The 288,358-nt window shown below is 36.8% G+C and overlaps 1 protein-coding gene across 1 annotated transcript; it reads right to left on the reverse strand.

Annotated features, from left to right (window-relative positions):
• Positions 1–107,473: 107,473 nt before the first annotated feature.
• Positions 107,474–226,451, reverse strand: LOC131857450 (phototropin-1B-like). The gene is made up of 10 exons (XM_059210048.1): positions 226,171–226,451; positions 222,482–222,649; positions 222,191–222,240; positions 219,680–219,786; positions 205,301–205,420; positions 142,708–142,759; positions 129,274–129,386; positions 128,855–128,995; positions 108,033–108,158; positions 107,474–107,871 (listed from the first exon to the last, which is right to left on the reverse strand). Exons 1-9 carry the CDS (start codon positions 226,449–226,451, stop codon positions 108,036–108,038), a joined length of 1,155 nt encoding a protein of 384 aa, XP_059066031.1. The 3' UTR covers positions 107,474–107,871; positions 108,033–108,035.
• Positions 226,452–288,358: the final 61,907 nt, after the last annotated feature.

A 288,358-nucleotide genomic window follows, 5' to 3' on the forward strand; every position in this document is an offset into this window, starting at 1 on the left:
TAGTCATACGATAGGGCGGTTATAGATAAAGTGGATTGGTCCCCACAAAGGCAATACGATCTAGTGGTTTGATCCACACCAAGGCAAACAAGTTAGTAGTTTATAGATTTTGCTAGGATGGGTGGCAAAATGTGCTAGATAACCATATGATAGGGAAACCTTAGATCAATGGGTTTGCCCCCCATTAATGGGAAAACACGATAATGGATTTTGCCAGTATGGGTAGACAATTATACTAGATGGCCATACAATAGGGTGACTTTAGATCAAGTAGATTGGCCCCCACTAATTGGCAAATAGGATAGTAGATCAAGTGGTTTGGCACCCACTAATAGGCAGATATGATCATGCAAGATGCATATATGATCATAAAAAAATACAAAAATGCAAACATATAAAAGCATAGGAGGCCTCCCCTTTATGTGTGGAACATGTGTCATTCTAAGGAGAAGAGATGTTGTGTCACACCAACATGATGAGATGTTTTCATGGAATGCCACCTTGAAACAAATGACACATAGCACCCACAACATCAACAAAAATGCAAGGACACAGGGGGATCCGTTAATTTGATGTCAAAACCCATAGCTGTGAGAAAAAGATATTATATAGTGCATATGGGTGTTTCATCATGGTATCAAACTTTTTGGATTGTATGAAGAAAATACATGAAGACAAAGAGAAAAATAAAAATTGGGTCAACATGGAAGAGCCTAAATGCCCCCAATGCTTTGCATCATCTCCAATGTTGAAAAGATATATACAATATATAGAAGAAGGACGATTAACAAATAGAAGAATATTATGATAGAAAATCACCTCTTTCCAAGCACTTACAGAGCGACTTGGGTCCTTTAGGAGAGAATGTAACATATAAAGATAGATAACCTCTCATTTCCAAGTGCCAACGTGGAAACTTGGGTCCTTTGAGAGGGAAAAAACATAGAAAGAAAGTATAGGGGAACATAAGAAGACATGCTATAATCTACAAGATAAAGAAAGAGAGGTGCCAAGCTACTAGTCATCCACCAATAGGTCACAGTCCTTCCAATCTTGATCATATGGGGAGGGAGGTTGAGATTGCAAAGGAATGACTACAAGGGGAGCGCGTGGTGTGCACCAATAGAAAGGGATAGGGACAAAGAATCTTCCAAATTTTCATCCAGAAGCCCCTAGGAGGAGAGGTTCAATGATTGTGTGAAGATCATCGATAGTGTCAGGATATCCTCTCGGGAGTTAAATAGACACCTCTCATCAGAAGAGGTGTGTGACTTGGCCCAAGGTGGCAAAATAAGAGTTGCACTACCAACCTTTGAAAGAGGGGTAGGGACAAACTCTGGAGAAGGCAAAACCTCCTCAACTAAAAAAAAAAAGGCAAACAGAGAAACAAAAATAGAAACAAGAAAAGTCATAGAAATTGAAGGTGTTGGAATTGATTTCTGACGACGGAACTCAAGCATGGGTCTTTGCTCAAACTTTCACTTTAGTTTTTGTGGAGGTGAAGAATTTTGATCCACTCTAGCAGGTTTAAGGACCCTAGGAAATTTTTGATGCAAATATGATTGTGAAGCAGGCAAAGCGAATAGGATTGCATTGGGCACTACCTGAGTGTGGAGCATGTTCATGGGCTGGGAGAAAGGAGGAACATCTAGAAAGGAAGTGATCAAAGGAGGCTCCAAGGAAGGAGTGATGAAAACCTGCACTCATTTAGGGTAAGGCTCATCAATAGTTCCTAGAGTGGATGGCAACATGACAAAATATGAAGCAGGAGAAAGATTGATAGTCTCAAAAGCAAGCACAAAAATGGCAAGGATGAACACCATCGATTCACTCACAACACTCGTAGCAGCTTCATGCTCACATGCCATCATGTCTTGATGATGTTTATGCTCATGTGCTCATTGATTACAATGTAGGTGGGGTCCATGAGCGGAAATATGGGGAGGCATAATAACATTGTGCTCCATAGGAGAGGCCTCCAAAGTCGAAGGTAGAGTTGGCAAAGGAGAAGGCCCAACCAATGAAGTTGGAGGAGCAACTGTCACAAGCCTCACCTTCAAAGCCATAGGTGCCCTTCCTCATTTTTCTCAAGGAGAAATCGAAGGAACATGGGACACTTCAAAGGTTGTGATGTGGGAACTAGTGGAGATGAACAAGCATGAGGTGAATGCCTACCCTTATCATACTAGGTTGGATGAAGGATGTCAGCAAGGATATGAAGCTCAAAGGGAGGGCAGGATGTGGATCGACCTGGTAGCACAAGCACCTTTCCCTTGTTTGTACTAGGTACTAATGTAGGAACCGTTATCAGAAAGGATTGCACTCATGATACTAAGTGGTAAACCAAGCAATCTTGTGAAACATGGAAGCACCTTCGAGCCTATGGGTTGCTCAAGTTGAAGGTGAATCTCCGGAGACTAGGCCGACTTCCTATCTTGATGGATCTCCTACAATAAATTCTTGTGGGAAAAGGGTAAAAAGTTTGTATGAAATAAAAAACCTATCCTAATGGAGGCGATACACCGAAATGATGCAGTTCTACTCGTTGTCCTAAAACTATAACTAGCTGCAACAAAACCAAAAATTATTTAACAAATAAAATAAGATCATGAAATTCATAAACATTTCATGTGAAGGCTCGAAGTTATCCAACTTCTACATGTAGGAAAAGTGATTTTTCACAACATGCAAAGAACTGGAAACCAGATGAACACAACCCACAACCTGAATTTACTATGAAATCTTCCTATTTCTACAAAACATAAATGAGACAAAGAAAAGGATTCGAAATTAAATCACAACAACTCTATCAAATCATTCATCTGACAATGAAAAAATAAGAATAATTGACAAGGAAATTAAAACTCTGTATTACAAACTGAAAGTAATCTCTATTACAATGTTGAAAACTAAAAAAGTGTTGAGATACAATGCTCTTTGCTATATGTGTAAGCAAAAAGAAAGAACCAGAGAGAAAAACTAAGAAGAGAGAAGAATATATATAACCCATCATGTACATCTCCTTCAAAAACCCTAATAGTAAAATTTGCATGAGAAAAAGCCTTGGGCGTATTTGCCCAAAAAGCTAAAAAAACTCATGCATAAACCTGCCAAAAATAGCCTCCAATGCTCAAAAAAGGTCTCTAACTGCAACTGCATGAAAAGCAACTCCTATTGCCAAATATAGAACTGAGAATACAGCCCCCCCCACTGGAAATTTGCATGGCATGTATGCTGCTAAAAATAACTCATGAACTGAAAACAACTCCCTCTTTAATGAAACTGCATGCTCAGTTCCAAACTGTTGTGATTCCAGCTAAAAATGTCTTCTTTGCTACAAATAGCACTCTACGTCCTTCTAAAAATAGCTCACTAAAGACAACCTATCTCTGTCATAAATCTGCATGTGCCAAAAATATCCCCGCTTCTTATCTCTCAAAGAAAAAATTATTCTAATATTAAAGAAGAACAATTTGTTCTATTTTTAAATATTAAAATTATTTTTTGCATCTTTTCTCTTTTAAATATTTTATATTTTAATATATATTTATTTAGACTTTTAGTGAAGTAAGTCTTAATATATATATTAAATATAAATTACATTTTATATTTAAAGGAAAATATAAATCATTATTATATTGATATATGATAATTAAGATTTTTATGAATTAAATCTTTAATTAATATATATTAGTATATAATATGATTACATTACAGAAGAGGAACTCAACCTCTTTGCCCATTTTTCATTGGTTATAAAGTCACTAGGTCCATGACTTAAAAGTCATGACCACGAGAACAATAATGCATGCATACTTTTGTTTGTTTATTTGAAACAAATAAAAGAATTCCTAATTTGAAATAGGGCATAAATTTTTTGTCGAACCCTAACTTCATGCATTACACTTTGTGTTTTCTTGAATTGTCAGGGTGAGCTCTCTGTTGGCCATCATATGCATCTCTAGTTGTTCATCGAGATGGGGCTTCAAACAGGGGCATGAATAGGAACTTTGGACTTCGAATTTGCATGGTATGGACTCAATATTCTGTTATTTTGAAGCTTCTACTACTTTTATGGAGGGAAGACAATACATAAACCTCACTGTATGTATATATATATATATATATATATATATATATATAATGCTTGATTTAGGGTTTTATTTTGATGAAATTTTTTATGCATACCTATCTTGTTTACGCCATTCTTTTGACAGTAAAAGGTGTTTGTTTCGTATGCATTTGTATTTGATAAAATATCAAAAATAATCGTGACTATGGAAGGGTTTGTTTTTATATCCATGAGCCGCTTTTTTTTCTTTTTTATTTAACCCCTGCTACATGATGCTCAGTTAATAAAAAAAGACCCCATGACTGTATCTTTTAGAAACCCTTCTTAGATAATGTTGATAATGTTAATCCTATGAGGATCTAGTTAATACTGAGAGGGGGGGTGAATGATTATCAAGACCAATTGAAACTTTAAACCCAAAAACAAACTTATCTCAGATTTGAAACCATTTAACAAATATCTCAACTTCTTTAATCAGATCTAACAACCTCTTTATCAGATTTGCTTAACACATTTACCACATCAATCAATACTTTCACCACTTAAGCAATCATATAGATTTGATCATTTACCAACTACTTATCCTAATCAATTAGATCAAATACTTTCTCTAACAACTTCTTATCAGTACCAGTAACCTCTGATAAACTTCTAATAAAACATCATAACAGGTGTCTCAGAAATAATGCATGAAATGAAATATAAACAAGAACATCACATGAAAAACATTCCACACATGAACGCCATAAGTTTTTGACGTGGAAACCCAAATAGGGAAAAACCACGATGGGAGTTAGCACCCACAAATATTTGTACTTGTTATAAGTACGCCATGTTAGGAGCTTACAATATGCCCGGTTAGGAGCAGACCCTGTTAGGAGTCACCTGGTTAAGGGATTTAAATAGCTGTCTGGTTAGGAGCTTGATGATCTTTTAGGATCAACCTCATGAAAGGATTTACCACTCTTTTGAGAGCTGCCCTGTTAGGGGACTTAAATGTTTAAGGCATGTTAGGACCTACCCGGTTAAGGGATTTAACCTGTTGCAACTGTTAGAGAACAACAATAAGAAAATGATCTGTTACTTGCACTTCTCTGCTTGCTTGATCAGATCTAGTTATACACAACACTCTACAACTCTTAGGAAGATCTCACACTTCACTTGGACAACTTAACATATTCTCTAAAACTACCGACACCATAAACATCAATTGTGTCTTCCTAAATAACCATCTCAACTAGGTCGGCCACAAAACCCTCATTACATCTTGAATTTACAATATAAATCATAAGAGATCATCATAGATCGATATACAAATCATTATAAAAAATTACAATGCAATATCAACCGTTTGTTGATTGTAACCCATCACGAAAATCTGATCTGTACCCTCAAAACACTCTACTAAGCATTTCATTGATTCCCAAGAAATTCTTCCTTGAATCGCGCCAAAACAAAAATTAAATCATTCATGCAGGTTTTATCGTGTTACCACCTTCATGTAGACTTGTTGTCAATCATCGTCATAATAGATTTCACTATCGATTTGATGATTCCTTCCTTGATCTTAAACCTTACTAAAACCTTAACAAAAATTCATCAAAAATATGAAACACGCCTTCTGATAATATTCACAAGTTCCGATTTTGGTCAAATACACATTTCCATAACACAAGTTCACCATCCAAGCCGCAAATCACCAAACATCACCGATCGTCTGATTCAATCAAAACAACTCTGCTTTATCAGTGAAAGTCCTATTTCAAAGACTTTAGTTCTTTGTCGGTAAACCCTCTCCTTCGGTAAACCAAATCACTAAGATGACAAATCAAAAAATTGGGAACATTAGTTGAAATCAGTTGCCATCAATGAAAACACAAATAACTGATCATGTCATATAATCATAGAATCTCAATCTCTTCATCACAAATAGACTTATATCCTTTACCGGTGCAGTCATCCGTCTTCAACTACATCTCCTTATCTGCATCAGTTATGCCAAATGCCAACAATCTCCCCCTTTGGTATTGATGGCAACATCAATCAGATATATAATCAAGGTAACATCATCATCTGCAACTTGCTTGCTGATATCACATCATCTGTCGGTTCTCCTCCTTTTGTCATCTCCCCCTTAACCAAGGCTTCTCTCAATCTGATCTTCAACTTCCATATCTGATTTCTTTTCTTCTCCCATATTTGCCATACCTGATTTCTATTCTTCTTCCCATTTGACAACAATGCCAAAGGTGTAAACGCATCACTTGTCTTCAATTCTACTGCTGCCTCTTCCATCATCTTTGAAAAATTACATCAGAGCATTAAATTAGAACTTATCAAACTTGCTCTCCCAAAGGAGTAGCCTGCACCTTCATCAATCCTTAGTGAAAGATATACATGAAATCCACATGATTGATGGATCTCCATCATTCTAGTTCTTCCGGTGTAGGGGTCTAACCCCTAGTTTACCTCTAAGAAACTCAAAGGTAGCCTCCGGTAAGGGCTTAGTAAAGATATCAACTAACTGATCTTTACTCTTCACATATTCCATCTTCGCCTCCTTTTCTTGAACTCTTTCCCTTAGGAAATGATACTTCAATTCAATGTACTTGGTTCTGGAATGAAGTACAAGAGTCTTAGAAATATTTATTACACTTGTATTATCACAATAGATAGTCACTGGTACAGACATATCTATCTTGAATCCTTCTAGCACATGTCTCATCCATATTGCCCGCATGCAATTCATGGATGTAGCTACATACTCTGCTTCAACTGTAGATTAAGAAACACAAGTTTGTTTCTTTCTCGTCCATGCCATTAATCTTCCTCCAAGTAGAAAAGCTCCACCGGTTGTGCTTTTCCGATCATCTACATTACCTGCCCAATTAGCATCAGTAAAGACATCCAAATTAAAATATCCTTTATAGGGATACCATAAACCATAGTCTACTGTGCCTTTGAGATACCAAAAAATTCTCTTCACAACCACCATGTGACTCTCCTTAGGCTCTTTTTGAAATCTAGCCACTAATCCAACAACATGAGCAATGTTTGGTCTGCTATGGACAACATAGTGTAGCTTGCCAATAAGAGATTTGTACTCTTTTTCACTAACAACAGGGGAATAATCTTCCTTTGACAACTTGCAGCCTATCACCATCGGTGTTCCTACCGGTTTGCAATCTTCCATGCCGAAAGTCTTCAACACCTCTTTGATATACTTGGTCTAACAAATAAAGATACCACCATCTAGTTGTTGGACTTGTAAGACAATAAAGAACTTTATTTCACCGATTAGAGACATTTACAATTTTATTTTTCATTATATCAGCAAAGTCCATACACATATAATCATTTCCACCAAAAATTATGTCATCTACAAATACTTCTACTATCAACATCTTGTCTCCATCAGTCTTCAAATAAATATTGTTGTCCTCATTGGTACGTTGGAATCCAATTTTGATCAAATGTGCATGTAATCTCTCATACCATGCTCTCAGTGCCTGCTTTAGACCATACAATGCTTTATGCAATTTACACACCATGTCCTTATCATTGGTCAAGGAAAATCCATTTAGTTGTTCAATGTATACTTCTTCTTATATAATCCCATTTAGAAAGGCTGACTTGACATCTATTTGATAAACTTTGAATCCCTTATATGCAACAAATGCCAGCAACATCCTTACTCCTTCTAATCTAGCAACAGGTGCAAACATTTCACCATAATCCTCACCTTCTTCTTGAGCATACCATTTGCAAACTAACCTTGTCGTGTTTCTTACAATTATTCCTTCTTCATCCAATTTATTCCTAAAGACCCATTTTGTTTCGATTACATTCTTATCCTCCGGTCTAGGAACAAGTGACCATGTCTGATTCTTCTCAATTTGATCTAATTCTTCATTCATCGCATTCACCCAATCATCATCCTATAGTGCTTCCTTAATTGTCTTGGGTTCAATTGTAGATATCAAACATGAGTTCTCTTAGATCTTTCTCCTGGTTTGCACACCTGCATTCTTATCACCAATTATTTGCTCTTGTGAATGGTTCAGTCTGACATGTCTAGGTATTGCATGTGCTTGTTCTGCATCTTCAACATTAGGTTCTTCATCTTCTTCCTCACTGTCATCGCTTATCGATTGAGCATCCAATTCTACATTTGCCGGTTCTTCATTATTTTTTGCTTCCGATTCAATGATCATAAACTTTTCCTCATTGTCATCCTTTTTTAGGTTCTGATCTGTTTGTACCTTCAGACTTATCAGATAGATAATCAACTTTTACATTAGCACTTTCAACAATTTTCTTAGTTCTCTTATTGTAACGTTTATATGCTTTAGTCTTAGAAGAGTAACCAAGAAAAATTCCTTCAATAGATTTTGCATCAAATTTCTCTGTGTAGTTATCTCTCTTAATAAAATATTGACTTCCAAAATTTTTAAAATAACTTACACAAGGGGTTTTTCCATATCATAGCTCATAGGGTGTCTTATTGTTACCTCTCTTTACCAGTTTCCAGTTTAAAGTGTATACTACAGTACTGACCGCTTCTCTCCAAAACATTTTGGATACATTACCCTACAATAACATGGTTCTTGTAGCTTCAACTATTGTTCTGTTCATCCTTTCTGCTATGCCATTCTATTGTGATGTCCTCAGAGAAGACATCTGTCTCTTTATACCTTGTTCATCACAGAACTTAACAAATTCATCATATGTGAATTCACCTCCTCGGTCTAATCTTAAACTCTTCAAGTTCTTACGGGTTTCCTTCTCAACCAGAGCTTTAAATGATTTTAATCTACAAAATTCTTCTTATTTTTCTCTAAAAAATGTCACCCACATCATTTTAGAATAGTCATCAGTGAAGATCATGAAATACCTATCACCGTAATAACTCTTTGTTCTCATAAGGCCACATAGATCAATATGTACCAAATTGAAAACATTCTTAGAAATACAATTCTTGCTCTTGAAAGAAAAATAGGTCATCTTACCAATTTGACAATCTTTGCATATCACACTATCCGGTTTAACAAGTTGGGGTAATCCTCTTACAACACTTGACTTGCTTATCTTAACCAAATTATCAAAATTAACATTACAACATCTTTTATGCCACAACCAACTGTCTTCTATTCTTGCAACTAGACAATTATTAATATTACTATTCAAATGGAATAAGTTACCTCTAGTTTGCTTCCTGGTAGCAATCAATTCACCATTACCTCCAAGAATTCTGTACACTCCACTCTTAAACTCAAGCAAATAACCTTTATGATTGAGTTGACCAACACTTCAAATATTATGCTTAATACCATCAACCGAAAAGACATCATTAACATTACTCTTCCCATTTAGAGAAATTGAACGTTTACCTTTCACCATTAAGAAGAGTTATTTCCAAATCTAACAACACCTCCATCAAATTCATTAAGGGTTATGAAATTACTTTTATCACCGGTCATGTGGTGTGAGCAACCACTGTCTATAATCCATTCATCACTATTCTACATATGAGATACTAGTGCATTTTCATCAGACAGTTCCTCCTTCACGGCTACAAACACAATTTCTTCATTGTCATCTTCTTCTTCCAAGTCCTCATCGGTCACACCTTCATCTACTACAACATAACAATGTTTCTTTCCCTTTCCTTTGAATCTTCTAAACTTTTCTTTCTTATCGATGTTAGGGTAGTTAGCAGCAATATGACCAGTTTTACTACAAGAGAAACACATCAAAGGTAGCTTTCCTTTATACTTATCAGTTCCTCTTGGAAATCTCTTTGCTAACAGTGCCTCAAGTTCTATCACTTGACCTTCATTGTCTTAATTTCTCCAGTTACTTCCATGACTTGTCCCGCACTCATGATTTTGACATATATCTTTTCCTTTTCTAGTAGATGAACCGGTAACATAAGCTTTAAAGGCAGATTTAGTAGATTTTGTCACACTATTGTCAAAACTATTTAATTCAAAAGTTGTAAGCTTACCAATCAATGAATCAACAGTTACCTTATCCTTTGAAATAGATCTAAGTTCTTGGATTGTCGATACTCTTATAGCATACTGAGGTTGAAGAGTTCTAAGCATTTTACTTACTATTGCATCATCTTCTATTTTACCTCCTGCACTCTTTATGCCGCCAACAACTTATTTGATTCTATGACCATACTGTGCAATATTTTCTCCTTCAAGTATTCTCATGTCATCGAACTTTCCTCTCAAGCTTTCCTCTTTATCTCTTTGAACATGCTCACCTCCAGTTTCCAATCCTCGAACATCAATATATTCTGAATCAGATAAAGTACTTACAATAGATTCTAGGGCTTGCATGTTATCTTGTTTCTCTCTGAGTTCATCCGATGTCAAGGGAGTAGTGGTGGGAGCAACATATGATGTTTCAACTTTCTTCCAATATTGTGCACCAAGACCTTTCATGTAGATCTTCATTCTGTCTTTCCATATCATGTAGTTATCCTTGTTGAACTTAGGACCCTCTTTCTTCTTCATCTTGACTTCCTCAAAATCTTTTCCTCAAGCGGTTAGCCTTTCTGCACATAGAGGACCAAAGCTCTAATACCAATTGTTAATCCTATGAGGATCCGATTAATACTAAGATGGGGGGGGGTGAACCAATATCAAGACCAATTGAAACTTTAAACCAAAAAACAAACTTATCTCAAATCTGAAACCATTTAACAAATATCTCAACTTCTTTAATCAGATCTAACAACCTCTTTATCAGATTTTCTTAACACATTAATCAAACCATTTGCCACATCAATCAATACTTTCACCACTTAAGCAATCATATATATTTGATCATTTACCAACTATTTATCCTTATCAATCAAATCAAATACTTTCTCTAACAACTTCTTATCAGTACCGGTAACCTTTGATAAATTTTTGATAAAACATCATAACCGGTGTCTCAGAAATAATGCATGAAATGAAACATAAACAAGAACATCACATGAAAAACATTCCACACATGAACACCATAAGTTTTTGACGTGGAAACCCAAATAGGGAAAAACCACGGTGGGAGTTGGCACCCACAAATATTTGTACTCTTTAGAAGTACGCCATGTTAGGAGCTTACAATACGCCCAGTTAGGAGCAGACCCTATTAGGATCACCCGATTAAGGGATTTGCCTAGCAGCCCAGTTAGGAGCTTGATGATCTGTTAGAATCAATCTCGTGAGAGGATTTAACACTCTTTTGAGAGATTCCCTGTTAGGGGACTTAAATTTTTAAGGTCTATTATGACCTACCTGGTTAAGGGATTTAATCAACTGCAACTGTTAGGGAACAACAATAAGAAAATGATATGTTACTAGCACTTATTTACTTGCTTGATTAGATCCAATTATACACAACACTCTGCAACTCTCAGATAGATCTCACACTTCACTTGGATGACTTAACACATTCTTTAAAACCACCGACACCATAAACATCAACTGTGTCATCCTAAACAACCATCTCAACTAGGTCGGCCACAAAACCCTAATTACATCTTGAATTTACAATATAAATCATAAGAGATCATCACAAATCAATATATAGATCATTACAATAAATTACAATGCAATATCAACCGTTGGTTGATCGTAACCCATCACGAAAAATCCGATGTGTACCCTCAAAACACTCTACTAAGCGTTTCGCTGATTCCCAAGAAATTCTTCCTTGAATTGTGCCAAAAAAAGAATTAAATCATTCACGCGGGTTGTTCCATGATACCACCTTCATGTAGACTTGTCGTTGATCACTGTTATACCGGAAATCACTACCGGTTTGATGATTTCTTCACTGGTCTTAAACCCTACTAAAACCTTAGTAAAACTTCATCAAAAATTTGAAACATGCCTTTTGATAATATTCACAAGTTTCGGTTCTGGTCATATACACCTTTCCATGATACAAGTTCACCATCCAAACCACAAATCACCAAACATCATCGATCATCTAATTCAATTAAAACAACTCTGCTTTACCAGTTAAAGTCCTATTTCACAGACTTTAGTTCTCTGCCGGTAAATCTTGTCTTCCTATAAACCAAATCACTAAGATGACAAAACAAAACATCAGGAACATTAGTTGACATTAGTTTCCATCAATGACAACATGAATAACTGATCATGTCATCTAATCATAGAATTTCAATCTCTTCATCACAAATAGACTTCTATCCTTTACCAGTGCAGTCATCATCTTCAATTGCATCTCCTTATCTGCATCAGCTATGTCAAATGCCAACAAAGAAGTCCTTCAAGCTCTGTGCTATCGTGTGTATTCATGGTTGTTACCAAGGGTTCACTATGTATCTGAACTTCTTGATACTTATATTAGGCTTCAAACCCTTATTTTGACCATCTACGTGTATACTTAAGAGTTACCCACACATCTCGAGTTTGTACTATTAAGGTTGTTTAAGCCGTTCCAAAACAAACTGCACTTTGATATTCATTGTATCTTGACCACAATATTATTTATAAGGGAAACTTTCATGACTGCACATTTCTTTTATTCATCACATTGGAAGTACACTTTGATCTCTCTTGTATCATGATGTGTGCTCATGACTAAATATCTACATATTATTATCTCTATGATGCTATTATGACCTACGGGAATTGCACAATGACTGTCTTTTAGTTTACATTTTGTTATTGCAAATTCTCTGTAAAGACAGTATTGTATTCTCATATTGTTGTTCTTTTGACTGTGTTGACTGATTCTGTCCTTTCAACAAAATCTGAAAACTAAAAGCTGCTTTGGCATAGCTCTGTCACTTGAGTTCATGGAGTATTCATCAGGCTTCCCGATTTTAAATATCATTGCCTATTTGTTTTTTATATGGACTGTTATGGGCTTTGATGATTAAGAGAGCCTTTTAAGTTGATCTAGTGCACAATGAATTTTTTGCTCTATATTTGCTCATTATGAGATATAATTGTCCTCTTGTCCCACTATTATTTTTTGTTGTTGTAAGTACATTGTATCCTATGCCTGTGCCTAAGGATGTTGTTCTGTGACAATTATGCCTTTGATACCATGATTGCTAACAACAAATATCTTTGTCATCTTTGAAAGATGACCAAAACTGCTACTTTGATCATTGTAACAATGTAGTATTTTGAATACTCCATAACACCACAATATGTCATTGTGCTTTGCTTATTCATCATGATTGTAGTTGTTTGATATTACTTGTACAGGGATGTATTTACCCATTATGATCAAGCTTTGACACATTCCTACCATAATGTATCTTTTCAGCTTCTTTATGTTGCTCTGATTCTGGAACTACTGAGATCTTTGTCTCTCATATACTATTTTAAATACATCATCCCTCTATCTTCTCTATGCATTGAAACAACCTTAATCATCAATGTGTTAGAATGCTCTAATACTGGTAGTAAACTAAGAGGCGGGGGGGGAATCAATTTACTCATAAGTACAAAAATTAATTGAATTATAAACCTTATACTGAAGCACAACACAATGAAAGATATAACATGAAAGCAAAACACACATAACACCAATATTTTGACGTGGAAAAATTGTAAAGGGAAAAAAACGGTGGGAAACCCTACCACAATCAGATGTATAGTCTGCAGTAGTATTGTGTATGATTACAATGGTGTCTGCACTTGCAAAAAGGCCAACATCCTAGAGCGCACTTCTCATCACAAGGGAAAGTCTCACTGACTTACATAAACATCAGACTACAATCCGGAAAGAAATGAATTGTGAAAGTAGCATCTACTAATGTTTGCTACAGTTTCAGTTAAGCACTAATGTCAACTCTGTAATACAAAACCTTTCCAACCTTCACTGGAATGATATGACTCTATTCACACATAATTCTCTCATTGATAATGAAGACATAACCACCCATAACCATTGATACCAAAATTACATGAATAAGTCACCTATAAATACAGATCATCAACCTTATTGACAAGGTCGGCTAAACCCTGAACCCATAAACTCATAATTACAAAAATTACATCACACAATACCACTAGACCAATATTATGATTTACATTACATAGCATGGACCTAAATCAAGTAACCAAACAATTATATCTGCCCAAAATTCTGCTAAGACCAAAATCCAACACGCTTCTCCAATCGGTAGAAACCCTCAGTGAAATAACATAAAGTTTAACCAAATCCAAATAGGACCATCATAACAACACGCCATCAAATGCAAAGTCACCAAAAGATCGGGACATGATCAAGAAACAACTTCAAGATGATAGAAACCGATTCCATAGACCGGACCCAAAATCCACCAATCAAGTCACCAAATAATGCATACCGGTAAAGCTAATCAGGATAGCTAGAGGCAAGCCGGTTTCGGTAAATACCAAAAGTGATAATAGACAAAGCACCAAATCATGAACCAATAGAATATAGAAAGCATGTAACCATCTAGAATAAGCATCCAAAACCGATTCCGGAGCTCTGATCATACCAGATTAGAATCACAATTGAAACCAAGAAGATCACCAAGATTATTCGGGATAGATCCAATTGGGATAGTCTCCAATCGGGATACAGTGTTGACATCAATGACAACACTTAACCAAATCCATCATATTGTCTAGATAGTGTGTTTTGAGTAGTTTTGACCTTTTTGTTGGTCAAAAGTGTCAAAAGTTGACAAAAGCCTTAGAGGGGGTTGTTGGTAAACAGATTTGTCTTTCCTTATTTGTTTAATTTTAAAGCACTGCAGGTCATGGAAAGGCAGACAAACTTTCTACCAAACTGTTGGAAAATCATTATATTGATTAACCTCTAAATTAAGGTACAACTCCCTCTAGTAAATATTCATTCGGCTCCAAATTACATACAATCAATAGAATGCTTTTCACCAAAAAGCACTTAAAGGCAATTGCCTACACCAGTCAATACAAAATGAATGCAATCACTAATCCATATATAACTTTTAATATAAAGTCGACAGACTTCATACGAACACTAAAACAAAATGAAGAGCTTATAAAGATGAAATTTGCCAATAATTTTCTGCACACATAGAAAGTATAACAACCCCTTCTTCGAAATAGATTTACACAGAAATCAAACTTCAAATACCAAACACACAAATTTGAAACCGAAAAATAGCTATTAACAAGATTTTGCATTCATCGATGGTCATCCACTTTCTACATACACAAAATGTTTTTAGCCAATCTTAAAGATAGTATTTTCAAAAACTTAGTGAACCTGTTCAAAGTCATTACAAAACATATTTATAGGTCACCAGACCCAATTGTTCCTTTTAACCAAAGTAAAATGAACTTGTAAGAGTTAATAGAAATCAACACTAATTGTATAACCGAAACTAAGGAAAATAACTAGATTCGCTGGCAAACAACTGCCAACAGTGCTAGTCATGCCGTCTGCTCAGTTCCGGTGTAATCGCTCGGGTTGGTGTCTTGAATAGAAACCATCACTGCCTTCACCGCGCTCCACTCTCGATGCACTTTTGAAAACTCTTGGATTACAGTTATGTGTGGCAAACTGATATGAATTACTCTCTGCTTCCAGAGCTCCTTCTTTCTCTTCACCATCTGCACTTTATCTCTGTGGGAATCCAGGTGATCGAGACAAACAGTGAGCATCGATTCCACTTTAGAGATAAGGATTTCTCCATCTTGATTTGTCTAATGTGGCTGCTAAACTGGTTAATCATCTTCGTAGTGTCTTCTAGGGTTTCGCTATCTTCTTTAAGTAATTGGGCATCCACGCAGTGTAAGTCCTTCTGCATGGTCGCCCTTAAGGCTGTTAATTCGCCACGCAGACTGGCCGACTCATTATAACCCTGTTCAATAAATTTGGTTGCGCCACTCAATACTCTCCTTACAAATAAACATTACATCTTCATTTAATCTCGACACTTGATTCTCAGCAAGAAAGTTCATTAGACCATAATGTTGAATATCACACATTTGTTTTGAAATCACAGCCCACTTAGATTTCTCCTTTTGCCACGAGACCAAGTCGGAGTCCAATGCTTTGGTGACCTCATTGGCATCTTTGAAAATCTGGACCAAATCCATTATGTAATTAGTTGCCCGATGCATGATTGAGGTGAGCCATTCTGAGAAAACCTCGACAATCATCCTGTTTCGTTGAACTTCATCCAAGAATTTTTGATTGCTAGGTGATTTTGGACTAAATGGTCCTGAATGTTGGGACAATGGTAATGGGCTGTTATGCAAAGCATGAATATACTGGGCCATTTGTGTTAAACTTTGTTTCAACTCAGCCTTGTCTCTCTTGTCCTTCCAAGTACGGGAGATAATTCATTTTGTCAAAGTCTCCAAATGCTTCACATCTACGGCTCTGGTTCCGACCCCCAAATAAATTCATTCAATAGCGTAGTCTGCTTCTGAAGCCGTAGCAGCATCTTTGTTGAACTCGCGTCTAGCAATGTCTGCAGTCCAATGCTTCGTGCTCTCATCAAAATCAATCATAGCCTCTATTTTTAAATTTTTGGGCTTTGTAGACCTTCCTAGACATTTACTCACAACGTCCTCCATTGATACTGAAATCGGAACCACATTCCTTTTCCTGGTGATTGAATCACTTAACCATTTTGGTGCTAGAGTCAGTTATTTTGAAGGCATGGGTGGAAATCCTACTGAGGATGGTGGTGTGGCATGGTCTATATGAGACTAGATTTCGAGTGTCCCCGTGTCTTGGAAAATAGTATCTATGTCAATTGAAACCTTGTCTGCTTCGGAAACAAGGGATGCCATCTTGTACAATGTTTCTTTTGCATCCAAATTTAGAATGAGATGAGAAGCCGGTGGCTGGAAACTCTTCTTGGACCTTGACCTGGTCACTCGACCAGCAATAGAAAGCTCAATGCAGATGTCAAGTTTCTCTTCTTTAATCCTTGCCTGTCCTTTTCTTGTATAAAAAATGGGAATGTTAGTCAAAATAGAAGTTTTACTTGCGGTACTCCTCTTTCCACTTTTGCTTCTTGAACTGGTTGCTTGTGTCGGATGAAATCGGTAACTCCTAAGCCAATTTTCCATTCTATGCATTACACTGAAGGTGCGTGTCTGAATACTATCCCCCATCTTCTTGCTCCAATCCACTTCTGGAAGAGGTTCATCTTGGACCCGCTTCATAAACTATGAATCAAGTATGTCTTCATCATCGGTGGTGACACCTGAGGTATCCATTGGCAATTTCATTTCATGAATTTGTTTCAAAGTTAATCTAGACCAACTCCTTCTCTGTACTTCAAATTCATCCTGGCAACCCTCCCAATAATCCTCCAACTGAGGAACATGTTGATCAGGTACCATCTTCTTCACATACTGAGCAATAAAACCCTTACTATCAAAGTTATCCCTTTTCACAAAGGTCCTCAACCTTTTAAATTCCAGTTCAAGATTTAGTGCATCAGAGACTGACCTACAACTATAATGGCTTAAATCAATGGGAAAAATCCCACTTGTGTCAGAGTCCTCACCATAATCTTTTGCGACATAAGCAAGCTGTCTAGAAACTTCAATCAAAATGCAGGAGTCTGAAATGTACCTGGGTAGTCTAAAGGGTTCACCTTTAAATCTTCCAACTCTTAGGTAAGTGAAGTGGCTGAACTATATAAAGAAACTGCCATATATGTTAACAAGCTCAACTGCTTCTGCAGACATTCTTCTATGCAAGTTACCCTGTAATTCAAAGGTCATCCTTCCAACGAAAACATCATTCCAACGGAGATAATCATCAACATGCCCTTTCAAAGTCAGACTAGGATGATACTCATAAATTCTCATGCCTTGAACCCATTTTACATGAGACAACCCAGACCATTCTCTCACACAGGCAAGCATATATAACAGATAGGATGGCATATAAAAATTAGGCATTCCCAGATAATTACTCAAACCTTCATGTAACCTTTCTGCAATGACAGTTCGTCAGTCAATGAACTGACTTCTATCCAAAGTGACCTGGATGAAGAAATACATCTAGTCGTCCCAGTAAAAAGAGTGGGAATTACCCTTTACCCTCCTCAACAGTATTACCAAGTCTCGGATTGCAGGAATTAAATGTTCACGGGTTAGAGGTCTCGGTAGCCTTGAGCCCCCTTTTTGGAATTTTAGGAGCCAATTCCATGCAATAATAGTTCTATAATACTGCTTTTTCTCAAAGAAAACTCCGTAGGATTTACCAATGGTCCAATCTTCATAGGGTTCCCGGTGTGGAATACCCATGGCTGCCATTGTTGTCTGTCTATCAATGGACAACAAGACTTCACCATCATTTTTCCTTATGCATCTATTACCCTTGTCATAATGATTCATACATTCTAAGACTAACTTAGGGCAAGGAGCAGTTGTGGGAAAGGCAGCTGCTTCTAATAATCCACTTTGTGCTACATCTCTCATCATGGGGTCTGCGACTGAATTCCTTACTCTTTCTAGAAAAAACATCTAAATCCAGCTGAACTAACGTTATATCACCTAACTCTGGTAAAGAGCTTACAAGGGAAGATGAGCTCATCAATTTGGGCAAAATAGGTCTCATGTTTAGTTCGTGGTTTTCCCCAATTAATCCCAGGCAAAGAAGGAAAGTGGAAACAGAAACAAGCAGCTAACATAATACCTAGATCTTTTAAAACAAATTGCAGTAATTTAGAAAGTTGTTGAACATACCTTCCTCTATACTCTGTAAACCTCTATTGCAGCCTATTTCTCCCGCTTTGAAAACTCCTTCTCAAAATCTTCTCAAGAAAATAATAATCCCAACGAGACAACTACTCAGTTTTATGACCTTACTTTGAAATGATTGCGCTGAAGCATGCCTTAAATTTTAAGTCACTTCACTTCTGACACAACGGATCCTCACACATACTTGCCATAAATGGCAGATTTCAAATCATTGAAGAAAGAATATTCCTCCCCTCGGCGACTGTTTATCATGTTCTAAAAGTATGCGTCGTCACCATGTGGCAAGTCACATGTCTTCCAAGAAACCTATACATAAAACTCTAACCCTTGCGAAACCATCACAACACAACACTAACATGACAAATCTTGAACTTTGAACCTTGAACCAAAAAGGTTCAAGTTCAAGGTTCAGAGAATGCAAATGTCAACAAGGACTAGTAAGACTGAAAATCGCGCAGGAGGAAAAAAATTCAAAACAATGCTCGTTGAACTTTGAACCTTGAACCAAAAAGGTTCAAGTTCAAGGTTCAAGTTCAACGCAATGAAACTTAACATGATCGAATTACATGAGCATAATTTTAAACAAATTTCTTGACCAATGAATTAGATAAGCATTACTTCAAACAAGGACGCATATGGAATGGAAATTTTATATGGGCCCAATAGGGGTTAAGTAAGCCTTAGACATGTTTAAGATGTCATATGTGATGACTGGGTGTAGGTCTCTTAGGTTGGAGAGATCAAAAGTGTAAAAAACACAAAGTTGCAAAAGTTGCAAAAAGTTGTCATGACAACTTTTGAAAATTGTCATGACAACTTTTGTCCTGAAATTGGTTAGCGGTGGATTTAGGGATTGATCAACGCCATGGAAGGACTCCACATGTGGAAAAACTATATAAACTCCCTCCTACATGTTTTTCAAGTTTGGTGTACTTGGATTTTGAAAGCAATAATAAAAACACAAGATTTTGGACTGCACTATTACATTGCTTTTTAAATTTTGCATTCTTGTGAAAGCTTAATGGATTGAATCCATGAATCCAATGATGGATTGAGATTCAATAGTGTGTTGCAGAGTAGGATTTTTATTTTCAAGTTGTAATTAGTTTTTACTACTGTTGAAGTGATTTGATTCACAAATAGCCAGTTTTGGCTTGTAAATAGTCTTTTCTTTGTAAATATGGTTGCCCCATGAATCCCACACGTGCTGCCATCACAACTAGTTGGGGTATGGTTGGAAACCTTCTATATAGTGTAAATATGTAGGTTCAAGTGTTGGACAATTTTTTTATCATGACTGACACCTCTTCCTAGGCGAGTCCAAGAGCAATCCGATTAGAGGAGAAGAGGTGAAGAAGTGTTGAATAATGCAGAGGTGAAAGAAAAAGCACCATTTCTGAATTTGGAGGAGTTCATAGGGTTGGGACAGACTTGTATGAACAAGGAGGATCCTTGAAGATTCCATGTCATAGAAAAACCCCGAATTACCTACTCACTGTCGGTGTAAGCCCTTGAAAACCCTACAAACCCTCAATTTTAGGGTTCATACCTTGTACGGTCATACCAAAGCCTAAAACCACAAAGATCTATTGGGCATGGGTATATCATTGAAGGAAAGCAAAACTTTTTTGGGGTTTCTTTGAGTCATTTTCCTCCAAGCCCTAAAAAACCGGTCTAGGAGGCCTAATTAGGCCTAATACCTTGTAGCCCTTTTCCGGGCAAGATTGTGAAACTGGTAGGAAATCTTAAGATTGAAAAATACCAAAGGAATCCATATGCATCAAAAACATTTTAAAAGACCCTAATACACCTCTGCAACATCTCATGTCAATTGGGGGTCATTATGACAAGTTGAGGCTAAGAGGCTAAAATTGAGCACTAGAGAAGCACAGTGAAATTGATAGGGTTCCTAACTAAAACACCTGAAGTAAACACCCTAGAAGGGACAAGAACCAAGCCCTAGAAGAGAGTGAGAGGTAATTGGAGGCCTAGAAGCAACTAGGCTTGGTGAGTTGGTGGAATTGAGCAACATCAACTAAGGAAGTGTTGAGCAGGTTAGGTAAACCCCATCAGTCTAGGTACTAGTTCCCATGTCTTATTCTTTTCAATATGATCTAATTCCTCTTCCATTGCTTTTATCTAATTTTCATCCTTACTTGATTCAATAAATGATTCAGGTTCAATTTGAGAAATTAAGCATACCTCTTCAACAACTAACCTTCTCCTAGTCATCACACCTTTCCTTTTATCTCCAATGATTTTATTTTCAGAATGATTTAGATTTTACATACCTAGGAGTCTTTGAATTTTCTTTTTTTGCTGACTCATTCTGTTGTTCGTCTATCACTGTTGAATTTGATGATGCTACTAGTGTCAATGGTTCACTGTTTTAAACAGATTCTTGTATTATCAGTTTCGGTCTGATAAATTCATCTTCTAGATCTAATCTTATTACTGCCATGCTCATCCACCTTGCAATTTATGCTTTCCATTATCCTATTCAATATTTTGTTATAACATCTATATGCTTTTCTCTTAGTAGAATAACCCAAAATATTCCTTCATCACTTCTAGGATCAAACTTTCCTAATGCATAATCTCTTCTAATGTAAAATTTGCTTTCAAAAATTCTAAAATATCTGATAGTAGAAGTATGACCAAACCATAATTCATAAGGAGTCTTATCAGTATCACCTTTAATGTGTACTCTGTTGAAAGTGTATACAGTTATATTGACAGCTTCCCTCCAATAGATAACATGTAATTTAGCTTTTATCATCATTGTCCTTGATGCATCCAAAATTGTTTTGTTCTTCCTTTCCACTAATCTATTCTAATGTGGAATCCTAGGTGCAGAAAGTTGTCTCCTAATACCATTCCTTTCACAAAAGTTGTTGAAATCACCAGATGTAAACTCACCACCATGATCTGATCCTAAGTGCTTTATCTTCAGACTTGTCTCAGTCTCAACCATAGCTTTAAAGATTTTGAATTTATCAAGAGCTTCAAAATTTTCCTTCAAAAATGCTACCCACATCATTCTAGAATAGTCATCAATAAGTAACATAAAATATCTATCACCTTGAAAATTTTAGTCCTTGCTGGTCCACACAAATCAATATGAATAAGATCAAGAATTTCATTAGATTTATCATGTATACTTATGAAAGAAGTCCTAACTTGCTTACCCATTTGACATTCTCTACATATTGGATTACGAGGTTTAACAATCTTGGGCAAATCTCTGACAACCGGTATTGAACTGATCCTTACTATGCAATCAAAATTTACATGACACATCCTCTTATGCCATAACCAACTTTCATAAATATGAGCAATCAAGAAAGCCTTCTCACCGGAGTTTACATGAAAGATATTACCTTTGGTCTAAGTTCTAGAAGCAATCTCCAATCCAGATCTATTGATGATATTACATTTTCCATCGTTGAATTGCAAATGAAATCCTCTATCCACCATCTGACCTACACTTAAATGATTATGCTTTAAGCCTTTAACATAATAAACATTATCAGTATTAGTCTTACCATCCAATGATATTGTTCCTTTGCCTTTGATCCTACACACCTTGTTGTCTCCAAATCTGATCAATTCACCATCAAATTCTTGCAATGTTAAAAACTTTCTCTAGTCACCAGTCATGTGATGCAAGAAACCAGTGTCTATGACCCATTCACCCTTCTCTTCAATTTTTACAGCTAAAGGCTTTTCTTCAGTATGATTTATTTCAATGACAGATTCTAGAGAATCATCCTTAATAGCAATAAAGACACAATCTTTGTCGGATGAGGCTCCCTTACTCGATCCACTCACAGGTTCATCATCATCATCATCATCAATAATACCAAAATCATCATCACCAGCATAATAACATGATTTATCCTAGCAGCTCTTTTAGGGCATACAGAAGCAAAATGACCAATCTTATTGCATGAAAAATATTTAAAAGGGAATTTTCCTTCATACTTACTTCCAGCTGGTCCTTTAGGAATTCTTCTAGCAATAAGAGCTTCTAGCTCTTCAAGTTCTTTTTCTTCTCTCTCAATTTCCTCCATATCCTTAGCATAAATCTCTTTCCAATCTATATTCTTCTTACCAGAGGCATATGCTTTAAATGCAGTCTCAGTTTTAACCGCACTCTAATCTCTAAGTTCTTCAACTTTAAAAGCAATCAATTTTCCAAGTAACGTATCTCTGGTCACAGGGGTACTTGACATTATTTGGAGTTCATTGATAGCAATAGCCTTCTTCTTGTAAGCCGGAGGTAGAACTCTCAAAAATTTTGACACTATCTCATCTTCACTGACTGATCTGCCGCAACATTTGATACCCATGACAATCTCATTGACTCTATCCATGATGGAACTTATCTTCTCATCTTCTTCCATCTTCAAAGTTTCATACCTTACTTGGAAACCTTCAAGTTTAGCAATCTTTACTGCCTGGTCACCTTCATAAAGAGTTTCAAGCTTCAACCAGATCTTCTTAGCATTCTCCAATTCTATGACATTCAATAGCTTTTCATCAAATAGGCCACTTAACAATTCTTTTTTTTCTCTCACATCATTTTCAGCTCTCTTCTGTTCATCAACAAGTGTCGGTGTTCTAGAATTAGGATCATGAGGTATATACACTTTCTCCACTATCTCCCAAACTTCAGGTCCAAGACATCTGAGATGAATCTTCATTCTCTCCTTCCATATTTTGTAATTTGTACCATCAAATTTGGGACTCTCCTTCCGGTAGGGATTGAATGTAGAACTAGATGCTAATGCTATCAGATCTCGTCAAGCGGTTATGCTTCTGCAGAGATGACCTTTCTCTGATACCAATTGTTAGAATGCTCTGATACCGATAGTAAACTGAGAGGGGGGTGAATCAGTTTACTCATAGGTACAACAATTAATTCAATTATAAACCTTATACCGAAGCACAACACAATGAAAGATATAACATGAAAGCACAACACACACAACACCAATATTTTGACGTGGAAAACCCGGAAAGGGAAAAACCATGGTGGGAAACCCTACCCACAATCAGATGAATGCTCTATAGTAGTATTGTGTAGGATTACAATGGGGTCTGCACTTGCAGAAAGCCCAAAAACCTAGAGCGCACAACTCATCACAAGGGGAAGTCTCACTGACTTACATAAACATCAGACTACAATCCAGAAAGAAATGAACTGTGAAAGTAGCATCTACTAATGCTCGATACAGTTTCGGTTAAGCACTAAAGTCTACTCTGCAATACAAAACCTTTCCAACCTTCACTGGAATGATATGACTCTATTCGCGCATAATTTTCTCACTGATAATGTATACATAACCACCCATAACCATCGATACCAAAATTACATGAATAAGTCACCTATAAATACATATCATCAACCTTATTGACAAGGTCGGCTAAACCCTAAACCCATAAACCCATAATTACAAAAATTACATCACACGATACCACTAAACCAATACTATGATTTACATTACATAGCATGGACCTAAATCAAGTAACCAAACAATTATATCTGCCAGAAATTCTGCTAAGACCAAAATCCAACACGCTTCTCCAACCGGTAGAAACCCTCAGTGAAATAACATAAAGTTTAACCGAATCCAAATAGGACCATCATAACAACATGCCATCAAATGAAAAGTCACCAAAAGCTCGGGACACAATCAAGAAACACCTTTAGCATGATAAAAACCGATTCCATAAGTCGGACCCAAAATCTATCGATCTAGTCACCAAATAATGCATACCGGTAAAGCTAACTAAGATAGCTAGAGGCAAGTTGGTTCCAGTAAATACCAAAAGTGATAATAGCCAAAGCACTAAATCATGAACCAACAAAATATAGCAAGCATGTAACTATCCATAATAAGAATCCAAAACCGATTCCAGAGATCTGATCATAGCAAATCAGAATCACAGCTGAAACCAAGAAGATCACCAAGACTAACCGGGATACAGTGTTGATATCAATGACAACACTTAACCAAATCTAGCATATTGCCAGTAGAATTTAACCCTATTATCGTATGAAGGCCCTATGTGCATGATTGTATCTAGATCTTACTGCTATGATTGTTATTACATGCATTGTGTCTTACTACTGTTGTGACAACCTTCTTTGACTTTTTCTTTATCAGTACTTGCTTCAACAGATGGTGTTTATGACTGTAATAAAATCTTCATGGTTGTATTTAGGTTTCTCATAGATTTGTATTATTCCTCAAGATTTCACATTCTCATAAACTGGTCATTAACTATTACTAGGACTATGCTTGAGCATTGGTTGTTTCTGAAAATTTTGACATGTTGCTGAACTAGGGTAGAGGACTGTGTATTGTCATTTCTCTTAAATCTTATGTTGAGGCTGCTCTATGCTCTTAATCATGCAGAATTTCACAAGTATTTCTCACTCTTGTTGGGTGTCAGTGTGCCTTTAAAGGCTTGCTCCATGCCTTATGGCTTAAAACCTTGTCTAAACCCTGCCCTATTGAATGTAATCTTGAGATCTCAGACTACCCAATCATTATTTTTTGAAAGGAAGACTGTCTTAAAATGTTGTGTTGTTAAAATACTCATCTATAGTTATGACCAGGTTCTCACTAGTTAGTGAGCTTTGCATTCACTGTCCTTATTCAAAAGGGTTTTGCATTCTTTTGTCGAGTTGCAACCATGCCTGATTGTTCATTAATCTTAGCCCCAATTCCTCATGCTTAATGAATGAACTGACCTTTTAATTACTGATGAATGACAATCTTTGATATGATTTTTTATACTTTTATAATTGTAGCAGCCATACTACTGTGGATACATTGTCTCATGAATGTGACTGTCTAACAGATTGATGATAATTGTGTTTGCCTTTATTGATTCCAATAGTCATTGCCCACTATTTATGTATATCACATGATATTGCTGCCTTATGGACTGAATTTTGTTGAGGCTTCTCTATGGCTTCATTGACTATGAAAAGATGGCTATCTTCATTCCTTACTGTTGTCCTCTTCACAATCAAAGATTAACAAAACCAATCACTTTGTTGCTATTTGTTATGAAACATATTTGAAGTGGTTGTATCCAAGGTGTTTGAATAACTAAGTGACCTTATTGTCATAATGAAACTTAAATGCACTTGAACACTGTTTCTTTCTCTTGATCATCATTACAACTTATTGTGTGGTTGTCAATATTGTTTAATGGTTGTTCTGATAATGACTGTTGTGAAGTTCTTTTGACTATTGCTAATGACTATGTTGATCTTTTATGATAAGGTGACTACCTTTATGCATGTATCATAGATCTTCTCAAGTTAATCAAACGAGAATGATCAAGCAACAATCACTTTTGTATATGGTGCTCTGAGATAAGTGCTCTTCTAACATATTAGTCCTTGATTACTTAACAACTATTAAATACCTTTGAAAATAATGTCAAAAGTTTGTGACAGTCCATATGTATGATGCTTGCCGCTCTGAGAGATTGCCTTTCTTAAGGGCTCTTTGGATTTTCTTGTAACTATACTGTGATTGAGAACATGTATTTATCATGACAGTGATTCTTTTGTTATTGCAACTGTACTTTTGTAACAGTGGTTTGTGGCAATGTCAATGCTTGATATTGTCTGTAACCTTTAGTGGTGAATGCTCTATGATTCTCTGTCATCATGCTTAAGACTGTGACAATGTGTTGACTGGAACTGTGTATAAATGGCTCTTAATAGTTCACTGTATAATACCTTATGAATGTACTTGTAAAACTGTAGCAAGATATGTTTGAGTAGTTCTTTGATGATTTGTGTCTTGGAGCATTGTATGCTTGCATGTGCTCATATGATGGCTTTAATCTCCTATTGATAATGGGACACAATTTTATTCATTGTTTTATGTGATGTCATTGAATGGCAACTTTTACTAACATTGAGTGATAATACATGGGACTTTGGATACAAATATTTTCCTGTTTGTTAGCTGATTAGTGTCACCATGTGAGTAGCGACATGTATGTTGAGATCAACCCCTTTAGGAGCCCATTTTAACCCACATACATGATGAATATGAAATGAAAACTTGTATTTTCACATGAAGCAAACAAGTTAGATAAAAACATGGTTATTGCAGTATTCTCATTGCATCTTTTCTATACTATTTCTCTTCTGTTTTTGAATCTGATATAGTAGTGTAGGCACACTAGGAGTAGCATTGTGTATGCAGGAGTGAAGGGAATAACCCAAATCTCTAAAAAAACCATTTATCTCTATGTTTTAGGTCATGGAGTGGAGTGGACAGCGAAGTGCACTGATCAACGAAGCTAATCAGAAGACTCTTCTTCATAACTCATTAACCTATCGAGGCAATAATGGGTTCTGATGAGTTGAGATATTGGCTCTTTTATTCCTATAATTGATAAGTTTTTACTATGTTTTAATTTATTTTATGGGATAGTATTTGAGTCATATGATGTATTAAAGTTTGACTATGTGCATTTTAGATGATAACTAAACCCATTAAATCTTGTTTTGTTCTGACCAATTATTTTTGTTGCCATGCAAATTATCATAGGTGATATCATGTGCAAATGTATACGTGTTATGATTAATTAATATATATATGTGTGTGTGTGTGTGTGTGTGTGTGTGTGTGTGTGTGTGTGTGTGTGTGTGTGTGTGTGTGTGTGTGTGTGTTGTGTGTGTGTGTGTGCTGGTATGTTTTATCTTTTTAATTGCAAGAATAAATGAGATGCTGTAGAACCGGTTATTGTGTCACGTCATAAAGGTAGTTGGAGATATTCAAGGAGCGGTTAAATATTCAAAACAAGGAGAATAGTGTACGTTAGAAGCGGAAAAGGAATAGAAAGGAATGCCGGACTCATTTATGTTTGTCTTCTAGCAAACATCAATTTTGTAACACCACCACGCTATATTCTTGGTTTTCGTTTAGCAGAGATCCACGTTTTCAATAGATTAAATCCTTCTGATTGTTGCCATTAATGTTATCCACCTCATTTCATCAGCGTGACCTTGATTGTAGGGAGTTGTTATAGTTTTCTTATAAATAAGAGCCCGCACCTCTTCTCAGAGGTTAGAGACAGGGGATTAGAAACAGAGTTGCATAGTATTTTTAAAATTAAAAGCATTTTCTTTCATTTCATATGTTTTATCAACATTTGAAAAGCAATGAATAAAAATGATGTTATTCTGAGTATATAGAGTTATCTTTGAATTCTGGATATACTCATCCAAGGGGGCCCACTTGGCGAGTAGTCCTGTGCATTCATTAGGTTTAGTTTTTCTTTTTGCTGCAGTAGATATTCTAGCGATTGACTGTTCCTGCAACCACTCGAAACATATCCTATGACTGTTCCTGCAACCAAAGCAAATAGAGTAATTCTTGTTTGTCAACTTTGAACTTAGTTAACAGTTCTTTAATTAAAGTTTTTTGTTAATGCTAAGCTTTCCAGTAGTCATTCAATTGTTATGATTCTTGCTTGTTCATTTCAAATAGATTTAGTTGTTGCAGTAATGCAAAATAGCTATTGCAGGAACATAGTGCATATATAGTGCAAACCCATTTCAAGTAATACGTCCCTGGGTTGACAAACAAATGAACTTTAGTTGTAGAGATAATAACTTCACAGAGTGAATGTCCAATCTTTGGGTTGAGGTTTTAGCTTTGGTTATAGTTCCTATTGATGAGGAAGACATTTTTGGTGTCGTTGCTGGGGATGGTGTCAAACTAAGAACTTGTTATGGTTATGAATTTTTAAGCTTTCGGTATAGTTGTTTTTGATAACTCAGTTTGTTTTAAGTGATTATTATGGATTTGCATGTATAGAATGAAGAAGATATTCTCAAGGTAGATTCCTTCCTAACCGTCCTAATCATACAAGATGTAATCCATATGAACCCCCAGATGTAAATCCTTTTGCTGCACTTTACTAGGCTCCAAACAATTCGAAGCCTCTTGAATTTGAACTTTTTGACATCAACCTTCATTTCCTCTTTGGACCTCCTGAAGAGGAACTTCATTCAGTAACTCCTCCTCAAAGCCCAATGCAAGGAAATCCACCCCCTGGTGGGAATAACCTACCTCCACCTGTGAACCCAACGTTTGAGTTCCCTATTTCTGATCAACATGATAATGCTAATCTCAAGAATATCCCTGCTTCTTCCCTTCCTAATTTCTATGGATTAGTGACAGAGGATCCTGACACTTTTTTGTTTGAATTTGATGTCCTCTGTAGGAGTTATGATTATACTACAGATGCCCATAGACTCAAAATATTCCCTGCTACTTTAAAGGAATCAGCTTTGAGATGGTTTATGAGTCTAGGGAGTAGCACAATCACTACATGGGATGAGATGAAACAATTGTTTCTTGTGAAATATAAGGATTATTTTAGAGGGATTGACCGTCATGGGGATGATATTTTTAGAATGACACATAAAGAAGATGAGAGTCTAGAAGAATATCTGGAGAGATTTCTATTCAATGTCAAGAAGTCCAAGCATAGTACTCTAAATCAAGATTCTCTTATGCTAATATTTTTAAGAGGAATGAATGATGAATGCACAAATGCTTTGGATCTTATGGGAGGAGGTGACATAACACAATCAACATGGAATGACATTGGAAAAATTTGTTAGAAGTATTCCAGATCTTCTTCTAAGAAGAGTAGGCGTTTGAAGTCAGGAATTTCTTCAACAACATCGAGTAATGGAGTTTCTCAAATGGACCTTAGTCATCTTTTGAAGGATTTTAAGGAGGATATCATAAATAATATGGCTACACATTTAGACACACTTTCAGCTAAGAAGAAACATGAGGAAGCTGATGCAATTCATGTAGAATTCTACCCACATTGTAGACAGAAGAAAAGAGACTGCAGATGTAAGATGGTTGCAAATCTTGAAGTTCCTAATTTTAAGACAATACAAGGAGATGATAAAGAAGTTTTCTATGTTGCTCAAAGGAGGCCAAATTTTCCAAGACAAGATATGCCTCTCGGTCCACTTTCATTTTTTGGTTATAGTGGAAATTCCTATGCACAGAATAATCAATGGAAATTTCCATATGCTCAAAATTTTGGAAATTATCAAAATTGGTATAATCCTCAAGGTCAAGGGCATAGTTTTACCGATCAAACTCCACAATGGCAACAACCACAAGGAAACTGGTCTTAGCCTCAGGGACCATGGCAACAATTCCAAGGGAATTGGAAACCTACCCCTCAATGGAGAGGAGGTCAGCCATGGACAAATCAGTCATCTGGTTATCAACAACAGCCGCAACCACGTGCTATAATTTCTACTCCTACTACCAATATTGTTCCACCTAAACCTACACAGCTGCCCACTCAACCTATGTCAAATCCTAATACCAAGCCTTAGCAACAACAATAAGTTTATTCAATTGATCCTAATCAATATCAAACTTATTCTCTTTTTTTAAGTGATATTCACTTGAGATCAGGGACAAATTTACCTAACTCAGCCCCTCCAGTTATAACTGAGATACAGAAGGAAAAGGAAATCTCTAGCCTAGCAACCCAAATACCACAAAATCAACAAATACCCCCATTTCCTCAGAGGTTGCAAGCTAAAGAGATTTTACAGGAAGAGAAAGTGAATTTTGATATCATAGATCAGCTGAAACACATGTGTTAAAATTCCATTGTTTCAAGCTTTAAGGATGCCCCTATTTATGGTAAGGCAATTAAGGTGGCATGTTTAAAGAAACTTGGTAGAAAATAAAATGATCCGCAAATAGTGCATGTAATGGGTCAATTAGCTGATATTATGTTGGGAAATGTTTCAATTCCTAAATATTCTAATCCTGGTAGTCCTATTAAGAAAAGACAGATTAATGGCACTCAGATAAATAATGCTTTAATAGATTTGGGATCAACCATTAATGTAATGACAAGAGATATTATGTAGAAACTTGACATAACCAGTCTCAAGCCTACACCTACAGTCCTGCAGCTTGCTAACAGTTCTATGATTCGCCTTGATGGTATGGTTGAAGATGTAGTTGTTACTTTGGATTCCTAGGAATATCCTATAGATTTTATGATCATGTCTCCTAAAGCCACATTGGGAGGATATCCGATTATTTTGGGGAGACCTTGGCTTGCTACAATTGATGCATATATTGGATGTCGGTCAGAGGATATGACTATTTCTAATGGAAATAGTACCCAAACTATGGCTCTGTATTCTCTTGCTCAGCCCCAACTTGATCAAGATCAAGTCGTTTGGCCTAACGTGGGAGAAGAATTTGAGGAAGGAGTAGACTTTGTCAATCATCTTATGATTATTAATAGAGAACCATTCATACAACTTCAGGATGATGATTCAATCCTCTATAAAATTCTGGCAAATCAGTTAAAACAAGAGCAATAGTCACAGTAGTTAACATCAAATATTACATCATCATATTTTCCTACAGCCACTGACATATTGCATACACTGTTGCCGTAGGAAGTCTGCACTTCTCCTCTTTCTGAGGCATCTCAGGTTGATCTTACTGCCAAAGTGGAAGTTGATCTAAATAAATATTTGAATATCAACAATCAACTCACAGAGACTCAAACAATAACACTGGTTGAGTTGCTTAAATGTCATCAACATGCTTTTGCATGGGATTACAAAGACATGCATGGAATTGATCCTGCAGTTTGTACCCACCATATTTATATAAAAGAGGACTGTAGACCACTTAGGCAACCACATAGAAGAATTAATCCTGCACTAAGAGAGATAGTTAAAGAGGAATTACACAGATTATTAAATGCTTGATTTATCTATCCTATATCGGATAGTCAATGGGTGTCACCTCTAGTCATAGTTCCAAAAAAGAGAGGTAAATGGCGAGTATGTGTGGATTACTGAGATTTGAACTTAGCAACTAGGAAGGATCATTTTCCATTACCATTTGTGGATCAGGTACTAGATTCCTTGGCAGGGAAGCGATACTTTTCATTCCTGGATGGATTCAGTGGCTACAACTAGATTCAAATTGCTCTCGAGGATCAGGAAAAGACTACATTTACATGTCCTTGGGGAACATATGCATATTTTGTTCTTCCTTTTGGGTTATGTAATGCTCCAACTACTTTTCAAATAGTAGTAATAAGCATATTTTCATATATTTCCCAGGACAGTATGGAGATCTATATGGATGATTGTACCACTTATGGTTCAAAAATTGAAGAGGCATTGAAGAATCTGAAGAAAGTTTTGCAGTGGTGTAAAGACTACAATTTATCATTAAACAATGAAAAGTGTTTTATGATGATGTAGGAAGGCATCGTTTTTGGTCATCATATTTCTATAGCTGGAATACAAGTTGACCCAACTAAAATAGAAGTCATTCAAAACCTCCCTGCACCTATAAAGAAAAAGGATGTTAGAAGTTTCCTTGGTCATGCTGGATATTATAGAAGGTTTATCAAGGATTTCAGCAAAATTGCAAGACCTTTATATTGTCTTTTGACCAAGGATATGGATTTTAATTGGACCTCTGCATGCCATGAAGCTTTCTTGAAGCTCAAACATGCATTTACTCAAGCACCTATGCTTAAGGGTATGAACTGGTCATTACCATTTCATATTCATACAAATGCATCAGATTATACCATAGGGGCAGTTTGGGGATAAAAGGTTGACAATTTGGAGAATGCAATTTATTTTAACAGCAAAAACATGCAGGGACCTGAGCTTAATTATACTATCATTGAAAAGGAGATGTTGGCAGTTATATATTCACTCAATGAATTCAGGCATTATATCATAGGATATCAAATATATGTGCACAATGATCATACAACAATCAGATATCTCATGAACAAACCTTCAAATACAGGAAGATTGGCTCGTTGGTTACTATTGATGCATTAATTTGACATTACAGTTGTTGATAAACCAGGTAAATCCAATGTAGTTGCAGATTATCTTTCTAGGCTTCAATTGCAAGATGATCCTTCAACCATATATGATGCTTTCCCAGATGAACATTTGTTCATGATAAAAGCACACACTCCTAGGTATGCTGATATTGCAAATTATTTAGCTACTAATAAGATGCCTACTCATTTTTCTCCTAAAGAAAGAATACTGTTAGTTGAGAAAAGCTTTAATTTCTCATGGATTGTTGATTGTTTATTTTATATTGGACCTGACCAAGTGATGAGAAGATGTGTCAAAGAAGATGAAACATATGATATCCTTCATGCATGTCATGATGAGCCATGCAGAGGACATTTTACTGCTAAAAGAACAACACTTAAAATACTTGGCACAAGATATTATTGGCCAGCATTGTATAAGGATGCAACATAATATACGAAAAAATGTGATAGATTAAAGCAAATGGGTAGGCCTACCAGACCTGATGAAATGCCATTATATCCCTAGATATTAGTTGCACCATTTCATAAATGGGGATTAGATTTTGTTGGGCTGATTGATCCTCCTTCAAATGGGAAATCTTATACTCTAGTATGCACTGATTATGTCACAAAATGGGTGGAAGCACGAGCTATGATACATGCAAGAGATAATAAAGTAGTTGAATTCCTCTATGTGGAAATATTTACCAGATATAGAATTCCAAGAGATATTGTTTCAAATCAAGGACCATAGTTTACTTCCACATTAATTGCAGCATTGGTTAATGAATATAATATCAGACACGGGAAATCTACTCCATATCATCCACAAGCAAATGGTCAAGTAAAAGTCACAAACAAGGATTTGGAAGCCATTCTTACCAAGGTAGTATCTCTTCATAAGAAAGATTGGTCAAATAGACCTCCTAAAGCCATTTGGGCATACAGAATGACATGGAAGACACCAATTGGTTTTACACCTTTTGAAATGGTGTATGGAAAAACAACAATGATGCCCATTAAGTTTGAGCATAAAACTCTTGGAATAGCTCTGTAATTGAATATGACTCTATCAGAAGCACAAAGAGACCGCATCCTAAAATTGAATGCTTTGGATGAGCTGAAGAAGTTGGTTGTCCAACATATAGAGCTTATTCAACATTAGAAAACTAAATGGCATGATAAGTATATAAAGGAAAGAAAATTTAAATCCGGTGATTGGGCATTGCTATATGATTCTAGATATAAGGATACTATGGGGAAGTTCAGACAAGATGGGTGGGCCCATATGAAATAGATGATTTTTTTACAAATGGAGCAGTTCGCTTGACCACAATAGATCCAGTCAAATTCAAACTTCTAGTCAATGGTCATCGAATACGCCTGTATCACAAGCCTGCAACCAAAGAATAGTTCCTGCAACAATTTTCCAGCAAAGATAAAACAATGGCTCCCACAGAAACTGGAGAAGTTCCTTCAGCATTTGACAGATACTCTCCTATCATAGTTCCTGCAACAACTAGAGAAGACATTATGGATGCAGTTCCTGCAGCTTCTACAGGGAGCGTTCTTAGTCATCAACCATAAATCCTTCATGCATGCTTTGATAATAATTATTTACATGTCTTATGGAAATATCATTCTCTGATAATAATTTTTTTGTACACATCCCATTTCATATCTCTGTCTGTCATTTCATTCATTTCACGCCATCTCATCTCACCTTTTTAATAGCTAATCGTTTCATGCAACATCAATTAGTACGACTGCAGGTATGTATATTATTTATTTTTCTTAATTATGCATTTATTATTTCACTATGATTATTGCCTATTTTGATTTGCATAATCTGTGTACCCTTCCCTATATCCTTTCTTGCATGTGTGGACACGTGTCATGTTAAGTTGGGGGGGGGGGGTGTTTTATGGTCAGATTTCCAAGTCGAGTAATTATCCATCCTTGTTAGTAATTTGTTTTGGTTTGCCTAAAATCCCTTTTTATTAAGAAATTTTGTGGCACGAGTAAGTAGTTCATCTTGCCACCGAAATCAATGAAAGGTACTGGAAGTAAGTAAAGTATTTCAAAATATGTATTTTCAGCTCTGCGGGTTATCTTAGTCCTTCATTCTACCATGGAAATTGTTTTGAGAGTTGAGTTAGTCATGGGAGGAGCTCCTATCCGCCATGAACTAGTAATTCATGACATGTTGTTACAGGATGTTCAGTGTGAGCATTACTTCCGTATGTATGGGTGGATTGATTATTTTTTGAAAATAATAGATTTCAACGAAGAAATTGCCTATGAATTCATGTGTACATACAACGAAGGAGAAGCTTCTATAAAGGGGTTAAGAGTCATTGCCACAGAGAAACAGATAGATGAAGTTACTGGGTTGCTGCAGGAGGCAGAACTATTTCCTGAGTTGAAGGATGTGAGAAGCGCTAGAGCAGAGTTTACTCACCCAGTAGATAGACCCCTAAATGTGGACAAGCAAGGAACCAGACGTATATATCTTCTAGTGGAATGGCCCCAAGTGGCATTATATGTGATGAAATACATTACCTATGATGGAAGGTACTCAAATTTACATTCGGTCTATTTTAAATTACTTAGTCATTTACGACATGGTCGAAGGGTGAATGTTCCCAATTTTTTGTATCATCTTATTTCCACAAGTGCAAAGAAAACACAGAAGGGTGGAAATCGTTATGTTAGTCATCATGGCTTGATTAAATTATCAGTAGAACGTTCTCTAAGAGATGTTTCTCAAATGGCATGGGGGGCATTTGAAGATATCCTATAATTTAGGGAGGAAAATGCTCATGCTGCAGAAGAAATAGCAGCCTAGGAGGAAGATATCGGAGAGCCCTCATCTTCTAAGGTTTCTGCAGAGAATGAACCTCCTGTTGCCAATGAAGCCTTTCCTGTTGCAGAGGAAATGGTAATTGAAACAAATATTGAGAAACCCTCCACTCATTTTCAAAGTGGAGCGACATCTTCCAGAAGGAAAGGGAAATAAATAGAAAAATTTGACACAGAGGAAGAAACCATAGAGCAACCTCAAGCAGCGCAGGTTTCTCCTGCAGCTAAAAGGCGCAAGGTAAAAGAAAATTCTCCTGCAACAACACTTCTTGTAGAAAATTCTCCTCCAGCCACTTCGAAAATGTATTCAAGAAGGAGTCGGCAGGGTAAACAAAAAACTCAAGCAGCAGGGGATGTGATGGAAGTCATTTTCGTGGAAACATCAGAAGAAGGGTAGTCGACAAACTTTCAAATTTGGTACATGTAGCAGAATAGTTTGGAGAACCGGTTGAAGAAATCTCACGCTCTCAGGTAACAGCTCACAGGTCCCCTTCATATCTCACTAGTTTATGTATTGCACTTACATTTTATAGGTAGTGGGAGATAGAAAGGGCTAGGTTACAAGGAGTTATTAATAAACAACATAAAGAGATTGAAAAGAGCGATAATCAGATTGTTGAATTGCAAGCTAAGGTAGACACAGTTGCCAATATGGTTCCTCAATTGATGTAATGTAGGGCTCCTCTGAGGGTTTACACTTTATATTTAAAAGAGCAGTATCTATGTTTCAAGCTAAACCGCATTGTTAGGGATCTTAGTCCTTCTCTAGATACCCTAGAGGAATTTTATAATGTTTATCAAAATTCTCCTACAACTGTTAAGAATTTATTATGTGAATTTTATTTGCATAATTATGTTGTGACTTCTGACAATGAATGGAATCCCTTACAATACATTGGTGACACTCAATTAAAAGCATTAATGTCATGGATACAAAATGAAATCAGTATGGGGACTCAAGCTAAAACATATAGAAATTTGGAATTTTATTGTCCATTACCACTTAGAGATAAAGCCAAAAATCCACGGCTTCTTTATTATGACTGGTAGAAATTGTTAACAAGACCTTATGTCAGGAGCCAGGTTCTACCGATGAGAGAGGAAAAATTCCAGGAATATGAACACTTGGTTGAAAATGAAAATACAACTGCAGTTGAGTGTTTGGTTCAACGCTGGAATAATCTCCCAGAAGACCTAAAGCGGGGTGAAGCCCATTCGTTGCCTAATTTTCATTCAACTACACAAAGAGCTCCCAAGTACATCCACTTGGGTAGGACAAAGAGCAATAACTGGATAACCTTGATATTTCAGCCACGTATCCTTATGTGGCCATTAATGGGATGTAGGGCTACAAACAAACCATATGAAGAGGCCACAGAAGAAGCAAGATGGGCTAGTCTGGAAAAGATGAAGGGGCTTTATTGGAACTTGGCTACATGAGGAACAAGACAAGGAACCATTAGCGACTTACGAGTCAGTGCTCGGATCAGAAATTTTCCTCTTGCTAGAGGATCAACAAGACACTAAGTTGGGGGGCATGATGAGCTGAGATATTGGCTCTTTTATTCCTATAACTGATAAGTTTTTTCCATGTTTTAATTTGTATAATGGGATAGTATTTGAGTCATATGATGTATTAAAGTCTGACTATGTGCATTTTAGATGATAACGAAACCCATTAAATCTTGTTTTGTTCTGACTAATTATTCTTGTTGTCATACCAATTATTCCTGTTGCCATACCAATTATTCATGTTGCCATGCGAATTATCATAGGTGATATCATGTGCAAATGTATAAGTGTTATGATTAATTAAAATAGATATGTGTGTGTGTGTGTGTGTGTGTGTGTGTGTGTGTGTGTGTGTGTGTGTGTGTGTGTGTGTGTTTGTAAGTTTTATCTTTTTAATTGCAGGAATAAATGAGATGTTGTAGAACTGGTTATTGTGTCACGTCATAAAGGCAGTTGGAGATATTCAAGGAGTGGTTAAATATTCAAAACAACAAGGAGAATAGTGTGTGTTAGAAGTGGTAAAGGAATAGAAAGGTGCACTAGACTCATTTATGTTTGTCTTCAACAAACATCAATCTTGTAACACCGCCATGCTATATTCTTGGTTGCGGTTTAGCAGAGATCCACGTTTTCAGTGGATTAACTCCTTCTGTTTGTTGTCATTAATGTTGTCCACCTCATTTCATTGGTGTGACCTCGATTGTAGGATTTGTTATAGTTTTCTTATAAATAAGAGCTCGCGCCTCTTCTCAGAGGTTAGAGACAGGGGATTAGAAACAGAGTTGCATAATTAAAAGCATTTTCTTTCATTTCATGTGTTGTATCAACCTTTGAAAAATAATGAATAAAAATGATGTTATTCTAAGTACATAGGGTTATCTTTGAAGTCTGGATACACTCATCCAAGGGGGACCACTTGGTGAGTAGTCCTTTGCAATCGTTAGATTCAGTTTTCCTTTTTGCTGCAATAGATGTTCTAGCGATTGACTGTTCCTGCAACCACTGGAAACAAATCCCGTGACTGTTCCTGCAGCCAAAGCAAACAAAGTAATTCATGTTTGTCAGCTCTGAACTTAGTTAATAGTTCTTTAATTAGAATTTTCTGTTAATGCTAAGATTTCCTGTAGCCATTCAACTGTTATGATTCTTGTTTGTTCATTTCAAATAGATTTAGTTGTTGCAGTAATGCAGAATAGCTATTGCAAGAACTTAGTGCATATATAGTGCATACCCATTTCAAGTAATACGTCCCTAGGTTGACAAATAAATGAACTTCAGTTGTAGAGATAATAACTTCATAAAGATAATGTGCAATCTTTGGGTTCAGGTTTTAGCTCTAGTTATTGTTCCTATTGATGAGGCAGACATGTTCTTTCTTTCCTTTCTTCCTACATTCTTTTGTTTCTTTTGTGTTTACTCTTCTATGATCAGACAAATCATTTCTTGGCTATTCCCATGGCTTGTGTGGGATCACATGTACAATTTCTCTTTATGAATAAAAATGTGTTTTATGCAAATGTTTCATTTATGTATATCTCTTTGATTCAAACAGATGCAGTTTTTGAAAATAAGATATTTGTATGACATACATTTTTATTCAATAAAGATAGCAAACTTGGAAAAATTTTGTGTACCTTTTATCTGCAATGAATAATACTTGTATAAGTCACCAAATTTAGGTGTGATAAAAATTTGGTAACAGGAACAAAAGACACCACTGAGGATTGTGTGGTCCTAGGTGGATGAGGATGTCTACCTTGATGAGAAGGTTTAATCGTATCTCCCTATGAAGAAGGAGAATAAAGCATTTCCCATTGAAGAACAAGAATAGATGGGGTGGTGATAGGCGTAAGAGGAGGCAAGGAAATTATAGTCTGAGTTGATTAAGAGACAAACTCTCCCATATTGTATTTATAATATATGCCTTATAAAGAAAATCGCCATCGGAAGTCATAGGACCAACCAAGGCAAGCTAAAAATGGTCTAAGGTAAAATCCCCATGGGCAATCAACAACGGGAATCTAGTATCCTAAACTATGTACACTTTACCTTACTAGGGAAATTATAAATATTTGTGAACTATTGAATGGATTGGTTCCATGGTGATTAGCCATGGGATAACTAGCTTAACCCCAAACATGTCCAATTCAGAAATGACAACAAAGGTGGTGGAAACTGAATTAGGTTCCACAAGGACCATCAAAGTGATATTCTTGAGAGGTAGAAAAAATCCCATTATGTGTTCAGGCAAAGGCATGACACTCATTGTACCTTGCCCTATGTCAACCATTAATGAACAAGGATTCCTTTGTGATGACATCGACTCAATATGTGGAATCCAACACCACACCTATAATAATGTAATTATTGATCTTGGTCGGGATGTATAATGGGGTAGGTTCCCCACAATAGGGAGCATCCAAAGGCATGAATGATATTTCCTTGTTATGTCTTTTTTGGCTAGGGGTGAGATAGGAGTGATAGTGACCATGTTGGCAAAGGGGCCACCACCCGATTTAGGGTTTGATGATGCAGATATAAAGTGAGAAGATAGATGAAAGAAATAGAAGATAAAGATGCTCTAAAAATTTGCAAGGTAGGCTCACCAAAATGTAGAGGGGAAAAAGTGAACCACTTTGATAGGTGGGTGAACACTAATTAGGAACTTACTATTCAAACTCTCCACTTAGGATGTGGTACAAAGTGTTTGACTATTGGGTACCTCTTAGATGACATTGAACGTGTCATAGAGGTCTTTTGACTCAACCCTATGACACTCTATCTAAGGACGCACACATTGGTCTTAGATGAAAGCACAACATGCTCGCATCCCATACGGATAGTCATAGAGTTTGTATAGAAGATAAATTATGATAGAAACATGTCCAGATAACAAAACTATGTAAAATAAGAGAGAGAAAAGCGAAGTATGACTAATTACAAAATAACAAGAGAGAATAGAAATGAATCCTCACAGCTAGTTTGTGCTTGAAGCTTCCAACTCTAGCTCCTTGAATCAAATCGGTAACCTGCACACAAAGAGAGCAAGGAAGAAATGTTGTGGATGTGTTTTAAAGGCCCGCGACAATTAGACCCCCATTTTGGTGTTTCCACCTCCACAGATAACCAAGATAGATAGAAAGATAATAGAAAGCAATAGATAAATGATATAGCAACGATAATCGATAATATCCTATGGAGATAGTAAAGGAAAAAGGAATAAGAGAACTCCCCTTAGACACCTTATGTGAAGGCTTGCTGGATGATGAAGAAGAAAGAGCCAATCTTCCTTCAAGTACGATGGTGGTGGTAATGTGAAAGAGCCGAGTATAAACTAAAGAGAGCTTCCAGGCGATCGTGGATATAAGAAAATAGTTGTAAGATCAAAATCACAGCCCAAGACACAACATGAATTACTAAAGAGTTCAAATGAGTGATTAGAGATCCCAAAATGAGCTTGAAAGGAGAAGATATGCATGTTGGACGAAGGCAGATGTTAGTGGTCGCATGTAGAGACATTATGGGTATCTTCCAAGCGCAGGCATAGTACTCAAATGACTACCTTTAGGATTTCACATTTGGAAGACGTCTTCACGGTGTGCTAGTGTCTATGACTCAGACATTCGATATGGTCAGGAAAAGGAAAAGGCAAAGGTTGTCAGGGCTAGTGAGATGGGCAAAGGATAAAAGTGGTCAAAGAGTTCTCCAATCAATGTAAAGTGAAGGTGCTTATGTAGCGTATAATTATATGGGGTTTAATTTACAACACTACACTAAGGTGCACAACCTTAGGGCAAGATACAAAGGACTTGCATTACTGAAACCCACTGTCTCAGAGAAAGACACAAGGAACTGCACAAAATGCCAAACGGAACACACTGTCTTCCAATAGGTATAGGGAATAGATGAACTAAAATGAAAAAGATCTCTTGATCATGAAATTGTCCTTGAACCATTGTATCAAGTGACCAATATAATGGCAAACACATTTGACATCAACCATTGTCTTAGAACACTGTAACACTAAAGATATCATCATCAAAGCTCTTCGCGAATTGACTTTCTCACCAAATCTACTTGCATATCATTCACATCCACTTCACATCAATTCACACCCATTCCATAGACCAACTCATACAAACACAAATATATATATATATATAAGATCATTCATTAAAATTTTCAAATAGGTCGACCAAAGACAAAAATACAATATTACATATAATGGTCCTACCCTATCCAATCTAACTCCATGCAAAAATACACCAAATTTAAGTTGGCCTAAAGGTGATTTTAGTTATGAAATCCCTATATAAGGCATCCCACTCAATTTATTTTCAACACTACATATTATGCTAACATTATCATCCAATTCAAGATAAATTCTTATTCCTCAAGAGAAGATATGAATCAAGGAGCATCAAAATACATCAAGCCATCTTGCATTTATGTTTTCTCTATGATTTCATGATATATTTTATATGATTTATCATGTTATTGGATCAACACATGGATGACTTATCCTAAGAGCATTGTATCACCTATTGAAGGTACAATCATCTACATTCAAGAATTTCATTTGTAAATCTAGGCTTTCCCTCAAAAGGCAAGCTTTCTAATTCAATTCAAGTTCAATTTATATTCCAATTAGTGTTAATTCCAAACCGTGGGTTTGACCTAAGGCAAGCCTCTATCCACAACACAATTTTCTTTCTTTCATTGTGCAGGTGATAGATTTAGAAGCTATGAAAGAGTAAACAAATATAGGAGACAAAGATAAACTGAATTGACTTTTGCAGAAGTTCCAAAGACCTCTTAGTACTAGGGAGCTATAGAGGGACCAGGGTGCTCACAGAGGATGAGGGAAAAATTTCACCATGGTCCCAATAATTTTTCTTGATCTTCCGGTAGTGGATCCTGTGCATCTCCCTAATCCAAAAAATGTCCCATTTGCCCGTCTAGATGTTGCAGGATCAAGGTGCCCTACCACCTCAGTCTTGATAATTTGGCCCATATTTTCAGCTATAGGTTCTAATTCACTTCCTTTTCTTAGATCTTTGCCTGTGGCTTTGTCTGAAATATAAAATACTATGTTATCACTATTTTGGTTCAATTCTTCATTAATAGATTTGACATTCACATCCTTTCAATTGCATTTTCAACTCAAACAAAGGGGAAATAGAATCCAATGTGCATTCAACCCTCTTCCTAATAGAACTAAGGTTGGATCTATTGAGTTCATCCTCCTTTTAATGTAATGCATGTGGAAGTTAGGTCATTTCCTAGTTTACAAAGTATAACTTGTGAAACCCTAATTTTAAATCTATTACAAGAACAAAGTAGTCGATGCCATGCTAGCTCTTTACTTTTGGTGCCTAGTAATGTGTCATAGAGTTTGGTAGAATAATTGTTGATCCTTACTTTTGATGTTACCGGGTCCAAGATTATGTGTTAAATTGTTGGTCCCAATTCACCTTGGTAAAATGACACATATTCTTAGCTACCTAACCAAATCATTCCTCCAAACTTGTTGAAAAACCAATGAAAAACCTTTATATGCCAAGCCTCTTGATACGGTATCATCGGTGACACCCTATACCAATAGAGTTTGGATAGTATTCTTCTAATATGTCTAGACATAAAAGAAGCACAAATGAATTTACAGGAAGTACATGATAGTATATGTGAGCCCATTATAGTGGTTGAACCTTAGCCAAAAATCTCTTGAAAATTGGATATTATTGGACCACTATGGATCAAGATGCCTATATATTTGTGAAGAATTATTTCCAGTGTCAGATTCATTGAGATCTCATTCATACCCTAATGTACGAGCTTCAACCTATTACATTTCCATGGCCCTTCTCTCAATGGGGACTCAACCTTATCAGAAATGTTCACCCAACCTCTGTAAATGGCCATAAATTCATTACTACAACCATTGAATATTTCACAAAATGAATTGAATTCATTCCCCTCACCTATGTTGCCGACAATAAAATTGTGAAATACATCATGAAATACATTATATTTCAATATGGTGTTCCCCATTCCATTGTTACAAATAATGATCATTCTTTTAAAAATTAAGATGTACATGTGTTTTGTGAAAAATTTCACATCCATAACTATTTTTCCACTCCATTTTATCCTCAAAGTAATGGTCAAGTTGGTGCATTAAACAAAATGATACTCAAAATCCTTAATAATACCATCAATGACACTAGCCATGATTGGTACATCCAACTTAACACATCCTTACAGACTTACTATACCAGTATCTACACTCATACAAGAGCCACTTCATTGTCCCTCATCCTTGCATTTGAATCCATCCTTCTTGTTGAGGTTGAGTGACTATCCTTGAGGGTGTCCATGTAGTGGTACAATGACAATGAAGAATATTGGATATCCAAATTATTTGAGCTAGGTTTATTGGATGAGATATGTTAGACTACACTAAATCATTTACAAGCTTGTCAAAATTGTCTCCATTGTAGTTATAACAAAAGGGTTAGGTTTTAACCTTTTGATATTAGTGACTTGGTCTTAAAATGAAATCAAAGGAATCTATTCGATAGAGAAAAGAAAGGAAAATTTGAATCTAATTAGTTGGGTCCTCACATTTTCATTTCAACATTTAGATCCAACGTATATCTATTAGATACTCCTAAAGGTGAACCACTACTAGATTCCATCAATAACATGTACCTTCACAAGTTATACACATGACCCTTAGGGAATCTCCTTCAAAAATACCCCCCAAAAATTAAAATATGTCAAATATACAAAAGAAAACAAAAAAATTGTTACTTTGATGAAAACCTAGTAAATAGGCATCTTGTGTCACACTAAAAAAATTAGAAACTAAGAGAAATAATACGTCCTATAGTGAAAATAACTTTGGTGGTGCCTTGGGCAAGTACCATGGTGAAAACCTCTTAAAGGCACCACATGTAGTAGGTCATTGCTCTTCCATCTATCATTATTCTATCTAGTTTTTCACCCCATCGATAATAAATTGAGTATACATTCTTCCATAATAAAACTTCATTTTCCATCCATCTTCCATTATAAAAATTATTAGCACACCTCTTGTGGCCCAAGATTTGTTGATGTTTAGTGTCACCTACTATTCCATCTATCCATAATAAAGTTAGCCCACTTGATCCTTTCCATAATTAATAGTCTTGTGCATGACTAGGGGCAATCCTTGACCTAGGTTTTTAGATTGGATATTTGACATCACATCAAAGGATACATTACATGTTGATACTTGAATAAACTTTCCACAAACCATAATAAACTTTTATATCCATTCACCGTCCATAATAAATTATCTCTTGTAGAGACTGACACTTTGATTAGACATAAATAGAACATCATGAAAACATTGAGCTTAACAAATTACAAATCAACAAACAAAATACAAACCTAACTTACAACCTAATTTATCAATTCCCTAATCAACATTACATATTTGGACCGGCTATCATTTAACTTATATAGTTCATTGCATCATCAAAACTAAACTTGACGTCTTATACAACATGCCTCATTCACAAAACTAGACACGGTCCTTAGCATCCTAACAAGAACACTCATCTTTGGAAAGAAGATCTAAATGACTTTTGACTCCTTTGGTCTACTGAGTCTTATCTTTTATATTGTCACTATTATGAGTTAGGCACTCCTTGTCTGCAATGTTTTTGTCTACGCAAAGGGATGGTCCTCACCTTGGTCTTTCCATACCTTGGTGCAATATATCAATTTGCAAAATAAGACTCTATGATGATTTTTTGTACACTAGTGAAAGTAGAATGGAAGCTTATGATCAATTTGCAAATCATCTCATTCTATCTATTCTATCTGATCCACTAAGCGTATCTATATCTTATATAGATCAACCCTTGTCTACCATCAACTATCATTCTTCACTTCTTACTAACAATTCTTCTCTTTCATCATACTTCAACTTTCATCTAATATTCTTTTTCTTTTGAGAGATCATTCATGTATTTAATGCACAAAAAATCTCTCAAGGGGGCATCCTACCTCTATCCCACTACCACTTGGGCAAGTTGGGGTAGGACCTAAAGCAATTTTCATGATTTTTCTTTGAAACAATTCTTAAATCACATTGTCTCAAAGGGGGCCAAAATGTAGAGACCAAAAAATATCTTAATGTTTGCAACTGATATTTTACTAATTTTCTTCCTAAATTAAACTAACTTTATTCTTTTAATTCAAATTGAAAACTCTATTTTCTCTCTTTCATAATAAATTAAATAATTTTTAATTATTCTAAACTTCTTCTAACATTAATTAAATGATTTTTATTATTTAATTAATTTCTCTTGAACAAATAATTAAATAATATATTTTAATTATACTTTTATCATGCACATCAATTTTTTTTTTAAGTATTTAATTAAATCTTTTTCTTCCACTTTTTCATAATTAAATAATTAATTTAATTATATAATTAGCTAAATAGGTCTTTTAAGATTAATTAATTTCTTTAATTTATTTAATTATTCACTTTTCTAAATTAAATTCCTCTAAAATAAATGATTTCTTTATTTTATTTATTTATCTCTCTCATGCACATGATTAAATAATTTTTAATGATTTAATGCTAATTATTCTTCTACTTCCACCTCTCAAGTAACACTCACTTCAAGTTCAATTGATCAATCAATTTACTTATCTGAACAATCAATTTTATCCATCTCCATCATGCAATATATTAATTTCATAATTATTGCAAAAAAAAATTATCATTGAATCTCATTAATTTATCTTCATTCTTCCTCATTAGATCTTCACAGTTGATTGATATTAGAATTTAAAAATAATCTTCATAAATCCTTTTAAAAAACCACAATCTTCGATCTTTTATGTAATCAAGCTACTGAAATGGTGCTAAGATATAATTTTGAGAGCAACAGTACCATACATCACGCATGTCAAGAAGAGAAATGGAGGTAACATGGTTGCATTCTTTATTGGAGTAATTACGACACTTTATCTAATTATTTAATTAATTAGGTCCTTTAATTACTTTTTCACTTAAGCTAAACATAGGTGCTTTTTCCTTTTATTCAATTAGGCTAATAATAGCTTAATTTGTCCCATTCATTATGATTGTGACACTTAGTGCTAGCTAATTTAATCTTGCATTAGGGTTTTGCATCTAGGGTTTCATTCATCCTTGTATAAATATTAATTCATTCATTATAATAATAATCATGTGTGCAATAATACATAATTATCAAGTTGTTATTAAGCATATATTATCTTTGCTTTGTCTCTTTTATGTGATAGGTTTTTTTCTTGTAGATGATTCTTGGCTTGTGAAGTTAAATCATCAACTTCTACATGGTATTAGAGAAGATATACTAAGTTCATGTCTATATTCTTCAGGGATCCAATCTTGAGTGATTTTTTTGTGCACGTTGGGCTCAAACAGAGGTTTTCATCATGTTTACAACGTACCAAAACCATAAGATCAATTGTCATTTTATCAAGATCTGAGAAGTGAAAGTTTTGGGTCATTTTAGTTGAGGACACAAAAATTAAGGCAAGATCTTGGGGTCAATAAAAAATATAGATGCTTTGCGGGTGAATGGACCTCACCATTATGTCTGCAATAGCCAAAAACCTTAAAATTGATTGTCAAATCATCAATTTTTGTTTTGGCCAAAAATTTGGGAGGCATATTTTTCAAGGTAAAAAAACATGTATATTTTTCAACAACTTTAAATCCTTACATGTTCAAACAAAAAGGCAATGTTCCAAGACTTGGTGTTTGCTCACATCTGCAAGTTCCTACCAATATGATCTAAGTAAAACATATATCATTTTAAACAATTCTATAGGGGAATTAATTAGGTTTCATATATAAATTGGCACTACATATGCAAATCCTAATTTCAAAAAAATGAGAAAATGTTGAGGGCGAAATTAAAGAGAATTTGAGAATAATTTCAAGTTTTAAATAAGATCAAACAAATGTTTAAATTTAGAAGGCAAGTGCATGTTTAAATTCATAAGGCAAATGTTCAAGATAGACAAATGATTTAGAATCTCTTCAAACCCATGCAAAAATACAAAACAAAAGGAGAGTAATGATTGAATATAAAAGTCATTAAGAGACTTACAAATACAAATATTAATTCCCAACCACAACCAAAACTTGGGTTTTAAACATGAATTGTAAATCAATATTTAAAGAGTTTGTATGGTATAGAGGTCCAATATCTCAATATCACCTTATAAAAGAAGCAAACTTTAGCTCCAAGACTTAGAAGAATTTAGACAAACTTGAATTATGGGGTTTTTAATGGGTTTGCAAACACCCAAGGCACTTAACAAAACCACACCACATATCAAATACTCATATACCCTTAACAAAATGATGCAAACTAGATTAGGCTTGGCCAAAAGGTGAAAGTAAAAAGTAAGACTAAAAAAATAACCAAAATGAGGGTCCCCAATTTTGAAAAATATTGGGCCATGTTATGGAGGCCAAAACAATTCTTCAACCTATCTTCATATAATTAAAGTGAAAAATTAAATTAAGAATATTTTTTTAGGTACACTTGATTAATAATTGAGATAAGAATATTTCTTTGTAGGAACACTTGATTAAGCTTTGGCTTGCCTAAAGATAATGCTTTTTTGAATCGTTTCTCATAGGTGGGTTGTGGCTTTCAAAATATTGATAAGTATGTAATTATTTGTGCCTTCTATAAGTTCCCTTTTTTTCTTCGCTTCTTTGGTCTTGGGTTTTAGAGTATTGGATCTTTTCCTAGACATTCTAATTATCCAATTGTAGTTTTTCTTCAAGGTTGGTCTTTTATTTTTTGATGAATAGCAACCATTTCCATTGATAAAGATAAAGTACACTATTCACAAAAAAAGTAGGGGGATACAGGATCACTAGGCTTAGGAGTCAAATGGGCAGTGCTCAAATAGTGTAAAAAAGACATTAACACGGGCTAAGCCCAGATAGAAGAAAAAAGAACAATTGCTAAGCGGCTAAAGCAGTAGCCAAAGGAGGTGGATCTCTGTCATCCTTATGACTACATAAAATAGTGGGCTTAGGGTTATTTTCTGGAAGGGACCACCCTTCTTCAATATCAACCTCCTCTTTTTCCTTGTCCTGATCCATCCGAGAGGATGAGCTTGCCAAAGCTGGACGCAAAATTCCTTTGGAAGAATCAATCCATATGTTGTCCTTACCAAAAGCCAACCAACCATTGCCACCACCAGAAGTCAACCAATCACTACCACCACCAGAAGTTGACCACCCCTTAACACCACCATTGATCAGGTCCGCACCCCCTAGCTCCACTTGGAGGCAAAACCCTCATGTGGTGGAGAGGAGAAACACTACCTGTTGAAAGCACTACCACCACTAGACTAGGAGCCTAAGACGACTAGGTCTAAGAACAACAAGTGGAAGAGCTACATCCACATCGACAGCCACAAGGCAAAGATCGATTATGAGAGGTTGAAGGACCAACAAAGGAATTGGTGGAAGGATCTAGAGGCACTCTGGAAATCGTACAAGGGGCATTTTCCCAATGATCCAAAAGGATCTAAAGGTGGGCCAACTCTAGCACAACCTTGTTGGATTTCACTTGAATCAATAGCATAACATTATTACACATGCAAGCTTTAGTAAAAAGTGGGACATGAATATGAATAGAGTTATGAGAAAACAAAACCACATTTCTATATTTACATATTGTGAAGAGGATTTCCATCCTAAAAGAATGCCAAAGTTAGGCAAATTTGAAAGGGATGTGAAGCAAACCCCCCAAAAGGGCCATATGCCTAGAAAAGGGTTTTGGCTGGGACAATATAAAGAGATCATGAATCTAACTCCAAATTTTGAGCATGGTGGCAAAACCAAAATAGGTGAATGAAAGTTTTAGATTGACTAGAGAAAGGGTAACATGGATCGGGGATACCCATATGCCTCAGGCAAGAACCCAAAGGCAAGCCTTGGAAAAGAATACACCAAGAAAAATGAGCAAGTTTAGGTTTTGAGGATAGCAGACCAAATATTATAAAATTTGTGACTCCATACCATCTTAGAGGACTACAAATGACATCAAAGATTCAAATTTAACACCATATGAAGGTGCAAAGAGATCCAACGGTATCCCACCCAAGGCTTGTAACTACAAATGGTGCTATTGGGGAACTAATGCCAATATTTTCACTAGGGTTTCACATAATGAATACCCAACTTGTGTAGAATATTCAGAAGAAAAGTGAATATGATAAAGTCACATGTTTGTTGATTTGGTTGGTCAAGCTAGAATTGTGTTCACATATCTTCCCACGAGCAAAGACCCATAATAGCTTTAAAAAAGAGTCTTAGGGAGTACATATTCCACACTTATGAAAGCACAAAGAACGAACTCCAATCACCTAGGCTAGGGGGAACCCTTGGATTTGAATGAGTAGAGACCACCAAATGTTATGTTGGTTGAATGAGAGACCATCTCTAAAAAACCTAATGCATCCCACCAAAGTTAAGGTTTAATAGCTTCCCAAGCACGCCAAATGCTTTTGGCCACAAAAGTGTTTGTTATCTGAACAACATCCTTCATTGTGAGAAGGGTTTGAAAGCCAATCCCCTTCCAAGAATGCTTGTTAGCAGGAAACCCTGAATAAATGTAATGCCAAAGAAGGATTTTCCATGCTTCATTGCTAGAGATGGCCCATATTATCCATTTGATGCATAAGGCAAGACCTTGCTTTTGAGTAGAAAGAAGGCCACACACACACACACACACACACAGATATATATATATATATATACAATAAAGAACCTATATATGTTTATATACATATATAAACATATATGTGTAAACAAACAAACATATATATATATATATAAACAAAAAGGAACTAAGAAAGAAACTAAGAAACATGAAAAAGAAAAATACACACAACACTAAAAACCATAAAAGATAGAGAGAAAGCAAAAAGGTCAAACACAAAGCGAGTCACCACCACGAGCTAATCCACGCAGAGTAAGGAAGAGGCGGGGAAAGGAGGAGGGAAAAAAAAAGAAAAGGAAACCAAGAGAGAGGAAAAAGAAAAGAGGACCAAGCAAAGGTTGCCAAGAGGGGTTGAGGCACCAACCATTGTCTCAATTAAGATTGGTCAGATGGTTATTGATGACAATGGCCTCCTTAAGTTTCCTTTTGAAGAAATTGTCTTCCTTAAAAATAGTTTGAGTGTCCTCTAAACAAAAATGATGCTTGGTGGTTGAGGAGTGCTCGACTAAGGCCGATTTGATAACACGTTCATGCTTGATGTCAGCATCATACTCTTTGATTCTAGTGTGTTAAAAGAACGACATGTCTCCCCTATATATGGGGTGCCACACGAGCAAATGACCTTATAAACCCTCGACTCCGAATAGATATCCCTAGGGTCTTTGAGAGGGGGAATGCACATTTTTAAGGTCCGACAAGGCTTGAAAGCGCAATGAAGACCTTTCTTGATAAGAATTTTGGAGATCTTGTGGGAAATTCCTTCAACAAAAGGAAGGGCCACACCCAAGAATAAAGGAGGTTGAGAAGACAAGGGATTGGAGGTGGAATGGAAATACGATTTGGCTTGGTGGAAAGCTTTAGAGATTTGCCTATTCGTGTACCCATTCCACCTGAAGACTTGTCGGAGTTGGGACAACTCTTGGTTCGAGTAATCATTGTCACAAATCCGGTAGGCTCTTAGGGAAAGGGTTTTGATCCTTTAAACTCTCATCTTGATGATGAATCACGAAGTGTGATTTGAAACGTTCTCTCATCCTGATGATGAATCATAGAGTGTGATTCGAAACGTTGATGTATAAAAAAATTCTGCAAACAATCAAATCCAGAAGCAACAAAAGAATTATTGCATGGATTGTGGAAATCTGATAGCATTAACTCATATCATTCTATTAAAGATCACAATAGTGATTTATATAAATCAAATAATAAACTATTCTAGTGTTATCAATGACTGAATTGCAACATCATAACTCTTTTTTAAAGACTTTATGAAAGACTAATTATATTGAAACTTTTTTTATGAGTAGATTATTGCTACTTTTTTAAGGTTTTTTTTTGGTAAATTAGTTTCTCACATAAAATTGTTCTATTCAATAAAATAATAAATCTAATAAAATAAATTTTGAGTAACATAGTTTATTGTTTCAATAATTTAAAAAATCTAAATATAATAATATTGTATTTCAATTTTATAATAATTGAAAAATAATTTAATTACCATATTAATATTAATATTATATAGTAATTAATTAATTATAATAATTAAAATAAAGATAATTATGAATACTTTTTTTGTTTGACAAATCTTCAAACAAATAAATAATACTTTCTTATTAATTTTTAGTGAAAATAATAATATTTGTAGTAGTTGTTAATAATATTTATTAATTATAACAAATATTTTATTTTATTAAAATATAATCACTTAACTCTAAAAACTGATTCAATTAAATTGATAATTACCAAGTCCAATCAAACTAGTTCAAGAGACAAAAATCAAAAGACCATATTACCCTAAGCTTGTATCTGATCTAGTTTGTTTGGATACACCACATGCAGGACCATAATTGGATGTGGTATTTTATCCATTTCCAATATTTTAATCTATTTAAAGGGGTTTTAGTTATAGAAATCTTAATTTAAGAATGCAACTACCTGGGACTTCTATTAAGTTTAATTCAATCATGATTTATTTCTACTTTCTAGCCTTGACCATTGAAATTGATCACATGCATAACACAATATCATAAACAAAATAAAAAGGTTTTTGAGTTGGTGAGGCCCAAGTTTCATAGTAATTTCAAATTGTGAAAAATTTAATATTCTCAGATTTGTGTATCTTGCAGGAGTTAAAGTCTAAAATGCTACCCTATACTTATAAGAACTTTCAAGCTCAAACCTAATGTCTAGATGATCTCCAACTGAGACATACTTGCCACCTAAACCATAAACAATTACAAAATGACACTATACAGGTCATGTGATCTCATGGATAGAATTTTAGCTTCCAGTTTCTATTTAAAAGTTTGGGTGAAAGTTTGTCGTTAGCTCTATAAACAGTCTATATAACATTTTGATTAGTTAAAACTATCTATTTATTGATTTTTTTATTATTTATCTGAAAGATTCTTCCTTACCTGAAACTTTTGACCACATAAATTGGGAGAGCAGAAATTGTAAATATTTTGTCCATTTGTACAAAATAAGAAAGAAGATAAAATTTATGCACACATCAATAGTAGTTTAAAAATTAGAAGAGCATAAATCTTAAATACTTTGTCCATATGTACAAAATAAGAGCAAAGATAAAATTTATGCACACGTCAGTAGTGATTTGTTCAGCAATAAAAGCGATAAAGATAACTGCAGATCAGATCTTAGAGAGAAAGCACAGTCTAGCAGACATTCTCAGGGGTCATGAGCAGACACTTTACCCAAAAAAATACATTGATATTCCACAGTCCATTAAGAGCTTCAAAACAGTGGTGAGAGTTTTCAATGAGGACAGTCACATCAGCTCAAAAGAGTCTTCCTCCACACTAAAGGTTACTGATAAGAGACAGAAAGACAGTCATAGTCTTGAGATCAAGGATCACACTTCATGGGAGAGTGGTTAAAGATGGAAAAGATCTTAGACTTCACTAAGATCATCCTAATGATCAGAACAATGCCTATAGATCAGTTTCAGAAGAACAGTTCAATGAATGAACAACAATGCTCTATACACAGAAATCACTGTCAAAAACTACAGTAAGGTAAGAAGACAGAGCCTTCCATAGTGAAAGGACAACCAGGTCAAAGGAGTTGAGAATGCAATAATACAGTCAATATGAAGATGAAGTTTGCAGCCTCAGTCTAGACATATATCACTGTGAACTTTTCCATCAGACAATACCATCTCAGTTTTGACACAATGCCAAGACATAGTCAAGGCATGTATGAACAATGACCTCAAAACAAGAGAAATCATTGTCACGATGCCAATATACAGATAATTTAGTCACACAACAAGAGATATTTTATGGTTATCAGAGTTTACCAATGATAAAGGTTGATGAGGAATGTGAGCAAAGTAATGTAAATGAGGTTGCGGGTCTATTAGTCAAGACAACATTTGATAAAGACATCAATGACTTAGAAGTGAACACTTAGGAGCAGATCTCCCAAAAAGGGTTTATGACAGTCATGAGGAGCTTGCAAATGGTCTATTCTAACATAATTCAAAAACAAACAAAAATCTAAAATGAACTTGTCAGAGTCCTTGAGGAAATATATATTGTTCAATTAAATTGTTATGTATAAATAAAACTATGTGCAATGAAATAATATCGCATCATTTGGACCTAGCAATGGTATGAGAGACATGGGAGAAGAATATAGAGGAGGTTGAATATTTTACAATTGAATGCAATGAAAGGCAGAAGTGAAAAAGTAAGATAGTACAAAACTCACAAATCTCTAACATTTTCTCAATTTTGGCATTGCCCCTGCCGACATCTTCACATTCCCTCAATTTTGGCATTTTCCTTTTGAAGGAACGATCTTCGCTGCTGTGTATCCAAAGGTTGTCTACCTGGATAGGCATTAAGACAATAGAATATGCTAGCAAAGGAGTTCAAGGCAAGGAAGAAGCAGTCATGTTCAAATTATAAGAAAGCAGAATACGAAAGATAGACAATGTGCTGCAATTTTGTAAGATTGGTGGATATAAACTTAAATTTAGGGCACATGGGTTGCAGGACTGTACTAAGCCATATCAGTCTTCTGTAATACAACTATTATGCAATGGAATTAGATTGGTTTGGGTGCTTAACAGGAATTTTCTATGGGTCTCACAATTTTGGTTCTCAGTCTTTAAGGCATTTTTTTATCACATATCACAACATCTGCACAGAATTCACCTCATTCACAGATAGCTATTAAACTTGAAATGGTAAAAATCAGCTAAATTTGGTCACTGAATAGTGATACAAGATCTTGCAAGCTACTTTCACCTCTATTCATTTATCTTCTTATTGATTTCATTACCTTTGACACCACAGAACATAAAACAACAAGACAATGAAACATAGCCAAAAAGTAGAAAAGCAGAGCCAGTGGTTTCAGATATCTTGCACAGTTTATATGAAGATTCATGATGAAATAATACTTCAATATGGACTAGGAGAACCAAAAAAATCTCCACATTGTCCTAAATTTAGAAGCAAGAACATGCATATGCTTAGCATATAATAACTTTTTAATATTTTATTTAAGCATATAGTATGTTATTTTAGTGATACAATTTAATGCCTTGGCAAATAAGGATGCATTTATCTGCTTAACTTCAATTTTGTGTTCCTACAGGTAAGATCTTGTTTTACTACAAATAAATCTTAGAACTTTAATGCCCCATTTCTTGCATTTTTAAATTTTTAATATGTTTGACAATTTACACATATTTACGACAGATAGTATTGACCCCATTGAAGAAAGGGAAATAGCTGAAAAATAATTGAGAAGTGAGAGAAAGAAATTTCAGAAAATGCAATTTCAGAAGATGCAAGAAGTTGCCTTGCATGAATTCCTTCCAAAGGCTATATAATAGATGTCAAAGAACATACTAATCCCAAGTTTATGTTTTTGGTGGCGCAATAATTGCAAGACTATCAACAGATGCTGCAGTTGTGCGTAGCCTGATGGGAGACGCATTATCACTTGTTGTTCAAAATATAGCAACCATCATTGCTTAATTGTCATATCTTTTACAGCCAATTGGCAGCTAGCACTTTTGATACTGGCTGTAATACCTCTTCTAGGCCTTCGAGGCTTCTTGCAAATGAGGTTTATGCAGGGTTTAACTGTGGATGCAAAGGTGTGAATCCTGATCTTAAAAGCAAAAGATTATTGTTGAGATATTTCCTTTTCACTCTTTTGCATTTAACTTGAGGATAGATTGAGAAAGCCACTCAAGTTGCAAAGGTGGTGTATGAGGAAGCCACTCAAGTTGCAAACGATGTTGTTGGAAGCATTTGGACTGTTCCCTCCTGTGCAGAGGATAAGGTTATCAATCTGTACAATAAAAAATGTGCCACTCGGGTGAAAAGTGGACTCAAGTAGGGACTTATAGCAGGATCTGGTTTGAGATTGTCAAATTTTGTGATGTTCACTCAATATTTACTCAGCTTTTGGGTAGGGGCTCGCTTGGTTCAAGACGGAAAAACAAATTTTGATAAAGTTTTCAAGATAAGGGTGACCTGGTACCAAGTTTCTTGTTTTGCAATTTTTCTGAATGAAAGGCCCATCTTTCCTGGATTTACAAAGATGCATAAAATGTTATTTGCTTTACCTAATGAAAATTTGAAATAAAGAGCCCGTCATGATTTAAATGCGGAGTATAAGAGCTTGGCCGACAGTTTGCAGGGAATTGAACCCGTGTAATAACCCAATTCAAAATACTAAGAGAAAAAACACACCCAATTCAAAAAACCAAGAAAACTCAGAGACACAAACCGTGAAGGGATTTTTGTTAAACAATTCGGATTGTTGGGTTAAAAGGAACAACGAATATTTTTCTCCAATCGACGTGAAGAATACCACCAGCATAGTTGGGTTTTAACGGTGCTTTTCCCTTGCTGTGAATGCGAACGATGAAGACAAAAGTGATTGGCTCTCTATAAAATAGAAGAATCGTGACTGAGCACAGAGAAACCCTAAACAATGTTCTGATAAATGGCAGCCAAGCTTATAAACAATTAGATTTTACATGACTAATTGTAAACCTTAAATAATGCAGAAATAAGAAACATTATTGCCCATTTGCTCATCTCATGCAAACTATAAACAAAGTATGAAGCTTCTTGAAGTATAAATAGGAAAATAAAATAAAATTTCTGTTAGAGAATGCATTATGCATGCTAGACAACAAATCTTGCTGAGGAGGAGTAGAATCTAGAAAAATGCCCCCCAAAATTATCTGTGGTGGTTCTGAAAAACTAGAGATTATGCATTGTTTCAAAAAAACCCCTTATAAGAGGCAAAACAATATTAGCCAACATTTAATAATTTTTGTAAATTATAATGTTAACAAATGTGCATCTATACTATAGAATAAATTAAAAAAATTTAAAGAAAGGAAAATAATTGCTTTTCATTGGTCTAAATAATTTTTTTTAATAAGCATATAAGCATAACAAAGATGCAAGACCAGGACTGCTAAGCCTAACGTGGGGATAGATCTCAAAGCGGGATGACCGTCGTAGAGACTATCAAGACAAAAGGAAGCAACAAGGGATATTGCCAATGGTAGGCAGAGGACCTTGGAGACGACCGTAAAAGGTAAGAAATGAAGGTCCTCTCTTGGAACATGAGGGGCCTGAACAACCCCCAAAAGCAATATGCTCTTAAAAAATGTATTTTTGAAAATAAAATTATGGTCCTTCTTCTCCAAGAAGTTAAGATGTCTTTGTCCTCCTTCTCCATGGTGGCTGGGAAAATCTAGCCTGGTGCTAAGTTTGTTATTAGTGAGGCTACTGGAGCCTCTGGTGGTTTGGTCACCATGTGGAACACCTCCCATTTTTCTGGCAGTTTTCTCTCCTCTTCGGCCAACCTTTTGGTTTCTGAACTCTCCTCCCCGATGGACTCCTACATCCTTGTTAATGTTTATGCCCCTAATGTTCGATCTGGTAGATTAATGCTCTTGAACGATATAACTGCTCTAATACAAAATAATGCCAATGCTCACTGGCTAATTGTGGGTGATTTCAACTCCCATTTGATTCCCTCTGAGAAGTTGGGAGGCCTTCCAGAATACTCTGACAACATGATTGATCTAGTTGACTTCATTGACAGGAATGGGTTAATGGATGTGGAATTATCGGGGCAAAAATTCACTTGATCCAATCGTAGGAAGGGAAAAGATCTTATCCAGGTCAGACTTGACAAATTTCTCACCTTGGGTAACTAGGGAATTATTCCAACCTTGAAGCTCATTGCCCTCCCCAGAACGGTCTCTCACCACAACCCCCTGCTCCTATGGAATACCACTAATGCTACTAGGATGAAGTATCCTTTTCGGTATGAAATTATGTGGATCTCTCATCCTGAGTTCAAGGACTGCATAAAAAGATGGTGGAGTACCAACATAGCTTGTACTCCTATGTTCAGGATTACCCAGAAGCTCGACTTGGTCAAAAGAAATGTCTGGGGATGGAACAAATACATCTTCGGGGATATCTTCAAGCAAAAAAAGGAGCTCAACAGTAAACTGACTGCTATACAAGAGCGTATTGACCAAGGTGACTCCCTTGAAGCCACCCATATGGAGGAGGTTGCCCTCCATAGAAAATGGAAGGAAAATTCCCACAAAGAGGAACTTTATTGGAAATAGAAATCCAGGGTTCAATGGCTCAAAGAGGGTGATAAAAATACTACTTTCTTCCACAAAACTGCTTCTATCCACAGGCGTAGAAACCACATCTCTTCCCTCATGGACGACAACAATCTGGTTGTCAACGACATTGATAGTTTGGGTCGTTTGACTACCAATTACTTTGCCACCTTATTTCAGGATGATGATGACCGGGGGGGGGTGGGGGGGGGGGGGCTGCTAGGGAGGACCTTCTTAACTGCCTCCCTCCACCCCTCTTGGTGGAAGATAACAACCTCATCTTGGCCACTGTCTCTGAGGAGGAAGTCAAGTTTGTTGTTTTTGCTACAGGTCCTTTCAAAGCCCCGGGTCTTGATAGTTTCCCCCCGACTTTTTTTCAAGAATTTTGGGATGTGGTGGGCCCTGATGTTGTTTTGGCTGCTAGAGATTTTTTCAGATCGGGAAGGCTCCTCAACAAACTCAATCACATCTTCATTGCTCTTGTTCCTAAAACTCAGGAGGCATCTTCTTTCAAGGACTTTCACCCCATCAGCCTCTGCAACACTATTTATAAAATCTTCAGTAAAGTTCTTGTCAATAGGCTCAAACCTTTTTTGGATCCTTTGATCAGCCCATCCCAGAAGGGTTTTGTTCCTGGTTGACAGATTCTTGATGCAGTCATCTCTACTCATGAGATTATACACTCCATGGATAAATGTCATCAGGTGGGGATGGTTCTCAAGCTTGACATCTTCAAGGCTTACGATAGGGTCAATTGGAACTTCCTCTTCAAAGTTCTCAGAGCTATGGGGTTTGGAGACAAACTTATCAAACTTATTGGGGAATGCATATCTATTGTCACCTATGTTGTGCTGCTAAACGGGAACCCCCTGGAGAAGTTCAGGGCCTCCAGAGGGCTGTGGCAAGGGGATCCTCTATCCCCCTACCTTTTCATCATCCTTGTTGAAGTGTTGGCCTCTAACTTGAACTCTTTGGTTCGCAGGGGTACTCTGATGGGTATCAAGCCTGCCTCTACGATGCCCCCCAATGTTCTACAACAGTTTGTTGATGATACAATCCTTTTTGGTGTCTCCTCTGTTTGGGAAGCTAAGGCTTGGAAATCCTTTCTTAACACCTATGCTCTGGCTTCTGGCCAACACATTAACAATGATAAGAGCAACATTTACTTCTTTCACACTAATGCCCAACTCCAAGATAAAGTCTGCAAAATCCCTGGCTGTCAAAAGGCCTCCCTCCCTGGCACCTATCTTGGTCTCCCCCTAACTGTTAAGGATGTCTCTAATTCCTTTTGGATCTCTATCCTTGAAAGAATGCAAAAAAAGTTGGTTGGCTGGAAAGGTAGATTCTTGAGTAGTGCTGAGAATTTGCAGCTGCTTTCCTCCTCCCTCCAGGGGATCCCCGTGTACTTTCTCTCCCTGTTCAAGATTTCTTCGGCTATGGCTGCTAAGCTGGAAAACATTCAAAAAACTTTCCTCTGGACGAGAATGGAAGAAAAGAAGAGGCTCACCTTGGTGGGCTGGGACAAAGTTTGTCATCCCAAGGTCATGGGCGGCTTGGGAACCCATAAGATCTCAAGATTCAATAAGGCCCTTATGACTAAAATTTCCTGGAAGCTTCTGAACAAGGATACGGATTGGAGTAGGATCATCAAGGTTAAGTACATGGGTAATGCAGAGTTTTCCTTTGTCCTGAAAGAGGAGGACCTTCCGAGGGGTTCCAAAATTTGGAATAACATCTTGAGCTGCATGGATCCTTTATCTCATGGTTTGAGGTGGATTATTGGAAATGGTAGGAACATTCTTTTCTAGGAAGATTGTTGGTTAGGGGAGAGACCCCTTGCTTCTTCCCCCTCCCTGAGATGGTTACAGGATGCCACTAAAGGCTTATTTGGTGAAAGGGTCAGTGACTACTTTAGCAATTGCACTTGGAGGGCCTTGGAGGACTGTTGTGCTAACTTCCCCTTCCTCCTTCCTACAGCTAGAGAGCTCCAGAAGTTTTTGGCTGGTATATTCCTCCCCCTGTTCTCTAGGGATGATAGACTTATTTGGAAGTGGGACCCCTCTTGAGATTTTTCTGTCACGACTGCCTACACCAGTTTACTCAAGGAACCTGTTGTCTCCTCTATCTGGAAAGAGGTCTGGAATCCCCAACTCCTCCGCAAGGTCAATTTCTTTTGGTGGACTACCCTCCTCAACAAATTTTGACCCAAGACAACTTGGTCAAGAGGGGATTTCATTTCCCTAACAGATGCATCCTCTACAAAGATGATGAAGAAAGTCCAGCCCATCTCTTCCTCCATTGTGCCTTCACTCGGGAGCTTTGGGGGATGGTCTATAGTAAACTTAATATTAGTTGGGTAATGAATGACAATTTGGTAAATCTGTGTCAGGTGTTTCCGGGCCCCTCTTCCAACCCCCTTATCCAACAACTGTGGAAGTAGATCCCCCCCATGTAAGTTGGTGTCTCTGGAAGGAACGAAATGACAGGATATTCAGAGACAAAGAGACCTCTGTGGAAACAGTGTTTGCTCGGTTCCTCAATCTAATTATTGAGAACATATATGTTTCTAAAACTCGAATGGTGTCCAATCCCCCCTCTACCTGGGACTGGGGAATTTCCAGATGCTGGAACCTCCCCCCCTCGTTCTTCTTATTGACTCCTCTAAGAGACTTCTAAGACAATGCACGATCTGGTTCCCCCCGGCTACAAATTTTAAACTCAATTTTGATGGGGCTGCCAGGGGGGCCTAGCTGGTGGTCGTGGGGTGATCAGATCCCATCTGGGGGCCCTCGTTGCTGCTTATGCGGGCAACCTGAATGGTCATTCCTCTAATCAGGATGAAGTGATGGCCTTAGCCTGGGGAATCCACATTGCCCTCTCCATGGGAATCAGAATTATGGACATTGAGGGGGACTCCATGCTCATCATTAATATTGTCAAAGGGCGAAATAAGCCTAATTGGACAATTGAGGAAACCATCAGGGACACCTTGAGGCTCATCTCCGAGCTTGACTCGTTTAGAGTTATGCATATCTACAGGGAAGGCAACCATGTGGCAGACGCCATGGCAACCATTGGCCTAAACCTCTCAGGGCTGAGATGTTGGAGGAGTCACAAATCTCTCCCAGACCATGTTAACTTCCTCCTCCAGGAAGAGAAATCCAAAATCCCCACTAATGAGTGAGTGGTTGCTAAATGTTTCCCCCCACCCTCCTCTTTTCCCTTGGGACTGTCTGGAGGTGGTGGTCTCATAATTTGAATAATGGAAATATTCCTTAGATCCCTTTTGATGAGGTGGTGACTCGTTTGGCCAGGCTGGTGATGACGCACACGTTGTTGTGCTGGCATTTCACCTGGGCTTGCAAAGCCATGATGAAGTACAACTAGATTGGAAACGTGTTGGCTGTCGTCGGTATTTGTTGGCTCTTAATGCCCCGTAACTAGCAAATCATTACTAAAAGTGACTTCTTGTTTTCCCATGAACCCAACTTCATTTCTCATTTATTGATGCTGGGTTCACACATTCCCCATTTTCTCTTCCTGGCTTGCTTCTCGAAGAGTCTCTACAACTTCCTTTGTTTCATGACTAAGGAAGCTTTGTTGGCAAACAAAATGGGGGGCAACAGAGTGAGATATGAACCGAACAATTCAGATGATTTTAAAAACGACCCTCTCGTCTAGAATTTCTGTGTTGAAGGTGGAATTGCTGATTTTCTGGATTGGCTAGAGGGCCATGATGAGCAACTCTCAGTTGCTTTTGCCTCCTCCTAGTCTGGGAGGTGGGTCTCGATTGGCGGCATTGCCTTTGATGTCTCTAAGGAGACTATTGCCCAAGCTATGAAGCTAACCCTGGATGGTCGTCGCTGGAAGCATACCAATCATGTTGCAAACAGTGAGGGTTTGAAACGGTTTTTTCGTAACCGCGAGGAACTTGTCAAGCTGCAAGGTGGGTTTGCTCGGGAGGAGCTCAAGCACCCGTGGAACATGATCTGCCTCATGATCATGAAATAATTCACTCTCGAAGGTAGGTATAAGGTATTCTACTACTACCATTTTCCCCTCCTCAATCACTTCCACAATAATGATTTGCTTTGTCTGCCATTTTATTTACTGCACTCTTTAGAGAGCTCTGTTAAGGATATTATGGACCCTAAGCATGGGGATAAGCCTCCATTCCTCCTCCACCAGGGTCCTATATACAGCTTGTAAAAATTCCATGAGGCTCTCTACCCCCCAAGGAATCTTTCGCTCTCTCAGCCCCCCATGCCGACTCCCCAGCAGCTCGCGGCCCTGTCTTTGGCTTTCCCTAGATTCTTCCAATATCCCCAGGAGGGATTTGCCACGGCCACCATGTCCCTTCCTGCCTATGCCCCGTATGTTTCTCTATTGGTAGTCTCCCCTAGTTTAACTCTCCCTGCCTCTCCTAGTGCTTCTCGCTCCCTGTCTAGGGAAAAAGCAAAACCCCCGCTAAACACAAATGCATTGTCTATGATGATAATTCTTCCTCTGAGGGTGATGAGAACAACAGCCCTTCCCCAAATTCAGAGGTTAAAAGGAGATCCTCCAGATTTTCTTCCAAAGGCCGCAAGAAGAAGACCCCGGTTATTGAGAATTTGGACTCTGAGGAGGACCCCATTGTGGACAAGAAGGAGGAGGGCCCTAAAACTATGGGGGCCCCTGATGGGGATGTTGACAAAGTTAATATGACTAGGGACCCCATAGTCCCGACCACTGTTGGTGCTGTTGACATGACAACCCCTGAAAGGAAAATCGAGGAACTCATTGATGATAAAGATACGACCCCTATGAAAATGGACATTGAGGGTCTTATGGGTGTGGAAATCCCTGACAACAATGCTTTGGATCCCGGAAATTTGGATATGAATTTAAACTTGGCTGAACAAGTGATGCATTCTATCCCTCTGATGGACCTAGTTAAGGATACTAATAACTCCATTGCTGGTGGGGAGCCCAAAGAGACTACTGAAACTACTGATGACTTGGTTGCTGAGAACCCCCAGGAGGCCCTACTATGCAACAATTGGAAAAGCTGAGCACGAATGTGCTGGACATCACACAGAAAATTGAAAACCTCGGCCCTGTTCTCGATCTACAGTCTATCAAGGAGGAGGTTAAACAGCTCAAGAACAAGATGGAGGCTTGGGAAGCCCAAATGGTGGGCCTGAAGAAATTCCATATGCAGGTGTTACACAGCCCCACACTCACCCTCTCTTTGTTGAGGGAATGTTATGCTAACACTGAGGAGGACAAGCAGGAGGCTAGGGACCTCTACAAATTCCTGTCTAATGAATGGAGCTGTACGATGGAGGCCACTGGGGTGCGCAAGGCACCGCTATAGTTTGTTTTATTGTCCTGTTGTTGTTTTTTATTGCTAAAAAGACTTGGTTCCTTTTTTATGGTAGTTCATGTTAATTGTTGTTATAGTGTTGTTTCTACGCTATGATTTTTTATAGTTCTACTATGTAAAGGGTCAGTGCCCTTGTTCTCACTGGTTTATTAATAAAAAACAAATGAATTTTCATTTGAAAGGCAAGTACTAATAAACTAATAATAAAATAAAATCAAATAATAAAGTAACAACATTTTAATTGGTTTTTATGTACAAAATATTTTAAAATGAATTATCCAAATTTTAATTATTAGTTAAATGGCAATAAGAAGGAATTAGGCTAAGTTGATTGAATTTTTGAGTGGATTGCAAGTTTGAGTTGACTAATATATAAATTATCATAAATTTTTAATTTTTTTTTATCAATTTGAATTAAATCAAAAAATTTCATTAATTAACTAATTTAATCTAAAAGTTAGCTAAATTAAATACTTGAATTTCAAGCAATTGAAGAGACAAGCTACGAGGGATATAACTCTCCCTCCCCTATTGTCTCAATTCACTCCTAAATAAACACTTTTAAAGTGGAGTATTTTTTTAGTTAATTATACTCGACCAATTAGAATGAATTATTACAGAGTTATTTTGTAATCTAATATTTTAAAAATAAACTAAAATTTTAATAAAATAAAAAATAAAACTATAAATAAAGGGTTTCAGTAAAAGAAAAGGTTAGCAATTACTAGAAAAGATTTAGCAAATCTAAGTAGCTAAAGAAAGGAAGAAGGCTTGATGGAAATGATTTCAATATATGAGAATATGATTATCAACGAACTTTATCACAAGGAAATTGCACTATCCCAATTAATGGTTTTAAATTTATTTTGTTTTAATTAGGAATACCAATTTCTTTAAGAAAGCCAAATCTTAACATTATTAAATTTGTAAAAAAAAAAGGCTTTAAGATAAATATAAATGTTAGAGATTTTTCCATAAATTCTGAAATTAGAATAAAAATTAAATATATATACTTACATGAACCTATGTTTATTTTTCTATTTTTACCATATATCTCCTCAAAATAAAATACATAGTTAATATTTTTTTCAATTTCTTAGTAAAAAATAGAAAATAATTTTTTTTAAAATAAAAATAAAAAAATAAAATAAAAATCACATACACAACCTACATAAAAATAATATATATCCAACCTACATACACAAACCACTATTTGACCACGTACACAAGTCATAATTTGACCACACAACCCTCTTAAAGGTTGTGTCCCTCTATTAATTAAAGTTTAAAATAGTTTTTTAAAAGATTAACTTTAATAAATATGCTTATATATAATGTAATAAATAAATTATATTCATATATATAACAAAATAAATAGAATTGACACACATGCTTTTGTATACATTATAATATACGTGTCTTTAAATTATACATGTGTTATATATAGTAAAAACAATAAAATTTATAATTAGATTTAATATATGAATATGAATTATAAATGTCATAGAAAGCACCTTAAATATATATTAAGGATTTAGATATGTCATTAAAAACAATAAAAGAATATGTATAAAATACTTATATTGTATAACACAAATAACTAATATTTATAAGAAAAAAAAATCATATAATAGAAAATTGTCTTGTAACTAACAAATAGTGAACGATAATGGTAAATCACAAATCTAAACATACTGAATTCACAAAACTATACAATACTCAAACAAGTAAAATGATGAAAAAGCAACAAATAGATGAATCATTATTTTAATGTTAATGAGTTAGTAGATTCAAACAAACTAAAGTATAGGATAATTTCACATAGTAAATATTATTCTTAGGATTTATAAGAAAAGTAACTATTGCTTGAAACATACTTTTCTTTTGAGTAAAATCTTGTTATTTAATTTAGTTTTTTAAATCATAACCATTAAATTTACTTGCATATGAAAGAAAATGTATAAAAATATATAAAAAATTGTATAAGAATCTTGTTGTTCAAATGCTCATACTAAACAAGCATGGATAAATCACTAAATTTGTCTTTAATTTCTTTTATTAGTGCAATTTACATATTAATGTTAATTTTTTTTTGAATTATTGTATTAAATCTATACATGATAGGAGATTGAATACATGCATACAAATAAGTCAGATTATAATTGATATGGTTAAACTAAACTTTGGGGGTGCAACAACTGAAGGGAACCAAACAAGTGAGTGGCAGATGTGTTTTTCATAATAGTGAGGAACAACTTATCTTTCTTGTGCCTCTAGATTTTGGTATTGAAAATAATAATATGGCCAGGTCTTTAATTTTGGTTTCTATTATGTTTGAGATAGTTGTAAGGGGATGGAGAAAAAATAAAGTGGAAGGAGATTAAAAAGTAATCATTGATTGTCTCTTGGAACTACAATTCATCCAATTTAGAGAATTAAAGCGAGATCATTACATACAAATTTTGAAATGTTTTCTTTCAAGCATATAGAGATGAAAGACATTGTTGTAGCTAATTAAGTAATAAATGAAGGAATTCCTATTTCCCACAAGAAGAATGTTAAAAAATAGGTTTGGTATTAAAACTTCACTATTGTTTTGAGCTTTATTTCTTAAAGATGTAAAAGGTTCTATGGAAACCTAATAAGGGATCTAAAGTGAAAGTTGAGTGGGATTTTAAGATGGATTTGTAGTCTCCTTTTTATAATGATGTGGGCTTTGGAAAGGGTGATGATATTAGGAGAGTTGTGAGTTTTATTGGTTTTCATTTGACTATAAGTAACTAGATATTTTTCTTACGTTGATGATCAAGAATTGAAGACAATTATGGGATTTGATGTGTGCACCATGTTGAATGTTTTTTTTCCTAAAGAAATGTAAATAATAGCTGAATTTTAGGCAATTAATATTATGGTTTGGTTAGTAGACTTGGTTTTTGGATTTGATGAGATTTTTATTACTGAAATTATGTGCTTAGCATCATTTTTTTCATGACTCTTGGGTGCCTAATCTTAGTTACTATAAGCACAAAAAATAACAATAGCACCAAGAGGATTAGAAGTAATGACAAGCATATGAATAGATGGATCTCCAACCTTTTCACTAAGATATGTCTCAACTCATAATTGAGTTTAAAAATAGCTTTCTTAATATCAAGCATGAAGCTAGACAAGTAGGAGATTTATTGACAAATAGTCACCCTTTCAAATTAATATTAGAATATTGAAAAAAATTATTTAGATTGAATTAGTTTGAAAAATATTGTATCAAAATTTTGCATAAATTTGTTAGCTTGATACACAAATTTATTAGAAGTGTTGATGCAAACTTTTAGTATTATTAAACATAAAAGATAGAAGTTAATTTGAGAGATCTTTGATCTATCATTAATATGGCCTTTTCAACATATAGATAAGGATATTTGGTTCAAATCCTCTTGCATCCCATATCACTTTAGTGAGATTATCTCAAATTTTTACATATCGTTTCACTTTTAGTACCACCCTTTAGGTAGCTCAAGACTTTATAAATGACTAGCATTACACCCTCTTCAACTATTTGTTAGCCTAGTATTTGAGTTAGTCATATTTTAAATGTGTCAAAATTGGTAATGGTCATAGTGTCAAACCTCTTGTAATAAACCAATCGATGAAAGTATATTTAAACACTCCAGAGTCAAATTGTTTGTCAAATTAAAAGTGGTTATTTGCCCATGTTTTGTGTAATTTGAACTTGTCAAATCAAAACAATTAAATCTCAAATTTGGTAAGGAATGATGCAAAATACTTATACATATGTGATCATAGCTTCATTTCATCTAATGTGGCAAGGTTTCAAATCAGAATGCGTTCTATTTTGAGAGATTTTAAAACTTTAAGTTTTCACGGGGTAATTTATGAAAATAGTTAAAATGTGACTTTTTAGATATTTGGAAGAAAAATGAATAATTGGTTTTTTTTTGAGTGGTTATATGTCATTTGATTAGTTTTTGAATAAAATTATTTTTTCAATAATAAGTCAATTCTCAATTCATTAGAGGAATCATGATTATTGCAAGGTTGAAGTAGAAGAGTTTGAAGATTTTATTAGTAAAGCTTCAAAAAAATTGTTAAACTCTTCTATATATCTATCTATCCATTTAGTTTGAAAAATCAAATTAATTTTAAAATTTTGCTAGATTAGAAAATTGTGTTGAACATTGATAATGTTGTCCCAACCCTCTTGGAGTCTAACTTAATTGTGACAATCATAAAAAAAATTGACATAGATTTTTAAAGCAAAAATTAAAAGCAAGTATATGTACATAGAAATTTTTGGTTCCTTCATACATTATAAATATATTATAATAGATGCTTGGTGCATTATAAGGGGTTGGATAACCATTCCCCTCCAATTTAAAGCATGGTGATAATACAATTTTTATCACACTTGTAAGTACATTTGAAAGAATGTATTAAAAATGTGGAGGCATCTAGGTGAGGGGAGCTGGAGCTTGCACATCCTAACTTTATGGGTCCATGTGGAGTGCCACATGGACCCTGAACCTATTTTTTTGTTGTCCACGTAGATTGCCGAGTGGATTACTAGAAATCATATTTTTTTTAAATTAGTTTGTTTACCACATGTAACACGATGATTCGTCCAAGGTGTCAAAATTGTCATTTTGGTGTGGTGACCAAAAGTTGCCAAGGCTCGCCTCATCAACGTGTGTGATTTACTGCCTGAAATGGACATGGTGGTCATGTGGCATTCCATCACATGGCTACCCTCGTATCCAACTTGTTCTCATTTATTAATTGTTGTCATCCTACATTCTTCCTTGCAATCGCATTAATTCTGTGTTGCTTCTCCTTACATCCACCGCATAGCTTGCGAATTTCGAGCAAAAAAACATTCAATGCTCTCGACTCTTCACCATTTGAGCCAAATTTCCTTCCATTGTCTCCTGCCTGTTCTCGTTTGTTCGACTCATTTCACACCAGAACATGTTCACCGAGGTTTTAGAACATGCTCACTTCAGATACCATGCAGACTTCATCTTCAATGATGGCTACTTGGTGCAGGAGCACCTAGCCTCATTTTTCACCACAGGTTTGATAGCAAGTTTGGTTTTTATTAGTTTTAAGTTGGAAAGTTGTCTAAGATGTTTTTGAAGTTGTTCTAGGTTGTTTAGATGAGTTTTGAACTCATTGTGTGGTCTTGGTTTCCTGTTTTCATCTTTTTGCTCAAAATTGCCAGTTTGGAGTTGCTTGGCAAAATGTTGGGAAAAGTGAGTTTTTAATGTGTTTTTGTTTTGAAAAGTGTTTAGGCATGTTTTGTGCTTGGTTTTTAGGTGTGAGTAGTGTTCTAAGATGATTGGTGGTTTTTGAGATCAACCTTGCATCATCTAGGCATCAATAGTTGTCATTTTAGACATGAAAATGTCAAATTTGTGTGCTCTTGGACATGTACCCATCCATACAGGAGGATAACTGACCTGGAGAGGTATTCATTCTCCTATTTGAACCATTCTAAGGGTTGATCATTCGGATATATCAAGCATTTTGCAAGTTTGCACTACTTTTTTACCTTGTTTTCCTTATGTTTTGACTCCATGTGAGCAACAGTCCGTACACCTGCTGTACATGGCCGTACTGTTTTTGCATTTTTCAGTTCTCTTATGTTTCCTAAAGCTTTTCCCTTTGGTGGAATTGAATTTCACTAAGTTTTGAGTTTTGTGCAAAATTATCTAGTTTTGACAGTTTCACTGCCTTGTCTAGGAAATTGGCAAGGATGCTTGACCAACTTGGCTTCTTGAAGCCCTAAATGTTCATGGCTTCTCAAGAACTAGTTGGCCAAATTGTAAGATATGTATATACATGCTTTTATTTCCAAAATGCAGGTGCAAGAAGTTTTGTGGCCATAGAGCCCTAGGCAAGTGTGCCATTTGGCTAGGGTCTTGAAGAAATTTGATGCTTTGCTCTTCTATAGCAAATGCATTCATCAGATAATCAGACCTGTTTTGATCTTTAAGGTTGAATGTAAAGGCAAAGAGGCTTTCTAAGCCATAATAAGGTTGATTGCATTTTCAGTTTGTGAAAATGATGTAAAAAAAACAGTGAGTCACTGTTTTGGAGTTGATTTCCACTCATTTGCTCACTCTCCACCATATGTTGGTGCTTGTAAAACCTTGTACCTCCTTCTAATTGCTTTCAAACAAGAAGAAGGAGTGGTTTTTTGGTCTTGTCCATGGTTTTGAGGTTGCCAAGATCAATTAATGATCCTTGAGGCAAAATTGTAATGCCCAGCTGGCTGCCAGAGTCAACTATGACTGATTTTTGCACTTTTGTTGAAGTTGTATATGAAATTTTCCTCTTCAAAATGGCAGGTATGAAGGTCAACAAGAAACTAAAGACAAAGAATTGTTAAAGAGCACAAAACAGACCTTTGGGAAAGAGTTTTGACAATGTAAAGTGCAGGTCCAAAGTGAAAAAGCAGTGAGAAGGCAAAATGCAGTCATAATTAACTTGAAAGTGAACAACTTATTGTTTTGTAATTGCCTAATGCATTTTTGTGCAGGGCTAATGTGATTCTCTTGTGTCTCTAATGATAGACATGTTCTCATGTTCTAGAATGTAATTGGTTTTCACACTAAAGATGTGTTTGTAGAAAGCAAGAAAGGAAAAGTTGTCAACGTTGCATATTCCTTATGAGCAATTTTTGTAAACCTTGTTCTCTAACCCTTGGAAGGTGTAAAAAATATCTTTTCATGACCTAATTAGCATGTAACATGGTAGAACTAAGTTTTTATGGTTTCCATTTAAGGTCTCTAACTTGTTAGTCAATGTTTGCCACCAAAACCCTTACAAACCCTCCTTTTTGCACCCATTTTTGGGACAGTCATGAAGAAGGCCTAATGGACCCCAAAACTTAGATAATCTTCAAGAACTCCCAAAAGGGTATCCGTATATGAGATTATTTTAGTTTGGAAGTTCATCGTTGGAGCAGGGTTAGCACAAAACCCCAAAAGGAGGGCTAATTCCTAGTAGCCCGTTTTAGGCCTAAAACTTGGGTTTTTGTCAAATCGGGTACACAAATGGAGGATGTAAAGCCTAAAACCCATCAAATCCAGTTGAGACAAGTTGTTCTTGCATACATTGAACATAGTTGGTGAGGTAGGCTCCATAAGTTGGTTTGTAGCACTTGAGAAGGATCACTACACTCCAAAACGTAGAAGGCCAAAGACACTCATGGGGGTATAACTTGACATAAACTTGCAATCCAATAAAAGGAGACCTTGTGTAGTCTAGAGAACAGATCAAGACAGAGGAATGAATGCCAATTGAGTGAGTAAGGTGTTAGATTACCAAGCCAGAGAAACTATGGAGTTGAAGCCCTTGACCAACCAAGAAGTGTTTGACTTAGGGAGAAAGATCAAAGAGGGTTGCTAGGTTGTCTATAAACCTTTTGCACTCTGATTTAAGTAACAAAACCTTGAAAATAGCAAGGGCCTATTACTTAGTGAACATACAAGCCACTTGGGCAACCTTCTTGCATTACCTCCCCTATCATAGTGGTATCAGAGCTCAATTACACTTGGGAAGAAGTAGCAGTTTGGCAACCATGGTGACAAATGCAGAGCTGGCAAAGAAAATGGAAGACCAGGAAGAAGAAAATAGGTTACTCAGAGTGAAGCTAGACCTCCTAGAGCAGAAGTTGGGTGAAGTAGAAGTGAAGGCAGATGAAGTCAGCAATAAGATAGAAGGAACAGAAGACAGGGGTAAGCTATTAGCTATAGAGGATGAAATCCCTCTACCAGACCCTGTGATAGAGAATGGACCCTTTTTGAAAGCCTTGAAGGCTATGAGTGGGAGAACACTAGAAAGAGTCCCATTATTCAGTGGTAAAATGGACCCAAAAGTGGTCATGGAGTGGATTGAGGGGCTTGAGAACCATTTTGAATGTGATGGTGTGATAGAGGCCCAGAAAGTGAAGGTGGCTAAATCTAGGTTGAGAGGAGCTACCTTAACATGGTGGAAGTTCATTCAGGATGAACGTGAGAAAGAGGGCAAAAAGCCCATAGCAACTTGGAAGGGAATGTTGTCCAAGATCAGAGAGACTTACATTCCAGAGGATTATGAAATACAGCTCCATAGGAAAAGGCAAAACCTTAGGCAAAAGGAGTTAGATGTCAGTAGTTAAAACCGAGGAGTTCCATAAGCTATGCCTTAGGTCAAAGATCCAAGAGGATGAAAATGTCAAAGTTGCTAGGTATCTCAATGGTTTGAGATGGAACATATAGGAAGAGTTAAGTTTGTTGTGTCCTGCAACAGTTCAGAAGTGCTACCAACTTGCACTCAAGGTAGAGGAGAGGAGTAGGAAGAAGCAAGAGTAGCATAACAGAGGTAGAGGAAGAGGCAGAGATGGTCAAGGCCATTGAGGCAGTTTTGGGGGAAGACACATAGATCAAAGGTCCCAGGGAGAATCTAAGCTTATAGAGAAAAGTGGGGATTCTCAGAGCAAGCCCAACTATAGGGGTAGGGGATCAAGCAACCCAGGAAGGGGTAGGTCTAGTGGCCCAGGTAGAGGGTCTTACTTCTCCACAATGAAAAGCTATAACTATCAGAAATTAGGTCATCCTGCTTATAGGTGTCCAGAAAAGCCTAGTCCTTCCCATGGAGGTGAAAAGAGAGTAAACTATGTTCAGGAGGAAGGAAGTAGTACACGAACTCCAGCAATGCACCTAACACCCGAAGATGGTGAGAGTCTAATGATGAGGAGAGTATTGATGCAAGAACCTCACAAGTGTGAAGTGTCTCAGAGAAGACCATTGTTCAGGATAAAGTGCAAAATATTGGGCAAGGTATGTAAGGTGGTTATAGATTCAGGTTCCACAAATAACATTATCTCAGAGGAGGCAGTTAGCAAATTGAACCTACCTAGAATGAGGCATAGTGAACCCTACAAGGTAACCTAGTTAAACAAGGGGCAACATGTCCTAGTTAATGAACAAGCATGGGTAGACTTCAACAGAGGTGAATACAAGGATAGGATACTATGTGACATCCTTCTTATGGATGCTTGCCATATACTATTGGGTAGAGCTTGGCAATTTGACAAAAGGGCACACCATGATGGTGAGAAAAACACACATTCCTTTCAAAAGAATGGCATTGTCTACAAAATTCAGTCCCTTAGTGAAGAGACAGAGAACAACAAACCACAGGCACCTAAAGTGTTATTAGTCAATGAAAAAGAGTTCATCAAAACCATGAAAGAGGGAGATGGGATTGGTTATGCACTTGTAGTGAAACCTAAGGGGGAGAAGAAAGAAAAACAAGTAGAGATCCCACAAGAAGTGCAACAAATTCTTGATAACTTTAAGTACATCATCGGTGATGGACAACCAGCAACATTACCTCCTCCTAGAGCCATTAGTCATCAAATTGACTTTATACCAGGAGCTTCTTTGCCAAACAAAGCAGCTTATAAGATGACTCCTGAATAGAACAAAGAGGTAGCTAGGCAGATTCAAGAGTTGTTGGATCAGGGATTAATAAGAAAGAGTATAAGTCCTTGTGTCGTACCCACTGTGTTAGCACCTAAGAAAGGGGGCACATGGAGGCTATGCACAGACTCCAGGGCCATCAACAAAATCACAATAAGGTACAAATTCCCTATTCCCAGGATAGAAGATTTGATGGATTGTTTAGGGGGTGCGAGGTATTTCTCAAAAATAGACTTGAAGAGTGGTTACCATCAGATAAGAATAAAAGAGGGTGATGAGTGGAAAACTGCTTTCAAAACAAATGAGGGTCTTTATGAATGGTTGGTTATGCCTTTTGGACTCTCTAATGCTCCCAGTACCTTTATGAGGCTAATGAATGAAGTATTGCAGGATTTTCTTGGTAAGTTTGTGGTAGTCTACTTAGATGACATTCTCATTTTTAGTAAGACTAAAGAGGAGCATTTGAAACACCTAGCTATTGTTTTGCAAAGATTATCTGATGAGCAGTTAACCATAAATCTTGAGAAATGTGATTTTATGAAACAAGAGCTAGTCTATCTTGGTTTTATTGTGTCCAGTGGAGATCGTAAGATGGATCAATCAAAAGTTGTAGCCATAACAAGTTGGCCAACCCCACAATCAGCCAGTGCAGTTAGAAGTTTTCATGGTCTAGCCCAGTTTTACAGAAAGTTTATCAGAGGGTTCAGTGAAATTTGTGCACCCATGTTAGATACAATAAAGGGTGGTCATAAGGTTAAGTTTCAATGGACAGAAGTAGCCAATAAGGTGTTTGAGTTACTCAAAACTAGAGTTGCTACACAGCCAGTGTTAATCCTTCCTAGCTTTGATAAACTCTTTATTATAGAATGTGATGCCAGTCATCTTGTAGTAGGTGCAGTCTTGAGTCAGGATAATAGACCAGTTGCTTTCTTTAGTGAAAAATTGAATGATACAAAGAAAAAGTATTCATCTTATGATTTAGAGTTATATGCATTGGTCCAGGCACTCGGGAAGTGGAGGGATTACTTGCTTCCTAAAGAGTTTGTTGTGTATACAAACAACCAGGCAGTCAGTTTCTTGAATTCTCAGGATAAACTCAACCATAGGCATGTGAAATGGGTAGAATACCTACAAGCATACACCTTTACTCTTAAGCACAAGAAAGGCCAGTGTAATAAAGTAGCTGATGCTTTGAGTAGGAGATTGTTTACTATTCAAGAGATCCAAGTTAAGAGTATTGGTATTGATTGCTTTCAAGATTTGTATCCTAATGATGATGATTTTGTTGTTGCTTATAAAGTTTGTCTTGCTTTTGAGAATCATTTCCATAGTGAGTATGCTGACTATACATTGCAGAATGGTTTGTTATTCAGGGGAGGACAACTATGTGTTCCTAAAGGTTCCATGAGAGAAAACCTTATCCAAGAGAAACACAATGGGTGTTTGAGTGGCCATTTTGGTCTCAATAAGACCTTAGAGTTGGTTCAACGCTTCTGTTACTGGCCTAGGATGCAGACAGATGTCCGAAGGTATGTTGAGCAATGTATGATATGTTAGAAGGCCAAAGGTAATAGCACTAATGCTGGTTTATATCAGCCACTTCCCATTCCTTCTAGGCCATGGGAGTGCATCAGTATGGATTTTGTTGTAGGTTTACCAAAGACAAAAGCAGGGTATGACAATATCTTTGTGGTTGTTGACAAATTTAGCAAAATGGCTCACTTTATACCTTGCAAAACTACTAATGATGCTAGTCATATTGCTTACCTTTTCTTTAAAGAAGTTGTCAGAATACATGGTTTGCCATCTAGCATTGTGTCAAATAGAGATGTTAAGTTTTTGGGTCATTTTTGGAAGACTTTGTAGAAGAAATTGGGTACTAACTTGTCTTTTGGCTCAGCTTACCATCCACAGACAAATGGCCAAATAGAAGTGGCGAATAGAACATTGGGCAATCTACTCAGATGTCTCACCAAGGAGTATGGACAAAGTTGGGATCAGCTCATTCCATAGGCAGAATTTGCCTATAATGACAGTGTAAACAGATCCACTGGTAAGAGTCCATTTCAGATTGTTTATGGTATGCATCCAAAAGGTGTTTTTGAGTTACATGATGTGTCTAACTTGCAACATGTTAGTGGGACAGCAGAGGATATGACACAGTCTCTGAAAGAGATCCATGAACAGGTTAAGAAGTCTTTGCAGGACACCACAACAAGAGTCAAGGCAAGGGTGGATGCTTCAAAGAGGGATGTACAATTCTCAGTAGGAGATTTTGTGATGGTGCATCTCAACAAGTCTAGATTGCAAAAGGGAGTTCCTACCAAGTTACAGATGAGAAGAATAGGGCCTTGTAGTATTTTGGCTAAGTATGGTCCAAATGCTTATAAGGTTGATTTACCTGCTGATATTTCCTTGTCTCCTATCTTTAATGTTGCAGATTTGGTACCTTTCAAGGGGCAGCCTCCAGAAGAGACTCAGAGAGCTTCAGACGTTTCACATTCCCTTTCTGATCTATCTCTCCCCTCTTCTTCTTCTCCCATTCCTGAACAGGTACTTGATTCCAGAATCATCAAGAAGACTAGAAAGCATGACTACTTTGAACATTTGATCAAGTGGAAAGATCAACTAGCCTCTGAAGCCACTTGGATACCTAAAAGTGACTTCCACAAGGCTGGTATTCCTCTCTCTTTTCTGCCCAAAGGAGTCACATGACTTCTTTGTCACCGGGGGAGTATGGTGCAGGAGCACCTAGCCTCATTTTTCACCATAGGTTTGATAGCAAGTTTGGTTTTTATTAGTTTTAAGTTGGAAAGCTGTCTAAGATGTTTTTGAAGTTGTTCTAGGTTGTTTATATGAGTTTTGAACGCATTGTGTGGTCTTGGTTTCCTGTTTTCATCTTTTTGCTCAAAATTGCCAGTTTGGAGTTGCCTGGTAAAATGTTGGGAAAAGTGAGTTTTTAATGTGTTTTTGTTTTGAAAAGTGTTTAGGCATGTTTTGTGCTTGGTTTTTAGGTGTGAGTAGTGCTCTAAGATGATTGGTGGTTTTTGAGATCAACCTTGCATCATCTAGGCATCAATAGTTGTCATTTTAGACATGAAAATGTCAAATTTGTGTGCTCTTGGACATGTACCTGTCCATACATGAGGATAACTGACTTGGAGAGGTATTTATTCTCCCATTTGAACCATTGTAAGGGTTGATCATTCGGATATATCAAGCATTTTGCAAGTTTGCACTACTTTTTTTACCTTGTTTTCCTTATGTATTAACTCCATGTGAGCAACAGTCTGTACACTTGTTGTACGTGGCCGTACTGTTTTTGCATTTTTCAGTTCTCTTATGTTTCCTGAAGCTTTTCCCTTTGGTGGCATTGAATTTCACTAAGTTTTGAGTTTTGTGCAAAATTATCTAGTTTTGACAGTTTCACTGCCTTGTCTAGGAAATTGGCAAGGATGCTTGACCAATTTGGCTTCTTGAAGCCCTAAATGTTCATGGCTTCTCAAGAACTAGTTGGTCAACTTGTAAGATATGTATATACATGCTTTTATTTCCAAAATGCAGGTGCAAGAAGTTTTGTGGCCATAGAGCCCTAGGCAAGTGTGCCATTTGGCTAGGGTCTTGAAGAAATTTGATGCTTTGCTCTTCTATAGCAAATGCATTCATTAGATAATCAGACCTGTTTTGATCTTTAAGGTTGAATGTAAAGGCAAAGAGGCTTTCTAAGCCATAATGAGGTTGATTGCATTTTTAGTTTGTGAAAATGATGTAAAAAAACAGTGAGTCACTGTTTTGGAGTTGATTTCCACTCATTTGCTCACTCTCCACCATATGTTGGTGCTTGTAAAACCTTGTACCTCCTTCTAATTGCTTTCAAAAAAGAACAAGGAGTGGTTTTTTGGTCTTGTCCATGGGTTTGAGGTTTCCAAGATCAATTAATGATCCTTGAGGCAAAATTGTAATGCCCAGTTGGCTACCACAGTCAACTATGACTAATTTTTGCATTTTTGTTGAAGTTGTATATGAAATTTTCCTCTTCAAAATGGTAGGTATGAAGGTCAACAAGCAACTAAAGACAGAGCATTATTAAAGAGCACAAAACAGACCTTTGGGAAAGAGTTTTGACAGTGTAAAGTGCAGGTCCAAAGTGAAAAAGCAGTGAAAAGGCAAAATGCAGTCATAATTAACTTGAAAGTGAACAACTTATTGTTTTGTAATTGCCTAATGCCTTTTTGTGCAGGGCTAATGTGATTCTCTTGTGTCTCTAATGATAGACGTGTTCTCATGTTCAAGAATGTAATTGGTTTTCATACTAAAGATGTGTTTGTAGAAAGCAAGAAAGGAAAAGTTGTCAACGTTGTATATTCCTTATGAGCAATTTTTGTAAACCTTGTTCTCTAACCCTTGGAAGGTGTAAAAACTATCTTTTCATGGCCTAATTAGCATGTAACATGGTAGAACCAAGTTTTTATGGTTTCCATTTAAGGTCTCTAACTTGTTAGTCAATGTTTGCCACCAAAACCCTTACAAACCCTCCTTTTTGCACCCATTTTTGGGACAGTCATGGAGAAGGCCTAATGGACCCCAAAACTTAGATAATCTTCAATAACTCCCAAAAGGGTATCCGTATATGAGATTCTTTTAGTCTGGAAGTTCACCGTTGGAGTAGGGTGAGCACAAAACCCCAAAAGGAGGGCTAATTCCTAATAGCCTGTTTTAGGCCTAAAACTTGGGTTTTTGTCAAATCGGGTACACAAATGGAGGATGTAAAGCCAAAAACCCATCAAATCCAGTTGAGACAAGTTGTTCTTGCATACATTGAACATAGTTGGTGAGGTAGACTCCATTTGTAGCACTTGAGAAGGATCACTACACTCCAAAACGTAGAAGGCCAAAGACACCCATGGGGGTATAACTTGACATAAAATTGCAATCCAATAAAAGGAGACCTTGTGTAGTCTAGAGAATAGATCAAGATAGAGGAATGAATGCTAATTGAGTGAGTAAGGTGTTAGATTACCAAGCCAGAGAAACTATGGAGTTGAAGCCCTTGAGCAACCAAGAAGTGTTTGACTTAGGGAGAAGGATCAAAGAAGGTTGCTAGGTTGTCTATAAACCTTTTGCACTCTGATTTAAGTAACAAAACCTTGAAACTAGCAAGGGCCTATTACTTAGTGAACATACAAGCCACTTGGGCAACCTTCTTGCATTACCTTCCTATCACTACTCTTCAGCTCTTTGGCGATTGTTACATCATGCAAACCCTTCAGGTATATGCGCATGTATACATTTGAAGTGTTTGCTTTTAGTTGTTTTTTCTTTGCATGAAAGACAAAAACACAGACACCATTGCTACATTTACTTCCTCTCGTTTGCATCTTGCAGGTATTAATGGGAGGAACCTCGCACAACCTTGAGGAGGAGGATTGATGGGTGTTTCAGGAGACTACATTCGACCCAGGTGAGAATTATTCCTCTAAGGCCCCATTTTCTTCTTTTTCTTGTAATTTTTTGTTTTCTCCTAATTTTTTGGGTTTTCCTTGTGAAAATTTGTGGGCTATTGTTTGGATTATTGTTCTGACAAATTGTTAACTTGCTTGTTTTCTTAATATGTAGCTCTAATGTTCTCTACATTTGTGAGTGCTTGTTTTGCGAAGTGTTTAGGTATTTTGTGTTTATGAACACTACAATTTGTGTTCATAAACACACACTTATATCACAAAAGGAAAATTACTCTTTTGTTCAAGCTTCATTTCTGTTTTACAAATTATAATTTTGTTGGTTAATTAAAAAAAAACTCAGTATTTATAATTTTTGTTTTCAAGCACCACTATTAATATTCGTTATCTGCCATTTGTTTTTGGGGTTTATCTATGAAATCTCTGAAATTTGTTTTCAATTTTCAAGCATCATTGTTAATATAAGGGTTTTAGTTTATAGACACTTCTTTACTACATCAATGAAAGTAGAAGAAACAATGATTTTTTTAATGTAAGTAGGGTTTATGTTGATAGGCTTTTTGTCTTTGAATTTTATGTAACTATGGTTAATTGACCACCATCACCCTACACTCTTTCTTGCACTGGCATTAACTCCGCGTCCCTTCTCCTTACTTTGATTGCATTATTCCATTTCATAGTAACTCAAATTCTGTATATATATAGATATGTATATATATATATATATATATATATAGATATGTATATATGTATGTATATATATATATATGCATATACACATACATACATATATACATATATGTATATATGTATGTATGTGTATATACATATATACATATATGTGTATATACATATATACATACATAGAGAGATGTGTGTGTACATATATAGAATACACACACACGTGTGTGTGTGAACGTGTACACACACACACACACATATATGCATGTATATATGCATATATATGTATGTATATATGTATGTATACATCTATATATACATATATACATACATATATACATACGTACCTACATACATACATACATATACATACATACATACATATATATACATATATGCACATATATACACATATACATATATGTGTATATGTAGTACCCCTGCCCTAATCAATTTCTAATCTCGGTTTAATCTTGGTTAGTTTATCTTAATATAATGTTATAGTCAGATGTTTGATTTAATGCATAGCTGTTGATGTGGTTTTCACACTAGTTGTATGCAAGTTGTTTAGTGTTCCTATTTCGTGGTATTAATATCGGGCTAACGCTTTCATTAAGTTTATATATGTATGCATGTATGACTCTTGGTTGCAGGAGATTTCAGGTACAACGCCGCATGAGTGCGAGGTTCGTCTTCACCTGGATTTGCAGGTTTGAGTGTACCTCTTTAATCCTTAGAGTTGGATTAGGTGGTCGTAAGACCCTAGTTGACCATAGTCGTGCTCAAGTGAGCATCGTCAGTATTCCCTTTTGGTTGGGTTTGCGAGTCGTCTGTCTGATTGACTTTCTTGGTTTGCGTGCTTGGTGTGTGTGGTTAAATTGATTTAATTAGTCCTTAGTATTTAATTTGTTTAAATATGTGTTTGTGCATTAAAGATTAATGGACTAAATTAATCGGGATTTCTTTATGTGATTTATCGTTGATTTGAATTGCTCGATTTAAATTGGGAGCAAGTTCAATTAAATGGTTCATTTTGAATATTAAGTGTATTATGTTTTTGCCTACGAAAAGAAAGATCTAATTTTAATTGAAATAGAATTAATTTTATCTTCTTGGCATTTTTGAAATAGAAAGGTTAAATTTAATTAATTGAGAAAATCAATTTTAAATTTGAAAGGCAAGTTTAATTTGTTGATATAGTTTAAAAGAATCATTTTTGTGAATTATTTTAAATAAAAAGTTTTAATTCCAAAAATGAAATTTTTTGGTCAACCTTTCCCTTATAACCTAGACTTTTGGAAATTTTGGGGATGAAATTTTTTTGGAGAAAAATATAATTTTGGAAAAATATTTTGGAGGAAATTTGGGGGTTTTGGGAAGAAGAAGGTTTTTGGAGCTTGTAGGTTGGGCTCTCCTTCAAATCTCTTCCAGGAATGCGTATGGAGGTAGGAATTACCTTATTTGTCTTCCTTGTTACCAAAGAAATGGTCTGTGGTTGAAAGGAAAATGTTTGTTGTTAAAAAAATCAAGCTTTCAAATTGATTTTAGATTTAATTTGGATATGTGATTTTAAAACTATGCATATGACTAGTGTTCTTGCAAAAATAATTGAATCATTGTGTTAAGAATGGCTCTTTTTGCCCATATATGGATTTTTGTTAAAAAATAAATTTATTTGGGGTTTTGATATTCCTCAATTTGTTTTGGGTGTTTGAAACCCATTTGTGTTTGGAAGGAAGAATACCCATCAAAAAAAAAAAAGAGAAACCAAAACATATTTCATACCAAACTGATTTTTATTACAAATCAAAATTGTGCTTAAAAAAAAAAAAATGAATATTTTAAGTCTCTGTGAGACTGTGGGATTTTTCTGCTGTGTGTGTAGTTTTCTTTTTTTTTTACAGCAAAATTTATCAAAAAAAAAATATTTTATAACATCCCACGTGACTGGGCACAAACCCCCACCACGCGGGAGGCAGCTGCTACCATGGTAGCGAACTGCTACCAAAGGTTAGCAGCGCTGCCAATGGCAACTGCCTGCTACCTTTGGTAGCAGCGCTACCATGGGTAGCGTGAGCTCCCATGGGCAGCGAGAGCTCCCAAGGGGGGGGCCCACGTGGGGTTCCACGTGGGTACCCTCCCCTTTTTGCATGTTTTTTTTAATGTAAAGAAATAAAAACATTTTTTTTAATATTTTTTTTTATCATAAAAAAAAATATATAATATTTTAATATTATTTAATGTTAATTTTTAATTAAGTTGTTAATGATGGTTAATATTTTAATTAAGTTTTCATTTAGGATTAAATGTTCATTAGATAATAAATTATCATTAATTTGTTATTAATCAATTGTATGATGGAAAATATAAATTTATTAATACTCAAATTCAATTTTTTATTATTATTAATGAGTATTTTTCTAAATTAAATACTTGATTGTTAATATTGGGTTTTAATTATTAATTTGTTATATTTTATTAATCTTGGATTAATAAATATATACATTAATTAATAGTTAATTTGGGTATTTGTCTTATTGAAGAAGAATAATATTTTAATTGGAAATTGTTGAAATAAATATATTTATTAATTGACTATTTTAAAATAATATTTTATTCAAGAACATATCATTTGAGTAATTGAGAAGTAAATGAAATATTTTATCATGGGAAATTTTTAATAATGTGTCGTTTGGAATGTTGGCGAGTTAATGGTATTCTCAATTTGTAAAATTAATGGTATAGTTATAATCTTCCTTTGTTTTGAGACACAGGTGAATGGACCATTGAAAATTGTGGTATTGTACTCACTTGGTAACAGTGATTTTTCTGTCAATGCTTTCAAAAACTTAGATCAATCAGAGAATTGGATCAACTTTTATGTTTAAACTAATATGGGAAAATATTGTCTTTTCCAGTTATTGCCTATGCGAGTTTAATTTCTGTATTCGCTTTTGCTTAAGTAATGGCAAGTTTTGATTTATTCAATTGGACCCTGTCGTATGGATTAACTTGGGTACCTGTTCCAGTCCTCGGTTACGAGTTTGACTATTGTTTTGTGGTGGTGTCATAGTTGATCATATCATTTATATGGGTGTCGAATGATGATTCGTGTTTGACCATGGTTGGTCAGGTCTCTAGTTAGAGTATCGTCAGTAAGTGTACCCCTTTGAGTCGCGTTTGACCAAATGGATGTTCCCTCCTTTTTAAACTCCATTCGTCTGACCATGTGTATTCCTTGGTGTTTGAGTTCGTCTAAGTATAGTCTAGTGTCGTATGGGAAAGTGGCTTTCAATTGGGGGCCGCGCCCAAAGTGGTTGCTGGGTAATCCGTCGAAAGTGAGTCTAATAAGTGATAACCTAACCGTAGATTAGAATGTAATCTCTAAGTAAGATAATTGTGCCTCACACATGGGACGAGTGCTAACACAGACTCGACATGTTGTGAGAAGGCCTAAAATGGCAAACCATCATCCTTGTCTTCATGAGAGGATGTGTGGGTCCACATGAGGCTTGGATGGGCCGGAGGCTCGGATTAGGTTGCCAGGGTAACCCAGTGTATGGGGTCGGAACCTATGAAGACCTGCCATGGTGACCATGCCAGGTTGTGTGATGACACTTGTCCCTACGTTCGCTAGTGTGTTGTCATTTTGTCCTGTTAGGAGCACGTTTGTGGGTTGTCCTTTTGTCTGTGCCCTTGTGAGTATCGTTTTCATGTTAGACCTTGGGTGGTGATGACTCAGTTTTGTGGATGCTCTCCTGGACCTTTGTATTAGCTTTGATTATGTTCCGTTGGATCCTTTTGTTTCCAAGGATCGTTTATGTATTAATTGACCGATGTGGTCATTTGTATATTGATTATGTTTCGCCTTGATGGTCGGATTGTAATGGTGTAACCTCATGTATTCTTAACTTTATTAATTATCAGAGGGGTCTTGCAGTTGAGCAGACCCGGAGATGTAGCCCTTTAGGGGTGAACTCCGAGATCATTATGGTGTTATGTGATGTTATTCTCTTATGTTTCCCTTATTCAACTTTATCATGTATGAATAGCTTATGTTAGAATGTATAAGTGGTTTTGATGAGATTTATTGTAGATGCATGTATGCAATCATCTTTTAAAATGCAATAAATTGGAATATGAAAGAATGTAACTTAGAGTAATGGAATATATTCAGTTATTGTTAGGAATTTTAGTATGCTTGAAAAGATCTCATATGTTTATGATGAAATTCTAGTGTGTTAGAATATTAGATGTATGGCTTGTATTTTAATGAAAAGCTTGAATGAAGATTATGAATAGATCTTAATGGATGAATCTTTGCTTGTGATCTATATTTCCATCTTTTTAAAGAAATCATCCTGATTAAGAATTATCTCGTTATTAAGATAATCAGCTTATTGGATTAATTGTGTGAGTTAAGTGAATTGTAATCTCGTTGGGAAACTCTTTAGGTGTTAGTTGATGTCTTCCGCTATGTAATCTGAATCTTTGATATCTTGTTGTATCTTAATATGGTGTAATTTAAAAAAAAAAATTATTGCACTCTATTCTTGTGTTTTGGCTTATCCCTTCGGGGTTTCCTGGTGGGGCATTACAGTATATATATATACATACATATACATATATATATATATACATATACATATATTACATATATATATATATATATATACATATACATATATTACATATACATATATTACATATATATATATATATATATATATATATATATATATATATACACATATACATATACATACACACACACATATATATGTGTATGTGTATGTATGTGTAGATATATATATATATATATATATAAATGTATGTATATGTATATATGTATGTATGTATATATATATGTATGTATATGTATGTATGTATGTATATATATATATATATGTATATGTATGTATGTATATGTATGTATATATGTATGTATGTATATACATATATACATACACACACATATATATATACACGCGCGTATATACATGCACATATACACACACACATATATATATATTTACATATATCTACATATATATATATATAGTGTATATATGTATATATGTACATGTATATATACATATTTACATGTATTTACATGTATATACATGTATACAATTTAAAATTTCCGCAATATTTGCCAAATGTGGATTGGTATAAGATTGTATGAAAGGTAAAAAAATTATTTACATAATTTGGCCGGTTTAGAGCTCTCAATTTAGATCAATAGCCAAGTTACGAACAAGAACAACCATTGCTGTATTGTCGTCTACTAGTGCTCTGTGCTACTCTTTGAGAATCTAAAGGTAAGTGATCATTTCTTTGAAGTGTTATAATATTATTCATATCGATCTCTTAGCAACTTTTAGATCATTCTTATTGAGTAGGGAGACCTTAGACATCTAGATTCTAGGCCCTAGGGGGAATGAATCTTATAGTCTATTATTTCTTCTTAAACAAGTAGATAGTTTTTTGCACTTGTAGCCTTTATTTCGTCGGAGATGTCAAACAAGAAGAAGGGTAAGACTCTTGAATGTGGTAAAGGTCAAGAGGGAGAAAAACATAGAACCTTAAATTCGTACTTTAGCAATGTTTATGGTCAAAAAGATTATCATGAAGGTACATCATCACAACTACCACATTCACAACTTACACCAAATTTTGAAGGTGGAAAATGCAATATCTCAGATGATAAAGAAGAAGAAGATCTAGTAGAAACCCAGGCTAGCGGGAATGTGATAATCGACCTGGTTGACAATGTCATAGATGATGATGACGCAGGAAAGGGGAAATCCAAATAAAAAATGGGTCAGGAGTGGGATATGGAAAAGAATTTTCAAATTGATTGGGTGTCAGAATATCCATTCATTGAACCAGTGGAGAATCCAAACAAAGGTTACCCTCCAATAGAATGCGGGTGTAAGATTTGTAGTTGGAAATATAAAAAGGATAAGAGGTTGCAGCTGAAGCTTGACACCATTGAAAAGCATATTGACAAAGTTTACGAAATGCAAATCATAGATGGAACTAAAAAAATCAGTGATAAGATGGAAAACAAAGGAGCAATGTCAGCATGTTAAGTGTGCCTTTGAATATGATGCAGATTTGAAAAGATAGGCAAAGCTCGCTGAATCTAGAGGTTCCCTTGAAGTTATTTTTTGGAAAGGCAATGGCAGTCATAAAACTGAGAAAAAATGTTCAGCTAAGTGTTGTTTTTCATATTTTGACCAGAGGGTGTCCTATGACAGAACACCCAAAAATTAGTACTTTATTATCCTTTTTGGGAGTTCCTAACTTTCCTAACAGTCATTGGTCAATAAATAATGGTTGGGAATGGGCAAGTTGTCTTGCTGAGGTTGAAAGATAAGATATAAAGGAAATAAGTAGAGAGTCAAACTTTATTTCAATGTCTTCGGATGAAGTTATGGCAATAGATTATATGTCTTGGGTATGTATTGTTGGATATTGTTGCTGCTGGGATATATTATTGTCATTGATGTCAACATATTCCCATGTTTTGGTGTTGCAGCGAGTTTATCTGGCTGGTTTATCTGTTTGCTATGCTGGATCAAATAGACATACTTCATTCTTTATTGATTTCATGATGCTATGTGGTGATTTGATCGAGTTGAGGATTCTGGTATGGAGATTGGTTTTTAGTGTTCAGTGTTGTAGTATTCTGGTTTTTGATCCGTTGTGCTTCAATATGATTATATTTTTTGTTGTGGATTTGGGAGAGTGCTTGGGATGCTCATGTGTATCTTCTTTTCAAATGGTTCTGATTTTATGCTTCGCAAGTTATCTTTCTCGTCCGAGTTGTTGTTGATAAGTGTTTATGAGTGTTAGCATGTTGATCAATGAAGATTTGATTAAGTGGTGCTAGTGTAGCTTTTGTGGATGATTCTAACGTTCTTGTTAGTGTTTCCTAATCATGTCCTATTTGTTTTGATGGTATGCATTGATCTTTGTGCGTCTTGTTGAAGATCTTATGGGTCCAATGATATTCTTCGTGTTATGCGGTATTTTTTGGTGGTGTAACGTGTTGCGATTGATCTTGGCGAGATTCCTAGTGGTGTTGCATGTTCAAGGAGTTGATTTGGGTCCATGCTATGTTTTTTATGACATTGTATTGGTTTGGTGATTGATTTATGTATCGTGTAGTGTAATTTTGTAATTAGGTGTTGAGGGTTTGGTCAACCTTTTAGTCAAGGTTAATGATTTGTATAAATAGGTGTTATATTCATGTAATTTGGGTATGGGTGTCGAGTCTGCATTATCAGAGACTGGTGTATGTGTGAACAAGAGAATTCATCTTTTGGTGTGGTGTGTAGAGAAGAGTATTGTAGGGAAGACAAATGAGCTTAACCGGAATTGTCATCGGGCATTAGTAGATGCTATATTTGCAGTTTATGCAATCCAGATTGTAGTCTGAATATATTTGTAAGGTAGTGAACCTTCCCTAAGGGTTGTAGCCTTCTGGGTCATTATATTTTGAGCAGTGAGCTCTAGGCAGTGTGCTTGAATGCATGTGCATTCCCCATTGTAATATTTTCACATACTACTACAAAGTATCATCTCATTGTGGGTAGGTTCCCATCGTAGTTTTTCCCTTGATCGGGTTTTCCATGTCAAAAATATTGGTGTTATGTGTGTTGTTGTTATTGTTGTTATCTTTCATTTTGCTGCAGTTGATCAGATCTAAGATTGTGATTAATTTGCTTAATCCAGTGAAAAATTATTCATCCCGCCTCTCAGTTTTTCTTCATTGTTGTTGCCAACATGTATGCATATTTATATTGTAAAGAATCATGTTTGCCAACCTTATCTACTATGTGTTTGTAAATTGAAGGAGAGTGTGACAACAAAAAATCTATTTCAACTAGTTAAGAATTCATTAATTGAATATGGAGGTATGGATGATTTGACAATTGCAAAAAAGTTGGTATGTGTAGGAGTGGATGGAGCTTTAGTAATGCAAGGTCATAAGATTAACAGTCTTTGCATAAAGCTACAAACTTCTTGTTCACCCTACATGACTACCATTCTCTACGTGGACCATAAAATGAATTTGGTTTTTAAAATTATGAGCAAGTATCCTGTAGTAACAAATGTTGAAGATTTAATCAGAGAGATCTGCTCATACTTATGTCGAAGTCCCAAATGGTTTTTGGAATTTTAAAATTTTGTTGATGGAATAACTGATGGGAACAAGCTTCTGAAGGATGTCGATACTAGATGGATCTCCTTGCAAGGTCCAGTGCATCGAGTTTATTCAGAATATTGATCCTTGATTGGAGTAATATAGGAACATTGCCACATAGTAGACAATGCTCCCGACCTGCTTCATAGGTTATGTGATATAGAGACAATCCTAACTTTAGCAGGTCTTCTCCCCATGCTAGAGGAAGTGAGCCATCTTGTGAAAAAAACTCAAGAAAGATCTATGTATATTGCTGGATATGCTAGGCTATGTAAAATGACATGGATGACCCTCAATAATATCTATCAATTAGAACAAACATTTGTAGATTTAAAATTTTCTAGCTGGCAGACATTGATAGATTTGAACAATCCTAACAATTTGTTTCAGTTTAATACAAACGAGGAGTTATGTGTCAGTGTATGTGGATTTGAGATACCAATGCACCACCTTTCCACAATCACAGAACCAAGAAAGCGCTCTAAGAAGCAAGAAGTAAGTGTCACAAGGGAATATTTTAGCAAGATTGTTGATTCTATGACTGCTAGTCTGAAGAAAAACGCCTCTTCTGTTTCCTTAGAGATTAGAAAATGATTCCCTCGTGATGATTTACTTGAAGCCATGTCTATTGTGTTTCCTCAATATTGGGAACTCAACAATCCAACTGATTTTTGTCATAGGATAATGAATTTGATAAAACATTTTTTGCAAATCTGTAGAAATCAATGGACAAACTGTAGAAGGAATTTTAAACGAAACAATTCTTAGAGAGAAATCAACCCGTTTTGCATTAACTATGAGGCATCATTTTGATGAATCAAAAAAAGCGGAGAACCCCTTGGAAGAGAGATCAGTAAAAGAGGTTTGGATAAAGATAAGTCATAGCGTACAATTGGCTGATTCATTATCAGAGTATCTCAAACTTGTTGATTTATGTCAAAACATGATATTGGGTTTGGTGGAGGATGAGAGAGTTTTTTAGTGCTTTGAGGTTCTTAAAATCAAAGTTAAGGAGCAAACTAGAAAAGGATTTGGAAAATTGCTTGCGGCTATATACATCGAGGTATGTCCAAAGTTTTCCTTATGAAAGGGCACTATGAATCCAGAAGTCCAAAATTCAAAGAAGAGGGTTGAGCAACACTTCAAACCAAGGTGGGACAACTAATAGTGACAAAATGAATGCTAGTGACACATGTACTACTAGTTTTGATATGCGCTCAAGCGAAGGTATGTAGATTGAAGGAAACACAAACAATAATCAAGGAAGCTCTCGATTTGATGATCATGATGATGAGATGATTTGGCAAAATTTAAGAGATTTAGCGCTAGCAGTCACTAGTTATTTATTAAACATTTGGTTGCATATTGCATAATGTATTTCATCTATCACATTACAAAATCCTAATTATGCTTGATGATATTTTATGTTTCTATCAATGTCATTTAATTTTGATATGCAATTGCATTTTTCAAATTTCTATTTACAAGTTAATAAATTAACGCACTGCTATTTTTTAGTGTTCAAGACTAAGATTGCATTAATAATTATTTATTTGATAATTTTGATTCAACATTCAAGTATCAAATAAGTGTAGTGTTGCATTAGTAATTACATCATGATCATAGAGACTGTTAATTGCATTAGTATCAAAAAATATGATTAATATTTGATATCGACCATAGCATGAGATGAATTTTCCCAATTGCAACTTACTACTTGTTCTCTACATAGAATCCCCTTGAATAGAGTAAGCAATTTTAATCTTCTACTTTAGAAGAAGCTGAAACCGATTCAAACTCAACAACACAGTGTAGACATATGAACCTCAACCAAAAAATCCTCAATTTCATTGATTCATATAAGATTCTGGATAACAATCATGGTCTTTTTGCATATTATTCACCCTTGGTGAATCAGTATATCTGCTTCTATGGAATTTTGTAGTATATGTACAAGTCGAAGAAGGAGAGGAAAAAACAAGGACTTGATTATCCTCTTCTAGAAAAAATGAGGATGCAACAAGCGTCGGGCCTTTTACAATATCAAAATTTGAAAACTAATGAAAAGTGAGGAAAAAGGATCAGAAGTGATCAAATCAAAACTAGAAGAAACATAGAAAAGAAAGGAAAAATGATTAGAAGTCTTCAAATCCATATTGTTTGAGGTCATGAAGAGCCTTGAGATGTTGCTGATAGTTGTCATCTTCAATTTCTGGCCTGATCACCTCTATTTTGGTCATACCACTATTGAACCTTGAGAGTGCATCCATGTAGGATTCTAACTTCTTAATGAACTATGTATCATTTGACATTATATCTGGCAATATCTGATCCTAAATTATTTTGATATCAACCTTCCAATCTACTTTGGATCTCATGACCTTTTCTCCTTTTGTTTTGCTTCTTTCTCTGTCAAACAGATTACGCATGAGGTTGGTGACTAAACACTGAAAGCCTTTGAATTCACCACTAATTTTCTGTGTATACGTCCTGTGAATAATAAAGAGCTGCTTTAACATCTCAAACCTAGTTTTCAAACTTTCAATCATGTCATGTAAGAAACTTGGGAGAGGCTTAATCATTGAAATCTCCAACACTGCAATTGTCTTGCTCATATGATATAATGAGTAGGCCATGAAATGTTGTCATATCAAATGTTCTTGAGAAAACCTCAACAACTCCCTGTGCTCATCCCATGCTACATCAACATGGTCCAAAATTTCATTGATCTTTGATTCCAACAATGATTTTGCCATGTCTATCTTTATTCTTCTCTCCATCTACAAATAATCTATCTTTAGCACATCCCTTTCATTTCTCAATCTGATTATCTCCAATCTACCTTGAGCCAGATCATTCCTTGATCCCATATCTTCATTAGATGTATGCTCAATCCTGCCCAAAGGTGTGTATGTTGGTCCTGCTCTCAATTGTTCTTCTACAGAAGTCACCTTCTCTTTCAAAATTGTGACCTCTTCATTTGTCTTCAAAGCCACCTTATGAGTAAATTTTGCCACATTTAGACTGAGGCCCGTTGCCTTTGTAGTGGAAGTGTCAACCACTCTTTTGACTAACATACCCCCAAATAATTGATCAACTTCATAGCTCATACTAGGCCTATTTGTGACTCTATGAAGACACCAAATAACTAAATGATCAAGATAATCATCAAATGGTGCTCCTGAAAGTACTTCCTCTCTCTGCACTAGATCCATTGATTATAGATCTATGTCATGTCTCCTTCTCAATTCATAAAAAATAATAGTAGAAGAGATCTCCCATCCTTCCAAAAGGAGTACGCCACTCCTGTTTACAATATGCCTTCCTATCTCTGGGGTCATAGCAACAAATTGTTCCTTTACAGCTCTTAGGACCTCATCTTTCATTATCAATTTTTCATTCCCCAAATTAACAAAGTTAATACCTTTTCTCTTTTCTATTTCATGTGTCAAATTTCTTATAACAAAATGCTTGAATTCCCTGGTATTTATGAAATCATCATCGCTCATGAATTGTTCACAAGCATTCAATCTCACATCTTCACTAAGATCTCCCCCAAGTTTAAAAGCATCAAGGGCCCACTCCTTAGGAGGATTTTGAATGGTAACCCATGTCCTTGTATCAAATATATGAGGAGGTAAGGGCTAACCCCCCTGGAATTCAAAACCTTGATATGACTGGAAAGAGATTCTCTTCCTAGAGATAATATATGCAAGTGAGTGACGACCCTAGGGATCTCTGGGACTTGAAAAATAGAACCACTCAAAGATGGTGCACTGTTGGGCCTCTTCATGGTAGCTTCTGCAAGCAATATTTGTGAGGGGTCCAAAGGGTGTGATGATTTTGGATCAAGAGTAGATGTGGATGGAGGTTATTAGAGGGCTTAGGGGAGGGGAAGCAAGGCCAATGGGAGAGGCAATTGACTGAGGAGATTTTGGCCTTTCCTCCTCTATTACCTATATTGGGGGTATAACATCCAAGCGGGGTCTCTCATGAGGCAGGGGAATTCTATCAACATCTATATAAGTAGCAAAAATTGCTCTCATCCTTGCTTTAGGGATTAGTTGCATCTCCCATGCTGAAGAGTAAGAATTGTCCTCCTTTCTTCTATTTTCCTCAGATTGGATTTTATACCACCTTTCCTTTCTTTTCAATACTTCCTCATAGTTTTTTGCATTCCTTATGAGGTATTCATCATCTTCCTCATCCCATTGATGCTTTGGTGTTTTATCCTTCCCAAGCTTTTTGACAAACCATTTAGAGTCATAAAACCTATATCTAGCTTGAGGAAGTCTATACTTGTTCACCATAAAATCCAAGATATCATATGCTTTCCTATTTAAAAAGTGATACATCCCAATCACAACTTGTGATGGGATCATTGATCCTCTCTTGTGTGACCCTCCCATCAAAGACTTATCAACCTCATTTAATTGATGCATGATTTCTTAAAAGGCCACCCTATCCTAAACATTAATAGGCAAAATCCTAGGAGTAAAAGGACTACCAAAAACCCTTATGATTGTGTAGTCCTTAAAGTAAAACCAAGATCCCAAATTGTGGGTGATACCTAACTCAAGCTTAAGGGTTTTGGGTCTGAGAAATCCTTAGCCATTGGGATTAGACCCCACCTAACTTCCTTTTGCAAAATACTCAAAAGCTTTCTCACAAATAAATTTTCAAAAACCAAATAGTTTGAATCATTCATATGTGAGTCCTAGATATAAGTCCACTCTTGAACAAGAAGCGACTCTCCTTTAGTCGTGGTTACAATCTGCAAATTAGGATGTCATACCTTAAGACCTTTGAACAAAAGCATATGCATAAGGAGAGAGTAATACCTAGAAATTTTTTATTTGCCCATTTTGAAATCACACAAGGCATTATGCAAACTTTGAGCTACCACAAAAGCATAGTCAAAAGGCATATCGATATCCCTGCTTTGGATATCTATACAAATAATCAACATCCAGTATAGAATCAAGTCCCTTGCATTTGCAGCACAAACTTAACATAAATAATAGTATGTAACCAAAAATTAATTGATAAATAGGTCTGTGTTGTAAGGGGAGGTCTGCTTTGATGTCAACTTTCTATCGTTTCCTTTTATGTGTAAAGGCCTGAATGATGCCAATCTTCTTCTATACAAGAGCTCATTTTTCTTATACTCCATATCTATCTCTTGGGGATCAATAAACCAATCTGTGTTAGGGTTGAGCATGAGCACTTCGTTGATAACATCTCTGGTCATCTCTATTAACCTTCCACCTTCACTGGACACAATTTGGCATTCCTAGGGTTAGGGTTCTACAGACTAATAGAAATAATAAGCTTATATAATTTGGCTCCAATTAAATCCTATGACATTCATACAACAATGGGCATTGACAACCTGGAATTATGCAAAGAAGGTCAAAAGCTAGCATGAGTGTAGACAACACTCGCTTCTTAGAAACCCTAACTATTATAGCAAAAAGCACAAAACAATTTTCAGAATATGCAGAGCACTGTAAATACAAATAATCTGCAAGCCTCCTACATGGGAGGTCTTAAGTTCAAATCTCAAAAAGCATTGTTCAATAAAAAAAATATGAATTAGCAGGAGATCGGTGTTAATATAGCAAAGTAATTCAGATCATAACAGGCAAAATGGATTCATTAATTGCAGGCACATATGTAGGTGAGATGGTCAGTCGATGTCAGAAGCGAGCACATAGTAGATTTAATATTTTTTATTCGCCATTACCTCTCAAGCCTCCTTGACATTGTGGAGTTAGCTTGGTCGTGCACCTTTTCCCAATCACACAATTGCGTGACAATCTCAGTCGTAGATCTCTTGTGAAAGTGTCTCTCTTTATCGCACTTAGAAAATGGGGGCATAGGGCCCACACTCTTATTGTGTGGCTTAGCTATCCATATTCTCATCTTATTGGTCAAGACATTTACCGTCAGCCTTCATAGGTCCCACATGCCACATTTGCAGTGACATTGCGGAATTAAACTTCGGATGCATCTTTGATTAGTTGTGCAGTCATACAATCACTTCTGGTTGTTGATCTTAGCTAAATTATTTGCTTAGTAAACTGCAAAGGATGCAACTGTGTCAGGCCCACCTTTCCACCATGTCAATGGCCACATATATGCACAACGAGCTTGAGAAAGTCCCATCTACTACGTAAGAGGCAGGGTTGGGGAGTTAACATTTGCTAGCCCATTAATATAATTGCGCAACTGCGCACAAACACTGGTCGTGGATTTGATTAAAGATGAAGGATAGTTAAAAAAAGAAGGAAAGAGGGGTGAACTGGATGGCTAACATAAAGGGTCGGTCAAACGACGACATAATGGGCCTCAATGGATAACTTAAGAAATCGGAAATTGACTGGGTTGGGGGTCATCGCTGAAATATATCAAAAAGAGAATGCAACATGGCTAGGAGCTGGGGTTTAGGGTTTTAGGCTTAAACCTTTTAAAACATAGAAGATAAACCCTAAGCCATATGGCAAAAATTTTCAAAAACGTCCCAACACTAAGGTCCCCCTTCCACTCTGATTTAGATCTAAGGACCTTTCTAGAATTAAAATAGAGATAAAATAGAGTTCATTCAAGCCACGAAAAAACATTCATAGAATCATAAAAAAGAGACAAAACTGAGTTAATTCAATCCATGATAAAACATTCATAGAATCATAAAACAAAGATAAAACAAAGTTAATTCAAGCCACGACAAATTACAATATTCTTGGAATTACAAAGTAAATCAGAAAGCCTGAATGTATTTGGTCCAATACAAATTATACAATACATATTATGAGCTTCTGTAGCATGCTCCACTCTCCATTTGATGAAAATCCAAATTGTTCTAACATATAGTAAGTGGCTTGCAAATTTGTCAGCAATTCATAATTGGAAGTGGAAGTTGACATCAATGTTTCATCCAAAGTTGCATTCAAGGCTATCAATGGCTTGTCCATGGCCAATAAGTTAGCCTCATTTGTGTTCGTAGGAAACATGTCCAAATCTAGCTTCATTTTTCTCCTCCATCTTATTTTTGAAAGCAACATCTCCAATTTATTGCCGCGTTGTATCAAAACTCATCGACAAACCAAGTTTTGTTAATCTTTGCACCTCTCCATGCAACTTCTTCATCTTTTTTGCAACCTTATCCAAATATTCATGTGATTCCTGTAGTTTCTTACATTTTTGAATGATAGATGAAGCCTTTACTGAGACATCAATGCAGCCGTGAATTCCCTTGGATGTCAAATATTTGTCATTGGATTTGTAGACTGTTTGCAAAATTTGATTTACAATTTTCTCTCTTGAATTCAACTTTTTGTTCTGAGCAATGTATTTAGTCAGCTTCACATAATGTACACCGAGATTTCCAATCAATTCAAACAACTGACATAATTGGTCAACCTTCTGCATTATTTTCTCCCAAATATTTTCTTTTATAAACCTCATTGTGTGTTTCCAAGATCCGCTCAATTTTTATTTGAGAGAGTTAATATCATTGTATGCCTCCTACAACTCTTGAGCCAGTCTTTCATTGTTTTTTCTTTCTTCCTCTTCTTTTTCTTCTAGTCGATTTTCTTTTACCTTCTCTCTATTCAATTGGTCTTGTAATTTTTTTGTTGAGGCAGTGACGTTCTCTAGATTTTTGTATAGTTGTACTGAAGAGGCTCTTTCACTTTCAAATTTTTCGATGCTTTCAGCTAATCTTTTTTTTAGTTCAGTCAGTTACACCTCTGTCTGTTCGTTCTCTGCACTTGTAGATGTAGAGGTATATTTTTTAATCCTTTTCTGTAATTCATTGTTATTGTTCTCTGCAAATTTCCTCTTTGCTTTCTCATTTTCTAGGTCTCTTTGTAACTTTTGTATTTTTCTCTCCAACTTATTTCTCTCTCTCTCTCTCTCTCTCTCTCTCTCTCTCTCGTTTTACAATTGATGTGTACACCACTTCGTTGGTCTTTCTTGACACATTAATTTTGTCCATTTTTTTTTTAACTCATGAGAAATCCATTTGGATGTTGCTAATGTGAAATTGGGAGGGTTCAATCAGATTCTCTAGTTTATTTTGATTTGGTATTGGGGGCATAACAACCATGTACTCCATCATTTCTTTATTTGGGTCATATGTGGGAAATACCCTGCTCATTGCAGGTTATTCCTCTACAACTGTAGTACTTGTAGCCTTCATCATTAGCTTCCTTTTTTCTTTATTTATTTTTGCTCTCTCTCTAAATTGATCAACAAAATTATTGTAATTAAAATCTAGGGTTGTTGACGCTATTGAATGTTTGAATGGTGAAATAGCACTTGCAGTGATGTAGGCACTTCCACCTATGCCTGTGGCTCTAACTATTTTATTGTGAGGTCTAGCAAAAGATACAAAACCCATTCATAATCCCGTCCCACTCTGACTTATAGTTGGGGTTATCAGACTCATTTGATGGCCAAGGGCTTGTTTTGAAGCTGAAAACAATACCTTCATGATGGAACTTGATGTAGTTGGAGTTGTATTGATACTCGCCATTGTTGTCATAAGCTTTTGCTTCTTCAACATGCCTTGATCATTGGGATTTTGCATATTATCTTCTATTGTTGGCCTCTTCTGAGTGTCTTTTTGTCCTTGCACTTGTTGACCACAACTAACTACTAGTACCCATACCATCCCCACCAGTGGCAGTAGCACTTGATTCTCCACAATGTTCTGGTTGTGATTGAATTTGAGTGTCGGTATTTGAAGCTATAATAAAATGAGGTTCATGTTTATAATTATCACCTTTCCATGTTGATTCAACTCTAATGCCTCGCCAATATGTACCTTTTCTTGGAAACTCTACCTCTAGTGGTGTCCAAGGGCCTTGTCCTTTGGACCCTAGACCACCACCTTGATAACCCAATTTTGTGATTATGGTTGCCCCTAAAGAATATTTTTCAAACATGGCCTCACTCAAAATAGATGTTTTTGCAGATTCTGTAACAGCTATTGGAGTTTGACTTGAGGGTATCTCATTATCACTTTGATGACCTCTATCATCATCACTGTCATCATTTTCTTCAGAGGGATTCTCTATATTCCACAATTTTCTAAACTCATAATCCTTTGGGATATCTTCAAAATCTGCAATAGTCTTTGGTTCACCTAGATTCTTCCTCATAGACCCAAAATATTTGATTTTGTTTCGTGTCCAGTTTGCCTTTGTACAAGCTTGTGATAGAGAAGCTGGGATGCTTATTCTAGTAGATGGGACATCAGCCCTTTTGTAAAAATTGTCTAACCTCCTGGTTTGAATCTCTTGCTCTGTTGTTCTCTGTGGGTGCAATGCCATAATTTGTGCTGACAATTGTTCTAGAGAAATACTTTTCTCAGCAACAGTTTCTTCCATCACTTTTTTTACCTCGTCCGAAGAATCCTTGTTTTTCAACATCTCTAACAAGGTTTTACTTACACGTTGGATTTTCCTTGTAGAGTTCTTATCTGCCACAATCATTTCTTTAATGATATCGCATGGATCATACTGCCAGTAACTGTCAACATCAAAATTAAAAAAAAATCAAAGTTTCATATACCACATTGAATGCTTTTCTCTCAAATGTGTACCCTCCACATGAAAAAGGTAATGAAGGAAATATGCTCTTCTTTTGCTGACCATAAAAGTAGATCTTATTTGTACTCTCCATCAGCCACACATATTTCAATGCAAAAACCCTCTCTGTCACATGTATTGGAAGTTTGTATGGTTCTACTCCCGACCCATAAAACCTTAACACAATATATTCTTACATGAGGTACCAGTCAGCCCATTGTATTTCGCGTCCTAGTTGAATGCAATCTCTACAAGACTTGGGCAATCTAGGCATTTGAGTGTTTGTAATTGCATGATACATTGAAGCCAAAAAGGAATCTACAAAATGGTTGTAGTTCCCTCTGTTACCATGCATCCTTATCTTAGTGGTCCAATCATATATTGGATGCATTGTTCCCGCCTCAACATCCTTATACACCTGAATCTGAAGTTTGTTGGGCTTGAATGTTCCACTATATTTCACTACAAGAAGATGACACATGTAGGTTGTAAACCTAAATTTCTTAGAGGAACCTCTTTTAATATCTACAAATTGTTCATGCATGGATTGAACAACGTGCTCAACAAAATTATATCCAACAGGTTGATTAATAGAATGGATAAATACTATTTCAAGGAGGCTTCCACCCACTTCCATATTATTTTCCAATCCCAGGAAAAATGTTAGCATGACAATAGTATCTTGAACCCATGACACAAAAATATATCCTTTATAAGGAGGCTTATGATTTTGATCCAGTTGTTTACCATCCATTGTTATCACTTTGAGATAATTATTTCTCCCCTCTTCATCGACTGCTTCAAAATCACAGGCAAGGTTTTCTAGGTCAATGTGGACGTTTGAGTGTCCAAAATCTCCTGCTCCAAGCCTTGAGTCCAACACACTTTTAAATTCTTCCTCGGTAATGGATACAATTTTTTTTGAATATTTTTATTAACAATTGCTCGTCTATTTCATCATAATTATGGGTGCATACCATGACAATTTCCAGGCAAGGGAAAACCTCAGGCAACATCATGCGTCCCAATCCAACATCCCATCTTGTAGTTTTATTTATGTCTTGGCCTAATATTTTATTATACACAATCTTTCGTACCTTACTGGGCATGCCCCCTACGACCTTATTCTCACATGAAAATCTAAGAGTAGTGGTTAGACTACCATGGATTACATGATCATAAACATCATGGAATTCATTAGAGAAACTTGGGTTTTTAACAAATTGGGTATAGTCTATTTTTGTATCTCTTTGGCTTTCCCCATCACCCATAATTCTACAATCTAAACTACAAAATTGAAAAAATTAAAAACGTGGGACATAGGTGTTCTGTATTTCTCTCAGGAACTTACCCAAAATTTTTAATTTGAAATGATGAAGAAACAAATTGGTGTAGACAAACTTTGTTGCATCCTCGAATCTAGATTCTAATTTTTGAATCTCTCTAGTTAACTGGTTACTCCAAAGTTCAATTTCCCTTAATTTCAAGAGCAACAGAGCTTCCTCGAAGGGAAAAACCGTGGTTAAAATTCGTTTCTTTTTCTTTCTTTCTTTCTTTTATTAAAAACATTCAAATATTTGTTTATTAAAACCTTTCATTCTTGACAATTCTCACAGGTGTCTCTATTTCGGTGACTTTTTTAAGAAACTTGCGTCCTTCACAACTTTGGGCTGAAATAGAGCTTATGCCGTTGATTTGTGATCATTCAACGGTCACTGAATTGATTAAAATTAATTAAGTATACATTTTATAAAAGTTAATTGGACAATGCTGACACGTGTTTGTATTCCACGGACTTTTTGAAGAAACCTTTGTGCTTCAGAACTTTGGACCGAAATTGAGCTTATGTCGTTGATTTGTGATCATCCAATAGTCATTAAATTAATTGATTAATTAATTATAGACTTATAGTTAACTAGCACTTGCACCTTGCCGATAGTAAAATTTAAATTATTGATGAAACTTAATGTAGTTTATAAACAAGTGAATAAATTAATATAATATTTAAATCCAAGAAATGAATAAAATTTTCAAGCCCGTTCATGAGCCTAGACATGATGATCCATCATTGCTGAATGCAAAAGAACAATTCAAACATCAATGGGAACCATCGAAGAAAGGATGGATCGAGGCAAATTTTGATGGTGTGTCAAAGGGTAACCCAGGAGTTTCAGGTGTCGGGGTGGTGTTTAGGGATTGACATGGCAATATAATTTCTTGGGGAGCAAATAGGCTAGAGAAAGGGACTAATAATGAAGCATAGATTCAGGCTGCACTATTGGTTGTTGAATGAGGCTTAAAATTTGGATTAAAAAATTTCCATCTGGAAGGCGACTCCCTGATTATTGTAAATGTAATTATCAAAGGAGAATCTCAAGCGCGATATTTAAACAAATTTGTTTAGAAAATTAAACATGATTTAAATTTTTTTGCAGACTTTAAAGTTTCCCATGTGCGACAAATTGGGAGCAAAGCGGTTGATGTGTTGTCCAAATGGGCTACATCTTTTCAAGAGACACAAGAATATCGACTTGAAGATTTATCAATATGTTCTAATTAATAAGAAAAGTAGGTTTTCAGGACCCGAAACCTTTAACATAGGAGATTAAGAAATATCATCATAGAGTATCCAGACCATAAAAAACAGCTTACAAAACGACTGACAATAAAGCTAGTTAACAGAAAGGACAACAAAAGATAGAAACAACAAAACAACAAAAACCAGGAAAACACTGCACAGTTAAAGATTTATCAGTATGTTACTAATCAAACCAAGAAAATAGAAAGTTCACTAGCTTGAGATTATAAAATTACATATCTATGCTACCTGATTGAAGTATGGTTGAATATGTGTAACTATGAAATGGAACAAATTTTACGTGCTTATTTTATAAAGTGATGATTGATAATCAATATTAACAGTGATGCTTGATGAGTAACTATCATGGATTTTGATATTCAATGACAACATATTGTGTAAGATGATAGCAATACTTGAATAAAAGAAGTATGGTTCCCTTTACATAATGTGTTTTTCTGACAGTGATGCATGGACATCTTATTTGTTAACTTGCTTGTACAATAAAGCAACAAGGATGTGAAACAATAAGCTAGTGAAATAGTAAGTAAGGGTTTAAGGAACAAAATAAATCACGAGGATGTAAAACATTAAGGGTATAGAAAACTGAAAAAGAAAATGAACATCAATGAAACAATAGAAAGAACACTTCCTAAAGTTTGTAAAGTAGTAAGTGTTTAAGAAACAAAAGAAACCATTGCCATTGTCCATTATGTATGCTATTTAATTTGTAAAGATAATACAAGGGGGTTCTCAAGTTGACAACACAATACTTAACAAAGTCTGATTTTGTTTTTGAAGTTGGATGGAACTGACACAATTAGAGTTTCAAATGGGGGACATGATAGTTTAAGGAACAAAATAGACAATGAGGATGTAAAATAGTAAAGGGTATTGAAAACTGAAAAGGAAATGAACATCAAGGAAACATTACAAAGAACGTTTCTCAATTCGTGAAGACTTTAAAATTGTAAGTATGTAAAACAGTAAGGGTTTAAGGAAGAAAATAGTCAATGAGGATGTGAAACAATAAGGTTATACAAAACTGCAAAGGAAATGAACATCAAACAAACATTAGAAAGAAAATTTCCTTGAGACAGTAAAGAAGTAAACATTAGAAAGAACATTTCATCTAAACACAAAATTACCTTGTTGTTCATTGTTCATTTTAGAATTATCTTCATTTCAGAATTACCTTTATTTCAAAAGAAAAATTCCTTCTTGTTCATTGTTTATTACAGAATTACCTTCAGTGATCAATGTCTTTGTCACTGTCCATTATGTATGCTATTTCATTTGTAAAGATAATACAAGGAGCTTTCTCAAGTTGACAACACAATACTGAAGTCTGAATTTGTTTTAGAATTAGGATGGAAATTTCACAATTAGATTTTTAAATTGGGGGACATGATAGTTTAAGGAACAAAACAAAGAAAGTAAGGGTTTAAGAAATAGTAAGGATGTGAAACAGTAAGGATGTATAATAGTAAGCATGCGAAATAGTAAGGGTTTAATAAACTAAACAAAGCACGAGGATGGTAAAACAGTAAGGATGTGAAATAGTAAGGATGTATAGAAAAACTATGTGAAACCGTAAGGGTTTAAGAAAGTAGACAAAGCATGAGGATGTAAAACAGTTCGAGACCACCGGAAGGGTGGGCCAAAATAAGTTAAAGAAGGCCATGAATTATTATCAATGTGATTAAAGAAGGCTAGTTAAATGCATGGCATTTGAAAAAATATATATTAATTGCCAAAGAAATCAAGGTTCTCGAAGTAGGGAAGAAAATGAAATTTTCAAAAATTCAAGTTGAAGGTGATTCATTAATTATTATCAATGCCATTCAAGAAGCCTTGTTGAATGTATGACATCTGGAAAAATATATATTAATTGCTAAACAAATCATATCCTCTTTTGAAGCTATTCAAATCTTTCATGTGGTACGATCTAGGAATGAGGTGGTGGGTGAATTGTCCAAATGGGCAAATTCATTAAATGTTAAAGGTGGTGGAAATGTGTATGAAGATTATCAAGATCTAGCGAACGCCATCATTTTGGGAAAACAATTATGTCGCGGCAAGGAGGTAAGGCGTTGGGAGGAGAATTTAAAGGGATCAAATATTACCTGGAGAATATTGCATGTGATGAGATTGTAGGTGATAGGTGGCATTACAAACACAACATGGAAGTGACTTTATCGTTATATACTTTGAAACAACAACTAGCATTAGTAGGAAGGATTACAAAAAAGAGGCTCAAATCAATTTTCAAGAATGAGGACAAGGATTCGTTGAACACCTTGGAGACGCTACTGGGGAAAGTGTTCATGGAGACACAACACAAGTATTGCATGAACATGGATATTGTATACACAATGGTGGCTTGGGGATTGGAGATTGGGAAGGAGGAGGAGATTGAATGGGTGTTGAAGGCATGCGTGGAGGGGGATTGGATGTATGACCTCCAACCTGTGCTCACGAGGGCCATCCCAAGTATAGGCTTTGATCTTGAAGATGGGGAGGTAATGGAAGGAGTTCATGACCTGGTGCCATTTATTAGATGAAAATATGGGGAGGACCAAGAATTGAGGAGGGTAGAGGTGGTAGTGGGGTGGAAATTATTGGAGCAATTTCTAAGTATGAAAGAAATGGGGGTGGCGAGACCACATGGGCATGGGAAACATGTGGTGGGTGGGAAAGTTGTGGAGGAGCAGTGGCCGGCGAGGGGAAAATTTTCCTTGGAAGACTATTGGGTGAATGGACCCATGGGGGGCCACGAGGTATGATTTTCTCTAACTTTTGGAATTTTTTTTTGCTTCAAGTCATGAAAATTTTGTTCGATTTTGAGTAGATGTAAAGACATTTTGATCTAAATGCATTGGAAGTCTTAGTGTTTTGTGGTGAATGTAATAGACAAAGGGGTTTTTGTATGTGGGCTAGTATGGGGTTAGGTCTTCTTAACAAGATGATGGCTTGGGATGGCATTGGTTTTTGTAATTCAGCCAGTCCATTTTAAAGGATTTTGGAAATGTATGTAATCTTTTGATTTTAAATATAAAGAAAATATCAATATTACCGACTGAAAAAATAAATAAATATAAGTGTTTAGAAAATTGGACGAAACAAAATAAAGAGAAGGATGTGAAACAATATTGGTTTAAGATAGTTATCAAAGCATGATGATATATAACAATTAAGGGCTTACAAAAATGAGAAAGGTATGAACCTGAAGGAACAAAAGAAATAATATTTCCTTAACACTCTAAAATAGTGAGAAAGGGTTTAACAAATAGAGACTGTAAAATAGAAAGGATGTGAGACAAACAAAGAGTGAAAAACAATAAGGATGCGAGACAATAAGAATTTATGAAACTAAAAAAGCATGAGGATGGATACCAATAAGTGTTTTGAAAACTGAGAAGGATATAGACATCGAGGAAACATAAGAAATAACATTTCCTTAAGACCGTGAAGCAACAAGAAAGGGTTAACAAACTAAAACGTATAAAATAGAACAAGATTAATACTTGAAACAAATATGTGTCTTCTTCCTCCTCTTCAATGCCTGCTATGTCTTCTTGCTCATCTTCGATGCCTGTTGTGTCTCCTTCGTGACTCAAATGAGATGATTTCATGTTTATTTCTATTTTTGAAATGTATTATTTGTTGTTGTAGCCTCATTAATGTCTGTACTCTTTCTAGTTTGAATTTTGAATGTCCATTGATTTTGTAGTGCCAATTTCTTTTTGCCATTTATTTCTAAGTTGATTGCTCTTGAATGGAAAATGGTGGTGGTGGATGTAGGTGGGAGTGGTGGTGATATGACCAGTAGGTGTGTGATGAAGTGACCACTACATGTGTAGTTGAGCCGGGACAAAGGGTGCAGTAACGTGTTTAACTTGGTCATGCCTTAGTAGGCACACGCGGTCGAACTAGTTGTATTACATGACCTATGATGATGTTGTTTTGAGTCCATGGACTTTCACATGGCAGTCAAGTGTTGTTATGGTGGTTTATTAGTAGGGTGGTGAGGCTTAGTAAACTGTTGTTGTTTTGGTTGTTTTTGGTTTATGTGGACACGTATATTTTGAACATACAACCCAGTGATGGACACACTAGAATGTGTCAGTGGTATGGATAGGTGCAGATTAATCTAGTCCCACTTGTATGACTGCTAGCTTTTGTACTCAATGTTATCTACATACACACACACACATACACATACACATACACATACACATACACATACACATACAAATACACATACACATACACATACACATTCACATACCAAAGTGTGTACAAATTATATCTATTATTTAATTAATTTGAAAATGTGTAACTTTTTCACATTACCCTGACACGTACTAGGTGATCAGGTGCACCTCTGTGGGCCCCTAATCGCCCTGGTACCATCACATGTTTTGGACCCTATGCATGTATTGGTTCCTCTCCCCTACATTAATTTGCATGAGTTTTTCAATAGGATTCATGGAATGGAAGTCATGATTGGTGGAGCATAGGTATGCACAAGATGAATTTGTTGAACATGCTTTAGAAACATTCAAATAAATACATTAGAACGCCACAACCTTTGCAACAACTGGAAGACATAGAACTTTACCCTACGCTAAAATGGTGTACTCGAAAAGGGCAAATTTTCACGTATTATAGTTGGTGAAACCCTAGTAGAAATGTATGCAAAATGTGGAAATATACATAATAGATGTGAGTAGTTTGACAAGAAACTTCATAAAAATGCATGATCATGAGTGTTATAATGGTAGGGTATGCACAAAACAAAATTTGAAACTTTTAATAAGTGCAAAAGGTAGGTGTAAAGCGCAATTCCATGCCCATGTGGATCTTTAGAATGGAACATTGATATCCATCAAAGCACATTTTTATGGTTGCGAATGCTCAGGCGAATGCTTTTATGTTGTCCCCTTAGATACTATGTCCTTATTATTGAAATTGACTTGAACATTTTTATGTTGTCCCCTTAGATACTATGTCCCTTTTGAGTGTGGGCTATTATGACAATGAGTCCTTCCTAGCTCACCATTTGACCTGAGCACCGATACTAGTTAAGTTAAGAGATACTTTAAACATTCCTTTCATTGTTAATTAAATTGAATAGACATGAACATTACAATAATCCCATTGTTTAGGATGAGTATGGGAAATGCTAATCTTTTAGGATCCTAGGCATGGTTTATCTTAGAAAGGTTAATGTATAAAACATTAAAAATAAAGAAAATAAAAAATCACAAAACGTTCAGTTGGGCTATAAGAGCCGCTAAGCTGGGAGGGCTTTGGAAGGGAATTAGGATTCAGAATGTTCCACAAAGCATTTCGCATTGCTTGTTTGCAAATGATACCTTGTTATTTGGTCAGGCCTCTTTGGGTGAGGCAAGAGTGATAAAGGGGATAATACAAAATTATGCATCCTTTTCGGGTCAGAGAATCAATGTTGATAAGTCAAAGATTTTTTTCCTTCATGCTTCACAATTGGTTCAGGATAGATTGAAGATTTTTTGGGGATTTGCATCTGGAAATCTTCCTTGTTCTTATCTTGGTATACCTTTCTTCATTAAGCCAGATAGAGTTGAGTTTTGGGATAAGATCATTTCAGTTATCTCTAGAAGGATCCTATCCTGGAATCATAGATGGTTATCTTTGGCTAGTAAGATTGTTCTTATTAAGTCTGTCCTAAATGTTGTTCCTATTTATCTCATGTCTATTTTGCAGTCTCCGAAAGCGGCTCTCGTTAGTTTGCAAGATACTCTTAGGTCCTTCCTTTGGAGTAGTAATAAAGATGGTAAGAAGAAACTCCCTTTGGTAGCATGGGATAAAGTTTGTTTGCCTAAAAACCTTGGGGGCACATGCATTAGGAGTCTGGAAAGTTAGAATTTAGCCTTAGGTGCAAAGTTGGTTTGGAAATTGTATGAGAGACCATTCTCCTTCTAGACACAAATTATGTTTGCTAAACATTTAAATAACGGACCAAGAGAATATGTTTTTCAAGTTTCTAATTTACCATCTGGTTCAGCTATTTGGAATTTTCTATGAAAATGTAGATCAATGATTTTGCCTCATCTCTCAAGGATTATTCATAATGGTAGAAAAGTCAGGTTTTGGGAGGAAGTTTGGAATGGACATCCCCCTCTGGTGAACTCGAGGGATTGGTCTCCTTTAATTTCCACTGTTTCTTCCCTTTGGGGTGTCTTTGTGGCTGATTATTTTGAAATTGAGTATAGTGGGAATCTTAAGGTGGCAAAATGGAAATCAATTGAGTTTTTAGATATTGATCAAAATGTGAAATTGGAATATGAAAAGATGTTGGCGGAGAGAGTAATAATTCTTTCTAATGCTGACGATGAGCTTATCTGGACAAGGAATATCTCTAGTAAGTACACAGTTAAGGATGGCTATAATTCTCTCTTGGTTGCTAAAGATTTATCTACTTGGGCCATACAAGCTGTTTTGGCATATGGCTTGCCTCCCAAAGGCTGGTGCTTTTGCTTGGTTAGCAGTGCAGGACAGGGTCCTTACAGGAATGAGGTTGGACAGGTTGGGTATTACTACAGTATTTTCTTGTGTCTTTTGTAATAAAAATTTAGAATCCTCTGCACACTTGTTTCTTCATTGTGATTTTGCCTATGCTTGCTGGCAGTGGTTGTTTGAAAAGCTTAATCTTTCCTTTGTTATTGGTAAGGATCTCCTTTCCCACTTTAGAGCCTGGCCTCTCCTGTTTGCCTCATCTTTCTATGCATGTCTTTGGATTATTTCTCCATCTATTGTGATTTGAAATATTTGGTTAGAGCATAATAATAGGATTTTTAAACAAACAAGTTCTTCCTTGGTTGAGGTTTTATTGAAGATTGAATCTTCCATCTTTGAAGTTGCTTTGTCTTTTATCTATAAGAATTTGGAAACCCTTACCTCTTTTTCTCATTGGGATGGTAGGGTAACTCGAGTTTGGAGAATGTTATCAATCTTACCTTTTCATGGATCTATTTTAAATAAGACTAATGCTAAAAGTAAGAGAAATTTTGCTTGTTGGAAACCTCCTCCGCAAGGGCACTTTAAATTGAATCTTGATGGTGCTTCTCGTGGGAACCCTAGCCTGGCAGGGGTAGGTATGGTAATTTATGATCATAAGGTAAGATTTATTCAGGCTCGTTGTCATGCGATTGGTTTCAAGTCTAACAATTGTGCAGAATTTTTTGCTTTGTCCTTTGGTTTGGATATGGCTATATCTTTGGGAATTAAGGACTTGATCATTGAGGGTGATTCTATGGTTATTATTCAAAGTGTCATGAAAAAGAAGTCGAATTGTTGGCAATACAATATATACTTGATCATATTTTGCAAAAATTAGACTTTTTTGATTCTTTCTTGATTTCCCACTGTTATAGGGAAGTGAATAAGATTGCAGATTTCTTGGCTAATTTAGCCATTGACAATGATGCTAATATGCGGGAGGTAAGTGTGGATGAGATCCCTTCCTCGGTTTTAGAATTTTTGAAGTAAAGAAGGGCATGTTTGTTGTCTTCATCTATCTCCTTATTTGGTGTGGTTTTTCTTTGGTGTGGGTTCTGTTATGTTAGATCAGAATGTTTATTTTGATAGGGTGTCTGATTATGGTTTCATTTTTGTTATGTGGTATCATTCTAACTAGTGGTTGGAGAATTGTGTTTTATAGACAGGACTGGTGTTTTTTGGCAGCAATGGATATGCATCCTTCAGTGATCATACTTTAATCTTCTTTCTATATGCTTCTATTGGTGACTTCCTTTATATCTAATGCGGCTTATGTAATTGGGATGGGTTTTTTGATGTACTATGCCAATGGGCATTTGGTATTGGGTAGAATAAGCTTGTGTTACTTAAGCAATACTAAAGGGTTTTCTTACTGGTTCTTTCCCTTCAGTGCTTTCTGAACCAGACACTGTTAAAAAACTTTTAAAATTTAATATAGTTCAGTGATTCTATCCACTTTTATCCAAAAAAAAAAAATTAAAATAAAAAAATCACAAAAAACAAACCATAACATAGGTTCAAAATGTTATTACACTAAGATAAACAAAGTTAGAGGTTAAAACATTGTTGTGTTGTTTTTGCAGGCAGAGGCAAGACTTCGGTTGGTTGAGTTTAGGTTAAATTGGTTCCTTTAATTGTTTTTTAAGTTTCATGAGCTTGAGTTCATCTTGAAAATATCTATTCCTTGAAACATTTCGGAAATATCATCAGCGTTAGGTTACGATTCGGGGAAGGACTTATTGGTTCTGAAGAATCCAGAACATTTCCAAGCGAAATTAGATTCAGGATCATAATCTGAATCGAACTTGTATGGGTATGAGAGAGGTTTAGCATCGAAGTAGGAAATAAAATGGGGAAGACAAACATGACATTGCATAAGAATCACATTTCTGAAGATACATGATTGCATGTTACTCTGCATATTACTAAAACTGGGTTATAAACTAAATTTAGTGCTCTCAAAGACAGAAAATTAGATATATTACTATATCTCTCATGTTTTTCAATGCAGATCTCAAACCAATTATCAGAAATCAATAATATCAACACAAAGTGACAACTGATTACAATGGCAGGCTAAATCAAATTTCCATTATATTCACAATGTGCATTGTGCCTATATGTAGCCCTCTTTGGTTTGGACTATGTCAAATTCTGTTGCTTTGATTTGGAATTAATGAGTGTGTTAATATCTTCATTCACAGACTAAACAAAAGTAGCTGAATATATTTTATGCATGGAATTACAGCACCCATTCCAAATTGCATCTAAAAATGACCGTATCCATTTGTCAGGCACTTGTGCAATGCAAGTATGATGCATACATCACATCTGCAAGTTGTTCCACCCAAAGATCAATGCTTCGTAATAGCTTGCAATTAAAACTTGATAATTCTGCAAGAAAACATTTTGAACTATTTATTTTCGGTCTGATGTAAAATCTTATTAATATTGATGTTTTGGGTTGAATCACTAGAAGCAATTAATTAGTTTTCTTTTCCGTTAAAGGCAAATCACTGGAAAGAGAAAATTGTTATTAGATAGAAAGAGAGAACCATTCAGAAGACACTTGAATGCATGGCAAGGAGTGCCTCTCTTTCGCTCCAGTCTGAAGACATTGCTTTGGTATTATCAACATTTTCTCCTATTGTCGGCATAGGCACATCAAGTTTGGGGGGTTTCTGAATGCCATGAAGATTTGTCAGTTCTCATCTAAATGAAAATTTTATACTCGTTGCCAAAATTAACAAATATGATATAATTAGGAATTAAATTGCTTTCTTCAGTTATAGAGATGTTCAAGAGTTAATATTAGATTTGAAATTCAATATAAAAGCAATTAAACAACTGAAAGTAATTAATTGCAATAATGACGTTAAAGTAAAAATAAAACATTGGAATTTCTGCTATGTGGTATCATTCTAACTAGTGGTTGGAAAATTGTATTTCATAGACGGGTGGTTCAGACTGGTGTTTTTTGGCAGCAATGGATATGCATCCTTCAGTGATCATACTTTAATCTTCCTTCTATATACTTCTATTGGCGGCTTCCTTTATATCTAATGCGGCTTATGAAATTGGGATGGGTTTTTTGATGTACTATGTCAATGGGCATTTGGTATTGGGTAGAATAGGCTTGTGTTACTTAAGCAATACTAAATTTAATATAGTTCAGTGGTTCTATCCACTTTTATCAAAAAAACAAAAAACAAAAAACTTTAGAAGACCATTATTATGTGCAAAATTACCAATGATGAAAAACAATATTAATGAATAATCAATTGTGCAATTTTTTGCGTAGTAATTATTTAAAGAAGCCTCCGTAACATTTCATGAGAGGATCAAACTTGTCTTTTGATTTTAAACTTACGAACAATAAAACAATATGCGACAAAATACCAATCTATTATGGTATTAATGACTTCTAAGTAGAATTTAACACCTAAATGAAAATTTCAAGATTACATTGAGGATGTTCTCTTGATGGAAGAAACTTGACCAGAATTGATTTTGTATTTAGGAACTCTATCATTTATTTCTATTACCCGATGATAGTTAAGGTCCTCCAAATCTAACAAGGCTCCTGAAGATGTATCAAAACTTATTTCTGGTGAAGTCACATGCCTTCAAATATTTCTTTTCTTTAGCATTTTCCTCTAAGACATCTTATATAGCTAACCTGGCTATACTAGATGCTCCTTATGATTGGGAAGAAGGAAATTGGGTGAGGGCAAGGAGTACATGGAAACTGAAGAAAAGGATCTAGGTCAAATTAGAAATATATAACAAATATTTAGGGATCACTGAACTATTAGGGACCTAAAAAAGTCAACCTGAAATGGAGAGTTGAAAACTTGAAACAGTTTCCTTAGTATGAGGTTGGATTCATTGCACAACTGACTAAGAAAGATCTTATTACATTTGCAATCTCCTCCCTATTTTTGTACCTCCATTTTTGGTTCTAGTTCTTGCTTGGCTACCTTTGTGTCCAATTTCAATTCCTGCTTTCCAATTCTTGCTTGACAAACTTGATTTATAGTTCCAAATTAGTTTCTCTCCATTTTTGTCTCAAATCTTCTTTCAGTCTAGATGGATATCCTGCAATATCTCTCAAGCACTTAAATCATGTACGTGCATTCTAGTTTATCACCAAAAATTTACATATTGGACAATGTATTTGATCATCATCTAGGAAACCTTGGTGATTGCGAACTTTCTTATAGACACTTGTGAGATTCCTTTACTTTTCTGTTGATTCCTAATTCTTCATGAGGTAAGTCATGCATCCTTGGAGGAAAACAAATAATGGTTTGTTCCTCCATAAATTGTTTCCGTTAATGCTTGCTTGTCTGCTGTAATATTTTCTTTATTTTCATCCCCAGAAATTGAACTTCTCCTTGGAAACACCTACATCGACAATCTCATCTTGAAATCTCTTTATTTTTTGCACCTTGCCTTTACCTAAATCATTCAAGTCAAGTTGTCGTTCCCTTAGTCTCTATATTTCTGTCATATATATTGTCAAACACCTTCGGAAATAGCAGGTTCACTAAAGTAGTGGGTAACATGTTTATCTTGAACTCAGGACAACAAGCTTAAACCATTATAAAATATGTTTGGAGTGTGTTGTGACCATTTCACACATCGCCCCATTAAAATGGGGACCCCCTCTTTTTGCTTCTATTTTGCCTGTTCTTCTCTCTGCTTTTAGGGTTTTGAGTAAGTGAGTGAGTCGTCTGGACTAGGGTTAAGCCTTAGGGGTTTCTTTTGGATATTTTCAAGCCGAGTCCAGTCAAATTTTGAAAGATTATTAAGCATCCTCCCGAAGGTTGCAAATTTTGAAATAGGATGAGCCTGTCAAAAAGTCAAGTATGTCTCAGGTTAGGTCCAGTCAGGATTTTGAGGGCAAATTCAAGTTATGTCTAAGTGTTAGCATTTTAATGATGAAATTGTACATTTTTTGTCTGGATAAATTTTGACCAAATTTTTGAAGGCTTGCTAACTGGTCCCTGGCCTTGAAGATGACCTAACCCTGCTTGGTGAAGTGATTGAAGATCTAAATTGTGGTTATTTTGGCTTATAAAGGCAAAATCGCCCCTGTCCCTCTCCCAGGGACCAAGGCGAAAATGATATTTGGTGCATCTTGGTTACTGACTTGTTTTAATTGTTTTGTGCAGGGTCGCCAGGGGATATAATTGGACGTAAATTGAAGATTTCAAAGATTTTGAAGACTCGAAAATGATAAATTTTGAAGGATTAAGACAAATCGCTCCTGTCCTCCACTGAAGGACCAAGGCGAAATGGTTTACTCAGGTCATTCTTGGCCTTGATTGGTCAAATTGAAGCGCCAAGGAGATAATGATGGATGAAATCAACATGATAGAACACCCAGACTTAGTCAAAAGCAATGAAAGGTTGAACTTTATCTAGCAAGATGAATTCGCTCCTATCCCTCACCAAGGGACCAGAGCGATTTTCTTTGTATACACCTTTTTGGACCTTTTTTGGACTTGGGCTCTCGTTCATGGATTGTAAGAAGATGGTATCTTCCCCAGCAAAGGAAATTTGAGATGAAAATTGTAATGATTTGGCCTTGAGGACAAAAATCGCTCCTGTCCCTCACTGAAGGACCGAAGCTTGAATTCCGAATTTGCATTATCCTCACAAGATTTAAGTGATTTTGCGATTTGAAGAGGTCAAAAGAAGTATGTTTTATTCGTTGAATATAACTTGAGTGGCCTACAAAGGAGAAAATCAACCCAAGTTGCAATAGGCACTCCTGTCCCTCTCCAAGGGACCAGAGCGATTTTCTCACAAGACAAATTTTTTGGCGAAGGTAAAGTGAGTTTCAAGTTTGAGATGAATGAAGGAAGGCGTAATCACTCCATTGAAGATAACTTTGAAAGTCAGCAAAGCATAAGTGAGCTCATAATTGCCAAGGCGCTCCTGTCCCTCTCCAAGGGACCAGGGCGAAAAACACATTGATAGGCCTTCCTCCCCAAATTTGGACGAATCCAGATCAAGACATAAGATTGGAGTGATATTTAAAATGCTTCAAGGAAGAATGGAGTTGCAAGGACCACGAAATTCGATGAAAAATGGCTAGGGCGCTCCTGTCCCTCACCAAGGGACCAGAGCGAAATCTTCAAATTTGCCTAATAGCCTAACATTTTGGAATGCTACTTTCGTTTCCAAGACTCAAGATGGAATAAGGAATGATGTTTTATGCTTTGAAGGTAATTGGATATTGATGTGGTCAAGAATTTGTGCTATGGACTAAAAATCGCTCCTGTCCTTCACTGGAGGACCAGGGCGATTTCTATAAAACCAACAATTTTCCTCCAAAGCCACGCCAAGACAAGGTGATACAAGATGGGAAATGCCTTTCGAAAATGATGGACAAGGAATTGCCCCCAAGAATCAACAATCCTAGGCTAAAAAACAAAAATCGCTCCTGTCCTTCACTGGAGGACCAGGGCGAAAATCCTTAGAAGAGCTCATTTTGTCTTGAGAAAGCAAGTTGAACATGCACTGAAGAGACGAGTGAAGATCATTGTTTACCTCCAAACTTGAATTGGCGATTTGAAAGACAAGGATCAAGGACAAAGACAAAAATCGCTCCTGTCCCTCTCCAAGGGACCAGGGTGAAAATGCTTTAAGGCAAGCTCCTTCCAAAGATTGAACAAATTAAACTCAAAGTTCCAAATGAAAATCCCATTTTGGACACCAAAGGTGAGGTTTTGAACGTAAAAACGAGAAATGCAAGGTCTAAAGTGCATGATCGCTCCTGTCCCTCTCCAAGGGACTAGAGCGATGTTATTGATGTCCATTATTTTCCCATGCTTGAGCACTTACTTCAAACAACTCGCATTAAATGCCAAATTCGCTAAAACCTTGAAATATTTTAATTAAATTGGCATTTAATAAGGGTGCGTTGATATTTAATAATTAATTTAAGCCTTAGAAAATCGTTTTTTATTATTATTAAGGCCTTTTGAAATTAATTATTATTAATTTAAAATAAAAGATAGAGCGCTTGGGGTATCATTTTAATACTTTTTATAAAGTCGGCCTCTTCTTTTATTAAATTTTTGTTTATTTTTGGTCTATTTTCACCAAGTCGGCCTATAAGGAATGAGGTGGTGAGCGCCTATATAGTAGGGGTATTTTGAGCGATGTTAATCCATCATTCATCCATTCATTCAAAGTGCGATTTGGAAGAGCAAGGAGGAGTGCAAAATCTGGTCTAAGTTGGAGCGAACTTTGTTAGAGGCTAAAGGTGGAGCGAATTTTCCTCAAGGCGTTGAAGACTAAAGGTGGTGGAGTTGATGCACGTGAGGACTAAAGAGGAGGCGCATTTTGCTAAAAGACTTCGACCCACATTTTGCCTAGCGAATTTTCCTAATTTTGCATCATTTCTTAGAATTAGTTCTCAAGAAGAGGTATGGCGAGATTTATCCTAGTCTCAATTTTGAAATTTTGAACCTTGAATTTCAAATTGCGTAGTTAAATTTAGGAAATGATAATTCAAAGATTTATCATGAAGTTTCCTAATTGAAATTTTTGAATCTCCTTTCTACTCTATATGTTTAAATTGCAAAATATATTACTCATTATGAAATGTTGTGTAGGTATCAAGATGGTGACCCCAAAGGCAGGAGCATCCACAAGTCGTCCAACTCTCATGAAGGAAGATCAAAGGAATGAAGAATTGGAGACCAAGATCGTGTCAAAATGGAGCAACATTGGAGATACCAACTTGGGAAACTTCAGTGTGAAGAAGTTTCGAGAGGTCCCTTACATTGGAAAGCCATCACCTGTCGCAAGGAGAATAATTGAAAGTGGCATTATCAAGGCGGCTGGTTTCCCTCCAGCACTCCAGTGCCATGAGCTGATGATCGAGTGCGCCCGCCATTATAACCCACAATCAAGATCGATCGTGTCCAAGGAAGGAAACACTTTGGTGTACCTTTCAGAAGAGGCTATCAGTGAAGCTCTCCATCTACCAGAACAAAAGCTTGGAAGGGGCTAGGTCCATGTACGAAGATGATCCAGACACTTGCTTGAGCATCATCAATAAGAATTGGTTACTCAAAAGTCGTCCTCGCCTGAGCAAGATTCCCAACACACCACATAGGATCGACTTCCAGGAGGAGTACAGAGATTTGATAACTTTGCTCAATCAAGTTACAGGAGCTCCTCAGGCCTTCTATTTTGAGAAGTGGATGTTCTACTTCATCCAAGTGATAGTTCAAGGAAAAGGAACAATTCATTGGGCTAGAATTATCAGCCATTGCTTGGACGTGCAGTTAAGAAGACTGAAGGCTACCAAATCCTTCCACATGAGCTTGTACATCATATATGCCTTGATTAGGAGTTTTGAATATGCAGGACTACCTCACAGAGGAGTGATCGGAAGAGGACCTGGAGAAGTCAGAGTTTGTGATTCTTATGTCCATTTGCATCATCCACCTAGAAGTGACTACAAGTTAGTCAATGATACCTTCACGATGAACATCACCAGGACATTGCAAGGCGGGATTCACAATCGGCTATCTCAAGATGCCCAGGAGCTTGTGAAGAGGTATGGTGCTTGGTTTATCCAATTCCAAAAGTTTACATATATTAGAGTTCATGGGTGTCCTTCACCTCCATATATGTTGCCGAGATATCCGACAGACAGGATAGTGTTACTTGAGGTGACTAGGCAGTTGGCAGCTTATGCAAAGGCATTCAGACACAGGCATGGAAATGGAATTCCTGTGCCTATCATACTAGGAAATTCAGTTGAGGTATGTCCTAATGCTCTAGCCATGGATGATGCAGAGAAAGAGTTGGCCTTATATTCATTTTCATTTTTTGCCTTGAGAGAGAACTTTGATCCTTATGGATATATAGAAGAAACAGTTGGTAGAAAGTACAAGCACGAATTTCAGGTAGAGGACTTTTTGATGAATCTCTCAGATGATTTAGAAGTGAAAAGAAAGATGCATTCCAGGTTACCTTTGGATTTCATCAGGAAATGCAAAGTTTACAGAGTGGCCGATCAAGCTCAGGACAGTGGCAGACATCTCCAATCATTTATGACCGAGAAGACAAAGCAGTGAAGATAGATTGGAATGAGCCTGAGGTTTTTGACTTAAAAGCTTTGATGGCTCCAGTTTTGTCTTGTACTCGCAGATGGGTTGATGTGCAACATCAAAAGTTGAGAGAACAGAACATACCTATGACTTTTACTTTGGAGGAAAGACTAGGGGAAGGAGGAGCAAGCGTAAGTGAGGCAATCCTCATCCTAGAAGCATAAGTGAAGGTAATCTTCGAAGTGTAAGTGAAGGCAATCTCCATCCTAGAGGTGCGAAGAGGAAAGAAAGACCTGAGAAAAGAGAACCCTCCAAGAAGAAGCCAGAGGCCAATCGAGATCGCTCATCCGGTACATCTTCTCGGCATGAAAAAAGGACAAGTCAGAATGTAGGACAAGAGAAGAGGGTACCTGAAGTTGAGGAATCGATGGAATCAATGGTACAGAATGATACACACGAAGAAGGGTAGGCGTCTCAACGTTCGTCAAGTCAATCTCCTCAAGTTAATGAGCTACATGAAGACAAGAATAATGATGAAGTAACATCTCCTCTCCGAGAAGAAGAACCATTGCCTAAATAGATACAAGTTAGAGAGACAAGATCCGCCATTCCAGATTGGCTAAAGGAGAGGCTAACAAGGGTAATTGTGATCGAAGATGAAGATAATGTAATTGACTTAGAGAGCCTTGTAGGAAATTCTCAGGGAGTAGTAGAAAGAAAGAAGGCCACCAAGATGTCCAAGATGATCAGAGATGAGACAGGGTCCAGGAAGTTACAGATAGCTACACCGGCAGTGGACAAGTATGAAGGTGAAATCCTTGCAGAGGAGTATGATGTAGAAACATTTGAGCTTGGTCCACTCACAACCGAGCAAACACTGGATGAGGCAACTGATTCATTTGAGGCACTTAAAGACAAGCTTAGAGAAGAAATGGAAAAGAATAGAAAGCTTGAGCGAGAGGTCGGTGCTTGGAGAGGCTACTTTAGCCATCTCAATCAGCCTTTGGGACGTCAAGATCCAGCAGTATCTCCTGTGCAAGCACTTCCCCTTGAATCAGTTGGTGAGGCAGAAAGAGTTAAGAGCTTGGTCCAGCTTATGAGCTCTTGGATTGACAAATCCCATACCGTTGCCGTTGAGTTCGCAACAAGAATGATGCAAACCACCCATCGAGCTATCTAGGTCCTTGAGATCATTCACAACCTAATGATAACAGTAACCGCCTTTGCCCACACTACAGATGTTATCATTCCTGTTCTGCAAGTAATCAGGCAAACACCAAGGAAGATCCTAGCACAAGAAAAGATAATGGATGGAGGAGCTCATAATTTACTCCAGTGGTCAACCCTACTTCAGATGAAGGAAGTTCTTTTCGAAGACATTAGTACCAAATGCAATCAAGTTGAGGAGGTCATCCATCCAATTCAGGACAAGGTGTTTGAGGTATTATGTTCTATTCTTGGCAGAAGGATTGAAGATGAGACAGATGTGAATCTTCAAGAGTTGGAGGAGAAGGTCAAGGTCATCTTTTGCAAAGATGAGAATATTATCACAGATGAGCAAAGGGATCAAATGTTCGCTACTATGCTCTTGATTGAGAAAATCAAAGAACTCGAGCTTGGATGGGATGCAACTCTTCTCAAGGCTTTTGACCAGGTCATCCACTTGGAGGAATGAATGAGGAATCTTCCAGAGATTCATATTGCTGAGATCGAAGGAATTGTGTCTAGATTCATTGCATATGCTAAGAAGGAGCATTGGAAAGGGAACAAGGTTCTAGAAGAGAGGTTGTTATAGATGATGTGGCACCTTAATTATCATTGGTCTATGTTTACTAGATTTTTGTGCCAATTAAATATTTGGCTAAGCATTTAATATTGTTCAATAAAAGGGGAACTTTTTGTAATAAACCTTAATTAGGGTTTAGGTGTCAGAATCTCAGCCGTTGATCTTCTTTTGATTTGGGCCGTTCATTGTAATTGAGGATGCTATATATACCCTCATTCATTTTCATTTTGTCATTAAGAAAAATAGGAAAGGAGATATTAGAATTAGAATTAGAGCTTTTGGAGAGAAGAAAGTTATTTTGTAGCAAGATTGAGTTTTGAAGAGAGAATTTCAAGCAATTGTTGTCTATTTTGGCTTTGAGATCAATAAAATATTGAAGTTATGGTGTTTTATTGCAATTCTTGTGGCTACTTTCATGGTTGCTTACTTTCTTGAATCATTCTTGGTTGAAGTAGTATTTAAATTTGAAGGACTAAGTGTTGGGCTTGATCTTTGGTGAGATTCACGTTCCAAACCACTAGCTTCTTACTGATTGTAAGAATGCCTTGTGTGGTCAACTGGAGATATTTGGATTACTTAAACCTTCCATCATCATTGAACTATTGATATGTACCTTCATGGTAGTGTCTACGATCCTTGATGAATTGGAAAATCATTAGTCACCTTAGAAGATCGCATCAATTTCAGTTGAGTTGTTATGTTTTGGCAATATTGAAATTGGTAGAATCTTGCCAAGTCTAGCCTACATTGAGTCATTCTTAGGATTAGATTAGAATTCATCCCTTGCAAACCCTACCTTTTGATCTTTTTGAGAACTTGTTAGTTTTAGGAAATCCTGTTCCTACAATAACGGAAACGTAAGGCCCCTTGATGAAACAACATTCACAACGACCACTGGTGCTTATCCACACGTAGAGACCCTACATCGAAGAACCTTGGAGTCATCCTGATTGATCCTTTTTTTGCGACATCTTCAGCAATCAGAGGCTTTATTCAAGAGAGGATAAGGTACCCTTGGGTATTTTATTCTGTGTTTGATTGTGTACAAAATACATGTCAACAGAGTGTAGAACCAATGCACTCTACAAAAGGTAGTTGTTGGCAGCAAGATGGGTGCGAGCAATGCTGGGTATATGAAACCCAACAATCACATGGTTGTTTGTCTTCCTCAAAAGTCTCTTCATTTCACATTTGATATGTTTATATAAATGACTGTGTGCAGCCCATACATGATGTACTGTGTAATTGGATATTGGTTAATAAGAATTCTCCCTGCGTTTCTGGTGGACATAGCCACTTAGTGGTGAACCACGTTAATCTTGTGTCTTGAGTTCTTTGTTGTGTCTATTATTCTTTCTGCTATTTTCTGTTCATTATTATGTGTTTTCTCTGCTTGTTTTTAAACTAACAAGCAGAACCTTCTTTTATATTGATATTATGCTAGCAAGCAAATATTCTGGATTTGTCATCCCTCCTTTAAACAATACCTATAAGTTTTAGGTACCAGGTTGCAAGTTGAACTAGAAACAGTGCAAGTCTAATTTTTATTTATTTGAAATTACCAAGGATGATATAAGAAGTGAGTTGGCATGCCAATTGGTAAATATTTGTCAGGAAAATCCAGTACCAAAGCAACTACTAAAGTGGATCAACAAACAGATTTGAAAAGGAGTCTATGTCTATATTAGGCTAAATGGACAAGGAGTTCCCTCCGACTAAAAAAGAAATGCAAGAGGAAGAAGAATAAAAAGATGTAGAAAAGGAATCCAAAACATGATTTTTTTTAGGGTAAATGCTTTTGACTTGGAGCTATGAATTGGTGAGGTCACAAATGGGAGACCTAATCCCCCAATAGAGTTTGAACCTTGGTTGCAAGAACCAGAACACCACCATTTAACCATCACACTATGTCAATGCTGGCAAATCCAAAAATTGTTAATCTCAACAAGAGAATCAATTTATCTAATCATCTAGTCAGCAAAGATAGGGAGGAAATATGAGGTGCCAAAAATAAATACTGCAGATATAGGGGAGTACTTTAACATTCAATGACTATGCAAGAATGTAGGATCTCAACAAATGGCAGTTGTTTAGTAAAATTTTTAGGATGTAGTTTTGTACACATCTGGTAATAATGGACATTCTTATTTTTACCTTGATTTGTGTAGTTTATGTTTTCTCATCTTTTCTTGAAAGCACCCTGTATTTTATCAACATATCTCAAGAAGCTCCTCAAGCAGGATACAAACTAATTACAAGCTTACCATCTATTGCGCTTACCATGATGGAACTCTCAAAATTTTGTACGGAAGGCTTCTCCAAATTTGTATGCATTTTATATATAGGCACCTAATTTTGTTAGTTTTTTATGATCAGAAGGTTACCCATAATTTAGAGAGTTTCCTCAATTTCTTCAATCAGTATAGATGTTTATTGTTGTTCAACTACTCCCTCAACTACCTTCCTCTCAATTAGCAAGATTGTGTCCAAATTTCATCCACCCCAATATATATTCATCAAGTCACCATGAAATTGCTACTTACCACTGCTTGATCTTCTTCACCAACCAAACAATTAATGTATTACCACAATTCATTTTACAATTCAATTGTCCCATGGTTGGATTCATAAGCTATTAGTTTCCATTCAAGCACTAGGAATTTGATTCATTAGCTAAGGATTTTTAAGTTTGATTGTGGATTAGCAACATAGGTTAATTGCCCTTTAGTCAATAGTCATAGGTGCTTGCTAGGCCCTTGAGATGCTCATTGCTTACCAATCAACCTTGCAACAAATAAAAGGGTGCCAAGTGTTTGCCTCCAGCTTCTCCTAGCCCATTTTCTTCATAGTTAATCGTAACTCAATGGGATTACACCATGTAGCAGAATTCACATTCAGCAAGCTCCCTTTCTATTTTGCTTCATCTTAGCACTTGTAATGAATGGTGGAGGATCTTCAACCTTCAAAATCTATGGTTCACAGAACTTCACAAAATAGGACCATCCCACACAACATAAAAATCATGAAAACACCACATGTGGAGCAATCAATGGTCCAGGAGACTGCAAAATATTAAAAAAATTCAAACAAGGAAACTAGTTTGAAGAGACATAAGTCCCACCATAATCTTGTTTCAAGCAATTGTGTGGCTCTCCACTAACACCTTGTCAAGCCATAAGGAGAGTGGGAACACTTCTAGAATAGATCAATGGCACATGCTAATCCTAGGTGGGGCCCATTTAATTGAACTACCAATGGCTTGGCCTTCTCTTGATAACATCCCATAGGATCTCTGTGAAAGGAAATTTGCAGCCATATTGAACTATTTCCACATAACCCTATGAGAGAAAATCACGCAAAGAAGTATTCAAAATTTGCAATGCAAAATAATAGATGAACATACCATCAAGATGATAAAAATGTACACTGAGAAAAGCCCAACCTCCAAAAACATCCACACTCAATCTGTTATCTCATGAAAGATTACAATACATCTATAGAGTATCCATAAACACCTTTGAAACATCAAACTATCTACGTGCACTTCATGTGAACTAGAAAATGAGAATCATGTAACCATACATCCCAATCCATGTGAAACTAAGGTGTATACACATCATAACTGTAATGTCCCCTACTAGGTTTAGACAGTAGTAAAGGGATTATACATATGAACATATTCTTCTAAGCTTTTTTTTATCCTCTAAGCTTTTTGAATTACAATCTAATATTGTTATTTGTCTAATTAAGACATTATGTATACATTTATATATGTATATGTATTATGTATGTATATACATATATCATCTTATTGATATTACATCATTATTTTTTATATATATATATATTAAAAATAATGATGTAACATAAATAAACAAATAAAGAATTATATTATATTATAAATCATTTAATTATTTATAAGTTACCTATTTATCAATTATCTATTATATAAATTAAGAGTATCATCACTCCCTAAAAACATTAATTATATTTAATAACTGTAAGGACAGACATATCTGACATGCGTCAGATCTGGTCTGCCACTGTAGAGGGAATTAAGAGTGGCTGTCATAGGTAATGTAGTTTATATGAATGTTACCATTAAATTCTGCATAAAACATTATCAGACTCTATATATTAGGCTTACCTATTAAGCATGTTCCCATGCATACCACCAAGAACAAGGATGTTACTGTCTGTAACTTAATAGTTCTGATCTGATCGATGACTGTCCCATCATATATATCCCCCAAAAAGGTGTCCTTTGAATGATTTTTTGATCTAACTCTTATATCTCCCAAATTGGACGGATGGCAACCTTTGGGATTGATGAGTCATATCTCTTCTGGATCGACATCTTCATCACAACTGTGGCCACACTTAATCGCTACCCTTATACCTCTTACAATCAGTATCTTAATTCTTACAATCACTATCCCCTAGTCAAAATCGCGTCTCTTCATGGTTTATACTTATTAGCCATTATGGACTGGATATCATATAATGACGATTGATCTATTTATCGATAGGGATGGTGAATCGGAGGGACAAGTATTGCCATTCGATTATTAATAGTTGAGGCTAAAGATTGATTAATCTACTTTATATTTGCCTAGTCTTTATCTTCTAATCACTTCATATTTAATCAGGACATCGACTTAATGAGTTGATTAGTTAATCTTCAATCGACATCCACAGGTTTATAATTCTTAATCATTGTTGGCTAAACGATGTTCCTTATCGACTGTTGTTCCTGAGGTTACTCGGTTTCTATGTGACGGTATTGGCTGCAAAACAGAGAGCTATGCTGTTCCTTACTATCTTCTACAGAGCTTACCCGATCTGAATATATGAAAGGATAAGTTACCCATTCCCCCATGTATTCTCCTCCACCTCCCTTGAAGTTGATCGTTGTCTTAATATATTTAATGTCTTAATCTCTGTCATTTACACAGCGTTGCTTTCAATTGTGATCGATAATATTATTAATTTAATATTACTAATAAATAAATAATAAATCATGTTTCATGTAAATAGTAAATAATAATAATAATAAAATAATAAATAAATAATAATATTAGTAATAAAAATAATATGTAAATTATGTTTATAATATTATTAATTTAATAAATAAATAAATAATGAAGATCGCTGAAACTAAAGAATTGAGAATGATGGGCTGTGTTTTTTCGCTTGGTGAATGATGCGAATTTTTTTGCTGAGCTGGGCATGTGAAAGGCGACCTCGCTGATGTGGGAGGCTCGATACGTGTTTGGTGGAGGAGGCATCCCTCCTCCATGGGGTTTGATCCTTATTTTCTCTACTTTTATACTTATGCAACTTTAGTAGCATTTCCTTTCGTTGCATTTAATTTTTGTTTCACCCGAAGCTTCATTACCTTGGCCGTTCGTCCTGCACTTGGCTCCTTATGGAGTTGGAGTCTGATGGTGCATTAAATGCACCTCATTTAACCCAACCAAACCCTGTTCCCGCTCCACCTCCGCATTTGTCTCCACAACACAAGAAATCTTTCTTTGAGACGCTGGCGAGCTCTGCGAATGGAGTGGCGAATGATGCCAAATTTCTTACAACACCCGGAAATGGACAACCCAATCCAGAAGGTAAGGATTCTGACTTTAATCTGGACTTTTGCTCCATTTCTCCCAATGAAGCCATGGTTAAATAAATAGCTTTAGAAAAAGCTAGGTTAAAAGATTCTACTATATTCTTTGCCTCTGTTGATTTGGAAAAGTGCCCTCCCCGTAAGTTCATGGATGACTGGTTCTACAATTTCTGGAATTTAAAGCTAGGGTTTAGAATTTTGTTTTGTAGGCAAATACAAAAAGGACGATTTGTTATTTTCTTCAACAATCATGAAACACAGGTCGAAGTCCTTAAGAAACAATATTGGGTTGTTGGTAGAACATCATTTCGGGCCCTTGGATGGACACCTGAAGCGATAAACGAAGAAATCTTGGCATTATCATGCCCTAGATGGATTGTGCTAAAAAATGTTCCCCCATTTTTGTGGCGTTTTTTACCCCAAATGATGGAACCCATCGGTAAAATTATTCGTATGGATGAATCCACTAGACTCATCCTGCACCTCGACGCTAGAATACTAATCTCAATAAAACTAGGAGTTGATATCCCGGCTACCCTGAATCTTAACATTGAAGGGGAAAATTTCCCCTGCCCTATAGAGGTGCTCCGTGGATTAAATGCTTGCTTTTTATGTAAAAAGGAAGGACACCGTCGTAAGGAATGTCCGATAATTAACCAGAAGGAGTCCAGATCTGAGGCAAATAGTGCGAAATCCTTTTCTAATAATGTCTCTGCCAACCATAAATTGGTTGAATCTTTGGTTCCGAATGTCACTGTTGATGACAATGGTGTGAAAGCTAATCTTTCTAATGTTTTTGCCAACCCTAAAATGGTCGAATCCTCGTCCCCTAATGCCCCTGTTGATAAGTCAAAAAATAACTCTGTTGCCAACCCGAATAAAGGGCATCCTACCATTGAACAAACCAAATTAGGTTCGTCTTACCATGATCTCCCTAAATCTGCCTTGTCGACCATTGTGGCTGACCCGAAGCTTGGGCACCCTCGCGACGAGCAAGCCATTCTAGGGGTTTCTAACCTTGAGCCTGCTTGCTTTGCTCCCTCGACCATTTTGGCTGAAAACTTCAATAAGACCCCGATCTTCTCTACTACGGAGATGATCGAAACATCACAGAATGATAGCTTCCAATTGGTTACCCACAAAAAGAGGAGACGTAAAAATGCCCAACAACTTGCCATTGATAAAATTAGATCTGTCAACCAGAGCATGATCATTAGGAATGAACCCTTCCCTATGGATGATGTTCAGTTGCCTTCTTTCCAAACCCCGAGTAATCATTGGTCAAAACTATGATTAAGAACTTTGAAGGTTCTGATCGAGGCGCTAGTGATTGCAATACTAGTAATGGCCCTGCAAGGATGTCTCTCAGATCTGATAGCCCTAAGATATCTGTTGGGAAGGATTCTTGTTCAGGACCTCCCCCTAGTATCGTCACCACTACTCCCTTGACCGTGAACCTATCTCCTAAATTGTTTAAAGAAATCGATGATAACTGCGTGATTGAAGTTATTCCTGCTAACACTACGAATATTAATAATACTTTAGGCTCCTTGCTCCCCTGTTTTCCCAGGGCACAACTATCTTGGACGAGTAGTAGGGAAGTTGCCACTCATTCAACTCTTACTTCAGGAACTGAACATGAGTACCAACTTGAATCTAGTGAGGAAGAGGATGATCTCATTGAGAACACTTCCAATGCCAAATGGAAAGGAAGACCTAAAGGGGGCAAAAACAAGGGTCCGTTGAATAAAAAGATGGGAGAACAGAATGGTCTCCCAAGCGGTAACTTTTAACTATCTTGTTCCCCATGAAGTGCATATCTTGGAACGTTAGAGGTCTGAAGACACCAGACAGAAAACAGGTTGTTAAAAGGTTCCTTGACTCTCATAGGGACACGGAATTTTTAATGCTGCAGGAGCTGAAAGCTGTCAACTTCGCTCTTGAGGTCACTCTTGACTTCATTTGGAAAGATGCTATCAAAATATGCTCAGACCACCCCAGAGGTAAGGGTAGGGTTGGCCTGCTTATTAATGCTAAATGGACTAATCACATAACTAACAGAGGGACCTCCCTGTGTAACAAAGCCGTCTGGATTTCTGTCGACCTAAAAGGCACTCTTTTTGGCATTTGTTCTATATATGCTCCAAATGATTACAAGGATAGGATTACTCTCTGGACTTGGTTAGGGACCCTTCCTGATATACCCTGGATCATTGCTGGAGACTTTTATATGATTGAAAACAAGGATGATAAAATCGGGGGAATTCCATTTGAATGGAAGAGCTCTGAAAAGTTACATTAGGATAGAATGAAACACCAAAAAATGCTATTTGATCCTTTGGAGGGTACTAAAAATGATACTTCTGGCTTATGGTACACCTAGTGCAACACCAAAAGGGTGCTAATAGGATTTATTCTAGACTTGATTGCTTCTATGCCAACAAAGATTGTTTTTCCTTCTCGCCGAATGATTATGGTACTATTGTGGCTGTGTGTCCCATGACTTTATCTGATCACCATCCCATAGTTGCTTACCTTAGCATTAGGAATTTCTTGGCTAATTACAGGACCAGTAATAAAAAGTTTATCCTCAACACTAGCCTGCTGAAGGATCAAGATGCCTTGGTGGCTATAAATCAGGTTAGGCTCCTTAATATCTAGAACAAACACCTCTCCTCCCACATTGACAGATGGAATTACAATGTTAATTCTTGGCAAAAAATCCTCCAGACTATTGGCCAAAAGAAAGCCAAGGACTACAGGTTTTTAGTAAAAAATTTAACTAATCACTTGCATAAAGTTGAACAGGATGTCCAAGGCAACCCCTCCTCCATTTACCTTGCTACCCGAGTTGCCCAAGCTCGTGATGCCCTTAGGAAGCATCAACAGGTTAAAATCCGGGGGGCCATGATTAGGGCTTGCAGCCAATGGCTGAAATTTGGGGATAAAGGATCGAAGTTCTTTTTCAACTTGCTCAAATAGAAACAAACTCAAGAAAAAATTGACAGACTTGTTGTGGATAACGAAGAAATTGTTGACCTGAATAATATTAGAGATGCTTTTGAGATGTTTTATAAAGTCCTCTTCACCTCGGAGGATAAGGACTCGGCCAGAGACATGAGACATAAATGTCGATCTATCATCCCCTGTAGAATCTCTGAACAAGACTCCCTCCTCCTTAAACAAAAAGTTTCTCTGGAAGAGATTAAATCTGCCATCAAAGCCCTTAAAAATGACAAAACTCCGGGTCCAGATGGAATCCCTATTGAGTTTTACAAAGCCAACCTTGATTGGATTGTTAAGGAGCTGCAGGACATATACTCTGAAGCCTTTGACTCAGGTACTCTGGGAGAATCCATTAATAAAGGCATTATTAAACTTATTCCCAAGGATGGTGATAAGGCCCTCATTAAAAATTGGAGGCCCATCACCCTTCTGAATGTCTCCTACAAAATTCTTGCTAAAACCTTGGCCCATTGCCTTGAGAAAATCCTTCCTAAGTTCATATGCCCTACCCAAACCGGATTCATTAAAGGGAGATACATCCTTGAAAACCTTATAACTAGTTGGGAGGCCATGGAATGGTCTAAAACTTCTGGACAAGACTTTGCTATGTTCTTGTTAGACTTGGAGAAAGCCTATGACAAAGTTGAGTGGGAATTCACCATTATGATGCTTGAAGCCTTTGATTTCCCTGCTGAGTTTTGTAAATATGTCAAAGTCCTTCTCAAAGATGCCTTTGCCCACATTGAAATCAATGGGACTCTTTCCCGACCTATTAAGCTGACTAGATCCATTAGGCAGGGTTGTCCCCTTGCCCCTGCCGTGTTTGTTATTGCCTCAGATGCCTTATTCTATCTATTAAGAGATGACTCCCTCTCGTTGAGTGTCCATGGTGTTAGGCTGCCTGATGACTCCACTCTACTTAACATCCAGTTTGCGGATGACACCTCGCTCTTCCTTGAGCTTACTAACCAAAACATTGATTCTCTCAACCAAAAACTTGTGATCTTTGGTGAGATATCTGGAGCACATATATCCTAATCCAAATCCATATTACTCAGTTGGAAAGATGAGCCCCCTGATTGGCTTAAACAGTTTGATTATCAATGGGGAGGCCCCAACAAAATTGTTCGGTACCTTGGTATACCCTTCTCCATTTCCCCCTCCCTTAAGGATATGTGGCTTTGGGTGAGGGAAAAAATTGATAAAAAACTCAATAGGTGGAATAATAGACACCTCTCCTTGGCTGGTAGAATACAGGTTTGCCAAAAATTTATCTCCTCTTATAGTATCTACTGCTCCTCAGCTTGGATGTTTAGTAATTATCAAATCCTTGACTTACAAAAGGCTGTTAGATAGTTCCTCTGGTCTGATGGCAAAGGAAATAAAAAATTGCATGCTGTTAAGTGGAAGTGGTGTCACATTGACAAAAAGCTTGGTGGCCTTGGTTTGAAAGATCTTTAAATCCAAGGCATTGCCCTTGCTGCGAAATGGATATTCCATGCGTTGGAGGGGCAGGAACCTTGGAAGATCCTAGTTAGAAACAATATTCCGAATGTGGTTCCTAAGAAAGCTAAGTCGTGGAAGGGTCTTCCCTTTAGTGACCTTGTAGCTGGCACCTTCCCTATCTTGGTCCAAGGTACTTGAGTCTTCAAATCTATCTGGAAAGCATGGGAGCATGTTAGGAGGCTTATTGTTAATACTAATGTTAACAGCAATAATTTCTTGCATGGGGAAAGGTCAATTTGGTGGAACCTCTACCATACTTCTAAACCTCTGGCGCTTACTCAAGGTTGTTCTACCGAACTTTGGGCCAGCAAAGGCATAAAATACCTTATGGACATTCTTGAATGTAATGACTTAATAAGGTGGGAGGACCTTAGCTCTAAATTTGTTCTTCCTGCTTCCCAAAAACGAACCTATAACATGATCAAAAGCGCTTGTGTTGTCCTCTCCTTGCCTATTATTTCCCATGTGGATTCTCACAGGTTTCTTACCTTCAAGTGGCAGGATGGCTCTCTCTTGACTAAAGTCAAGGCCCGCTCTATATATAATTTACTCACCTATGATGACTCCATTGTTAAACATGCTAATCTGAACTGGTACTCTAATTTGAACGAATCTTCCTGGCAGAAAATTTGGAAGAGCCCTATCCCTCCCAAAATCCAATGCTTCAAATGGCAACTTATCTTAGATAGACTCCCAACTAAGAAGGTTAACAAGAGTATTGAACTCTGCTCTATCTGTAGAGTCCTCGAAACCAGTAGACACATATTTTTTGATTGCTCTGTGGCTGAAGAGGTTTGGTTACGTTTTGGTATACACATTCCTATGACTGTGGATGTTTTAGATATTATTTCTGGTACTATCCATGGGCTCAAAAAAGATGCTAATTTATTTTGGTTTATTCTCTCAGCTCATACTCTATGGTATATTTGGAAAATTAGAAATGAAGAAAAATTCCAGGGTAATAACAGAATCTTTACTGAGTCTTTCCGTAGGCTCACTTTTTATAATATTGTTGTGCAGATCTGTTTTACTATGAATGTTGAAAGGAACAAGCTCCTTCGATTCCTTAGAGATGGCTACAACACTATGTTCGTTTACGAGATGAAGGATGGGTACGAATAGAGAAGGATTGCGGAGAACCAGGCTGCCTTTGAACATGCCCTTTCCAAGCTACTGGAGGAGATAAAGAGCAACAGAGGACCCTCCTATGCTCATGTGGAGATGTTGTTGCAGCTTCAGGTCCGCAAGAAGATCGTCTGGATGGAGGGAGCGCAAGGTTGGACTGCGTGGGTAGAGTCTCATGATGAGATCCTTCAATGAGCTATTTTTGCTACAACACTATATCTTTTCTGATTATGTATGATACCTATGGATATTTGCGGTATAGCCGATGTAGGCGTGTGATGTAACTGTTTTGGCTCGGGCTTAACACTCTGACTCTCTTTTTTGGTTGAGGCCTGGCCTCCTCGGATGTAGTCTTTGCTTTAACTAACAATTTTTAATACAAAAAAAATAAAAAATAAATAATAAATAAATCGTTGGTAATTATTCTTTTAACTAATAATAATAATTACTTTATTAGGATATATATAACGATCAAGGAGGGGACATGACAATAATAGGTAAAACTCATGCCATCATCATATCCGACCCAAGCCACAATTACAAGTACATTATCTTGGAACTCCCACTGCATGGAATGTCAAATCTAAACATTTATTGAGGTATCCAAAGATCCACCAATAGCACTCACATAGAAGGTATAATCAATATCATGTAGTACTAAGGAACATCCACAAAGATATTCAAAACCTGCACACAAATTTACTACAATACAACTCTCACCATTTTTGTCTTTATAGTGGAAAGGATATGCAATCTATTTATGTTAAAAACAAACAAGGACATCTTAGTACACCTTTGGAGATGAAATAGAAAATTTAGTTATTGAATCCTGATAAATTCCTCTTTCCTTTGTAAAGTGCATTATCTAGTGTCATTTTCTTCTTATTGTTATCATGCATAATCTTGTAAATTCCGATCTATCTATTGTTTTGTGTACATGCCACTTTTGTATTTTTAATAATATAATCATCTTAACTTACAAATTTTCTTTTCAAAAATATTATGATACGACGTAGATAACCTTTTATGCCTATGTCTCTAAAGTCAATAGTTGTAGATGGCCACAAAGGAATAAGTACATTCTAAGACTGGTTGTATGTTTTAAATACTGTCATGTGTTGAGGCTTTATGGCTATGTATTTTGTTCAAGTTGCATGTATTTTTTTTTATAGTTTGAGTATCATCAAGCATTCATTTATTTGAACAAAAGTGAGCATTGAGTGAGTGAATGAGCAAGAGAGAGAGAGAGACCGTGCTTCGAACTAGAGCCCAGTTGACATCTCGGAAAAAAGGATGTTTCTTGATTTCATTTGCTCCTGTACATGAACCTAACCTCTTTGCTGGATCCCTATGCAACAATCCATGAATTAAATGTATTGCTGCCACGCTTACCTGCGATAGAACAGGTACAAGGCACTTATTTTAAGCAATTGTAATCTATTTGTAAGAATCCATTCACATTGTTAGGCAAAATAATTTATACCAAGAGTAAAGTTAGCACCTTCAAAAACACATATCCATAAAAAATATACACAAATACAAATTAACTTGATATGCTTAGTTTATTCTCATAAGCAACTAGAGGCTATTTCCTTTGTGGAAAAAAAATCCATGTTTTATGAATAAAATGAAACATTGGATGGATACATTAGGAATAGGGTGTAGCTCACATGAGCGCTCTTTGAAAATTTTATGTCCTTGTGAAGGATGTTTGCAAAGGTCTTTTGCCTAGTCTTTCCTCTAAATGGTGTGTATCCATAAAGCATTTCATATAATAGGACACCTGCAAATATGATTTGAAGAAGGACCATTAGTTTCAACTTTTGTGATGATTATGCATATTATTATTAACAATTGTAGCATGGAAAGTTGTTACTCTATAGAAACATATAGTTATCCAAAAGCAGCAGAATAGAGTTGCAAAAATCATGTTAAATGTGTGAAGCAAATCTCAAGGTCAAACCCAACTTTGGATTGAAAATTCAAGGAAAATAATAGTTTTCTGTTTACTTATCACTTTTCATAGGCTTTTAATGTACTTTTTTGAAAGCTTTAACCAAAAAGTATTTTAAAACAGGATCATAGAAAACAAAAGATCAATCATACATGTTTTGAAATCATTCCAATTTCTAAAATACAAAACAAATAATTTGATATCATCACTTAAGAAGCCTTCCTATTATGTTTCACATATTGACTCCATACAAGGGGTTATTCCATGCAATCTTCTCGGAGCACATCCATTTTGGCAACAATATTCATAATGAAATCCATCTCATCAATAAAACCAGATAAAAGATGTCTTTCTATAGAATTTTGCTTTGCGTTGCCTTCACCATATAAAAGAAATACTAGATATCTGAATAAGGCTAAACAAATTTACCATGTTGCTAAATAATATGGGTATCTCCAAAATCGATCCTTTCTAATTAAGGGGATGCAAATGGGCATGCCAAGCATCATTAAGTCGTAACCATATAAAATTCTCATTAATATTAATTTCCAAAACTCATGTTGAACTCTTTCTTACTTTTGACATATCTTACAAACCCTATTGTTGAATCCCATTCTCTCCATCCTATCAGATTGATGAATAAGTAGAAAATTAAGGACCTAGATTGTGACAAGAGAAATGAAGTTTTACCTTTTTAGTTCACAAACACATAATTTGTTGCTTTAATGAGGATGAATAATAGATGAAGTATCTAGAAGTGTTGGAAAGGGATGTTGTTGACACTGAAGAGATTGGATACCATGGGAGTTAACCTATTTGTTTCAAATATATCTCCTCAGAAGGAGAAGAAAGTTGATCTCTCAAGTATCCCACCCCAAATTGCAACCAATTCCCTTACTTTGTCAAACACTATACCATTGTAATATCCCCAATAGGATATTATCTAAAATTCTGATTTTTAAACTTCTGATTTCTGCCTTAATTTATGATTTTTATTTTTATTTTCAGGCTGGTCAGACACTTATAACAGCAAATAAAAAATATCAAACACATCAAATTATTATGCCAAATGGTTCGCCTTATATCAGAGATGAAAAACAACATGAGATACACAATACATGAACAATAAATGCACACAAGCCTGAAATTCTGATGATAACTCTGCTGTCATAAATCAGAATATAGAAGTTTGAAAGTAAATCCAAGCATGGGCAAAAACATGCAATCATCCCTAGAGGACTAGTCTTGCCTCAACTTGCCCCTTCCTAGCCCCAACTTGGCAATAAGTAAGCCCAAGGTAAGGCAGGTTGGGCGTTGGGTTGGGTCATGGGGCTACCTCTAGAAAAAAAAAAAAGAGACAATCATGCCTAAAAATTTTGTAGTCTCAAATCAGATTAATACCTTAGGATTTATACAAATCATGGCAAAATGAACAACAAATGTTGAAATTGTCCTCCTAGGAATGGTGCCAAGTTTAGGGCATGAAACCTTGTAATGTCCCCTTCTCGTTGATGTCCTTCCAGTGGTCCAGTAGCTTATTCCTGAGACCCGTGGGCTATGTGGAATGAAGAATGAGGGTCAAACATTGATGAGGCGAGAACTTACTATTTTGAGTAAGTCAGGGGTTGGCCGTTTTGGTGATACTGTCCTACTGAGCTCTCCATGCTCTGTCACTGGGTGCGAAGATCATGCTTTTCAGAGCAGTAGTTCATGACTTACTATTTTTACTAAGTGGCAGTATGGCATATTTCTATTTTTGGCAGTGGACAGGGTCCTGATCTTGCAGCAGTTCAGTGGTCTTCCTTGCTCAGCTTCATCTTGGTTTTGGCAATAATCAGTATTGGAGTCATAAGTGTTAATGCATGGTAGCTTCGGTAAGATAAATGATTGAATGAGAGATAAATGAAGTCTCTCATTCAATCATTTATCCTATCGATAAACCATCAAGAAAACTTCAAGCTATTTCATTTGATGATCCTTCTCATTTATATATCAAATATACTTAGTCGATCAATATCGATAATCATATTATAGCATGGCATATTGGTGATCACCGATGGCTATCGGGTTAACCATGTATCGCGATTTACATTGGATTTGTTCCCAGTGATAAACAAATAATGATTATCGAGTTGCTTTTGGGTGGCAAAGTATGCACCGCTTGACATATATAACCTTTAGTTAGTGATCGATGTCGGTTAACTTAGACACCGATTCACATCGGTTAATATGCCACGCAAACATTGTTTGGCATACATCGTGAATATCGATTGGCATATACACTAAGTTATGTGGACCCTGATTAGTATCGGGCTGGTAATTAAAGAAACATCGGTCGATAATATATATCAAAGGGTGCAATCAAGTAGTGTCTTGATCCTCCCCTCTTGCATATATATATCATTTGATATTTGTGAAGAGGATATTGAAATCGATAAATATTCCTCTCACCCGCCAAACAAAGAAGATAGTCAGAATTATAATAGAGATAGATAATACATAGATATAGAGAATACAAATTAGAATACATCTTGCATATGGAATTGAAAATTGAACAACATTTACATGGTATCAGAGCTATAGTTAAATCGAACCTGAGGCTGTTCAATTTTACGTAAAATTCAAATCAAGCATATATTCAACATCACAATTCTCTCAGTGGCTAGCGCTATCAGATTTGAAGACAGACTCGGAGGAGGTGATGACTTCTCAGCATGGAAATTCAGAATTCAAATGATTCTAAAAGAAAATAAAGTCGAATCATTTGTAAAGACTGAAACTGCAGAACCTGAGACTGAACCTGACAAAGCAATTTGGAGAGAAGGAAATGATAAGGCTATTAAAATCATACTTGATGGGGTAAGAAACAATATCATGCCCATCATAAGGAAACATGAAACAACCTTCAATATGTTCAAAGCACTTGAAGACGCTTTTGAGATATCTAATGCCAGTAGAACCTTGGCTTTAAAAAGAGAAATAAATCACATAGCCATGATAAAAAGAGAATTAGTCAATGCCTACTTCATGCAAATATCTGCCCTAAGGGATGAACTGGCAACCCTTGGATATGAGGTCCAAAACAAAGAATTAACCCTCATTGCTCTAGATGGGTTGCCTAGCATATGGGAAACATTCGTCCAAGGCATCAGTGCAAGGGATGAATTCCCCAAATTCGATAGGCTAAAGGCTGATTGTCTCCAAGAGGAATCAAGGCAAAATAAGAAAGGGATCAAACAAAAGAATATAGATGAAGATCTTCAAGTTCTAAATACGAACTCAAACAAGAAAAGCAAGCAGAAGCAATTCAGGAAGAGAAAAAGTCGTCACGACAAGAACACCTTCAAGAAGGACCTTTCTCAGATTCAGTGTTACAGATGTGACAAATTTGGGCACTATGTTGCCAAATGTCCAGAAAGAGCTAAGCAAGCCACATTTGCCAAAACAGGAAAATCTAAAAGGGAAGAGGACTCCGAGAAGTATGTACTCTATTCAGCACTCACAAACCAAGCATCAAACAAAGTGAACTCCTAGGTGATTGACAGTGGCTCATCCAGACACATTATAGGATTCAGAGAAGTACTGGACTCCATGAAAGAGGAGAATGATGAGGAAGTAACTATCGGAGATGACTCTATACATCCAGTCAAAGGAGTTGGAACCTGCACCATCAAACTAAAGTCGGGTGTATCATTACAACTTAGAGGAGTACTATATGTTCCAGGCATCAAGAGAAATCTAGTCTCAATATCAGCACTGGAGGACAATGGATACAGAGTAACCTTCATGGACAACAAAGTATTGGCTTGGCCAAAGAACTCATCCATCAAGAAAGCTAAAACAATTGGTCAAAGACAAGGCTACTTGTATAAGCTATGCACAGAGCCCAACTTAGCCCTAATTCATGAAATTACAGATGCAAATGAAATCTAGCATAGAAGACTAGGCCACCTAAATTTTAGAGCTTTATCATCAATGGGAGACCTTGTCACAGGTCTACCTAAGTTAAAGCAATATCATTCAGGGGCATGCATAGGATGTGCCCTAGGTAAAAATACTAAGGGTGCTTTTCAAAATAGTACTAGGAAAACAAGTAAAATTTTAGAGTTAGTTCATTCTGATGTATGCAGACCTATGTCCGTACCTTCATTGGGGGGATTTTTGTATTATGCAATATTTGTTGATGACTACTCTAGGAAAACTTGGATCTACTTTCTGAAATGTAAAGAAGCAGAAGAGATCCTTAATAGGTTTAAAGAATTCAAATCACTATCAGAGAACTACACAGGAAATAAAATTAAAACCCTAAGAACTGATAATGGGGGGGAATACACATCAGAATTATTTAAAGAGTTTTGTAAAAATTCAGGGATTAAGATGCAGTTAACAATACCTTATAACCCTCAACAAAATGGGATAGCTGAAAGGAAAAATAGGACAATCGTTGAAGCTGCCAAAACTATGATTCTTGATCAGAATCTAAATATCAATCTTTGGGCAGAAGCAACTAGCACTGCTGTATATATTCAAAACAGATGTCCCCACTCTCATCTTGAAGATGAGACCCCTGAGGAAGTCTTTACTAAATCAAAACCTGATATTAGCCACCTTAGGATATTTGGATGCCCTGTCTATATTCATGTACCTAAGGAGAAAAGATTAAAATTAGAGCCTTCTGGAAAAAGGGGCATCTTTGTAGGATATAGTGAAACCTTCAAAGCTTACAGGATCTATATACTTGGTCAAAAGAATATTGAATTAAGCAGGGATGTGATCTTTGAAGAAGACTTAGCATTCAAAAGAGCCCAAAGCTCTCTAGACCCTAAAGTCTATATCCCCACCCCTAGCATAGATAGAGATCCTACTCCTGAGCTTCAGAGGGAGAATCCTGAGGAAACTATAAGTGAAACTCAAAGTCCACCTAGAGAAAACCTCAAGAAAAGACCACTATGGGCCACCAAGACTGTAGCAGAAGCTCAAAAGTTTGTTGCTCTTTCAGGGACATTCAAGGAAAGCAAAAGGCCTAACAAATTCACTAGCTATGTTGCCCTTATGAATGATCTCTCTAAAGTTGAACCAAACAATGTATTAGATGCTCTTGAACATCAAGTATGGAAGGATGCCATGTCTGAAGAGTATCGGTCTATTATGAAAAATGATGTTTGGGAGATTGTTCCTAAGCCAACTAAGAAATCTGTCTTTTCATCTAAATGGCTTTTTAAGATCAAACATGCTACAGACGGTAGTATTGAAAAACACAAGGCTAGATTTGTAGCTAGAGGTTTCTCACAAAAGGAAGGAATAGATTATGAAGAAAATTTTGCACCTGTTGCCAGATATACATCAGTAAGAGCCGTATTAGCCATTGCAGCAGCAAAGGGGTGGAAGGTACACCAGATGGATGTTAAGACAACATTTCTAAATGGTGAGATCTCAGAAGAAGTCTACCTAGAGCAACCTGAAGGGTTTGAAATTTATAATGCAGAGTCTCATGTATGTAGACTCAAGAAAGCTCTCTATGGGCTTAAACAGGCTCCCAGGGCCTGGTATGAAAGAATTGACACCTATCTCTCAGGACTAGGCTTCTCTAAAAATGATGCAGATCCCAATCTCTACTACAAAAGAAATAAAGGTGATATGCTAATGTTGATTTTATATGTTGATGACTTATTAATCACAGGAAATGATCATCTTATAGATCAATGCAAGAAAGATCTATCCAATGAATTTGATATGAAGGACTTAGGACTCCATTACTTCCTAGGATTGGAAGTATGGCAAAATTCTGACAACATTATACTAAACCAAGGAAAGTATACCTTGGATATTTTGAAGAGATTCAGAATGCTAAACTGTAAGCCCATGACCTCTCCTATGGAAACCAATTTACATGAACTTAAGGAAGCAGCAGCAGAGTCACAACCCACTGACTCTACTCAATACAGACAGATGATTGGGTCCTTGATGTACTTGGTGAATACAAGGCTAGATATCTGTTATGCAGTCAATGCCTTAAGTCAGTTCATGTGTGAACCTAAGGAGATACACCTGGTTGCAATAAAGCACATCATGAGATACCTACAAGGTACCCTAAACCTTGGTCTCAAATATGAGAAAGTTGATATAGACCTACATGGATTTATAGATTCAGATTGGGCTGGAAGTGTAGCTAACAGAAAAGCACTTCAGGGTGTTGCTTCAGTCTAGGTTCAACCATGATATCTTGGATCAGAAGGAAGCAGTCCTCTGTAGCTCAAAGCTCCACTGAGGCAGAATACATTGCAACTTCTATGGCTGCTTGAGAGGCAGTATGGCTTAGGAAGTTGCTTGTGGGGTTATTTGGAGAGCCTATGAAACCCACTATTATACATTGTGACAATCAGAGCTGCATAAAACTTTCAGTTAATCCAGTGTTCCATGACAGATCCAAGCATATTGAGATCCCAAACCACTATGTGCGAGATATGGTAGACAAAAATGTGATTCAATTAGAATATATTTGTACAGGAGATCAAACAGCAGATATTCTGACCAAACCTCTTTCCAGAGTGAAGGTTGATCACTTCAGAAAAGGTTTAGGTATGATAGAAAGGTAATTTGCTTTGTAATTTGTATTTACATATCAATAAGATGTTTAATGTGTAAACTTCTTTGTCATGATAGGACATTTTGGATTTTATCCCTTGGGTTCATATCTAAGAGGTGACGATCTCCCAAGATAATGAACACTTGTATGGAGACATTATAAGGTGACGATCTTATAATGTCCAAACCAGTTATCATGTTGGATCTCTGGTGTGTCATGGATGAGCCATGATTGTGTTGTGGTAAAACATTTATATGAGATGTTAGTGCACCTACCACAACTTGGATAAAGATGAGAATTGAATATTTTCTCATATGATTATCCTTAAGTATTGTGTGCTTAGGCAATACTGATATCACATGCTAAGGTGATATCTTGTCATCACAAGATTGATGTGATAGACATTTTGTATCACATGTTTAGGTGATACTTCATATCATGTGATTAGGTGATATGATTTCCTAGAAAGTTGGATTGTGTAAAGAATGCTAACTATCATTTGAATTATGATGCTTGATACACTGCTCTCATTTATCTTACCTAACTAAGAGGGAGTGTTAATGCATGGTAGATTCGGTAAGATAAATGATTGAATGAGAGATAAATGAAGTCTCTCATTCAATCATTTATCCTATCAATAAACCATCAAGAAAACTTCAAGCTATTTCATTTGATAATCCTTCCTCATTTATATATCAAATATACTTAGTCGATCAATATCGATAATGATATTATAGCATGGCATATCAGTGATCACCGATGGCTATCGGGTTAACCATGTATTGTGATTTACATTGGATTTGTTCCCAGCGATAAACAAATAATGATTATCGAGTTGCTTTTGGGTGGCAAAGTATGCACCGCTTGACATATATAACCTTTAGTTAGTGATTGATGTTGGTTAACTTAGACACCGATTCACATCGGTTAATATGCCATGCAAACATCGTTTGGCATACATCGTGAATACCGATTGGCATATACACTAAGTTACGTGGACCCCGATTAGTATCAAGCTGGTGATTAAAGAAACATCGGTCGATAATATATATAAAAGGGTGTGATCAAGTAGTGTCTTGATCGGTCATGTCCATAAGACATGACCGGTCAAGGCACTGCTTGATCCTCCCCTCTTGCATATATATATAATTTGATATTTGTGAAGAGGATATTGAAATCGATAAATATTCCTCTCACCTGCCAAACAAAGAAGATAGTCAGAGTTATAATAGAGATAGATAATACATAGATATAGAGAATACAAATTAGAATACATCTTGCATATTGAATTGAAAATTGGACAACATTTACAATAAGTGATATAATTAAATATTATTTCCTTATCCTAAGGTTTAATATTTAATTAAATTGATATTTTTTACTACTGATTAATGACTATGGAAATTGCACATAATGTCTCCTAAGTGCTAGGCGAATTATTATGTCTAGAAAGGGGCGCCAATTTTATATTGGGAGATATTATTTTATTCACCAAAAATATTTGCTAAGTCAAAATCGTGGTATGGTGCTTACTTGGCGTGATTCTTGACTTATGGTTTGGGCGCCATCCTCGGGTCCACTTGGTAAATGAAATGCAAATGGAAAAGTGGAATTTGGGTGCATTTGTGAGCATTTGCATTTGGATTTGGTGGTGTTGAGGTTATAAATAAGAGCCTTGGGCTCCCATTCTGGTTATCTTTTGAAATTGCATCATTATGCTGCCGGATTGGCGATTGAAAAATCTGAGCTTCGAAATGTGGCTTCCTAGCTAAGTCTCAGTTTCGTACTTGCAAGATAGTACCTAGTTGTGTCCTTGTATTTCCAGTGCTGTTGGTGAGTGAGTTGTAGATTGTGGAGTGTTTTGTGTGGGATTGGAGTGTTTTTTGGTTGCTGGTCGCGGAGCTGCTGAAACTATATTTTGCTCGTACCTCTTGGCCAGGTGATTCCATCATTCTGGGTACCGGCTCATCCATCTTTCCTACCACTGGCGATTCATCTTGTAAGTTTTTAGCACCTTATGTTGAGTGTGGAATTTATAATGCAAATCGAAATTCCCTGGTTAGGCGTTGGGTTTAGTGAGTGCATTGGGATGCGTGCAAAATAAATATGAGTGTTTTGATAGCTTTCTTTCAGTTTGTTTTCATTGTGGCTGGTGTAGCATTGGTTTAGAACTGATTTGGGATGAATTGGGTGAGTAATGAGAGAGTTATGAGTGTTTTAGTGAATCCATAGGCTATTGGTTTTGCATTTCCAGCCTGCAGATTTTGATGTTAGTAGAAATTTCATGCTTATTATTTGGATGTTCAGCATTACTCTTCTTCTCTCACTATCTTGATTATTGTAAGGTTAAGTAGTACTACTACTAACCAATTCTGGCTTGTAAACTCTCATCCCGCTGAAAAGTGGAAGAGGCTGGCTTGCTGCCTATTTCAATTGAAGTGTAATTCAGTCCTCCTGCTGCATAAGCAGTCGAGTAATGATTGATTGTAATGGTCCTCCCACTGCATAAGCCGTTGAGTTGAGTTTGTTTGTAATTTCAGTCCTCTCGCTGAAATATCGCGGTCGAGTGAATTGCATCTTTGTGTGTTTCTCTTGGTTGGTTCACCACCAAGTTTCTTACTTTCCCCGCTGGATAAGCAGAAGGGGCTGGCTTGCCGCCCGGTATTGTATTTCACTTCATCTTTCAACAGATTTGAGATCTAACGATCCCCTATACACCGCATGCTCTCACCTTCCCATATTGGGCACTTGGTGATCAGAAAGTGGAAGGGTTGCAATTTCCAGCAAGTATTGAGTTTATGTTTTCTAACCTTAACGGGTTATCTGTTGGTTGATGTTTATTATTGGTCCAAAAAACAAACGAAAAATATCTGGGATATTACAAACCTATTGTGACGTATTCACACATTGCCCCATTGCAAATGGAGACCCCCACTTTTTTATGCTTTCTAGGATAGTGGTAGTCTTTTGCTATTAACCTTTGAGTTGAAGAAGTGTAGTGGGTCAAAAGTTAATCAAGTCAGGTTTGTCTCTTTAGCATGAAGTGAGGTCAATCAATTTTCAAGGCTTTCAAAATGCATAATTTACACCTTCGCTTGCTTTAATGAGATGAAATGCTAAATTTGGCTAAGGCATGAAAATTTCCTTTGATTGCCTAGATCAGCAACTGAGGCATTGACAACACTTCCTTTGCCCAGCCAAGGCATAATCACTTCCACTTCTCCCAGCACTGCCAATGGGTACCCAAACTCGATCACTCCCATTTCCATTCCTCACATTTGCCATCACCATTTCACCCTTCCATTCTTTCCATCTCTTTCCCTCTTCATCTTGCAGCCCTTCCATCTTCTCTACTTTTCACTTCCTTCCACTTCCACCCCTCTATACCTTCACCACATCCCTCACATCTCCCTTTCCACTTCCATTTATTTCCATTCACCCTCACCTTCCCTTCCACCCTTCTATCCCATTCACTTCCTTCCCTCTAACCTCTAACCTCTAACCTCTACCTTCCTTCCTTCCTTCCTTCCTTCCTTCCTTCCCACTCCCCTTCCTACCTTTACCTTTTACCTCCACTACCACTTACATCTCCCTTACCTTCCATCTCCTTCCACTTCCTCTATCCCCTTCCCTTCCTACATCCCTTATCCTTCCATCTTCTTTCAACACCTACCTCTACCTTCACCTATACATTAACCTACACCTACACTTACATTTACACCTACCTCTACCTTCACCTATACATTAACCTACACCTACACTTACATTTACACCTACCTCTACCTTTACCTACATCCTAACCTCATCTCATATTCTTTACCCCCTAACATACCCCCCACTAACCTCTTACTCCCTTATCCTACTCATCCACTATCTTATTCCCCCACCACCATACCTCATATCCTTCCTTTCCACCCTCACTAACCCTAACCCATCTTAAACTACCTATCCTAACCTACCGTCAACCCCTTAACTACACCTTACACCTTACACCTTACACCCAACACCCAACCCCTTCCTTATCACCTTCTACCTCCCTTACCGCCTTCCTTATCCCTTTATTCCCTTTCCTAACTCCTACCTCCCACCGCAGCACTTCTTATAACCCCCGTATCCACCTTCACTTATCTCTCATTTCCCTACATCCCACTCCTCTTATCCTTCCCCCTAAATTCCTCCCCTTTCCTCACGTGGCAGCTTTCCTTACCACTTCCCTCACATTCCTTCCAACTCGCTAGCTTTGACTCCCTCCACTACCTTGAAACACATTCTTGGGCCCCACCAAAACTTTGGAGAGGAAAAGTTATAAGGCATTTAAAAAAAAAAGGAACATCCACCTCACCGTTATGACACATGCTCAAGCCCCTTAAATCCACGATGGAACATAAGGCAAGAGATGGCAGTATCGAATAAGGAAGCTGGCCTTTGAAGTAAAAGATGTGTCACATAAACAAAACATTGGGGGATTTAAATTCAGAATCAGATCATAAAAAGAGCATAAGTAAATGACAAGACAAAGGTGCGAATTCATATTTGAATTGAGATAATCGGATTCTAAGGAGAATTCAGGAGGTGCAGTTTTAAGTGAATAATCTGGCAGACATGAATTATAATCTACATCAAATTTTGGAAACAAGTTTATGCAGTCCTGATACGAATTCAAGCAGAGATTAATGCAATCCTGAAGAAGATCAAATTTAGGCCAAATCAGAGAAGAAGAGAAGCGAATGGTGAGGACAAACAAGTTGTTCATATTCAAATTTGGGTGTTTTCCTCCCTAATTTTGTGCAGATCCATTTATAGGTCTGAAAGTGCATTTGCAGATTTGAATCATCATGTGCAGAACCCCTTGTTGCCATTTTCAGATGTTGAAGAGTTTCATGAAGTGAATCCCGTGAATCATCTCACATTTCCTTAACCTAGTGTTTTTGTTCACAATTTTGATCTAAGTGTTTTCTTGGTCTTTCAGGTTTGGTATGAAGATGGAAGGCTAGGAAAGATAAGCATTCAAGGAAGCATAGAGGACCAGTCACGTGGAGAAGTCAAGAAGTTCAAATTCAAGATAAGCAACTTACATTTCAAGACAACATCAAGCTGGAAGATAGCTGTTCAAAGATAGCTTCTATTGCCACTCAAGAAGCCCGAAATCCTTCCATTGCTACCTAGAAAGCTCAAAAAACTTCTATTGGCACTTGAGAAGTCCAAAGTATTGCCTTTTCTCTTCATGGATCACGACTTATTGCCTTGGTTAAGCAATAACTTTGATCTTTTCAATCACCGACCTGGCCTAGAGTGCCTTTTTAGAGGTTTGATTTGGATACAAGGAGTTGTTTTGAAGATAGATTGATGAGCTTGGGCGAATGGAGTAAGAACCTTGAGCATTTCTTACGCCTCACCACAAATACAATTTCTCCTTTGCTCACTTGACATGGATGATTGACATAAAAAATTGAAACCAAAGGTCGAATTGATGAAGATTTGATGAGAACAAGCTGGAGATAACGATTTGAAATGACTTCCAGTGCCAGTGAAAAAGTCCGATGGTACTTCCTTTGCCATTCAAAAAGTACCAAATTTTTCTTTGGCATTTGGAAAGTGTGAAGTTTCTATTGCTCCTCAAGAAGTCAAATTCACTTCCAATGGCATTCAAAAAGTACGAAATTCTTCACTTCCAATGCCCTTGGAGAAGTCCTGAAATTCTTCATTTCCACTGCCACTCAAAAAGTCCGATTCACTTGGGAGCTTGTGATTAATTATTTGATATTGTCTAGCCTACAAAAGTTGGTCAGAGTTTGCGACTTTGGTGTGATCGGAAATAATTATTCATGTGGGCTGTACCCCTGATTTTCATTTGCTGTGATTTAACTTATCCTAGATCGAGGGAAATATAATAAGTGATTTGAAATTGAACTTGTGCTATGGTTTTATTGGGTAGATGTTTATTAGTGCCATACATTTGTAATTAAAAAATTAGTAATTGGTAATCTTAAAAAAACATGGGCTATATAATTAGTGTTTGGTATGCGATTCAATTGTTCCTTGGCGACTGGGAATGATATTTTCACCACGAATCTTGAGCAATTATTTCCCACCTTGAATGACTTCAAGGGAACAACGATTCCCATCCTTTGTCTTGTACTAAGTGGGTTACACCATCCACTGTAGGTATCGGCTGTGATGTCATATTGTTTCTAAATTTGAATCTTTAATGCTCTATGTAAAAAAAAAACATAAAATAATTAGCTTAATTTAGGAATAATATATTTAAATAACTTATAGAATAGTTAAATTGAGTTAGATTGTTGTTACTGTTAGCTAGGTTGTTAATAAATCCTTTACGATTGCACTTTAAATACAATCTTATACAGTTTGTTTTATAACTAATATAACTATCTATTTATCAAAAAATACATTACTATGAGCTTACCATAACAATCTAACTTACTGCACAAGTTGTTTTCTCCTATTTGTCTCAAATACGTTAATGATATAAAAATCTTAAGGTCTATAAAAATGGAAGTAAAAATCTTTTTGAGGGATGGTATATAATATCCAAAATATTACCAAGAGCCCACCAATCCACAGCACTACTATGGCCTGCCCCATTTATGATTTCCTGCACATAAACGACAAAGTTTCCAGATCAAAAGAAAGTTCACAGGTTTTGCAGATGCGACACAACAGTACTCAGGAATAAAACAAATTTTACCTAAATTATATGATATTAGCATGATTTAAATTCTATGCATGTTTTTTTATGTATTTCAGTAAACTATATATGCTTTCTAGAGTTCAACTAATGAATGGTTAATAATTACAAACACACTTTAGCATAGTTAGAAGAAGCGAAAATTCGTGAGCTTATATTGTCCTAAATAATGTATCATGTCCTACATAGATTGTTTTCTTTGGATTGTTATTGTTACAACTAGATATTTTTTAGTTCATAAGAACTAATCATGTCTTATAAAAAAGATGAAGGGGAGAAAACTACATGAATAATTTTTGACAACTTATTCATCAAAATATAGAGGAGTTAGTCAAAGTAACAAATACAAAAATATGAAACGGACAAACTGGATGACTTCAAGAATGACCCCCTAGTTTGGAATTTCTGCGTTGAAGGAGGGGTTGCTGATTTTTTGGAACGCTTGCAGGGCCATGACGAGCAGCTCTCGGCTTCTTTGGCCGCCTCTTGGTCTGGGAGGCGTGTTTCGGTGGGCGGCATTTCTTTCGAAGTCTCTGAGGAAACAATTGCCCAGGCCATGAAGCTGGCCCTTGACGGACGCTGCTGGAAGCGCACCAGCCATGTTGCCAACAACGAAGGCCTGAAATGCTTCTTCCGCAATCAAGAGGAACCTGTCAAACTCCAGGGTGGGTTTGCTTGAGAAGAGCTTAAACACCCATGGAATATGATCTGCCTTATGATTATGAAATACTTCACTCTCGAGGGCAGACACAAGGTATTTTACTACTATCATTTGTCCCTACTGAATCATTTTTGCAATAACGATTTGCTCTGTTTGCCCTTTTATTTACTACTTTCCATTGAAAGATCTGTTAAAAACACCATGGACCCCAAGCATGGGGATAGGCCGCCCTACCTCCTTCACCAGGGCCTCATTTATAGGTTCTACAAATTTCATGAGGCCCTTTGCCCCCCCCCCCAGAACCTCTCGCTCTCTCAGCCCCCTATGCCAACTCCCCAGCAGCTTGCCACCCTTTCTATGGCCTTCCCCAGATTTTCCCAATTTCTGCATGAAGGCTTTGCTACGGCCAACTTCTCCATGTCTCTGCCTGCTTTTGCCTCCACTGTTTCTTTATCTCTGGTCTCTCCCAGCTTGACTCTGTCCACCTCTCCCAGTGTTTCCCGCTCCCTGTCCAAGGGTAAAGGCAAAACCCCTGTTAAACACAAACGTATTGTCTTTGAAGACAATTCGTCTTCTGAGGATGCTGAGAATGACAACCCTTCCCCTGATTCTAAGGTAAAAAGGAGATTCTCCAGATTGGCTTTCAAAAGCTTGCATAAAAAGAAGACCCCCGTGATTGAAACTATTGACTTGGAGGAGGACCCCATTGAGGACAAGAAGGGAGAGGACCCTAAAACCACTATGGGGGCCCCGGTGAGGATGCTGCTGAAGCGGATATGACTAGGGACCCCATGGATTTGGGCATTGTTGGTGCTGCTGGCAAGGGCAATTCTGAGATGCAAGCCCAGGAATCTGTTGATGTTAAGGATAGGGCCCCTATGAACATGGGCACTGTGGGTGTCACGGGTGAGGAAAATTTTGATACTAATTCCCTGGACACTGGTGACTTGAACTCGGATTTAAAGATGGTGGAATAGGTGATGAACTCTATTTCTCTGATGGGCCTGGGCACTGATATCGACTGTTCCCCTGCTGAAGACGTGGCCAATGCGATGGATAAGACTATGGATGACAAGGCTACTGTGAACCCCCAGGGGGTCCCTACCCTGGAGCAAATGGAAATGCTATGCACGGACGTGTTGGACATCATGCAGAAGATTGAAAACCTAGGCCCTGTGCTTGAACTGCAGGCTATCATAGATGATGTCAGTCGGCTCAAGAGCAAGGTGGAGGCCAGGGACGCCCAAATTGCGGGCCTTAACAAATTTTATTTGCAGATCTTACATAGCTCGGCGCTCACCCTCTCTCTGTTGAGGGAACGAATTGCGAACACAGAGGCAGAGAAGCAGGAGGCTAAGGACCTGTATAAGTTCCTGTTTATTGAATGGAACAGTGTCATTGATGCCACTGGAGTGCGAAAGGCAACCCTATAGTTTGTTTTTTGTGTTTTCTACTTGTTTTTTATTTTCAAAGACTTGGTCTCGATATTGCTGTTATAGTTCTGTTACTGTTAATGCTATTATAGTGTTGTTTTTTGCACTGTGGTCTCGTTAATAGTCCTACTATGTAAAGGGTCAGTGCCCTCGTTCTCACTGCTTTTTTAATAAAAAACAAATACAAAAATAAAATTTATACAAAATTATCTATGTTCTTTTTTTTTGAGGGGTAAATTCTGTAATAATTTCAAATTTGTTTTTAGTTTTTTAGGTGACAAAATCTTTGGTGAGGGTTCTTTGTATGGTGGACAGGAATGACATGATGATGGGTTCCCTCTACGAGGCATTGGATAAAATCAAGGAGGCAATTTTACATTGATATGGTGGAAACAAAAAGACAAATTGAAATCATTTGGTGCATCATTGATAGTAGATGGACAAACCAACTGCACCGACTAATACATGCCTTGGCCTACTATTTGAATCCAAATTTCTATTTCTCTAATACATTCAAGGTTGATGAGGAGGTCATGGTAGGTGTTACTTCATGCATTGAAAGATGGTGTGAAATGTTGAGATAACAAACAAAGTTCTTGATGAGTTGGAGGTGAGATTTACTAAATTTGGCAATTCAAATCTCTAGAAACATCCATTTTACATACATAATAATTAATTTTCCATATTTCATCTAATTATTCAAGGTCTACAAGGGTGCAAAGGAGAATTTATTTTCTTTAGTTCAAGCAATTCAAAGGCAAGAAAACAACTAGGTTAAAAAACAATCTTTTATTTTTTAGCTCAATACAAGTAGAAATTAGAAACTTGATTTTTATATTTTTTACTTAAAAGTTAATTCTTATATTTTTTAAATGCTTTTTTGTAGATTTATGGTGGGAGAATTATGATGCTAGAATGTCCTAGCTATGTATTACTTCTAGTGTGAACTCAATTGGAGCCTATTTGAGAGCATTCACATGAAGAAGAGAAACAAGTTGACCTAGGAGTGCCTCAATGATCTTGTCTTTGTTCGGAACAACCTTTTCCTTCGAACTAGAAAGGTGGAGATAATTTCACATGATTCCATTGAATTGGATCAGATTGATCCTTATGGTGAATTGACTAATAATGAATAGAATGATGTCCTCCTTACTGATGAAGATCTTGTAGAATTGGAGAGAAGAGCAACTAAGCAACAAATTGGATTCAATGGAGGAAAATGAAGACACTCTTGAAGAAACAATCTATCATCATTTTGATATTGACTTACCTTCTAGTTCAAGGCCTGAAAAATTAAGTTACTCTAAGAGGGGAAAGAGGAAGATACAAATTGAATTTGATTTTTCTTTTTCTCATTTTGATATATCATTATATGTAAGTTACAATTCTGTTATACTTTATTATCTATAATTATGCTATATTATAGTGTATTGTTCAACTTTGAAAATATGAAATTTCAAATTTTGAGAGTTTGAGGATCATACAACACGTAATATTTGAATTATAACAAATTGATAGTCAAATTAGACTTTTATGTTCTCTAAATGCATTAATTTTTTGTTTTATGTAATTATAATATATTTTTTTCCTAGTTTGTGCTGATTTTTTTTCTTAGTCCATGCCAAGTCTCAAGTCCAAATCAAAATTTTGGTCTATTAATTCCAAGTCCTAAAACTATGCCCCCAACGATTGTATGCATCTCTTGCAACTTGGAAAACAATTTGGTCAACAAGTGTGCATGATCCACAACACAAATCTCCAAAAATTCCATGATGATATCTTGAAGAGTCTCCTTCCATTCCCAAATAATATTAGACAAGGAATGAAATTCACTCTCAAGATGATGATCTTTGATTTGTTGATGTATGATAATATCCATAAACTACCACAAGAGTAAAGGCTTCCACATGTAATTACCACTGTGTTTTTGCTACACCAATTAGTTACTGTTGGAATCAATGAACACTGAGAGGGGTGGCGGGGGGGGGGAGGTGAATCAATGTTCATTGATTCCAACAATTGGTATCAAAGCTAAGTTCCTCGGAAGAAGCCTACCAGCTTGAGGTGGATCTTGTAAGTGAATCAATGGATTCCAGTAGTCTTAGAGAATAGCTACATGTTGCACTTGATGATCTAGATCGGTCCAAAGCTAAGGTCAAGCAATTGAAGGCAAATTTGAAAGATGGTGAGAACTTTATTGAATCACTGAAAGATCAGTTGAACAAGTCAAGAGACAAGAGAAAGGAGCTTATTGATCAACTTCAAGAGAAAGAAAATCAAAGCATTGATGAATAAATTCTAAGAAGACTGAAGAATGTGAGAAACTTGCTAGAGTTAATGCAATTCAGAAAAATGAAATGGAAGCTATAGTAATGAAATTGACCAAGGAGATTGAAGAAAGGAAGAAGAATGAAGAGAAGCTTGCTCAGTCCTTGAAAGACAAATATGAATAATGTTACGGACTAGTGAATGAGAATGATCAACTGAAGCAAGAATTGCATGAAACCAAGGAAGATCTTGGAAAGCAGATCCATTTTCTTAAATACGATCTTGAAGTTGCAAATGAGTATAAGGAAAAGTTCTGGATCAGCTCAGCCAAATTAGATGAGATGCTTGCAAGTCAAAAGAATCCTAATGATACACAAGGTCTTAGATATGAGAAAGGCGAAAAATCCAAATCAGCACAGCAGAAGAACCAACCTAATGCTCATAAATTCAATGGTAACTACTTTGTTTGCAATAAATTTGGCCATATGGCTAGTCAGTGCAGAAATAGGATGAACAATAATGGTCCATCTTTTACCGGTCAATGTTTTAAATGCAATAAATATGGTCATAAGGCAAATGTATGTATAAGTATGATGAATAAATTTCAGAATAGGAGAAATGTCAGATGTTATGCATGTGGTAGGTTTATACATGTTGCTAATCAGTGAAAATCAAGGGGAAACCAGATGAATTTTAGATCTATGCAAGAAAATGTTGTTTGCTATGCTTGCAACAAATATGGTCACATTGCAAAGTATTGCAGAAGCAGAAATATGAATAGGAGAGGTCCGAAAGACAAGAACAAGAATGTGAAGCCAGATGAGAAGGGTAAAGCAAAACTTGAAGAGATCAGAGATCAAATAAAGAAAACTTGGGTAAAGAAGAGCAGTGATGATGTAGAAAGTGTGTCCGCACCTGATTCTGGTGTTGGAACCTCATCCGGTAATTATGCTAAGGCATCAGGCCTTAGGGGGATATTTTCATGAAAAAATTACAAATCCCTTGTTGAAGATCTGTACCTGGTTCCGACAGGTTGCAGATGCTTGTTTGGTGATTTTCCAAAAGAGTTTGATGGTCTACAGAAGATTTCCTGAAAATTTGTCAGTATACAGGGTAACCAGAAGAGTTAGGGTTAAGAGCATTTATTATACCTAAAAGTTAGATATGTGGTGATAAAAGACAAATAAACCTTTCATTTATTAATTTGCAAAGACTAGTAGAGCAAAAAAGAGCAGAATTTCCACAGATTTAGAGCGAATAGAAGTTTCATCATCCGATCTTCCATCCGGTTGAGAGGTATTTATCGGCTATCACTTTTTCAATTTGAAGCTTGAAATTTTGATATGGCATCCTCAAGTATTGCAACCCCATTGGTAGTTGATGTCACTGAAAGAGCTAGACCCATTTTTAAGAAGCATCTTTATAAGTCTATGGGAGATGATCCAAATGGTGCTTTTTCATCTGTTTCATATGGAGTATTGCATGTGGAAGATATTAGGGCTTACATCCACTGTAACATTGAAGAGCTCAGAAGTGCCTAGATGCTGAATTTATACACGAAGCACATGATTGATGAAATGGGTAACCTGAAACTTGAATTCAAGTCAATTGAGGAGAAGGGTTTCGCACAGTTTGTTCATTTTCCGGTATTTGATGAGCCAGAGTGGGTTCGATACATTTTGAGCAGGATACATGATGAATTCAAGTGGCTTGACAAACCTTACAAGATTACTCAGAGTGCAATCAAGGTGGTAACCTATTTAAGCTCATTCAATGAGGTGCCTACTCTAAGAAATGTCAAGAATTAGATGGTTACTGAGGCAACCAGTTCTCAATTTGATAGCAGATCAATGACTATTCATGATATTGTTGAATATGACGTCTGATTTGCATCTATGGTGATGGGTTACAAATTATATCAATTCAGCCGAGACAATTTAGTATCTAGTACAGCTATATATGCGGCTTATCAGATATTGAAAGAAGATAAAAAGTACGATTTGTGTGAAATGCTCCAGAGAGAGCTGTTGAGCAATTTAAAGAAAATCAAGCAAGATAAAAAGCATTTATTCAAATTTGGAACCTTAATTATATGTTTATATTTCTATTTTATGAATGAGATTCTGGGAGTTGGAAAGGTGTAGTGGGCCTATGACAAGCCGGTAGTAGTGAAAATCAAAGAAACACTTTATGGTCTTGGAGATACTATAGTCAAGAATGGTATTCTTTGGGGATACTTCAAAACACTTCAAAACATGATGTAGAGCCATGAGTGAATCCCTAAGGAGATTGTGGAGAAATATGGAGACTCAATATGCTTCATGGTTGATACTAACCAATGTCTTATGGAAGCTGTAGAACCTAGAACTTCATGGATCATGCCCATGGGATATGAGGTTGAAGCACAAACTCTTTTTTAGGAAATTTTTTTTTTTTTTTCTTTTTTTCTAAATTTAGAAAGTTCTATTTTGGGCATTTTGGAGCCAATCTGGAAACCTGCTTTTTCGGCTTGCTTTTTTCTAAAAATAGAAAGTTGCTTTTTGCTTTTTTGGAGGTCTTGGATTGTTCTAGTTTTAGAAGTGACAAGTCAGAAAAAAATCATCCAGAACCAACCAAGTATGAAATAACTTTCGAATCCAGAAGAAAATTTCTAAAAAGATGATTGAAGATCACAAGAAATTGACTAAGTCTAGAACTTGGTTCGAGAAAAATTCCTTTTTTCTTTGGAAAAAAAATTCCTTGTTTCCTTGTTTCCACAAAATAATTTCAAGTTTCCATGGAAAACTTCCTTGAGCACAAGCAAAGTTTGCCAAAGGCAAGTGGAAAACTTCCTCATCGATGTTGAAGTCCGCCCAAGAAGGGGTAATAAAGGTGATTAAGTATATGTGCTTGCAAGAGGAAATGTTGAAAATTTTGGTTAAGTATAAAAAATTCCTAATCCAACCTCAAGTCCACACTACCTCATGGTGAATCTTCCTTGCACACTTGCAAAGTCCGCCCATGCCATTGTCAATAGTTCCTTGGCTAGCATCAAAGTCCGCTTAGGCAAAAATTTCAAAAAAAAAAATTCAAAAAAATGTTGAGTAGAAGGAGAAATTCGCCCAACTCAAGAAAGTAAGGCGTTTGAATTTGGCTAAATTGAAAAGGAAATAAAGCAAAAAGGTTTCTAGAAGGAAGCAAAGAAAGTAAATTGCAAAAACTTCTAAAATAAAAAATAAAACAATAAAACAAAAAAAGTTCAATTTGAAGGCCAAATTGTGACCAAGTGCATTGCCTTCAAAAAAATTCATTAAAACAAAAAAATACTCCGAGGAGTTCGAGTTTTCTATAAGTATAGGCCTTGGCAACTTCATTATTCACACTTCTCTCTTTTCATCTTTGAAGAATTCGAACTATCTAAGTCATCTCTACAAGTTATTTAGGCAATTTAAGGGTGTAATTGCAGGTTTCAAGAAGAATTCAAGGCATTTGAAGGTTGATCAGCAGTATCCTCTAAGATTCTTCTCCATTTCTTGCAGGTCTGAAGCAACTCGAAGGCAAAATTCTGAGATTTTGGCCTCCATATTCTCTCCTTTCTAACTTTTCATTATCAGACCAATACATGGCTGTTCTACACCTAATTTTTGAATTTCATTAGAAGGATAGGAGTTCTTTTTGTGATTTTGATGCAGGGATGACCTAAATCAGACTTAATTTTTACAAAATTATGATTCCTAATTCTGAATTTGATTGCCTAATCTGATTCTCATCTCAGAAAATTCCCAAAATCGGGCTCTATTCTTAAAATTTTAGAATTTTTTGAATCTGAATTTGGAATTCCAGAATGTTTATAGGTCTGATTAGACCTAAATTTCTGAGTCTTATTTTGATTTCCAGGGTGTTTATAAGGTCTGATTTTGATTTTCCGAACCTCCATTGATCTGATTTCCACCTCTAGAGTCTCAAATCAGACTGAATTTCAAGATTTTCATAGTTTTCTGAGTCTAATGTCAAGTTTCAAAAAGCATTCCTAGAACTGATTTTCGATTTAGAGTTCAAAATTAGGCATAAATTTCATAAAATCTCAGTTAATTCATTTTTTATTTTTGTTTCTCAGACCATACTCAGTCTGATTTTCAAAGTTTAATTAGAAAAATAGAGTTATTCTTTCAGAATTTGTCAAGATAACATCAAACTTGCTTCGTTTAACTTAAATTTTTTTCATATTTTCAGGTTCTGGATGTCAACTCAAGGAAGAGACATCTAGGAAAGTGTCGATGAAACAAGGAACCAATTAAAAAGATGATGGAGAGACAACATTCATGCTTCAAGGTGGAACCCAAGGATGAAAGGAATAAAGGACTTACACTTCATCGAGACATTCAAGAAGATCAAGTCATCCAAGGATGAAAAGCTCTACATCTACCTTGGATTTCTTTTGAAAGCTCAAATCAAAAGATTCCACATCAAGCAATTGGAACAACTTGATCATCCAAAAGATATTGCCTAAGGTATCAACACTTCTTCATGATGAGGAATCAAATTATTTAATTTAATATTATATAAGTTGTCTCATTATATTTATTTTAAATTACACGTGAGATGACTTTATCTTTTATCAAATTAATAAAGTGACTAAAGTATAAAATTAAAATAATTAAAAAGTCACTTAATAAATAATAAAGTGTACCTACCCTCTTCTAGAAGGAATCTCATGATGAGTTGTGAAAATGATTGATGATTAGTGAGATTGGAGATTGATTTGGATATGATAACTGACTGATGCGTTGCATTGGTTGAATCTATGAGGATGCAAACCTTCAGCAAATTGATAGGACTGGATGAAACCCTAGTTTCTTCATCTTGGGAGTAGGTTCATGACGGAATCTACATCAGGGCCTAATTTGTGAAGTCTTCTCTCAAAGACAAATTTGCAGCTGAGAGGGTGTTGCCATTGTGGAGCTGATTGTACTACATTTTTCTGAGCTATTGCCACGGTAATTTTCAGACCTCATAATTGAGGAGAGGTGTCACAATTTTGGACAAAATAACCAATATTGGTGCATCGATTCTTATTGGGCAGGATAGGTGATTTCTTTGAAGACCTATTGAAGGATATATTGAAGCCACATTGCGAGTTTACTGTCACAAATCCCAGGTCTGAAGCAAGTTTGTGTTTCCCTCACCTTGTCCACGATTTTGATCATATCTTGTCAAAAGCCATCAAATTGTCCTACTAAAGTCAGCGATATCCTTGGAAAGGATAGGTGATTCTTCTTGTGACAATTGAGGGTGTAATAAGATGGAATCAGCACCATATCAAATCTAAAGCAAAATCGTTGCAGTGAGCCTTTACCCTCGACTTTGCTCATAGCCCATCCATTTGGTATCGAGTCTCATCTACAAGGTCAACACTCTCTTCTTGGGAGGTGAATGACGGTGTTAAGTGCCTGAAAGGAGCCTAAATTGCTAGCAAATAATTGTTATCAAATTTTCACATGCAGTAGCAGGGGCGATTTAGACAAATCAATCATTTTGGTATTAAGAAGTTATGGCATTTGGCAAGGGCAAGATGATTGAGGAAAGGAGGCGATCATCTGAGGAGAAGAGGTTAAAGGTTAGCAGCTAATCATTATCAGTTGTCAGACCATTCGTATTGCAGCAGGGGCAAATCTGAGATAAGTTCGATTTGGTTCTTAGGAGGCTCCAAAATTCAAGATATTGTTTGCTTATTCAGCCTTCTACCTTGCCGATCTTCTCCAGGTTCTTTGGCTTTGTCCTTAATAAATTCTTGATGATGAATATGAATCAAGTTATGGCAGCTTGTGTACTCAGAAAATTCTGAAACTTGTTGTAGTGATTCGTAAGTTTAGCCCATTGTGCTGCTATTTGTAATCAGAATTATCAGGAGGAGTAAGATTACATTTTCAGATCATTAAGTGTCACCTATAGTATTTGGGATGCATGCCTACTGTTTGACTTAATGTCTATTGGCTGTGGATGTTGATTACACCCTATGAAGGTCTTAAGAGTTAAAAAAAATTGTAGTCTATACGCTTTGTGCTGCTAGATTAAATCATGGGTACACTCAACAAACTCTTTAATGCTGTCATACAACATTAAATCAGACTGAAACACTAATCAACAGAGTGAGATTTTGTATGCAAGCTGTTTGTAAATATTCCTTGTGTTGAGGAATCCACCATTTCCACACTATTTTGAACAGGGGATATTAGATAGGATGCGTATTTGGTCTCAATTGGTTTCAAGAACTCCTTCACGAAGGTCCTGAAGAGAACATGTGAAGTGTGGTGGTTGCAGATAAACATCTGCACATATCTCGCATCAGTGACCACTCCTCTAATCTAGTCAATCTTCCCCATGTCCTTGAGTGCATTGTTCATGGCATGCACACAACATGGGGTCCACCAAATGTATCTATAGGCTTCCTCAATGACTCTCCATGCTGCTCTACACACATGGGTTGCATCTGTCACTACTTGGACCGCATTTTGTGGCCCAACCTCCTCAATAGCCTCCCTGAGGACCTGAAATTGAAAATCAGCATCTTTGCGATGCCCTATACAATCAATTGCTCTAAGGAAGTATGGGCCCTCTGCACATGTGACCATGATGTTGATGAGTGGACGATGGCTAATGTCCATCCACCCATCCATAACTATGCTGCACCCCGATGCCACCCAACATGCCTTCATCTTCTCCATCAAAATATTGATCTTGGAATAACACTTATCCAAGATCGAGGTCCTCATTTTCGTCTCTTGGTGGTACATAAGATGTTCCTCCCTTTGCCACCATAGCCATCATCTCCCTATAATAAGGAGATCGTGTAACATGAAATGGAATGCCATTGGCAAATAAGAAATTGCCAATGGATTCATCTATCTCATCTCTTAGCTGCACATTAAACATATGAGCAATGGTGTTACTTTGTGGTGTCTGCAACCTACGTTTCCCTGCCCTGGCGGCACTAGAAGTGGAAGTGGATGGAGATCCAAACATCATTCCTCCCGTCTGGGAAGCATGAGAAGTATGTGGCAGATTCTAGCTGTGCTGAAGGGCTGCCCTAGCAGACAAAGTAGTAGGTATTGAAATATTTGTGTCATCTGGAACCCCCCAAAGCCTGTTAAACTCAATTCTGTACTTTATATTTTTAGCTTCCTCCAAAAACTTACAATGTCTCACACCTTTTCCTGTCCAAAAAAGAAAGTGTGCATTCACCCTACTGATGCTACCAAACCATTTAGTGTCACAAATGTTGCACTTCCACTTCCTTGTCCCCCACATGAATGTGATGTGCCTTGTACTGATATTCTTGAAGCAAATTGTTTGAGAGGAGACTTAGGATCAAAAGGACCCCTAGCATACGGTGCCAACAAATCTGAAGGGCAATCTGTACTAGCTGGTGCACTCACCATAGAACTAGATTGGGCTCTAGGATCAGCCCCATGGTCACCCCCCTCATTTTCAAGTTCAAATTCTGAGTCATTCTCACTATGAGAATGGATTTCCATCTCATCCTCACTCATGCCTTGGGAGCTCATTGTGAAATTGACATTGCATTTCACAAAATAAAAATAAAAATAAAAATAAAATTAGTAGTTTAACAAATAAATTTATTTTCCTATTCATCTCAAATTCAGATTTGATGTTGAATCTTGAGGGAAAAATGATGAATGAAATTTTCCCTCAAGATTCAACATCAAATTTTATTATTTTTATTTTGAAAATAAAATTTACAATTTATGATTTTTTTAATTTAAATATTAAAATAAAAATAATAAAATTTGATGTTGAATCTTGGGGGCAAAATTCATCATTTTTCCCTCAAGATTCAACATCAAATCTGATTTTGTCATTTTGAGATGAATAGGAAAAAAAAACAAATTTAAAGCTAAACAAACAGAACCAAAAATGACATTGAAAATCAGAAAATAAAACCAAAAAAAAAAGAACACCCTACCTTGTGCTTGAAAAATCTCTGCAAAATGCAGTAGAATCTTCTTCTTCCTCTTCTTCTTGCTTCTTCTCACTCCTATCACACTTGCAATCACTTTTCTCACTCCTTCAATCAGTCTTCTACAAGTTTTTCCTCCTCTTCAGCTTGTTGAAAAAAAAATCAGTGTTTCAAAATGAGAGTGAAATCAACAAAAACATGGTTTTGTGTTGTTTTGGGGGAAAGGGTGGGGCCCACGTCCAATTAGGGTTACCCTCCAACCCTCAAAAATGTCACTTTTTTTTATATTTTAATTTTAAAATCTGCATTTGACGTGGGGTGACGGGAGACGTCTAGGCGACTCCCTGCCCCTTGAGAAACGCCTCTGCATCTCCCAAGGAGACGTGGAGATGACCTCAAGTCTCCCACATCTCCTTGGGAGACGCAGAGACGTTTCCCCATCTCTGACGACACTTTGGTGGTGGTGGCAATACAGTGGAAGACGTGGCGTCCCCGTCCCCCCGTCTCGGAGACGTCCCCATCTCTGAGATGCGGCCAAAAGGGGGGGGGGGGGGACACGTCAAAACACTGTTTTTGCTTTAAATTGTATTAAATAGGGCCCATAGGTAGTCTTGTTACAATAAAGTCAATTTTTCTTTTACAAACTGATTTTTTGGAATTTCCAGCTATGCATTTTTTTTATTATTCTTTTCCTGTGTAGCATTCTATGTCTTGCACTACTCTCTAAAGACTTGAAACAACATCGCTTCGGTCTTTTCGTGCTGTGGTTGTATCTTTCATCTAGTGAAATTGATCCTTGCCATTGTCGTGCTTTGCCTTTAACCTGCAACATGGTCTTCATTGACACCACTATGTGGTCATCATCTAGATCTTGCGTGCTCCTTTCGGTGGCGTTGATCTACAAAAAAATGAGTTCAACTTGAATCAATTACCTTGAATATATAAATAATTGTGGCAAATATTAATTGCTTTCAAGGTAATGTTGGGCTTCATTCTGACAAAATGATTACACTTTACCCCTCTTATTACTTCGTTTGCGTTGACACTAAACGACTCATTTCATTATTTGCTAAGTTTGGGTCGGGTTTTTTATCAGCATTTGGAGGCAGGATGGGAAAAAGGCATTTCGGTTTTAAGCCATCCAATTTTATTATAATCGATTCCTCTCAATACCTTTTGATATATCATTCGGTGTATTTTTTGAAGGTTTGAAAGCATTTAAAAAAAATGTCTACTTCACGTGTTCTATCTAGGCTCAAATTTTACTTTGACTCATTTAGACTTTCACCGCCTGTTATGCTATGCTCAGTATTTATATCAGCTGATTTGAAGATGTTTTGGCTTAAAAACAACATATGAAATCATCTTCATTCGACCCCCTTTATTTTAAATTCACCAAACTTTTGGTGCCTTGGACATTTTGGGATTATTTTTGGCCTTTTGGAAGGGAATGACAAAAACAAAACTTAAATTTGTTTATTTTGAACCTTCTCACCTTTTGGCCTTCTCTTGACATTTTCAGGGATTTTAGGTGATGTGAAGATGTGTTAGTTCTCCAAAAAGACATACAAACCCAATCTTATTTGACTCGATTTTTTATGGGCATTTACAAGGAGACTTTGAAAAAAAACTTTTGATTTAAAAAATGCAAATTTTATCTAATCGAACCCCTCCTTTTTATTATTTCATTGGCATTTCATCGGGTCTTTTTCGGCGGATTCAAGGCGTTATATGAAAATCGTGATTTTGCACACAGAGGAGATGATAACAAAAAATGTTCGAACTTCTATTTTTCGCGTTGGCATTTTGTTTTCGTTTATTCGGCAGGGTTTCCTCTACTTTAGAAAGCTTGCGACAATAAAGAGAACGATTTGATCTGAACGAAAATGCTTGAACTTCATTATTCTCTAGTTTCGATTTTCAATGCTAGGCTTTGAGATTCTTGTCAGCATTTGCAAGGCGTCTGAGAAATATGACTCCAACATACTTTGGCTTTTCTTGTGATTTACAATTTTGGCTCGGCCAAGCTTTGGTGTTTCCTACGAGATTATTATCGGCTTTAGCAGATGTGATTTTGAACATTGGGTAACGAGGTATCTCCCTCATGGTAGGCTCTATGGGGGTCTCTGTCACAAAGACGGGGTGTGCCGTGTGAAGCACAACAGTGTCTATCGAGGTAGTAGCTACAATTGTGTGGGTGCTGCTTCTAGTATGTTATCAACAATGTATCAATATAATATTTGTGACGGTGTTCTAATCAGCATATATTCATCTTTGTTCGGCATTGCAGAGTTCCATTGACCATTGTGAACTTGTATTCTCTTGTTATATGGTTTTATGAAGTAATTCATTGTGTTGTAGTAGTGTTTGTAGACACTTAAATTTATCTTGAACTAGCAAATGTCAATGTCACTAATTATTCCTCTTTCTTAATTAAATAATTTTTAATTATTTAATTAATCTGACTTCATTCCTTTGAATTAATATTCTTCTTTCATTTAAAATTAATCATTTTCCTCTAAATTAATTAAATAATCTTATTATTTAATTAATCTCAATCTTCCACTTTAACTAAACGATCTTTATTGTTTAATTAAATTCAAATTCTATTTTCCCATGATTAAATAATTTGTTTAAATTATTTAGTTATCTAATAATGTCTTCTCGAATTAAAAAAAAATCTTAAATTTGTTTAATAAATCTAATTTCCCTCCAAATTTAATTCAAATTCACTTCCCACTAATTCTAATTTTGTTTCACATTTTCGAAAACCAAAATTCAATCCAAATGACATTCATCCTAAATCTCCTACATCACATGTGTAAATTGTTAACTAACACTGACGCTTAGTTCTAACTAGTAACTCATCAATCACTATTTTTTCACTAGTCAGTTACTTCCCCTTTTTTCGAAATCCACTTTTTCTAACTACTTAGACAAGTCAGTTCCAATCCCAATCATGTCCCTTGACTAGTTAGTGTAGTGAGTTATTCTCTCAATCAAATTTAGTCAGAATGAATAATTGTCTCTCACCAACCTGTCTCATTGAATCTCAACCATTGACTAGTTTTGTCTTCAAGTCAATCTCAACCATCAAATCAAACCTCTGAAAACTTATAAATTGCATCAATCCTCCCTTTTCAATAACCACTATCTTTGTAATTCTTGTGCTTACATATTGTAGGTTTTTATGAAGTGCAACTTTGAGAGCCTTTTTTTTCTACAAGAAGGGGGACAATGGAGGCCAAGTGCATTGGAGATCAACTATGAGTTTGCATATTTCATTGATGTTTTGTGTTGATTGATCTTTGATTTGTATTCCTCTATTGTGTTGTGTTTGGATTTGTTTATTAGATTTAGAGGTTTGGTGGTTACCTTTTACATCTAATATTCATGCCGAATTTCCCCACGACAACATCTGGTGAATCTGACATGAAGATACAGTTGACTGATTTCTGATTTTTGTGTGTTGTGCAACTAAGGCCTCTATTTTTGTAAGTGCTAAAAGATTTCTGCATTTGCATACTGATTTTTGCATTTTCTGTGATTTTTCACGCAATTGCAAGATGATTTTCACATTTGCTACTCGGGAATTTCGCAATTGCCTACTTAGAAATATTGCATTTACAAAAATGGGCATAACTTTTGTATAACATATCGGATTTTTGAAATTCAAAATGTATTGGAAACCTGATTCGATGCTCTATACTTTGGTATAATTATTTTCTCCATATCTATCATATAAAATTTGGTAAATTTTTTTAAAGTCACTCCTTTTAAAACTTTATTTTCTCATATCTTTTTCATACAAGATCATCTTTTAGTAAGATTATTTTTCAAATCTATGAGAAAATGATAAGGAATTCACTCATAACATGTCTTGTATCATTTAGACATTGTTAATTTTGGGCTATTCTTGTTGTGAGTAACTCATTTTGTGTAGCTTGTTCTTCGTTTGATGAAGACCCCTCTTGGTAACAATTTTTTTGCAGGAAAAGGGGTGAAAGTGAAACTACTAATACGTGCTCTGCACAATTTCATTTTCTTGTTTTTTGCTTCCATGTGTTTGGTAGTTAGAAATTTGATGTCTTATGCTTCGACACTTTTTTTTTTCTTTTAACCCGAAATCTCAAGAGAAGTATCCTCTCTCCTCGCCATCCAGGATCTTGGGTTTAAGAGAAAATCTTGAGATTTATTTAAGAGAAGAATCATTGGGGATTTCAATCTGAGTTGGGTATCTAGTGGTCCTAGACCTATAAGGGTTGTTGGATCTTTAAGTAGTTCGCTTCACAAATTTTTGTATGTGGAGATGTTTCTTAGAGAATGACTAAGAACCTTTGTTTGTAAAGGCCCAAATCCCGTACTTGATAGTTTCGAGAGTGTGGATTGTACCCCGTAGATACTCTTCATGTACCCCTCATTGTGAGATAGGAATCCCTCAACTACAAGGTTTTCAGACCTTTGGGGTATGAGGAAAGGTGCATCGGTGCCATCTCTAGAGTGAGTGCCACTTGAACTCTAGTTGTTCACCTTGAATGGGTATTTTATTACAGTGGGGGCCCTATCAAGTAGTATCCTTTGTAGCCTTGTGTAGGATACATGCTCGTCATCTATTTGTTTGCTAAAAATCATTGTGAAATACCAGTAGAGTCAGTCCACTTTTGGGCTAATTTAGGTCCTTTTTATGCATAACTCTAAATTTCACAGGAGTCCAAGTCCACAGCCATACAATTTTTTTTGTATTCTTGCTGTTTGATCACCTAATCTGTTTGAAATTTCCCTAAAACAATCTACAAAATTTCAAAATTTCAAACTTTCAAAAAAAAGACAGAATTTCGCATTTGACCTCAATTGGTTTTGCAATTGTCATTTCAATTTTTGCACTTGCCTTATCAAAAAATTTCATTTGATTGCAATCCTCTTCACAATTTCCAACCACCTCAATAAATTTTGCAATTGTCAACCAATTTTCACACTTGACCATAATCTGTTTCGCAGTTGCGAAGATCCAATTTTGCAATTGATTGTCAAAGAAATAATTAAAAGGGTCACTTAAATCATCCAATTGGGATTCGAATCAGTTTTATCTTTGTGATTGATCGAGCCTTCAGAGTTTGTAGGTGCATCCAATTCCCTCTTTTTAGAGTAATCATAGTTCCAAAAGATTAAGTTTACAACATACATTCTCTTAGTGTCGTCTTAATATAAAATCATGTTTCCAATAATTAGCATCCCTAGTTTGATTGCATTATAGGAGCTATCCCATTCCCAAGGAAACCCAAAAGATCAAGTCTTAAGATAGAATCTTAGATGTTGTTGAGAAACCAAGACCTTATTAAACTTTTGCCATCACCAATCAACCAATCCTTGAGTTCAATCTTCATGCTCATGAGCCTAGCTTAGGGTCAAAACTTCTATCAAGCATCCAATCAATCCCCATCTTACTTCAGGTCAAGGTGTGCTTCTCAATATCCTTAGGTGAACATCTGTAAACTTGTGCTTCTAAGTTTCCTAGGAATTAGGTTTGCATAGTCCTTGCACTCTCACCAAGATACTATCAAAAGTCCCAAAAAATCTTAAAAATGCAAATAACATAGGATCTCATTGTCATTTCCTCAATTGCATTATCATCCAAAATTCCAAAAAATAATACCAAAAACATAGTGTCCACCTTTACATTCACTCCTAGAGTCTTTCATGGCTTGTATACGGTCGAAATCAAATATGTCAAGATGCCTCTTCAAGCATGAACAAAAACATCCACCTATGTCTAGCAATGGCTCATTCCAAAGTGATTATATCAATGCCATATCTACCTCATGTGATTCCACACCAAACAGTAAATCCAATGATGACATCTTTTGAGTTTACGCCCGAGGGCTATCAATAGTAAAAATCCAAGCTAATCCATTCCTTTATACAAATCCCTTGTACAATTTGGAAATCCTAGATCCAATGCCACCATATGCTCCATTCCTAGTCAACCCTACTCTGGAGAACCCCACTCAAAATCCATTCCTATTATGCTAAAATATGAACTCCATCCAAGAATCCCTCATAGATATCCAAACTCCTACCCTATGTCAAGAGGATAATCCAAAGTCAACAAAAACAAGTCCTAGCACAGATCACAATCAAGATACCAAGACTCTCCAATCCCATATATTTGACCAAGATCCCACCTCTCAAGATTCTTATGAAGATATCATATCTTTTTATTCCATCCAAGATGATCCCCTTCCATCTCAAGAGAAAAGTATCCTTTGAAGTCCCATTCAAAACCCACCCCCTAAACAAGATCATGATATCCCTTCCACCCTATCCAACGAACCCAATCAAAATTAGAACCAAAGCACCCTTAAAATGGAATCTAATGATCCTTTTCCAAGTCAAGATCAAAGTATCCCTTCATCTTCATGTCATGATCCCAATCCAACTCAAGAGCACATCGCCTCTATCCAAGTTGTTCATGAACCCCTTACATATCAAATGGGTTCCTCCACTTTCGTCCGATCCGATCTACTTTATGATCATGTCATTCCTTTCATACCATATCCTCCTCAAAATGTACTAGCGTCTTGTTTCAAAAGCAACGAGTATCACATTGGTGAAAATATCTACCAAAGCATGCATTATCAAGGCAAAGGTTTAGGCCTACATGAACAAGGTATATTAGAGCCCCTTCATATCAAAGCAAAACTCAATTATCATGGCCTTGGCTATATACTTCACTCTCAAATCGTTGGCATCCCTACTAAATCCCATATTCCTCCATCTAAGTCCAAACATGCAAATTCCCCATCCTCCAAATCCATTTTGGGTCATTGTATTCCAAAATCAAAGCCTTCCTCCCTTCCATCCATCTTAGGACCCTACATCCCTCTATCCACTATCCATATGACCCCTAGCTCATAATCCAATTTTATAAATCAAGATCAACAAAGGCACACATCTTTAAGCACCTTCCAACCATATACCTACATGAACCCATCCAAAATACCTTCATATCATTTCTATCTATCCATGAACCCCATTCCCCTTGGAAGCAATTTGGATGCCAAGAATAAAATCCACAAGTTCAAAAATCCACATACATCCAAAGATCAACATGTCCAATCTAAAAGACATGTCAAATCAAAGAAAGATTTGATCCAAAAGCAAAGAGAAAAATTCAAAATTGTGTGGATTCCTAAGTCTCTTATAGAATCAATGCATTCCAAAGAACCATAATGGAGAGAAAAATATAAAACCATGTGGATTCCCAAGTTGCTCATAGAAGCACTACATCCTATAGAAAAATCAAAATTGGCGTCTAAACTTGTTATTCCAAAGACTTCCTTCATTCCTCTATCTAAACATCTCTCACCTTCCAAACCTATTTTGGGTCTTTATGTCCCAAAATCCACTATCTTAGATACTCCATCACCTCCTCCATCCATTTTAGGTCCTTATGTCCTGAAATCCACATCCACTCCTCCCTCAAAATCTCAAAATCCACATCCACTCCTCCCTCAAAATTTCAAAATCCACAATCCACTTGTCCTCCATCATTCCACCACCCCTCAAAGTTTGTGCCAACGTTGATATTGAAAACATTTCTATACACCCGAACACAAATTTTCCAACATCCTATCCATTATCCAACATCTATTTTTCATCATTTAATGCCTCCCATCCAATCCTTTGTGTAAATCCTTTCCCATTCCATCATATCATCCATTTCATTTCCCTCTACCATCACCCTACCAACATTTGTGAGCATACCTTCTATAGCCATGGTTCATTGTAGCACATCTTTCAAGGGTACCATCCAAAGAACAAGATGATTGACTCCTTTTTCCATCTCCTATCATGCATCCATTATCTTCCAAAAAGTCAAAAAATAAAAAATAAAAAATAAATTAAAGAGAAATAATTTGTCCGATGGTGAAAACCACTTCTTGTGGCATCTTGGACAATTTCCATGATGAAAACTTCGCAAACAGTGTCATGTGTAATCCATCATCCTCTTTCACTCTATGCTTGGGGGCAAGTTTCATCCAGGCTATCCTACCTACCATATCTCCTGTTATCCCTCATCCACTATCCATCACCCTATTTGCATCCATCTTGTTTTTCTACCTTTGATCTTGACAAGGCTAAGGATCTTCATGAGTATCACGGATCCTATTTGCTTCACCTTTTTTGCACCCTTTAGTCCATTTCCCTTATCTTATCCATTTCTTATGATCTTGCTTATCCTATCCAATCCTATCTCCATCCTATCCAAATCCATTTGTTGATTTTGATCAAAACTAAGGACATAAAATGCAAAACATGTTTTTTAGAATCCTCTTGACATATCCATGATTGTGGACTGCATACCATTCATTACACCAAGCTATCACCTTACCTCACTATATCCTGTCCCTTAGCTTGGATAAACATGTTATCTCATTGCGAGATAGTCCCTAAAAACCAAATCGATTTTGAATACATAATAAGCTACCTCCATCTTTTGCCTATCCATTTCCATCCTGCTAGTTCATTCATTTATTTACAATGTTTCTATGTCTTGCTAGACATTGGGGCAAATAAATATATTTTGCTTGAGAATAAATCCTGACACGTCTTTTACCTTAATTAGTGATCTAGACATCCTATCAAAATCTTAAAAAAATAAAAAAATTTCAAAATCCAAACAAATCCCAAAAAGTCTTTAAAAATCCAAACAAATAAAAAAAAATTAAAAAACTAAAAAAAAAGAAAAATAAAAAAAATTCAAAAATCCACAAATATTAAAAAGCGTCCTAAAAAATCCAAAAATAGAAAACAATAAAAAACCCAAAAACAATACATTATTCGCTATCCACAATAAATTATCCTTTGCATAGACAAATATTTGAGCAAACACAACTAGAACATCATGAAAAACATTGAGCTTAATGAATCATGCATCAACAGACAAACTACCAAGCTAGCATGCAACTAATTGATCAATTCGCTGTTAGTTTTTAGCATCCTTATCAAACAATGTGCCTTTACAGATACACCATTCCTAAAACAAGCACCTCTTAGATATCACGTCCTAATGAATACATCTTTCCTACAATGGGCATCCTATCCAGAAACACTTATCTTTGGCAAGAAGATCAGTATGGTTGTTGACTAGTGTGGTCCAGTGAGTCTTATCTTTTATTTGATTTATCTTTACATCACATTCCTATGCTACTCAGGGATGTCCACAAGTGAATAGAGAAGCCGGGATGGTTCATGATTCATTTTTCTTTGTTTGCTATTTGTGGTGTGTTTTCATGAAGTTTTGGGGCACAGGTGTTTTGGGTGTTTGTGTTGGTATGTTCATTCAACAAGTATCCTATGAAAAAATGAAGTCAGGGATAACTATGCTTGTGATTGTTACACATACCTCGACCCTTAGTACAACCCTAGAATGGATAGATACACTCCTTGTCTGATATATGTCTGTTAATGCAATGGGAAAGCATTCACACCTTGGTCTTTCATACCTTGATGTACAAACCTCCATTGATATATAAGAAGGCTCAATGATGAAATTGTTGCACTACCTAAGAAGCACAAGAATTTGTGAAAGTTCATTTCCTATCTCAACTATTTTATCCGTCAATCAGTTCTATTCCCTAGCATCCTTCACTTCTTACTAATCATCCTTCCCTTTCATCATATTTCATTTTTCATCCAACTTTTTATCTATCATTTGTCTTATACAAGATGTGTCCTTCATGAAAAAAGACATTTTGATATATCTTTGGTCTTATACAGAATGTGTCTTTCTTGAAATCAGACGAACATCTATCCTTTTTGTCTTATACAATATGTGTCATTCTTAAAACCAGACTTGATCAATCCAATCAATCCAATCAATCTACAAATCACTCCAACCATTTCTTCTACCCAATCAAACCCATTCATGTCATCAAGCTAACCATTCTTCTCTTTCTCATACAACATTCTTCTTCTTTCGAGAGATCATTCATGCCTTTATGCACAGACAATCTCTTGAGGGGGGATCCTACCTCCATTCCTCGGCAAACTGGGGCATGTTTTTCTCAATTATTCTTTGAAACAACGCCTAAATATGCATTCTCTCAAAGAGGGGCAAAATGTAGACACCTAACATTGTCTCGTGCTTGCAAATGCCAATTTTACTAGTTATTTCTCTTTCTTAATTAAATAATTTTAATTATTTAATTAATCGACTTCATAATTCTGAATTAATATTCCTCTTCCATTTCAAATTAGTTATTCAATTTCCCTCTTACTCATTAAATCAATTAACTATTTCCCCTCTAAATTAATTAAATAATCTTATTATTTAATTAATCTCAATTTTCCACTTTGATTAAATGATCTTTGATCATTTAATTAAATTCAATTTCTATAATTAAATATTTTCTTCAAATTATTTAATTATCTAATGGTGTCTTCTCAAAAAAAAATTCCTAAATTTGTTTAATTTCATTTAACTCTCATTTCAAATAAGTTTCATTTCATTCAAAATTCAAATCCATTTTATTTCCTTCCCATTCCAATTTCATTTGACATTTTTGAAAATCTAAATGACATTTTGATGCAGAGGGTTTGAGAACAAAGGTGAATTCCCCTTCTACCAAGCTTCCACTTGACACCTACCCTAGGATTTCAACCACTTAGTCCTCCTCCTGAGGCCCTAGACCACAAGGACTCGCCTTGGGACCACTCCCAAGTGTCCCCCCAACTAAGACACATCTTTGATTCACTTGTGAGATACACTTCTCACATCATTTGCTTGGTTCCCTCAGAGACTCTCCTTAGCACCAAACCCTTGCATATCAGGATCTTGTTAACATGCCCTAACAAAGAGTGTTTGGGATGTGTTCCATCTTCCTACCATCATTTCAACACCAATTCCACCCTTAGATGACAACTAAAGGTTCTCAACCTAGCCTTTTGGTTTACTCGGTTAGTAGGAGACCTAATAGCAATTAGCCCTCCTATTCCAGTTCTTGGACGATAACTCCCAAAACTTCTGAACAAGTACCCAAACAAATCACACTTTTGGATACCTTTTTCCCCTTTACAAACAATATTGCAAAATTGGATTTGGGTTCCACCTTTGATCTGGTCAACCCTATACTGTCCAAATTAAGCCTAAATTGGGAAATAGGCTAGGTTAGTGAAGGAACACACCACAAATGGATCCGCCCAAACACAAGACTTATTGTTTTAGCCCTATACACCACTTAGGACAACAAATCCACCAATGCAATACACCCTTTCATTGTCAACACTCTCTGCAACAACAATTTGCACACAATCAAGTCAAGGCTTGTCACATGGGGATGCCAAGCCTAGGGCTTCATCTCAACACCAACTCCTTGGATGGACCGGTATGATCTCTTTAGAATCTTATAATAAATCCCTTCACCTAACATTCCCTTGAAGATTTGGCCATTATGATCAAGGAATGTTAGGTTGACACCATTTTGAGCCAAAACCCTAGGGAAACAAGGGTTTCAAAACCGGTGTTCACAAAATTGATTGTTTTACATTTTCAAACTACACAAAATGGATTCTAATTTATCAGAATAGCAAGTAGATTCAATGTGCTACATAGAACAATGCATTGATCAGTTTAACCAATCTGTTGATAGCCATACAAATGCATGAAAGTAAGAGGAAACACTGCAATTCCAGAACAGTCCAACCAAAATCTTCTTCAATTCATCAGCCAACCCCAACTACATGTTCTCCTGGACTTATATCAACACAATATACCAGTACCCAACCGAAACCAACTGAAATTCAAATTAGTTGGTCATTGGGAATCATTACAAACAAATGTTGTCAAAGTGGCAAAGCAACTTTTGACAAATTTTACAACCTTTGCCAATATATGAAACCATATTAACCTATCAACCTAAGGACCCTACAAATGACCTTTACATGATCAAAGTAACATCAAAACATAAGTGGCCCCCTTCCAAACATCTTGGGTGGTCATTGACCAATGTTGACCAAGTAGGTCCTGATAGGCTACATTACCCCCAATTGGCACCAAAGGCCTGATTTCATGGCATTACAAGATTGAATGGTCTTCCCAAGACCTTATGGAACCTACATCAACCTATGACAACACAAATAAACACAAAACATCACAAAATGAAAAGGTGCTCCTACATCACATTTTTTGAGAGTGATGATATGAGTTTGCTAAGCTGTAGATTGGGCTTGGGATAGGGCCTCAATGCCCTAGTTGTCTCTTCCTTTTCCCTTTCCTTACTGCAGGGGTTTGTTTGGTGGTGGTGCATGAGGTGTGTTGGGTGTTGCGTGTGGAGACAAGGTCTCCCCTTCTAGTGCTTGTTGTTTGGTGGTGTTTTCTCATTGCGTTTTTCTTTTGGGTCTATGCTAGTTCCTGGGTTGGTGTTTTTTCGGGGGTGTTACTTGGTGTTTGTATAGAGTGTGGTGTTTTGGGCTGTTTCTTTGGGCAGGTTTGTTTTGTTTTTCTATGTCGCCTTCTCTTTTTGGCTTGCATGGCCTTGCATGGAGGTGATTCTGTTTGGCAGGGTCTTCCTTTCAAGGACATGGTGGTTGGGGGAATGTCCTCTCCACACATGCAAATGATGTTTGCTATGGGGTTCAATAATATTGATTTTGGCATTGGATCTTCTCAGATGGGTGGTTTTTGACCACCAAGGGTAAATGGTTGTCTTGCAAGAAGTGAACACAAGCCTGTGCTTCTGGTTCAACCAGCCACTATGGAAGAGGATGTTAATTACTTGACAAATCATGCCCTGATTTGTAAATTTATGGGTATTTGGGTCTCTTTACCCTTTCTTGAATCATGGACTCGAGGTACATGGTGTCCAGAAGGGGAAATGGAGGTGTTGCTAGCTACTAACAACTATTTTTTGGTTATTTTCTCTAGCACAACGAATAGGAACAAGGCTTTAGAAGGAGGGCCTTATTTTTTCAACCAGGTCAAGCTTTTCATTAAGCCATGGCATGTTGGATTTAATCCTACAGAGGAGATGTTGTCTAGGGTTTCAATATGGGTGCGACTTCTTTAGTTCCCCTTGGAATTCTAGAGACAAGACATTTTTCATTCGGTTGCTCTACTTCTTGGCAAGATTGTTGACCTGTCGACACAAACTATGGATAAGAAGGTAATTTCGTATGCCCATGTTTGTGTTGAAATTGATTTGAGCAAGCCTCTTCCAGATTCTATGGAAATTCAATTGGGTGCTTCCTCTTGGATTCAACAACTTGATTATGAGACACTCCCTTTTAGATGTGATATTTGTCATGAATATGGTCATTTGCAAAGAATGTGCCCAAAATCTAACCCTGTAGGGTATTCTAATCAAGGGTCAGTTAGGCCTCCACCTAAGCAAGACAAGGGGAAAGCTCCTACAAAGGAGGACAAAAAGAGTTTTATCCCTGTTAGGAACAAAAACAAGGGAAGGGGACAAAAGAGGACTCTTAAAGATAGGCAGATTGATGAGATCTTTAACAGATTTAATGCTCTAGATGATTTAGATCAGGTGGATGAGGCACTTGTTGGGCTACGTCCTGTACAAGATCTTGGGCCTTTGGGACAAATTGCGGATGGGATAGTTATTAATATTCTTGCCATTCCACTTGCTGAAAGTGGAGCTATTCAAATGGACATAGAACCTCTGCCTCTGTTGGTTGGTGGGGTGGTGCTTTGTGGGGGAGAAGATGGGAATTAATCCGCAAATTTGATTGACTTAGGGTCTACTCAGGAGAAGAACTCCCAGGAGATTGGTAAAAGTAAATATTCCCAGTTGGTCTTGGGGGTACAACAAAAGGCCCTAAAAAATGTGGGGCAGGAGAAGCTTCCTAAGGGTAGAAAGAAGGATCAGGAAAAAGTAAAAAATGATTGGTGAGACATTGGAGTCCAGTGTTGTTAAAACCATTGATTCCTACTTTTATCCCTCTATAAAATGATTGTGGTTTCATGGAATGTTAGGGGGTTGAAGAGCATCCCTAGACAAAAGGCTATTTAGGAGTTGATTTAGAGTCATTCTCCTGACATTTTTTTCATTCAGGAGACAAAGATGTTGATGAAAGGAATGCTTGGTTTGGTTCCTAGAATTTGGGCTAGAGGCCAATGTTAGTGTATTGGGGCTCAAGGCAACTTGGGTGGTGTGGTGTGCCTTTGGGACCCCAGAAGGATTATTCCTTTTTGTTGGGTTTCTAGCAGATTCTCTTTGCCAGTAGTTGCTTCAAGTTTGGAATCAGGGGAAGTGTATCTCCCCTCCGATGTGTATGCCCCAACTGATCTCACAGAGAAGTATTTTCTTCGGTCCCCTATCAGGATGGTTCATTCTCTATCCTTGCTTCTTCCTTGGATCCTTGTAGGGGATTTTAATGTTATCTCATGTTTGGAGGAGAAGGGGGGCTCTGTCAGACATGAGCATTCTTCTTGGCTCTTGAGGGATCACATTAGGCTTTGAAACTTGGTGGACATTAAACTAGGTAAAGGGAGGTTCACTTGGAACAATCGGAGGTGGGGTGAGGATGCTTATCTTTGAGAGGCTTGATAGATTTCTGATGTCTATTTATTGGGTTGGCGATATTTGGACAACTAGTTTGAAGATTCTTGATTGGAGAGGGTCAGATCATTGGTCAATAAAATTCTCTACTCTCCCTTTCAAATCTTTCAAAAATCGTCCATTCAAGTTTCAATTAATGTGGCTTTGGGACTCTTCTCTACAAGATTTGATTAGTGAATGGTGGCCTAAAGGGAATCTTGCGTTTGGGACTACTACATTCTCCTTTACTAAGCAAATTCAATTTGTTAAGTATCAATTGAAAAGATGGAATAGATAGTGTTTTGGCAATATTTTCCTAGCTAAGAGGGCTGCCCAATCATGCCTGGATGACATCACTCGTCATATTCGAGGATCATGGTCTTAATGAGGAATATTTTAGTCTCGAAGCTAAAGTTATAAAAAGTTTGGAGGAAAGGGAATTAAAGGAGGAAGTTTTTTGGAAGCAGAAATCTTGGGTTGATTGGTTGCAAGAAGGGGACAAAAAACACTCACTTTCTTTCATCACTTGGTTTGGGATAGGAGGCAAGTGAATTTCATTCCTTCTCTTAGGTCTTCTGATGCGAACCAACTATCCTCTCTCAGGATGATTTCAGGAGAGATTACTTGCTACTATTCTTCCCTATTTATTGAAGACATCCTTGTTGTTGAGATGGAGTAGGATCTTATTATTTACTTCATTCCTCCTTTAGTTTCAAATGAAACGAATGATTTGTTAATCAAGCCTATTACTCTAGATGAGTTAGAGAGGATTGTGTTTTAGATGAAGAAAGGGAAGGTCCCTAGTCCTGATGGCTTTCCTATTGAGTATTTTCAGGAATTATGGGATATTGTTAAGATGGATCTCTTGGAGTGTAATGGCCTTTCCTACTAATTATCTTTTTGTCAAACAGTTTGCCAATATAAAGAATTACAAAGGTTTTCTGGCTGTTTGATGTGGTGCTAATTGATATAGTTTTAGTGACATTCACAATGTGAGACTCATTCATTAATAATGAAAGATGTATTGCAAAAGATTGTCCCACAAAAAAAAATCATCCATCAAATATTACTTCTGCTGTACGTTTTTCCGTTCCTATCAAACCCATCAATAATTGGTATTGATTATGGTATACTTGAACAAATTAGAACAACCTTGAATTTTCATACTGAATTAAATACTCACAAATAATATTGAAGCATTGTTTAATTATAGTTCAATAAATTCAAATGATTTAGAATGAACTTGATTTGCAAGCTCAAGCAGCAGGACTGAGGTTGGTTGAGGGCCTAACAAGATAGTGGAGGCTCACCAAAAAAAACATAACAAAATTCTTTGCAAGCTACGTTCCACTACAATCCTTCCTTTGACCCACGTAGACCCAAGATAGTGGGAAATTTCAAAAACCAAACAAAAACTTCAGAGTCTTTGTTGTTTCTACTGAGTCCCACTCTGCTTTTTTCCACATCATCCTCACTCCTGGTAGTTCGTATTGTCATAATTCTTAGATTTTCTTATTCCAAATTTGTTTCTAGCTGTCTCAAAGGATTTAGCTGTGACTCCCTTGGATGCTACATGGGTCTCCCAATGCTTTATTTTCTATTACTTTTGTCTTCTCATGATTTTTTATTCCTCCCAAATCTAGCGTATTTCCTTTTCTGCCCTTTGAAATTTCAAGCTCTTCAAACTATAGTGGAGAATTGAAGTTTCCCGACACAAACTATAGTTTGGAGATAAATATTTGGCGTGATCCATACATTTTCTTCCTTTCGTGCTGGCCTTACTTCTTTCATGGAATTAGTATCTTGCTGCCAAGGAATAATTAAACCAAAATGCCGATGAATATTACTTCACGCCAACCATTGTTTAGCCGACAATCTTAAGTCAAACCCTTTTTCAATAGTTCGGCTAAATCATGAAAACCACAATCTTTGATAATAATTGCATCAAGCATTGAAATATTTTTAATAAAAACATCCACGACATTAATCAAAAGAACCTTACAACAGCTTTGGTCATTAAATTAAAACTCAAGGATACAATATTTATCGTTCAAATTTGTCTCCAATGGAGACTTCAGAAATTCATTAAAACTTATCTGTCAATCCCTTTGTGAGATTCCTAGATGAAACCTCCAACATGAATTGGGTTTTCATCCAATCCAAAAGAACCCAAGGATTTTCATCCTAGGGCATGAAACTGAAAACCAGTGGCTCCCAAATTCTCCAAGAGAAAATAATAAACCAAGCATGCCCCAAAATGAAGCCCAAACTGCCCTTTTTTTAAAAACTCCTCAGAAAGCTTCCAGAAGCCCTTTCATATTTCCCTCACTTTATATGTTGTTTTTACAAATGGGATATGGTAATAATAAAGTGACTTTCATTTTATTATTCTTTGTTGACATAAAAAGTCACTTTCATTGCTCTATTAAATAATTAAATTAAGTTGTCATCAAATTTGAATAATTTGACAACTTAAAACTTAATTATTTAATTGACTTTTTAATGTCCCGAAAAGGGGACATTACATGGAGGGTAGTGGAATCTCAAAGAAATAAATAGATGTTGAAAGTCATGAATGCTACCTTCCTAGCTCTCATTCAAAAAAGAGGAGCTGACTCTTTAGATCTCTTTAGGCTTATTGATTTATGCAATGTGGTTTAAAAAGTTACTACAAAACTGATCGTTGAGAGACTTAAGACTTGTCTTAGTCTCCTTATGTCGGAGGAACAAGGAGGTTTTGTTGTTGGTAGACAAATCTTAGATGGGGTGGTTGTGGCAACAAAGGCTATACATTTCATGGCTAGATCCAAGGAGAAAGCTATGTTTATTAATCTTGATATGGATAACTTATGATCAGGTCAACTGGTCCTTTTTGGCTATGATTTTGGGAGCTTTTGGTTTTGGCAGTGAGTGGATTAGGTTGGTCATGAGTTGTGTTACCTCCTCCTCTTTTTCTGTTCTTATCAATGGTGAGTCGTCTGAGCTTTTTGGAGCCTCTCGAGGTCTTCACTAGGGTGACCCTTTATCTCCTTATTTGTTCATTTTGATGGCTGAAGGGTTGGGGAGAATTATAACTTCTCGTCTTAGGAAGGGATTTATCAAGGGCTAGAACTGGGGCAGCATGGTTCCCCCTCATTTGCACCTTCAATTTGTTGATGGCATTGCCTTGATGGGACTTGCCAAAGTCAATGAGGCCATTAATTTCCATAAAGCCTTGGATACTTATTTGGTTGCTTTTGGTCAAAAGATCAATGAGCACAAGTCATCAATTTATTTTTTCAACATCCCTAAGTCTATTCAGGTCAAGATTAATAGAATTCTCAGATTTCAAATTGGTGTCCTTCCTTTGGTTTATCTTGGTATCCCTCTTGTTATAGGTTCTTTACCTAACAGGTTTTGGCAAGATGTCTTGGATAAGATTTGCAAGAGAGTTTCTCATTGGACGAATAGGCGGTTGTGTTTTGTTGGGAGGGTGATTCTCATTAAGTCAGTGATTTAGGCTCTTCGTCTTTTTCAGATGTTTTGTTCAAGTTGTTGGTGTTGGAAATAAGCCACACCCAGACCGACGATGGACTGGTCCAAGAGGGGCCAGCAGCTCAGTGGTAGAGCACTCCAGCAGAGTATGGAAGGTCCTAGGTTCGAGTCCTAGCTGGTCCATGTCTCAAAATGGTATCAGAGCTTGGTCATAGGTTCAAACCCCTCGCTTGCGCTAGGGGGGGATTGTTACAAGGTGTGCGCCCTTGGTCTCCTTGTGCTGTGCAGCGCAGCGCTCGGGTTTGTGACATGGCTTAACCGCCTCCTATGGATTCCATAATTATAGTGGTTGCATCGGGCATTAATAGGTCAATCTTTTGGTGCAACGGCAACCGCACTTGTAACAAGTGGTATCAGAGCCAGGTCCAGGATAGGAGCCCCAAGCACATGAGAGGTGTGTCTTAAGGGGGGGTGTTGGTGTTGGAAATAAGCCACACCCGGACCGATGATGGACTGGTCCAAGAGGGGCTAGTAGCTCAGTGGTAGAGCACTCCAGCAGCGTATGGAAGGTCCTATGTTCGAATCCTAGCTGGTCCATGTATCAACACAAGCTCCCCCGTCTAGTTTCATCTAGGATTTTGATGCTTTATCTCATCAATTCTTATGGGTTGGTAATTTGGTGTCAAAGAAATAGAGCCTAGTTAAGTGGGATACTATTTGCAAACCAAACCAAGATGGGGGTCTTGGCCTTCGATAGACAAGTCTTAATGGTCAAGCCTTGGTGGCTAAGCTCCACTAGAGGTGGTGTTGCCATCAAGATCAAGATTGGGCCAAGATTCTAAGTGTGAAGTACCTTAATGGAGTTGAGTATAAGGATGTTCCTAGATGCAACCTGGAGGCTAAAGGCTATATGATTTGGAATACCCTCAAAAGAGGAGCTAACTTAATTAAGAAGGGATTATTTTGGATATGCAACAGAGGTTCAAAAGCTCTATTTTGGTTTGGCTCCTAGGATGGATTCCCTCCTATCATTTCTTCATATCCTCATTTGCACTCCTTATGTATTTTTTTTTAGATGCTGGATGGAGTAAAGTGCAAGATTTTAAAACGTCCCAGTTACTTGGGCAGGTTGTAGTGTTTAATTGGAAAGAACTCCATGAGTGGCCCCCAGGTGGTTCTTGTGAGGATCATCAGGAGTTCAATAGTATTTTGTCTAGTAGACCTTGCAATTCTTTAATAGAGGGAGATACTCTTGCTTGGGGAACTAACCCAAAAGGTGAATATTCGGTGGCCTTGGGTTATCAGGTGTTAGATAGACAAACCCATTGGTTGACTGGAGTTTCTTGGTAGAAGTAGGTGTGGAATAAGTTCTCTTGGCCTAAATGCAACTTTTTTGTGTTGTTGGTTGTTCAGAAAGGTGTCTTACTTGGGATAATTTGAGGAAGCGCGGATTTCGTGGCCCTTCTATGTGTGTTATGTGCAATCATTGTGAGGAGAGTGTTGGAGCTTCAAATTTTCAAATAATTTCAAGCACCCTACTATTAAATATGGTGGTCACTTCATGAAAATGACACATAATGGATGATTAATGGTTTGACCAACTAGAATAAAGGAGGATATGAATAAATTAATTCCAATGGACCCCATGAAAGACTAGTGTTTTTGATATGTAGAAAAGATGATATGAACAGAGAATTAAAATGAATGAAACATGAAAATATAAGAAATACCCATTTCAAAAAATCAAGTTTTCAAGCTCCAGTAAAAATATTAGATCTGTACAATGTATTTTTGGCTGTAGACCATACAGAAGACCGTAAGAAGGCTGAAAAGTCTATTATTTCGACCTGCATGAAAGAAGATGTCGACTTGGAATGAAAATATATGCAAATATAAAATCTGATGAAGACCCGTTTTAGAAGTTGATGTTTTCTACCACCACAAAAAATTTTAGATTCGTATGTGAAGTTTAAGGCAGCCGACCAAACAAAAACCCGAAAGATAGCTTAAAGCAAGGTTATTGACTAACTAGTTTGCATATTAATTTCAAAGGGTTTTGTTAAATTTAATGTAAAATGGTGACTTTTCACCCCAAAAGGGGTATGGTTCCCATTCAACCACATATATAAGTGGTTAAAAAATGTAGATATGGAGAGGAGAGTCATAAGAACAACATAATGCTGTAAGGATTGAATATCATTTTGTATTAGAGAAGTCTATAGGAAGAAGAAGTATCATTTTGTGCAAGCAATCTGTAATGAAGTATTTACAAGTGCAGCTTATGTATGCAATAATTTCCTGAAGATTAATATACAAGGTTCACTATCTCTTTTTCCAAATATTGTGTACACTTTTGTGTTGATGAGTTATCTTTGTCCTCTTGATAAATCTGTTTATAGATTTGCTATGATGTGAATCACATGTCATTGCATTAAGTGAAAGATTGAGTTCTTATTGTTTGCGTAACACATACTGAACCTTCATAGTTGATGAGAAATTGTCTGTTGAGTTGATAAGATATTCTGTCCACAAAGTGTCATATATATCCCTGGATAGAGGCACTGGTCTGTTATTGATTTTTTAAGGTTTTGATTTGTATGCATTCAAGGTCATTGACAAAAAAACATTCTTCCAAATCCTATATGAACTGATCTATGCATATGTCTTTTAGGTCCTGAAAGCAATCTCATTTTCAATATACATTCATAATCATTTCTTTTCGAGGGCATTTATTTAAAGCACATAATAAAGCATAATTGTAGACAACAATTTGCCAGTTTGTAATTTGCTAAAAGGCTTAAATCCACTTTAAATAATCTATTTTGTGCTTGAGAGTGTGAGGTACACCCGCCTAGGTTTAGTGGAGCCTAAAGTGCAGAGGGATTTAGTCTTTGACTATCCCTGTTCGTTGGCCAAGGCTGATTGGACTACTTGAGGATTTGGCAAGTCTTTGGGTTTTCCAATCTGTGGTTTTGGGCACCAACAGATTGGCGACTCTGCTGGGGAGTTGTCTACAGAATTTTAATTCCAGAATCTCTGTTAAGGTGTGCTCTATTGGAAGGAAGAACCCAGGAGATTAGTAAGTAATATTTTCCTCCACGGGAGGTGGCGACTCTATTCTACATAACAAGATCTATTTCAGTTGGTGAGTCCACTGAGGGAGAAGATCTAGAAGGAGATGAAAATTTTCCTTTTTGAAAGAAATAGCAATTTTGGTTTAGAATGTTTCAAAGAAAACCATTTATTCCAGATGGCATCAAGCCATTGGATCTCAGAATATTTCAATGTATCCCAAACAAGTTGTTCCCTAAACTTTCACAACTTGTACCAAAATTCCATGGGGAATATGATGAATTGGCACTTGATCATTTGGGCTCATTTTATACATTCGTAAAGGATTGTGAGATTTATGCAGAAGATTATGTGATGAAGTTATTCGTCGGGACATTGAAGGATAATGCAAGAGAAGCCTATGAATCACTCCCTACACAGAGCATCTCATCATGGAGGGAGTTGGAGCAATGGTTCCTTGATGTGTTTCATGATGCAGGTGAAGAAGGAAGCATGTGCTATGAGCTAGAGGAAGACCAAGAATACACTATGGAAACTGAATTTTGTGCGTCTCCCTTGGATGAATTTTTAAATATATAAAAAAAAGAAGATGAATCTGCAGTAAATTTCTTCATGAGGATGTTCAATATTTATCAGGAGATACCTTCAGATGTCAAGCCTCCATTTTATGAGCTATTAAATAAAATATATAAGTTAGGGTATGACTCTTAGTTGTATAGTTTTCTCAGGTATCTACATGATGAAATTGTTGCAGAAGATAATGGATGCAGGATGAGATCTATAGAGGGAACACAAAACCCTAATGAAGAGGGAAGTTTGGATCAGATTGAAGAAGAATCCATTGTTGATGAGACCTGTGTGGAAATAGACAACATGCAATATCAAAAGGAAGATTGTCTGCTCAGTAGTGAACAAATTTCAGATCTTCTGGATAAAGAGTATCAGAGAAATGCAGCAAAGGAAAAAGAGGTGTGTCATGGACAACAGATAGAATGTGCACATGCACCTGGAAATAGGTTCAAATCTTTTTCAAATCAGTTGTGTGATGAAATGACAGAGGATGGCTGCCATTCAGAAAAAAACTTTATGTGATGAGTCCTCCTATTTCTCTGATAAATACATTAATGACAGTGAGATCACATATGATAACCAAAAAATTGAAGTCATATAACTATCAAGATCATTTTAAATGTTTTACAAATCCTCTTTATAATAATGCAGATATAAATGATGAAATGACATACTGCCAGAGTATGTCTAACAAAGATCTCTATGTGTTTTCAAATCCACTATATGAAGAACAAGAAATATCTCTAGATGATCAGGAGATCTTATTGAGCAATGACATAAATAACAATGAGGATAATTGGGAGCATTGTTATGGATCAGAAAAGTTGCATTCTCCAAAGCACACTTAGACAAATAAAATTGGTGATATAAATTTTTCAAAATAAAAGAAAATGTTCATGAGAAAAGTTTAGGGTTTCCAAATAATCACTCTCTCCAACAAAAGGTACAATTGAAAAGCAAGCCTAAGTATGAATTTTTGACTTTAGGTTTACATCAATCACATAGGGGAGTAACAAAGAAAAAAAATTCTCCCAATTCTGATGTTGATATTGTTAGTATGATTTCACCTAATCACGACAAGGAAATAAAGGTTGGAAGCCAACATCTCTCAGCAGAAATGGAGAAACCCTATAAAATAGGGATGAATATTGATGTATTTCCAAATATAGGAGTATTTCAAAGGAAAAACCCTTATAAGGATAAAAGCATGATGGTTCAGAGGAATTTGATTTCCTATATGGTAAATTCAAGAAGGAGAGGTAAAAGCAATATGTCGGGGATGATTTGGAGCGTGTCCATAAAGTAAGGAGAGATAATGTGATATTTAAAAATATTAGAAAGTCTCAAAAGATAAAACTTTATAAATCAAATGATATAACGATTTATAAAAGTTTGATGCTCTGTGTGGTGAAAACAAAAGGAGATTGTTGTGATTCTTTTAGCATGGAATATCAAAACAAAAATAAAATATATTACAACATATATGGTAAACATGAAAATATGACAATTGATAAGCTTTCCGATGAAATTGGATTGGTTGAGGATATGTGCCAAACTGGAATATTTTTGCATGATGAGAACCAGGTGTTTGATCCAAGAAAAATGAGTGTTCATGTTTTTGGGACCTAGAGGCCACCAGATGCAGTTTTAACATAATCTACAGAAGGGAGGTGATTGACAATGGTCTACTCTACCAGAGAAAACTGGATTCTTGCTATGCCTGCAAGGGGCATACATCCCCAGACAAAGCCACTATTGGGGCTTCAAATTTCCAAATAATTTCAAGCACCCTACTATTAAAAATGGTGGTCACTTCATGGAAATGACACATAATGGATGATTAATGATTTTAACAACTAGAGTAAAGGAGGATATGAATAAATTAATTTCAATGAACCCCATGAAAGACTAGTGTTTTTGATTTGTAGAAAAGATGATATGAACAGAGAATTAAAATGAATGAAACATGAAAATATAAGAAATACCCATTTCAAAAAATCAAGTTTTCAAGCTCCAGTAAAAATATTAGATCTGTACAATGTATTTTTGGCTGTAGACCATACAGAAGACCGTAAGAAGGCTGAAAAGTCTGTTATTTCGACCTGCATGAAAGAAGATGTCGACTTGGAATGAAAATATATGCAAATATAAAATCTGATGAAGACCCGTTTTAGAAGTTGATGTTTTCTACCACCACAAAAAATTTTAGATTCGTATGTGAAGTTTAAGGCAGCCGACCAAACAAAAACCCAAAAGATAGCTTAAAGCAAGGTTATTGACTAACTAGTTTGCATATTAATTTCAAAGGGTTTTGTTAAATTTAATGTAAAATGGTGACTTTTCACCCCAAAAGGAGTATGGTTCCCATTCAACCACATATATAAGTGGTTAAAAAATGTAGATATGGAGAGGAGAGTCATAAGAACAACATAATGCTGTAAGGATTGAATATCATTTTGTATTAGAGAAGTCTATAGGAAGAAGAAGTATCATTTTGTGCAAGCAATCTGTAATGAAGTATTTACAAGTGCAGCTTATGTATGCAATAATTTCCTGAAGATTAATATACAAGGTTCACTATCTCTTTTTCCAAATATTGTGTACACTTTTGTGTTGATGAGTTATCTTTGTCCTCTTGATAAATCTGTTTATAGATTTGCTATGATGTGAATCACATGTCATTGCATTAAGTGAAAGATTGAGTTCTTATTGTTTGCGTAACACATACTGAACCTTCATAGTTGATGAGAAATTGTCTGTTGAGTTGATAAGATATTCTGTCCACAAAGTGTCATATATATCCCTGGATAGAGGCACTGGTCTGTTATTGATTTTTTAAGGTTTTGATTTGTATGCATTCAAGGTCATTGACAAAAAAACATTCTTCCAAATCCTATATGAACTGATCTATGCATATGTCTTTTAGGTCCTGAAAGCAATCTCATTTTCAATATACATTCACAATCATTTCTTTTCGAGGGCATTTATTTAAAGCACATAATAAAGCATAATTGTAGACAATAATTTGCCAGTTTGTAATTTGCTAAAAGGCTTAAATCCACTTTAAATAATCTATTTTGTGCTTGAGAGTGTGAGGTACACCCGCCTAGGTTTAGTGGAGCCTAAAGTGCAGAGGGATTTAGTCTTTGACTATCCCTATTCGTTGGCCAAGGCTGATTGGACTACTTGAGGATTTGGCAAGTCTTTGGGTTTCCAATCTGTGGTTTTGGGAATCAACAGAGAGTTCTCATATTTTCTTTGATTTCCCTTTCTTTAAGGAAATTTGGCACTTTTGGTGGGGGCTTGGAGTAAGGCTTGCGTCCATGTTTCCTCTTTAATTGGGTTTTGGGACCACGTGGGGATCCCTCTTACTAGGACTCCTTTTCTTCATATTGCTTGGGACATTGGCCCATCATTCTTTGGTAGATTCGGTTGGAAAGGAATAAAAGGATCTTCCATGACAAGAAACTATTTAGTCATCAACTTTGGATGTGCATCATTAGTGGCTTGCAAGAGACTTTAATAGCAAAATGTGATCTGTCATCCCAAGTGGATCCTAGTGATCAAGCTATTATCTAGAGACTAGGTTTGGAGGGATGTTTGGGGCAGCCTCCCTCATCTAAGGGGGGTGTTTGTTTCAAGGCTAAGGCTCAACAGGATGGCTTCTAGTCACCTCCTCCTTCTGGTGTTCTGAAGATAAATATTGATGGTTCTTCTAGAGGAAATCTGGGGTATGCTGGAATTGGAGGATTTGGTAGAGATAGTTACGGAGTGGTTCAATTCTTCTATTCTATGTATAAGGGTCACCATACTAATAACTTAATGGAGGCTGTAGCGGTTCTTTTTGTGTTGGAGAGATTTTCTTTGGAGTGGAGACATATCATCTATGAATCAAATTGTAGATTATTGTTGATATGTTGAATAGTCAGCAATTGGAGGGAGCATAGTTGGACTACTCGCGACTCGCCAAGCCCCTGAGAAAAAAACTCAGCAAAAACTCGACAAAAACTCAGAAAAACTCGGCAACGTAAAAACACGCTTAATTTTAATAAAAAATGCATCCAATCAGTCAATAAATGATGACACAAAAGAAACAAGCTAATTCTAGATATATTTAAATGCAAAATGTCTACAAAATCGCATCCTCATGAGGAATGTTGATGGCTGGAAGCAAAATAGTAAATAGTTTTTGTAAAACCAAAAGTAAATACATCAGTACAAATTACAATTACAACTTCCCAGCTCTAGCTAAAACTATTTACTATTCCTCTTCCTCTTCCTAGTGGAGATCTTCCTAGTTTTGAGGGTGAGAAAAAGAGGGGTAGAGAGACAGGTCTAGATCTTGGTGGAGATCTACAAATGCGCAATATTTGAGATTTCATCATTCATACTCATAGTTTCAAACTTTCAACTCTAAAATGTATAATACCAAGATTTCTTCAATGCTAATTATGTTGTTATATGGAGCCTAATCAGACTCGAAGGTTAAATTTTCCCTACTTCCATCAGCGCAGTTTCCTCCTATATTTTTTGACGGGGGTTTGGCAGTAGCGCCCCCAAGTTGGGGTCAAGGGGCGCTGCACTCTCCCTGTCACGATACAGGGCGGGGTCGAGAGGCAGTGCCCCGCGAGGCCAAAAATACTTTTATTATTTTATAAAGGCGTCGAGTGTTATAAAGTATAAGAAAGGAAAAAGACATATTGAAATGCCACTTATACTTAAATGTTATATAACATGTGTATATTCTGATGAAGAGAATGAAACTGACCTAAAAAAACAAAAATTGATAATTTTTTGACATGTTTGGGCCTCTTTTTTTAGTCTAGCCGAGTTTTTAAAAGAAACTCGACGAGTTTTTGCAAAAAACTCGGCGATTACTCGGCAAGTTTTTTGCAAAAACTCGCCGAGTTTTTGCTATGAGTTAAAGTCATAAAAACTCGCAGAGCTCAAAAACTCGGTGAGTTTTTGAAACTCGCCGAGTGTTCCATCTATGGGAGGGAGTGAAGCTGGCATTTGGCCCTTGTGGCAAGACACATTTTAAGACTCTCTAGTTCCTTGGACTCAGTTGCCTTATAGTACATTCCACGAGAATGGAACAAGGTGGTAGATTGTTTGGCTAGATGGGCTTCGAAGTAGATGGGACAGTGGAGAATTGGGGATTGGGGGCAGTTATCTTTGGAGTATTTTAGAGTTCTTGAGGATTGGATCATGGAGGACATGCGTAATTATGTCAGTGGATTGGGTGTTCCCCAATTTGTTGCATTTCTTGATGTCTGGCCTTCTGGAGTGTTGTTGGCCTTGTATAAATTTTTCTTGATTAATAAATTTTAACCCCTCTTTTTAAAAAAAAATGACGTTTCATTCTAAATTTCCTACATCACATGTGGAAATTCCTAACTACCTCAACTAGTCCTCAATCACCTTTTTCTAACTAGTCAGTCACTTCCTCCTTTTTCGAAATCAATTTTTTCTAACTACTTAGCCAATTTAGTTCCACTTTCAACCATCTCTCTTAACTAGTCAGTTAAGTGAGTTACTCTCAATCAAATCTAGTCCAAATGAGTAATTGTCTCTCACCAACCTATCTCGTTGAATATCAACCATTGATCAATCCTGTCTTCTAATCAATCCCATCCATCAAATTAAACCTTTCAAGATCTATAAATTGAACATCGATTCTCATTACCATCAACCACAATCTTCGTAATTCTTGTACTTACATATTGCAGGTTTTCATAAAGTGCAACTTTGAGAGCCATTTTTTCCCCACAAGGAGGATGATGGAGACCAAGTGCATTGAAAATCAACCATGAGTTTGCATATTTCATTGATGTTTTGTGTTGATTGATCTTTCATTTGTATTCCTCTATTGTGTTGTGTTTGGATTTATTTACTAGATTTAGAGGTTTGGTGGTTACCTTTTACATCTAATATTCATGTTGAATTTCCCCACAACAATAGTGTTTATTTATGATTATACCTAATATTATAGTTGATTACATTGGTTTCTTATATTTTTCATATTCTAATGCATAACTAATTTGTAAACTTTGGGTGGTAATACCATTCAAGAGTTGTCATTTGCATGCATTTCATATTGTAGGATTACTCAGTGTACTACCATTTTTTATAGCATTATCATACAGCCCATTTTGGCATTGAGCAAGCTGGCATTATCGATCATTTTGGTCCGGATCAAGGTTAGACATCATGCTAGTGGTTTGCATTGCATCCACGAATTTTGCCAAAGAGGTGTTGATTAGGATGGCTTAACCGCCTGTATATTTTGGTCAGCTTGATACCTTTACATCATAGATAGTGTGCGGTTGAAGCATTGCATTCTCTCACCTTGCCCACTTCAAGATCTGGGTGATTAGAAAGTGTGGAGGCATTGGATATTCATTCATATATTAATTTTTTTTCAAAAAAAAGTAGAGTGGTTTGTTACATTAACATAATCTAATTTTCTAAATCTATAAATATATTTTTTTATGAACTGAATTGGGACATTAAATGAGGTCCACTATGACTAGTCCACCAAGTGATAAAGCCAACATTCTTCAAGTTATAGTCATTTGATTGTCTTTATCTGATAGCCTAAATTGTTTGATCTTGTCTCAACTTCAATTTACCTATAAAATTCTCCTAAAGTGCCACTAAAAGGGTTATCTAGGATTCATTAAAATAAGAGGGTAACACTTAGCTACTTCTGATTTTTCCTCTTCCTTTCTCAACCACTTTAGGTAGACCTTTTATTTGGATAGCTCACTTCAAGTAACTCCTAATAATCATCAAAGAAAATTTTAGATTTGATTCTATTAGACATCTCTTGATACCTATCAAGGATTTTTAGTGCCTCAAATGGGTACAAATTAGTCAAATCTAGGTATTACATCGAAAAAGTAAGGGCTGAAAATTGTATAACAGCAGTAAAGTTCATTACCAACAGCTCAGATCTAATTTATAATGAATGGTACACCTACAATGTTGCTACAATGATGTTGAAGCAATATTCTGAGTTTATCAAATCGCCAAATCTTCATACAATATATAAAATTGAACAGATAATGATCAGAATTAAATTATTGCAGCCAAAATGAATTTGTACAACTATTGTACAGCCTGACATGTAGTTAAAAATGATTGTGGTAGGGCTGGAAATTGATTGTGGTAGTTGGAAATGGTTGTACAAATTGCTGCGCCAACCTTTAGAGGCTTCCCCAATGCAGACCTGCCCTAGAAGGATGCTGGAAATGTTGTACAAATATTCATCACTACCCTAAATAGCCAAAATGATGTTCCTCAAGGCAGATCAATCTCACACTGTCACTGATAGAGATGTCAAAATGTAGATTGCTGCCCCAAAATGTTGAAGTGATGTCCAAAATTTTGATCACTCTCCACAAGTGATTTACCCTTCAAAACTTGTCAAAAATATTATCAAATGGTGGTCACCCTTGTCCAGAACTGATTCACCCCTCTAAAGATGGTATGACAACCTCTAAATTATGCCAAAACTGTCCTCAAACAGCAGCAAACCCTGAAATTCTGCAAATAAATAAATATGATGGCCTTTCCAATTGTGGCACTCAAGGTGAGTGATTCCAATCTATAATTTGCTTGCCAATATCCTTTTCTAAACCTAAAAAATATACACAATTTCTTTAAATCAGAAGACCGTGCAACTCCCATGTGGAATTGTCAATAATAGAGAATGAGAGTTTTCGTCCTCACCTCATAAAATAGAATCCAAGATGATTTTCACCCTCAGATTTCTTAAAACAGCAAAAGGTTTTCATCCTTGGATGAGTAGAATGAATGCAATGCTCAATTCGAAAAAGTGAATGAAAAGTGATGGCAAATGAAGTTAGGTGCCCTCTTTTTAAATCTTTCCAATTCAGGCCTATAATTAATAATTTCCCTCCAAAATATATTAATTTTTATAAATAAGTATTTAAAAATGCTTTTAATTAAATAAAATAATATTACAATAAGTTTCTCTTTAAACATAAAATTATCAAGCCCAACTTAAAATAATATTAAAAATTATTTCTCTTGCTTTGCCCATTAGCCTATGGGAAATGGGTATGAGCTAGAGGTCTTCTCCTTAGGGTTATTTCTGAAAAGGGGACATGGCAATTTGTCTCCCAAGTTTATTGTTTTTCTGTATTTTTTAATTCTTTTTGATATGTATTGCACTTAAGGAGAGCCCCACTTTCTAAGCGATTGTTGTGGAACTTGTGCTACCTGTTTTGAAATATTTTTGCTTAGTAATTTGGCACCAAATTTTCTAAGGGTTGTTCTATTGGCTCCATGTGAGCTTCATTTCTAGGGCTCAATTGAAGTATCTTAGGTTTTTAATATTCAGTCCTGTTGATTTTTATTTAGTTATTTCCTTCTAATCCACAAGAGGCTACTTGAAAGTGTCATCTTTTCCTTGTCAAAGGAAATTCCTTTCAATTATCCTATTGTTATGCTCTATTTAACCAAGGCATCCCTTCAAGGGAAAATGAGATATTGCATTTTCATATCAAAACCAAGAGTCGTACCAAAAGATTTAGCCCTGACATCCCTTTTGAATTGCAAATGCAATCTCAATTTTATCTAATTGTTATCCCTTATGGTGACCTGTGTTAAGTCGGAGCTCACTTGAAATTGGGTTCAATTCTAGTATTTGAAATTCTTTGTTTGTTATCTTTAGGAGTAGATTATTTCTTATTTATGATTTCGAAGACTACATTTCTTGTAAGTTTTCTTGTTTCCTTTATGGATACTTGTGATTGCATGAGATGCTTTTTATTAGCACATTGCATTTTACATTATCATGACCTATGAAATTAGTAAATTACACTCTAGGGTGATCTACTACATCATACAGTCTTGTGTACATGGTTTGACCATCTACTGAGTTTCTGCAAAACATATGTGTACAGCTAGTGGAAATACTAAGTACAATTATTTCCCCTTATGAGATCGTAGGGCTTTAAAGATGGTTTTTTAAGGAAAATACTTTCCTTCTCTAATCTTGTTTCTTGAAACTTAAGAGGTATTTTGTAGCACCATAGCTATGTTTGCAGGTGTGTCTAATAGAACACAATTAAGAAAACATTTTACACTTATATCTCAAGTTGGGTGTTACAGAATAAAAAATAAAACTATTTGCATCTTACTCACATGGATCTTAAATTAAATTCCAATAATATATGAAATGACTAACTAAAAAAATTCCCTAATTGGATGATTATAGAATAAAATATATCAGAAATTTCATAAAATCTGAAACTAAGAGCTTCAAGTTTCACTTCTGGTAGGAAAAGAGGAGCGCACCTATCACATGCTTCAGCCTTCTCTTGGAAATGTTGTCATTGATGTCAAAGAATTAAAGACAAAGTTGTTATTGATTCCTTTATTACCATCAAGATAAATGTTCCTATTATGTTCAGCTATCATCATGATTGAAAAGGTTAATTGTTTTGTCTAAATTAAAGATTTAGATAATCATTGGTCTTGTGGTTGATCCCATGCTTATGACACAAGAATACTTAATGAAGAAGAAGACATCCACAATGTATATGAGTATGTGTGAGATATGAAAGTAGCAATTCAGATAAAGACAGCAGAATTGTAATGAGTATTGAGATATATATCAAGGAGCCAATAAGAGATTGAGATGTGAAGCAATTATACAGATCCAAGTCTTATTCATTGAGTAGATTATAAAGAGCACCGATGATATAGTAATAAGCTTACAAATAATGATTAAACAAGAATATGGGATGCAGTTGTGTTGTCCTCATTTTTGTTTTCAAAAATGAAGGACCATTACATGAATTTTTTGTGAAAAAAATGAAAATTTTACCCTATGGCATGCTTCCCGAGGCAGAATTTTGACTAATCCTTGGACTGGCTTAATCCTCAGTCCATCCTCGAACTACGTTTCGAATTTCGTTGAATTCTGGGTTCATTTGCTATGTCTTTCCTTCAATTTCGGGTTTTAAAATCCCGACTACAGGCGGAGAATTTTCTTCAAACTGCAAGTTTTAATGATGTCCATTGTTTTGGTCTTTGTAGGGGAATTTTTGGCTAATTACATGTGCACTTTTATTCAAAGATGAATACTTGTAATTTGTTTTAAATTTCCCTTTTATTGTTTTTATTTTTTTTATTGTTTTTAGTTTTGTTTAGTTAAAATAGGGATTTTTTGGCTAAATTACAAGTAAACTTGCAGTTTGGTCTAAAAACCCCTACTTAAATGGTTTTTACATGTACTAGGGATTTTAAATCCCCACTACATATGTGCAAGCAAGTATAACTTGTTGTAGGGATTTTATTTTCCTTTTACAAGTATTTAAAACTTGCATTTCTCTCCAAAAAACCTGATTTTGCTTATAAAGTGAAAAAGTGACAATTTAAAACTTGCACTTTGGTCTAAAAAACCCGATTTTGCTCATAAAGTGCATTTTTGACATTTTAAACTTGCTATTTGGCCAAAAAATCCCGATTTTGCCCAACATGTTGAAAAAGTGAAATTTTAAACTTGTTATATCTTCTAAAAAACCCGATTTTCATTGTTTTAATGCATTTCGAACTTGTTATTGGTTCCAAAAAACCCGAATTGCAAGGAAAAACGTTTTTTTGAGGATTTTAGGCAAATTTTTGTGGAGATTTTTTGGGAGATAGAAGGCGTTTTGGATTCCTCCCTATTTTTATGCATTTTCAAACACCTTTCACGCCACATGGAGGTTAAGATTGCTGGTTTTTAGCTTTATAACAACAGCCACGTTTTTTCAAAAAACCACGTTTTTTTGCCATTTGGAATGCCAGGAATCAGCAATGTTATGAATCGTTTTGGCTTGGTATGCTAAGGCATTGAGGTTAGAAAGAGTCTTGGCCATTTTCCATGCCATTTCTCATGCATTTGCTGCCACGTTTTTCAGTTTTGGGCATTTTTTTTGAAAACGTGGCTAGGGTTTTGGAATGCGGTTAATTTCTTTTTTAAGAGTTCTCCTTCCTTCTTTCAAAGATTGATCATCTTTTTGAAGAAGGCATTTTCAGTTTGGAGCAAGATAAGATTTCTATTCTTCTTGTTTCATTTTTCTTGTTTTTTTTGTTTTCTTATTTTCTTCTTGTTTTCAAATATGTTGGTTCTTCCCCAAAAATCAGATTTTGTGATTTTTTCCCCTTTGTAAAGAAATTTTAGAATTGCATTGTTCTTCCCCATTTTCCCTCTTTACTTGTATTCGGGATTTTAAATCCCGATTACAAGTTGGATGAAAATAATTATTCTTCCCTTACGGATAAAAGATTTAACCATCTTTTGTTTAAATTCCAAGTTTCAAAGATGAAAAATACCCATTCTTTCAATTTCGGGTTTTTAGAACCGGATTACATGTTGAAAGTTCTTCCCATTTTCTTGAAGATGATCTTCCCAAAATATTTTCATATTCATTTCCATAATCCCTACATACCATTTCATCCACTCATTTCACACCTTCATTCATTTTCCCCATTTAAAGTCTACCTGCGGTCAGCCATCCAGAACCCGAAATTGGTCCAAAATGCACTCAAAAAACACTTGAAAATGAGTCTTAAAGGTCCAATTACAAGTGCAAACTTGTAGTTACCCATTACACATATGAAGTTGCATGTTTGCTCTCCACAATTGCAAGTTAATGCTCTTGTTTTCCCCACACATGTAATGCAACTTCCAAAACCCGAAATTCACTTGTGAGCCCATTTTTGCATCAATTTCTCTCTTCCCTTGTTAGTCCGGTTTGCACACACGATCTACCAAATCAATGGATTAAGGAATGGGCCTTATTTTGCAAGCAAATTTCAAGAATGAAGGATGATACAAAGAAGAAATACAATAAGAATTCATGGTTGAGAACATAGAATGCTTTCAAGACAAAGATGGTCATGACATAAAAAGAGGAAGGTTGGCCTTTCCCTCTTGAAAAGCTAGTACTACCCCAAGCAAGAAGACAAGGATGCAAGTTCTCGTTCCAGTTCAAGATGTCTTTACCAATCCAGAATACTTCAAGTTCTAGCATCCTGAAGCAGCATGAAGATCATCACAGACAAAGGATGATGCAGTTAGAGTCGTGTCTTTAGACACATGGAATAGTTTTAGTTATGCATTTGTAATTTTGTTTTGACAAGTTACATGTAAAAGTATTTTTGTAAAACACAAGTTACACATTACTTGCACTTTTGTAATTACATGTAAGACAACTACAAGTTGTGTCCAATTAGGACTGTAGTTGTGTTGACGTGTATTTTGTACACCATCATACACAGAATAAAATACCGACAGGCATCTTATCCTCTCTTGAGAAAATAGTCTCTAACTGCTGAAGATCTGCAAAAAGGATCAGTTAGGTAGACTCCAAGGTTCTTTTAGTGGGATCTCCACGTGTGGACAAGCTTTTTTAGTGGTATGATGTGATTTGCTGTTTCCTCCAAGGCGTCTTACAGATTCAAAGGCTCGAAGATTTTACTAATCTAAAAAGAACTTTCAAAAAAAATGGCAAAAGGACAGGGTTTAAGGAAGTCTAATCTAGCCTAGCCCTATGAACGACTTAGCATGAATGAGATTTGGCAAGACTCAACCAACTTCAATTTTGCCATAAGATAACAACTCAATTGAAATTAGTGCGATCTTCTAAGGTAATAATGGTGTTCAATGCATCAAAGACCAAGGACACTACTACGAAGGTACATATCCTAGATAAGAAAATGCTTGAAGGTTAAGGACTCAAAATGTTTTCCAGTCGACCACGCAAGGCGTTCCTACAATCAGCAAGAAGCTAGTGGTTTGGATAGCGAATCCTACCAAATATCAAATCTCACACTTAGTCTTTCAAATTAACAAACTACTTTGATTGAGCGTAATTCAAGTACATCCAACAACCATGAAGATAACTTATGAAATTTGCAACAAAACACCATAACTTCAATATTTTATTGATTTCCAAGTCATCATATACAACAATTGCTTGAATTTCTCTCTTCAAGACTCAATCTTGCTACAAAATAAAAATTGCTTCTAACTCTAACCTCTCTATTACATCAACTATTATCTCTCACACTTATTCACTATTAACTATTTTTCTATTTTCAAATGAAATGAAAAATGGGGGTATAAATAGCATCCCCAGTTACAATGAAAGGTCCAGATTGAAAGTAAATCAATGGACAAGATCATGACACCTAAACCCTAATTAGGGTTTGTTACAAATGACCTCCTTTTTACTGAACAACATTAAACACATAGCCAAATATTAAATTTGGCACAAAAATCTAGGAGGTATCAACCAATGAGAAATAAGATGTCATGTCATCTGTAACAACCTTTCATCTAGAATCTTATCCCCTTTCCAATTCTCTTTCTTAGCATATGCAATGAATTTTGTCACGATTCCTTCGATTTCTGTGCTTGGAATCTCGGGAAGATTCTTGATACTCTCTTCTAAGTGGATAACTTGATCAAATGCATCTAGAAGAGCCGTGTCCCAAGTAGGTTCAAGTTCCTTTGTTCTATCAATCAGGAGCATGGTGGCATACATCTGATCATACTACTCATCTGTAACATCTGCGTCCTTGCGAAAGATGATCTTGATTCTATCCTCAAATTCTTGTAAATCCACATCTGTCTCGACCTCAATCCTTCTGCCAAGAATGGTACGAAGTACCTCAAATACTCTGTCCTGGATCGGATTGATCACCTCCTCAACTTGACCACATCTAACACTGATGTCCTCGAAGAGAACGCTCTTTATATGGAGTAAGGTTGACCACTGAAACAAACTGTGAGAATCACCTTCTAAGATCCTCTCCTGCGTTAAAATTCTTCTGGATGTGTGTCTTATAACTTTCAAGACAGGGATGACAACGTCCTTGGTATGGGCAAATGCAGCTACTGTTGCCATCAATCTGTGAATAATCTCAAGAACTTGGATAGCCTGATGGGTGATCTTCGACATCCTTGTAACAAACTCTATGGCCACTGTATGAGATCTATCCATCCAACTACATGTACGCTGGACCAGGTTCCTGAATCTTTCTGCTTCATTGATCGATTGAAGGGGCAATGCTTGCACTGGTGATCTAACTGGATCCTGACGTCCCAAAGGTTCATTGATGTGACTGAAATATGTCCTCCATGCACCGACCTCTCTCTCAAGCTTTCTATTCTTTTCTACTTCTTCTCTAAACTTGTCCTTCAATGCCTCAAATGTGTCGGTGGCATCATCTAAAGTCTGCTCTGCTGTGGATGGTCCTAACTCAATAGTCTGTATATGGTAGTCTTCTGCTAGGATCTCACCCTCATATTTGTCTGCTGCCGGTGTAGCTATCTGCAGTTTTCTAGATCCAGTCTCATCTCGAATCATCTTGGACATCTTTGTAGCCTTCTTCTTCTCTGTTGTCATATGTGAACGTCCCACAAGGCTCTCTAAATCAATTGCACTGTCCTCGTCCTCAATTACGATCACCTTAGTCAATCTTTCCTTCAACCAATCTGGGATATTTGATCTTGTCTCTTGAACTTGAATTTCTTTATGTACTATTTCTTCTTGTCTGGGAGGAGATGTTACTTCATTATCATTATCTAAATCATAGTCTTGGAGAGATCCATCGGATGAAACATGCTGTGCCTGTTCTTCCTCCTGTTTGTCATTCTGTACCATAGATTCCAGGGACTCTTCCACTTGAACTGTTCTATCTTCTGGTCTGGAAGAAGTACCTGGTGTTTGATCTTTGTTGGCACCTTGCTTTTTCTTGGAAGACTCTTTCTTTTCTGATCTTTCCTTTCTCTTCGAACCTCTCGAATGGAGATTGCCCTCACTGGCACATCGAAGGTTACCTTCACCTGAATTCCTAGGATTAGGATTGCCTTCACTAACACTGGCTCCACCTTCGGCTGGCTTTTCTTCCAAAGTAAAAGACATGGCTATGCCCTGTTCTCTCAACTTCTGATGCTGAACGTCTACCCATCTGCGAGTACAAGACAAGACTGGTGCCATCAAATCATCTAAATCCACGGCCTCAGGCTCATTCCAATTCAAACTAATTGTTTTACTTTCTCTATCATATGAAGATTGGATGTGCCTGCCGTTGTCCTGAGCTTGGTCGGCCACTCTGTAAATCTTACATTTCCTGATGAAATCCAAAGGCAATCTAGAATGTATCTTTCGTTTCACTTCGAGATCATCTAGGAGATTCATCATAAAATCTTCAATTTGGTACTCATGTCTAAATCTTCTACCGACCGTCTCTTCTAAATGTCCAAGTGGATCAAAACTATTCCTCCAAGCAAAAGATGAAAAAGGATACAAGGCTAACTCCCTCTCTGCGTCATCCATGGCTAAGACATTAGGACATACCTCAACTGAATTACCCAAAATAATAGGTACCTGAACTCCATTTTGATGTCTGTGTCTGAATGCCTTCACATATGCTGCCAACTGCCTTGTTACTTCAAGTAACACAATCCTGTCTGTCGGGTACCTCGGCAACATGTATGGAGGTAAAGGACATCCATGCACTCTAATGTAAGTGAACTTGGGAAACTGAATGAACCAAGCACCGTACCTCTTGATGAATTCCTGGGCATCCTGAGATAATCTGTTGTGAATCCCTCCTTGCAACGTCCTTGTGATGTTCATCGTGAAAGTATCATTGACTAACTTGTAGTTCTTCCCTGGTGGGTGATGCAAGTAGGTATAGGATTCACAAACTCTGACCTCGCCGGGTCCTCTTCCAATCACTCCTCTGTGAGGTAGTCCTGCGTACTCAACGCTCCTGATTAAGGCATAGATGACGTATGAACTCATGTGGAAGGACTTAGTAGCCCTGAGTCTTCTCAACTGTACGTCTAAGCAATGGCTAATTATCCTAGCCCAATGTATTGTACCCTTTCCTTGAACAATCACCTGGATGAAGTAAAACATCCATTTCTCAAAATAGAAGGCATGAGGTGCTCCTGTAACTCTGTTGAGCATGGTAATCAAATCTCTGTACTCCTCCTGGAAATCAATCCTGTGTGGTGTGTTCGGTACTTTGCTCAGACGGGGACGACTCTTAAGTAGCCAGTTCTTGTTGATTATGCTTAGGCAAGCATCTGGATCATCATCGTACACTGATCTGGCTCCTTCAATGCTCTTGTATATCATGTCCCTGTGCTCTGGAAGATGAAAGGCTTCACTTATGGCTTCTTCTGAAAGGTATGCCAAAGTGTTTCCTTCGTTGGACACAATTGTCCTGGACTATGGATTGTAGTGACGGGCACACTCGATCATCAACTCGTGGCACTGAATGGTTGGAGGAAAACCGGCCGCCTTAATGAGGCCACTCTCTATTATTCTCCGGGCGACAGGTGATGGCTTGCCGATGTAAGGGACCTCTCGGAACTTCTTCGTGCTAAAGTTCCCCAAGTTTGTATCTCCAATGTTGCTCCACTTGGACACGATCTTGGTCTCCACTTCTTCGGTCTTCTGATCTTCTTTCATGAGAGCCGAGCGACTAGTGGATGCTCCCGCCTTTGGGGTTGCCATACCTACACAACATTTCATTATAAGAAATAGATTTTGCAATAAATAACGTAAATAAGAGAGATAAATTTTAGGAAACCTCATGATAAGTCTCTAGAGTCATCATTTCCTAAAATACAACGATTGAGCCAAGAGAAATTCAAGAATCAAAATTTCAAAATTTGAAATATGACGATGAATGAATAAAGCAATAACAATTAAATCGCCATACCTCGATAGAGAGCTAACTCTAGAATGCAAAAACAAAATTCGCCTAGGCAAAATTGAGGTATAAAGTAATCTTCAATATGATCTCCTCAAAATTGACTTCGCCACCTCTGGAGAGAACGTGATCTTCAATTATCGCCCTGGACGTGGTCTTAAATGGATCTTCAAATTCGCCTTTGGCGTGGTCTTCAAATCCTTAGCAAATTCGCCTCAATGTACCCTCAAGTTCGCGCTTGGTGTGGTCTTCAAATTCGCACCACCCTTGGTCTTCAACGTAATTCGCACTCTATACTTGATGATATACTTCGCATCACCTTTGGTTTGGATTCGCACCACCCTTTGATAACTAAGCGCGCCACCCTTGGATGAATGAAACTCGCACCACCTTTGAACACACTTCGCACTATATTCGCTTCTCCTTGATTCGCATGAAGAAAGGTAAAAATGATGTAGAAATGATAGTTTTTACCCCCCTTATATAGCGCGTTCATCCTTCACCCCTTAGGCCGACTTGATAAAAATAAAACCATTTTTTTTTTAAATGATTTGCAATGAAATGACAAAGCCGACTTGCCTAATTGAGCGCTCAAATCGATTTTATATTAATTAATTAATTAATTATTAATGCCTTGCGTTTTTTATTTGCAAATTTCGATTTTAATAAAGGCAAAAATAATTAATTTAGATCAACGCCATATTAAATGCCAATTTAAATAGGATTTTCAATTTTTAAATCGATTTAGCATCTAAGGAAATTTGAATTGTTTAATTTGGCGCCAAAAATATGAAAATAAAGGGACGTACCTCATCGCCCTGGTCCCTTGGAGAGGGACAGGAGCGATCCATGATTTTGGTCTTGATTCTTGCATTTTCAACGTTCAACTCCTTCATTTCCACGTTCCAAATCGATCATCTGGTGGTCCTTCGAGTTTGAATTTCTTTCTTGTGCGATCAAGTGCATCTTATGACCATTATCGCCCTGGTCCCTTGGAGAGGGACAGGAGCGATCCTAAGGTTTTTGCTTGAAATTCTCCATTTTGGTACGATCCTTTCCTTGTATCATCTTCCAAATGCCATTTAAAACCTTGTGCGTCCTTGTCTTAACGTGATTTTCAAAGAATATCATGTGTTTTGCCTAACATCGCCCTTGTCCCTTGGAGAGGGACAGGAGCGATCTCCGTGTCTTCACGTTCATCTTGTATCTTTGACCTTCGAACTTCCATTGTAAGGCGAATAACATCTATGCTCATTCCTTTCGCGCTTATTCCATTTGTCTTCATTATGTGTTTGGACGTATTAAAGGGACCATCGCCCTTGTCCCTTGGAGAGGGACAGGAGCGATCCTAAGGTTTTCTCCTTGACCTTGGCAACTTTTCACTTTGATCTCCTTTGCGATGTCCTTCAAACGTCATCCTTCGCACTTCCTAACCTCGCTTCGCTTTGATCTTGAAGGAACGTGAGTGTTTTTGATAGTATTGCCTTGGTCCTTGTCCAAAGGACAGGAGCGACGTGAGGCTTTTACATCATTTGGCGATGTTTGGACGTTCAACACTCTTGCAAATTATCTTCAAACGATGCCTTGGACCATATGCTATCTTAAGACGTCTTGACTTAGCTTGATCTTGAAGCAAAACAAGGAATCCAAAGCAAATCGCCCTGGTCCCTTGGAGAGGGACAGGAGCGATATGGTCCCTAGGTCCATTTTGGTCATTATTTAACGTTTGAAATCTTCATGCATCACCTTTCTACCTTTCCGTGGACCCTCTAAGACCTTGCGAAATCTTGTCCTTATGCAAATCTTGCTCAAAATGATCAATACATCTAACATCGCCCTGGTCCCTTCCTGAGGGACAGGAGCGATCTATGTTATATGGTGTCAATTTCTTCATTTTAACGTCCCTTGAGTGTTTGCGCATGGTGAAGATGCCTTGAAATGTCCCTCGCCACCTTGTTTTGACTTGTGTCGACCTTGAACTTTGGAGGAACGACCTTGAACTTGCGTAGGGAGTATTATCATCATTGTATCGCCCTGGTCCCTTGGAGAGGGACAGGAGCGATCCTTCCCTTGTGGCCACTATCTCACTTTGCCAGGTTCCAAGTTTATATTCAACGGACTCGTCCTTCTTCACTCTATTCGTCCATGCCTTGACATCATTTGTAACTTTGCAAGAAAAGCAATTATATCAAAAATCGCTCTGGTCCCTTCCTGAGGGACAGGAGCGAACTAGGCATTTAACACTTTTATGGATGTCCCAAAAATCTTCAATTTATATTCAATGCATTCATCTCATGTTCTCCTTTGTTTTTGAACGTAAACTTGCCTTGACCCTTGTCTGGATTTTGCAAAATGAAGGAAATCGCTCTGGTCCCTGGGAGAGGGACGAGAGCTACAAGGCACCTCGCCCTGGTCCCTTGGAGAGGGACAGGAGCGATTTAGTCAATATAGGTCATTTTCCTTCGTTTTTGCATATCAAATTATATTCATTTGGCAAAGCATCCTCCCTTGGACGTCCTCAAATCATTAAGCTCTCGAAATCTTGCAAGGACAAGGCGAAATTTGAATTGTAGCTCCGGTCCTTCACTGAGGGACAGGAGCGATTTTCCTCCTGGAGGCATTTCTGTGCTCATAAAAATCTTCAATTTATATTCAATAGAAAGATCTCGTCGTTCTCCATCACTTCAAACGTAAAATTTGTCTGGACTCTGCAAGGATGATGAGGTATTTGAAAATGAGCTCCCGTCCTTCACTGAGGGACAGGAGCGATTTTGCTCCTACAGGCCAAAATAACAAGATTTTTCACATTTTAACACTTCACGAGGTGAAAACAAATCAATTCCAATGCCCAGGATCAAAATTCAAAAAAGTCAAGATTTGGTCAAAATATTCAATCGGACAGAGATTCACATTGACGGTCAACACTTAGACAAATTTAAGCTCTGCATGAACATTCTAATTGAAAATTAGACCATTTCGGCGAATTTATTGCATTCAAAATTTGCATTCTAAAAAAGAAGCTCAAAAGCTCTCAAAAACGACTGGATTTTGGCTTGAAAAGGCAAAATTTAAAACCCTAAGGCTTGGCCCTAAATCCAGACAACTAACTGACTAACAAAACCCTAAAAACGAAAGCGAAAACGAGCGAAAAACAAGCAAAAAGAGGGGGTCCCCATTTGCGATGGGGCGATGTGTGAAATGGTCACAACAAGTTGGAATAAGCCTTAGTTAGTTATTGAATAAGTCTTGGTGGTTGAGAGAATCTCTCAAGTTAGTTAGGATCCTCCCACCTTTTCTCAAGGCTCCTCTTCTATAAATACTTGAGGGGTCTATTGTAATATTTATCTTTCGGAAAGCAAGCAAAAACTCTGCCAAATTTACAGCAAGAAGCCTTTGAGCTTATGTCTGTGAATTGAAGGTTTTGAAGAATAATAAAGAAGGATTACTCAAGTTTTGAGTCTTTGAGCTACATGTTTGAGTTTGAATTTTTTTATTTCTTCCATGCAAAGTGTTTCTAAAGGAGCTTAGTCCAATCTGATTTGAAGTCTTTGAGCTGCAAGTAGAGAAGATTAATTAAAATAGGAAAATCTCTAGAAGGAGCAACAAGTCTTTGAGCTTGCGTCTATTCTTGAGGAAAAATTATTGTTTGATAAGAAATAGCAGCAAGTCTTTGAGCTTGCATTAGTTCTTGTCTTTGTGTTGAAAGAATAGATTATTTCAGTCTTTGAGCTGTTGTCTTTTATTCGTTGTAAAAATTTAGTATAGCAAAGGGTAGATAGGACTTCACATAATCAAGTCTTTGAGCTTGATATTGCTGTCCCGTCCCGAAGGAAGTGACGGAAGTCTTTGCGCTTTCAGGAAACTTCATTTCCTTTCTCTCATTTCACTTAAAAGTGGTTACTGCTGTTCATATTCAATCGCTATCCTTTTCTGTGAAGAGAAAAGGATATTGTCTTTCTTGAAAAAAGAAGAAAGATTGATATCCCATCCTATTTTATTTTCAAAGTTGTAGTTAGATAGGGGGAGCCTTCCCTTAATTAGGAGAGTTTCATACTCACACACTGTGGTTGAAGCCACAATTTTGTTTGTTTTCACGAGTGTACAAAATTTTCAACCAACAAGTTGTATGAAACAGTGACTGAATTGACTCTTAAAGCAACGAATTGCATTCATACTATGGGACAGTGAGCTTATTTTATGAAGAATGGCAACCTTATTGTGATGAAGTATTAAGGAGCAACCAGATTAGAAAAAGATACGATGCAATTCATATATCCAGCATCTAGTAATTTGGTGATTACATAAATGATTGAATGTGGCCATTATCACTGATATGACAGAAACGTGGAAAGTATAGAACAATGACTATGATTGGTATATGAACAACGATTCATATATTAAGAAGAAAGTGTGTTATGATGCACAGCGACTCAGATAATAATATTGCGATCAGACAAATACAAACAGAACTGTAACTAATATGGTAGTTATTATATGTTATGATAATATGACAGTAAATTATCTTAAAGGGGTGTAATGATCATATAAATTTTTTTGTTAGTTATCACATTCAAAGGTACGATTGAAGTATATCGTTTTTAGAAAGTGGAAATGCTCGTATGGTAAACAGCCGTCTAAGCATTCAAGAAACAATGATAAAAAGGAAACAAACAGTGATTTAACATGGCAGGACTATTTTCTCAAAACTTGGCAGCTTGAACAATAGACAGCAATTACCTTGGAAAACTAAATAATACTTTTGTTCAACTCATTCAAGGGTGTCCAGCAATCTCAAAAAGAATACCTCAACGATAATGATATGTGTACAGCCTATGTACATATTAAAGCAATAATCAGAAATTAAGTTGACAGCGATTTTCATCTCTCTTTATTATCGGTGATTTCATGAGGAAATACGGGACTCTTTGACCAGCGATCAAAGTATAAACCTTTGATATATGATAGCGACTACATGATGTATGGCATATGACGGCGACTAACTATACCTGATATATGACAGGCCATTTTCTCCAGATTATATGGCAGCAATCAGTCATTTTTTAATATGCATCGAGTGGTTGACTTTATAAAACAGTTGAGTTCATCCCTGAGTGATTATTAATGAGTAGAAATAAAAGTAAAGGCAAAATTCTCTAAAGGCAGATTCTCCAAGGAATTAAGGTTGCATCTCAGCAAGAGCAATCTCAATAGACAAACAGTAAATAGCATATATGGTCGACTTTATGAAACAGTTGACTACATTCATGATTGATACGGTAACAAGGAAAATATGTTTGTTCAACATTCTATAATGGCAGCGATAGAAACACAAGAATATGTGAAGTCAGCATTGTGACAAGATATTATAGTTCGAAGGATATCAATATTACTGATAGTTATGGTCGACTCACAAAATGCAGCAGTCAAACTTTATACCAAGTTGACTTGTCAATGGCAGTGATCACATTCAAAACGACATTTCTTTATCGCATTTGTTTTTGGAGGAGCACGAATACGCTTAGGAGTATTGTTCAATGGAGTTTAAACAAATCATATGGAATCGGTGGCAAAACAAAATCGTTAAAGTTTATTAGCGATTTAATAATATTTGAGATGAAACCGATAGACTTATTGAAAACAATAATTATGATATAGAATCAATAATTAAAAAAACTAGTGAAACATAACCGATGAAACAATAAAATCAATAGACATGACCCTTTCGGTTAAGGGTAAGAAAAGATATATATATATATATATATATATATAAAAATAGAGTTGTGGAGCGTGTGTGTAGAGTATGGAGTAAAAAGAAGATCTTTGAGATGTAAGTGTGCAGTTTATATCAGATGCATATGAAGATTTTTGAACACTTCATGACAGAGATAAAGCAGATTTTGGAGCCACATCATAAAGTATATTGAAGTAAAGGTTGTGAGAATTAGTATGGCAGATTTACAAGAGTCTTATGAGAAGATTGTAATCAATTTTGTGACATGTTCATTGTCATAATAATAGAAGATTGGAGAAAGAAATATACTCAGATTTGTGAATCGAAATAGTATCCATCATCTATTGTTATTGTTATAGCAACATTGTCAAGGTGGAAAATCAGATTTATGTGCAGTGGGTTGGTGCTTCCAGTGGGTTGGTGCTCACAAACGTAGGGGTTGGTGCCTCTAGTATGTTGCTGCCTACAAACATTGTAAAAGAAGATATTCATATAAAAGCATTGATTTGTCGTTGTTTTCTCCCATAAGGGTTTCCACGTATATATCTCGTGTTCTACTTGTGTTCATATTAGTTAGATCACATATGAATGTTGGTATGCAATGAATATGTTAATGAAAAAAGTTATATACTTGCGATTGAAGTTAAAAAAGTTTAAATTGGTAAAATTTGTTGTTATATTGATTCACCCCCCTAAAATGTCCCCCACAATTTTTTTCAGATTTTTAACACCATAAATTCACCCATTACTGCTAGCATGATATAATATGGAGAGCAATACATATTGGAGGTTGGACCAGCCACTTCCACTTTTCAGTGGGACAAAGAAATACTGGAATTTAACTGTAATGTCCTCTTCTCAGTAAGGAGTAATCAGTGGTCCATTGGCCTATTCCGAAGACCCATAGGCTGATTGGAACGAGGAATTAGGGTTTCCTTTTTTCTAGGAGGATTCTTCACAGTTTGCAGGGATATTCTGGTTGGAGTTTGGCAGAATAAACTAGGGATTCCTTCTGGGTTTTTCGAGAGTTTCACGGTGGTCTAACATGCATTCTGTTCCAGAGTGATTTCTGAACTTACTATTTTTAGTAAGTTGGTGGCGGTTGACTAGATTTTGAGGTTTTTCTGGGTTTTCCGAGCTCTCTCACAGGGTTCGACGAACATGTCTTTCGAAGATATTTTCATGACTTACTATTTTTAGTAAGTGTTAGTTCAGGCTGTGCTATTTTTGGCAGTCTTGAGCAGAGTTCCGATCCAGTTCAAATTAGTGTTTTCTGCACCTCTGTTCACATGGTTGATTTGACAACAATCAGTGGTTGATTTTAATTGCTAATTAAATATTCTTACTTTAATCTAAAGTTTAATATTTAATTATTTCACTGATTATATTTTGAGGAATGACTTAGGAAGGAGAATATTGTGGTATTTATCCTAAGTCTGATTTTATTTCCTAAGTCAGGTGGGCATCCAAATGAAGTCATTTTTACACGTAATGTTATTTCTTCAAGTTCGAACTTATGCACCTTGTTAAAATTCGACTAGGGAGTCTGAAAAGGGGGACGCCATGTCTTGAGGAGGACATGAAATGAAATGAGGTGAGTTTCATGTGAGTTTGGGTGCCATTTACATTGAATTTCAAAGGGAGAAATCTATAAATACAAGGGATGGGCTCCTCATTTGCTTATCTTGCAGAAATCATATTGTTATGCTACCGGAATGGTCAGTGAACTTGAACTTCGGAGTTGTGGCTCCCTAGTTTAGCCTGTTTCGTACTTGAGACATAGTACCTAGCTGAATGTTGGATTGTTGGTGAAGTTTTTAGCGTGCATTTTTAGATTTCCAGTGTGGTGTGGTTTTCCAGTGTGGTGTGGATTTCAGTGTTGCTGGTTTTTTGGTGTGGATGAAGTGAAGATTCGATCGTAGCTCCCTACCGGTGCAATCGATCATTCTGGGTAATAGCTCGTTGGAAGCGTATCTGGAGGGCGATCATTCTTCTATCTTGGTATTTCTTTTGGTGTGCTTGCTGATTTTTGGTTGCAAATCGTATTTCTATTGTTGGTCGTACCATTCCTGGGTTGCCTTGGGTTGTGTGCCAGTTGTTTGTGGTGTTCGCGGTGCAGGTTTGGAGTTCTTGTCGCATCGCGTCAGTGATAGTTTTCATTTGCTTCCATTTTTGTGTCATTCTGAGTTGTTTTGGGTGAGTTATGAGCATATTAGTGAACTTGGTAGTGGTTGATTTTTGCGTGTTATGCGAACAACAGATTGTAATTTCAGTTTAGTGGTTATTGGTGTGTTATTTCTTTGTGGGTGGGTTTGAGTTTGTTAGATGTGATAAGTTTGGATATATTCATCAGTATTAGACAACATAATCTCTCTTTCCTATGCATTGCATCTCTTATTGTAAGGCTGGTTAGTAGTACTAACAACCAATTTTGGATTGTAAAGCATACCCTCCTGAAAAGTGGAAGAGGTTGGCTTGCTACCTACATTTAATATTTGTAATCCTGTCCTCCTGCTGCATCAGCGGTAGAGTGATATTTTGTTTGTAAAGGTCCTCCCACTGCATAAGCGGTTGAGTTGAGCTTTGTTGTAAGTGTTCAATCCTCTCGCTGAAATATTGCAGTTGAGTGATTCGTGCTTGAGTGTGTTTGTTTACTTGGCTGGTTTACCGCTAAGTTCCCTTGTTTTACCCGCTCAAAAGTGGAAGGGGCTGGCTTACCGCCCGTTATTGTAATAAGCATTTATCTGAAGTTGTATCTAACGGTCCCCTGCCACCATATGCTCTCACCCTCCCAGCTTGGGCTCTCGGTGAACAAAAGGTGTAGGGTTCCTTCTATCTGGTTTTGGATTTCTTTCTCTAACCCTAACGGGTGTGGTTGTGTTTGTAATCTTGTTGAAAAACATAAAAAAATTAAGGGGGATATTTCATTAACAACTATTTGGCAGTATAACCAGCCAATTACAAATCCAAGAAAACTGAAGTAAACAAGACAATCACTCAACCATTTATTCAGCGGGAGGACTGGAAAATACGAACTATCTACTCAACCACTTATTCAGTAGGAGGATAGGAGTACAATGGAATAAAGATAGGCGGTGAAGCTAGCCTCTTCCACTTATTCAGTGGGTGTTGTGAAACAATTTAGAATTAAGTTTGTTGTTAGTACTACTAATCAACATTACAATACATAACATGAATGGAAAATCAAGAGATATCGTTGTCTAACAACTGCAAATAATGTTCAATATACTTTACAAGTTTCAAGAGACTCTCTACCCAAGAAACAACCCCCAAACTCCAAAAATTCTAAATCTGATGTACTTCACTAGTAGACTGAAAAACACAGACTAGCAACATAAAAACCTACGGAAATGCTCATAACTCCAAAAAACTCAACAAAAAGACTTGAAACTAAGTGCAAATGAATTCTAGAGAGGAGGCATCCCAACCAAGACGAACAACTGGCTGAAAACTTGATCAAAACATTAATGCACGCCTTCCAAGACAACTTCAGACATGATACGGCCTGGGCAGAAGGGCGATTTGCAATAGAAAATCCAAAAATTTGAATTAACCTCTGAAAACTGGCATAAGGGATCGTCTAGGCCTAAGGAAAATAAAAAGAGAATACCCAGATGCAACAAAAATTCCCCCTTAGACTTATGATGGAAAAACCACTTCAACTCTACAATCAACCTGCAACTTGAAAACTCACAAACACCCCAAAACACATTAGAAAACATCAAATGTCACTACAACTATGAACTCCATCTGTTCTTCAATATAAAGAACAGTCTCACAATCTCAATTAGTTGCTATCTTTCAAGCAAGAAGCCAAGAACCAACTAGGAGGTATGCATTCCTCGAAGTAATCAATCGAAATTTCGGCAACACTTCGTTGCAAATAATCATGGATGTCCAAATGAGGAGTAGAGCCTTGTATTTATAGAGAAATCTCTTCAAATCCAAATTTAACTCCCTCCAAATTGACCTGAAATGAAGTCAAATGCCAACTTAGATGCCCAAAGCAATATAATATTTGCCTTTATTTTAAATCATATATTCCTCCAAAAGGGATGCCGAAATCAACTATTGCTTGGACACTTTAAAGGTTATAATCTTTAAATGAAATATCTCCAAAATGGACACCCACCTTATGTCTTGAAAATGATAACTTATCACCAAGTCGTCCCCTTAAGTCATGTAACAGGAATACATAACTCACACGCCTAGGCCAAGGGGGGGGGGGGCATTAAAATATTAAAAATACTTTTTACCAAGCACTGAACATCTGCTCAAGAGAGCTGGAGGCCAAAAGTGCTGGAAACTGCACTACCAGAAATAACCTCTGAACTGGACCACTACAACTTGCCAAAATAGCATTGCCAAAAATAGTACTTACTATAAATAGCATACTACTAAAATGGTACTTATTATAAATAGCATACTACTAAAATAGTAAGTGTTTGCAAAGTGACTTTAACCACATTCTGAGTAGCTGTTGCAACTTAGTAAAAATAGTAAGTCCGGAAAAGTCTTCAGATCCAATTGCATGTCACACCATCACAAAGCTCTCTAGAAAAAACCAGAGAAATGAGCTATCCTCGCTCCCACTTACTAAAAATATTAAGTTTACCAAACTCCACTGCTTGCTATGCATGTACCATCATTGCGAAGCTTCTTGAAAACCTAGAAGGAATCCAGAATCAAAACTATGAAACTCCAACATGCAAGCCATCAAAATGCCAAAACATCTTCCTAGTAGGAAACCCTAATTTCTGCTCCCGACTAGCCTACGGGTCTTCGGAATAGGCTAACAGCCAACTGAATGGATTACTATTGAGAAGGGGACATTACACCCTCCCTCTCAGTATGACCGTGTGCTCTTCACCTTCATCTAGGTTGTTTGAGTCATTACATTCAGAGCTTGTATATGTTCTCACAAAGCTTTTATTGTACCCCTTTGTGATTCAATCCTACTCCTTAAGATGTTGGTTTTTCTATCTATATCATTCACTTGCAGTAGGCCATCCTCTTTATTCACCACTTTGTTACGTATTTTATCCATATTGTTGTACACTAGATACCTCTCTTTTTCCAATTCAGCTCTTCTATTTCTTCTTGATTCTGTTGTATATGCATTTTGAGTTTTTACATCTCTCCTTTCTTTACTCTTTGATCAAAGTTTCCTAAAATTGACATGTTTTATATTAATAGAATTATTCAATACTTTAACTGTTTATAATTTCCTTATCTTTGTTTTGACAACCACTTTAAATTAATGTTCTTTTTAGAGATGGACATAACTCTTTGATACTTATATAGGAGATGGCTATAGCTCATTTATGGAAACATATTTGTGGAAGGATAAGTGTAGAACTTTGGAAGTTAAAATCCTTCTAAGATTTTCTATTAGTGGGTTGAATATGGTAGTCAAGATCTTTCTTAAAACATTTTTGCTGCACATAATTAAAAATGTCAACTTTCAAATCACACAAACTTCTTGACTGCTAATTGTTTTTAGCACTGCATGAACTAGAAAATAATGAGAACTGTAATCTATTTGCAAGTACTATCATTAGGAAAATGTGATTATGGAAACATATTTTGAATTTTATGTCAACTATTGCTATTATGGAGATTGGATAAAGTAGCTAATCCATTGTTTCTTCCCTTTTTTATGACTTTGTAGAAGGAACACCTTTTACATAGTTAAAATAATAAACTGGTTAGTATATGGGTCAAGATGGCATGTTGAATTCTCTAATAACTGACATGTTAGTTTTGTTTTGGATATTTTTTTTGCATACTCAAATGGACATCTTTGTTTTCCATGGTAGAATTCAAACAAAGGATTATACCAATGCCTTTCTAATTACAAGTTTGTTTAAAGTTAGTGAGGATCGAAATGCTTTTAAATTAGTAAGTCAAACAAATACTCAACAAAAGGATTGATGATAATCAAGCCATACCGGTGCAATATATTCTTCAGTTCCAACAAAAGAATTTGATGCTCTAATAGGTTCTGCTATGAACATTGGTTGATTTATTTTTCCTTTTTTATTCTCAGAGACATTCATAGGCATTATGACCTGCAAAGATGTAAACAAAAATCCTTAATTGTATCATAATTTTGAATAATATTAAATTCCACTATGAACAATGCTTAAAAAAATGATTCCTAATCCTACGTGATTATCTTTTCTAAACAATTGTAGCATGCGATATGTATAAACAATCTTTTCAAATGTTCTTTCTTAGTCTTATAGTGCACATAATTTGGTAGTGCAAGGAGAAATTATCATCATTGATGGTTAAGGAGATCCCACACTTGCTAGTATTTTGGTTTGCCTTTTGTAAGACAACTAAAATCAAAATAGTATCCAAAGTAAAACCTTTCTTCAAATTGTAAAGGGAAGCTCCTTGAAAACTAATACTAACCCTAGACACTAAGCTATAGACAAATTATATAGTTACTAACACTATGCAGAATATTCTCTGGGATTTTGCAATAGTGAAATAAATTTCTACTTTATCTTTTGTCTTGGTATGAGCACAAGACCTAAAATAGTTTATTTTTCACAATCAAGATTTTAGTTCTATGATAAGAATGAAAGCAACTTACACTGAATATCACTACAGCTTTCCACTAGTTAGAAGCATAAACTAGCAATTTAATGCATGCAAAATTTTGAAGAAATAACTGTTTTAAGAAATAAAAACACATGACTCCAAGAACTAAGCAAGTAATTAACTTATAAAAATACAACCTAGATAGAGACATAACATGAATAGAAATCTTGACATTAACTACTTTAAAAAAAAAACGGATGATCTATTACAAAATATGGATGCATCAAATAAACCACATCAGCCCCACAACAGAGAAGATACACAATTACAATCCCATCAAAATCACAAAAAGGATCGGCAATCTACTATTTCACCTCAATAAACATATCAGTTCAGCACACCATGATCAAAAGAGTAGGAAATATCTTAATTATAAAGTAATACACTATAGAAATTTAACATAGTCGAACAATAAAATAATAATACATGTATTTCACTCCCAACAACACTTCTAATTGTTTCTTTCTTTGTAGTCATCACATTCAAAAGTGCCTATAGGAGGTGGGAAGATAGAATCCTTGCTCTTAAAGTTACCAAAATTCTATTTCCAGACTTAAGATGAGAACCAACATCAACAATTTTATCATAATTATGTATTATCTAGTACTCTTTTTGGTATTCCATGTGAATTTTGATAAATTTTCCATCTTGTTTCCTAATTTCATGTGGCCAAAATTGAGAAAACTTGATATCATATTTGTACACCATTGTTGAAACTTTTCATCAACAATCTTCATGAATACACAGGAACAAATACAAAAATTAATAATGCAGAATCAAGGAAAAGAAGAGAGTGCACAGGAACAAATACAAAAATTAATAATGCAAAATTAAGGAAAAGAAGAGAGTGCACAGGAACAAATACAAAAATTAATAATGCAGAATTAAGAAAAAGAAGAGAGCAGCAAGTGACGTGTGAAGGAAAGGAGAAGTTGTTTAGTATGTAGAGTTGGTGAAGAATGGTGTAGGCATAGTATAGCAAGAAGAAATAGAATCTTGAATGAGTGAAGGAGAGTCTTGAGGCTGAGTGTAGAGTCTCTAAGATGACAGAGCATGAGATTTTCTATTGGATGTATGTAGATTTGAATTCATTGTTGTTAAACCAACTGCAAGTTTCTTTGTATCTATTGTTGTATTGTAGTGAGATTTCAATTATCTAGAAGTTAATAAAAGAAGCCTTGGATTGGTTGCAAGTCTGGACTTATCCCTGGATCCATCTGCATTTCAAGTGAGTTTGCATGGGGATGCCTCGGGTTGTGAGCCACTGGATCCATCTGCATGGCGTCCAATAAACACACTGATCAACTAGGTACTGTATTTCAAGTACAAAACTGTGAAAGCTAGGAAGCCACAACTCCGAAGCTCAAACTCAATCACCATTTCGGCAGCATAACGTTATAATTTCTCCAAGATATCCAAATGAGGCGCCCAACCTTGTATTTATAGATTTCTGAATCTGAAATTCAAATGCAAATGGTGCCAAACTCACTTGAAATTCATTTCATTTCATTACATGACCCCCCCCCAATTTCATTTCTAATTGTTTCTTTCTTTGTAGTCATCACATTCAAAAGTGCCCATAGGAGGTGGGAAGATAGAATCCTTGCTCTTAAAGTTACCAAAATTCTATTTCCTGACTTGAAGATGAGAACCAACATCAACAATTTTATCATAATTATGTATTATCTAGTACTCTTTTTGGTATTCCATGTGAATTTTGATAAATTTTTCATCTTGTTTCCTAATTTCATGTGGCCAAAATTGAGAAAACTTGATATCATATTTGTACACCATTGTTGAAACTTTTCATCAACAATCTTCATGAATACATAGGAACAAATACAAAAATTAATAATGCAGAATCAAGGAAAAGAAGAGAGTGCACAGGAACAAATACAAAAATTAATAATGCAGAATTAAGGAAAAGAAGAGAGTGCACAGGAACAAATACAAAAATTAATAATGCAGAATTAAGAAAAAGAAGAGAGTAGCAAGTGAGGTGTGAAGGAAAGGAAAAGTTGTTTAGTATGTAGAGTTGGTGAAGAATGGTGTAGGCATAGTATAGCAAGAAGAAATAGAATCTTGAATGAGTGAAGGAGAGTCTTGAGGCTGAGTGTAGAGTCTCTGAGATGACAGAGCATGAGATTTTCTATTGGATGTATGCAGATTTGAATTCATTGTTGTTAAACCAACTGCAAGTTTCTTTGTATCTATTGTTGTATTGTAGTGAGATTTCAATTATCTAGAAGTTAATAAAAGAAGCCTTGGATATTTCAATTATCTAGAAGTTAATATTACAAGCTAAAACACAATTAGACAAATCTGATATAGAAATACCAGCACTCCAGCGAGAGTCCAGCAACACTGAAAAGCTCACCAACTCCTCCAAACAGCTCCGAATCGCACGCGAACACAGGCAAACGAGAGATATGATCTAGGCGACCAAAATTGGAGCAAAAAACCATACCAAAAACACTGACAAAGAGTGGCACACAACCCGAGGCATCCCCGGGAAGGGGCGACCAGCAACATTTTTCGATTTGTGACTTAAAATCAGAATGCACACCAAAAGCCATGCCAAAATAGAACAATGATCACTCTCCAAATACGCTTCCAATGAGACGATACCCAAAATGATGGGTTGCAGAGGCAGGGAGATATGAACAATTCTTCGCTTCAGCCACACCAAACCAGCAACATAGGAAAACACTCCACACTCTGAAATTCTAAAACACACACACTGAAAACTTAAAACACACTCACAAAACTTCTCCAATAAACACACTGATCAGCTAGGTACTGTATTTCAAGTACAAAACTGTGCAATCTAGCAAGCCACAACTCCGAAGCTCAAACTCAATCACCATTTCGGCAGCATAACGTTATAATTTCTCCAAGATATCCAAATGAGGCGCCCAACCTTGTATTTATAGATTTCTGAATCTGAAATTCAAGTGCAGATGGTGCCAAACTCACTTGAAATTCATTTCATTTCATTACATGACCCCCCCTCAAGATATGGCGTCCACTTTTCCAAGTATGCCTAGTCACACATTTCCCAAGGCATACACTTGCAACATAAAAAAATATTAAATACATGAAATATATGCATTTTGATGCCAATACTTGACTTAGGAAATAAAATACGACTTAGGATAAATGATATTATTTTTCTCTCCTAAATCGTTCAGCCCAAAAATAATCAGTGAAATAATTAAATATCAAACTTTAGGATGAAGTAATAATATTTACTTAAGCAATTATAAATCAACCACTGATCACTACCAAATCAACCATGTGAACTGAAGTGCAGAAAACACTAATCTGAACTGGATTGGAGCTTTGCTCAAGACTACCAAAAATAGCACTGCCTAAACTGAAAACAACTCCGAAAAACTTGCTCGTTGAACCTTGAGAATAAGCTCGAAAAACCTAGAAAAACCTCAAAATCCAGTCAGTTGTCACCAACTTACTAAAAATAGTAAGTTCAGAAACCACTTCAGAACAAGATGCATGTTACACCTTTGTGAAGTTCTCAAGAAATCCAGAAAGAATCCACAATCAGAATCAAAGAATCCCTACCAAATTATCATCAATTTGCTCTCGCAGAATTCCACAAATATAGGAAACCCTAATTCCTCATTCCAGTCAGCCTACGGGTTTCCAGAATAGACTAGTGGACCACTAGTTACTTCCTATTGAGAAGGGGATATTACAGTCTGCCCTCCCCAAGATTGCTTGCCCTCAAGCAATCGCAAGCCTGGATGATGAAAATCTCCTCATTCTCCCAAGTGGCATCCTCAACTGGTAAGTTATTCCATTTGATCAAGTACTCCTTGACCACCCTTTTTCTCAAAGAACGCTCCTTGAAGTCAATGATAGCTTCAAGAATCAAAACCAACTCTCCCTCTTCATCTAGTGGAGGCAACTCTGCTGAAGCTACTATATTATGTCCAAGAGCCTTCTTAAGGTGAGACACATGAAATACATTATGAATTCTGCTTCTCGCTGAAAGTTCCAACTCATACGCCACTTCCCCAACTCTCTTGTTAACTTTGAAAGGTCCGTAGAAACGTGGCTTCAGTTTCTCAGCTCCACTCTTCCTGAGAGTAGACTGTCTATAAGGCTAGAGCCTCAAGTAGACCATGTCGCCCACCTCAAAGGTGCGCTCAATCTGATGCTGATCAGCATACAACTGCTGCTGATTCTGTGCATGCTAGAGATTGTTCCTCAAGGACCTCAAAATATCCTGGCTCTGCTACATCATATCCTTCGCCTGAGGGGTTTTGCTATCACCAAATATCAAATCAGAGAAGCTAGGAGCTTCATAACCATATAGTGCCATGAATGGTGACATTCTAGTGGACATGTGATAGGAGGATTTGTAACAATACTCCCCTAGGTGAAGCCATCTCACCCATGCGTTCTGTTGCTCCGAGACAGTTTCTGAGATAGCCTTTGAACCACTTATTCACAATCTTGGTCTGCCCATTAGTCTGTGGGTGATAACTTGTGCTTGGAGTGAGTACAGTACCACATAATCTGAAGATTTCCTTCCAAAGGGTACTTAGGAACTTGCTGTCCCTATCACTTACAATGTTCTTCGGCAATCCATGCAATTTGAACACCTCTCGAAAGAACACATCAGCAACTTGAGCTGCTGTAAATGAGCTGGTGATGGCAAAAAAGTGAGCAAACTTGTTCAATCTGTCCACCACAACATATATACAATCCTTCCCCATGGCCCGTGGCAACCCTGTGATGAAATCCATGGATATACTTTCCCATTTCTGACAAAGAATGGGCAGAGGTTGTAACAAACCAGCTCGTAAAGTATTCTCATCTTTGTTCTTTTGGCATGTATGACACTCCTTGATGTAGCTCAAGACACCATTTTTCAATCCTTTCCAAGAAAATCTTTCTCGGATTTGCCTGTATGTCTTGAAATAACCTTGGTGACTAGCAAGAGGAATGTCATGGAAGGTCTGCAAAATCTTCTCCTTGAGCTTAGATTCAGGCACAATGAAGATCCTTCCCTTGTATAAAATCAACTCATCAACCAATTTGTACTTTTCATCATGAAAAGTACCCTCAATAATGCTGGTTGCAAATTGATTTTTGGCATAATCAGCAAGCAACAAGTCCCTCCATTTTGCAGTAAGCTCACACAAAGATCTCAAGTGGGGTCTTTTGGAGAAAGCATCAACCACAATGTTATTTTTCCCTTTCACATACTCAATGTCAAAGTTGTAAGCCTGTAGCTCAGTTACCCATTTTTGTTGTCTTTCATTCAAGTCCCTCTAGTGCATAAAATGTTTAAGACTGTTATGATCAGTCTTAACGACAAACTTACTCCCCACAAGGTACTGTCTAAATTTCGCAAGAGCATGCATTATGGCAAGCATCTCTTTGTCATATATGGAATATAACCTTTTAGCTTCTCTCAATTTCTTGCTTTCAAAAACAATAGGATGCTTGTCTAGCATGAGAACCGCACCAACACCTTCTCCTGATGCATCGCATTGTAGCTCAAAGGGCTTGGTGAAATCTGGTAAAGCCAAAATAGGGCACGAGCTCATAATCTCCTTAAACTGATCAAACACCGCTTGTGCCTTTTCTGACCATTCAAAGGCTCATTTCCTAGTGAGATCCATGAGGGGGGCAGCCAACTGAGAATAACCCTTCACAAACCTCCGGTAGAAACCACATAGACCTAAGAATCCTTTCAAATGTGTTATGTTTTCAAGTGGAGGCCAATCAATGATAGCCTTTATCTTTTCAAGATCAACCTTCACACCCTCTACACTGATGATGTGACCAAGATAGAGAAACTCTCTCATGCCAAATTCACATTTCGACTCCTTCGCAAACAATGACTCAGACTCTAGGATGCTAAGTACCTCATCCAAATGTTGCAAGTGCTCGGTCCATGATTTACTGAAAATAAGGATGTCATCGAAAAAGATGAGCACAAACTTCCTTAGTTGCTTCTGAAAAATCTTTTTCATGCAAGACTAGAATGTAACAGGAGCATTAGTCGAACCAAAAGGCATGACTAAGAGTTCAAAATGCCCAAAGTGGAATCTGAAAGCTGTCTTCTCAACATCTGATGCCCTCATTCTGATTTGATGGTAGCTTGATCTGAGGTCAATCTTTGAAAAGAATACAACACCATGTAGCTCATCAATGAGATCATCTATCCTCGGGATAGGGTACTGATTTTTAATGGTTTTTGATTGGGTGCTCGCTAATCCACGCACATGCGCATGGTCCCATTCTTCTTCTTTACCAAAACTATAGCCGAAGAAAATGGGCTCTTGCTTGGCCTAATGTATCCCATGTCAAGTAGTTCCTTAATGGATTTCTTAGTCTCGTCCTTCTGCTTCTTTGGGTACCGATAAGGAGTGGTCATAATGGTCTTGGCTCCTTCTAGCTCAATGATGTGTTCAGTACCTCGCTCGAGATGTCTACCAGGAGATGGATTCTCAAACACCTTACTCCTTTTTGTAATCCAAGCTTGAATGTCTGCAGGGTAGCTTCTCTTCTCTTCAAGTGGACTTGATGGCATTATCATACACTCTGTTGCCCACTCCACTTGGTCATGGCAGATCAGCCACTCCATCCTCTTCAGTGATACAATTCTAGGACCACCATTGGACATTCCTCACAACACCACTCTTCTCCCTTGTGACATGATCTTCAGCTCCATGGTTTGCATATTTAAAGTGATCTCACCAAGAGATTGCAACCATTGAATGCCAAGAATTGCATCATCAGTTCCTCCAGTGCTCACCACAAAGAAGTCATCCTTCACTTCATAGTTTCCCAACTTCAGAGACATGTTGGAAATCATTCAGTTGCAAGAAATCGTTGAGCCATCTGCTACCTTAACTTTGAATCCATCAACTTCTTCCATTACTAGCCCTCTCTTTGCAACAATTCTTTCATCAATAAAGTTATGAGTTGCTCTTGTATCAATAAGAGCTATGACACGGTTCTCTCCCAGCACTCCTCGAACTCTAAAAGATTCATTCTTGTGTATGCTTGAGATTTGAGCAACCACATCTCTATCATCTTGCTCAATTTCAGGCCCTTCAGAAGCCTCCTCATACTCGCTGCCCTCATTTTCAGAGTGCTGTTCAGAGATTTCAGAATTTGATCCATCAGCTGAATAGGACTCTATTTGATGTAAATTGCCTTTCCCAAGACACTTATGTCCTGGGGCCCAAGGTTCTGTGCAAGAATAGCACAAATTCTTCCTCTGAAGCTCTTGGCAGAGCTCGTCATCCATCTGAGAAGGAAACTTCTTCGTCTGATTTGAAAACTTCTTTTTGTCCTTTGGGAAAGGAAAAGGCTTGGACTAAAATTTGGTTTTAGGAGCAGCCAACTCCATACTCCTGGACTTCTTGATTGCTTCAGCTAAGGTAGGCAGATCAAAAGCTTTAACCCAACCTTTCAAGGGCTCTTCAAGTCCTTTAGTGAATAAGACCACTAGCCTCTTCTCAGAAATACTACTGACCATAACTGAAAGGTTCTGGAATTTAGTTAAGTAGTTGTCCAAGGAGCCTTGCTGTTTGAGTTGTGCAAGCTCTGTGAATTTAACCTTTGGGTCCTTAGAATGAAACCTTTCAATCAGCTTGTTTGTGAACTCAGCATATGTAGTTATCAAATTGTGTCCAAGGGTGACCAACCCATGGTACCACCATTTGTGAGCAACACCATCCAAGTGCAAGGTAGCAAACTTGATGGCGTCTTCTTCATGCATTGGCCTCAAGGACAAATAATTGTCCATGTTTTGAACCCAAGCTCTAGCTGTACTCTTATTTCTCCCATCAAAATGTGCTAGAGTGACCTTCCCAAGGGCTTGTTGATAGTCCCTTGGAGTGGAGTATCGGTTATCAAACCTCCCTTCCCTTCTCTTTTTCTGATTCATGAATTGATCAAGAGACAAAATGTCTCAGATCTCCGTGGGGAGTGATGCATACTCCATGTAACATGCCCGTATCTCATCAGCCACTGGGACTTCTACTACACATGGCGGTGATTCCTTAGGAAGAAATATAGGTTGCAAGGGTCTTGACACTGAACCTACAGGTATTCCATCATTGTTACTACTATGGGTGTTGCCATTCCCATTACCACCCGAATTGTTAGAGGTGTTGGCATTGTGTCCATTGGTGTCTTGATTTTGACTTCGACCCCCACCAGCATTCTGATTCAATGTGGCCAGCAACTGGGACATCATGTCCATCATAGTATCGAACTTTTTCTCAACTCTCTCCGCAGCCCCATTGGCACCATTTTGATATGATGTTTTCTCTGCCATTGAATCCACTGAATCGGCTGAATCAACCTCTTTCTCTCTGTTTCTCAAAACCTCTGAAAAGGTCTCTTCCACTGGCACTGACGGTATCTGAAATTGCTACCTTCTTTGTTCTCTGTTGTAGTATTGGATATCTCTATCACTCATGGAGAACTCTTAACACATAGGCTGGCAAGAAGAGTGGCTCTGATACCACTGTAATTTACAACACACCAAACACCCGTTAGGGTTAGAATAATGCAATTCAAACCAACTAAAAGGAACCCTACGCCTTTCGGTCACCGAGAGCCCGGACTAGGAGGGTGAGAGCATACGGTGGTAGGTGATCGTTAGATGCAACACTGAAAATGCTGATTACAATATTGGGCGGCAAGCCAACCCCTTCCACTTTCCAATGGGTAAAAACAAGGAAACTTGGCGGTAAACCAGCCAAGGAAACAAGAACACAATCACACACAAATCATTCTACTGCAATATATTAGCAGGAGGACTTCACTGAACAATTCAACTCAACCACTTATGAAGTGGGAGGACAATTACAAATAAAAATCACTCGACCGCTTATGCAGCGGGAGGACAATTACAAACAGTGATCACTCAACTGCTTATGCAGCGGGAGGACTGAACTACAAACTGAATTACTAACACTGAAGGCGGCCAAGCCAGCCTCTTTCACTTATGCAGTGGGAATTACAATGGAGTTCTTTAGATACAATAGAGGTTAGTACTCCTAATCAACAATTACAATGATGAGTACAATGAAGTATCAATGAACAAAACACTGAAAACTCAGATAATTACAAGCTAAAACACAATTAGACAAATCTGATATAGAAATACCAGCACTCTAGCGAGAGTCCAACAACATTGAAAAGCTCACCAACTCCTCCAAACAGCTCCGAATCGCATGCGAACACAAGCAAACGAGAGATATGATCTAGGCGACCAAAATAGGAGCAAAAAACCACACGAAAAAACACTGACAAAGAGTGGCACACAACCCGAGGCATCCCCAGGAAGGGGTGGCCAGCAACAAAAGTTCGATTTGCCACTAAAAATCAGAAAGCACACCAAAAGCCATGCAAAAATAGAAGAATGATCGCCCTCCAAATACGCTTCCAATGAGCCGATACCTAGAATGATGGGATGCACAGGCAAGGAGATATGAACAATTCTTCACTTCAGCCACACCAAACCAGAAACATAGGGAAACACTCCACACTCTGAAATTTTGAAACACACACACTGAAAACTGAAAACACCCTCACAAAACTTCTCCAATAAACACACTGATCACCTAGGTATTGTATTTCAAGTACAAAACTGTGCAAGTTAGGAAGCCACAACTCCGAAGCTCAAACTCAATCACCATTTCGGTAGCACAACATTATAATTTCTCCAAGATATCCAAATGAGGCACCCAACCTTGTATTTATAGATTTCTGAATCTGAAATTCAAATGCAAATGGTGCCAAACTCACTTGAAATTCATTTCATTTCATTACATGACCCCCCCCCCTCAAGACATGGTGTCCACTTTTCCAAGTATGCCTAGTGGCACATTTCCCAAGGTATACAGTTGCAACATAAAAAAAAATGAAATACATGAAATATATGCATTTTGACGCCAATACTTAACTTAGGAAAAAAACATGTTTTAGGATAAATGATATTATTTTTCCCTCCTAAATCAATCAACCCAAAAATAATCAGTGAAATAATTAAATATCAAACTTTAGGATGAAGTAATAATATTTAACTAAGCAATTATAAATCAACCACTGATCGCTACCAAATCAACCATGTGAACTGAACTGCAAAAAAAACTAATCTGAATTGGATTGGAGCTCTGCTCAAGACTACAAAAAATAGCACTGCCGGAACTAACAGTTACTAAAAATAGTAAATCATGAAAACAACTCTGAAAAACTTGCTCGTCGAACCCTGAGAATGAGCTCGGAAAACCCAGAAAAACCTCAAAATCTAGTCAACTGCCATCAACTTACTAAAAATAGTAAGTTCAGAAACCAATTCGAAACAAGATGCATGTTATTCCTTTGTGAAGTTCTCAAAAAACCTAGAAAGAATCCACAATCAAAATCGAAGAATCCCTACAAGATCATCATCAATTTACTCTCGCAGAAATCCACAAAAATAGGAAACCCTAATTCCTCATTCCAGTCATCCTACGGGTTTCCGGAATAGGCTAATGGACCACTGGTTACTTCCTACTGAGAAGGGGACATTACAATTGGTGGTTAGGCTCCCAAAAACCTTTGCAAGTGAAGCATAGACCTTGTCTTCTCATTTCATTCCTTCTCATTATGGAAGCTCTTGTAAGTTGGTCATTGAGTTTAGATGTAGAACGATCCTCATAAGTTGATTTAGTAGTTCTACCATACCTTCTTACTCTATGCCCATGATTGAATTGTGTCCCTTTTGATGAAATTTTCTCCTGATACACCCTCCTAATATACTTTACTAACCCAATATCTTCAGGCCTCCAGGAGACAAACAAGTTCAGATAATCATGAAGAGAGTACTATCCTTTAAATTTATCTGGCATACTCTGATATCCCTCAAAGAGTCGAAGAGCTTCTCGTTCACATCTTTCCCTTATCTTGATGGCATCCTGTTCAATCTCTTCCCTGGATCTTCCTAGGATACTGTAGTAACCCATATTTGAAAACTTATGAGCCTTGGTCATTCAAATGATGCGATGTGAGATCTTTAAATATTTAATTCAAATCCCAATAGGATGACAGGAAACTGCTCTGATACCACTGTACAATCCCTTGCTAACTTTGATCCAAATTTGCTGATTAGAGGCTCAAGGAATATTGTCAAACACTTTGCAGACAATGTCTAAACTTTCAGTTATGAGTTTTTGTCTGTATTGTTTCGGTCTTGTATGCCGCACTTGATGTTTTTGAATGCTTCTAGCAATGCAAGATTGACTAACAATGACATAGAAATGATATGCCAGCTGTTTTTATGAATTTTCACATGAATATAAATGACTGAAAATATTAACTTCAGCTACTTGACAAACTATCAAACACTTGGCATGCATCTATTCATCCCAACATGAAGGTACAACAAAAGACACTTACAACCAATAGACATTTAGACAAACATGTGGTATGCAACCTTTTATCTCCTTTAGATGCAAGTCAAGCATAATGTTGAAATACAACTGATTTTAATGAATTGATGATGAACATGCATCTATATCACCATTGGCATTTTATCAAACACTTAGCATGCAAACTAGAAATTATATGGCAGCAGCATAAGGAATTCTTTTATTAATTATTCTCATGCCAAATAGTTACAAAGATATAGCATGTAATTCCCAGAACTTATGACAGCAAAATTAGAGAACCTGGTATGTAAAATGCCTGCTGCAAATGATGGTCTCCACTCTACAATGTATATAATCTGCCAATTAAACACGTCCCTGTTGTAGCTATATATAATCTGCCAATTAAATATTTGATTTCCTGATGCATAATGGAAGCCAATATGAATCCCCAGGTCTGCTGTAGATATACCTTCCAATCCTTCAAACCCTAGATGAAATCTTCCACTTGTTAGCACAAATTGGACTCTTGGATGAGCCCACAATCAAGCAATGATCCAGCTGATAATTTCACAGCCTCAAGATAGCTAAACACTGAAGAGGTTACATTCTCCAATGCTGGAAGTGCTGGAAACCCTTGGTTTCTTCCCATCGCTCAAGAAAGAAGAATATTAAATGCTCAATCATAATGAATTCAATCATCTCTTGGCACTTTATATAATTCTCAAAGATGGTCAATCCCTTCTAGAGACTTCTTAATCATTTAATTGCATTTATTATGTTATAAGCTTGCACTTTAATATTTAATAAAATCCTCCTTGGTATAGGTTTAAAAAAATCCTCCTTGGTATAGGCGTCCAAACAAATAATTAAATGGCTCCCTTTTAATGACAAATGGACCCTTGAGTTATAAAGTGCAAATATAACATTAAGATATAACTTATGCATTAATATTTGACTTTATTTTATTAAATGTCCCTTATAATATAAAGTCCAAATATTATTCATTATTATTCTTATATTAATTATTATTAAAGTATATCTTTAATAATAATTAAAAATTTCATAACTCCAATAATAACCATTATATCTCAATTCTACAAACACCATAGGGTAGCCCCATTGCGTCCACTGTTCATCTGAATGCCTTACTAAAAATAGTAAGGGTCCCTCTCAATCAACCACTAACTTACTATAAATAGTAAGTGTGTGGAACAGAGTCAAACGAAGGCCAAACTAAACCAAACGAAAAGCAATCCTGAACACTTCTGACCTCCGGAATGGAAATAAGCCTCCTTCACTACCAACTAGGACCCTCTAACTGTCATTCGTAGCCTACGAGGCCCAATAATAGGCTAATCCAACCATAAACCATATCATCCCAAAAAGAGGACATTACATTTTATCACTTTTTGAGTGTCAAAGATAGTTGGAATTGGTTTCAAATCACCATGTCATCCTCAGAATTGACTGGAAATGCATAATTGTTCATTGAAACATTTTCGAGTCTAAAATACCGAAATCCTGGACACCCCCACAATGCTTTCAATTTTGAATCCAATTCAAGTATGTTTCGTACTTGAAATTGACAGAACAAAATCATAATTCAGCTACTTAGCTATTTTTAAATCAGAAATTTTGCTCCTAGTGAAATCTGAAAGAGCTATTCTTGTTTTATTTTGGAGTAAAGAAACATTTAAATGGAAATTTTGACATATGGAAACTCTTTCATTATTAATATAGGGTGTGAACGATTGTTATACTTATAACTCATGATTTTTTTTCTAATGCATGAAACCCTTTAAAACCTGAGCTGAAAACTAAATGTTGTGGTCATTAGAATTAGGCAAGATCATAAAAGAAGAGGGAATCTAGACCTAGGGAGCTTGCAGTCTATTGGTGTGGCTTTTTCTAGTTTAAACTAAGTTTAACCCAATATGTGATTGATACTGAAAAGTATAGCCAATTTGAACTTATACATGTTGGAACCTTGGGATTCATATTGACTAATTAGTGATATATTTATTTTAAATTTTTATCAAAATGAAAAAATAAATATTTTTCATGTTCTACTTTAGGTGAATCATTTACAACTCCATAAATAAGGTATAGTACAAAAACTTATATCTTTTCCATGGCGATTCTTGCAAAAAACCAAGCTAGTTTTTAGCACAAATAAGAATAGTCACAAATTGCATAACACGAAAAAAAAGATATGGTCTAGTCACATAAACTCTTTGACATTATTGAATATGGATAAGAACAAGAGTTTGCAAATTGAAAATAGAGGAATATCAAATAACAGAGTCATACTTGAGGTTTACAAGATGTCAAACATGATAAGTCAAAATCTGTCAGCATTACATGTCCATCCCTTTGAATCAACACATTTTCTGGTTTTAAATCTCTATAAATTATGCCTGCAAATATGCATCCAATCATGGTATAAGTTTAACTCTTAAATATTCAAAAAAAATATAATTACTATAAATCCAAAATTTTAAAGATGAGGTCTTGTTGTTAGTCATTTCAAACAAAACTCTTTCTATTTGGCAAATCTATTTAAATATATTAAGAACTATCTATTAGTGCCTTCATGAGTTTCACTTTTCAACAAAGATATTCTAGTGTGCCAATTTTCGGAGTCAAAGATCAAACTTCCCAAAATTCCATCAACATCTCCAAAATTCCTGTGATGCACTCAAGGACAAAACACATTCCCATCAAATATCACTTCTTGAGAGAACAAGTTGCAAAACAACAAGTGAAGATGGAGTGTGTGCCTACCAAAGAACAAATAGCAGATATATTCACAAAACCTCTACCAAGAGAAACCTTTGAGTTTCTTAGACATAAATTAGGGGTACTACCCTATCCTTCTAAGGAGTAAGGGAGAATTATTTCATACCCTTTTCCATTGATGTCAAAGGGGGAGAAGACTAGCAAGGGGGAGCATTAGAGCATGAAGAAGCATTGAACTAAGGGGGAGCATTGCATTGTTTAGAAAATATCATTAAAAGGTTGAGGTTGCCATCAATGACAAAGGGGGAGATTGTCAAAATGTTGTCATTGATGTCAATATGACTCTTATGCAAAGACACGTGATTTGATAAACATTGAGATCAAGACTCCTATGCAGATTCGATAAACTTTGAGATCAAGATACCTGTGTAGATCTAATAATCATTTTGATCATTTTGTACAAGTCTTCTATTGGAGCAAATTGAATGGAGCAGGGCAGATCGAATGGAGCAAATCAAACAAGTTAAAACCATAGTCATTAGTGCCATGATTTGATAAAATGATAAATCTTGTGTTTGGTAAATTAGTGCCATGATTTGATATGGATAATCAAACTGGTTAAGGAAACTATGATTTGACAATATGAATCAGATCCGTTGAATGAAAAGCCACGTATTCACTAAGGCACAAATTGATAAGCCACAGTTGAAAAGCCACTATTGATAATGCGTTACAATTAGAGGTGTAATCTAATAGAGATTAATATTCTTAAGTAAAAATAATAATAATGAAAAGTCACAATTGGTTATTATAAGAAGACACAAATATTATTGAATGGAAAATTAAAAGATATATAAAGAAATTACAATCAGTATGAGTGTTGTTGGTGTGTGTGAAAGAAAATTAATCTGATTAAAATTTAAATATTTTAAACCAGACTTAAAAAGGAGGAGAATATTTGAATGTTGTCTCAAAATTAAGAAAAAGACATTAAGGAGACTTGTGGCAGATTACAAGAAGATAGAATGTTCAGTCTATAACAAGATAGATAGAAATTTGGAGCAGAATTAAAGAAAAAATTGTTGATATATTGTGACAGATTTATATTGTATATTACAGCAGATTGGAGAGTTAATGTATAGCAGAACATTGTATCAAGGTTGGTGCCTCTAGTGAGTTGGTGCTCACATAGTAAATGAGGGGTTGGTGCCTCTACCAATTGTAAACATAAATCTTATACAAAATAATATATTTAGAATTTCTAGGTCTACATTGTGTTCCTGTATTCTTTGGAATTGTATTGTTAATAAAATTGAATTCTGAAAAAGTGTGTTATACTGATTCACACCCACCCCCTCCCCCCCCACCCCAACATCTTAGTATAACTATGGGACCAACATAAATGAAAGAGATGCACCAGTTTTTCAACAAAATATCCAATGGTGAGATATTAGAAAACATCTAAACTTACTTTTACTTCACAAAATTATCATTGATAATGGTGCCTATATAGAACCTATGATAAAAAATTTGAATGCACCCCTAGACTACTTAAAGCCCAATTATAATGATTGCATAAAAGGTCCAAGCTACACGACTATATGATGATAAAAAAATGCATATATTATTCAACAAATACCTCTCACTAAAAATCATAGAAAGTTATACTCTTACCTATCAAGATGGCTTATGTATTCAGTTCTAAATTTTTTGGCTATAAACTATTGCACACAACATACTGTATAACCCCTAGCTTTCATTAAAATGTTGAATATAAAATTGATGATTTTGTTTGAAAAGACTGACTGTAAGGCATATGCTTACATAAAATATTTGATGGATTCTTCAGATGAAATTGCCATCTATATTAAGAATATATTAATAACCTTAAATCTCGTTTGGTTGATACTGTCCAATTTTCTCAAAAACTGGCACAATAGCTGAATTTTCTCTTCAATTTGCATAATTTTACTTTCTAAAACTATCATCCTTTAATTTTTGGATTGGATATAAAATACATTAAAATTAAATTTAATGTTCAAACAGTAAAGCTATATAGATGGACATAATATTTTCTCATACCTTGACAATGTAGATACTCAAGGGCAACAACTACTTCTGCAGCATAGAATCTACAACACATAGGTCATATTAATTTAGCTATTTAGTACTACACATATAATTTGGAAAAGAAAACAACATGGTACAAAATAAAATCACAAAATGATAATATAAATGCTCCAAAGGAAAGCACAATCCCAGTGACTTTACATGAATCATTTGTTACAAAAATTCAGAAAAAGGTTACTTAGTTGAAAAATGAAGTGAAACAAGTTATTATCAAGTATAAGACATGGCATTCATTATTTTCACCTCACTGCATCTTCTTGAAGAACCTTTGTAGGTTGTCTGTCAATCAGCATAAAGAGCTCCCCACCAGGACAATAATCTGTTACTAGACATATATGGGTTTTTGTCTGCAAAATAAAGTATGAATGATCAAATTCATGTATTTTTATATGTGCATGTAGTCGTGTAGGGGTGTGTAAGAAGGAAATGGAGTTAGGAGTTCACAAAAAAATACTCTGCAATATTTTGTCACTGTATTCTTAGCTAGCATGTACATGTACTTGTGTCATATAAGACTTCACACATTTTTTTTTCTTTTCACCATTTAGTTGAAAGAAAAAGAAGAGAAAGGATTTCATTTTGACTACAAATACACTACTTAGCATTCCCTTTCCAAAAAGAAGATACAGTGGTGCATACATGTAAATGTTTCCAAAAATTGAAAGGAAAAATTATAAACCTATTAGTTTTGGAACTCTGTGTTCTAATAATTTGCTGAAAATTCTTAGTTGCAAATAACAAAGGTTGAATATGGCAGGAAGAGAGAGCTGCAGGCTTGGGATGGAAATGCAAGTCTACGCTTGATTATTCTCCAATGCATGGAAACAATTTTAACTTCAAAATCACAGAAGGAATGATAGGTATGAGTCCATGTTAAATAGAGACGAATCTTGTAATTCCTATACAATTTGTCAGCTCATAAAAAAGGCCATCCTATTTGACAAATCTACTTATTATACAAATTCCACAAGTATTCAATAACATCCTTGAACCTATCAAGATGGATAACTCAAAATTTATTGATGTATCACATTCGCATTGAAAGAAACATGGTAGGTATAGTGGTTCACTACAACAATCCACATACAAATTTTCTATAACCAACACTGAAACAAGAATTAAATAAGTCTTGCACATACATTATGCCTCAAGCGATCATTCCTTTTCTTAGTTAATGTTTTAATCATAATTATGTATATTCACAATTGTGACATCATGTAATTATACGAACTTTAAAAGTGATAACAAGGGAATGCAGAGTTATTAGCCTACAAAAGTGTAGACCACCTTAGCACAACTGAACTATGAATTGAAACAAACTGCAATTGTAACTCTGGATTTATCATAAGCTCTCAAAGCACTCTAAGTAAGAGTTGAAAAACTGTTACCACGTATCATTTGAACCCTTTTACATCAAGATTCTTGTCTTCATAAAATCATTTTAATTGCAGTCAAGAATGGTTTCCACTCATAGACAGGCATATGAGAGACAAGAAATTTTAAGTAGATGAAAGAAAATAACCCAATTGAATATCTATTTGACAACCAACAAACAAGGTGTATTCTTTGAAGTTAATGGTTTATCAAACATCAATTAAAGAAAATATCTTTTTACCAATATTATCATCATATTTCTTCCATTAGATATCTACCGATTGTCATTATTGCTTAGAAAATAGACCTGGCATTTATATTGGGTTTGTGACAAGTAAAAACATATGAATTATGGGGTTCATATATGTTCTAGTTATCCCTCATAGTACTATCCATAGACTAATTCCTAGTGCATACATTTCTCCATTTTGTACATAGAGAAATCAACATTAATCTGAGCAACCTTGCTGAAATGTAACTCAGTCAATTTGTATTCATAACAATTTCAAAGTTAGTTATTAAGAAAATTAAGAATCCCAAAGGGGCAATAATGTAGTGTTCAAGTGAAGCAATTTCCATGATAACTTGTGTTCAAGTGTTGATGTACAAGTACCCATAGGAATATTTTTTGTATTGTGTCAAATTTCCAGCCAAAAAATTGTCTTTTCCTTGAATGCAGTAATATTTCAGATTTTCTTTCATGTGTCCATGTTATTTGTATTGTTCCCATTTTTATGCCTTCTTGTTTAGTGAGCATTGGCTTATTTTTGGGGATTTTGTGGTATCTAGTGATGGTTTGGAGTTCAATCAGTGCTCTAGTTGGTGACAATGCTCTTTGTAACATTATGGGTTTTTTTGGGTTTGTTCTCCTTAGTCCTTGGAAAACATTGCTATTTATAGTTAGTGTTTGTTTTAGCACCAGTCATCATCCTTCAACAGCAGTTATATTCTAACATAATCGATTTCCATTGTCAATGTCTTGATGAGTGTTCTATAAGGTGGTTGATAAAATTTTAAAATTTGCACTAAAATAATAAAGTGACCTTTTATTATTCACTTTAGTGTTTAAATATTTAAAAGGTGTTTTTTTCCTAAAGTTGTCTTCCTAGGATGTAAGGAAAGCAGAGTGCGGAAAACGCCTTCCTAATGTCAATTTCTTAGAGAAGTAAAGCAGATGAGTGTTTCAATTCGAATTACAACAACTAAGATACACAATACAAGATAAACAAAGCAACATGAAAAACACAAACACAAAGATGTACGCTAGATTTCACGTGGGAAAACCCTTACGGTTGAAAAACCCACACACCAAAGTAATCCCTTGTATTACAATAAAACAATTACATACAAGTTCCAGACCTTTGATTTGATCTCTGTTCAGGTAGCAGTACAGAAGATTACAATCTTAATCAGCTTTTCAATTCAGCTTTTTTATAGAATTACCAATCAATAACTTCAATCCTCTTTGCACACTGATAGAAATCATCCTCACACGATCCAACCACCTGCAACTATTTTCCAGATGTTTTTATGTCTTTGTTGAAAATCAGTTTGTTTCAGTTGCCACATCTCCTAACTGTCGAACTTCCCATATTGTCAATAACATGCATGTTGTCTACATTGCTTCCTCTGAGTTGTTTCAATTTCCATCAATCGTTAGCATCCAACTTAGCAGATCCACACGAGCCACACGTGGTCCCCACTGAGTCATAAAGGTTATCGGCAGGAGTCCCTCACTTCGACAAAGTCTTAGAACTCTCATCAAACTCCAATGTCTTGTAGAAATCTGCTTCACCAGTGAGAGTTTGAGACTTCTGCAACTTCCTCAATAGGTCTCACCAAACACCGAAGTTGCAGCGAAATCCGCTTCATCGCCATGAGATTTGACTTTCGATACTAGCTTGGCAAGTCTCAATGAAAGCTAATGTCATACCGAACACCTCTTTGTCGACACAACTTCAACACCGTCATACCGATATATCTTTTATCGCCACAAAATGAGACTTTAGTTACCTCCTTTAGACAAGCTTACCGAAACCCCAAGCTACAACGAAATGGTCTTTTTTGCCCAAACCACTTTGATGTCTTATCGACATGGTATCTCATTAGAGAAACAAGGTAACTTCAACCGACTGCTAGGAGTATCTTAGCGACATCGAATGTCACACCGAAATTGCTTCGTGTCGGCAAGACACATCAACTATCTCACCGACATCAGTAAGAGGAGTGACTTCTACGAACTACCTGGTAGAGTCTTACCAAACCTAGATGCTATACTAAAATCACTGCTTCTCCAGGCAAGTACATAGCAGGAAGGTTATCAACAATTGTATCAATAACATGAAGGTTATTCAGTTCCCTTTGATGATGATTAATAACACGAAAGTTATCCACACTAAACTGCTCAATTTAGAGACCAAGTGTCATCTGTTCGAGATTTCAACTAGTAAGTTTGAGACACCCATTCTCAACATTCTCCCACTTGACGAAGAACTTACTAGTATCTCCAGAACACTTAATGAGATTCATGGGTTCCAAGGCCCATCGAATCAACACACCATTGGAACTTTGTTGTGTTCACAGGTTTTGTCAACGCATCTGGAACATTCTTCAGAGTATCCACCTTTTCCAAATTAAACTTTCCATTTTCCACCATGTCACGAACAAAGTAATATTGTACATCAACATGTTTCGTCCTGGCATGGAAAGTGGGATGTTTCGCCAAACAAGTGGCACTCTGATTGTTGCAACAGATAGAAATCTGCCTTGCATTAAACCCAACATCAGAACACAAACGCTTAAGCCAAATAGACTCTTGATATCCATGAGTTGCTGCCATGTACTCTGCCTCTATAGTAGATAAAGTGACTATAGCTTGTCATTTGCTCATCTAACTGATTGCACCACCAATCAACGTGAATACATATCCACTGGTGGACCTTCTGCTATCAATGTCCCCTGCCCAGTCTGAATCCACATAGCCCCAAATGCTAATAGTCCTCTGTGATCCAACCAATTTTCCATGGTAACACAGAGCATACTGAGAGGTACCTTTCCGGTATCTAAACACTCTCTTCACAAGATCCCAATGCGGTCTTCTTGGATTTGCCATAAATCGACCGAATACACCCACTGCTTGGGCAATGTTTAGCCTTGTACAGACCATTGCATACATTAGGCTGCCAATTGCACTTGCATAAAGCACCTTGGCCATGTCCTCCTCAGTAGAAGATTTTGGACAATCTTCAATAGAAGCTTCATTCCCTGCAACACTGGAACAACTAATTGCTTGCAATCTAACATGTTAAATCTCTCTAGGATAGTACTAATGTACTTGCTCTGACTAAGCCAAAAATTTCTATTCATTCTATCCCTATTGTTTCCATCCCCAAAATATATCTCGCTGCACCTAAATCTTTCATTTCAAAACGTGTTGACAACTGAGACTTTAAGTCAACAATCATACCCTTATCATTCCCAATGAACAACATGTCATCCACATACAGAGCAATTATAAGTAAACTGTAATGTCTCCTTCTTAGTGATGATGCATTTAGTGGTCCATTGGACTATTCCGAAGACCCGTAGGCTATGTGGAAAGGAGAATTAGGGTTTCCAACTTCTGTGGAGTTTTGCATGAGCTTGTTAGGGTTAGTCAAGAGGGAATTCTTCAGTCTTTCTTGTGGGTTCCTTCTTGGTTTTCCATGAACTTCAGTGTGGCATAACATGCAATTGACTCTTTGGTGAAATGTGAACTTACTATTTTTAGTAAGTTAGGTTTTGGCTGTTTGGATGGTGCAGTTTTACTAAGCTTTCCAAGCTCTTTCTCTGGGTGCGAAGATCATGATTTTCTGAGCAGTATTTCATGACTTACTATTTTTAGTAAGTGGCAGTTTGGGCATTTCTATTTTTGGTAGTTTTGGATATGGTCCCGATCCAGCGCAGTTCAGTGGTCTTCATTGCTCAGCTTCATCCTTGATTTTGTGATAATCAGTATTGGAGTTATAAGTTATTTAATTAAATATTATTTCCTTATCCTAAGGTTTAATATTAATTATTTTATTACTGATTATTGATATTGGGAATTGTGCATAATATGATTTTCTTCCTAAGTCTGCCTAGGCGAATTATTTGGTGATTGAAGGGGGATGCCAAAATGAAAGAAGACTCTATTTTATATTCGACAAAGTATATTCTATGCCAAAATCGTGGTCCCCTTTGCTAGGCGTGATTTTGACTAAGGGGTAGCACCATGCTTGGGTCCACTAGTTGAAATGAAATGCAAATTGGTGAGGTGAATTTGGAGGGAGTTGAATTTGAATTTCAGACCTGAAAATCTATATATATAGGTGTTTGGCTCCTCATTTGATCATCTAGAGAAATTATAATGTTATGCTGTCGGAATGATTCCAAACTTCTTCGAGGGTGAAAACCTCCTAGACTTTTCCATTGCAGTTTCGAGTGTGAGACATCACTCCTAGCTGAGGTTCATTTTTGTGGATTGTGTGTGGATTTGAGAGAGTTGGTTTGCTGCTGCAATTTTCAGAGTTGCTGGTTTTTGTGTGGTTGAAGCAAAGTTTCGATCCTACCTCGCTGCCTGTGCGACTTATCATTCTGGGTATTGGCTCGAACAACTTCTATGCTTTAGGCGATGTGTTTTGTAAGTTTGCAGCCCTTAATTTGGAGTCTTTGAATTTATATTGCAAATAGTACTTTTTAGCTTGGGCGTGGATTTTTGGGAGTGCATTGGGATGCGTGTTGGGTGTTTTGAGGTGTTTAGAAGTTCTTTTTCAGTTTGTTCTTAGTCCCTTGGTTCTTAGTGTTAGTTTGGGGAAGTATTGAGTGAGTTTGAAGAGAGTTGGAAGCAATTTAGTGTGTTTTGTGTTGCTAGTTATGCATTTCCAGCATGCTGTCATTTATATCAGATCTTAGAAAGTTGGTGTTTGAATTGGTTTGGTGTTAGTATCTTCTGCGATCAACATTATTCTCCTATTCTATCTTTCCTATATTTTGTAAGGTTGTATAGTAGTACTAACAACCAATTCTGGACTGTAAGCATACTCGCTGAACAAGTGGAAGAGGCAGGCTTGCCGCCTATTGTTTTGGTATTTGTAACTCAGTCCTCCCACTGAATAAGTGGTCGAGTGATAAGTTTTATGTATTGTCCTCCTGCTGAAATATGCGGTAGAGTGATAGCTTTATGTAATGTCCTCCTGCTGAAATACGTGGTAGAGTGATTGAGTTTAAGTTTCTTGTTGTTTTCCTTGGCTGGTTTACCGCCAAGAAGTTTAGTTTCTATCCTGCTGAATAAGCAAAAGGGGCTGGCTTGCCGCCCGTGCATTGTAATTTCAGTTTGGTTTATGGTGTTAACGATCTCCGAAACACCGTATGCTCTCACCCTCCCAGATTGGGCTCTCGATGAACAAAATGTGGAAGGGTTCCCTTTCAGTTTTTTGGATTATTTCTCTAACCTTAACGGGTTATTGTGTTTGCTTTGTAATTTTTATTGAAAAAAAATAAAAAAATAAAGGGGAGTGTTACCAAAATGATCATTTTCAGTCTTGTAGTACACATCAAACTTTGACCTTACAAATCCCAGAGACAACACAAAGGTGTCAAATTTCTGGTACCACATTCTAGGTGATTGTTTTAAACCATAAAGAGACCTTTTCAACTTGCAAACCAAGGATTCTTTACCTTTTACCACAAAATGCTCAGGCTGAGATTGTAATATCCCCTTCCTTGTGATGTTGCATTCAGTGGTCCACTGGCCTGTTCGGGAGACCCGTAGGCTATGTGGAAAGGTGACTTAAGGGTTTCCATGTTCTTTGGAGTTTCGACCAAGCTTGTCAGGGGTGGAATGTGAACTTACTATTTTTAGTAAGTTAGGGTTTGGCCGTCAGGATGGTGTAAAGTTGCTAAGATCGCCAAGCTCTTTCTCTGGTTGCGAAGATCATGATTTTCGGAGCATTATTTCATGACTTACTATTTTTAGTAAGTGGCAGTTTGGGGCATTCTATTTTTTGCAATCTTGGACTTGGTCCTGATCTAGCATAGTTCAGTGATCCTCATTGCTCAGCCTCATCCGGATTTTGTTGATAATCAGTACTAGAGCTATAAGCGATTTAATTAAATATTATTCCTTATCCTAAGGTTATTATTTAATTATTTTATTACTGATTGATGCTATGGGAAATTGTGCAAAATATGATATTTTTCCTAAGTCATGCTTGGGCAAATTATTTGAAGATTAAAAGGAGACTTTATTTTTTATACTTTAAAGTTTTATTATGCCAAAGTCGTGGTCCCCTCTCCTTGGCATGATTTTGACTTGGGAAGTGGGTGCCATTTTTGGGTCCACCAAATGAAATGAAATGCAATTTGAATGAGGAGAATTTGGAGGCAATTTAATTTGAATTCCAGACTTGAAAATCTATATAAATAGGTGTTTGGCTCCTCATTTGTTTATCTAGAGAAAATATATCGTTATGCTATCAGAATGACTCTAGACTTCTTCGAGGGTCAATACCTCCTAGATCTTTCCTTCTGGTTTCGAGTGTGAAACGTCACTCCTAGCTGTGGTTTGAAGTTGTGAGCTATTTGGTGATTTTTGGGTGTGTTGGTGAAGAGTTGTGTGCTGCTGCATTTTTTTGCTGTTGCTGGTGTGTGTTGGCTGGAAGTGTATTTTGCTTGTAGCTATCTGCATGTTGAGTGCATCATTCTGGGTGAGGGCTCGTTGGAAGCGTACCGAAGAGACAATAATTCTCCTACATTGGTGTGGTATTTGGAGAACTCTCCAATTTACAGTTGCAAATCGAAATATTTAGCCAAAATGCCATTTCCAGAATTGCCTTGGGTTGTGTGCATCGCAGTTCTTGCTCTCCAGTCCCAATTTCAAGGTATTGATTTGATTGTTTATGTTATACGCTTCATTTGTGTTTGGTTTGGCATGATTCCATTTAGTTTTGAGAGAGTTACAAGCATTTTAGTGGTTTTTGGGATGGCTGGTTCTGCGTTTCATTGTCTCTGATTTCAGAACAGCAAGTAGTGTTTGTGGTGAGAATGTGTTATTGAATTCTTGAGATATGTACTTCATTCTATCTTCTCTCACATCTCTATCTTTGTAAGAATTGCTTCAGTAGTATTCACCAATTCATTCTATGGTGCATTTCCCGCTGAACAAGTGGAAGGGGATGGCTTAGCTGCCTGTATGTTTTGTAATTCAGCTTTGTCCTCCCACTGAACAAGTGGTTGAGTGATATTGTCCTCCCGCTGAAATATGCGGTTGAGTGATAGTTTTATGTAAAGTCCTCCCGCTGCATAAGCGGTAGAGTGATTTGGTTTTGTTATGCTCTTGTTACCTTGGCTGGTTTACCGCCAAGTTCTTGTTCTTCATCCCGCTGAAAAGTGGAAGGGGCTAGCTTGCCGCCCAGTATTGTATTAGAATGGTAATTTCCAACGGATTAGTGAGCCAACAAACCCCTTATCACCGTATGCTCTCACCTTCCCACATTGGGCTCTTGGTGATTAGAAAGTGGAAGGGTTACTTTCAGTAGTATTGGGATTATATTTCCTAACTTTAATGGGTGCATTGTAATATTTGTTGTGCTAAAAAATCGAAAAAATAAGAGGGAATAATACAGTGGTATCAGAGCTGGTTTTCCTGCCAGCCTGTGAAGTCAGAGTAAACAGAGTTCTCCATGAGTGACAGAGACGTTTGCTACTACAACAGAGAATAAAGACGCCAACAGTATCAGATTCCTGTAGTGCCTCTTGAAGAGACTTTTTCAAAAGTCTTGAGAAACAGAGATAAGGAAGTTGATTCAGTGGACTCAGCAGATTCAATGGGGGAAAGACTATTTGGACAGAATGAAACAGCTATGGTTGTAGAGAAAATACAGAAGAAATTTGACACTATGATGGACATGATGTCCCAAATGATAGCCACCTTTAGGCAGAGTGCTGGAGGAGGGTATAATCAAGATCCAAATCAGAATATGAGTGGTAATAATGTCAGCACTTCCAACAACTCTGGTGGTAATAGAAATGGCAGCAACAATGGCAGCAATAGTAATTGAATGCCTGTTGGATCGGTGACTAGGCCATTGCAACCCGTTTTTCTTCCAAGGGAAACACTGCCTCCTGAAGTGGAAGTTCCTATAGCTGAGGAGATTCGGGTCAGTTTTGTGGAGTATGCAGCATTTCCCCAAGAGATTCGAAATGCTATGTCTCTTGACCAATACATGAATCAAAAGAAGAGAAGGGAAGGGAGATATGTGAAAGATCCCTGATGGATCCCCTTGCTGATCTGCTGTAATTTTTAAAATAATAAACTATATTTTCCTGTGATTTTGCTGATGGTCTTACATAATAGAGAGAAGTTGCAGAATGTTTGGTTTCTTTTTGTATTTTTTTTTAATATATAAGCAAGTAATGAATAAAGAACATCAAATAAGGAAGGAAGCTGAAACAAGTAAGAACATTCAATTAAATCAGAATTGATACAAATCGTACCAGGCAGATTTATGATTTATAATATCTAGATTATTCCCTATGCACTGGGGATGTGCTTACATCCAATAATGGCGCCAACTGAAGGGTAGATGATGAACACAAACCAAGAACACCAGCTATGGCTGAATGAAAGTCTTCACCACTTCTAGCGTAAAGTGTACCTACTGTAATGGTGGCATCAAGCTGAAACAATCACACCCTAGCTGGGAAATTCAACCACCCTGCAGAAACCCTCACCAAGCAATCTGAATCTCCACAAGGAATAGTGCATACACTCTGACCAGTAATGCCACTGCCAAAAGATAGCTGAGGGCTACGTCCCAGCCAGTACCAATCATGGGGTTTGCGTCCCAGATTGAAGAATTGCTCTACCAGAGCAATATCGCACCAAACAAGTTTTCAATATGTAAAAGATAATGAGAAATTAGGTTCCTTCTCCTTATATCTCTTTCCTTCCAAATCGAACCCTAAAGATATATGAAAAGTGCACTTTAATATAAAGTCATATTTCCCAATATTGGGTGCCCAAGTATAGAGAAAACACCACTTTTTCAATATAAAATAACTCCAAGTGCCAAAAGGACCTTGACAAGTGAAAATCATTTAGAAAAGTTCAAGACCTTTCCAACGAGCTATAACACATGGGCATACGAATCCAGATGAAGCCAAAAACCCCTTATTACTCCGAAACGGCTATAGACATAGCCTTATTTAAAATATTAAAACGCTAACTTAGGAAATATTTAAATATATTTAAAATATAATCCAAATAGCTACAGAAAGCTCAAAACACACCAAAAACCTGAAACTAAACCTGTCACCTGTCTGTGATTGATGTCAGAAATCATGGATCAACTGGCAGTCTCATCCCTAAAATCTAGGGATGCTCCTAGAAACTAGGAAACACACCCAAATCTCCTGAAACTGAAACCATCTGAAAGGCCATGAATAACCTCACGACTGGCAATTGTCACGACCTCCCAAAATTTAGGGATATCCCCTAAAATCTAGGAACTGCTCCAAACTGGCTCCAAATTGCCTGTAAAGCCAAAATCCAGTCACTATATGCACTGAATGAGTCCCAATCAACCTCTGCTAGCCTACGAGACTCCAATGATAGGCCAACTCCTCCGTCTTTGATGTCCACTCTAGAAAGGGGACATGAAAATATGATAATTGTTACTCCACTACCAGAGATTTTCAACAGGCCCTTGTGAAGGTCACTTTAGCACACTTTGATGGAAGCAGTGTGAGCATGGCTACAACTTGGGTGTAGAAGTTGGACAACTACTTGTCCTTGAGACCTTTGCCCGAAGAAGAGGCCATCAAGTTCGCCATCTTGCACCTAGATGGAGCTGCTCACGAATGGTGGTACCATGGGTTGATCACCCTTGGTCATAACTTGATCCATACCTATGCTGAATTCACCAATAAGTTGATAGAAAGATTTGATACCAAGGATCCGGAGGTGAAGTTTAGAGAGCTAGCACAACTCAAACAACAGGGTTCTGTGGACACCTTCATAACTGAATTTCAAATTCTTTCAGTTATGGTTAGTGGTATCTCGGAGAAAAGACTGGTGGTCCTATTCACTGAAGGACTTGAAGAACCATTGAGAGGTTGGGTAAAAGCCTTTGACCTGCCCACCTTGGCTGATGCAGTCAAGAAGGCTAGAAGCATGGAGTTGGCTTCCCCTAAGTCTATATTTCAGTCAAAGCCTTTCTCATTCTGTAAAGACAAGAAGAAATTTTCTAATCAGCCTAAGAAGTTCCCTCCCCGGATGGATGATGAGCTCCGTCAAGAACTTCGGAGGAAGAATTTGTATTATTCATGCAAGGAACCTTGGGTTTCGGGTCATAGATGCCATGGAAAGGGTAATGCTCGGCAAATGGAAGCATATTCAGCTGATGAATCAGATTCTGAAAATTCAGAACAACAGCTTGATTCAGAGGAAAGTGAGTATGAAGAGGCTCCAGAAGGGCCTTAAAGTGATCAAGATGATAAGGGTATAGTTGCCCAACTCTCTAGATTCCACAAGAATGAATCATTCAGAGTTCAAGGAGCATTGGGAGAACACCGACTTGTTGCTCTAATTGATACCAGAGAAACTCACAACTTCATTGATGCTAGGATTGTTGCCAAGAGAGGTCTTATCACTAATGATGTTGAAGACTTCAAGATCATGGTGGTTGATGGATCAACAATTTGTTGTAAACAGATGGTGTCAAACATGTCAATGAAGCTTGGTAATTATGAAGTCAAGGATGACTTCTATGTTGTCAATATTGGAGGGACCAATGATGTGGTCCTTGGTATTCAGTGGCTGCGATCTCTTGGTGAGATCACTTTTAACTTGCAAACCATGGAGTTAAAGTTCATGACTGAAGGGAAGAAGGTGGTTTTGCGAGGGATTTCTAATGGGGGTCCTCGGATTGTATCCCTAAAGAGGATGGAGAGGCTGATCCATCATAACCATGTAGAGTGGGCCGCAGAATGTGTGATAATGCCATCAAACCCATTAGAAGACAAGGGCAGCTACACTACTGATATTTAAGCTCTAATCACAGACAAGAGCAAGGTCTTTGGAAATCCGCAACTTAGAAGATCTCCTGAGTGTATGGTCATGCCATCCCACTCATTTGAAGAGAAGAGAAGCTATCCTAAAGACATTCAGGCTTTGATTTCAAAGAGGAGAAAGGTGTTTGAGACTCCACCCCCGGTAGGCCACCTGAGCGTGGTACTGAACACATCATTGAGTTGGAAGAGGGTACTAAGCCTATCATGATTACTCCTTACCGTTACCCAAAGAAGCAGAAGGACGAGATTGAGAAAGCCATTAAGGAGCTTCTAGAAATGGGTTACATTAGGCCAAGCAAGAGCCCTTTTGCTTCGGTTGTTGTATTGGTGAAGAAGAAGGATGGGACCTATTGTCCTCATTTTTGTTTTAAAAAATGAAGGACCATTACATGAAATTTTTGTCAAAAAATGAAAATTTTACTCTGTGGCATGCTTCCCAAGGCAAAATTTTGCTTAATCCTTGGATTGCCTTAATCCTCAATCCATCCTCGAACCACTTTTCTAATTTCATCGGATTCTGGGTTCGTTTGCTATGTCTTTCCTTCAATTTCGGGTTTTTTCTCCCAGACTGCAGGGGGGAAATTTTTCTTGAATTGCAAGTTTTAATGATTTCCTTTGTTTTGGTCTTTGTAGGGAAATTTTTGGCTAATTACAAGTGCACTTTATTGAAAAAGAGAACTTGTTACCTTGCTTTTTATTTCCCCCTTGATGCTTTTTGGCTTTTTAAGTTATAATAGGGATTTTTTGGATAAGTTACAAGTTAACTTGTAATTCTTTTCTAAAACCCCTATTTTAATGTCTTTTGCATGTAATAGGGATTTTAAACCCCTATTACATATGTGTAAGTTATTAAAACTTGTTGTAGGAATTTTGTTTTCCCTTTACAAGTAATTTATAACTTGCACATCTCTCTCCAAAACCCGATTTTGCCTAGAAATGAAATAAAGTGACATTTAAAACTTGCTATTTTGCCCAAAAAAACTTGATTTTCTCCATAAAGTGCAAATTAAAGAATTTGGAACTTGCAATTTCATTTCCAAAACCTGATTTTGCCTTGTTGAGGGAAAAGTGACAATTAAAACTTGTTATATGGGAAATAAAACCCGATTTTCTCTATTGCATGTGAATACATGAATTAAAACTTGTATTTCCTTCCCAAAAACCCGATTTTCTTCTCCTAAGCCAATTTTTTCACAAATTCTTCCGAATTTTTTGTGGAGAAATTCAAGGAGTAAGGAGGCGATATTGTTGCAAGGCGATTTATGTGAGTTGAAGAACACGTTGCTGCTGTTTTAGTGGTGATTTACCCTTGTTTTCTGCAAAAACGGTTTACCACGTGGTTCCTTGAATCCACATTTTGGGGGATTTAAACTCCATGAAGTTGCAATCTCCTAAGGCGTTTTTGCCTTTCATGCCTAGGCGTTGAAGTTGGAAGGAGATTTGACCATTTCTTTGGGCCATTTAACTTGCATTTGGTGCCACGTTTTTTTGCCTTAGGCGTTTTGGTAAAGCGTGGCAAGGGTTTTTGGATTGCGGTTAATCTTTATTTAAGAGCTATTCTTCCTTCTTTCAAAGATTGATCATCTTTTGAAGAGACATTTTCAGATTGAAACAAGGTATGATTTCTTTTCTTTTCTTGTTTCATTTTCTTGTTTTCTTGTTTTCTTATTTTCCTTTCTAGTTGTAGATTTGTATATATGTTGATTTTGCTCCAAAAATCGGTTTTGTGAGAGAGATTTTCCCCTTTGAAAATTAATTTTTGAATTGCATTGTTCTTCCCCATTTTCCCTCTTTACTTGTATTCGGGATTTTAAATCCCGATTACAAGTTGGATGAAAATCATTGATCTTCCCTTACGGTTAAAAAAAATTAACCATCTTTTGTTGAAATTCCAAGTTGAAAGATGAAAAATACCCATCCTTCCAAAATTGGGTTTTTTGAACCGGATTGCATGTTCAAATTTCTTCCCATTTTCATGAAAATGTCATTCCCAAAATCTTTCCATTTTTATCCATCCATATCGCCTATATCCGTACTTTTCATTCGCGTCATTTCCCGCAAGTCTAATTCTCATTTTTCACTCATTTCTCCATTTTCCATTTTACAAGTATACTTGCATTCGGGTTTTAAAAATCTGATTGCATGTGCATTCTTCCCAAACTTGTATACTTGTAAAAATTTCCCCAAGATCCGAAATTGGTCAAAGTCAAGATTCCTAGCATTTCCCATTTATTTCCCCTCTTTCTCTCACAAAATCGTGAAGTGCAAGGGTTGGAGTTCTTCCCATTTGAAGAAGGAAAAATGTTAGTTGCAGCTGATTATGATGTTGCTTTAACACTTTTAAGTCTTCATCGCAGTATACTAGGTTGTCCTTCAATGTCAGATTTGTCATCATCTCCAATTCCAAAGAAGATGAAGTATAAATATGATAAGTACCAAAATGAGGTTTCACCTTTTCAAATCTCCTCCTTTGGATAGCATAAAAGATACAGAGATAGGGCATGTGGACATGTCAGAATTTGTCAAGAGGGTAGAAGATCCACAGGATAGCAATATGCAGCGGCTATTGGACAGCCATATCCATCACGCATCTTCTTTTCTAGTGGCTGCCCTAGAACCTGAATTTGTTCTCACTTGCGCCCATCACTTTGACAAGGAGACAAGAACCATTAAAAATGATGATGGTGAAGCAATAATCCGCCTTGACGCAGACACAATTGAGAAAGTCTTCAGAATACCACCGACACTTGTTTATATGGAAATCTCCAAAGATAGTGCAGCTGAGTACTATGTAAAAAGGGAAAAGGACTGCAAACGTCATATTAAAAGGTGGATTCATGAGCCACGAGCCACCTTCTCAAGGTGGGTTAAGTTGTACCGTTGTGACTTCAAATGGGAAATTGGAGACATCATAACTCTCCTCAGCAGGATGATGGGTCTTGAACATTCTAATGTTTTTGAGCCCTGGATGTACCTGTTTGTCATGTTCATAAGGCAGTCCCATCATATATCATGGGGAGAAGTCATCACTGATACCTTGTACGAGCAATTTGCAGCAGTTCCTTCCACCACGACTTTTTATATGAATTCATACTTAGTGTATTTGGCAGCATCACTTAGACATTTCCCTGGTCTTTCTACCAAGGGTGACTGCTCGCTTATACCGGTATGGGAATACTATGATCAGCTGCCTTTGAGACCCAATAGATTGCATTTCAGAAGAGTTCAAGATGCATTCTTCAGTTACTTCATGTGCCAGTTTGACATAACTCCAAAGAACATAAGGGTGTCAGATGAGGCATGGGAAAGAGTGAATGAGTATGGGTGCTTGTTTCTTCAATTCCCGACCTTTACCTATATGAGAGTCAGATGCTATAGTGGGCAGCCATACATGCTCCCTAGATATCCGACTGATAAGATCATACTTATGGAGTTGGGAAGACAGATCATGGTTGTGCATGCCCATCAGTCTGTCAGACATAAGGTCGGAATGGAGATTTCTACAACAAACCCATTGAAAATTGGCCGGTATTCTCTTGTCACATCCGTCAAAGCCAAGGCTATGGAGACTGAAATGCAGCAAATTAAGCTCAAAAGGTTTAAGTCCAGAGCTGATTTTGATTACCAGGGCATGAAGGAAAAGATCAAAAAGTCCTTCGTGCACGTGCATCGTATTGAGGATATCTGGGTAGATCTCCATACAGAAGTGGAAATTCTGAAGATGGATTACTGCAGGCTTACTGTTGAGCAAGTTGTTGATTTGAACTTGGTGGATATTCCACAAGGGATGATTGATGATGGGCATGTGCTTGATCTTGAATATATTTCACAAAGGGTTGACGAAGCTCCACTTCCTTTAATCCAATGGTCGTATAAAGAATGCACGTCCATTTTTGAAAGATTTCAGCCTATCTTAGCTAACACCAATACTTGATTCAAGGGTAATGGTGTTAGACTCATCAAAATCAAGGTTGGAAAAGAAGATGATTCTACGGGGCCTCTTGGACGTAAGTTTGAGATTCAGGTTGACAACAAGGAAGGTGCATCATCTTCTGGCACCAGGATCAAATTGCGAGTTAGTTGGGCAGTAGTGCTTCCTCCTGAGGAGGCGAAAGTTCGTGGAAAGGAAAAGTCACGATTTCATGTTCAGGTGATCGATCTCGATAATCCAGAATAAGGGCAGCAATCTGATGATGCTCCTAAGTCTCCAGCTTCGGACTCACCTCATGAGATCCCTTCCTAAGTTTCCATTGAGACGCCCCTTTCTCCTCCTGACATAATGGTGGAAGAGTCTCCTTAGAATGTCGTTCCTTTTTCAACATACGAGTCGCCTCCTGATCATCAACAAGAGAGTGTGCTGGAAGTTCCTGAAGATACTCCTACATGTGTCTAGCTGTCAGAGATTGATATCTCCACTTCTGGTTTTGAAGAATTTATGAGGCAATCTTCATGCCCATTGGTTACTGAGAAAACCATGGTCGCCATCCAAACAGATACTCCTCCCAGGATGACCACAGTTGTTCAAATAGAAACTGCTTCTCCTTTGCTCGTAGCTGCTACTAAAGGAGAGTTGATGGCTTTACCTCCATGGCTTAGTTCTTTTACTCCAAAGAGGAAGAAGCAATAAATCTCACCCGATGCCTTTGATTATCAGCAACTTAAACATTCTAGACTCAAGGTTGCTAAAAAGGCCAAGACTATCTCAAGAGTAACTGTTGATAGCAACAAGATGAAAGTGGCTGAAATTGTTGAGCCTCTAGCAGATAAGCCACTTGAAGAGATGTTAGTTGCTGATTACAAAGTCATAAGGGTAGAATTGGGCAAACAAATGCATGAAGTGGTTAAAAATGATGCCCAGTATTCTGTAGCTTCACTAGTGCAGCGATATGATGAACTTTTAGCTAAGAAAGATAAGCTAGAAGAGGACAACCAACAACTTGTTGCAGATGTTTGTAAAATCACAAAACCGACTGGTGAAATGAGTAATCCTATGAGTTCTTCTGAGGCACGAGAATCAATCTAGGGAGTTGAGAGAGCTGCTCAAAAGGTACAAGCACTGGAATCTTGGGTTGATCAGCTTCATAATCTATCTGCACAAGTCTTGAAGGAGGTTTTCCAAATGATGGCCAAGTTGAAAACCATTGAAGAACAATTGAGCCAAGTTTCTGATACTTTCAAACGGAACTTGGAAAATGTAGAAGACAGCTTGACTATTTGGCTTAAAATTCCTCAGCAAAAGTTAAGCGTTCTTCTAGAACGTCAGGTAATTCCTTCAAGAGTTGTATACTTGAAATATCAGGAACTCCTAGAGAACAAAGCCCTTGTTCTTAACTCATTTATTGAAGACATTGATGATGCTATGAGGCTACGAATGGAAGTTTTTCAGAATATGGTCTCTCATTGTGAGAAAGCTTCTTGCATCATCATGGGTCATGATGGAGAATTGTTGATAGAAGAAAAGGTTCTTTCTGATCTATAGTTGAAGTTCCGTCAAGAGTGGAAAAGCGAACCATTTTCAGCAGCATCCATTCAAGCCTTAGTGACTTATCAAGGTTGCTTGCGGGAAATTCAGTCTTCCTTTGAGAGAAATAATGCCACAATCCTTCGTTGCAGCGATGTTGTCGTGAAAACCATGATCGTGGCCAACAACACCCATGAACCGGATCCTAATGAGATGCAAATGATCATCTAAAAGTCGAAGGATTCATGTCTTCACATACTGCAGCTTAAGTGTTTTTCAACACTTAGTTGTATTTTTCCAAATTTGTAATCTTTTAGTTGTAGTTTTTCTTTTGACATGTTACATGTAAAAGACTTTTTGTAAATTGCAAGATAAGTCATTACTTGCACTTTTGTAATTACATGTAAGGCAACTACAGTTTGAGTTTAGTTAGGACTGTAGTTGGAATAAGTCATAGTTAATTATTGAATTAGTCTTGGTGGTTGAAAGAATCTCTCAAGTTAGTTAGGATCCTCCCACCTTTTTTTCAAGGCTCCTCTTCTATAAATACTTGAGGGGTCTATTGTAATCTTTATCTTTTAGAAAGCAAGCAAAAACTCTGCCAAATTTGCAGCAAAGAAGTCTTTGAGCTTTTATGTGTAAATTGAAGAATTGAAAGGAATAGAAGAAAATTGCTCAAGTTTTGAGTCTTGTGCTACATTCTTGAGTTTGTGTTCCATATTTCCTTCCTTGCAAGTGTTTCTTTGAAAGCTTAATCGAATCTGATTTGTAGTCTTTGAGCTGCAAGTATTGAAGATTAATTTAGTTAAAGTAGAAGTTCTATTGGAAAAAGTTGTAAGACTTTGTTCTTACACTTGTTCGTAACAGAATTTAGAAGTAGATTTTGTGAGAAATAGCTGTGAGTCTTTGAGCTTATACTACTTCCCATTGTTCTATGTAGAAAGGATACGATATTTCAGTCTTTGTGCTGTTATAATTTGTTCTTAATTAAATTAGTATAGAAAAGGGTAGACAGGACTTCACATAATCAAGTCTTTGAGCTTGATATTGTTGTCCCGTCCCGAAGGAAGTGACGGAAGTCTTTGAGCTTTCAAGAAACTTCATTTCCTTTCTCTCATTTAATTTCGAAAGTTGTTACTGTTGTTTTATATCAAATCGCTATCACTTTTCTGTGAAGAGAAAAGGATATTGTCTTTCTTGAAAAAAAAAGAAAGATTGCTGTCCCATCCTATTTTATTTTTGAAGTTGTAGTTAGATAGGGGGAGCCTTCCCTTAATTAGGAGAGTTTTACTCAAACACTGTGGTTGAAACCACAATTTTGTATATTTCTCCAAGTGCACAAAATTTTCAACCAATAGGACCATGCGTATGTGCATGGATTACCGAGCATTAAATAAAAAAACAATCAAGAATCGGTACCCCATTCCCAAGATTGATGAGGTCATTGATGAGCTGCATGGTGTCGTGTACTTATCCAAGATAGACCTCAGATCGGGCTACCATCAAATCCGAATGAGGGCTTCTAATGTTGAGAAGACTGCTTTTAGATGCCACTTTGGGCATTTTGAATTTCTAGTCATGCCTTTTGGTTTGACTAATGCTCCAATCACATTTCAATCCTGCATGAACATGATCTTTTAGAAGGAATTGAGGAAGTTTGTGCTCATATTCTTCGATGACATTCTCATCTTCAGCAAGTATTGGAAGGAGCACTTAGATGAAATTCTTAGCATTCTGGAGTCTGAATCATTGTTTGCCAAAGAATCTAAGTGTGAGTTTGGAATGAGAGAGTTGCTCTACTTGGGGCACATCATCAATGCAAAGGGTGTGAAGGTGGATCCTGAAAAGATTAGAGCTATCCTTGATTGGCCACCACCTGAGAACATAACTAATTTGAAAGGATTCTTGGGTCTATGCAGTTTTTACAGAAGGTTTGTGAAGGTTTATTCTCAATTGGTTGCCCCCCTCACAGATCTCACTAAGAAAGGAGCCTTTGAGTGGTCTGCAAAGGCACAAACAGTGTTTGATCAGTTTAAGGAAATCATGAGCTCATGCACGGTTTTGGGCTTACCAGATTTCAACAAGCCTTTTGAACTGGAATGTGATGCATCAGGAGAAGGTGTAGGTGCAATCTTTATGCAAGACAAGCATCCTATTGTCTTTGAAAGTAGAAAGTTGAGAGGACCAAGGAGATGCTTGCCATAATGCATGCCCTAGCAAAATTCAGGCAGTATCTGGTGGGAAGTAGGTTCGTTGTCAAAACTGATCATAACAGTCTTAAGAATTTTATGCACTAGAATGATTTGAATGAAAGGCAATAGAAGTGGGTTAGTAAGCTTTAGGCTTATGACTTCGACATTGAGTATGTAAAGGGGAAGAACAACATAGTGGCAAATGCACTTTCACGGAGACCCCATCTAAGCTCTATATGTGAGCTCACTGCTCATTGGAGGGACCTATTGCTTGCTGATTATGCCAAAAATCAGTTTGCAACCAGCATTGTTGAAGGCACTTTTCATGGTGAAAAGTACAGTTTGGTTGATGGATTGATTTTGTACAAGGGAAGGACCCTCCTTCTACTCGAATCTAAGTTGAAGGAGAAGGTATTGCATACTTTTCACGACATTCCTCTTGCTGGCCACCAAGGTTTTTTTAAGACTTACAAGCAGACCCGAGAGAGATTCTTTTGGAAAGGGTTGAAGAGAGATGTCTTGAAGTACATTAGGGAATGCCATAGTTGTCAAAAGAACAAGGATGAACACACAACACCCACTATTTTATTGCAACCATTGCTAATTCCCAGCAAAAATGGGAAAGTGTCTCTATGGATTTCATCATTGGGTTGCCAAAGGCTAGTGGGAAGGATTGTATCTATGTGGTGGTGGATAGATTAACAAAATTTGCTCATTTTTTCGCCATCACCAGCTCATTTACAGCAACTCAAGTTGCTGATTTGTTGTTCAGTGAGGTGTTTAGGCTACATGGGTTGCCTAAAAATATTGTGAGTGATAGGGACAACAAGTTCCTAAGCTCCTTCTGGCAAGAGATTTTCAGATTATGTGGTACTGTGCTCACCCCAAGCACGAGTTACCATCCCCAGACAAATGGACAAACTGAGATAGTAAATAAGTGGTTGGAAGGTTACTTGAGGAACTACGTTTCAGAGCAGCATAAGGCATGGGTAAGATGGCTACATCTTGGTGAATACTGCTATAATTCCACTTATCACATGTCCATCAGGATGTCACCTTTCATGTCACTATACGGTTATGAGGCCCCTAGTTTTGCTGATTTGGTGTTTGGAGATAGCAGAGCACCTCAGGCTACGGATATGGTTCAGCAGTGTCAGGATATTCTGAAGGCATTGAAGGACAATCTACAGATTGCACAGAATCGGCAAAAGTTGTATGCTGATCAGCAGCGTATTGAGCGCTCATTTGAGGTTGATGATATGGTCTACCTAAGACTTCAACCCTTCAGATAGTCTACTCTCAAGAAGAGTGGAGTAGAAAAACTCAAGCCACGTTGTTATGGACAATTTAGGGTCATCGGGAGAGTGGGAGTTGTGGCTTATGAGTTGGAGCTACCAGCAAGTAGCCGAGTACATAACGTCTTCCATGTGTCACGCCTCAAAAAGGCGCTTGGGCACAATGTGATAGTCTCTTCTGATTTGCCTCCTTTGGATGAAGGGGGAGAATTGGTGCTAGTTCCTGAGGCCATCCTTGATGTTAGAGAACGATTGTTGAGGAGGAGGACCATCCGAGAGTAAGGACTTACTAGTGGAGGATGCTACATGGGGGAAAGAGGAGGTTTTACAGCATCCTGGCTTGCGATTGCTTGAGGACAAGCAATTTTGGGAAGGGTGGATTGTAATATCCCCTTCCTTGTGATGTTGCATTCAGTGGTCCATTGGCCTATTCCGGAGACCTGTAGGCTATGTGGAAAGGTGACTTAAGGGTTTCCATGTTCTTTGGAGTTTCGACCAAGCTTGTCAGGGGTGGAATGTGAACTTACTATTTTTAGTAAGTTAGGGTTTGGCCGTCAGGATGGTGCAGAGTTGCTAAGCTCGCCAAGCTCTTTCTCTGGTTGTGAAGATCACGATTTTCGGAGCATTATTTCATGACTTACTATTTTTAGTAAGTGGTAGTTTGGGGCATTCTATTTTTGGCAGTCCTGGACTTGGTCCTGATCCAGTATAGTTCAGTGATCCTCATTGCTCAGCCTCATCTGGATTTTGTTGATAATCAGTACTGGAGCTATAAGTGATTTAATTAAATATTATTCCTTATCCTAAGGTTATTATTTAATTATTTTATTACTGATTGATGCTATGGGAAATTGTGCAAAATATGATATTTTTCCTAAGTCATGCCTGGGCGAAATATTTGAAGATTAAAAGGAGACTTTAATTTTTATACTTTAAAGTTTTATTATGCCAAAATCGTGGTCCCCTCTCCTTGGCATGATTTTGGCTTGGGAAGTGGGCGCCATTTTTGGGTCCACCACATGAAATGAAATGCAGTTTGAATGAGGAGAATTTGGAGGCAATTTCAATTGAATTCCAGACTTGAAAAGCTATATAAACAAGTGTTTGGCTCCTCATTTGTTTATCCAAAGAAAATATATCGTTATGCTGTCGGAATGACTCTAGACTTGTTCGAAGGTGAATACCTCCTAGATCTTAACTTCTGGTTTTGAGTGTGAGACATCACTCCTAGTTGTGGTTCGAAGTTGTGAGATATTTGGTGATTTTTGGCTGTGTTGGTGAAGAGTTGTGTGCTGCTGTGTTTTTTTGGTATTGCTGGTGTGTATTGGCTGGAAGTGTATTTTGCTCGTAGCTATCTGCGTGTTGAGTGCATCATTCTGGGTGAGGGCTTGTTGGAAGCATATCGGAGAGACAATAATTCTCCTACATTGGTGTGGCATTTGGAGAACTCTCCAATTTATAGTTGCAAATCGAAATATTCAGCCAAAACGCCATTTCTAGAATTGCCTTGGGTTGTGTGCATCGCAGTTGTTGTTCTCCAGTCGCAGTTTCAAGGTATTGATTTGATTTTTTATGTTATATGTTTCATTTGCATTTGTTTTGGCATGATTCCATTCAGTTTTGAGAGAGTTACAAGCATTTTAGTGGTTTTGGGGATGGCTGGTTCTGCGTTTCATTGTCTCTGATTTCAAAACAACAAGTAGTGTTTGTGGTGAGAATGTGTTATTGAATTCTTGAGATATGTACTTCATTCTATCTTCTCTCAGATCTCTATCTTTGTATGAATTGCTTCAGTAGTGTTGTCCTCATTTTTGGATTCTAAAAAATGTGACAACCCTTACAATTTTTTGCATGAAAAAGTGTCATTTTTGTCTCCAAGGCATGTTTTACGCGGTAGAAAACTCATATTTGATAGTGTCAAATCATTGGGGGGTGTCTTTGCCATCATTGTCTAAGTTTTGGTGAGTTTTGGTCTTCCTTTTCCTAGCTTTCTGTGCAGTTTCGGGTTTCAGAACAGTCACTGCAGGTTGAAGATTTTACTTTATGGCATGCTTCCCGAGACAAAAAATTTCTTTGCCCTTGGACTGGCTTAATTCCTTCAATTTCGGGTTTTTTCTCCCTGACTGCAAGTGGGAAATTTTCCTTGAATTGCAAGTTTTAATGATTTTCTTTGTTTTAGTCTTTGTAGGGAATTTTTTGGCTAATTACAAGTGCACTTTATTGAAAAAAGAACTTGTAACTTACTTTTTATTTCCCCCTTGATTTTTTGTCTTTTTAAGTTTTAATAGGGATTTTTTGGATAAGTTACAAGTTAATTTTAAATTGCATATTTAAAAGTCACTTGTAATTCTTTTGTAAAACCCCTATTTTAATGTTTTTTTCTTTAATGGGAATTTTATTCCCCTATTACATGTGTTAAGTTATTAAAACTTGTTGTAGAGATTTTATTTTCCCTTTACAAGTTATTATAACTTGCATATCTCTCTCCAAAACCCGATTTTGCTTAAAAATGGAATAAAGTAACATTTTAAACTTGCTATTGTGTCCAAAAAACCCGATTTGCTCCATAAAGAGTAAATAGAGGAATTTTAAACTTGCAATGGGATTTCTAAAACCCGATTTTGCCTTGTTGAGAGAAAAGTAACATTTTAAACTTGTAATATGGGAATTAAAACCCGATTTTCACTATTACATGTAAAATGAAACTTGTTGTTCTTTCCCAAAAACCTGACTAGCAATATTGGAGGATTTTGTTGAATATTTCCAACAATTTTTGTGGAGAAATTCAAGGAGGAGGAAGGCGTTTTGGATTCCTTGCTATTTTCATGCATTTTCCAAGTCTCTTCACGCCATTTGGAAGACATTATCGCTAGTTTTATGGTGTTTTAACTGCAAAAACATTTTTGAAAAATGCCACGATTTGCCTCATTCAAGTGCCACGAATCTTGTCTTTCCTAAATCGTTTTGGCTTGTCTTGCCTAGGCGTGGAGGTTGTGTGCTTTACTTGACCGATTCTTCATGCTTTTAATGGGCATTTTGATACATATGACGTTTTTTCAAAAACGTGGCTAGGGTTTGAATCTTCTTCTTTTGTCTATAAGAGATTCTTTCTTTTCATGATAGTTATATGTTTTGTTTTGTTCTTGCCTAAAATCGGTTTTGTGAGAGATTTTCCCCTTTGTTCCAAGTTTGCAAAGCAATTTGCAAATTGCATTGTCTTTCCCCATTTTCCCTCTTTACTTGCATTCGGGATTTAAAAACCCGATTGCATGTAAGATGAAAATAGTTGATCTACCCCTTTAGTTGAAAAATCTTAACCATCTTTTGGTGAAATTCCAAGTTTCAAAGTTGGAAAAAGCTTGTCTTTCCAAAATCGGGTTTTTAAAACTTGATTACAAGTAAAAGTTCTTCCCATTTTTCATGTGATCAACATGGAAAAGTTCTTCAAAAATCCATTCATAACCATCCGCACTTGTTGTTTTTGGTCATAACCTTCAATTCATTCATATCAAGATCCCTATTCCCACCATTTCATCCGCTCATTTCATATCTTCATTCATTTTCCCCATTTAAAGTCTACTTGCAATTAGCCATCCAGAACCCGAAATTGGTCCAAAATGCACTCAAAAAACACTTGAAAATGAGTTTTAAAGGTCCAATTACAAGTGCAAACTTGTGTTTACCCATTACACATATGAAGTTGCATGTTTGTTCTCCATAATTGCAAGTTTATGCTCTTGTTTGCCCCACACATGTAATGCAGCTTCCGGAACCCGAAATTCACTTGTGAGCCCATTTTTGCATCAATTTATCTTTTCCCTTGTCAGTTTGGTTTGCACACACGACGTACCAAATCAATGAATTAAGGCATGGGCCTTATTTTGCAAGCAGATTTCAAGATTGGAGGATGATACAAAGAAGAGATACAACAGCAATTCCTTATTGAAAGCATAGAATACTTTCAAGACAAAGATGGTCATGACATGAAAAGAGGAAGACAGCCCTTTCCGTCCTGAAAATCTAGTAATATCCCAAGCAAGAAGATAAGGTTGAAGTTCGTTGGCCAAGGACACAAAGATCATGAAGGATGCAAATTCGCATTCCGGTTCAAGATGTCTTCACCATGTTGTCCTCAGTTTTGTTTCCAAAAATGAAGGACCACTACATGAAATTTTTGTGAAAAGTGAAAATTTTTACTCTATGGCACGCTTCCCGAGGCAGAATTTTGACTAATCCTTGGACTGGCTTAATCTTCAGTCCATTCTCGAACTGCGTTTCGAATTTCGTCAAATTCTGGGTTCGTTTGCTATGTCTTTCCTTCAATTTCGGGTTTTAAAATCCCGACTGCAAGTGGAGAATTTTCTTCAAATTGCAAGTTTTAATGATATTCATTGTTTTGATTGTTGTAGGGGAATTTTTAGCTTATTACATGTGCACTTTTATTAAAAGATGTTACTTGCTATTTGTTTTAAATTTCCCTTTCTTGTTTTTGTCTTTTTTATTGTTTTTTGGTCTTGTTTAGTTAAAATTGGGATTTTTTGGCTCAATTACAAGTAAACTTGCAGTTTGGTCAAAAAACCCCTACTTTAATGGTTTTTGCATGTAATAGGGATTTTAAATCCCCATTACATATGTGCAAGTATTTCTAACTTGTTGTAGGGATTTTATTTCCCTTTTACAAGTATTTAAAACTTGTATTCCTCTCCAAAAAACCTGATTTTGCCTTGCAAGTGCATTTTTGACAATTTTAAACTTGCAGTTTGCTCCAAAAAACCTGATTTTGGCCTAGTAAGCGAAAAAGTAAAATTTTAAACTTGCTATTTGTCTTAAAAATCCCGATTTTGGCTTGTAAGTGGAAAAAGTGAAATTAAAACTTGTCATTATCTCCCAAAAACCCGATTTGCATTCCCTTATGCAAATTCGAACTTTTCTTTTTTTCCAAGAAACCTGAAATGCAAGGAAAAACAGTTTTTGACCATTTCAAGGCAATTTTTGTGGAGAAATTGTTGGAGGAGTAAGGCGTTTTGGCTTGCATCCTATTCTCATGCATTCTTGGACACCTTTCATGTCAAATGGAGGTTACATTGACTGGTTTTTTGCCCTAAATCTATCATCACGTTTTTCTTTAAATGCCACATTTTGGTTGATTAAATCTTCAACAAACTGCAATCTCCTAAATCGTTTTTCCCTCTCTCACTGTAGTATCCCTTGCCCAAACTGATTGATTTTGGCTCAAGGAATATTGTCAAACACTTTGTATGCTGTCTTTCTCTATTCTGATTTTTTGTATTTCAGATTGTTTGATACACTTTGAAAGTTGCCAAGAAATTTAGGAAGTTCACCAATGATGTTGACAATACCTCTTACAATGAACTAGTATGCGAGTGCAGTTCTTTTTGGTATTTTTAATGCATATACATGAAAACTAGATATGGAATGCATACCTACAGCCAACTGACATTTCGACAAACAACTGGCATGCAACTATTATGCTGATCATATATGCTATTAAAAGGACATTTCGTCAAACAAATGGTATGCAACATATATCTTCTTTATTGAATTCATTCCTAAGTACAATGCTGCTATGGATTTGCCAAGACTAATTGGCTTACAAAAAGACTACATCAATGCCAAATCTGATTCTAAGTTATCACTTACAACAGCAAAATTATATGCCTAATATTTCAATACTAGCTACTAATAGTTGCAAGAGGAACCTGATAATAGTGATGCTTAATGATGGAGATGAAAGTTGCAATCGGAATCAAGCAAAATACTGTAGCGCGGCACTGTTCACGCGCACTGTTCACGGCACTGTTCATGCGCACTGTTCATGGCACTGTAGCGCACTGTTCACGGCAATGTTCATGCGCACTGTTCACGCGCACTGTTCATGCGCACTGTAGCAGCAAGAACAAACTTGCAATCTGCTCTTAAAACCTTGAATAATTTGTTGATAATCTCTCCCAACAAGAATGATATAACTCAATGTGCCAAAGAAGGATGATTCACAACCAATTATAAATGTTCGCCAACAATAAACTTCAAACCCTTGTAGAAAACTTCACCAATTTGCACAAATGAAAGAACTGAAGTATTCTTTCCCACAACTGCAATAATTCAGGTGTTATTTCACACCTTCAAAATTACTATCAATAGGAAGTTTTCGTTTCCTATGATCAAAGAAGAAAATTGCGAAAGCCCTAGGCTCCACAATAAAAATCAATCAAAATACTATTCATCAACTGGATGCCGAGAATGAACTCCTGCCTTTCCTTTTATTCTTTCCTTAAGAGAGCTCAAACACCTTCCTGGCCAATTAAATTATTCACTTAACGCACTTTAATGTGGGATAAAAGATTTATTCCCACATTAAATTATTCACTTAACGCACTTTATTATATTAAAGTGACTTTATTATTATAAAGTGCGTTAAGTGAATAATTTAATGTGGGAATAAATCTTTTATCCCACATTGGCCAGGAAGGTGTTTGTAATATCCCTTGGCTAATCTGACCCTGTTTTTGCTTATTTGAACACCAAGGAATATTGTCAAACATTTGGCATACAATGTTTGAAGCCGCTGTAGTGAATTCTTTCTTTGTCTTCTTTGGGTTTGTAGGCTACAAATGAAGTTATGGAAAGCTTCTAACAATGCAAAGTTGTTATAGAAATGATATACTAGCTGTTTTAGACCTTTCCACACATATGTAATGACTGAAATTAACTAGTACAGCTAGTTGACATTAAGACAAACACTTGTCATGCATCCCAAAGTACACCTACAGCCATTAGGCATTTAAGCAAACAATTGGCATGAAAGCTAAATGGCTGATCAATGTTGAATGTGGAATATGCAAATTATATCTCCATTAAACATATGCGACCTCCAAATATTTCATGATATAATCATAATAGAAAATGATGCAATGAAGTAATGATTTTCTAATACAATGACCATAGATAGAAAACCTGGTATTTCAATGGCTGCCTTGATATATTGGTTTGATTCTCCTCATATGCAAATCCCTTGTCACATATATATAGCTGTTCAACCTCTCTAAATCCCCTTCTATGGAACTCCAACTACTGTAGCGCACTGTTCATGCGCACTGTTCACGGCACTGTAGCGCACTGTTCACGCGCACTGTTCACGCGCACTGTTCATGCGCACTGTAGCAGCAAGAACAAACTTGCAATCTGCTCTTAAAACCTTGAATAATTTGTTGCCCAATAAGGATGATTCACAACCAACTATAAATGTTCTTCAACAATAAACTTCAAACCCTTGTAGAAAACTTCACCAATTTGCACAAATGAAAGAACTGAAGTATTCTTTCCCACAACTGCAATAATTCAGGTGTTATTTCACACCTTCAAAATTGCTATCAATAGGAAGTTTTTGTTTCCTATGATCAAAGAAGAAAATTGCGAAAGCCCTAGGCTCCACAATAAAAATCAATCAAAATACTATTCATCAACTGGATGCCGAGAATGAACTCTTGCCTTTCCTTTTATTCTTTCCTTAAGAGAGCTCAAACACCTTCCTGGCCAATGTGGGATAAAAGATTTATTCCCACATTAAATTATTCACTTAACGCACTTTATTATATTAAAGTGACTTTATTATTATAAAGTTACTTTAGAACTTTATAATAATATTAAAATATTAAATAAATCACTTAAGTCACTTAAACTTTAATATCTCTTGATGTACTTGTCTGATTGCTAAGCCGTCTGAGCCAGGAGTCGACTCTCCCTATTCTCCATGTGATTGGATGCCTGTCTAAAAATAGAAACCCTGAATAGTGACTTACTATAAATAGTAAGTATGTGGAACTGAGTCTAGAAATAGCTGCAAAGGCCCAATCAAGGTCGACACTGCCAATAAGCTCTGCTCAGGTGTCTTTCTATTAATAGGAACCCTGACTCTCCCAAAATAGTAACTTACTATAAATAGTAAGTGTGCCAATTTGAGTCAAAAAACCTGTGCAAAGGCCAAAACCTGAATCCAGCTGAAGAGTAATGTCTCTAATCACCAAGTAACTGCCACACGAGGCCCTCTATCAGTAATTGTTAGCCTATGAGGGTCAAATGATAGGCTAATTCTTACAAACTCTGATGCTCACAAAATGGGGACATTACACTCACCTAGGCGTGGAGTTTGGGAGGAGTTTCAAGCTATTTAATGATGCCATCCAATACGCAATAGTTGCCACGTTTTTCCTCCACGTGAATCATTATGGCTGCATATTGGAAGTGTTTAACACCATGAATCTTCAAGGACGAATCGTTTTGGCTTGGAGTACCAAGGTGTTGAGGGTTAAGAAGTATTCAAGCATTTTCTATGACATTTTACTCTTGTTTGCTGCCACGTTTTTCCATATAAGACGTTTTTTGCAAAAACGAGTTAAGGGTTTGGCATTGCGGATTGCTTCTATTTGTTGGTTTTTCTTCTTCTTTCCAAGAATTGGTTGCATTTCATGAAGAGGCATTTTCAGTTTGAAGAAAGGTATGTTCTCTTTCCTTTCTTTCCTTCATTTTGTTATTTTCTTGCTCTCTTGGTTTTCTTTCTTAGTTGCATTTTTAGCATGTATTGTTCTTCCCCCCAAAATCGGTTTTTGTGAGAGAATTCTTCCCTTGGTATGCAATTTTTGAATTGCATTGTTCTTCCCTAAATTTTCCCTCTTTACTTGTATTCGGGATTTTTAATCTCGATTACAAGTTCGCTGGAAATTTTTGTTCTTCCCTTACAGTTAAGGAATTTAACCATTTTTGGTTGAAATCCCAAGTCGAAAAGTGTGAAATACCCCTCCCTTGCAAATTCGGGTTTTGAAAACCGGATTACATGTTGAAGAATTCTTCCCATTTTCATGAAAATGACTTTCCCGGATTTTCCCATTTCTATCCATCCATGTTCACCATATTCGTACTTTCCATTTCCGTCATTTTTCGCAAGTCAAAATCTCATTTTTCGTCCATTTCTCCATTTTCGAATTTACAAGTGTACTTATATTCGGGTTTTAAAACCCTGATTGCATGTATGTCCTTTCCAACTTGTACACTTGCGAAAATTCTCCCAAGATCCGAAATTGGTCAAAGTCAAGATTTTCCCATTTCTACATATTTCCCCTCTTCCTCTCACAAAGTCGTGAAATTCAAGGATCAAAGTTTTACCCATTTGGAGAAGGAAGAATGATATTTGCAGCTGGCTATGATGTTGCCTTAACTCTTTTAAGTCTTCATCACAGTATCCCAGGTTCACAATCAATGTCAGATTTGCCAGCATCTCCAACTCCAAAGAAGATGAAATACAAATATGACAAATATCAGAACGAGGTTGCACCTTCACAGGTTTCTTCTCCTTTGGATCGCATTAGAGACACAGAGATAGGGCACGTTGATATGGTAGAATTCGTCAACAGGGTAGAAGATCCATAGGATAATAACTTGCAGCGGTTGTTGGACAACCATATCCATCATGCATCTTCCTTCCCAGTGGCAGCCCTAGAACCTGAGTTCGTTCTTGCATGCGCCCATCATTTTGACAAAGAGTCAAGAGTCATAAAAAATGATGATGGCGAAGCTATAATCCGTCTTGATGCAGATATGATCGAGAAGGTCTTCAGAATACCTCCTGCACCTGTTTATATGGAAATCACCAGAGAAAGTGCAGTGGAATATTACGTGAAGAGGGAAAAAGATTGCAAGCGACACATCAATAGGTGGATCCAAGAGCCACGAGCCTCCTTCTCAAGGTGGGCGAAGTTGTACCACTGCGATTTCAAATGGGAGATAGGAGACACCATCACTCTTCTCAGCAGGATGATGGGCCTTGAGCATTCCAATGTCTTTGAGCCATGGATGTATCAGTTCATTATGTTCATATGGCAGTCACATCACATTTCATGGGGGGAAGTCATCAACGATGCCTTGTGCGAACAACTTGCAGCAGTTCCTACCACCATGACCTTCTTTATGAATTCTTATTTGGTATATTTAGCGGCATCACTTAGACACTTTCCAGGTCTTTCTACCAAGGGTGATTGCTCACTTATACCAGTTTGGGAATATTATGACCAGTTGCCATTGAGACCCAACAGACTGCATTTCAGAAGGGTCCAAGATGCATTCTTTGGATATTTCATGTGTCAGTTTGACAGAAATCTCAGGAACAAGAGAGTATCAGATGAGGCATGGGACAAGGTGTGCGAGTATGGATGTTTGTTTCTGCAGTTTCCCACCTTCACCTATATGAGGATCAGATGCTATGGTGGTCAGCCATACATGCTTCCCAGATACCCAACTGATAAGATCATTCTTATGGAGTTGGGAAGACAGATCATGGCTGTCCACACTTTTCAGTCTGCTAAGCACAAGGTTGGAATGGGGATTTCTACCACAAACCCATTGAAAATTGGCCGGTACTCCCTTGTCACATCTGTGAAGGCTAAGGCCATGGAGACTGAATTGCAAGAAATCAAGCTTAAAAGGTTTAAACCTAGAGCTAATTTTGATTATATGGGTATGAAGGAGAAGATCAAGAAATCCTTTGTGCATGTTCATCGCATTGAAGACATCTGGGTAGATCTCCGCACAGAAGCCGAAGTCCCCAAGATGGATTACTGCAGGCTCACTGTTGAGAAAATTGTTGATTTGAACTTGGCGGATATCCCACAAGGGATGATTGATGACGGGCATATACTTGATCCTGAATACACTTCACGGAGGGTTGAGGAAGCTCCACTTCCTTTGATCCAATGGTCACACAAGGAGTGCATCTCCATCCTTGACAGATTTCAGCCTATCTTGGCCAACACCAACTCATGGCTGAAAAGTAATGCTGTTAGACTTATCAAAATCAAGGTTTGTAAAGAAGATGATTCTACGGGGCCTCTTGGATGGAAGTCTGAGATTCAGATTGACAACAAGGAGGATGCTTCATCTTCAGGCACAAGGATCAAGTTACAAGTCAGTCGTGCAGTAGTGCTTCCTCTTGAGGAGACGATTGTTCGTGGGAAGGAAAAATCACGATTCCATGTTCAGGTAATCGATCTGGATAATCCATAAGAGGGGCAGCAATCTGATGATGCTCCTGAGTCTCCAGTTTCAGACTCGCCTCATGAGGTCATTCCTCCAGTTTCCATTGAGACGCCTCTTTCTCCTCCTGATTTGCTTGTGGATGAGTCTCCTCAGAATGCAATTCCTATTTCAGCATACGAGCCATCTCCTGGTCATCAACAAGAGACTATGTTGAAAGTTCCCGAGGATAATACTACTTGCATTCAGTTGTCAGAAATTGATACTTCCACTTCTAGTTTTGAAGAGTTCATGGGGCAATCTTCATGCCCATTGGTAACTGAGAAAACCGTGGTCGCTGTCCAAATAGATATTCCTCCCAGGATGACCACAGTAATTCAAACAGAAACTGCTTCTCCTTTGCCTACGGCTATGACTGGAGGGGAGTTGATAGCTTTGCCTCCATGGCTTAGTTCTTTCACCTTGAAAAGGAAGAAGCAAGAAATCTCACCTGATGCCTTTGACTATCAGCAACTGAAACAGTCCAGATCTAAAGTTGCTAAGAAGGCCAAGACTATCTCCAGAGTAACTATTGATAGTAACAAGATGAAAGTAGCTGAAATTGTGGAACCTATTGCAGATAAGCCATTTGATGAAATGTCAGCTGCTGATTATAAGGTTACAAGGATAGAGTTGGGCAAGCAAACGCATGAGGTCATTAAACATGATGCTTAGTTTTTTATTGCTTCACTGGTGCAAAGGTGTGATGATCTTCTAGCAAAGAAAGACAAGCTAGAAGAGGAAAATCGACAGCTTATGGCAGCCATTCATAAAATCACAAAACCTGCTGTTGAAGGGAGTAACTCCATAGGTTCTTCTGGTTCCCAAGAATCAATTCGTGGAGTGGAAAGGGCTGCTCAAAAGGTACAAGCACTGGATTCCTGGGTTGATCAACTTCATGATCAATGTGTACAAGTAATGAAAGACATTTTTCAAATAATGTCTAAGCTAGAGACCATTGAGGAGAAACTGGATCAGACTTCTAACACTTTCAAAAAGAATCTGGAAAGTGTTGAGAAAAGTCTGACAATCTGGCGTACCATGCCCCAACAACAACTGAGTATTTTGCAGGAGCATGCCATCATCTCTTCCAGGGTCATGTACTTGGAATTTGAAGAACTCTTAGAAAACAAGACCTTTGTTCTTTAATCCCTCATTGAGGAGATCGGTGATGCAAGGAGATTCCAGGGTGAAGTTTTCCGAGATATTGTCTCACATTGTGAAAGGGCCTCTTGCAACATAGTAAGTTAGGATGGAGATCTAATTCCAGAAGAAGAAGTTCTTGCTGATTTACAGATGAGGATTCATAATGAATGGAGGAGCAAACAATTCTCGGCAGCTTTAATTCAAGCATTGATGAAACACCAAGCCTTTCTACATGAAATCCAGTCTATCCTAGATAAAAACAATTATGCGCTCCTCCGCTGTCATGACACTATTGTGAAGACTATGGTTGTTGCCAAGAACACCCATGAACCGAATCCCAATGAACTACAAGCGAGCATCCAAAAATTTCAAGGATTTGTGTCTTCACAAAATACAACTTAAGTGTTTTTCAACACTTAGTTGAATTTTCCCTCTTTTGTAATCTTTAGTTGTAATTTAGTTTTGACAAGTTGTATGTAAAAGTATTTTTTGTAAAAAGCAAGTTACACATTACTTGCACTTTTGTAATTATATGTAAGGCAACTACAAGTTGTGTCCGATTAGGACCATAGTTGGAATAAGTCTTAGTTGATTGGAATAACTCTTAGTTAGTTGATGAAGTCTCAGTTAGTTATTGAATGAGTCTTGGTGGTTGAGAGAATCTCTCAAGTTAGTTAGAATCCTCCCACCTTTTCCCCAAGGCTCCTCTTCTATAAATACTTGAGGGCTCTATGGTAATATTTATCTTTTGGAAAGCAAGCAAAAACTCTGCCAAATTTACTGCAAGAAGTCTTTGAGCTTATGTATGTGAATTGAAGGTTTTGAAGAATAATAAATAAGGATTACTCAAATTTTGAGTCTTTGAGCTACATGTTTGAGTTTGAATCTTTTTATCTCTTCTATGCAAAGTGTTTCTAAAGGAGCTTAGTCCAATCTGATTTGAAGTCTTTGAGCTGCAAGTAGAGAAGATTAATTAAAATAGGAAAATCTCTTGAAGGAGCAGCAAGTCTTTGAGCTTGGGTCTATTCTTGAGGAAAAATTACTGTTTGATAAGAAATAGCAGCAAGTCTTTGAGCTTGCATTAGTTCTTGTCTTTGTGTCGAAAGAATAGATTATTCCAGTCTTTGAGCTGTTATCTTTTATTCGTTGTAAAATTTAGTATAGCAAAGGGTAGATAGGACTTCCAATAGTCAAGTCTTTGAGCTTGATATTGCTGTCCTGTCCCGAAGGAAGTGACGGAAGTCTTTGCTCTTTCAGGAAACTTCATTTCCTTTCTCTTATTTCACTTAAAAGTGGTTATTTTTGTTCATATTCAATTGCTATCCTTTTCTGTGAAGAGAAAAGGATATTGTCTTTCTTGAAGAAAGAAGAAAGATTGCTGTCTCATCCTATTTTATTTTCCAAGTTGTAGTTAGATAGGGGGAGCCTTCCCTTAATTAGGAGAGTTTTTACTCGTGTGCTGTGGTTGAAACCACAATTTTGTATATTTCCCCAAGTGTACAAAATTTTCAACCAACACACCAATCTAAAATACTTCAAGTTCTAGCATCCTGAAGCGACATGAAGATCATCACAGGCAAAGGATGATGCAGTTAGAGTCATGTCTTTAGACACATGGAATAGTTTTAGTTATGCATTTGTAATTTTGTTTTGACAAGTTACATGTAAAAAATAACTTTGTAATTGCAAGTTAACTCATCACTTGCACTTTTGTAATTACATGTAAAGCAACTACAAGTTGAGTTCAATTAGGACTGCAGTTGGAATAAGTCATAGTTAGTTGTTGAATAAATCTTGGTGGTTGAGAGAATCTCTCAAGTTAGTTAGGATCCTCCCACCTTTTTCTCAAGACTCCTCTTCTATAAATACTTGAGGGGGTCTATTGTAATTTTTATCTTTTGGCAATGCAACAAAATTCTGCCAATTTGTATGTGCACTAAGACTTTGAGCTCAGATGTAAATCAGATTGTTTTCAATAAAAGAGGCAAGTTGTGTTGAGACTTTGTGCCAATTCAAGTTGTTATGTGACGACGATTTCTAGAGTTGATTGTGAATTTTGTTCTATTGTGAAAGAGGGATTTGAATTCAATCTTGCAGACTTTGAGGTGCTAATTGTATTTAGAGTTATATGTTTGGTTTTCAGATTTGGTCTTGCAGACTTTGAGCTGCTTATCATATCTGAAACTAGTGTGGAAAGCTAAAGTGGGAAGATAGCTTGTAGACTTTGTGCTGCTTCTATTTTTAAGACTTGTGCATGTGAGTTGAAGTGAATCATGTAGTTAGACTTTGAGCTGCTACATATTGTGCTTAGTTAGCAGAAAATCATCTAAAAAGGTTGATAGGAGAATAGATAGTTGAAGACTTTGAGCTTTCTTTCTGTTTTCCTGTCCTGGGTAAGTGACGAAGGTCTTTGTGCCTTCATGGAAACTTTGCTTCCCTTTATGTTCCAAAAATCCTACAAAGAAGTCTCATTTTTGTATTTGTTGTTATTTATTTCCAATTGCTATTACTTTTCTGTGAAGAGAAAAGAGTATAGTTTTTCTTGAAAGAAGAAGAAAAATTGATGTCCCACCCATATTAGATTAGTTTAGTTTGTAGATAGGGTGAGCCTTTCCTTAAATTAGGAGAGTTTTATTCACACTGTGGTTGAAACCACAATTTTGTATATTTCCCCAAGTGTACAAAATTTTCAACCAACAAGTAGTACTGACCAATTCATTCTCTATTGCATTTCTCGTTGAACAAGTGGAAGGGGATGGCTTAGCCGCCTATATGTTTTGTAATTCAGCTTTGTCCTCCCACTGAGCAAGTGGTTGAGTGATATTGTCCTCCCGCTGAAATATGCGGTTGAGTGATAGTTTTATGTGTGATGTCCCCAATATAATTAAATAATAAATTTAATTATTTTATTGTAAGGCCCCAAATTTAATAACAAATCTTTCAGGCCTTTTCATTTAATTAGTTTAGGCAAGTCTTGGTTGGTTGTGTCGGCCTGTTTGTAACCCTTCGGGAAGTTTTTCGGAGCCCATATATATGACCGAGTTAGTCTTTGTCAAGGGAGGCGAATTTGGTATTTTTCTTTGTATGTGTGAATTCCAGTTGGAATTCAACTTGTTTGTCTGTTATTTCGGAGGTGAGAGATCCTCCCTACTTGGCATTCGCAGTTTTGGTGGGAGTTCTCCTCACCCTATTCTATTTCTGTTCTGAGTCTGTGTAATTTGTGTGCGATCATTATCAATATAATTTCTTGTGCATGTGCGAGTATTCATCATCTACACCTAAGTCTCTTGTGCCTGGAATAATAATAATTAGTTCCACTACTCAATACAACTTCGAACCGATTAAGTGTCTGAAGGGCTCGAGGGCGGAACTTGGCATGCATTCGGAACTTGGCACACATTCACCTACCGTACGACCCACTACCGTACACCCTAGCACCCACCATACGGCCCTCTACCGTACACCCCCATCCAACACCCACCGTATGGCCCAATATCGTACACCCCATCTAGCACCCACCATATGGCCCACTACCGTACACCCATCCAACATCCACCGTACGGCCTCTGCCCAACACCGTACGGCCTTGCCTTATACCACTGTATGGTCTCTGCACCAAATAGTACCGTACACCCTTGCCTCCCTCGCTAGTACGGTCAAAGAACATTACATTATGTAAAAGTCCTCCCGCTGCATAAGCAGTAGAGTGATTTGGTTTTTTTATGCTCTTGTTACCTTGGCTGGTTTACTGCCAAGTTCTTGTTCTTCATCCCGCTGAAAAGTGGAAGGGGCTAGCTTGCCGCCCAGTATTGTGTTTGCATGGTAATTTCCAGCGGATTAGTGAGCAAATGAACCCCTTATCACCGTATGCTCTCACCTTCCCACATTGGGCTCTTGGTGATCAGAAAGTGGAAGGGTTACTTTCAGTAGTATTGGGATTATATTTCCTAACTTTAACTGGTGCATTGTAATATTTGTTGTGCTCAAAAACTGAAAAATTAAGAGGGAATATTACAGAGATATAAATTTCTTCCTCAAAATCTATAATATCCCCCGCTATTGTATGACTGAAATGTGCAAGGAATATTATCAAACAATTGTTTGATAACCTGCTGTTCTAGTCTCAGACTGTTAACCTATGTTATGTGGGTTTGGACAGCTATATAATCTTGTGTTTTATGTAGTCCTGACTGATATTAAAACTTCAGACTTGACTTTAAGAGTGTTAACTTCAATTGGCAATAATATGATGGCTTACAAAAACTACTAAATCTTCAAGACACCCTCCTAGGTGAATATGCAATTATTTTTGTGTTTTTCTAATGCCAATACATGAATCTAATGCGAGAAATGCACAGCTACAGAAGACTGATATTTTAACAAACAGTTGGCATGCAACTAGAACATTGAAGGAATAATATAAGAACTATATGCAACCTTATTCCTCCTTAATATTCAAGATAATAGATTGATTACAAAATATCAAAACAATGGCCAAGACTCTTGGCTTACAATGAAGTATGACTCAGAATTTCTGAGTAATAATGACAGCCATTGACTCATGCATACATAACTGAAACTCAATGAAAAACAATGCCAAAGAACTTGGAATGAAGCGCCTAAATGTGTGAATGAAGAAGCAAGCAATATCACTCCACAAAATCGCCCTTGTTGCTGATGTAAGTGACAGTAATAAATTATTATCAGCTCCTTAACTCCCTTTCAAGCCACTAACATTATCATTGAACCTATCCTAAGTAGGTGCCCCAATCTAGGAAGGAACCGATGCATCAAAATGGAGATATGAGCAAAATCGTGGGATATGGAGGACTGGTTCGAACTTGCTTCAGATCTGATATATAACTTGAAACCGCCTCATTTCACCTCCAAAATGCTCCTAGAAAAATTGCCTTGTCTTCCTTACTATATCGATGCACATAGAAGTCAAATATAGCAATGAGCTGAAGCACACTCCAAATCATCTACCATGATGCTGCCATGAAATCTCAATAAGCTCAAGTATGAAGCACTGAGATATCCTTCACTCTCAGTTGAAACCCTTCAGAGGATCTCTCACCACCTCAGTTATGTGAATCAAAGGGAGGTATCGTTCCCAATGACCAAAATCTGCAGAAACCCTCGGCTCCACAATTCTTAACACAAGAGAAGATGTCAAATAACTGATGATCACAACAAGAGGCTTCTCCGCTATTTATTATTTTTCATGCATGAATCAGCCTCCTTTTGGAAGATTCCAATTTAATAAATAATATTTAGTTCCTCCTCTTTTAAATAATTAATAATTGGCACTTTAGGAAATATTAACATATCATTATAATATAAAGTGCACACGTGACATTATACGTGAGAACACAATATCTCACCATAAAATCATGTAAAATAAAATGTGAAGCCATAAGTAACTGCCAAGACGACCCCCTTATCAACTCCTTGGCCTACGAGGGTCAAATAATAGGCCAACCTCGTGAATGTCCATCACTAATGAGAAGGCGACATTACAAAATTGCCATGAAGGAACGTTGTCTTCACATCCATCTGCTCGATCTCAAAGTCATATGCTGCAGAAAGTGACAAAAGAAATCTGATAGATGTCAGCTTTGCTACAGGAGAAAATATTTCTTCATAATCAATTCCCTCTACTTAGAGATAGCCCTTTGCAACCAATCTGGCTTTTTACTTTTCCATGCTTCCATCCAGACCAATTTTCTTTTTAAATAACCATTTGCAGCCAACAAATCTTCTACCTTTAGGCAAGGGCACTAGATCTTAGGTTTCATTCTTTTTTAGTGAAGCCATCTCTTCGTTCATGGCCTCCAACCAGGAATTTGAATTAGACATTTGTATTGCCTCTTTCACAGTCCTAGGCTCATCAGTGTTAGTAACCAAAGCATAGGCACAATTTGTATCCAATGATGAGAAACCATACCTATCAGGTTGTCTTCTCTCCCGTATAGACCTCCTCAATGGCTGAGGTGGAGGTTCTTGTTCTTCTTCTTGACCATAACTATTAGAGCCGCTTGAGCTCTCCTCACTTTCAGGTACACATGGAGTTCGAAGTTCCTCCTTTTCTGGAATTAGAGGAATTTCAACTTCTACTTCCTCTTTCTTTGTCTTTTTAGACTGCATATCAACTGAGGTGGTCTTTAGCTCACGGAAGATAAGACTTCTGTTGTACAATACCTTCTTAGTTACAGGACTCCAAACCTTGTATCCTTTCACTCCCAAACCGTAGCCAATAAAGATACACTTAACAACCTTGTTATCCAACTTAGATCTATTTACATTAGCCACATACGCATATGCCTTACAGCCAAAGACACGAATATGTCTCTGAGAGGGCTTCTTACTAGACCATGCTTCCATGGGCATTTTATCAACCAACGCTAAAGTGGGAGATCTATTTTGTAAATAACATGTTGTAGATAGCCTCAGCTTAGAACTTATGCTCCACACTAGCACTACTCAACATGCTTCTCGCCTTTTCCATCAACGTTCTATTTAGCCTTTCAACAACTCCATTTTGTTGTGGAGTGTAAGGTGTGGTCTTATGCCTTTTAATTCCATGATCTTCGCAAAATTGATCAAATTTTGTAGAACAAAACTCACCGCCATTATTAGTCCTTAGACATTTAATTTTCCTACCAATCTGATTTTCAACCAAGGTTTTAAATTCCTTAAAACGATTGAACACTTCTGATTTGTTTTTCAAAAAATACACAAACACCCTTCTTCAATAATCATCTATAAAAGAAATATAATATCTAGAATTTGACAACGAAGGAACATTAACTGGACCAAATACATCAGAGTGAATATAATCCAACAAACCAGAAGATTTATGAGGACTAGAATAAAATGAAACACGGTGTTGTTTTTCATATATACAGTGTTCACAAAATTCAAATTCAAAGTTACAATCATCAAAACCCTCTACCAGGTTTTTGTTTTTCAGAGATTTTAAGCCCTTCTCTCCTATATGACCGAGTCTATGATGCCAAAGCATGGTTTTCTCAGCAGGAATTTAACCTCCATTGAACTTGCAACATTCTTCTTCCAAGCAACCTTATCTGACTTTCCAGAGACACTGTTACATTGAACAGATTGTGCATCCAGCTTGAACAGAGTACCAATCCTTGCACCCTTAGCCAACACTATAGAGCCTCTAGTCATCTTATAGCCACCCCCTAAGAATAATACTTGTACACTGGCATCATTCAACTTAGTAACAGAAAGCAGGTTACGAGCCAGACTTGGTATGTGCATTACGCCATCAATTCCCTTTGTTCTTCCATCAGGAAACTGAATTCTGACTCTTCCTCAACCAACAATTTCAAGAGACGAATCACTAGCCAGGTAAACCTTTCCACCATCATACTCTTCATACTTGGAAAACCAGTCTCTATGAGATTTCCTTTGGAAAGATTCACCAGAATCGATCAACCAGACATTGTCAGTTGTCTGTGTGGTGTAGTCACCGGTTAGGAGGGACCTCAAAGAGATTAGTCCAGACTAGTCAGCAAGAGTAAACACAACGGAAACACAAGGATATGATGGAGGCAATGTAGAACAAAATGAATTATATCATGAAAACTGATTACAATCAACCGGTAACATCCAGGTTATAGAAACCGGCTCATTGGCCTACTACAACATGCTCAATTACAGAACATGCCACAACGGGGACCTCAAATCTTAAGATCTAGCTTCTATGTTCTGTGTACCACCTTCGATCTGCATTATAATGCTTAATTACAATGATTTATATGATCCAAGGGATCCGGTCGGCCCAAAAAGGGATCAAATGCCGAAGAACAAGACCTAACGTGTAAAAACAACAAGGTCGGCCTCCGCCAAAGAAATTCCTCTAAAAAATCCAAAGGATGAAGTTTAGATCAAAGGGAAGGTCGGCCACATGCCAAGGAACATCAGAATCAACGCTCAAGGCTCCGTAAGCTATGGAAGGGATCCGGTAGATCACCAATGCAAATAGGTCTAGGCAAATAGTACCAGAAAACTGTCTCGAAAACCAATAGCGATAAGTTGCTGGAAAATGATCCAAATGCTCCACGGTTTGGGAATAAGGTAGATGATCAAGTCCTCAAGCAAAATCCAAATCCTGAAGATCTGGTGAGACAATGCCAGAAAATGCAAAATGAAAAAATGAGTCTCTCACTTTGCTGGGTCAGAGGAAAACCAAGGCGGTCTACCTCTGCCTGAGAAATCCAAGATGAGTCTTCAACTGGTCTGCCCTTCCACTTCACTAGATACTTTTTATACTGACTGCTCTGGGTACTACGCCCAATCCTACTGTCCAAAATGTCTTCAATCTGATCCAGTTCCTTCTGGGGTAACTCTTTCTCCAAGTCTGCAACACTGACCTCACTGAATTCTGGTTCATGATATTGATGTAGATCTGCAATGTTAAATATACATGAAATACTCAAACTATTCGGTAACTCCACTTCATATGCATTTCCGGAACTGAACTTTCTCAAAATCTTGCAAGGTCCAAACTTCCTCATCTACAACTTGTTATAAGTTCCAACTGGGAATCTTTCTTTTCTCAGATACACCATCACTTCATCGCCAACTTCAAATTCCTTATGTCTCCTCTTCTCATCCACTTTTTCCTTATACTTGTTCATATCCTCCAAATACTGCTTAACCTGAATATGTAAGTCCTTTATGTGATCTGCAAATTCTTCTACTTCTGAACTTCTCCGGTCTTCACTGCTGATATCTCTCAATTCTGATATACCTCTAGGGTGTGCTCCGGTAACAATCTCAAAAGGAGTCCTTTTGGTTCTCCTATTTATTGAATTATTGTAGACAAACTCTGCTTGTGCAAGAATCAAATCCCAACTTCCTGTTTTGTCTCCAACCAAGCATCTCAACAAATTTCCCAAGCTCCGGTTTACTACCTTTGTCTATCCATCAGTCTGTGGGTGAAAAGTAGAACCGAATTCCAAATCTATCTTCATCTTCTTCCAAAGTGTTTTCCAAAAATAACCAACAAACTTAGTATCTCTGTCTGAAACTATGCTCTTAGGTAATCCATGCAATCTCACCACTTCCTTGAAAAATAGGTCAGCTATATGCACTGCATCTGATGTCTTCTTACAAGGTATGAAATGAGCCATCTTTGAGAATCTATCCACCACCACAAATATAGAATCATTTCCTCTCCGTGTCTTAGGCAGTCCTAGTATGAAATACATGCTGATATCTTCCCAAGGTCTCTTCGGTATTGTCAAAGGTTTATACAATCCTACATTCTGACTACTACCCTTTGCAACTTGACAAACTCTACAACTCTGCACAAATTTCCTAACATCCTTATGAATCTAGGGCCAAAAGTAATGCTCACTCACCAATGCTACTATTTTATCAACACCAAAGTGTCCGACTAATCCTCCACTATGTTTCTCCTTTATCAGATTCTCTCTCATAGAACTCTTAGGTATGCAAAACTGAACTCTTCTGAACAACATCCCATCCTGAATGAAGTAATCCAACCACTTGCTTATGTCTACCATAACCAATTCTCTACATGCTCTCCAAGGTTCTGCAAAATCCGGGTCATCATCATACAAGGTCTTCAACTCCTCAAATCCTAATATTGTCACTCTCATCTCTGTCAGCAAATTTCTTCTTCTACTCAATGCACCAACAACTTTGTTTGACTTCCCACTCCTATGCTTCAACACAAAGGCATACCTCTGCAAAAATTCTACCCATCTCATATGTCTCTGATTCAACTTACTTTGATTGTTCAAATATTGCAAAGCTTGATGATCCATATACAACACAAACTCCTTAGGCAACAAGTAATGTCTCCACTTCTTCAAGGCTTGAACTATGGCGTAAAATTCCTAATCATACACTGAATAGCTTCTTCGGGCATCATTCAATTTCTCACTGAAAAAAGCTACTATTCTCCCTTCCTGATTTAAGACTGCTCCAATTGTTGCTCCACTTGCATCACAGTCTACTTGAAATACTTTGTTGTAATCCGGTAAAGCTAACACAGGCTGCTCAGTCACTTTCTGCTCTAACAGTTCAAAACTTTTGTTTGCTCTGGTGGTCCACTTGAACTCTTTCCTAGCTCCCCTCATTGTCTCAACCATAGGACTACAAACAGAATTGAAATTTCTGATAAACTTCCGGTAGAAACTAGCCAATCCATGAAATGATCTTACCTCTCTAATGGTTTTCGGTGTAGGCCATTAAACAATTGCTTTTACTTTCTCAGGGTCCATCTTCAAACCATCCTCAGATATCACAAATCCTAAATAGACTAACTCTTCCTTCACGAAAGTACACTTCTTAAGGTTTATCAACAACTTTTCTTCTCTCAACCTCTGCAAAACTTGTCTTAAATGCAACAAATGTTCCTCTTTTGTCTTACTGAAAATCAGATGGTCATCCAAATATACAATAACAAACTTACGCAAGAATTTCTTCAATACATCATTCATCAACCTCATGAAAGTAATCGATGCATTAGTCAATCCAAAAGGTATCACCAACCACTGATACAATCCTTCATTTGTCTTGAATGTTGTCTTCCACTCATCTCCTTCTCTGATCCTCATCTGATGATATCCACTCTTCAAGTCTATCTTTGTAAAGTATTTGGCTCCACTCAAACAGTCCATTATGTCATCCATCGTAGGCAAAGGAAACCGATATTTCACTGTGATCTTGTTTATTACTCTGGAATCGGTACACATCCTCCATTCTCAATTCTTCTTAGGTGCTAATACTGTTGGTACTGCACAAGGACTCAGACTTTCTCTGATCAAACCTTTCTTCAACAGCTCCTGCACTTGTCTATTCAACTCTTCATTCTCTGTCGGTGTCATCCAGTGTGCAGCTTTGCTAGGCAAACTAGCTCCGGGAATCAGGTCCATGCAATGACTGATACTTCTCATAGGTGGCAATCCATCGGGCACATTATTTGATATGATGTCTTCATACTCTGTTAGCAACTCTTTTATCTCTTTCATTTGTTCTTCTTCATGCTCTGGATTCTCAGTCTTCTTAGGAACTAAGGGAAACCACACATTCTCATGTCTCATCCCATCCAGGAATTTCCTTCCATCCACCAAACAGATTCTAGCATTCATACAGACTTCACTCTTCAAAGGCTCCTCCAAGGGCAACAAAATTTGCTTCATCCCATTGGCCACAATAGTGTATCTATTCTTTTTCCCATCATGCATTGCCTGCCTATCAAACTGCCAAGGTCTACCCAACAAAAGGTGACAAATATCCATTGACATAATATCACACAAGACTTCATCATGATATTTCCCAATTTTCAATTTCACCAAACATTGCTCACTTACCAACAACTTATGTTCATCTTGAATCCATGCTATCTAATAAGGCTTAGGGTGTTTCAATCTTTCCAAATTCAACTTAGTCACCATCTCTTCTTAAACAAGGTTATCTAAACTACCACTATCAATAACAACTTTACAGCACAAACCAAATACCTTACATCTAGTCTTGAACAAATTCCTCCTCTGCAAGGGCTCTTCATCTCCTCCAGTATGACACAAAGCTCTCCTCATCATCAACAGTTCTCCATCTTCCGGTTTATTAGCTGATCCGGTGGGGCTTTCTTCCACTACTACTATTCTCTCGGTATTTTCTGCCTTCTTACACTCAAAAGCACGATGTCCTTCTCCTCCACACTTAAAGCAAGTTCCTCTGAACACTCTCTTGTCTTGTCTTCTGTCATCTTTTCCAAAGTTCTCAATCCGGTAACCATCAAGTTCTCTTCTTCGGTAGAAATTTCTATCATCCTTTCGGTATGAACCACCATCTCTTCTTACTTCCTTGTCCTTGTTCTGATCTGTATAGGTTCCTTTACCTCCGGTATATCCTCTTCCTCCTTGAAATCTTCCACCTTTACCTCTCTATCTCTGCTCATGTCTTTTGTTTAGCTTCTCTTCTGCTTTTAGGGCATACTAATAAGCCTCTTCAACACTTTGCAACTTGATCAAACTGAGTTCATCTTGTATAGACATCCACAATCCATTCAAATATCTTGCAACTTGTTCAACTTCATCATCAACATGTCCGGATCTGATTTTCAACTTGTAAAATGCTTCGGTGTACTCCTTCACACTAGATTCCTTCTGCTTCAAATTCTACAACTTCCAAAACAGATTCACTTGATAATCAACTAGCATAAATTTTGATTTCAATTTAGCAACCATCTGATATCATGTTTTGATCTTCTCTTTATCCCTTCTCTGTCTATCAACCTGCAAATGCTCCCACTTCCCACAGACATATTTCACCTTCCTTTCCTCTGCAGTGTTCTCAAAATCAAAATATTTCTCCATCTCCGAGATCCAATCCATCAATTCATCTGAATCCAACTTTCCATCATATTCTAGTGGGGTAAAGTGAGGTTTAGTATTCGCCTTGCTCAAAACCCTCAAAAACCTCTCTTCATCCGGATCAATCGCCGGTGGGTTTACTTGTTTTGCTAGGTCTTCTTCTGCTTCATCATCACTTACATCCTCAATATGTCGGCCTCTTCTCTGAGCTGTCTCAATGGCTTCCAACCGGTCTGCAATTCCTCTCAACATTTCCATTACTATTGGGTTTGCATTCCCACGCGCTCCACCATTCCTATTTCCTGTTCGCGCCATCTTCTAGCTAGTCCTCTCCAACTGCAGGTCGGATCCACAATCCGCCACCCCACAACAAAATTCTCAGGACCACGCAATCTTCGGAGCTAAGTCCACTCTGATACCACTTGGTGTAGTCACCGGTTACGAGGGACCTCAAAGAGATCAGTCCAGACTGGTTAGCAAGAGTAAACATAATGGAAACACAAGGATATGATGGAGGCAATGCAGAGCAGAATGAATTATATCATGATAACTGATTACAATCAACCGATAACATCCAGGTTATAGAAACCAGCTCACTGGTCTACTAAAACATGCTCAATTACAGAACAGGCCACAATCGGGACCTCAAATATTAAGATCTAGCTTCTATGTTCTGTCTACCACCTTTGATCTACATTCTAATGCTTAATTACAACGATTTATATGATCCAAGGGATCCAGTCGGCCGAAAAATTAGGAATATAAAAAATTGCAATTGGAAGATTCTTGATGCCCTTAGGACTCTAATAGTCTTGTTGCCAAAAGAGCTTTTGGAAAAAATAAGCTAAAATGGGGAGTAGAATTGATATTAGGAGACATGAGAGTATAGGAGAGTTGCTGGGAGTTTAAGACTTTCCAAAAAAAGGCATCCCATTTCCTTGGATCAGCTTGTTGGAGTTACGAGAATTACCGACTTGGTAGCTTGAGGACAAAAAATTAACTTCTTTGAAGACTCCTAACATTACTAGGTCACTTAAGCTCAACACTCAATTTTATATTGTATCATAAGCCTCAAAATATGGATATCACTGCTTTTGGAAACCTAAAATGAAGTAAAAAGTGGCACAAGGAATTGGGAAAGATCCATGGAATTTAGGGACTTTATAAGGCTGTGTGGACTCCTTTATGATGATGGTGCTTAGGAAAACATGCAAATCACAGCAATAAATGATGTCCAATTGCCCAAAAATGGTATGGATCCCTCCTTGTGATGTTGGCAACTAAATTGAGCAATATGATGACCATAGTTGGACTACTCACCGAAATTTCGGCGAGTTTTGAAAAATCACGAGTTTTTTCTCTGGGCAAGTTTTTACGACTTTAACTCACCAAAAGAACTCGTCGAGTTTCACACACATGTGCATAAAGGGGTTGCATTTCATCATTTTATGTTTTGTATTTTGCTGAGAAGGAGAAAAACACCCTCCCACACACTTGCAAACTGATTTCCATTGATTCTTGCCAATTCTAAGCGAATTTGAGGTGGTTTTTGAAGACAAATCAGATTCCCAGGTAGGTTTTCTGATTTTTTTCTTATGTTTTTTTAAACATTTATTTATTTTTTGTTGCATCTAGATGAATAGAAAATCATTCCTAAGTAGTCAAAAATTATTTAGAGTCATTGGAACAAGATTTAACAGTATTTTTGACAAGTTTTGTTGAATTTTTCACTATTTTTTTGAAGAATCTCTAGTTTTTCAAAAAAAAATGAAACCCTAATAGTTTTTATATTTTTTTTAACTTTGAATGATGTCTAAAATTATTTAAAATAATTTAGATAGTTTTCTAAATTGTTTAACTAAAATATTAACTTTGCCTTGTCACTTTGTATGTGTAGATTAACAGTTAACCATTAATTCAATATGGCAAATTCAAGGGATAGCTGGTCACTAGAACCATGCCCATCTCGATATATAGGCACTCGTCCTAAAGGTGCTAGAGATAGGGCTTGGAGGTATGTCTATGAAGGACTGGACCTTGGGTTGTTGATTTGCATTAAATGTGAGAAAATATTTCATGGAGGCATAAACCACCTCAAATACCATCTTGCAGGCATTGAGAAGCATGATGCTAGGGTGTGTTTTAGGGCCATGGAAGAAATAAAAAGAGACATGAATGCCATAATTTCAAATGGGGAGGAGAAAAAATTGCAAAGGGAGAGGGAAAAACTAGTCATGAGAGCAGCCATAGCTGAATCTCAAGGTGCTTCAATTGACATTGAAGAAGTAGAAGCACTTCAGGGCATAGTGGGCTCTTGTCGTGGCGCACGTATCTGCAAACTCAACACCACCTCCGCCACCACTTTCACTTCTTCTAGTAGAGCACCTACTGTATCACAATCTATAGGTAATCATTTTGTGCCCAGGAACACACCTGTAGCACAACCATCATTACAGGCAATTGGATGGAATAGGGACGCACATGAGAAAACAAAAACTTCATGTGTTGGTTTTTGGTACTTCAACAACATCCCATTCAATGTGGCAGACAATCCTTATTGGCTAAATTTGGTTACTGCAATGACAATTGCAGGAAAAGGGTACAAGGCCCCTTCTCACAAGGATTTAAGTGGGAGATTAGTAAATGCTAAATAGTCCGCTTGATTTCATTTTTAAATGTTTTCCTTGTTTACTAAATCAAAATTGTACTAAGACCTAATTTCACTTTGTTCTTGTAGGTTGCTCAAAAATGCAGTTGATAGGGCAAAAGAAGTGGTGGAGGACCAAAGAAAAGAATGGAGAAAATATGGATGCACCATTCTTTTTGATGGGTGGACAGATGGCAAAAACCTCACCATTATTAATTTTTTGGTTGCTTGCAAGGACAATGTGGTGTTCTTGAAATCGGTTGATGCCTCCAACAAGGTGAAAAATGCAGAAACATCGGCTGGAATGTTGGAGCACATTGTCATGGAGGTGGGAGTAGGGAATTGTTGGTGTCTGTTTTATCATCTACCAAACATTAGAATAGGGTACCCGAAGGTATTCTATCCTCTCCTGAAAAATCACTACTGATTCCAAGGTCTATATGTGCGAACAAGTGACTTTAGTGAAATAGCTTCTTGGGTAGTGTATGCTGAAAATCTCAAGGGGGACTTACGTTAACAACTATCGTTTGAACTGCTAGTGTAGTACCCCTGCCCTAATCAATTTCTAATCTCGGTTTAATCTTGGTTAGTTTATCTTAATATAATGTTATAGTCAGATGTTTGATTTAACGCATAGCTGTTGATGTGGTTTTCACACTAGTTGTATGCAAGTTGTTTAGTGTTCCTATTTCGTGGTATTGATATCGGACTAATGCTTTCATTAAATTTTATATATGTATGCATGTATGACTCTTGGTTGCAGGAGATTTCAGGTACAACGCCGCATGAGTGCCAGGTTCGTCTTCACCTGAATTTGCAGGTTTGAGTGTACCTCTTTAATCCTTAGAGTTGGATTAGGTGGTCGTAAGACCCTAGTTGACCTTCGTCGTGCTCAAGTGAGCATCGTCAGCCGTCGTCGGTGTTCCCTTCTTGTTTGGGTTTGCGAGTCGTTTGTTTGGTTGACCTTCTCGATTTGCGTGCTTGGTGTGCATGGTTAAAATTGATTAGTTAATCCTTAGTAATTATTTTGATTAAATATGTATTTGTGCATTAGAGATTAATGGACTAAATTAATCGAGATTTCGTTATGTGATTTTTGTCGATATTGGATTGCTCGTTTTAAATTGGGAGTAAGTTCAATTAAATAGTTAATTTAAATATTAAATGCATTTTGTATATGCTGTGGAAAAAGAAAGTTTTGTATTTAATTGCCATAGATTAAATTGTATTCTGTTGGCTTTTGAAATTAGAAAGGGTAAATTGAATTAAATGAGAAATATCGATTTTTAATTGTAAAGCAATTTAATTTGTTGATATAGTTGGAAAAAGAATTATTTTTGAGAATTAATTTTAAATAAAAATTTTAATTCCCAAAATGGAATTTTTGGTCAACTCTTCCATATAACCTAATTTTTGGAAAAATTTTGGAGGAGGGATGTTTTTTGGAAAATTTTTGGTTGGAAAATATTTTGGGGATGAAATTGGGGGTTTTGGGAGGAAGGAAGTTCTTCTGGATCTGGCAGGATTGGGCTCTCCTTCAGCTCTTCCAGGAATGCGTATGAAGGTAGGATTTACCTTAACTGTTCTTCCTTGTTGTTATGGAAATGGTATGTGGGGTGAATGAAATTGATTGTTGTCAAAATCCAATCTTTTAATTGTTATCAGATTTAAAATTGGATTTGTGGGTTTAGATCTATGCTTATTTGCTTATGATCTTCAAGAAACAATTTGGTTGCATCATTGTGGTAAAAATAGTTCCCTTTTTGGCCCATTATGAGTTTGGCTGGAAATTTTATGGGAGGTTTTGTTGTCCCTCATTTCTTGCTTGGGTGGTTTGATATCCCATTTGTGGTTGGATAGAATAAAAACCCACCAAATATTTTATGAAACCAAAACATAGTTCTTTTAACCTGAACTTTTATTAAATCAAAATTTTCAACAAACTCGTTTTGGCGTTCTGTTTTTAGAAGTTTCGGACTGTGCATAAAATATATATTTTTTTATCGAATTGTGCGTTTGTTTTTAAATAGATTTGGGTTTGGGGTTCGGAGGGCGGGGAGTGGAGCTCCACCCGCCTCCTCCGCCCCTCCCCTCGTGCCTTGTTCTGCTCGCAGAGGCCGCGGACACACTGCGGTGGCCGCAGGGGCCGCGGTGGCCGCAGGGCGCCGTGGGACCTGCGGGCACCACAGTGGCGCCGCCCGCTCGGATTCCCGCCTGTGGCTAGGGTTTGGGCGCCTAGCCGTCCCCGTTGGGAGGTGGGCCCCGCCTTCGCCCTTTTTAAAATGCGTTTTTTTAAATTAGTTTTTAAGATGTTTTTTTTTATGTATTTTTTTTAAAAAAAAATAAAAAATGCATATAATATTTTAATGTTATTTTAATGTTAAGATATTTTAATGTTAAGTTGTAATCAGATTTTAATTGTGATTAAGGTGGCATAATCATGATTAGTGAAAATTTGATATTAATTAATTTTATAATGGAATTTATAGGTTAATTATTATTCAATTTCATTTTATGACTTATGCACTTTTTCTAATTAAGTTCTAAAATTGTTAATTTCGCCATTGAATGTTAATTGGTTATATTTTGGACTAATCTCGGATTAATAAATTTATATCTTACCTTCTAGCTGATTAGGGTAGTTGGCTAATTGAGGTAGTATTGTTTAAAAATAATATAGAATAATATGTTATTGGAAAATTGTTGAAATATGATGTAATTACTAATTGATGATGTTAAATATTATCCAAGAACATATCATTTGAGTAATTGAGGAGTAAGTGTAATATTTTTATCATTGGATAATTGAATTTAATCGATGTGCTTTTAGAAATTTTAAATTAGTTAGATAATGGTTGTTTATATTATATTCTTGTGAAATTGGTTAAAGAACTCCTTATGGCTTAATATGTCTGTTCGATGCTATGAACATCAGTGAGTTAGAAAACCAAGAACAACCTATACCTAGATGAGGTAGATAACTGCAATCTAATTTAGACTTTGTGGAAAATCTTGATCGACATTTAATGTCTAGATTAATTTGGAGAAAGATTGTTTCTGTTGAATGTTGCCTTTGCAAGTTTAATTTCTGTATTCGCTTTTAATTATGAAATGGCAAGAGTGCTTTGTTTGATAGGTCCCTATCGTAGGGAATGATTTGGGGTACCTGTTTCAGTCCTCGGTTCCGAGTTGACTGTTGCTTTGTGGTAGTGTCGTATTTGGTCATGTCCTTTGTGTGGGTGTCGAATGTTGATTTGTGGTTGACCTTAGTCGGTCAGGTCTCTAGTTTGTGTGTCGTCTGTCAGTGCACCTCGTATGATGTCATGTTTGACCAAATAGTGGATTTCTCCTTCTTGAACTCCGTTCGTCTGACCATGTGTATTCCTTGGTTTTTGAGTTCGTCTGAGTCTAGTCTAGTGTCGTATGGGAAAGTGGCTTTCGATTTGGGGGGGCCGCGCCCAAAGCGGCTGCTGGGTAACCCGTCGAAAGTGAGTCTGATTAGTGGTAACCTATCAGTAGATTAGAATGTAATCTCTAGTAAGATAGTGTGCCTCACACATGGGACAAGTGCTAACATAGACCCGACATGTTGTGGGAAGGCCTGAAATGGCAAAACCACCATCCTTGTCTTTACGAGAGGATGTGTGGGTCCACATGAGGCTTGGATGGGCCGGAGGCTCAGATTAGGTTGCCAGGGTAACCCAATGTACGGGGCCGGGATCTATGAAGACCTGCCATGGTAACCATACCAAGTTGTGTGATGACACTTGTCCCTACGTTTGTTAGTGTGTTGTCGTTTTGTCCTGTTAGGAGTACCTTTGTGGGTCGTCCTTTTGCCTCTGCCCTTGTGAGTATCGGTTTCATGTTAGACCTTGGGTGGTGATGGCTCAGTCTTATGGATGCTCTTATGGACCTTTGTTTTAGCTTTGATTATGTTCAGCTGGATCCTTTTCTTTTCAGGGATCGTTTATGTATTAATTGACCGATGTGGTCGTTTGTATATTGTTTTTATTTCGCCTTGGTGGCCGGATTGTAAATGGTGTAACCTCATGTACTCTTAACTTTATTATTTATCAAAGGGGTCTTGCAGTTGAGCAGACCCGGAGATGTAGCCCTTTAGGGGTGAACTCCGAGATCATTATGGTGTTATGTGATGTTATTCTCTTATGTTTCCTTTATTCAGCTTTATCTTGTATGATTAGCTTATGTTAGAATGGATAAGTGGATAAATGGAATTAACTTTAAATGCTTATATGCAGTCCTTTCTTGAATGCCATTTTGATTGAATGCATAAGTGGTTTAGATGAGATTTATTGTAGATGCATGTATGCAATCATCTTTTAGAATGTATTAAATTGGAATGTGAAAGAATGTACCTTGGAGTAATGGAATATATATTCAGTTGTTGTTAAGGAAATTTAGTATGCTTGAAAAGAATCTCATATGTTTATGATGAAATTCTAGTGTGTTAGAATATTAGATGTATGGCTTGTAATTTTAAATGAAAAGCTTGAATGAAGTTTATGAATAGATCTTAATGGATGAATCCTTGTTTGTGATTTATATTTCCATCTTTTGAAAGAAATTATCTTGATTAAGAATTATTTCGTTGTTACGATAATTAGCTTATTGGATTAATTGGGTGAGTTAAGTGAATTGTGAAATTTAAGTAATCTCATTGGGAAACTCTTTAGGTGTTAGTTGATGTCTTCCGCTTTGTAATCTGAATCTTTGATATCTTGTTGTATCTTATTGTGGTGTAACTTTAAAAAAAAAAAAATTGTTGCTCTCTATTGTTGTGTTATGGCTTAATCCCTTTGGGGTTTCCTGGCGGGGCATTACAGCTAGACTTAGATGGATTTAGCAATTTTAAGCTCTCTTTTTTTTTTAGATTTTCGGGGTTTTAGACTTTCAAAAAGGAGAAAAGAGATAGGGTTTGAGAAAGCTAATCTAATCCTACGAACTCTGGAGACGTAATCAATTGGGTGCTCTCGGGAAACCAAACCTTGCTTCGCTACACTAGGGACAACTACACAAAGTTGGTACAATCTTCAATGGGTTGTGCTTATGATCGAGATGTTGGGATGCACAGAGGATGGGCTCAGACTAACTTTGCACAGTAAAATGGAAAACATCCATTTACCAAAAGTATGAGCGGAGATACACCATCAATTGACACTTATCAAATCCTTCATTCAAATTAACAACAATGAAAGCAAATCTAAATTAACTTTAACTAAGTGTTGAGGAAATTGAAACCATGCAAATCATTCAAATAATAGGGATTAGAAAGCCTTAAGAGAAAGCGCACATGCAATATATTATCTGGAAATGACCTTACGCAACAATACATCAAAAACATCACACTCTCTAATGAGAGGAGGTTGCCTTATATAGTTTTTCAAAAATAAATGAACGACCAAGATCAAACAGTGATCAACGGCCCAGATTGAAAGCTATAAACCCTAATTAGGGTTTCCCAAAACTAAGTACCATCAACCAATGAGAAAATTACATTTGAGACACTTGTCCTTCTTGCTAAATATGAACCATCAATGAAAATAGAAGGTTGTTGTATTGTGAAGTGTGCCCTTCTAGAATCTTTTGGATAAGTCAGATTCATCGAACTTGGACATGCTAACTTGGAACAGTCTAATTGGTTGGAAGATGATGAGGCGCCACCTCAACGTGTTGGATGTCTTCCTTGAATTCTCCAATTTGTGTCAAGAAATTGTCTAAGTATGGAAATTTGATTCCTTCTTGGGAGCTTGTCCTTTTTTTTTAATTTCTTCAAGAGATGAAATCCTTCAAGAAGTTATAAATTAATTCAACTTTTCCATATTTTCACCAAGTCTGAGAACTTTTTCTTTCTTGATGCCTTGAGATTCTTTCAAGTGCCTAGAATTTGGAGAAGAAATCTCTTTGCGAAGTATTTCTCATACTTAGCCAAATTTTGGCCCTCTCTATACTCGGACGAACCTTGCTCGTGGTCCCGTCTTCAATTTTGAATTTGGCTTGAAACTCCATTTGTGTTTTCTGTGACGATCCTGCCTTCAACTGCCAATTTATGTCGCGTGGGAGGAGGGTTAAAAAGCTCTAGATAACCCCTTGCAAATATGAAATGATGGGATCAAGTTGTTTAGGCATTCGCTGTGATCATGCCCTCCCTCTCAATACCCTGAAATTTGGAGAAGGATTTCTCCCTGCTTTCATCATAATTGAGGAAATTGGAATTTTCTCTGTAAAACATTTCCCATACTTAGCCAAATTTTGGCTATCTTCACGCTCGGATGAACCTTTCCTGTGAACTTGTCCTCAATCCTCCATTTGGCTTGAAACTCCAGCTGCGATCTCTATGATGATCCCGCCTCTATTTCCTCCCGCGACCTGCAAAACCAAAGGAAAATAAGTTAGAAATCTATCTTGGATTAAAGAAAATCGAGGATGCGAACGGCTAAGTGTTTGGAGATTTTATTTCATTTTCATACTTAGCCATGAGAATGGGATTTTCACATGTAAATTCTCCAACCTTTTATAACTTCAAAACTTTCATTCCATTTAGTCAACAAAATGATTATTCTCACTAAAAACTTGAACAATTCCACAAAAATCGTCTCCAACGGATTTTGAAAACTCAGAGAATGTAATAAATCTGTACTTAACCAACTTCACCTTCCATGGGGAGAGAAGAAAGAGACAAGAAGACAGAAAGATTTTTAGAAAAACTCAGAAAATCCGAATGATCTGCCTCCTATTAGCTGGTTATACTCCAAAATCTGCAGATTCTTTGACAAGAAGCTCACCCAACTGCAAGCAATATCGAAATTTTCTCCAAATGAACTCCAATTTGCAAACACTTCTTTATGCTCTCCTTAGCTAAAGAATTTCGAACTTCTTGGTGTAAGAATGAAGTTGAATTCCTAATTAGAAACACGCAAAATCATCCAACTCATGTTTCTAAATCTAACTCAAATCTTGGGAAAGTGTTGTCATCTTCTTTAGTTCGAAAATCCTTTACTTGTGCAAGTTTCTAAATTGTTTTTAGTTGATTAATTCGAACTAGGCCCATAAAATAGTATCTTCCATAAAGTTTCTAATTTGGAACTCAGTCTGAAAATCTTAAATATCTCTTTTCCCATTTTAATTCTGAGTTTCTATTTTGATTTTCCAGCTCGTTGATCTTCAAAAATCTTAATTTCCAACTTTCTAATTTGATTAGAAGTTCGATTTTCTTGGAAGATTTGATGACATCACTCACATTTTATTGACTTTGTTTGACTTCCAAGAGTAGGGCAGAGTTTTGAGGCTTCAACTTCATGCTTGGGCGGAATTTTCATCTTCTAACATGATGCTTGGGCGGAGTTTTATGACTTCCATAGTCATGTTTGTTTGCTTGCCTTAAACTTCAATCATCCCATTCATAGGGCAGACTTTTGGAGGCTCTCTCCTTGGGCGGACTTCACTCACTTTGAAAACATCTTGCATGTCCAAGTGTAGGGCGGACTTCTACTTAGCACCAAGTATCACTTCATACTTAGCTAAATTTCTGTCATCAATTCTCTTTCATATTGCATCATATTAACCTCTCCATTTACTGACTTCCAATCTTCATGTTTCCATCATTGATATCTCTTACATAGGGCGGAGGTTTTAGGTTCTTTGACACCACACTTGGAAGTGTTTACTAGGTAGGGCGGACTTTCTATGACATCTCCATCATAGGGTGGAGTTTGAAGGCATCACCTTGGCGGACTTTTGGCTACCTTCTCAAGGCATGGCGGAGTTTTGGAAGGACACCAAGGAGGGCGGAGTTTTGTGCTCCCTCTTCATGGCCTCATCACCAAGGCGGACTTTGAAAGGTATCAAGGAGGACAAGGTTTAAGGTCTTCACCATGATTAGCACCTTGGGTGGACTTTTGATGCATCTCCTAGGGCGTACTTTTGAAGGTCTTCCTTGGGCAGAGTTTTAAGCTCCCTCTTCTTGGCCTCTTTAACATGGCAGACTTTTGTCATGACTACCAAGGCGGAGTTTGGAAAGACCTCTACCAAGGCAGAGTTTAGGAAGCACTCCCACATGGCGGACTTATGTAGGTCTTCAACATTGTATCTACTTCCTTGGGCGGAGTTTAGGAAGGACACCAAGGAGGGAGGAGTTTGGAGAGACCTCAACCAAGGCAGAGTTTTAGACTTCCACCAAGGATGGTGGACTTTGGAAGACTTCTCCAAACATGGCGGACTTTGAGCACCTCTCCATGGCGGAGTTTTAGAGCTCTCTCTTCAAGGCGGACTTTTGAAGGTATCAAGGAGGGCGGAGTTTTGAGACCACTCCAAGGCGGATTTTTGAAGGTATCAAGGCAGACTTTCATGAGACATCAAGGAGGGCAGAGTTTTGAGCTCCCTCTCCAAGGCGGAGTTTTAACTACTTCCTCATGCATGGCAGACTTTGGTGTTCCCTCCAACACCGCCGACTTTTGGGAGATCACCATCATCCTGCTTGGATAGGTCGGAGTTTCATAGACATTATGACTCTTTGCCAGGGCGGACTATATATGAAATATAACATTTAATTATAAGTGGTATTTCAATATGTCTTTTTTCTTTCTTATACTTTAAGTTATATTTCATATATATTGTCAGGATGTTTGAGAGTGGTTTCAGGTCTCTAGGACTTATAATGCAAAATCTAGTTCTTGGAGGATTCTCATTTCAATATGTCTTTTCTCTTTCTTATACTTTTAAGTTATATTTCATATATATTGTCAGGATGTTTGAGAGTGGTTTCAGACATCCAGGAGTTATAATGCAAAATCTAGATTTTGGAGGATTCTTCAATTTTCCAGATAGTCAAATTTCAGGATCAGGATGACATTCCAAACAGCCAAATTTCAGGACATTTGAGGATGACATTCCAAACTTAGATGATTTTTCGAGTTGATTATCCTTTGAATGCGCCATGACCCCCTAAAATATAGGAACTTAGCTTTTTGGGTCAAAACTTGAAAATTTTCGATCACAATTGGAGCAGGCCAGTGCCACCAGTGCAAACCCTAGATTCCCATTCTGAAAAAGCAAAAAAAAGACATCCCTAAAAAATAGGGAAAACTTTCTAAAAATAGCCATACCAGGGATTGAGCTAAAAATGCCAAGAACGAAACTTCCTAAAAAATAGGAAAAAGCAAGAAAGCAAACTTTCTAAGCATAGAAAGTTGTTCGAATTCATTCAAATCAATTGCGATCTTCGTCCTTTGGCCTTTCTAGGCGCTTTGACGATATCTGGACTCTGTTATCACTTGGCTTGCAAAAACTAGCTTTCAATCTCTAGGACTTGAACCGTTCAAAACTGAGCAAGGCTTGGCAAAACTGAAGCGGAAGGCCACGGGACACTAACAAAAAAAACCCTAGAAAGCGGGAAAAGAGAGGGTCCCCATTTGCAATGGGGCGATGTGTGGAAAAGGTCACAACAGGAATGTGGTGCAAATAATCACAGATAATGCAACAGTATATGTGACAACAGGTAGAATACTCCAAGATAGGCACCCCACTCTTTTTTGGACACCTTGTGCAGCACATGTCCTTGACCATCTTTTGGAGGACATAGGAAAACTTGATTGGGTGACTCCAGTTGTGGAAGATGCAATGAGGATCACAAAATATATTTACAATCTGTAATGTCCCCCATTGTCTAGCGCATAACTTAATATTAAATTGTTAGCCTTATTTAATTCCCGAAGGCTAGAGCAAAACTAAATTTCAAGGGAATTAATTGATTAATTAAATATGACGTTATAACTTATATCTATGCTCAAACTATAACTTGTTCATATTTAATTAACATGGTGGGCCCCTTGATATTATTATGAGCTCCTAAGCTAATGTATTACTTTATTTGAGAGAAACTCTTTCATGGGTTGATTAAATTTTATAATGCGAATTATAATTGGTAGCCATTTCGCTTATGATTAGGAAATAATTTTGGATGGGAGGTTTTGTTTTAATGAAGGTGATTTCCATATTTATGTGCCAAGTGAAAACGTGGTATTCCTAAAAGCTAATATTTTGTTGGGAATCGAATTTTTTAATAATGGAGCGACTTATGCCAAGGAAATATTTTTATTATTTCATGAAGTATCTCGGAGGCAAATATTTAAAGTATCGTGGAGTTTGGAGGAGGCATTATTAACGATATTTTCAGTTCGACTATTGTTGCTCTGCTATTCTTTGGCGTTCTGGGGCGAAAACCCTAGATGTGAAAGGTTTGGACGAAATCTCTCAACGTCCAAGTTGCTCCTAAGCTCGACTAAATTCAAACACAATTCCATTTTGCAGTTTGTGAAGTCTCCCAGCTAGGGTTCTGTAATGTCCCCTTCTCCATAGTGATTAGTTCAGTTAGTCGTTAGCCTAGTTTGGAGGCTCGTAGGCTAGTCGGGAGCAGAAATTAGGGTTTCCTATTTTCTAGGAGGATTCTTTGGTGTTTTCAAGGGGTATATGAGGGAGTTTGACAGTTTGGATTATGGATTCCTTCTGGGTTTTCAGAGAGCTTTAGGATGGTTTGACATGCATCTGCATCAGGTGACTTTTTCCAAACCTACTATTTTTAGTAAGTGCGACGGCTGCTCAGAATGTGGTTAAAATCACTTTGGAAACACTTACTATTTTTAGCAGTCTACTATTTTTAGTAAGTACCATTTCTAGCAGGATGTCAGCAGGCCTGTTCAGATGGCTATTTCTGGCAGGTCAGTTTGAGCAGTTGGTCTTTTAGCATTTTTTGGTGCTATTCTTGGCAAGGATTCTGCAGCTCAGCTCAGTGGCTATTTCTGGTAGTATTATTTTGGCAAGATCTTGTATTCACTCAGATGACTATTTTTAGCAGTTTAGTTCAGAGCCCCAACTCAGTTCAGTTTTGGTGATTTCTAGCACTTCAGTCTCCGGCTCAATTTGACAATAATTAGTATTTGAGGAGAAGGTAATTTTAATATATTAATACCTTAGGTATGAGGTATTAATATTTGATTATTTTATGAATGGACGACTTAGGAAGGGAGAAAATATTAATTTTATCCTAAGTCTATTTGGGCAAAATTTGCATGACTTCAAGGGGGTCTTCATGGTGTTAATAATTAAATTATAACTCAAGGCAAATGGGGCGATTTTCTAAGTATATTGCCTTAGTAATATTTTTTATTTGGAAGTCATAGTTGGGCGCCCACTTTACACTTTATTTTATGACACCTATATTTATTAAAAAGGGCAATTTTGGGTGAATGTGAATTGGGCGAACTTGTGCAAGGAAATGAAATGAAATGCAATGCCAAATGTGGATGAAATGGAATGGCATTTGGTTTGGGCATATTTGGAGTGCATTTGAATTTGAATTTGGCTGGCAAAAAGTTATAAGTGACTTGGGCTCTCATTTTGGTATCCAAAGAAAATATATTGTTATGCTGTCGGAATGACTCCAGGCAATCTTCGAGGGTGAATACCTCCTAGGGCTCTTGATAGACTTCGAGTGTGAGATATCACTTCTAGCTGTGATTGGATCTTCTGGATGTGTGGTTCGATTTTAGTGTGCATTTACAAATTTTCAGTGTGGTGTGGATTTCACTGTTGCTGGTTTTTGGTGTGGCTATAGCACGTTTTAGTTCATAACTCTCAGTTTGTGTGTCAGATCATTTTGGTTAGTGGCTCGTTCTCTTCCTATGCCACAGGCGATCAAGTTTGTAAGTTTGTAGAGCTTAATGTTGAGTATTTAATTTTTAAATGCAAATAGTACTTCTTTCCTAGCAGTACTATGCTGGGCTGCCTAAGAATGCGTGCATAAATTCATTTGGGGGTTTTGGGTGCAGTTTGTTGGTTCTAATCTCATCGCCTGTCTTGTATCTCTCATTTGCATCCATTTGGAGGTAATTTCATTGAGTGTTAATAGAGTTACGAGCATTTTTGTGAGTTTCTAAGCTGTTGGTCTATGTATTTCCAACGCATGGGTTGAATATCAAAATCTGAAAAATTGTTAGTTTGGAGTGTTTCCTTGTGTGGAGTTGGTTTTAGAGTTTGTGGGTTCTATGGAGTGTGTTTAGAGATAATTTGATTGTGTGGGGAGTGATTTAGAAGTGTTTGTGAGGATTTTAATGTTGCTGGTCTGTATTTCTAGCCTGTTGTTCATTCATATCAGATTTAGTTTTTTTGGGGTTAAAGCTGGGTTTTAGGTGTGTGAGTCTATGGGTGTGGTGTGAAGAGTCTTGGTAATAAGTTGCAGCTGTTAGTTTGGGTTTTGACATTTGAATATCCATGATGAATCATATTGTAATGCTTGTTAGTAGTACTAACAACAATTTAATTGAACTCTCTTACTCTAAGTGGAAGAGGTTGGCCTTGCCGCCTAGTTTGGACAATGATTATAGTAATTTTGTAATCCATGTTTGCATTGTAAAGCTGATTAGTAGTACTAATAGCTATATATTTAGATTGTTGTTCTTTGGCCCATTGCATAAGTGGAAGAGGCTGGCTTGCGGCCTTCTTTTCTATTGTAATTTTGTCCTCCCATTGAATAAGAGGTTGAGTTGATTGTAATCTCATTTTCAGTCCTCTCGCTGAATAAGCGGTGGAGTTGATTGCTATTTCATTTCTAGTCCTCCCGCTAAATAAGCGTTAGAGTGATTGTTCTTCAGTTCTTGCATCATCCTTGGCTGGTTTACCGCCAAGTGATTTTTAATATTCTCCATATCCTGTTGAAAAGTGGAAGGGGCTGGCTTGCCGCCCAAGCATTGTATTATTTCCAGTTATTTGAAGCTAACGATCCCCTCAACACCGTATGCTCTCACCTTCCCATATTGGGCGCTTGGTGATCAGAAAGTGGAAGGGTTACAATTTCAGCATTATTGTATCTTTATTTACTAACTTTAACAAGTTCTTGTTGTGATTGTAACTAAAAATAAATTGAAAAAAATTGTGGGGATATTACAGTGGTATCAGAGTTGGTTTTCCTGCCAGCATGTTAGTTCAAATTGATCAGAGTTCTCCTTGAGTGACAGAGAAATAGTGGTTGATTCTATGGCAGAGAGAACAATAGAACAAAATGAGGGTCCTTATGCTAGAGTGGAAAGAAAATTTGAAACCATGATGAAGATGATGTCCCAGTTGCTGGCCAAACTTAATCAGAATTATGGTGGGACTCCTAATCAGCCCACTAATGGACTTCAAGCTAACAACAATGGAGGAACACCAGGAGGGTTAGTACCAAGGCCTTTGCAACCTGTCTTCCTACCCAAGGAATTGCCTCAAACTGAAACTGAGATATCAACAATGGATGAAATAAGGAATAGTTACATGGAGTATGCTTCTCTCCCTACAGAGATGCGGAATATCCTCACCTTTGACCAGTTATGAACCAAAATATGAAAAGAGGTGGAAGATATGATAATCGCCCTCATGCTCCACGAGATTATCAACAAGCCCTTGGAAAGGTTACTCTAGCCAACTTTGACGGTATTGATAAGAGTTCTGCTAGATTGTGGGTTCAGAAGTTGGACAATTATTTGTCCTTGAGACCATTGCCGGAAGAAGATGAAAAAACGGTAATTGAGGATGTGCATGATGAATCTCTTAAGGTTTCTTATGGAGCTAATGATATTGTTGAATACACTCGTGCTTCTAGAGGAAAAGTAGATGAAAATTGAAGATATTAAACAAGAGGAAAAGGTTAACAGATTGTTGGATGGAGATTCATGTCACGAATCTAAAAATATTGCAGCTAATGATGAAGTTCCTAATGACCAAGAGGCTGTCCTATTTTGTGAGTTTAAAATATACCAAAATGATGACATTCAAGGGGCAGATTTAGAGGACCAATCAGAAATTGCATTTCAGAATAATGGTGTTGAGACTCCTAGTTTGAAGAATGAGCTTGACCAAATTCTAAAAGTCCTTGACTTGGAGCAGTGTCCTAAATTGGAATTTTCAGATTTAGGACAGCAAGATAGTTGGTCTTGTTAAGGTCCAAAAGTGCACCCAAAAACTAAGCTATTAAAACCTAGCACTTTTGGTTAACATGGGAACAATCACGAGGCTGTGGGTAAACTATTATTATGATTGGACCTCCGGATTAGGCCGGTTCCTGATATTGATGGATCATCTACTCTAACAAGACCTTAAGAAAACTTTTGAGGAAAAGGGAGAGGGAATAAGAAAATAAGGATGAAAGAAATGCTACAACATAAACAAGGTGATACACCAAATTATCTGAAAGATAACAGAAAAACTCTTTTAAATGCACCTGTTCTACACATATGACATCTCTGAATTCATATCACAAAAAGTGTTTCATACAAAGGGTTCTTGCTCAAAAACTTGAAAGGAAATGACTTTCACAAACAATTTTTTGATAAACTACAATGCATGACCTATGATTCATGCATGAGACAGAAAAAATCAAGAAAGGTTATTTCACAAATAACAAAAAAATGAAAGTTGCTCTCAATCACACAATGAAAAATAACTCAGAAAATGATAAGGCATGAACTGATATTTTTATTCAAATCTTCTGTCAAAACTGCAAAATGGATTACAAGATACAATAACTCAGCTAGACTTGAGAAAAAATCCAGAACCCTTGAAACTGAAATCCTTCCTTCCTTTATGCAAAAAGCCTTTCAAAGGCAAGGATGAGATGACTAGTGCTCAATTGAAAGCTTCCTTGGGTGATCTGCAAGTGAAAAATATCTCCATTTCCGAATAGGGAAAGAAACCCCCACAAAAAGGCTTCAAACTCTGCATGAATGTGTGAAATCAGGTGTAAACTCTTGGTCAACTGAAGGTTGACCCATGAAATACTCAAAATCAGACTCTAACTGCTGGAGAACTAGCCCAAACTCATGAATAACTGCATTCCAAGCCCATATTCGACCCCAAATTCATGTGACAACTTCACCTATCTAAGGTTTAATATTTTCCTTCCATGTGCATATTGGGAATGGTTTTAAGACACAATTTTAATAAATATTAATTGGATTTATAATCCATCCAATTAAATATTTATTTTACATTTTCAAGTGTATGTGGAAGAAAGGTATTGAATCCTAAGATGCAAACATTTTTTAATTTCCTTCTTTAGGATATTGCTAGGAAATTTTTAACATGCAAAAAGTAATTAATTAAATATTTATTAATTATATAAATGTTGTTTTAGAAAATAGCCATTTTTTTACAACATTTATATAATTACTAAATATGTAATTAATTATTACATCTTTTAAAAATTTGATAAGTCTGTTAAAAGGACTTAAGGGTTTTAGAGCCTCCCCACGGCTAGGCAAAGTTATTATCTAAAAATACATTAGTGGGAGTTTACAACTCGACCACTATGTATTAATCATCTTGTTTTTTGCAAAGTGCAATCCCATTAAAAATGAAAAAATGAAGAAAGGGACATAAAGCGATGAAAACCTAAAAAGATATTTCATTTTGCATTGTGAGTTTTCACCGCTGAAGAAGTACGCCACCGAGCTCCTAGGTTTTGGGCAGGGAAATGAACGAAAATACTGCATGTTGACTGGTCTTCTTCAGTAGTTGTCTATAACTTCTGCTCCATCTTCGAGCTTGCAGGGGTTGTTCTTAAATCACAACATTTCCCATTTGCGAAAATGAAAGGTATTTTTTCGATCTGTATTCTTCTGAGATTCTCTGCAAAAAAAAATTTTTATATTTCCTGTTGAAAACTGGGTGAATGTGCATTTATTCACTAGCATTGCTTGCATTTTCCTATTGAAGAAGAACTCTCTGAAATTTTTTGAAGGAAGCTGCGTAATGACCTTTTCCGTTTCATTTTGTCTAGTCTGCACATCTAGATTCGATGAAACTCTTGAAATTCCTTTATATTTCTGAGAAACAGGCAGAAACTGTAGGTTATACTTGAATATTTTCGAAGAAGGAAAAAACCCCTGATTTTTTAAGAATAAAACTCTATTATTTCTGCACGAAAATTATGCAAATCTTCACAACACAAAACGTAAAATGGTTTTGTGTTGTTTTTGCACTCTTCTGAAAAGAATTCTGTTAATTTCCTTTGGATATAAAAATTGCTGATAGTCTCTTTACGCACTAATTTTTTGCAAATTTCTCTTTCCCTTTCTGCTGGAAAAGTAAATGAGGAAATAGATGGTTTCATTGAACAAAATTCTGCAAATTTTAAAAGAAACCCTCTCTGCAAACTTATTGAGTTTTATATGGTATCTTTGAAGAAGGAATCTCTGTAGTTTTGTATGGTAAACTCTGATTTTTTTTTTTCTCTGCTATCGTTGCTTTTGAAAAGGAGATTTGGGGTTTTTATAATATCCACGGCATTGCTCCATCTAGAACCCTGTCATACATGCATAAGGTTGATCATTAGAGGATGCACTGTTTCTATGAGACCTTTTACTGTGATTTTGTCATTCTTTGTAAGATCTTATCTTTAGTCACATCATCCTTGCTGCTATCTTCTTTCACTGTTCTTTTCTTGACTGCATCTTCATGGCTGTTTTTTAAAGCTTTTAACAGGTCCATGTATACTGTATACTTGTCAAAGTTACTCTCCATGCATCTTTGTACTGACCATTCTACTATTTTGCCTTTGTTATTTTGAAAGCACTGAAACTTCCAGAATAACTATGGTTTTTTATCAATTTACAATATTGATATTTGCATGACATATCCCTTCAGACTCCAAAAACTTGGGCTTTTGTTTCTTTTTTGTCTTTTTCCATTGCAGTAATCTGCATCTTCACTGCTGCCTTTACACCATCTTATGCTTCCTGTGTACACTTGTAAATACCCTCTAAACAATCACATAGTTTTCATGAGCTGGGCTCAACCCTTGTGGGAGCCTCATTTAACCCCACTCATAATAAACCCTCTAAAATTTGCAATTCTTTACCTGTCTTTGCACATTAAACAAACAGTTAGAAAAACACTAATTCTTCAAGGAATGAAGATGAACTTTTCTTTTCTTGCAGTCAAAGATGTTTATTTTTCTATGACGAGGGGATCTTGATTAATGATGCAAATGTATAGGTAAGATAAGTAGACATCTAGTCATTGCTTAGATCTTTTGATCTAACCCATTTCACCATTTAACTTTTTCAGGACAAGGAGGAAACTGGAGGAGAATGGATTTCAAAAATGCAGACCTACGACATTGAGAGCAGATTTACACCAGCCATATACCCCTAGGCAATGGCTGGTTCCTTTCTTATTTTATCTATGCATTTGCTTTATTCATTCATTTTTCTCCTTTGCATAGGAAAGTAAGTATTACTCTCACAGTCTTGTGTGAGAGACAATTTATTTGTAGATTACTTCTCGTAATCCTTTCTTTTGCTCTGAAGATTACTTCTCGTAATCATTTCAACTGTATAAAATATAACTCATTAAATAACAATTGAAAGATTTCAATTATGTGACTGTAATCTTTGCCTAGGTACTA

The sequence above is a fragment of the Cryptomeria japonica genome, chromosome 1, assembly GCF_030272615.1.
Source record: "Cryptomeria japonica chromosome 1, Sugi_1.0, whole genome shotgun sequence".
In the NCBI taxonomy this organism is placed as follows: Eukaryota; Viridiplantae; Streptophyta; class Pinopsida; order Cupressales; family Cupressaceae; genus Cryptomeria; species Cryptomeria japonica.

Coding starts and splice junctions, on each gene's coding strand:
- LOC131857450 (XM_059210048.1), bottom strand. CDS start 226,451: ATGGCAGCAACTCATGGATATCAAGAGTCTATTTGGCTTAAGCGTTTG. Junction 205,421..219,679: donor TGACATCTTGTAAACCTCAA/GTATGACTCTGT, acceptor ACATCTTTGCAG/GTCATAATGCCTATGAATGT. Junction 108,159..128,854: donor GGGCTCTAGTTCGAAGCACG/GTCTCTCTCTCT, acceptor CATGGCATTCAG/AAACCCCCCAAACTTGATGT.